A 288,358-nucleotide genomic window follows, 5' to 3' on the forward strand; every position below is an offset into this window, starting at 1 on the left:
GCCGCTCACAGTGTTGAAACGCATTTAAAAGAGGAGATGAAAGGCATCAGCTGCCATATTGTGTTGACCACTTATAGCAATGCCATTCAGAATGATTCCCTCCTAAGCATTTCCAGGATCTGATGTCTTTTCAATTTCGCCTCTGAAAAATAACCTTGGATTAAATGCAGTGTTGTACAGTTTCTCAAAGCATAGCCAAAGCTAGTCTCCTGATGATTACAAAATGTAATTAAAACAAAGTGCCTCTTAAAAAAGATTTCACAGGGGCATGCCTCGTCAGTCTTGTCTTTGCCACTAAGTTCTGGGAGTTCTCTGTATGTCAGTCCCTACCTGGTGGGATTTGAATGAAATCATCCAGGATCATCTTATATCTAGACTTTCTAATTTTTAGATTCTAAACTCTATAGTGGTAATGCACTGGGTTAATTCACTTCTGTGGGGAACTGATTCTGATATTCTGTATGCCAGAATAACACTCAATACTGTGTAGTTCATGAGGGCAACAAGGTGATCATTTGTTTATTCAATAACATTATGGGTACTTCCATGGGTCAGGCCCTGGTGGGGTACCGAGCAAACCGAGATGATTGAAGGCCCTCAAAAATGTTCCCCAATCTACTTGGGGAGACTGACTCACAGACATAAAATAACGGGCTGGTGTTTCATGATCCTGCATTGTGTGCCCCGTGGACATTTGAAACAATGCAAGTAACAATCTAAAATGGCCAGAAAGGGACAGAGGAAGGAGGGAGGGAGTGTTTTTCAGCACTGGAACGGAAACTCTGATGGTTAGGTGGATGATACAGTGAAGGGATAGCTGTATATTTTCCAGGTTTCTTTTTTTTTTCTTTTTTTATTCATCATCATTTCAGATAGAAATGTTTAAGGGAAACAGCAGGGAAGGGCTGCCAGGAACATAGCAATTTGGTTTACCGAGATCATTATATTTAGTACTTTAATGTCTAGCTTTTGAGGTGGGGGTGAGGGGTGTTGAATTTAAGAAAAAGTAAACAGTTGTTCTTAATTATACCATACCACGGGACTTGGTGTGCTAGCTTCAAACAAAAATAATGCAGCCTTTTCACCATTACAGGAACGTCAGTGATTAAACAGAACCGATCGTCTGAGTGGTTATGACTGGGAGTTATTACAGTTAAATAATGCTAAGCCTTTGAGATGAGCAGTAAACTCCAAATGGAATTCATGGCTAATAATATCAGCGAGGCAGTCTATTGTGTAATGTCGTATTTATCACCTCCTTAGGAAGACAAATTATCTTTCCTGTTGGCATAATGTATTACATTTTTGAAATTCATATATCACCTGATGAATTTTATACAATACTGACACAATAAAATGTTCCTGGAATTCGACACGTTGAAAAACACTGTCTCCTTAAACAAATGAACTTGCATAAATTATTTAAGAACGCCTAACTGAGGTCTTTTCCTTTTGCCTTTCACTGTCAAGGCCCTCAGTTGCAGTTGGTAGATCATCCCCAATACCTGAGGTCTATATGTCTCTTCTTTAAAAAAAATTCTTGTAGTTTAAATCTATTTGGGTAGGTTGGATGTGAAAGGGTTTAAATTGTAAGCTGTGTGATAAGGACTACAGTTTTGCCCTGAGAACTGGTCAAGAGGGGACCTGCCCTGGGTGCTGGTTTCAAGAGGGCTTCATTCTGGCTCTCCTCCAGCTGTGCCCCTCGCCACCAGGGACGGGTCCGAAGTGCCAAGGGGCTGTGCCTCTGACCCCTTCTAGAACACAGTTTGTATCCCCGAGACATGAAATGTCCTGTCCAAACTGCTTAGTGCCCATTTCCAGGGCCCGTGGGGGCCTCCTCAGTTTATCATCCCACAGCCTGATGGATGATGGAAGGTTCTGCCCGCACTCGGGGGGCTTCTGGTGGTGGTGGGGGTGGGAGCAGAGAAAAGGGGGTGCCAATGTGTTTTTGCATGGAACTTCACAGAGTCTGTGAATTTTGAATTGGAGCGTGGCTTTCCAGGTGGGTAAGAGGTATATTTACAAGTTAGGAGGACAGAATGTACTTGATTTAACAGTTTGTAGCCTGATTTCCAGCTTTAAATGATATGTGGATGGACCTGCATTTGTACTCTTGTCTCACAATGTAGAAATGAGCTTGAGGAACTGTATTATAATTTTTAAAAAATACGGATAGTGAGTACTCATTATGTTTGGAAGAATAATGGCAAATATTATATTGTGTCAAACAAGCTCTTTTTAGAGTAAAAAACTTTCAAATGCATTACAGAACTGAAAATAATCAGTTGAAATGTCAAAATCTTACCTTAGTTCCCTTCCTCCATGTGTAGAAGATACCCTATTTAATGTGCACCCATCTTTTTTTTTTCCTTTCCACTGAGAATTCTATTGGCAGAAAGTTCTAGAGAACAGGGATATGTCTTCATTTGATAAAAACCAGGCTTGCTGCACCCAGAGAGCACTTGACATTAAGGAATCCAACGGTGAGTTATGGCAGAGGAGATGTGAACAAGACGCGTCAGCGAATATCTTGAAAGAAATGATTTCCCTCTTGTCCTTGATCATGTCTAGTAACTTCAGCGAAAGGCTCCGTTCTTTCTCCTCTCTAGTCCTTTCTCTTCATCCGGCTGCAGAATCACATTCTAAATCTCCAGCTTCTGTCATCTCATTGGGATTTCAGCTGCATTCAACCTGCAATGTTAAATGCCTTCTCCCTCCGGTCCCAGAGGTGAAAAGCTGTCCAGACCATGATCCCAGCCCTCAAGCAGCTCAGAGATGAGAGGAAGCAGACAGGTGTATGTTCTCACCTGGCTGTTCTTACTACCAATGGGAACACAACCAACTAGGATTGGAGAACCGCGAGGGTCTGTGGTGAAGAGAAGAGGCCAGAAAAGAGGGACCTTGTTGTGGTTTTCATTTGCATTTCCTTAGTGACTAATGAAGTTGAGCCCTTTTTCATATGTTTATTGGTCCCTTGGATAACCTCCTTTTGAAGTGTCTGTTCAAGTCTTTGGTCCACTTTTTTTCTTGGGTGATTTTTTTTTTTTTATAAATTTATTTTATTTTTGGCTGCGTTGGGTCTTCGTTGCTGCTCTAGGCACGTGGGCTTCAGTAGTTGTGGTGCATGGGCTCAGTAGTTGTGGCTCACGGGCTCTAGAGCGCAGGCTCAGTAGTTGTGGTGCACGGGCTTAGCTGCTCCATGGCATGTGGGATCTTCCTGGACCAGGGCTCGAACCCGTGTCCCCTGCATTGGCAGGCGGATTCTTAACCACTGCGCCACCAGGGAAGTCCCCTGCCTTGCTTTCTGAAGCATTCACTCTTAGAGCCTAGCGGCCCGTGGGAGCCTTAAACTGACACTCGCCCCTCATACAAGTGCGTGCCCTAGATGACAGCCTGCAGAGACACAAGCAAAGGGAAGTTCCTGATATGACTTCCCCAGCAGCCTTTGTGATTAACAGTCTCCCTGCCTCCCAGGGCCGGCCCCCTTGTTGCCTCTTAGATAAGACCCCTGTGGAGCTCACCACAACCCTGCTCTTTTTGGTTTGAATTGATCAATCTGGCCTTACTCAGGAACCCCAAAGCACTCTACCCGAGGACCCTAAGAGGCACACACCCCAGTGCGGCCCGTCGAGGTGTGCTGTGTACTTCCTCTTGTGGTCTTTTGTTGAACCCTCTGGCACGCTGTGCTCTACCTCACAATTGTTAACAGAGTCATAACAGCCTGCCACAGCAGGGGCCACTGAGACTGGCCCCAGCGCCCTGGTCAGCACCATGCCATACTGGTTGTTAAATATTTTGAATGTCATCCTTGGTTTCAATACCTAAGTTTAATGTTTAGTTTTGTTAGTTCTTGAGTTCACCTTACTATTGATACATTGTAAAGAGATTCAGTGGTTTCTCTAAGCCAGTGGTTCTCAAAATGTGGTCCTCCGACCAATGGTATTAGCATCGCCTGGGAACTCGTTAGAAATGCAGATTTCCAACCATCCTAGACCTACTGGATCAGACACTCTAGGGATAGAGCCCAGCAGTCTGCATTTTAACCAGCCCTCTAGAAGATTCTGGTGCCTGACCATTCACATTTGAGAATTGCTTCTCTATATGCCTCTTGCCTTCATAAACATCTGAGTAAGCCGTCCTTGAGCAGTTGTCTGTAATTAATCAAAGATGTTCAAACTTCTATAGGTTAGTAGTCTAACTGAGGGGTCAGAGTGGGTCTGATCAATTTGAGGATGTAGTATGTAAGCACTAGTTGGATGAATAGTTATTACATTTTAATAGAAGTGTTATGCAGTAGAGTGCTTTGGAAAAAATCTCATGGGTTTTGTAGCTGTTAATCATTTTTTTTATTCTCTATATTTTATGATTTTTTGACATCTTGACTCCTTTCAGACCCAGGGAGGGACTGCCCCTCCAAGGGTTAGCTAATTCCTAAACATAGTGAATGACTTGCCTTCTACCATGCCTCTGAAATGCAAACCAACCAATTCCAAGTCCATGCCCCCACCTGCCTCCTTTTATCAGGCTTGTGCAGTATCCAGGACACTGTCCCCCTGCCCTAATTCACCCCAGGGCCGGGTACTGGGCAACTAGAGCCCACTCTTATAGACCAGAGCCTGCTGAAATTATTCCAGTTCTAAACCTACTCAGTTGCTTACCCTGCCTCACCCATTTCTTCCCTTGAAAACCACCATAAAGGCTTTTGCTCATACTTTCCCCTCACCCCTTCTGCCGTCTGACCAACCCTGGTGCTTCCTCTTGCAGCCCTCTGTGACATGGCATGCCACTTCCTCTTGAAAACTGTGAGTAACACTCTTCTTTTGAAGCCTGTCTCCGTGTCCGTCATCTTATCATACGTGTTTAGAAAAAATCCCGGGTACCTCTCAAAACAGGAGCCAGATAGATTTGAGTTCCAGCTGGGCTCTGTCATTTACCCATCAGGTGACCCTGGGAATATTACTTATCTTCTGCCAGCTTCAGTGTCCTTATCTTTATTTTTTTATTTATTTATTTTTTTAGTGTCCTTATCTTTAAAACCTGTGAAAAGATTCCTATATCATAGAACTGCCGTAAGGACTGATGATAATATACATAAAAGGAGGGCATACTGAAGAAATAGTAGCTGTATGGTCCAGGAGGTGAGAAAATCAGGGAATAAAAGTCCCCTTTAGGCTCAGAAGTAAACAAGTACAATTCATGGATAGATACCTTTCAAATGTATATATCTTTCCTAATGTTCAGTTACTAGCAGCAGGAAATCAGGAGATATTTTATGTATTGCTATTTTTGTTCCCCAACTCAAAAAAAAATTTTTCCCCCATATTAAGTTATGCCTGCTGTTCCTGTTAAGGAAATAAAACGTGATAATTAATCTTTTTAACAAGAGAATTAGAGGAAGCATAGTTTATCATCGCTTTTCCTCAGCTCAAGTGTCTTTTTGATATGCTATACCTACCTCTGCTAATTACCTGAGATAGATAAACAAAGTTATCAAGAAACATGGCACAGAGAAAAGAGGTTGGAATTTGAAATCCCTCAGGCCTTAAGACAAATACCTGCTATGTGACCTTGGGCAAATCACTTAATAGCTCCAAACTTGAGTTTCCTCATCTGCAAAAGGACACAGAACACCTAGCTAAGAAAGATGTTTTAAAAGATCAGATATAATGTAAGTAATGAGTCCCTTTAGTGGAAGGCCTGGGACTTGAACCTTCCCTAATCTGACGGACCTGCCAACGAATAACAGAGCCCTGCCACAGCTCCCAGCTCTGAGTTTTCAGCATTTAGCTTCTCTCTCCCCCTTTTCCCTTCACTCCCTCCCTCCTCCTTCCAGGGGATGGATGAGTACATTTTTCAGGATTTGAATCATTTCCTTCCTTCTCACTGAAATTGTGGCCCACATGGGATTTTACTGCCGGAAACAGAAGACCCCAAACATCCAAGTAATGACCAGATGCACTCATGTCTAGCATAGACTCGTTTTCAGTTGTCCTCCCGGCCACTGGAGTTGGGCTGAGATTGCAGGAATCACTTATCTCTGGATAAATAATCTCACCTGTGAGTCGTGCAGGAAGAGACATAAATGCCCAGGCAAGTCCCCTCTTGGGGTGGGGTTTGGCCTACCTGGAAGCGTTCCTTTTATTCCTCAAGCTGTCCATTCTTCTTGGTCCTCCTTCTGGAAGTCTTCCCAACAAGTCTACCACCCAGATATTTCTATTTCTTTGGACATTTACTGACCTTTAGTGTTCTGTAACTAAGTTGCCAAGGCTTTTGCATGTTTTCCTGCCCAAGCCCAGTTTCCCAGTCTGGAATCTCTGGCATGGCTTCTTCATCTTCCCTCACGGGCCTTGCACAGGACCACGTGCCTGAGAAAAGCTCGAGAAACTTCTGTTGATTCACTCATTGATTTCAGTTAAGGCTCCTGAGAGTTCTGGAGCTTTTTAATTGAAACAGTTGGGTGGGTGCAGACCAGACTATTAACAGACTTACCTGCATAGTGACTTTTCATTTAACTCATTTTTACAGCTATTGAGAAATTATAAAAGTTTTTTGATAATGCCCACCCCTTTTTATACCAGAACAATGACTTTTCACTTCAAAACACACTAAGTAATATGCTGTAGTTTCAGTAGCACAGTTTCAGGCAAAGACACCTCGACCAATTTCCTTGACGCAACAGCTTGTATTTAGAGAATATCAAATGGAACAATTTTGAGAAGCAGGTCAAGTGTGGATGACCATTTTGCTTTGTGTATGTGTGCCGTGTGGGTGGTCTGAAGAGGCAGCATCTTTTGTTGCTCCTTAGTCCAGGGATTGGTAAACTTTTCTGGAAAGGGCCAGAGAGTAACTATTCTAAGCTTCACATAATATCTGTGTCACAGACCTACTCAACTTTGACTTTGTAGCATGAAAGCAATCATAGATAGATACATTAACAAATGGGCATGACTTTGTTCCAATAAAACTTTATTTACAAAAACAGGCAGTGGGCCACGTGCCCTAGTTTGCAGATCCCTGCTTTTGTCTCTTGTGAGCACTCATTAATTCTCTGTGCTTTGAACTTCTCTATTTTGCTCTAAAGGGTTTTTTTCTGTGCCGCAACTATATATATATATTTTTTTAAAACAATTCTTTTTTTTTTTTTTTAATTAATTAATTAATTTATTTATTTATTTATTTTTGGCTGTGCTGGGTCTTCGGTTCGTGCGAGGGCTTTCTCTAGTTGCGGCAAGTGGGGGCCACTCTTCATCGCGGTGCGGGGACCGCTCTTCATCGCGGTGCGCGGGCCTTTCACTATCGCGGCCCCTCCCGTTGCGGGGCACAGGCTCCAGACGCGCAGGCTCAGCAGCTGTGGCTCACGGGCCCAGCTGCTCCGTGGCATGTGGGATCTTCCCAGACCAGGGCTCGAACCCGTGTCTCCTGCATTAGCAGGCAGATTCTCAACCACTGCGCCACCAGGGAAGCCCCCGCAACTATATTTTTAAGTGCAGTTGGAGCGCAAAATAATCGTCATCTCTGAAAAGGTTGAAAAATTAATGCAGAAAATGGCACAGAATGAGGAATGCACTTGATGGTGAATGATTCACCTGCACCCTTTCTTCTACCAATCCCCACCCACTCTCAAGTCTTCCTCAGTCCTTTGGTGAGTAAAACAAACCTTCATTACATTAGGTGAACATACTGTATTTATTTTTGACATTTTGAAATAGACTTATTTTCATTGTTCAATTAATACATTTTTCTGTCTGCATTTGCATATCTTCATTTGGGATGGAATGCATCCTAATTTTCCTGTTACAACTAATGGAGGTATTTTTTGGTTTAATGGCTTTTCACTTAGCAGTTGAGTGTTCAGGAATGAATTCACGAGGTTAAGTGATGGATAGGTGTGCTTCAGGGTAAGTCCCAATTGCCCTCGTCTCTGGGGAAACTGCCAGTCCAAGGTTTCCGGCCGGCAACCCACGATCACCGCTGCATGTCAGTCTGGACCTGGAAAGGTGTGAGGAGATTTAAAGAAGGAAGGAAAGAGGGAAGAAGTGGGTCCTGGTGTCATGCTTATGTGGATGTCCTCTCCCCTGTGCACAGGGTATGGCAGTGATCCCCCTCGCTATCTTTCCATTTCCTGCTTTTCCTGTGTCACCTGAGGCCAGTCCTTGGGCCTCAGTTTTCTTAGGGGCAAAACAGAGATAAAAATACCTTTGCTAGCAAGTATATAGGTTTACCATGAGGTTAAAATGGGATATGAAAGTGCTATACCTGTGTGAAGTGTCATTATCATCTGAGCATTTAGAAGGATTAGGAGGCTGAAAGACCCCCAGACACTAGCATCTGAGGTTCCTGAAGTTGCTTTTTAAGAGTAAGCGGCTGAGGCTAACTTGTGTGATTTTCATTGCTCCTATTTCTCCCTTCACTGTTGCGGACCATGAACTGTGGCTGATGGGCTGCAGCACTGAACTTGATGGATGTGATTCCTGACCTCATGGAGCTCACAGTCTAAGAAGTAGTATGGAGTCAAGTCCAAAAACTCTTGGGAGGATCCCATCCTAGAAGCCAAAGGCCTGCTAGGATGTGTTATTGGAACAACAATAACAACGTCCACAGCTAATGAGCACATAATGTCTACAACATACCGTGATGTCATAATTTGGACAAAGGCTTATTCTTTCTGGTTTGGGGGCAACATGAAATGAGCAGAAGGTAAGGTAGGATGTGTTATAGGCTGTGAGCGTGAGCCATGTTATACTGGACTCCTGTGTCTGCTGAGCCCTGGTGTGATGCCTCCCAGGCCAAAGGCAGAAGTTTTGCATGAGAGAAGTGCTCTCCTGGTTTCTCGATGTAGCTGAATTCTCCAGCTCCACTCCCACTGTCCTGTGACCTCCAGCAAAACAAAAACAGGTGGGTGGTAATTGTGCTGTGAATTAATGATATCTATATCATTGGATCATAAAATCAATATCATTTTAATAACACTGAAATATCAGTTGCCCTGCCCCGTGAAGAAAGCAGATTTTTATAATTTAAATTGTTAGTATCAATATTATCCAAGAAATCAAAGACCCAGTCATTAATCAGTCTTTCCAGTGAGACGGATCACCTCTGAATTCATCCTGGGGAATCTGCTGAGACCGGAGCTTGATGAAAACACAAAAACGTACTAATCAATGGTGGGGCTGGAGGACACAATACATGGGTGCACTTTTCATCAAAACATGCAGGGAAAAACCCTTTTGCCATATCTTTTGTGCTGGCTAATAAGCTTAATTCGAACACTTACTAGCCTTTTGTACAATTCTTAGCACCACGGGAAGGAAGTGCTTTTCCTTCTTCCTTAAAAAAAGTTCCAGTCCAAACCATCAGCCTCTGTAGGTTGTCTTAATTGCTACTTTGCACTGCGCTGGGCTATGACTCTGATTTTTGGCACATGCTGTCATACACAAACTTCCTAAAATAAAATGCTCCAGGATATCCCAGGAACTCTTAGAAGGCTTTAAAAAGGGACTCGCACACTGAAAGACTATCTTTGATGAAGACAGTTCAGGCGAGCAGAATGATTATTGCCAAAGAATTATGTGATTCTTTGAGATCTTGAAGTGGGTCGGAAGAATCCTTGCCACCTAACTTATCATGGTTTGGGGGAGTTTGACAAGAATCCAGTTTTGATAAAGACAATCGTTTTTTCCTCCCCGAGTGACTATACATTTAAATAGCTAAAACATCTGTTCAGTAACATAGTAAAACATGTACACTCGGAACGCCTGAGAGAAGAGCCTGCCACACAATCGGTTGAGAGGGGGAGCGCCGTGCTGCTGGGGGGAGAGCACCAAGATAAAGCAACCACTGTTTGTTTTGTCTGGTCAGGGGGAAAGCCAAGGCAACCAATATTTTTGGGTTTCTTTTATTTCATTTGTGAAGAAGTATTTGAGAAAGGGTGGCGAGAGGACATATCCTGACGGGCTTTTTTTTAACCTGTCCATTAGTAGAAGAGCATGAGAACCTTGGATGTCAACGCCTAACAGACTCTTGAGACCAGCCACCAAACCACAAAAAGCGACTTTCTTCTTGCCTGGCCCTTACATCTCTCCCAATGGATGCAGAGACAGGGAGCAGCGTGGAGAGTGGGAAGACGGCCAACAGAGGCACTCGAATCGCCCTGGCCGTGTTCGTTGGTGGCACCCTGGTGCTGGGCACGGTCCTCTTTCTAGGTAAGTGGAACTGGGCTAGTGCAGTGGTTTCCTTGTGCTGTATTCTGGCAAACCTGGTCAGGATGCAGGTGGAGGGCTGTTTGCTTGTGTTAGCAGGTGGTGCATCCTTAGTTTCTATTAAATATGCAAATGAAAGGAAGCTTTTTCTTTAGGAGAGTAAATAAATAAAAACTCCCAAGTACCAAATGCATAGTCCAGAATGTGAAGTGGGTATAAAGTGGATTCGAGTGGCTAGAGGATTTGGTTGCATCGGGCAAACATTTTTTATGCATTACATTTAGCAAAATGAGTGTTTATGAATTCATAGTCAGATACTTTGATTTATTTTGTGAGGAAAGACTTTACATTGTGATCAAACCATGCTGGAATTTCTTTCCATTTGATTTTTGTCAGTGTTTGCCTGAATGAATCATGAAATTTAACTCACAAAATACAAATCAGTCTTTAAAAATGCACCGTTAATGATATTCTTCAATTCCTTTCTAATCCAGTGACTCTGGTGGAATACAAAATTTAACTCTGCCTTTCTCTTAGATTTAAAAACTAATATGAAGGAAAACAGAGGTTTTCCTCCTAAGATTTGAAAGGTATTGTGATTCATTGATTTTAATGACTTTTGGTGAGAATGATGTACCCAGAGAGTATATATGATGTTAAAAGCATATTCTTATGAGACAGAACGAAATAGAAAGGGGAGAGGAATGTTCTAAAATTTTAGGCATTTTGAATCTTTGACTCTTCGCCTTTGTATTTTTCTCATACGGCCCATACTGTTTCATTAGCTTGAAAGTCATGTAGGACCAAGCCCTATATTTAGGAGAGTCTAGGTGCAGTTTGAAATGTAGCAAGCCTGGGAACATACCTTGGCATAGGCAGGATGCAGGAGGCCATGTTTATCTTGGCAGGGGAAAACCAGTAATTAAACTTTAAAAGAGTTAGGGTTGTGTGGTTGAAAACTCTGCTAAAACGAGCAAACCACCTTTCCATGTTTTCTGTGGCTGAAGATTTAGGGAATTAGATGGGTTTATTGCTTTCTGGTACAGCTAAACCTCCTACTCCTGCAACTGAAATTGAGGCTCTCGAAAACTGGTGTGAGATTTCTTGGCACTTGGGGTTTAGGCAAGTGTCCTATCCTGAAATTCAAAACTGGAGGAAAAATGATATGGGCATGTCAAGGGAGTATGTACTATGTGGGAAGTGACTACAAAGTTAGACTGTTTGTGTTTTGCAAACACTCCCAAACTTAAAAATCCAAATGATTATTGTTTATGTAAAAATATGTGCTCTTTTTAATGACGTTACTGCTGCTTGAAGCTTTTTTGAAATTCCTCTCTTATGATTACATTCTGAGGCTGTAGCATATTATCAGAATGTTCTTGATGGCAGCAAATCTTTTTTTTTTTTTTGGGCCACACTGATCTTAGTTCCCTGACCAAGGATCGAACCCAGGCCCTCTGCTGTGAAAGTGTGGAGTCCTAACCACTAGGCCACTGGGGAATTCCAAATCTTTGTTCCTTGAGAGAAGATGATTCTTTGGGATCAGCTCTGAAGTTTTTAGAGCACAGTAAAATTCATCAAGCCAGGCGATGCTATTATGGGTAAGGAGGCCTGCCTAAGATAGGAAAAATAACTTTCCAGTGTGCCCAATAACTTGGCTGTCTCTCACTTAGAATCTTTAGAGAAGCTGTAATGGTGTCAGAGAATAAGGGTGTGGCCTCCCTCAGCCTTCGCTACTCAAAGTGTGGTCTGCGGACCAGCAGCCTTAGCATCACTTGGGAGCCTGAACTCCACCCCAGACCTACTGACTCAGAATCTGCATTTTCACAAGATCCCCAGGTGGTTCATTTGCAAATTAAAGTTTGAGAAGTATTGCTTCAGGTGACCATGTCCTTTTGGATGAATACATTCAGAGACATTTGCTTTTAAATAAATGCACACTCTCAAATGAAAAAATAAATGATATTTTTGTCAAATGTCTCTGCACTATTTCTGACTCCCTTCCTTCCCTCCTCCCCTTTTCACTGCCTAGTTCCACAGGCTCTGCCACCCGCCTCCACCCTGCACCTAGCAAAGTCCTTGTCTCAAAATCTCCTGGGACCTGCCAGCCAGTGCTCTTTATGACAGTATTCTGGTTAAGGGCCTCTTCTCTTCAAGGCACTTGCGGGTAAACTTTGTGGTATATTTTTCTGCCTATATAAGTTCAGTCACATGTCTGCAATTTCTGGCATTCCTCCTTCTCTCTTATTTGTATTTTAGGCTCTGGGGTAATCTCTTTTTTCAAGCCTTAGTCCTTATACAGTAAGAGTGATAGCCACTGGCCTTGGGGTGGTTTCAGAGAACTTAGAGCCCTAGGGTTTAAGACCTTATATGCCTATACCCAGTGTATTTTATTGTATTTCATTTTTTTCTTTTAGATTTATTTTTTATTCAGGTAACATTGGTTTATAACATTATATAAATTTGATGTGTACAATACTTTCAGCTTTCTGGGCCATGCTGTCTCTGTTGTGCCTACCCGACTATGTTGTAGCACAAAAGCAACCATAAACAATATGTACACAAATGGGCATGGCTGTATTCCCGTACAACTCTTTCTGGACATTGAAATTTAAATTTCGGATCATTTTCACATGCCATGAAATATTCTTCTTATGATTTTTTCCAACCATTAAAAAATGTAAAAAACATTCTTAGCTCACAGACCGTTCAGAAAGAGGCAGTGGACTGGACTTGGCCCACAGGTCATAGTTTGCTGACCCCCACATTATGGTCATTCTCATGCTCGTGTGGATGATGTCACTGCATTCTGAAGTCATTTCTGCTGCTTATAGACTAATCTAAAATGAGAAACCAAAGTGCTCTTTAAGTTTTTTAAAAAGCCCCTAACCAGCAAAAAGTAACATTTTCATTTTTTATAGTAGAAATATTTTTTTGTTGTCTCTGTTTTATTCACTTAAACCTTCACATTGTCTGGGCTTGTTGACCCTTCTTTATTTACAGGGTCTTAAGATAACCCCCCCATGGAAATGATGCTCTTCCTTCAGAGACTGGGTTTGTCTGCATCCTAATTAATTTAACTTAAACTTTTCTTTTACTCATCATCAGGTAAAGATATTTGATTTTAGTTTTGCTACCTTAGAGGTTTTCGGTCAATAATTATTTTCCATGAAAGAAATAACTCCTTAAAACTTTAAAAAATGAGATATAATTTACATATAACATTATTATATTGGTTTCAGGTGTACAACATAATGATTCAATAGTTGTATATATTGCGAAATGATCACCATGATAAGTCTAGTTAACATCTATCACCTCACAGTTACGTATTTTTTTTCTTGTGATGAGAACTTTTAAGATCTACTCTCTTATCAACTTCGAAATATACAACGGAGTATTACTAACCATAGTCACCAGGCTGTATGTTACATCTCCATGACCTATTTATTTTAGAACTGGAAGTTTGTATCTTGAAAGGAATGTCTTTAACTATTTTATTATCTTTTTTTCTAAAATAAAATAAGGCTAGTATCAAGAAGGTATTGTCCAGAATCATAAAATATTATTATTTACAATAAAGTTTGTTTTTCCACTGTAAAAAAAGACACATGCTCCTTAAAGAACATTTGGTAACCATATAGAAGTAGACTGAAGGGAAAATTTACTCCATGGTTCTACCACCAAGGCATATTGAAATATTCCATACTAATCTTTATGTTCCACATATATATTTTTACCTTTTTTTTGCTTTCTAAAGGAATCAAAATATAATTTTACGACAAGATACTTCTTTTCTTAAAAATAGGCCTGAGATGTTTGTTCCATAGACAGTTTTCTTGAATCTCTAATGTAACACAGGTAAAAAGACTGTTTGGAGGATGAATGTGGGTTAATAAATAACTCAAGTTGCCACACTGGTAAGTGATGTACAGGTCTTCCATCTCTAGCAGAAATATAGATACCGCCATACTTTCTGATCCTGTTTCTCTATTGAGGGTGCTGTGAAAGGCCTTGTCCCCCCTTTACCCGCCACCATCCATCTCCCCATGGCCACATTTCCAAATGATTCCTTATTTCTGCTCACAGAGTACAGCAATAATGAATTCTCCACAATTTCCTTGGCTACCAGAAATATTTTCGAAGTCTAAACTCACATCTGCTAATGCCCAGGTGCTACCTGAAGTTTACAAATAGGGCACCCTTCTATACTTCTGCAGAAATCCATTTAGATGAAGTTACCAGCCAGATGGGGGAAATTAAGCCATTGATGAAAAGCTACTTCTGTCTTACAGGGTTTTTGTTGGGTTTTGTTTTGGTGGAAGTAGTTGGAAGCTTGGTCCACCAAGCTGCATCTGTCTGGTAGATGCATCTGTCTGTCTGGGCCTGGTGGGAGGAGGGTGTGTGGGGTACGGGGCAGGCAGATAATGACTCTCTTGATAGATGACTGAGTTATATATGATATATTTTTACTCTTCCCCCTTTTATGGGCCGTATCTGTATGGGTGGTTTAGATAAGACGCAGAACTTTAAATGCCACCTATGCTAGCTTTTTCCTTCCACTCTGGATTTGGTCCAAATGACACAGTCTATAAGTTTCAATTTTCCCATCACTAAAATGAGAATGTAGTTGTAAACAAAAAGTGAAATTATGAGACTTAAACCACAGATAATCAGAGATAGAAGAGACTTCAGAGACCGTTTAACCCAGTGGTTCTCAAACTTGAGCCTGCATCAGAATCACCGGGAGGCCTTGTTAAAACACAGATGGCTGGGCCCCGCCCACAGAGTTTCTGAGTCAGAAGGTCTGGGTGGGGCTCGGTCATTTGCATTTCTAATTAGCTCCCAGGTGATGTTGCTGTGCTGCCCCTGCCCTGGGGACCCCGCTCTAAGAAGCACTGGTCTAGTTGTGTCTTATGTTCAAGAGAACCAAGTTTGAGAGCAACCAAGAGTCTCACCAAGGTTACTTAGCTAGTGACCAGAGTCTGGTTCTGTGACTCTGAGCCAAGTGGATTTTTGAATTCGGCGTCAACACAGGGAAGGATGAACTGACAGCAAATGTCTCGCATATGTGCCTGACGGTGGGTTACTTGGTGGTGGTCTGCTGCAAGCCAGTCATCTCTTTATTTTGGTCTGTTTTTTCAGTGAGTCAAGGTTTCTTAAGCCTCCAAGCTAAGCCGGAGTACTGCCTGAAGCCAGAATGCATCGAAGCTGGTAAGTCAGTTTTCCATCCTGTGTCAAGTTAAGATTATGGTACCTTGGTGAGTGGAAGAGAAAACAGGCGGTATTTTTAGTATTTTGTTTGCTTGAGGTTTACCAGGTATGAAATGCAATTCTGATGAAATTTTAAATTTTCTTTCAGACTTGGTGTGAAGTTGTGGAACGTAGGTTTCCTGTTTTCTTTTTCCTTGCAATGAAACAGCTGTGCGGTATTCCAAATCATTATAAGGAAATCAGGAAGGGGTGTGGAAGGCTGAATGGCCTCTCTTAAGACCTGGAGACCTTGGCCTTCGTATCTCCTTAGCTGGATATAGATTCCCATTTTTTTTTTTTTTTTTAAACTTTATTTTTTTTTTTATTTTTTAAATTTTTTATTTTTATTTATTTATTTACTTATGGCTGTGTTGGGTCTTCGTTTCTGTGCGAGGGCTTCCTCCCGTTGCGGCAAGCGGGGGCCATTCTTCATCGCGGTGCGCGGGCCTCTCACTATCGCGGCCTCTCTTGTTGCGGAGCACAGGCTCCGGACGCGCAGGCTCAGTAATTGTGGCTCACGGGCCCAGTTGCTCCGTGGCATGTGGGATCTTCCCGGACCAGGGCTCGAACCCGTGTCCCCTGCATTGGCAGGCAGATTCTCAACCGCTGCGCCACCAGGGAAGCCCTAGATTCCCATTTATCTCAAGTAGTCTTTCTGTATCTTCTTGTCAGTGGGTCTGGCCTGTCTGCGTCTAAGCAGGGACCCTCTGTAAGCCGATACTTCCACTGTCACCTGGAATCTCTTTGAGTCCTTCTATTTCACGTTACAAGTCAAATTTTTCTTGAGGTGACAGGCTGTGTATCAGTGGGTACCCCAAAGTGAAGACGAGCGGTTAAAGTTGCCTCAGTTTTGCAACATCTATCAGTTTTGCCCTCCATAAACCAGTGTTAGGGCCTAGAGTTGCAGGACCTGGATCCCAGCCCCACTCCCATTTTTAGTGGCCAGGGACACTAGTGTGTGTTTTCCAAGGGGAAAGTGATGGGATAAGTTAAGCACATGGTCCTTTCACTTTCCTCTTGGCCTTAAGAGAAGAGATTAATGAATTATTGCACCAAATATTTGTTGCACTCCAGGCACTGAGTTAGGTTCTAGGAATATAGCAGTGAGGCCGAATGACCAGGTAAGGGAAGAAAGACAACAAACACCCAAGGCAATTAATGGACAAGAAAAATATCAGCTGGTGGTACATGTTATGCAGAAAATTTAAAAAAATAGAATAATGTGGTGGCAAGTGACAGGATGGCTAGATTGCAAAGTCTGAGGAAATGACATTGAAGGGGCCCTTTGAATAATGAGAAGGGAGTGCTGTGTGAAGATGGAGGAAAGGGCTTTCCAGGTCGGGGGAACAGCTGGGGCAAAGGTCCCGCAGAGGAAAGAGCTTGGGGGACTTGAGGAATGGGAAGAGCCTCTGGGTAAGGGGCAGGATGCAGGTGATCAGGGTCAGTGGGGAACCCAGGCGCCGGCAAGTTTGAGGTTTTCCTAAGTGTGCTCAGAAGCCTCTGGAGGGATTTAAGAGAGACACAAGATCTTATTAGCCTTCAAAAAGATCTCTCTGTGGAGAGCTCGACGCTGGGGAGTCTTTTGGGGTGGAGGAGAGACCGCAGGGAGCAAGAATGGAAGAAGGTCGCTCAGGCAGGTGGTTATTTCGGCAAGCCAGGTGAGAAGTGCTGTCAAGATGCTGTCTTGAATTCAAGATATGGGAAGGGAGACAAGAGGGTTTAGGAGATAGAGAGCTTGCTAAAGGATTGGATGTGGGCTGCAAGAAAATTCAGAGAATCAAAGTGATACTTAGATTTTTGGTGGTGCTTGGGTGGTCGCATTTATTGAGATGGAAAAGACTTAGGTGAAAGGGCTTTTAAACTCTGAGGCCTTATACAAAGGTACTAGGTTAGACAGTTGTGTTATTAGAGTTCTTTTTTTAAAATTTATTTTTTTATTGAAGTATAGTTGAATTACAATGTGTTAATTACTGCTGTACAGCAAAGTGACTCAGTTATACATATATATATATATATATTCTTTTTCATAGTCTTTTCTATTATGGTTTATCACAGAATATTGAATATAGTTCCCTGTGCTGTACAGTAGGACCTCGTTGTCCATCCATTCTATATGTACCAGTTTGCATCTGCTAATCCCAAACTTGCATTCCTACCCTCTCCCACCCTCCTCCCCGTTGGCAACCACCAGTCTATTCTAATAGAGTTCTTTTTTAAAAAAATATTTATTTATTTATTTGGTTGTGCTGGGTCTTTAGTTGCAGCAGGTGGGCTCCTTAGTTGCGGCACGTGGGCTCCTTAGTTGCAGCATGCATGTGGGATCTAGTTCCCTGACCAGGGATCGAACCTGGGCCCCCTGCATTGGGAGCGTGGAATCTTAACCACTGCGCCACCAGGCAAGTCCCTTGTCCCATTCTTAAGTGATCAACATATATATATATATATATATATTTTAAACCGGGCAATATGTTAAGTGACTTACATGTGCCATCTCATAAAAATCTTCATAAGAACCGCATGAAGTTGGTGCTATCACCCGGCCCAATTGCACATGAGGAAATGTAGGCTTCTAGGAGCTAAATAACTTGCTCCGGGTCGCACCCTGAGTTAGCAGCAGGGCTGGGCTTCAAGTTCATGTGTGGCTCCTCTCCATCTGTGCCTGTGTGCCAGAGGCCATGCCAGGAAACTCTCTTGGACCCTGGTCCTGTCTTGCTCTTTTTTCATAACATTAGACCTACTAGAGTCTAGGGACTAGACAACTGTTTCAGCTTTTTGATCTCGTCGCAGAAAGGATGAGAAAGATGTGGGAATCCCCAGGTCCTTTCCTGCCCCCAGCGGAGCAGCTGACCTAGGGATTTCTCCAGTGGAGCAAGGGGGACCTGGCGTCGGGTGGGGCACCAGGTGGGACTATCAGAGGACAGGTTTTAGACTTGACGTCACCTTGTGCTTCGTCTGTGGAACAGTTTTTGCAGATGTGTGAAATTAAAAATTTTGAACTCAAACTCAAATTGAAACCCTAAGTCAACTTTTCGTACGGAGTGCCACTTATTTCATGAGTTTTGTCTCTTTATTACGAATCATAATACTGCAAAAGTAAAGCTTGAAGAATGACATTGATTATGTCGCCTCCTGCCAGCTAGTGTTTTCCCTTGCTCCCCTCTTTTTAGTTTTCACCTTGGCGACTGGCTTTCTAATATTGAAAAAGATACTTCTGCTGTTTCTGCCAGGGCTACAGTCCTCTTCACTGTAACGTGGGCGCCGCTGTGCGCCGCGTCGGCGCCGCGTGAGTGCTGCGTGGGCGCCGCTGTGCGCCGCGTCGGCGTCGCCGTGCGCCGCGTCGGCGTCGCGTGATTGCTGCGTGGGCGCCGCTGCGCGCCGCGTGAGTGTTGCGTGGGCGCCTCGTGAGTGCTGCGTGGGCGCCGCTGTGGGCTGCGTGGGCGCCGCGTGAGTGCTGCGTGGGCGCCGCTGTGCGCTGCGTGCTGGCAGGATGAAGTTCGGGAGAGCGACGTTCGGGACTTTTTGCGAGCAGGTGCCAATCTTTTCCGAGATGGCTTCTCTCCTTGACTTTCCTTTTCTCCTCTTCTCTATTTCCATCTATCCCAATCCCTCTTTCAGAATAAGGGGTGGAGGAAGAATACAAAGAAACGAGGAAACAAGGAAAGGGCGTGCTAATGATAGTGGATAAGGCCAGAGAAGTTGACGAGTGTGAGGCATGATCTATCTGGCCAAGTACAGGCCATGTGATCTGGGCTAAATACATAAACCATCCTAAGCTCAGTTTCACCATCTGTAAAATGGGAATAAGAGCTTTTATTTATCATACTGGTTGTGAGACTAGAAGAAAATAATGTTGGTGGTAGTACTAGTAATCCAGGTCCACAATGCCATAGCCTTTACCCTGTACCCAGAGAGCGTTGTAATGCTCAGTTGGCAAGACTGGACCCGAGCTCAGTTCCTGTGATGGCAAAACTGGATCTTAACTCACGTGAGGCTGTTTTAGACTTTGTTCATCCCACTTAAGAGAATATGCGTTTATTCCCTATAGAATTATTAATGTGCTTGCTGCAGGAGTGCTGCTCCAGACATTGCTGGAGGTATTATATAATCTGTGGTTTAGGCGTTGCATTACTTTTCTAGAATCTATGAGCTCTGAAACATCTGGCCTCAAGAGTTTCGAGTAAGTGTTTGTGGAATTGTAATAGCAAATTTGTATGTATGGTTGCCAGATTTAGCTACATGCATTCATTCAGGATGGTCAGTTAAATTTGAATTGCAGATATACAACGACAATTTTTTTTGTGGTATGAGTATGTCCCGTGCAATATTTGGTAGTACTTACGCTGTAAGAGTAGTCATTTATCTGAAATGCAAATTTCACTAGGCATTGTGTGTTTTATCTGGCAGTTGTATTTATTTGGCGATGTGCCTGACACTGTTCTAAGCACTTTATACATATTTACTCATTTAATTCTCATGAAAATCCTATGTGATGCTATTATTATCCCATTTTACAGATGAGGAAACTAAGATACAGAGAGGCTAAGTAAACTGCCTAAGGTTACATAGTTATTGCATGGGGTTGTTGGCATTCAAAACCAGGTGGTCTGGCTCCAGAGTCTGTGATGAGGCTGTACTGCCTGAAAAGGGCTTAGCATAGTTCCTGGCACAGAAGAAACGCTCAATATTAGTGATTTTATTGTTACCCCCTCCCCCCAGCCCTGATTAAACTTAAAAAGTCAGGCTGGCATGAGTGGTGTCTCCACTTCTACTAGATAAACACTAGCTGGAGACTGAATAACAATTTACCTTATATGCATTGACTTGAGGGAATACATAGCTTGGCCTTTCACAGATTTCCTTCATTATCGTACTTCTTTTATTAAAACAAGACTCTGTGGTTTTTCTCCATGGAGCTGAGTAGGGGGAGAGGAGTTTTGGTGTCTTGACAGCTATGGTCCCTTGCAATTTGAAGTCACAGTTCCCTTGCAGAAAGTGCAGCCCTGTGCCCAGCTGTGAATTGTGAATGCTGAATTGAGAGGCTGAAGCTGGAGTTTTTCCACTTAGTGGGCTCAGTTCCAAATTCAGTGTGAGCAATGTATTCCCCCACTTTATACCAGGGCTGAAGTCAGAGCTGATTTTGCAGTTTAGGTACCTGCAAGAATACTGAGGAGATGGGATACATTTGAGGGTTGGGGGCAGGGGGAGGCTTGGGAAGGTGGCCAGAAAACAACGTGCTTATGTGAATAAAAATGTGTGTGAGGGTTCCTCTATGTGACTCTAAATATTGTGTGGGACTGAAACTTGTATGATCCATGTTCCTGAGGTGTCCCATAGCAGATTCATTCTGTGGCTGCACAACCAGAATAACCACAAATATAAACTAAAGTGAAGATTTTATGTGTCCTAGCAAATTTGCATATTAAATATTAATGATAAAATAGTAGCAGTAAGTAAAATTGTAATTGGAGACAACCTAATTAATTCTGAAAGATGAAAATATTAAGTTAATTTAAAATTTATCAACCTTAGATTCTAAACCAATTTTTTTCTTTGTGGATGTGGAAGGATTGAGCATGATGGGGATTTTGAAGTTCTATAGAGATTAGGTTGTTTGTATGTTATTAGCTTCATCAAAGACAAAAAGCTGTTTGAAATTTTCATAGAAAGTCTAGGCTAGAGAAATATGTAGCCTTACTTTTAAACCTGGAGGAACCACCCACATAACCAAACTGTAATATGTGCATCTAAATTTATGCAGATTATATTTTTTTGGCAAGTCATTCAAGTTTAGCTGATAACTCATTGAGTTTTCATTACTTCAAACATAAATGTATTCTGGCATTAATTAATTATGAATATCACCCAGGATGTCATCTTTCCAAGGTCATTAAAATATTGGCCGCCTTTTTAAAAAAAAAATCATTTGGTGCATATCTTTATGCTAGAGTGGTAGCCAGCAGTTGGAAGGGAGTTGGTGTTCAATATTAGGAATTTTGGGACCTTCTCATTTTGTAATGAAAGACTTTTTTTTTTTTTTGAAAGACATTTTTTAAAGCTCATGGATACATATTTAAGTATGAACAAACTTCCTACCGATTGACTATCTTCCATATATAATCGAGTGTGGCCTTAAGAAAGAGGAAAAGATGGCAGATCAGTCTATCGTGTCTTTCTGTTAACTCATACAAATACCCAGTTCTGCCCCTAGACTTGGGCAAGAGGGGCCCCTGCCCTGGGCCCCTCATTTAGAATGTTACACTTTGCTCTGGCCATGCCTCTCCCCTCCTCAACCCAGAATTCCCTGCAAGATGGCCCCAAGCCTCCTTTTAGGGCCTGTTTGGGTCTCTTCCAGGGCTTCATTCCTCTGAGAGCTGCCCTGAATGTCAAGGGGCTCAAGGATCCATACCTGGCCCTCCAGGTCTTTATAAAGGTATATTGTAAATAGATATTGTCAACATTTAGGTATTACATGTGGGCTTCTGTTTCAGTTAGCCTTTGTTGTGGAACAAACCACCCCAAACCTTAAAGGCCTGAAACAAGAGTGATTTAATATTTCTTCTGATGCCTTGGGTTTGGTGGGGTTCCTCTGCTGAGACTGCCTAGGCTCATTCATACAGCTGCATTCAGTTGGAGGGTCGCCTGGCCTGGAAGGTCCATGATAGTTTCAGTCACACGTCTGGCAGTTGGTGGTGGCTTGGTTCTTCTTCACATGGCCTTACCTCCTCCAGGAGATTCTTCAAAGGGCAGTCTCAGGGCTCCAAAGGGATTTAACGTGGAAGGTGAAAGGCCTCCTAAGGCCTAGTTTTGAAACTCATGAAAAGTTACTCTGCCACTTTCTGTTGGTCAAAGCAAGTCACAAGGCCAGCCCAGATTCATGGCAGGGGAAATAGATCCTGGTGGCAAGAGTGGGAAAGTCACCTTGCAGAAGGATGAAAGGAATGGAAGGAAATGTCACACGCGTCCTGGCAAACAATTTACCTGATACTCCATTTGTATTCCTGTTCCAGGTCCCACAGATGTTAGGGGTGCTCCTGCAAAAACCAGTAACAATAATATGACTAAACTTTTATCCACTCACTCTGAATGTAATAGTTTAATATAGTGAAGTTGATTCAGGGCGTCATTTGAGGGGAAATGTAAAAGCCAAGGCTTGGGAACTGGTTGATATGAAATCATTGTTTAATTTGGAAGAGACCAGTACACAATGTTCAGTGCTTGTCATTAATCCTATGATTTTCTTTTTAAATAGCTGCTTCCATCTTGAGTAAAGTAAATCTGTCTGTGGACCCTTGTGATAATTTCTTCCGGTTTGCTTGTGATGGCTGGATAAACAGTAATCCAATTCCTGAAGATATGCCAAGCTATGGGATTTATCCTTGGCTGAGACGTAATGTCGACCTCAAGTTGAAGGGTAAGTTTCTACTTGGGTTTGGTGATGCGCTTTACAGAGAGCAGTATTTGACAAGAAAAACATAGTTTTGGATTTGAGGCATGACTGCTCACTCTTTAACTATACTAAATTCACTTCCAAGATTTTTTAAAGTGGAAGATTGAAAGGAAAGTTGTGGAATTTTAATCTTTCAGATCTCAGTGCAAGCCTAGTGTAGCTCATTATGTTCACATTTGATAATAGTAAGTTCTGCTGCTAAAGGATAAATAGCATTTGATTGAGGTTGGGAGCAAAGGAATAGTTAATGAAAATCGCGTTATATTGGTATACTTATTCATCTGTTATGTTCAGAACAAACTTCATCACTTTCTCACTGTGTCCTGGATTTTCATGGTTTACAAAATGTACTTAACACTTCATTGTCTTTTGACATCACTTTTGAGAACTCTGGATGACCTTGTGTTTGTCATGTTGTTCCTGTTAACTTCGAAGTTGGCTCTGGGGAGACTATCCTTCCCCCATGGCCTCTCAAGCAATGACAAGCTCACACACACATACTCACATATGCGTGCATGCACACATACTCTTCAAAAGTTGGAAGTATCTTTTGCTGGGGGATCTTCTGCTCACAATTGGTCTAATTTTTATGCTGAGTTATTGGAGAAAACCACTTCAGAACGCAAGTAGGGAGATTTCAAGGCCAGGTAAGGTGAGTGTTTTGAGAAGGCAAAAATAGTATATATTTTTTTCACTTTCTTATAACTGAGCTATGCCATATAACTTGCATTCAGTAACACACCTAAAAGAATTTCTGAAAATTTTTGAGAATCATCATTTTTCTATCTTCTCCATATCCTTTTCCCCAAGATTTTGAGAATTAAGTTCATTAATTTGAATGAAAATTAAATACGTATCAACTTATATATATGTTATAACATCTGAAACCATTGGCAAAATAGATACCTATTGTCACTGTAAGGAAAAATGTGCCTAAATTTCACAACTAGGTATAAATCATATGGACTTACATTTTCTACTAGAAGGCTGAAACTTAGTCTTCATAAGTTATAAATGAGAATTTGCAAGAATGTCAGAGTTTTCCCATAACCCAACAGGTGAGATTCCTGTTCTGTGGAACTGTAAATAGGACCTTGAAGAATGAATTTACTGAGACTTATTTCCCCGTAGGATATTAACTCGTGTCGGTCCTTTACCTACCATTCTTGCCTGTTTCCTGTTTCTCTTCTCTGGCTTCTTTTCTTCCTAGACAGAGAGATGTGTGCATGTGTGCACACGTACACACACACAATTGGAGAAATATCAATGAAGGATAAGAAAAAGTCAATATTTCCAGATAGGTGATCCTTTTATATTAGTTATAGCCCAAAGATTTCTATCTTCAGGGCATGAAGCAGTTATAATAAGTTAAAGGATTTCTGGGAATGTCTTATTGTAAAAATTAAAATCAGTATCGATGGGCTTTGTTTGAGGAGGACATGGTATATGGGCTAAAATTCATAGAAGTAAGAGTAAATTGTTCAGAGCAGCACAAGTTTTTTTTTTTCTACTTTGAAAAATGAAAAAATTTTATTTCCAAGCTCGGTCGTGAAAGTAAAAAGGAGCAAAAATAACATGCAAAAAGTAAAAAGAAAGTCACGCATAAATCCACCCCTAGAAATAACTGCTAATAAAGTAATTGGGTATATATCTTTCCAGGTGTTTTTTTCCATGTGTGGGTACATATGCATAATCTCATATGCACAGCCATATATTTTAAAAAATAAAAAATAGCTGATATTATGCATGCTGCTCTGTCACCTGCTGTAACACATAATGTATTCCTTATAGACATGGATTATGTCAGTAGATATCTTTCCTTATTATAAGTAACACTATAATAATACCTAAGTTTACACATCTTTATGGCCTTATCTAAATGTATCCTTAGGATAAATTCCCAGATATGAAATTGTTGTGTTGAAAGAGTATTCACCTTTCATTTTTGTTGCATATAGCAGAATCGCCCTTTAGAAAGTTATTTTTAGGTCTTCGTATATTTTCTTGCTGTTTTAAATGGTTACTTTTCTCAATCACCTGTTTCTTTTTGTGGTATAAAGTAGGGGTCAGCAAACTGTGGCCCGTGGGCCAAATCCAGCCCACTGCCTGTTTTTGTAAATAAAAGTTTTTTTGAAAGACAGCCACATCCATTCATTTATGCATTATCAATGGCTGCTTTTGCACCACAAAGGCAGAGTTGAGTAGTTGCATATAGAGACCATATGACCCATAAAGCCCATATAACCTGCAAAGCCTAAAATATTTACTCTCTGACCTTAATGGAAAAAGTTTGCCAACTCCTGATGCCTGTTGTAAAGCTTTGATATATCTATATTGGATCTAGGTAGAACTATTTTATTAATTGATAGGTATTTGGTGGGTTTTTGGGATTTTTTGATAGGTAATCATAAAATTAAATAATTATAATTTTTGTCTCTCCCTTTTACTATGTTGACTAGAGTCTCAGAATAATGTTGAATTATAGCAATGATAATGGGTATAATTTTCTTTTTTTTTTTTTAGTAGATTTATTTTATTTATTTATTTTTGGCTGCATTGGGTCTTCATTGCTGTGTGCGGGCTTTCTCTAGTTGCAGTGAGCGGGGGCTACTCTTTGTTTCGGTGCGCGGGCTTCTCATTTCAGTGGCTTCTCTTGTTGCGGAGCATGGGCTCTAGGCGCGCAGGCTTCAGTAGCTGTGGCACATGGGCTCAGTAGTTGTGGCTCGCGGATTCTAGAGCGCAGGCTCGGTAGTTGTGGCACACGGGCTTAGTTGCTCCGCAGCATGTGAGATCTTCCCGGACTGGGGCTCGAACCCATGTCCCCTGCATTGGCAGGCGGACTCTTAACCACTGTGCCACCAGGGAAGCTGGGTATAATTTTCTTATTCCTAACTTGGGTGGTAATGCCTCTAGCATTCCCCCCAATATATTTTTTCTTTGTTTCTAACATTTTTTATTGTGTTCTGTTATTCCTAGTTTGCAAAAAGGTATTGCTCAAGAAAAATCTCTTCACTGTTTATCAGGAGACTCACATGGAGTATCTCTTTTAACTTCTCTAGATTTTCTCATGCTAAATTAACCTTATAATCTTGAAATAAATCCTGCTTATGAATGGTTTATTATTTTAAGACATTGCTTAAGAATTGAATAAGCTAGTATTTTGTTATATTTGTGTCAGTATTTATGATTCATATTGGTCCATGGATTTTTGTGTGCTAGGTTTGTCAAATTCTGTTATCAAGATTGTGCTGGCCTTGTGAAACAAAATGGGAGGCTCCCCATATATTTCTATGCTCTGGGAAAGACACAGAAAAATAAATCTCAAGTTATTTTGTGACAAGCCCTGTAAAGGATGAATTAAAATATCAGTCATAGGGCTCTTGCTACAAGTACCAAGAAGGAGAGCAAATGGTGGAGTAGGGTCTCTTTTTAAATTAGTATCATCTTGTTCCAGATGCATGTGCTTGAAATATAAAATATGTATTCTTTAAACTTTTAAATTTTGAGGTAATTCAGACTTAAAAGTTGAAGGAATAGCACAAAGAACTCCCATATACCCTTTACCCAGATTTCCTGATTGTTACTGTTTTGCTGTACTGTATTGGCTTTATCATACTATTCTTTCATTCTCTCTATCTATAAATGTATAGATTAGAAATATGTAAATATATAGATGATACTGATACACAGATTTATAGATACATATCTTTCTGAACTCTGCAAGTATGTTGCACATAATTAGGTATTCTTAAAGTGTATAAATAGAGCTTTTCAAATATCAGGGGTGCTGACAATCTTATTTTTTAAACACTAGACATTTATTTATTTATTTAGCACGCAAGTTGTTTATTTTGGGAAGTGATCCCAGGAAATAGAGGTGGGGGACTGGGAAGAGTGAAAGATGGAAGGGAGGAAAAGTGAATCCAAGAATTAAACACTAGTCTTTAAATTCTATCTATATGTCTTTATTCTATATCTATCTATGTATCTGTGTATCTCTCAGTCTGTCTGCTTATCTATCTAACCATCCAGGTGATACAAGCTCACTGTAGATCAACTATAAATGACTAACGAGGAGAAACATACTTCAGATCCCAATACCTGGTGATAACTTTTTAAATGCAAATATAAATATAAAATTATATGTATATCTCAAAAGGGATCATATATTCTATTTTTATAATCTGTTATTTTTACTTGACACGTTAACATGTTTTCAGGTCAATAAAATAGATCTATACCATCATTTGCCATGACTACTTTGTATGGATATACTACAGTTTGTTTCATCAATTCATGTATTGCCATTTAGGTGGTTTCCAAATTTTTTCCTCATTGTAAGCCACTCAGAGCCTGAGTTTTGATGCCACAGAGTTGGATTTGAATCCTGGTTCCCTTTCATTTCTCCTCTGTGTCACTTTTGGTCAGTTACTTAGCTTACCTAGCTCAGCTTTTTTATCTTTCAAATGGAGATAAGAATACCCATTTCATAGGATTTGTGAGGACTAAAGGACATGACCTATATAAATTACCCAGTCTAGTTCCTGGCATATAGCAGGCCCTCAATTAATATTTGTCCTTTGCTCCTCCATTTTGTCTCAAAGATAGTTCTAAGGCTCATGAAGTAGTGTCTGTCAGATGCTTTACATTTTATTCTGGTCTTATCCTCTGTAAATATCGTGTGCTTTCAAAAGTATTGAATACAGTCTAGATATTTTTCCTCACCCTTGATAAAAAAGAGAGAACATCCAAAAATAAAACGCAATACGACCAATCAAAAGAATACCATTTTCTTATGGCTGATAGAGAACACACAGAAACGGCTGTCCAATTTGTGAAATAAAATGGATTTGACAGACCTGGCTGATGAAAAATTGCCCTCTATTGAAGTCAGCAACCTGGCTTCATGAATTTTTTCTTTAAATGGCATATAAGACTCAGATTTCTACTTGGCAAATAAAATTATTTCTTGTTCTCTCCAAGAATTAGGATTTGTTTTTTTAAAAAAGGCTGAATGTAGTCATGTGTTTGAATGTCTTAAAATTTCCCTCCTACAAAACCCCCCAAATTTGTTTTCATGTGACCATGAAGATGACACAGCATGCACTGCTTATGAACGAACAGACGAAAATTTTGCAAATGAACACTTATGAAACATGAGGCAATGAGTGAGATAGAACACTTGTGTCAAACAGAAGACAGATGACTCAGGGTAGGGCCAGCTCATCTCTATTATGGAATAGCGATCTTTGCCAATAGTTTATAAAGAAACGCAGTATATTATTATGTTTAAGCACAGACAGCACCAGCAGAACAGTAAGATGAAGTAGGGTCTGTGCATTAATGGGCAGAGAAAGATGATCGTGATTCATAGATTGGTTATTTATTTGTAAATACCTGCTGGCTGAGATTTAAATGATTCTCATAATTAAATAACCCCCCTATAATCTTGTTTTTCCTATTAGTGATCCTAGCCAAATCATCTTTTACAGATATTAAAAAGCTGAAAACTTCAGTTCAGCTCCTGTAAAGTCATTTGATAATTAGAAAGTTCAGATCGTTGAAGACATAGTGAATTGTGTCATTTTCCTCATACAATGAACATGGTATAATGATGTACCAGATTGAGCCTTGACATCATTAAGCTCTTTGAAACAAATGATGTCAGACTAGAAAAAACAAAACAGGGATGTGGTGAGGAAGTGCTAAGGAGCAGCCAGCCCTGTGGTGTGCTTTTTATTCCTGGTGAAAACTCAGCCCCTGTAAGTCTCATTGAATCTGCTATATAGACTGAGTGCGCCCACTCAGAGCAGATTCCTGTTTTTCTGACCATGCTGGCTCTTTTTCACGTGGCCATACAGGGCGCAACAAATTGCCAGTTTATACATACATCGTTATCTGTCCTGTGTGCATAGAGGGGTGCTGTGTAAAGATTTGGGCCTGTACCGCAGACTTTTAGAATGTGAAATGAAATGATTTTACCTGAAAAGTTTTGTTGTTGTTGTTCCCATTTTTCCTAATTGCAGTACCCCATTTGAGCATGGGTAGGATGGGAGTGTGGGTGCGTGAAATGTGAGGAAGGGGAAAGAAGTCACATTTAAAAAAGTTTAGTAATTTCCTGTTAGGAGACATTCACTTCAAATACAGAAATGAATTTCTTCCTGAAGGCTCTGTGAAAAATGTGCATTTAGCTTTAGGACAAGACCTCTTTCTAAATAGCTTAAGGAAGTAAAGAGACCATGAGAATGGCCACCATGTGTAAAAGCTTGTGTTCTGGTAGTTCCGACAGTCAGCATTTTAGATTTTCTTCTTGTGTATCCATTTCTACCCCCAGTGCATGTCCTTGTCTTACTTTTTGACTCCTACCTGTTCCAATCTTTTTATTTTATGATCCGATCTTTTCCCCTGTGGCTTTAATGTAGCTTTTAAAACTTTTGTAGTGGTTAATACTAGACATAAGTTGGGTACACTTGATAAGAACCAGATCTTTTCATTACATTCATTCTGAGTTGTATGCTCTTTAATTTGGGGGAAATGTGCTCACTTCAAATAGATTGAAATACACAGCATTTTGATTGTATTAGTCTGTGAACACAGGACTATTTTCTGAGCTTTTACATTTTTCCTGGCACCAATTGCTTTTAGTCACAAGTAACAGAAACATCAACTCAGACTGACCCAAACAATAAAGAAGATTTGTTGGCTCGTGTAACCAAAATATCTAGTAATCATGTGGACTTCAGGTAAGGGTTGATCTAGCAGCTGAACCATCCCATTAAAGATCACATTTCTTTCTTTGTCTCTACTCTGACATCCACTGTCTCATGCTTTCTAAGTCTGCTTGGTCATAAGATTGTTGCCAATAGCAATCAGAATTTAGACTTCCTCATTCACATCCAGCAAGAGGTATTGTGTTAGGCATAGGAGGATGCAGAAGTTAATGAGGCTCCCAAGACTACCATGTGGAAATTAAAAATCTGCACATCACAAAATATTTCAATAGGTACTGTAATCAAGACTCTAGAGGGAATTCCCTGGTGGCCCAGTGGTCAGGACTTGGCACTGGGTTCGATCCCTGGTCTGGGAACTAAGATCCCACAAGCCACGAGGTGCAGCCAAAAATAAATAAATAAAAGACTCTAGAGCTACACTGTTCAATACCGTAGCCACTAGCCACATGTGGCTTTCGAGCACTTGAAATATGGCTAGCTGGAATTGAGATGTGCTGTAAGTGTAAAATACACACCAAATTTCAGAGATTTATTTAGAAAACGTAAAATATCTCACGAATAAATTGATGATTTATTTCATCAATTACATATGGAAATGATATTTTTAAGGTACATTGGGTTAAATAAAATATATTATTAAACATAATCTCACCTGTTTTATTTTACTTATTCAAATATAGCTACAAGGAAATTAACAATTATGTATTTGGCTCAGATAATATTTCTATCACACAATGCTGCTCTAGAGGCCTGAATAGGCCATTAGAAAGGTGAGCTCTCTGTGAATAAATTCAGATTTATTTCACTGATAGAGAAGGATCAGAGAACACCTTTATTTAATAATTTTAAAAATTATTTATTTATTTTTATTTATTTATTTTTGGCTGTGTTGGGTCTTTGTTGCTGTGCGCGGGCTTTCTCTAGTTGCGGCGAGTGGGGGCTACTCTTCGTTGCAGCGCGCGGGCTTCTCATTGGGGTGGCTTCGGTTGTTGTGGAGCACAGGCTCTAGGTGCGCGGGCTTCAGTAGTTGTGGTGCGTGGGCTCTAGAGCACAGACTCAGTAGTTGTGGAGCACGGGCTCAGTTGCTCCGTGGCATGTGGAATCTTCCCGGACCAGGGCTCGAACCCGTGTCCCCTGCATTGGGAGGCGGATTATTAACTACTGCGCCACCAGGGAAGCCTGAGAACACCTTTATTAAAAATAGTTCTCTACTCCCCCCCCAAAAAAAAAAAATCTCTACTCCCATCTCCAGTCCCCCTCTATCCTGTTACCCTATTAGTGTCCTCTGTGGTACTTAAAACCATCTGAAATTATCTCATTTGTATACTTGCTTACTTATTTTTCTCATTATGCTTGCTCCCCTCCCTTCCCCCTCTCCCCCCATGGTAAATTGTCTGAGAGCCAGAATCTTGTCCATTTTGGGCTTCACTGTAACCCAGCACCCAGCATAGTGCCTGGCATATAGTTGTTGCTCAGAAAATACTTATTGAAGAAAAGGATCGTGCCCTCTGTATGTGGCTGGATGCAGGGTGGGCATGGCTGGCTGGCTGGCTGGGGTGGGGTGGCTTTGTCTTCTCCTCTTTCTCCCCCCTTCTGAGCCTGGGGCCCTGCATGCTGTCCCAGAAGAGCTGTGAGTTGCAACCAGAGCTTGCCCCTGACAGGAGAGGAAGGGTACTGTCAGTTCTTCATTTGTGTTCTAGGTTTCAGGAAGGCAGGACAGGGGAGTGGACAGTGCAGCAGGCTAGAGCCCTTCTTGGGCCTCCAAGACTCCCTGGCGGTGTGATCTTGTGTAAGTTACAACGAGGAAAATAAGAACTCACAGGATGGCGGTCAAGTTTGGGCTCTGAAAAGAAACTGTGACTCTGCCACTTATTGGCTATATGACCATAGGCAAACCACTTCCTTCTGAGTCTCAGTTTCTTATCTGGCAACACTGTTGGATTAATTCAGTGAGATGCATCGAAAGTCTTCTAACAGGGTTTGATAAGTGACATCTGTTATTACTGCTAATTTCATGAGGATTAAATGAACATTTTAAAAGCACTTGGCCCATAGTAGACGCTTAAGAAATGCTAGTTTCCTAATCAAATAAAAAGTAGAACTTTAATAGATAAGAAAATTTAACAGTATTATTAAAGTAAAATATTGTGATCTAGTTTTTTCCAAAAGTCTCATCATTCCTGTAAACGAGGCAGCTGGTCCTGAAAGAAGCAAACCTAGGGGTGAAAACAATAGGTTAGGATATTTGTGTATTCCCAACTTTTATTGCCGGATATTAGTCATGACCTGAAACCCTGGAAGGTCTTGCTAATCTAACTTGTCAGACAAAACACTCATTGGGGGCTTTCCTGGTGGCGCAGTGGTTGAGAATCTGGCCGCCAATGCAGGGGACACGGGTTCGAGCCCTGGTCTGGGAAGATCCCACATGCTGCGGAGCAACTGGGCCCGTGAGCCACAACTACTGAGCCTGCGCGTGTGGAGCCTGTGCTCTGCAACAAGAGAGGCCGCGATAATGAGAGGCCCGCGCACCGGGATGAAGAGTGTCTCCCGCTTGCCACAATTAGAGAAAGCCCTCGCACAGAAACGAAGACCCAACACACCAAAAATAAATAAATAAATAATTCTTAAAAAAAACAAAACAAAAAAACACTCATTGGTGTATGTGAGTTTTAAATCTCTCCTGTAGGGAAAGAGAGAAGAGGAAAGGGGAATTGGTGAAAATAAGAAGTGTCATCTTAGGCTGCTCTAGATCTTCTTTAGATACCACTATTTTTTGTTGTTGTTGTTCTTGTTGTTTATACCAATTTCCCGTCTCTCTTTTCTTTTCCTCATCCCTAGGGGATCTTTAACTTAGACCCATGTCCCCTCAAGAGAGCTGTCGATAGAATTCAGGGACTTGAATAGGAAAAAAAAACCAAAAACGCATCTTTATTTTCACTAACCTTTGATGGAACTTTAGCATTTTCTTTAATTCTGACTGTAGGCTAGAAACTCTGGTATTATTAGCTGTGACTTTGTTACCAATGGGAATCATCATTTTTTAAAATCTTAATACAGATGTTGCAGGTATCTTGAAATATTATGTACATACATCACCACTTCAAAATCATAGTAGTGGCTAGACTCGATGCTAGATCTTATTTAATGAGTTAATGAAGTGCATATATCATGATGTCAAACAGCAAAACATCTGTTTTGTTAACTGTGTTTTGAAATAACCGGTTTCCCTTGTAAACCTGTGTTCCTTATCTTATGTTCTTATAGATAATATTTTGAGAACAGCCCATAGATGTATGGCACAAAAAAGAGTAAGAACCCCTGCCTATGTCAAGATTGCTGGGGCACGCCTCGAGAGGTATAGTTTTATTTCACTTCAGCCTTTCAATGCATCCTAATTCAGGTGTTTTGAGTGGAGACAGCTATTACATGGACCCACTGGTCCACTCATACCCAAATATTTGAACAGTCCACTGTCTAGAATCCCTGGGTAATGAGCACATTACCAACAGTTAATAGGTGTTTATAATGATATTAGATGAAACCGGAGATAGGTGTTTGGAGATTTGTGCCAGTGCCAAGCCTTGAACTGATTAAGTGCAAGCTTTATGGGATTACCTATGCCACAGAACAAATATATTTATAGATGAAATTATTATCTATTACCACATACCTATTATGAAAGCAGAGAGTTAAAGGTCAGTGCCCAACTAGAGATGATACAGCCTTTGTCATAGTGTAGTTAAAAATATTTATAAACAGTGCAAATGATGGGAAGTAGTAATATACAAAGTAGTGTCTTCATTCATAAGTACATATTATGTGGTGTATGAAAGAGCTCGCTTGTTGTCTGATCTTGAAGACAGGGACTCTTGTTTGAACTTGGAATGGCAGCGGGTAGAGGGGGGCTGTGAATCTGGAGGTGCTGGAGTGAGGTTCCAAGGAGAAGAGCGAATCAGTATAACTTGGCTCTGTTGGAAGGAAGGAATGAGCAGGGCTGTTGGTGAGAGATGACAAGAGTGAGATGGGCGGATGAAGGATGTCAGAATCCATTTGTGAGATTTTTGACTTGGGGCAAGGAAGCTGAGGTTTCTGAAAGGTGGAGCGACAGCCTGGAAATGCTATGCATGGGACTCTAGACTGAAAAAAAAAGAGTGGAAAAACAGATGAGGGGGCATGTTTGTAGTATAAATATTGCAATACATTATGAAAAGTTTCCTGCTAGTTAGCTTGAATGTTGTAGGAAGATAGAAACATTTTACTTTAGAAGATTGTCAACTAAATTTGGGATCTTTTGACTAAATATAAGTTTTTTGGCATGACTAATGACACAGGATATTTGCATCCTGAGAAAGACATATATATACCTACAGTGACACTTCTCAACCTGCCCACACCCAGGCCCTATTTTGCATGGTTGGTGTGTGTAATGTATTTTACTTTGTAGTTGTTCAAAAGAGTTGCATATTTTTGAAAAGCCACTTCCTGAAAGAGAATGACTGGGAAGGGAAGAAAAATCCTAGCTGGCTTTGGTGGTAACAGTTCGGAGGCGTACCCACGTGAGCTTTGTGGTAGCGATTCCTGAAGCTCCTACACGGCCCCACGTGTTCCTGCTTTTGGTTGCCAGAAGCCGGGATAATAACGGAGCTGAGAATACGGGATTTTTGCAGGAACTTCCAAGGGTCATCCAGATTTCACAGCAGAAGCAGGTGACTCAGATTTCCTGGGCCTTGAAACCTGTGTCTTAGAGAAATGGGACAATTGCTTACCTTTACTATACTCCTAGTTGGTCAGTGGCAAAACTCAGGCACCAGAAAAATTAAAAAGTTGGTGGCACACAAATGCATGGCCAAACGGAGTTGAAAATTTCATTCTCGCATTTCCAAACTGCCTGATGAGATGATTTCAGCTGTGCCCTCATCCTCAATTCTGAGAACTTTTCAACTGCAACTTGAAGGTGTGGATGGGTTGAGCATCTTTACAATGTGGAAAAATCCCCATTTCTCCCCTGATTTACTAATGGGGTATTTCTACTCATTACTGTGAAGTGAGCCTTTGACAGATCTCCCCCCCCCCCCGCAAAATTCGTAAGAGTACATCATACAGAGCAGGCCCTAACAGTCTAGGCACTTAATAGAGGTGACCTTATTTAATAGTACCCTTGTTACCATTTGTTGAACTCTCTAAACTGAACTCCCAACAAGCCTGTAAGATGGAAGGTTTATCTACATTTTGGGAATGAGGAAATAGAAGTAGCCGAGCAATACAATCAATAACCAGCCCAAGATCACACGGCTAATAGGTGATGGAGCTAGGATTAGAATTCAGATTATTTTGACCCTTAGCACCTGGTAAAACCCCTGAAAACTAGGAAGGTGGTATTATCCCATTTTACAGTTGTGAAAATTGCAGCTTGGAGAGGTTAAGTAATTCATTCATATTCACACAGCTAGTGACCTATAAAGTCATCTTCCAGAGCAGTGATGTCCAAAAGAAATGTAATGAGTCACAAATGCAATTCACATGTAATTTTACATTTTCTAATAACTACATTAAAGTAAAAAGGAAACAGGTGAAATTATGTATTTTATCTAACCCAGCATATCCAAAATATTGTCATTTCATGGAATCAATATAAAAAAACTTATTTGTGAGACATTTTACATTTTTTCTTGCCTACTAAGTCCTTGAAATCCAGTACGCATCTTACACTTGCAACATGTGTCCTTGTGGACCAGTCATATTTCAGGTGCTCAACAGCCCCTTGCGACTACCTGTTTCTGAATTGGACAGGGCAGTTCTAGACCAGTGCTTCTCAACCCCAGCTGCACACTGAAATCACAGGGGAGCTTGAAAGACACAGATGCCTGGTCCCATCCTCAGAGGTTTTGATGTAATTGGTCTGGGGTGGTACAGCCTGGCTTCCGGTTTTTTAACCACCCTTCCCCTGCAGGTGGTTCTAATGTGCGGCCAAGTTTGAGAACCTACTCAAGTGTGATGTCCAGTCTAACTAACCAAATAGAGAACTGTAGCCACTGTCTACTGGAGAAGGTTCTGTGCGTTTTCTGAAACGAGAACCATTCAAAACAACCACTCCGGCAGTATGCTTTGCTAGTGCACATTAAAGACTGTTGGGCAATGCCCTAATTTATTAATTTCTCTCAATTTACATTTCCCAACATTTTGACCAAGTCCTGGAATAATGTAAGGAAAGAGATTTCTTTTTCCCCCCCTTGACTACGCACTGCTCTGGATACACAACAGTGCGAATAAATTAAGACATAAAAATTCAGTTATTTTAATTGAGGTCAAAGGTGTTCGTGTCAGTCTGGAATCTCTGAGCTGTGGAGAAGAGGAATTTGGGGTTTGAAAGCTGCAGGTCGTTGCCAGAATGCAACATGTCTAGTGGAGACCGTGTGGGAAGTGCTGGGTGAGGAAAGGAGGCAGTTGTGGCTCTGGCTGAGGTCTGAAGGCTGCACAGCCCGCGCTGTGGCAGGACGCCCACGAAGCTGCCCTTGCCAGAGGCCTCACGCCTGCCTCCCCGCTCAGCCAGACTGGTATTCTTGCCCCTGAGACCTGGATGTGAGGCCCAGCATTCAGGAACTAAAATGTCTCATCTCACCGGAGGTTCAGTTGTCCTTAAAATGCTTTTGCAGTCATTTGGAATAATTCTTCTCTTGCCTTCTTTTATTTAAATTGAAACACAGCTTGAATATTCTGGACACATTTATTATTTCCCAGGAGGAAAAATACTGGGTCTTTTGTGGTGGTGATGCTATAGTGACATGCAGTTTTGTTGGTTATATTTATTTGACTTAAAATTAAGCAGGAGAACACACAAACACTGCTGTCTTTCATAACCTCAACTAAATTAATACTATATTTCATTGAATCAAAAATACTGTCAACTGCAAGGTGCACCACTATTTCATGTATGCTAAGTAAGACTAAGCTATTACACAGTGGTTTCTTAGCACTTGGGATTTTTATTTTATGTTCATTGAAAGTTTTTTACACTTAGACATTAATTTTTATCACATGTTAGTCTTTTGCATTAATTAAAAAGGAAAACGCAAGCAGAAGAGATGGGTTAAGGTATTCCTAAAACTTCCTCACAGTAGTTTTGATTTCAAACCATCAGTACTTTTGTTTTCTCACAAAACACTGTCCTCTTTCCATCAATCACGGCAGTGAGTCAGCATTTCTTTAAAATGTGTTCCCAGTCATCTCAGGCATTTTCCTCCAAGACTGCCTTTTTGGATATACAGTAAGTTTTAATTTCATAGCCAAGCTGTAGTGAAATCTTTCTGAAGATGAGTTAAGCGATAATCTCCTAGCCAGGCAACCAGCTCATGTGAAGTGCTGACAATAGGAACTGCTAGATCAAGGTCACACATGGGCAGGCAATGGCATCTACATTGTGACTGTGCCTGGCTGACAGTTTTAAGATGAATTCCAATTTCAGAGATGTTAAGATGTAAAAAAAAAACGTGCTTCTTAAATTTCATGAAACATGGTATGTAAATTGTATTCCTAATAATCCAGATTCCCCAGCTGCTTGTCACATCCACCTTGTTTGTGTACTTTTGAACAATTTCAATGAGATTTGCCTGCTGTCCCCTCCTCAGCACACCTAGGCTTTAATGTGCAATGGTGTATAAGCCAAACTCCCCCACTTCCTTCTACTCCACTTTGCAGCTGGAGTACAAAGTACAAAGCTGTACTTTGATACCATTCTTCTCAACCTTGAATGTGTACATGGATCACCTGGGAATCTTGTTAAAGTGCAGATTCTGTTTCAGTAGGTCTGAGAAGGGACATGAGAGTCTGCATTTCTGGCAAGTTCTTAGGTGAGGCCCACACTGCTGTTCCAGGGACCACATGTTGAGCAGCCAGCCTTTGCTGCATCTAAGGACATGGTGTGGCATTAAAGAAATGCAGCACCTCTCCAGGGTGCGTGGGTGGTTTGTTTTTCCTTCATTTATATTATTATTTTGTTGAAAACCTGTATAATGCAAATGTCATTGTATTGGGTAAGAACGAAGATTTCTTAGGATGAAAAGAAAACAGGAATTTTATATGTCCTCTCTTATGGTACAGGGAGAGGTATTTCTTCCCCTTAATTTGTTTTCTGAGAGATTTGTTCATTTGGTTTTCCCTTGCCTTTCTCCTCAAAAAACTTGGGCAACTTGAATTTATTAGGAAATCTGCATGTAATTGCAGATTAATAACCTACCCATTAATACCACATTAGTTCATTGTGATTAATAGCATCTGTGTGAATACTTAATGAATTAGTAATGACGGACTATTTGCTTTAAAGTGTCAAGAGAACATTCCATGTAAAAAGGCACTACCCATAACAGGAAAATTAATTATAGGCTGGTTGGATAATAACTTGTCACAAACAAGATATGTTTGTTTGGAAAGCCTTATCGGTGTTGATATTTGCACAGTGAGAGATACTTTTTAAAACATTCATGGACCTTTTAATTTATAAAATGAGAGGGGAATTTTATTTTCAACAACAGTTAAGATAGGTATGGGAGCTTATATTTATGAGAGAGAAACACACACTCACAAATATGTGCTAGTACACTCACAAGTTTGCCTGTGTCACTAACCAGACTTCCTGTAGTGACCTTTTAGATTGAGTTCCAAATTGAACTGCTTCTCCTACCTGCTGTCTATTCTGAATTCATAAATTCACTTCCCCAAGGCCCAAGCATTTCTTGTTACTAATTTTATTCCTTTAGCAAATCATTTGTTTTCTCTATGGTTCCTCATTCTAATTCTGTGATGTTGCCATCATTGTTTATTTCTGTCTTTGCCCTACATCTGAGGAAGCGAAGGTCAGGAAAATTATGTGAGTTGCCCAAACCAATCCAGCCATATAATTTGTCCCCCACAGATTATGGGTCTAGCATTTCAAATGTCTCCAAATTTAACCCAGGCGGAAAGAGCTGCATGAGCAGAGGCTCTGTCCAGCTGGTGCCTTTGAGGAAACCCAAGAAGCCCAGTGTGACTGGAGCTCAGAGTTGGAAGGGAATTGGGGACACGAGACAAAACTGAAGAGAGAGGAGGGACCAGAGCACATAGGCCTTGTAGGCTGTTTAAAGATTTTAGCTTCTGTCCTCGGGCAGTGGGAAGCCATTTGTAAATGTCATGTCAGGGGGTGCCGATGAGCGATGCATTTTGCCAGAGCGTGCTGGCTGCATGGCTCGGAGGAGGAAGTTGATGTACGGAGATCAGTTCTGAAGGCCCCAGCATGCTGTTCTGTTTTCTAGCTTGGGATCCAGATGAAGGTAGAGTTTGTCTTCCTTGTTACAGAAAACCTCAAGCATTATTGGGTATCCTTTTCTCTCCTTTCTTCTCCTTTCAGCATGAAGGGTCATTGTGTCTTCTCTGTAGCCCCCCTTTTTTTTGAAACACTCCCAGACACCTGGAAGAATCAGCTAGGGGAGCTGCAGTCACAGCCAGTGGGTGCGGAAGTTAACTTTTGTCCCACCAGCCCTCTTGCCCTTTTGGGTCCTCTGCTTGTGCCAAGGATGCTACTGCTTCCTTTTTCTTTTTTGCAGGAGAGGATTCTGGACAGAGAAAGAAAAGAGAGCCCAGCTCTGAACCCCTCACTGTCAGAAACCCAGTTTTAGAGGGGCAGCTGCCCTTGACCACACACTGTGGTTTGAATAGCCAAGAATAGAACCTCTGCTGCTCTCACCTCCTCATGGAAGGTGGGAGTGAAAACAGGGGTTAGTTGGGAAGTGGCTTTTTAAACCTATGTTTACAGTGTTTTGATGCCGCTGTCATAGATGAGAGAGGAATCATGAAGTCTGGAGCTCAGATTTTTTAGGATTTCAGGGATGCAATATTTATCCCACTCTTCCTCTCCGTAGGGTGTGGTATAAGCAGGAGTTGAAAATAGCTATCCTGTGTTGTTTTTCTCATTTGGAAGTCTTTCTGGCATAGTGCTGATTTTTTTTTTCTTAAACCAGTGAATCGACTCTCACCTCAAACACATATTGCATTTCATCTTTAAGAAAGGAACTTTTCGAAGCCGGGTTTTTCAGAACTGAGGACTAAGACCTAAATGGGCCAATGCAAGGAGAGTGTTTCCAGGACAAAACAAAGTAACGTTCTCCTTGAAGAATGTTGACGTTGAATTAAAATGGAGCTACAGAGTGAGGAAACCAGCAAAGAAAGGGTAAAGCTTCTGATCTGACATTGGGTCAGGTGGGGAATGGGAGAGGAGGAAATCTGGGCTGGTGATGTCCTGGGGTCACAGGCATCAAGAAGGACTGCTAACTGTCAACTATACCTTAGTAAAGCTGTGGGGGAAGGAGGGCTGGTGAGTGCTGTTGGTTGAAAGTAGTGGTTCTCAAAGTACGTTTCTCCACCTGCAGTATCAGCATTACCTGGGAATTTGTTTGAAATGCAAACTCCTGGCCCCCACCCCAGAGCTATTGAATCAGACACTCTGGCACAAGGACCCAACACTCTGTGTTTTAACAAGCCCCTCTGACAAACCCACAGCCAACATAATACTCAATGGTGAAAAGCTGAAAGCCTTCTTGCTAAAATCTGGAACAAGACAAGAAGGCCCACTCTTACCACTTCTATTCAACCGAGTATGCCCACTCTCACCACTTCTATTCAACATAGTATTGGAAGTCCTAGCCACAGCAATCATAGAAGAAAAAGGAATAAAAGGTATCCAAATTGGAAGAGAAGAGGTAAAATTGTCAACATATGCACATGACATATTATATATAGAAAACCCTAAAGACTCCACACCAAAACTACTAGAACTGATAAATGAATTCAGCAATCTTGTAGAAGGATACAAGATTGACATTTGTTAGATTTCTGTTACATTTCTTTACACTAACATTGAAATATCAGAAAGGGAAAGTTAAAAAAAAAATCCCTTTTAAAATCGCATAAAAAAATACTTAGGAATAAACCTGACCAAGGAGGTGGAATACTTATGCTGCGGACTATAAAGCATTGATAAAGGAAATTAAAGATGATTCAAAGAAATGGAAAGCTATCCCATGCTCTTGGGTTGGAATAATTAATATTATTAAAATGGCCACACTACTCAAAGCAATCTACACATTTAATGTGATCCCTATCAAATTACCCATGACGTTTTTCACAGAACTAGAACAAATAATCCTAAAATGTATATGGAACCATAAAAGACCCAGATTTGCCAAAGCAATCCTGAGGAAAAAGAACAAAGCTGGAGGCATAACCCTTCCGGACTTCAAACGATACTACAAAGCTACGGTAATTAAAACAGCATGTTATTGGCACAAAAACAGACATATGGATCAATGAAACAGAATAGAGAGCCCAGAAATAAACCCACACATCTACAGTCGATCTTTGACAAAGGAGACAAGAATAAACAATGGAGAAAAGACAGTCTTTTCAGCAAGTGGTGTTGGGAAAGCTGGAAAGGTGAAGTTAGAACACCCTCTCACCATACACAAAAATAAATTCAAAATGGCTTAAAGACTTAAATATAAGACATGACACCATAGAACTTCTAGAAGAGAATATAGGCAGAACATTCTCTGACATAAACGTACCAGTGTTTCTTAGGTCAGTCTCCCAAGGCAGTAGAAGTAAAAACAGAAGTAAACAAATGGGACCTAATCAAACTTATAAGCTTTTGCACAGCAAAGGAAACCAAAAACAAAAAGACAACCTGCTGGGCGAAAATATTTGCAAATGATGTGACTGACAAGGCCTTAATTTCCAAAATATACAAACAGCTCATACAACTCAATAACAAAAAAAACCCCAATCAAAAAAATGGGCAGAAGACCTAAATAGACATTTCTCCAAAGAAGACATACACATGGCCAGCAGGCAGATGAAAAGATGGCTCAACATCACTAATTATTAGAGAAATGCAAGTCAAAGCTATAATTAGGTACCACCTCACACCAGTCAGAATAGCCATCATTAAAAAGCCTACAAATAACAAATGCTGGAGTGGGTGTGGAGGAAAGGGAACCCTCCTACACTGTTGATGGGAATGTAAATTGGTGCAGGCACTATGGAAAACAGTGTGGAGACTCCTTCAAAAACTAAAATAGAGTTGCCATATGATCCAGCAATCCCACTCCTGGGCCTGTATCTGGAGAAAACTCTAACTTGAAAAAGGTACATGCACCCAACGTTCTTAGCACTATTTACAATAGCCAAGACATGGAAACAAATGTCCATTGACAGATGAATGAATAAAGAAGATGTGGTATATATACACAATGGAATACTACTCAGCCATAAAAAAGGATGAAATAATGCCATTTACAGCAACATGGATGGACCTAGAGGTTATACCAAGTGAAGTAAGTCAGAAAGAGAAAGAGAAATACCATATAATATCACTTATGTGTGGAATCTAAAATATGACACAAATGAACTTATTTATGAAACAGAAACAGACTCACAGACCTAGAAAACAAACTTATGGTTACCAAAGGGGAAAGGGGTGGGGGGGGCAGGGATAAATTAGTTTAGGATTAGCAGAAACAAACTACCATATTTAAAATAGATAAACAACTAGGTCCAACTGTATAGCACAGGGAACTATATTCAATATCCTGTAATAAGCCATAATGGAAAAGAATATGAAAGAGAATATATATGTGAATAACTGAATCACTTTGCTCTACACCAGAAACTAACAGAACATTGTAAATCAACTATACCTCAATTAAAACAAAAGCGAAAACAAGCCCCTCTGATGATACTGATGCATGCTCAAGTTTGGAAACCACTGGTTTAGACTAGGACATAATGTGAAGTCAAGCTTTAGGGACCAGCTAATTTTGTTTTGGTCTAACCTCACCAGGCCTCCTACCTATGACTAGGAGCATCAGGAGTGTGTGTCACTGGTCACAAATCTGGTTACAGGGCAAAGGGGGTAGATGGCTCAGCACAGAGTCACTCCACCACTGCAAAAACCAGTCTTAATATAACCAGAGAAGGCATTTCTTCCAGTTATGATGGAGAGCTCTGTCAAGAAAGTCCATGAGGACTGCCTCTGGTTTAGCCACCTGGGGGCCTTGTTCTCACATAGGAAAGTGACTTGCAGAATTTTACTGGGTACCTGACGGTCAGATGAGCAGGAGTCAGGGACCTGGGTCCAAATCCAAGCTCTAACTTTTACTAGCTGAGTTTCCTTGGGCAAGTTATGACAGTTCTTGCCTGTAGACTAGGGTTAATGATACATGCTGCTTAGGGTTGGTGGGGGATTAATTGAGGTCATGTACAATATACCTGGCACAGAGCAGGTGCTTAATAAATGAATGCTGTCACCAGGGTCCTTGGATGTCTCAGGACTGCTCAGGAAGGACCACTGCGGGGGGTATGTAACCATACATGGCCTTTTCTTGTAATGTTAAGATGGTAGAAATAGGCAGGAAAAATGTAATTAAGATATGTACCATAGGAAAAAAAAACTGAAGATGAATTTTAATGACTCTAAGTTCAGCACAGACCTTACATTGAATTATCTGCTAAGATTCAAATTATCTAAATAGGAAAGCTATTTTTATGAGTTAAAATATTATATTGGCAGATTCATTGTAATGCTATGCTATCAAAGAGTGATGTTAAAATTTAAATTATTTTGAAGTGTGACCCTGGTAAGTGTAATCCTTAAAAATTCACTTATAAGTGCACATAATAAAAGAGTTAGCTTCTGTGAGACTTTTGTAGTATCTGGCAGTTGTATAAAATTGATTTCATTATGGACAAAGGTCTTTTGTGTTAAAAGGGGAATATTTTTATGTTACTTGGTAACCCATGATTTAGATTGATGAGTTAGAGGTTTTTAATGCCCCTAAAATAATCTCTGCCCCTTTTTCTTAAGCTAATGCCAACCAACAATTATCATTTATGAGATGATCATAAAAAATGAACAGAGAAAAGCATTCTGACAGCTTCTCTACCTATGTTTGGGTGGGAGTTTTCCAGAAGAATGAGAAGTATCAGCTCTTATTGTCTTTTCAGTATGTCAGACAGACTCAGTTAATCCCATGCTTGACCGGCTATGGGGCTGAGGAACTGCAAAGTCGAGTGTCACACAATTCGTGTGGAAACATGAGGGTTATGGGATCCACAGACCATGACTTCGTTAACTTGAATTTTATTTTTTAATGAGAATAACAATGAGCTTTGCAAGCTGATTTAGAGTCTCCACATCTAACTGCATTAGAACTTAATACCCATGAAGTGTGAGTTAGAAAAATGAAATTTTTCAGTACGGTAAATAAACTGAGGAGGCTGGAAACCAGATTGAAGTCTGTAGCCTGGAAAATCAACGGAGACTAAAACTAGTAAGATTAGAGGCGACATTCAACCATGGACCAGCCAAAGGTGGTTTTCATGTACCACCAAAGGAGAAACCAGGCCATTATATGATAGGTTTAAAAAAATATGTGTCTAGAGAACATTCTGTTTCTTATGTAGGTGTGGAAGGGCACACCTTCCCTTAAAATGTAGATTTGGTTTTTCCAAAGTTTTGATTTTTCATGTTTTTTCTCTCGCTAGAATTAAGAGGACACTCCCACTGATTTCTAAGGGAAATGCTGGCATAATCTACATGAAATTGAGAATTCACCTTGATGACATTTGACTGAAGGCTTTAGAATGCAGTTGCTGTTTCTAAATATTAAGCAAATCAGGCAAACAGCTCCAGCGAGCTCTTAGCAAGTAGCCAGAGGATCCCCTTTAGAATAGGCACATAAAAGGATTACAGGGTCCGGAGGAAGAACACAAAGGAGCGTGTTTTGAAATAATCCTTATGCTCTGGGAGCCATCTTGTTTAAATGGCGTCACCTTAACACCGAGGTTCGTGGTAGGTGTTTGCTCACAGGCCTAAAACTTTGTGCGTGTGGAGTTTTTGAAAACAGTATTAGTTGGGAAAGTCCTAAATGTTGCAGAAACTCCAGATGACTGGCCTGAGCTGTGTGTGACTGTCGTGAGCTCTTGACTTACCAGGGGACTGCCAAGTCCTTAGGAGTATCGTTTTTCTTTGTTTGGAATTCCCTCTTCTTATTCCAGAGCTCTCAGTAAAGGCCCTGTCTGAGCAGGAGAACGTGGACTGAGTGAGTAGAATTGATAGTCCTGTCTGGCTTCTGCGGTTAAAGGAGGTTGAATGCCAGTAAGTATCCCCTTCCTCCCCCCCGCCATAGAAGAGCAGGGAAGTGGAAGTGGATGGTCAACCCGAGACCATTGGTGAAACGAGACTTAGGTAGCTTAAAAACCGGTATTCACAAAAACAGATGAAATCTTGGATCTCATTGTATGATATGCGGACTGCAATGTGAGAAAAGGAGATTATGGATGTTAGTATAATCAGGACATTGCTGATTATAAAAAGAAATAACAAAATAAGTCCAGCTTCTCACATTTCATTTGGGTGAAAAACTCTCTCAGACTTTCCTTGACAGAAATTCAACCCGGCAAACATTGAATACCAACCATGCCAAGCGCTAAGCCCTGGGTGTTCAAAGATGGATGTGACTCAGTCCCTGACCCAGAAAGCACTTAATCTAATGGAGAATAGCCATTGTTAATGCCGATTTTATGCACTAAAAGTATTTTTTTGTGATAATATTTGAGGCCCAATGACCAAAAATACCTTCTTTATTAAAATTCTCACATGATTCGTCCCCTGTGAGGCCAAGCCTGTGTTACAAAGGCATGGGCAAAACCAATTTCTATGTGGACTGTAGATCCAAATGTGAAACAGCAAAGATTCTAGAGGAGAACATTAGACACTATCTTCATGACCTCAGGGTAGGCAAAGTTTTCTTAAATAGCACACAAAATATGCTTACCAAAGATGGAAAAAGTGTCACATTAGAGTACATTAAAATAATTTCAGTTCATTACATGATACCATTAAGAAAGTGAAGTCTGGGGAATGGAAGAAGACTTTGCAATACAAATATTCAGCAAAGGATTTGTGTGTAGAATATATAAAGAACTTCTATAAATTAATAAGAAAAAGGTAGATTACCAATAGAAATGTGGGAAATAGAGTTGAGTAAGCACTTCACAAAAGCGGATGTTGGTTGTCTTGATTGGAGATAGTGACTGGAAGGGAGCACAAGGGGCTCCAGGGGTTCTGGTCATAATGTTGGTTATGTTGGTTATGTGGATGGTTATGTGGTTTTACTCTGTGAAAATCCTTCAAATTATGATCGGTGCACTTTTCTGTAGGTATGTTATAATTTCATTGAGAAAGTGTACATAAAGAAAAGGCCTTGTGGTCTAGGATGAGGAATGTGGCAAAGTATTTTCAGACGTTATCTCTTGTTGGAGCATTGCCTCTACTATGGAAGCAGAGGAAATGTTGAGAGCATGGGCTTTTGCTTGGTTGTTAGGGCAGGTCCAGTTTGTGTAAGAGTCCTACACAAGGAGTGCCAATGTCTTGGGTTAGCAGAAGGCCTTTGGCTACCAATATCCTGAGAAGGGAGGAGGAAAAAACATTTATGGAGAAAGCACTAGAAACAAGCTTGATTACAATTTCGTGTAGAGCTAACTCAGCCTGGAAGCCTGTTTAAGCCACCATTGATTGATCACTTACCATGTATTGCAGCATTGAGATAGGAACTTTCTGTGCATTAAAATATTTGATCCTCACCACAACCCTGGAAGGTAGGTGCTATTATTTGTCCAGATTTACAAATGAAGAAACTGGGGCTTAGGGAGAGTAAGTAACTTGCTTAAGTTCCAGCTAGAAAGTAGCAGCAAGCTGCAACTGGAACCCACATCTTTGTGATTGAAAGCTCACCCCCTTGACTCTGTGTATTATTTTGCCTTTTTGGGGGGCAAAACCAATTTTATTTGAGCATAGTGAGAAGAAAAAATAATTACCCTGTATACACACACACACATATATCAAATTTTGATGATCCATAGGCACTTTGATAAAGTCTGAGGTTTGTTGTACTATAGGTTATGAACTGGAGTTTTCCTTTTCTGTTGTAACATGGTTAGGAACACCTGGATGGGGGTGAGAGGAGACTGAGAAATCTTCCAAGAAACAATACAGATTATCATGGGAATACACTTATATGGGTGACCCATGAGCCCTTCTCAGTGCTTTAGGGACATTGTAATAACCTGAGTAATTGCCTTTGATAGGCTTTGTTTTCTGCTCATTAATGACTCTCCAGGTTAGATTTTATACTTCTTACCACTAATTGAAATACAGAGATACATAAAATGGATGCAGCCAACTGATTGTCACAACACTGTCTGCATATCAACGTTCTCCTGCCTGCTTGGGTTTGAAGAGAAGGAGAGGAGAAGGGAAAGGGTATGATAAGGAACCTGTGTTAGCTGAATTTGTTTCAAAAGCCAAATTCTGGTACAGAAGCCAGAATTTTGACACATAAAAATTATTGATATTTGTGCACCGTTAGGGTTTGGGGATTGCCCTACTTAGCATATACATGTCCTTTTTTCCCCTTCTCGTGATACACAGAGCACCTTGGGTACACACTGAGGTACATATTTAGTATTTTGAGTTCTTTTGTTCCATGGCTTATTTTTGTTCCCCAGGATGTTCATGTTTGCAGCCTGTGGAGTGTTTAGAGCATCACAAAAACATTGCATCCCCAAATGAAATTTGGATTACTTACTTTCAAATGTGTCTCCCCAGCAATCCAATGGCTGTGGAAGCAATATGGTGGAAAGGCACATTATCTGATTTGAATAGAAATATATGTGGGTATGATTTTAGAGATTTCTATTTATTAAAAAAAGAAATCTTCTTTTATCCTTGGGGCTAGTTATCCCACTTTTGTTGCTGTGATAATACACAAGAAAGAAACAAGTTGAAATAATTGAAAATGCCCACATCGAACTCAACTTATTTAGTTTATCTTAGTTATATGTACTTGTTTGATGTACAGATGCTTATAGAAAATTGGACAGAAGCTCTGGGTTCCTTTTTTTTTGAAATATAGAACTTCTCGTTTAGAAGTAGATTCTGCTTTAGGGACTATGTAATTATTTATTAATTTGATTAGCACTGTACATTGTATCTTGAAGCTATTCAAAGTACTGTAGGAGCATCTGTTGTACCATCATTGGGAGGCTGGTAGGTTGTTTCAGAAATAAATACCAAATGCCTTGACAACTGCAGTTTGACATAGCTCGATGTAGGCAGTGCCATGGTGCTGTGTGGAAATTCTTAGTCTTGGCTTCATGTTGGTAAATTGATATTCTCAGGTACATCCAAGGTGTTATTTTGTGGGGAGGGTAGTTTTTGTTGAGTCTTGGCTTTCCTAGTTCCTTATTTAATGAAATAGTGACAGCTGTCATTTTCTACCTTCAAACAGTAGCATCAGTGATTTTATAAACAGAAAATCATTTTCCAGGTGGGCTTGTGTCCATTGCTGGCAACCATTTTATATACATGGCCTCATTTTAAATGGCTAGGACTTTGAATGTGTAAATGGGCAAGTTTTCAGGCAGTTTGGGTAGGCTTTACATTTTTGCTTCTCCATTTCCTGTCTAAACAACGTCTTCTGTGTCCACAGCATGTTTATGCAACATTGAATAAAACTTCTAATGGGAAATTTCTTACAGGTGACCTCCCTGAGAGGCTGGGCTGTGAAGAAATCTTAAGAAACCCGACCCTGATGAAATTGCCTCCGTTGAGAATATTACTCAGTGCAGAAACAAGGAATAGAATTCAGTTATTTTTGGTTCTTGAAAAAATGAATTCTGGGTTTTTTTGTGTGTAGGTGGCAGAAAACATTAACCCCGGCAGAAGGTCCAGTCTCAGTTGGAAATTGAACTTTTGGTTTCTTTGAATTAGGAGAACCTTGGAGAAGAGGATGTTAAAATATTTTTTATTTGAACCTCAAGCAACTTGGAATCGGTTCTGCTGTCTGCATATCTTTTATAGATGTATCTTTTCCAGGGTTGTCTGTCTCTACATGTAATTTTCTGGAGGCTGGGACTGATTATCAAATGACCTCCAACTCAGCATCACCTGTGGCTGGATACTAATGAATCCTTTTTTAACCTTCCTAGCACTTTTGGAGAAATCAGTCAGTAGAAGGCGGGACACCGAAGCCATACAGAAAGCCAAAATCCTTTATTCATCTTGCATGAATGAGAGTGAGTAATAAAGAAAATAAATAAAATAATTTACCACCCTTATTTTTCAGAGTTCTATTAATGCTTAAAGATATTGTTTAAGGAAAAAGAGAACTACTAAGAATTCTACTAATATTTAAAGGTGTTGCTTAAAGAAAGGAGCTATTTTCCAAGACTGGATTTTGACTACCCCTGCCTTTTTAAAAAAAATTCATTAATTAATTAAATTTTGGCTGCGTTGGGTCTTCGTTGCTGCGCTGGCTTTTCTCTAGTTGCGGTGAGCGGGGGCTACTCTTCGTTGCGGTGCGCGGGCTTCTCATTGTGGTGGCTTCTCTTGTTGCGGAGCACGGGCTCTAGGCACACAGACTTCAGCAGTTGTGGCTCGCGGGCTCTAGAGCACGGGCTCAGTAGTTGTGGCACATGGGCTTAGTTGCTCTGCGGCATGTGGGATCTTCCCGGACCAGGGCTCGAACCTGTGTCCCCTGCATTGGCAGGCAGATTCTTAACCACTGCACCACCAGGGAAGTCCCTGACTACCCCTGTCTTTTTTTTTTTGGAATTTTATTTTATTTTTAATACAGCAGGTTCTTATTAGTTATCTATTTTATACATATTAGTATAATATGAGATGGTGAGATGAATTGGGAGATTGGGATTGACATATATATGTATAAAATAGATAACTACCTCACTCTGTATGATAGTCTCTAGGTCCATCCATGTCTCTACAAATGACCCAATTTCGTTCCTTTTTATGGCTGAGTAATATTCCATTGTATATATGTGCCACATCTTCTTTATCCATTCGTCTGTCGACGGGCATTTAGGTTGCTTCCATGACCTGGCTATTGTAAATAGTGCTGCAACGAACATTGGGGTGTATGTGTCTTTTTGAATTATGGTTTTCTCTGGGCATATGCCCAGTAGTGGGATTGCTGGGTCATATGGTAATTCTGTTTTCAGCTTTTTAAGGAACCTCCATACTGTTCTCCATAGTGGCTGTATCAATTTACATTCCTACCAACAGTGCAAGAGGGTTCCCTCTTCTCCACACCCTCTCCAGCATTTGTTGTTTGTAGATTTTCTGATGATGGCTATTCTGACCAGTGTGAGGTGATACCTCATTGTAGTTTTGATTTGTATTTCTCTAATAATTAGTGATGTTGAGCAGCTTTTCGTGTGCCTCTTGGCCATCTGTATGTCTTCTTTGGAGAAATGTCTATTTAGGTCTTCTGCCCATTTTTTGATTGTGTTGTTTGTTTTTTAAATATTGAGCTGCATGAGCTGTTTATATATTTTGGAGATTAACCCTTTGTCCATTGATTTGTTTGCAAATATTTTCTCCCATTCTGAGGGTTGTCTTTTTGTCTTGTTTATAGTTTCCTTTGCTGTGCAAAGGTTTTTAAGTTTCATTAGGTCCCACTTGTTTATTTTTGGTTTTATTTCCATTATTCTAGGAGGTGGGTCAAAAAAGATCTTGCTGTGATTTATGTCAAAGAGTGTTCTTCCTATGTTTTCCTCTCAGAGTTTTATAGTGTCCAGTCTTACATTTAGGTCTGAAATCCATTTTGAGTTTATTTTTGTGTATGGTGTTAGGGAGTGTTCTAATTTCATTCTTTTACATGTAGCTGTCCAGTTTTCCCAGCACCACTTATTGAAGAGACTGTCTTTTCGCCATTGTATATCCTCACCTCCTTTGTCATACATTAGTTGACCATAGGTGCGTGGGTTTATCTCTGGGCTTTCTATCCTCTTCCATTGATCTATATTTCTGTTTTTGTGCCAGTACCATATTTTCTTGATTGACTACCTCCATCTTAATGTTTTGTTGCTAGCTTGATGGAGAAACTAAGAAAATTTTATTTCAGTGGTTGGGTTGGATTCTTTAGGTATCAGTTACTCCATGGGAAACTTGGGTAGGGTCAGAAGGGCAAACCATATTGCATGTGGTACAGAAACCAGAATCTGGAGGCTAGGTCTGGTTTGAGAAGGACATAGTAACACTCCTTCTCAAACCAGACCTATGTCCTTTGGAACCTCCTGGGGCCTAGAGTAATCCAGATTCCCAGGCGGGCCAGGCTCCTTCTGCTTCTCCATCAGCCTAACAGCCATCTTTGTTGAGCACTTTAGGCCCCTCTCAGCATCTTGGGTCTGATTGGAGTTAAAAGAGACACCTGACATTTTACCTGGTACACTTTCTCAAGGCTATTGCAGGAAGAAGCCAGTGCCTCTGGGAAGTGTGTTAACTTGTTTAGGTTTTGGGGTATTATTTGGTGAGCTAGAAGAGGGCACTAAAAGATGATGAAAGAATCTGAAGCAGTAATTCATTTTTGTTGGGGAGTGATTAGTTTTATTGAGCAGTTTCCTTTAGTTAGGATTGTTCCTTAGTTTTGCAGAGTGTTCTCAGCTTAACATTGCTCATTGGCTTGGGTCAGTATAGTGAACCCATCTTTTATTGTTGGGAATATTGGGCAGGTTCCCTAGTCAGCTCTCCTGGCAAGAACATCAGGTTTAGACAGTCACACTGAAGTATGAGTCATAGGTAGGTCTGTTTCTGTGGTTATGCTCAGTCCACTGCACCTCTCCCTAAAAAGTTAGGTTGGGACCTTACTGGAATTTTCTCTTGAGAAGATACACTTGCTTTCTAGTTTGGTGATCCAGTTTGCAATTCTAACTCTCTCTTCATATTTGCTCCCTTTCAGAAGCAATCGAAAAAGCGGATGCCAAGCCGTTGTTACACATCCTGCGGCACTCACCTTTCCGCTGGCCTGTGCTCGAATCTAATATCGGTCCTGAAGGGGTTTGGTCAGAGAGAAAGTTCAGCCTTCTTCAGACACTTGCGACGTTTCGTGGCCAGTACAGCAATTCTGTGTTCATTCGTTTGTATGTGTCCTCTGATGACAAGGTGTCCAACGAACACGTCTTGAAGGTATAGTGAGGACTCCATCATGCTTGTTTAGTCCAAGGTTAGCCTTTTTGGGTTGCCTTCTCAAGGAAAGAGACTCATACCACCTTAGTGAAATGATAAGGTTAAAAATTCTGTTAAACGTTAGGATCTAGACTGTTCCCTGCCCACCCCCCACCTCCCCACCCCCCCAGATTTGCAGATTGTAAATCATGAACACACTGTTTTTGTCAGCCTTTCAAGAAACCGGTGAGTGAGCTTCAAGTGATCTGTGACCTGGCTCTCGAATATCTACCCTGAGCAGGTGTAGGGCCCCTTAATTCTGGTGGGGAGAGATGAGCAAAGACTTTCTGAACTCTGCTCTTCCTCTCCCCCTCATTCCCCTGACCAAGGAGCGAACACATGCTATAGTTCATTGTCTTCCTTCACTAACATCTTGTGTACATGCCTAATATTTCATTGTCAAGTTGTCTTGAATCTCTTGTCCTTCCTTTCAAAAGATAAGGCAAAACTTGTTCTAAGTGCTTGGTTGCATTTTCTGTTGGGAGAGTAAACATCTCTTCCATAAAGGAATGGGCCATGAGGACATACCCTGAGGTGGAGTATTACATTGGTAAAATCAGGAGACTGTCAGAAAACTGCCAACAGTGGAAGATTCATCAGTCACAGAACTTGGCAAGAATGCAAATAGCACTTTTCAAATTGTTTTGTCTTTTGAGTCTATTTTTTTTTTTTTTTTTTGCTTCTGTGGTTACTTTAGTAATGAAAATTTTGTTGAACCGCTGATTTTTTCCCCCAATTCTGTTCTTTGTTAAACCAGAAAATATTAATGATATATTGATGTTTAAATCATAGAAATTTAAAACCTTTAGAGTGTATTATCCTCTCCTGATATAAGTCAACTTTTAAAAATCTATACCCTGGAGTTTATTTTTTGATTTATACCAAGGGGCTGGCAAATTTTTTTCTGTAAAGGACCAGATAGGAAATATTTTAGGCTGTGTGGGCCATATTATCTCTGTCTCAACTACTCAACTCTGCTGTTATACCTGGTAAAGCAGCTGTAGGCAATATGTACGTAAATGGGTGTGGCTGTATGGCGGGCTGGCCTGCAGGCTGGAGTTTGTCCCTCTCTAGTTTAGACAGTGGCAGTCTCAATAAAAAAATCTTTAGTCACTGAAAGAATTCCCATCTCCTCAAGAGGAAATTCTTAGTTACAGAGACAGCTGTATTTCTGTGCTGGGTGATGGAACAACAACATGACCTGAGATGTATTCTAATGCTCTCCGGATAAGACATGCTCTTCAATGCTCTACAATCATGGTGATGGTCCAGTTGACCTCTGTCCCATGTTGATAGATTACTCGCTTAAAAAAAAAACAAACGGGCTTCCCTGGTGGCGCAGTGGTTGAGAGTCTGCCTGCCAATGCAGGGGACACGGGTTCGAGCCCTGGTCTGGGAGGATCCCACATGCCACGGAGCGACTGGGCCCGTGAGCCACAATTACTGAGCCTGCGCATCTGGAGCCTGTGCTCCGCAACAAGAGAGGCCGCGATAGTGAGAGGCCCACGCACCGCGATGAAGAGTGGCCCCCGCTTGCCGCAACTAGAGAAAGCCCTCGCACAGAAACGAAGACCCAACACAGCCAAAAATAAATAAATAAAATTTAAAAAAACAAAAAAAACAAAAAAAACCCCAAACAAACCAGGTTTTAAAACTCTCATTCTTAATTTCAGAACTATTATGGTATCCCTTCCAAACACTTTAAATGGTGTTTTGAAGTAAGTTGGAGACTGTCTTTCAAACTTAAGTTTATGTACTCTATTGCATGATAGATCTTGATTTCCACACAGGTTAATTAATTGCAAATGGTAACCATTTCAGTTTTCACCAATTTCTGGATCTAGTGTAAGAACTGAATTCATTTAAACATTTTATTATGGAAAATAATACAAATAAAAGTAAAAAGAATAGTACTACAAACTCCCGTGTACTCATCAACCCACCTTCAACAGCCAGCAACTTTTGGCTGTTCTTGTTTCATCTGATATACCTCCTTTTGGAGAGGAGGCTGGAACATTGTGTAGGAAATCCAAGGTATAATATCATTGCACTGATAAATACATCAGTGTTTATCTAATGGAAAGGACTATTACAACAACCAAAAAAGTAATTGTAATTCCATAGTTAACATCTAATACCTGGCAAATTTTCAGTTTTCCTGATTGTCTCAAACATGTCCTTTAAAAAAATTAAACAGTTGGTCTTTGATTCAGGTTCCAAATAAGAATCACATGCGCATTTGGTTGACACATCTATTTTAATCTATTGCATACTAGATTTGACTGATTTCAGGGTAACCTAATAGCTAATGAGAGAAAATTCTTGTTTATAGGAGAATCACAGCTTTAAAAATGCAGGAGAAATAATAGAATTTAAAAGTTAGCATTTTTTAAAATCCCTAATGAAAAAAAGAATTAAGGCAACTATCACCAGTAGCTGCTAAAGCTATTAGATGAATGGTTGATGGAGAAATTCAGGATAGAGAGACCAGACTGACATCAAATGAACCCAGATATTAATGGTAGCATTGCTAGAAGTTGGAAAACCAGATTTTGGGTGCCTCCTGATACCATGCAGTGGGAAACATATGCTATCACCAATGATGCCAAAAGAAAAGGAAAAAAAAATGAACTTGGATCTAATCAAGCCCGTAGTTTTAACACCAGCTTACAGGAAACACGGGGAATAGAGGATCACGGCAATCAATTTTTAACAGCTTGCCTTGCACACTTAATATTCATTTAAACTGATCCTAGAAACACTGAACTGTCAATAACAGAACACTTTCCAAATGTAAGGAGCCACTCGTGTGCTTACTACCGGTCTCTTCTGCCAAGATGGCAGCTTCCTCCAAACTGATGTGTTTGAGCATGGCCTGGCATTTGAGTGCAGTGTGCATTTGCTTTAGTTATGTCCCTGTTTGTACCATTTTATATGAGTGGATATTCACACACCTGAATTAACAAAATAGAGCTACAGTCTTTCTAATCATGACAGAGCTGCTAGAAGTTCAAGCATGTGTCTAGATATTGGTAGGAAAAGCTTTCTTCTGAGATCTGCATAAAACCCAGTGAACCTGATAACAAAAACTAGTGTATCTGTGGCTGCCAATGTTGTAGAATTTGTGGGTGTTGCTTTTGTTAGAAATAGTTAAAACTATAAAAAATCTAACTGAATATTTGGAGCCCCTGAAGCACCTTTTAAGTTTTGTGGAACATAGTTTGAAAACCACGGCCATAGTGGAGAAAAAAGTATGCTTTGGTGTTAAAGAGATTGAGGTTTGTGGTTTGGCTTTGTGACTTACTCACTGAACGTGTGTGCAGATTGTTTCACTTCTCCCAGTTTCATTGTCCCCATGTGGAATGAAGGGTGAATTAGAATTTACTTTTCACTGTTGCTGTGAGATTTAAATAGCATGAATTTGGTGACAATTTACAGGATAGATGCTGGTACACAGTAGCACATGACAAAAGGTACCTTTCTCTTAAAGCATGACCAGGCAACTGGTCAGAACCATTTGGGGAATGTTTCTCTTCAATTTCTGTGCCAAACATGTGTCTCAGATCTCAAGTTCAGATGTGCGAGAAATAGGCATTTTCTTTAGTCAGTCAGTCTCATCTCTGACTCTGAGCTCCCACCCCCACCTTTTAGTTGGAAACTGAACCAGTCTGGGCCCTTCCCCGCTTCCCGGCTACTCCATTTCTCAGCCTTCTCCTAGGGTGTTGGGAGACCCTCTGATCATCAGTTATGTGTTTCGGAAAAGAAACCTGCCATCCCAGCCCATGTAGCCACTTCAGGTGTTCCTCTCTGCTGCCGGGGCCCTGGGCCTCCCAACTCCCTCGCAATCCTGCCATTTCTAGGGGCATTGATGGGTCCTGCTCATGAGAAACTTTGACTTCTTTGGCTGCCTAGAAGATCCTCTTTCTGCTCTGGGAGAACTCTCTCTTACCCCCAAACTCTTCTCCCTCAATGTATTTAGACTTCCTTTTCCATCACATTCTATTTTCCTCAATGTTCTTGGGTTTTCTAATCCCACAAACCCGTGGGGATAAGAAAAGGGACTCCTTTGGGAAGGCACGGCACTGTGAGAGTACTGCTGGGTGAGCAGGTGGTGCCTTTGGGTGCCTTTCCAACGGGCAGGTGGCAAGCAGGGGTTGCTCAAACCCACACAGTGGTCCTCTGTGAAGTTCCCCTGTGGCAAGACGGCACAGGATTTGCCACAGACTTAAATGGGAGAAAGGAAACAAATACAGGAAACGACAGATTAATGCCTCCGATCATATCTCACTACATGTGTTTGGGTTTATTTTGTGTAAGGAGATATCAAGCATGAGAATTTAAAGGACAATAAAAGACTTTTGAATATACCTGGTCCTGAAAGAGTGTTCGGAAGGCCAGGGTTGTCTCAGTATGTGTTACCAGAACAGTGACCTGAAGTGATCATCACCCAGTGCCTGCATTTGTGTGACTCTTAGCAAAATCCGTAAGGATGATAAGGAGAGACTGTCTTGGAAATGAAGTTGTTTCTAACTTTTTTGTCCTTTTCCTGCATCATACTGTGTGAGATGTTTCTTTTTGTATTACTGTTTTGTTTCCTGACCTGTGGTGTATTGCAGTCAGAGAAAAAATTGGTATTTCCTTTCAATGTATCAGAGTTCCTAAATATATATTATACTTTCTACTTGCAATATTAAGATCAGTTATAAATGCAAGGATTGAAAAGCCTCAGACAACATAGTGTCCTAATATTGACCTCTTGAGAAAGTCTTTTGCCTCGAGAGTTTATCTGGTTCTAATGAGATTTAGTTGACTGACCTTATTCAATCTGTTTGGTGTATTTAAGATGTTCCCTAGAAACTGTAGCAATCTGAAGGTTTAAAACAGGTCCGGTAACTTCACTTGAATCATCTAAACTTTTACAATAAGTGGATTTAACTTCATTTCATCAGAGGGAAGCTTTGGCTTTCTTGATATTGTCTACACAGTTTCCTTCCCTTTGAGACTGAAGCTCAAAAAATTCTCCAAGTGGTCTAAATCTAATTGAAACCCAAAGCGTCTTAATCATAATATTATGTTTCATGTTCCTGGCTTACTTAATTTTTGGAAGAAATGGTGGTATATTGGGAATTGGGATAGGATGAAGCCAGGCTGGCTTGTGATTTGGTTGTTTGGGGCCAATTAGCGAAGAAGATTGAACACAATAATTTGAGGTTTTTAGCAATACACCCAGGCAAGATGGATGTTATGAAAACATCTTTTTCCCCCAATTTACTTAACTTTTTAAATGTGTGAATAAGATTTAAGGTAGAAAATCTGCTGTTGCGTTCAGTTTTATTCAGTCTTTGGGCAGTTGCTGATACTCAAGAAAACAGAAAGAACAACCGTAGATTTAGAGAAGGTTCTGGAACTTAAAAATTTTTTATTTAAAAATTTATATACAGTTAAATTCACTTTTTTTAAAATTCACTTTTTGTGAAGCACAAGTCTGTAAGTTTTTACAAATGCATGGAGTCATGTAATCACCACCATAAGAAAGAGAATAGTCCCATCACTCCCTCAGAACTTACCTCGTGTTGCCCCTTTGTAGTCATCCACTCTCCCCATCCCCAAACCCTGTTCTCCATCCCTACAGTTTTGCCTCTTTTGGAATGTGATTAAAATTTGCCCACGCTGTTGCATGTATCAGTAGTTCATTCCTTTTTATGAGTGAGTAGTAGTCCATTGTGTATCACAGTTTATCCATTTGCCAGTTGAAGAACATTTGGATTGTTTCTAGTTTGGGGCAATAATGAATAAAGTTACATGCAGGTTTTTGCATGAGCATAAGTTTCATTTCTCTTGGGTAAATAGCTAGGAAGTGAGATTGCTGGGTCACATGTAGGTGTATGTTCAATTTTACAAGAAACCGTCAAACCAATTTCCAAAGTGGCTGTCATGTTGCATTCCCAACAGCAGTGTGTGAATGATCTAGTTTTTCTACATCCTCACCAGCACTTGGCATTATAAGTTTTTTGTTTTTGTTTTTTTTTGCCATCCTAGTACATGTATAGTGGTGTTCCATTGTGGGTTCAGTTTACATTTTGCTAATGACTAGTGATGTTCAGCATCTTTTCATGAATTTATTTTCCATCTGAGTATTTTTTTTTGGTGAAGTGTTTGTTCAGATCTTTTGTCCAGTTTTAAATTGGGTTGTTTGTTTTCTTATTGAGTTGTGAGGACTCTTTATATATGCTGGATACAAGTCCTTTGTCATATATGTGATTTTCAAGTTTTTTCTCCCTGTCTGTAGCTTGTCTTTTTCATTCTCTTAACAATGTCTTTCACGGAGCAAAAATATTTAATGATGATGAAGTCCAATTTATTTTTTCTTTTATGGATCTGATTTTGGTGTCTAAGAACTCTTTGTCTAACTCCAGGTCAAAGATTTTCCCCTATGTTTTCTCCTAGAAGTTTTATAGTGTTAGGTTTTACATGTAGGTCTATGATCCATTTTGAATTAATTTTTGTACAAGTTGTGAGGTGTGGGTTGAGATTCATTTTTTTTTTGGCAGATGGATGTCTGATTGTTGTAGCTCATTTTCTGAAAAGACTATTCTTCCCTTTGATCGCCTTTAAGGTGCTGAAAGTTTTTTTTTTTAATTTTTAAAAATATTTATTTTCTTTAATTTTTTGGCTGCATCAGGTCTTAGTTGTGGCACGCAGGATCTTCGTTGTAGCATGCGGGATCTTTTGTTGTGGTGAGGGCTTCTCTCGTTGTGGCATGTGGGTTTTCTCTCTCTAGTTGTGGTGCTCAGGCTCCAGGGCACTTGGGCTCTGTAGTTTGCAGCACGCGGGCGCTCTCGTTGAGGCGTGCGAGCTCAGTAGTTGTGGCGCATAGGCTTAGCTGCCCCACAGCATGTGGGATCTTAGTCCCGTGACCAGGGATCGAACCCACATCCCCTGCATTGGAAGGCGAATTCTTTACCACTGGACCACCAGCAAAGTCCCACTGCTGAAAGTTTTAATTCAAGAAATTATGCTATACTTTTCTATAATAATAATTCTAGATATTTAGTTGTCTGATTATTGTTTGTATTTTTATCACCTATCTTAAACTTTCCAGAGAGGGTTCTAAAGTTTGCAAAGATTTCTCAAAACAAAATCATTATTGATTCCTTTCCAAAAAAAATGGTGCAATACAGTATTTTAGGGAGAGGGAGGTGGACAGTCTGGTTAATCAGCTTTATGTGGATCTGGTGATGGAAGACAATGATTCTCCTCTGAGCTCTGCCCAACTGTGTTACCTTGGGGAAGTCACATGACTTCTTTGGATTTCGTTTCTCCACCCACCAAATAAGGGGGAAAATAAGATAATCTCTAAGACCTATTCCAACTCAAATATTATAGCTTTGATGCTATTCAGTATTGTTAGAAACTCAAAAGGGTTAGAAACTGTGAATCAGGGGAGGAGGGGCAGGTCTCTGATACTTTATAACGGTCATTGCTGAAGTGCCTACTTGCATGTAGCTCTGATTGCATTGAATTGTTTTTGTAATGGTAACACATGCTCTAAATATGGCTGGTATGCAGATCTCATGACTCTTGTTAATAACATGGTACTTAAGAATTTACAGTGCAAGCAAATGCTTTGTTTTTTGTTTCAACAGCTGGACCAAGCAGCGCTCTCCCTAGCCGTGAGGGAAGACTACCTTGATAATAGCACAGAAGCCAAGTCTGTAAGTTTTACTCATTCAACTCTGTACCTTGTCAGGCATTGTTGGGTTCATAAGTTGTTCTCAAATTCCCAACTCTTTACTAGAATTGAGCAGTGTGGGTGTTTGATGACCATATTCCCAATGTAGGAAGCAAAGGCCTTTCATTTCGGCAGATAAATGACACTCCCTGTTTTCTGGAAGTCTGAAAATGAAGGCTGTATGAGTTCCTGTGCTCAGTGCCCTCATGACCAAACTGGGAAGACAGCACACCCAAATTGAGTAACCAAAGAATGAGCTTGCAGCCATTCCTCAGAAGTGCAGAGAGCTCACAGTATATTGCAGAAGCATGGGCATGGACACCCAGTCGACCAGTGGTTCCCAAATTGTGCTGCTGAAGAATCACCTGGGAAGCTTCTATTAAATGTCGATTCTTGGGCCTCAGCAATGGAAAGTCGGATTTAGTAGACTTGAAGTGAGGCCCAGGCATCTTTTTTTAACTGGTGCCCCAGGTTAATTTAAGGTTAATGAGAACCAGATGGGATCAATCTGGTCAGACTTCTTGGGTTGGCTTGGAAACCTAGTAGTTTCCTGGAGGTTGGATTAGAGCTGGTTCATTCCTAACACTTTCAATTCATTTTGGAACCTCTGTTGAACTTCCAAAGGAGCCTCAGACCCAGGGGAACCTTGACCAGGGAGTGCTCGGGTTTCTGGCCTAGCCTGAGGATGCAGGAACTTCGACAGGGAAGTGCTGGCTCTCAGTGGAAGTCCCTGCTCCTTTGCTGATAGGAAAGCCTATATCTAGAAGGCTCTGGAGGGCAGGAAGCTAGCCAAGATCCTAGGCAACTTTCTGGCTGAGGACACTCATGGAAGAAGGTTGGCGAGTTTTCCTTCTTGAAAGTGGACAGAATGAACTTTTGCCAATTTGGGGCACCTCTGTTTCTGCTGGGGTCACCACCCTACAAGCAGCCGTGCTTGAAATCTTGTCCCTGTCCTGTAACCAATCAGTCCTGTAAACTCTGCCTTCAAAGTATCTCTTCCACCTCGTCCCTCCTTTCTGTCCTTACTGCCCTCCGGCAGATCCCTGTTAAGTCTCCTTTTAGCTGTTCCCTCCTCCCCTCATTCCATTGCCTCCTGAGCACCACCACTTGACGAGTTCTCTTGTCAAAGTACAGCTCCCAGAGTGCTTTTGCTCACAAGCTAGGCTCCAAATTCCTTAGAGGGAGGGAGTTCAAGGCCTCTTCATGACCTGGCCCCAAACCACCTTTGCTGTCTCACCTATTTTTATTCTTCCCCCAACAAAGCAGCTTGCACACCTCACAGGAGGACTCCTCACTGCTTCTGAACCAGTCTCCTTTAACTGCTATGTCCCCGGTTTCTTGAGGCTGGAATTTTCCAGTTCTTGAGTTTCTAAGCACTCAGCAGCTTTTTTAAGGACCTCATTTTGGTCTTGCTAGTGTTACGGTTAGTAATGTCGTGTTTATCTCCCTCACAGGGTCACAATGAGAACCAGACTCAAGTATTATTTAGTTTTTCGTCTGTACCTCCCATGTGCACAGAAGGCCTAGCAAGACATCGTGCATATGTATTGATTGAATAAATATTTTTGGAATTGAACTGGGAATTGCAAAACATTTCTAACTAAGACTATTTGTGAAGCTTGCTTACTGATGCAACAAATAATTATTAAGGGCCTGCTGTATGCCAAGCACAATGCAGGTCTCGAGGTCATAAACATCATAAGAATAGCTATGCAAAATCAAGGTTACGTTAGGAAATCTTATTCCCATAGCATGACTATGAAACAGTTTAATACCTGGTGTATTGAGTTCTCACAAGTATATCTGAAAGGAGAGGTGACCCCCAACAAGATTCCTCAGCTCCCACAAAGTAAGGTCCCCCTCTCCAGTAGTATGTGAATAGCCTGAAAATGGGTTTATGAACATGCAGGGAGGAAATTCTATATTTGCTAGGTTTCTCTTCATCATTCTTCTCTTCTTTGTCTTCTTTTTTCCCTGAGCTAGTGAGGAGAACTCTGTAAAAACCACACAAAACTGAAAAGACATAGGGCCTCGATCACTGGTCTTTTGTTTTTAGTGTGGAGGTGGGTAAATTGAGCTGGAAGAGAATAAATCACAGTTCCCATTAGTCTTCATGGATCATGCCTCCTGCTTTTAGCGACAGTTCTTTCCCATTATTTTATTAAAGTGTCACTTGCCCGGAAAGAGGAGTCTGACCTTTAACTATCTATTCTGGGCTCATTTGTAGATGTTTCATGTATCCATAATATCGCTAGTTGCCAGAAAACTAATTCTCTTGATCCTTGGTGGCCAGACATTTCTGTCTCTCATGGAAACAGTACCCAAGTAGCCATCATTCTTCTTTGTCCCAAAGTGGTAGGTGGGTGGTTGGTATTGCATGATGCCTGTACCATACTTCGAGTACAGAGTGAAAATGAAGGGCATTTATTTCCACTTGCTGTTTCTGCTCTTCCGTGTCCCTGAAACATACTTCCTAATAGGCTGATGTCATGGTCACTTGCTTCTTTATCTCTTACAGTATCGGGATGCCCTTTACAAGTTCATGGTGGATACTGCCGTGCTTTTGGGAGCTAATAGCTCCCGAGCAGAGCATGACATGAAGTCGGTGCTTAGGTTGGAAATTAAGATAGCTGAGGTAAATCTTAATCTAAAATCTGTTTTTTTTTTCTTCTCTTTATTTTAAAGGCAATATATCTTGAATGAAAATATATATTAAAAAAATCATTTTGTGGCATTGTTCTTTGGGTTCAAGGTAGAACTTATAGCATCCCCCTCTGGGAAGTAACAGGAAGAAAAACCATGACAGAAAGAAGAGCTCTTCATTCCTTCTACCTCTCTGCTTGAAGCCCATTCAGTGTCCACATGCTGCTCAGCTGTGGCCAAAGAATAGCAGCAGGGAGAGACTCTGTGTTTTCCTAGAGGAACTCCTGTTTGGCCGCAACTGAAGAATATGTATTTGATAAATCGTTATTGATTTGGCTCGAGTGGAAGCTTATTTTTAGTCTAGTCTACTCTTTACACCATTCCTACTCAGAAGTCAATCTGATCTAAGATACGGGCTTTGGGAAGTCTATCCACCCATACTGGACACATAATTTGATGTAGAAAGTGTATAGGGCAGGCTGGTAAGCATTTATTAGCTTCCTTTCTAGTGCTACTTTGTACCTACCCCTGGTTTTCATTCTTTTCTTGCCCCACTGTAATGAATGTCATTGTGTCATATGCTGTGTTCTGTGTAAGTCACCTTTTAAATTTTTTCAGGCTCATGGTGGAGGCAAAAAGATACAAGAATAAACTTGAGGGAGAATAATCAGAAATCCTAAATGGTTAGCTTTGTTCAAAGAATAACTTTTCTAGAAGAACAAAGAATAAAATCTCTATACATTCCCAGGACTGGAGGGAACAAATATGGTGAAATTTGCTTGTGGAGATACATTGTAGTGAGAAAAAGGATACTTTTGTCAAGGACTGGTTGCATGTAGGTTGGTAGTCTTCTATAACAGAAGTTGGTAAAAATCCTGAAGTGCATGGGAGTCCAAGTGTTGCTTGGTTTTGTGTTTGGCGCAGTGCGGTGGGGTGTTGAAGTGAGGAGTAGGCTGATAGGGTCAGGAGGAATTGGCCTCTTGGCTGCCGTGGTGTACATGTGTATCTTTCTCTAGACCCCTAGTTGCAGAGCAAAAAGTTCATCCCTGCATGTCACCTTTGAAGACTGCAGAGACTGCTGCAGATGTTCTGGAGTCAAAGACTGTGCCTCTAAACCAGTCTAGAGGCCATCTGGATTCCCTTCCCAGGCAAATAGGAGACACAGCAATCTAATTTGGACCGAAGCTCTGATACAGCGGGAAAGGCCTTGCCTTGAGCCAGGGATCTGGACCAAAAAGGGAACTAAAAACAGCTGGGCTGAGGCAAGACTGGGAATTATCAAGAGGTTAAATGAAGTGACAAATCCATGGGGTGGGGGAGTAGCTGGCAGAGAGCTGAAAACAGCTCTGAGGTCAGAGGGCTCCAGCCTGGGCCTGCAAGGCTGAGTAGAGGGAGGAGGGGAGTGAACGTGCTCTGAGGAATGACTTATTAACAAATCGAGCCAGGAGACTGCTTGTGAGTTATAGGAAGTCTCTCCTGTGGAGGGTGAGGAGGGAGAAGCTGAGGACACTGAAGCATTTAGAGAAGAGGGGTAGATGTCTGCCACTCAGCCTTCTGTGATTTTGTCTTGACAAATCCATGGTGTGTGGGTTTTTGGCCAGCCGGTAATGCTTATATGTGTCTCTTACATCCCAGGTCACTAGGGACCTTCAGAACTAGTGGAGCACATCATCCTAGGGAAACTTCTAAAGCTGGGGAGACAGGACAGCATAGTCAAGCCCCCCCCAAAAGTTCTTGTAAACACAGCCATGGAAGTGTGCATTCAGCCATTCCCAGCTAGGGATGTGTGCATAAGGGGAGGTCTTGTTGATGGCGTGGCCCTTGGGATTAGAGCCAAGTGTAGTTTTTTTTGCTTTTTGTTTTTTTAAAATTAATTTATTTTATTTATTTATTTTTGGCTGTGTTGGGTCTTCATTGCTGCGCGCAGGCTTTCTCTAGTTGCGGCGAGCGGGGGCTACTCCTTGTTGTGGTGCGCGAGCTTCTCATTGTGGTGGCTTCTCTTGTTGCAGAGGATGGGCTCTAGGCGTGTGGGCTTCAGTAGTTGTGGCTCGCAGGCTCAGTAGTTGTGGCTCACGGGCTCTAGAGCGCAGGCTCAGTAGTTGTGGCACACGGGCCTAGTCGCTCCGCGGCATGTGGGATCTTCCCGGACCAGGGCTCGAACCCGTGTCCCCTGAATTGGCATTCTTAACTACTGCACCACCGGGGAAGCCCCCAAGTGGAGTTTAATTGGAAAGACTTGAAAAAGAAAACGAATCATAGGCAAAGTGTTGAATTACGGTTCAAACCATGAGGGTGGTGTTGATGGGTAGGGGAGTCCTGTGTGAGTTGGAAGGTGGTAAGTTTAATGCAAGGGAGTCAGATGATGGATGGTCTTAAGGCAAAATCATGATGTGCTCAGGGGCATGGGGAGCTACTGCCTGTCCACGGAAGTGATTAAGATGGCCCTTGAGGAAGATGATTGTTGTTGCTCTTCTCAGACTAAACATGGCAGAGGCTAGAAGCTTAGATTTGGTGTTGCCAAAATGGCCAAGAGCTTAAGTATTGGGAATGGAGGAGTGTGAAGAGTCAGGGCTGTAGATGCAGACTTGGCAATATGTCTGGGTGGTAACTGAACCCATACCCCTAGCACTGGGGCCAGGGGAATCTCAAGGCCAGAGAAACCAGAGGGAAGAGGGGAAGTGAGGGAATGAGCTGTTGACAGAATAGTCACAGGTGGCAGTGGTGTCCAGATAGTCTAGTGCTCTTCAGTGAGAATGTTCCCTTAGGGATGAAGGGGTGGTCTGTAGTCCATGACCTATGGAGGTCATTACCTGGACCCCACAGGTGAAGGTGGGATGTTTGTCTCAATTGCTCAACCTTAGTTTGGCTGTGAAGCCCGAGCCAGTAACAGATTTTGCCCATCCGCATTATAGGGATGGGAGGGATTCGAGTAGTTATTTTTGTACCTAGGACAATGTTTCACACTGAGCGGGACAGCAAAGTTTCTTTTTATTTTCTTAATCTTGCCTGAAGTGATAGCTTTTTTTCCTCTCTCCCAGGTTCGGCACCACACCAAAATCTTGAAAAAGTTTATGATACTATGCAGATGTTTTGGCACATGTAGAAAGTAGTCATGCAGTAAGAAATGGTTCATTTGAAAAAAATAACCAAAGTCTCTTTCCAACAGATAATGATTCCACATGAAAACCGAACCAGTGAGGCCATGTACAACAAAATGAACATTTCCCAACTGAGTGCTATGATTCCCCAGGTTGGTGAAAATGATCCAGGAAATTGTATCTTAACTGGTCATTTGACAAGCGATTCTGTTTCACCTGTGTGTAAAATTTTGGCTCGTAAAACCTACCATTGGTCTTCTTGCTCATCATCATCTTTGTCAGTCATCACATAAAATATCCCTTGTCTGTGCATCAGGATGCTTTCTGCTATAGGGAATAGAAAACTTTTCCAAGAGTGGCTTAAAAACTTCAAGCCCGTTTTCTAATATGACAGAAGTCTAGACATAGGTGGCTGTTGGTGTTGGTTTAGCTGTTGCACAGTGTTGTCAAAGATCCAAGTTCTTTCTTTCCATTCCACTCTTCTTAGTGTGTTGGCTTTTTGACTTCACGTTTGATGACTCAAGGTTGTAAGGTGGCTGCCACAGCTGCATATGTCACATCTGCCATCAGGGCAGGAAGAAGTTGGAAGCACCAGTATGGGCCATGTCTACCTCTTCTACCAGGAAAAACCAAAGCCTTTCTAGGTGTCTTCCCTTTATTTCTTATCAAGTAGGATTGGGGCACGTGGCCATCCCTACCTACAGGCTAGGCTGGGCAAGTGAGTGACTGTTTTTCCTTTTCAATAGTGGAGGCAGGCAAGGGAGGAAAAGAAGAGAAAAAGACTGGGGCTGACTTTTGGGGTAGCCAGGTAAGAACGCCAAGATAGTGATGCTATGAAGAGGGGAAATATGTTACTTTTTGTTGCTGCTTGTTTCCCTCTGTGTAAGAAAGGCTATGCCAGAGGGAAGAGCAGAAGTGTAATGGGGCATCTGTGTCTATGTGGACAGGAGAGTGAATGAGTAGGGAGTAGGGGAGCGTGCAGGGAGAAGGGAGGTGAGGGCTAGCGCAGGAGGGAGGGAGAGTGCAAGAAGGGAGGGAGAGCTCAGGAGAGAAGGGAGAGGAAGGAAGAGAGGGAGGGGGAGAGTAGAGGAGGCAGGGGGAGTGCTGGAGGGGCCAGGGGAGCGAGTGTGCACGTTAGCGGGGGAGTGTGTGTGCGCATCTGTGGTGCATACGCAGACGGTACAGAGCACATATTCCATTTACGATTCAGGCAGTAGGTCTGGTCTGGGTGGCAGTGATCAGGAATTTATTTTCTAGATTTGAGCAGTTGAATGTTTAATTATTTGGTCTGAAGTCACAAGCAGTGGATTACGTTCAGCTGACTCTATTTGCCTTTCTCCTTGATTGTTGCCCCCCAGAGGTTTTCTCACTATGTTTTTTTTCTCTCTCTCCTCAGTTTGACTGGCTGGACTTCATCAAGAAGGTCATCGATGTCAGACTCTACCCCGAACTGAAAGACATTGGCCCCTCAGAGAATGTGGTGGTCCGTGTCCCTCAGTACTTCAAGGATTTGTTTAGGATATTAGGCTCTGAGAGGAAGAAGTAAGAGCTTTCTTGTGCATTTTACTGTGACTTTTATTTTTCCTTTTAAATTATAAGGTCTTCCCTCTCATGTCCTTTGAAAACTGTTTTTAAAGAAAGTTACATCAAAAGAGTCTTAGGGAAAGTCGTGGTGCCCTTTGTGACAAATGGGCCGAAACCATCATCTGGGGTAATTTATTTGCTATGATGACAACAAATACGCAGTGTTTTTGCCCCTTATTTCTAGTCTTTCTCCATATTTTCTCTCTAAAAGCCTAAATTGTTTATTAGTTTTGGGAACTAGTCATATAATGATGTTATTTTCTGAACTTTCTATATGAACATCTTTGTTTTCCCCCAGTTCATTCTTGGTCCTTTGCTGTTTTTTTCTTGTTTCTTTTAAGCCATTAAGTCACTTTGTGGCAATAAACCAAAGTACCAGTATTGAAAAGACATAAGGTCACTCTGAGAACTGTAGAAAAATTGGACTGATGAAACAACTTCAGGAACTGTCAGGTTTTTCTTTTATTTATTTATTTATTTATTTATTTTTGGCTGCGTTGCTTCTTTGTTGCAGTGCGCAGGCTTCTCATTGCAGTGGTTTCTCTTGTTGCGGGGCATAGGCTTTAGGCGCGCAGGCTTCAGTAGTTGTGGCACACGGGCTTAATTGCTCTATGGCATGTGGGAGCTTCCCAGGCCAGGGCTCGAACCCGTGTCCCCTGCATTGGCAGGTGGATTCTTAACCACTGCGCCACCAGGGAAGGCCCTGTCAGGTTTTTCTTAAAGAATGTTTTAGAATTTGTTGCTTTGTTCCTTTAGCACTACAAAACAAGGAAATGCTAAAAATGTCCAAGAAAGAGAATTTTTTTTTATTGAAGTAGAGTTGATTTACAGTGTTGTGTTAATTACTCCTGTACAGCAAAGTGGTTCAGTTATACATAGATATACATTCTTTTTTTTATATTCTTTCCCATTATGGTTTATCATAGGATACTGAATATAGTTCTCTGTGCTCTACGGTAAGCCCTTGTTGTTTATGCATTCCATGTATAAAAGCTCACGTCTGCTCACCCCAACCTCCCCCTCCAGCCCTCCCCCAACCCCCTCCCCCTTGGCAGCCACCAGTCTGTTCTCCACGTCCGTGACTCTGTTTCATAGATGGGTTGACTTGTGTCATATTTTAGATCAGGAAAGAGAATTTTACATCCTCATGAAGCCATTCACATTTGACTAGAAAATGAAGCACAGGAAGGTCAAATAGTTCACAAAGACAGCTTAATAGGCTAATTGCCGGGCCATGATTAAAAATCATACTTTCTTATTTGGACTTAGACAAGGCTATGTTACCAGGAATTGTGTTGGAAAAAAGGCACCTGCAGAAGTCCTAGGAATAAAATTTAGCATCCATCCCCACCTATGAAAACACTTAGACACTTTTGAAGAGCTGTTCATTTTAAGATGCTATTTTCTTATGATAAAAACAATATGTGTTCATTGAAGAAGGCATACAGAAAAGTAAACATGCAGAAAAGCGAGAGTAGAAATAATAAATTCACTTCAGATTCTTTGTGAGGTAGAGCCTTGCTATTCCAAGTGTGGTCTGTGGACCAGTAATGCCAGCAGCATCACCTTGGGCCCTTGATAAAAATACAGATTCCAAGGGCCCTCCTCCTTAGAGGCTGATGCAGTAGATCTGGGGTGAGGCCCAGAAATCTGTATTTTAACAAGCACCCCAGGAATCTTATGATTAGTTTTTTGGGAGACTCACTGCTTTAGAAAACTTTTTCATATGTACTTCCTAGCTCTGAAATACTATAAAATATGACCCAAATGATTTTGTACTCCTATGCCATTGAGTTACTTCAGCACATTTTAAATGGTGGTGCTAATTTCTCTTGAAAGATGGAATTTGCCATGCTGTATATGCGTCCTTCAGCACCTAGTGAGTTGGTTTCTTCTAGTGTCTGTGTTATCTTCAGTTGTAAGTTAGTAGGTACTTTTGGAAATTGTATTAATTTTATTTCCACAAAAGCATAATTTACAATCAGGGGATAGATTGGGCCTTGGTTTACTGTATTAGATAATCTCTTTGGTGGTGATTACACTTTAGAATTGCAGGACCTGTCATGGCAGAGGGACCAAGAAAGACCATGATTGGAGGAAGACTTTAATCTGGTTCTTGACAAAATGATAACTTAGACAGATGTAAACATAGTGAACTATAGTGTAAGAAAATATAGATAGAAAAATTAACTGCAGACATTATGTACATAACATAAATGACCTGCAGATGTTATGAAGCTTCAGTTTTAAATAAAGACAAAAACCAAATCTCTGTCACATAGTTTACTCTTCAGCAACCAATTCCTCAAAAACAACTTGGATTCTGTGTATGTTTATGAGATTTCAAAACACTACATGCTTCTTGAGAATTTTGAGAGCACTTTATTTGCATGGCACAGTACGGGTTTTAGACTGCTAATCATCTTTGATCCTCACTTGTGTTGTGGCACAAGAGTGGTCAAGGAAATGTGCCCTTGGGTTCCCTAGTTACTATATTAGTCAGGACATACCAATCACTGTAATAAGCGCCTCTAAACTCTTATTGGCTTTTACAATGAAAATTGTACTCTCTGCTCCTGGAATGTCCAACATGGGTGTCCCTGTAAGGCAGCTTTCCTCCAAGTAGGGACTCGGGAACCCAGGCTCCTTCCATCTTGTGGTTCTGCCTTCCTCTGGCTTTTTGGAATCCTCTCCATTCAGCCAGTGGATGGGGAAAGAGAGAGAGTGGAGGATTGCACAGGAGGTTTTGTGGGAAGGCCTAGAAGTGGAATGTGTCACTTCAACCCATATTCCATTGACCAGAACTCAGCCACATGACCCATTTAACTGCAAGAGAAGCTGGGCAATATAGTCTAGCTTTGTGCCCAGGAGCAAAATATCAAAGAACTTACCTAATTTTCTGGTTTGCTCCTCTCCCTCATCTCCACGACTCAGTGAGCATCTGATGGTGGGCACTCCTGTAATTGCTTTTGTAACTTCAAGGCCTAGCATGGTACTTCTCACATAGAAGATACTTCCTAAAAATTTCTAAAAGTTAACCGATGGCCCAATGCCCACTGTGCAGGAGGTGACATAGGAGCAGAACCCCAAAGGATAAGGAGGAATTTTCCAGGTAGGGGAGAGTGGAAAAGGGGGATGTTGAGCATGTTGGGTGATGGGACTAGCATTAACTTGGATGTTGCCTTCAAGGCAACAGTTTCCGGACTTCCCTGGCAGTCCAGTGGTTAAAACTCCGCACGTCCACTGCAGTGGGCATGGGTTCGATCCCTGGTCGGGGAACTAAGATCCCACATGCTGTGCAGTGCATCCAAAAAAAGAAAAAAAAAAAAGAGGCAACAGTTTCGGATTCAGTAGATCTTGGGGGAGGCCCAGGAATTTTCTAACAAGTTCTCAGGTGATGGTGAAGCTGCATACCTCTGGGCCGCCTCTAGGATTTAGGAAGGTCTCTTTGGCTTTGAGAACCTTCGAGAGGTACCTGCTTGGCTTACCTCAGGTGGTTTGACTCAGAGGAGCAAATGCAAGCTGTGGAATCTGAAGACCCAAATGTTAGTCCTGGAATTGACCCACACTTATAAGTCCTTTGACCTCTGACCTTTGTTTTATTTATCTGAAAATTGGAATAATAATAATAACCACCCCACAGCATCGTCATGAGGATCAAAAAAGGTCTTTATGATCTCTTAAATGTAATACAAATGTAAGCTGTCACTAATTGAAAACAAGGGGCAGGAAAATCTTCTTAAAAAAAAAAATCTTCCTAGTCAGAGGCTTTGGGAAATGATTTCATGCTGCTCTCTTAGTGGTGGATTCTCTCCTGAGATGCTTTGCTTTCCTCTACTTTATTTATTGCCATTTGGGGAAATTACCATACTGCTAAAAATGCTTTTTGAAAAAAAAGATGTGTTATTTTTCACGGACTGTTGCCGAGTCTTATTTTTGTTTTTTGATACATCTGAGCCTTAAGTGGCAGTAATTCAGTCATTACGGTCAGATCTGTTCCTGGCGTGGTAATATTAGCACCCCCAAGCTGTGCTCCCCAGCGTTCTGTCGGTGTACTTACAGCACGCTGGGGCAGCGCATCAGCGCCGTTGCCTCCCCGTGCGAGCTTCCCCGGTTCCATCTTCCAGCTCTCAGAGGTCTTTGTGTGCTATCGTCTCGGTCATGCCTTGCTTATGAAGGCCTCACACACTGTTCTTTCTTCATACCCACAGATTTCTGTGAAGTGTGGTTGTCGGAGTGTTTTGGGGTCTCTGTGACTGGACAGGAAATCTTTGTGGAACTAGAGGTGTTAATCCCTCACTGTGTGGCATGGGGAAAAGCGCAGAGGCTTTAAGAGTCAGACACACGTTGGTCTGGTCTAGGCTCCACTGCTTATTACACCTGTTCTCCAACTTGGTTGCACATTGGACTTAGCTGGGGGGGATTTAAAAACAATATTTATCGTGGGTCTCACCCTAGAGATACTGATTTAATTGGTCTGGAGTGGCCTGGGCATCTGGACTTTTAAAACTCCCCAGGTGATTCTACTAAGTTGGAGACCGACTGATTATGGGATCATGAGGCATTACTTAATGGTTGTAGGCGTCAAGTTTCCTTTTATGTAAAATGCGTACAATAACATCTCTCCTATAGCAATGCTGTGGGAGTTATAGATAATATGGGATGCCTTAAGCGGTGTGATTTTAAGGGAGCAGGAAACGCCGAAAAATCTAAAACCCCAACATACTTGCATCATGCTGCCTCTTTTACCGCCAGCATCAGGCCACATCCTAACAACTTCCCCAGTTGACCTGGCTCATCACAGACCCCTTGAGGGAAAAGCTTTTGAACTCACGTAAGCATATCTGCTGGCCGTGGACCTCCTTTGAATCTCTACTTATGCAGCCAGCACAGCTCTCACAGCCCAAAAGCGGTATTTTAAGGTTGAAGAACATACAGACCTTGTGTTAGGGTTGGGCTCTGCCCCTTTAACATTCTAGATTTTGGACCCTAATTGCAGCCTGTGTGTTCCCTGCTGTAGCTGGCCTTTCTGCCTATAGCTCTGAGTGATGGCCCTGCTCAGCATCCCCTCCAACACAGAAGCTATTCCTGCATTATTCAGCCTGTCCACAGTTCATGGTCCTGCTTCACACCCTGAAGCCTTCATAGCCCAAGCCCCGTCCCTCTCCCGAGGCCTACTCTCACCCCTCAGGTTGAGGTGTGCACTCTCCCCAGCCCAGGGTCTGGCATGCACTTTTGGGTGCTGGGGTCTCCAGATCATTATTTCTGTGCTTGCCTGGTTCCCTGCTTGGCTAAAAGACCCAGGAGATCAGGGGTATAGCTTTCTCCCCTGTCCATCTCCCCAGCACCTAGAACTATTAGTACATATCGGGTGCTCAGGATGTGCTGAATGAGTGAATGAAAGAAGGGTTCCTTATGTACTTACCGTGTATCCCATTCAATTAAAAACCCCATTTTTCACGAACAAGCTGAAATCTGAAGTTCCGTGTCCCCCAGCTACACTCTAAGTTCTCTGAATGTAGGTGCTGCATTCCTATTTCTTTACATTCCTCATGGCATCTGGGACGATACTTGGCCAACAGTAGGTGCTCAGTGAGCACTTCTTGTCTTTCTCAGGATTAGGGATGTGAACTCAAAAGGTCCAAAGGAATGACCTAAAACTACATGTTTATTATAGTGCCTCAAAAGAGCATGGACAAGGGCTAGATTTTGCTGATGAGAGTGGTGGTCTCCGAGGGGAAGTGTGCATACCTCAACAAGATCCACTGGGTCTGAGAAGAAAATTTTAGAACTTCTATATCTCTTTATTCTTTCCATTGAAAAAATACCTAGGCTATATTGAGTTTTGCTATATAGATGGCCATGGACCCTTCATTTGATCTGCGTGGCACATATGAGGCAAGACAGTGTTACCTTCACTGGTTAGTCTTTATTCCGTATATTAAAAATAATCTCAAGTCATTTACATATACCTGTAGATTTATGAATTTTATTATTGGTTTAATCCTCACAAAATGGACAAGTGATTTAAAAAATTCTTGTAGAGAAACAGGAATTGAAGCTATTACTAATTGTATAAGCACAAAGTGAATGGGAAAAAAATGGCAGAAGTGGCCCTTCGCCCACTCTAGTTACGCCATCTTGGTTGGCCAGATGACAAGGTAAAAACAATGGTGTTCTAACCAGATCTGGGAAGGATATGGTCAAAATATTTTGAAATAGTCAAGACAACCATATGAGATGTTGATTTCCATTGACTGTCATTGTATTAACCTAATCCTATATGGATAATGTGTCTTGAAGAATTAACTAAAAGTGTTTGAAGGATTAACTAAGGAGTTTGGAAAATATCTTTATTTCATTTTATCTTTCAAAATGTCTATTTCTGTATTTGTGAAAAACGTTCCTGATATGTTAGTCCTTTAGTATATCTCTATATAAATTAAAATGGCTATACATATCTTGGGTGTATATGCTGAAATACATTTAATTGCTAAGAGTGCATATCCACTGGGTTAGGATGCCACGCAAATGAGAGTGTGGGTTGTTCTTGATGGGCCAGTTGCCATCATCATGTCACACTGCTCTCACTTGGCTGGCTGACCGAGAGCCATCTCAGGAATGTGTGTTATTAGTCACCATGGTAATGGCACAGCTGGGAGGGGATGGGTCATTAAAAATTCATCATCACTATTGAGTTGGAAATTAACTCAGATCACACATCCTTCTAAGGTCAGGGCATGTTTTGCTTATAGAAAAAAGGCAACACTTAAGAAAATGTAACGGATTTTTAAAAATATGTATTATGGACATTACATGAGCGTATGGGGTTGTTCATATATTTGGAAGTGAACAGCAATGAAAACTGGAATTTACTCTGTCAAACATTTTGTTACTTATTTTAACTTCACAATAGCCCTATAAGGTAGGGATCATTCTCATTGTATGACAGAGATAAAATCAACGAGCTTAAGTGACTTGCCCAAACTCCCACATCTAGTAGGTTTGCAGCCAGGGTGCATATCTATATAATTGGTATTAGCCAATATATTGCATTTTGTTTCCAAAAGGTAAGAATTCATCTGCATTTTATCAAGTCACCTAATAATTGGAAGTTCTTGACAATTTCTAGACATGAAAGGCTGGGTAACAGCGGACTCCATGTCCTGAGTGGGAAAGCAAAATGTTCACGCTAAGGCCTGGGGCTGGAATTTTCATATCATCTATCTGTATTAGGTGGTGAAAAGCAAGCCAATTTTGGTTGAGCTTATTGACACTGTATCATCTTATGTCATTACTCAAGTGAAAGTTCTGCAGTTTTGTATGAGCAAGAGGTCCCTCCATGGAGCTTTGCCAACAGATTTTCCCAGGGTGCTCTGCAGAGCATCAGATATCAAATTCAACACAACAAATGTGCTTCTCTTTCTGTTAACAGGACAGTTGCCAACTATTTGGTGTGGAGGATGGTTTATTCCAGAATTCCAAACCTAAGCAGGCGCTTTCAGTATAGGTGGCTGGAATTCTCACGGGTACGTTTTAAGAAGATTGCAGTGTTACATCACTGGATAACTTCACATGCCGGAACAGTCTGTATATTAACTAATCCAATAAAAATCATCTTCAGGGATTGGATGAAACAATCCAATTGTTTAAACAGAGGGAGTTTTGCAGCTCGAACTCTATTTTTTTTTTTTTTGGCTTTATTTCTTTTTATTGAGGTAAACCTTACATACAGTAAGGTACACTCAAGCTCTTCTTTGATGAGGCTATATAGAGATATTGAGGGCAATACTTGGGACCACCATGTTGTTTTCGCTCTCCCCTTCTTATCAGTTTATTCCCCTTTCCCCCAGTGTTTTTAAGTGGGTCAGTGTAATTATAATTTTAATATTTCTTAGTGATATATTTGTAACTGTCTTTCATTTTCAGTATTCTGAATATTCAAAATATGCATGATATAAGTATTAGATGGTAAAGTTTCATCTTTAATTTAGGGGTAGAGTTTTGTCTTTAACTCTACCTTGATCTTCAGTCTTTTAGTTTATCCTAATTCTACTAGGCCAAAGAGGCCTAAATTTAGTCTCCTCTGAGATGTGGCTCAACTGCCTGAAACACTTTTCTTCTCCCCCTCCTCACCCAGCTCTGTGATCTTTGCTCCTCTCCCACTCTTGTTCTCCTCTTAACTTACATAGGTGTTACTCTTTGTTTCAGAGGCTTTTGTCTGAGTAATTCTCTTACTAATACAGGACTTAAGGATTTTGTGGCTTTTTTTTTTACATTTAAGAATTTTGTGACTTTAAAAAATATTTTAAGTTAATTTAATCTCAATTTGGAGTTAAGTAATGGCAAATTTTGTAAGCTATAATTTCATTTAATAGACATTTTAGTTACTAGAGAAAGTGATAAGTAGAGAAGTTCTTAGTGGGTCATTACTCTTGAGTAGTAGCACAATTATTTTGGATACATTTTGGCCCTTAAAGTCACTAGAGTATTGAGCTTTATAGAGAACATCATAAAACAACTATATATGTTGAGGTCATATCAAAGGGTTAAGCTACAAAAAAGGTAGATTATGTATATGTGTCTGTGTGTATTTTTAACTCCCATGGATCACATAAAATATGGTACCCAGCTGCTTTCCACCCCCACTGTGAAGAGAATAGAGAGGTGTAAGAAGTAGTGTGTGAAAATTTGAGGTTAGGTATGAAGGGATGTTTCTTGAGCATAAAGTGCTAAATATAATACTGAATCGCCAAAGAAGATTGTAGGATCTCTTTCTTTAGAAGTTTTAAAAATAGATTCATTCATTTCTTACCTCTGAGAGTGGTTGTGTTATCAGAAAGTAGAGGAAGAATAGATGAACTTCATTGTTAATCCCATTTGCTCTGAATCAACAACCTGGGTCTAACATCGTTCAAGGGATGCCTCCAGCCACCATTCTCAGAGCCTCCCTCCCTTGCTGTCTGCCTTCACTTTGCATTTTGAGTGCTCCAAACTCCCAACCTGCAAGGGCAACTTAAACGATATTTATTTCTTTGCTTTCATCCCCCAAGAGTAAACCTTTGAGCCTTCCAAGTCCTGCTTTGGAACTTCCTTACTTGTTTGTACGTGTTTTCTTGAAATGGTTTAATTGGGACAGATGAGAAAAACATTGACATCTATTTTTTACTTGGTCACCAGTGTGTTCTGTTATGACACAATGTAAATATGCTTCCTGGGTTGTTCATGGTGGGCATATTTTCCTGGTCTGTCTTGTGAGTGTACTTCCCAGAGCAAGGAAACCCTCACTGGGTAGGAGCTTTGATCACCTACTGATGTTAGACCTTTCTTGGTGGAACTTTAGTTCTCAGTAGATATTAACTACCATCTGGACACTTGGACAGCATCCCCTCACATCCCTGTTAACTGCAGAAAAGCTATGCTATTGTCCAAATCCTTTGTTTAATGGGGAAAATTGGAAGGAAAGGAGGAATACATTATTATCCACTCTTAAAATATTTTCACTTAGTTTTAAATATAATGGGACAAGCGGAATATTTTTCTTCGTCCGATTTTACCTTTGGTTTACTATCTGACACATGTATATGGGTTGGGGCCTGCAGTGTTTTGTAGACTGTTTCCTTCAGGTTGTTTGAACTTTTTTTCAGTCGTTGGTTTTATCCAAGTGAAGCTCAATCTGGATCGATTATCTCCCACAGGTAATCCAGGGTACCACAACTTTGTTGCCTCAGTGGGACAAATGTGTCAACTTTATTGAAAGTACCCTCCCTTATGTTGTTGGAAAAATGTTTGTGGATGTACACTTCCAGGAAGACAAGAAGGAGGTGGTAAGTGCTGCTCCCCAGCTGATAAAAACAAGAGCAGTTAACCAGATCTGACATGGATATGGTCAGCAGGCCAACATCAGCCTTCTAGCTCTTCAAGTGACGAATCTAGATCACAGTTTTGCTTCAAAGAGGAATTCCTGCAGTACCATATTAATTGAAAGCTCAAACTCAAATGTAGAATGTTATCATGAAAATTAAGAAAATTTAGAAATGAGAAAACAGCATGAAATCATGCCTTAAAGAGTCAGAATTTCTCCTGTAGAGATTAAATGTGTTAGGTCAATGCTTAGGAAAAAAGAGGACCTAAATAATTTTAGGATTGGATATTTGAACTATTGTAATTACAAAAGGTAGAGATTTTGTAGTCAGATTTCTTTGTTTTACAGATGAGGAAGCTGGAGACCCAGTGATGAAGTGATTTGTAATATATTTAACAACTTTTCTTTTTTTGCCAATTTTATTTATTTATTTTTTGTTCTTCAAAATAAGCAACTTTTAAAAAAATTGAAGTATAGTTGATTTACAACATTGTGTTAGTTTCTGGTGTACAGCAAAGTGATACAGTTATGTGTATAATAGTTATATATATAATATATATAGTATAATGTAATAATTAGTGATGTTGAGCATCTTTTCATATGCCTATTGGCCATCTGTGGAGAAATGTCAATTTAGGTCTTCTGCCCATTTTTTGGTTGGGTTGAAAACAAACAATTTTTTTATTGAAGTATAGTTGATTTACAGTGTATTAGTTTTGGGTATACAGCAAAGTGATTCAGTTATACATACATATATATCTATTCTTTTTCAGATTCTTTTCCATCATAGGTTATTACGAGATATTGAGTATAATTCCCTGTGCTATGCAGTAGGACCTTGTTGTTTATCTATTTTATATATATATTAGTGTGTATCTGTTAATCCCAAACTCCTAATTTATCCCTCTCCCCTTTCCCCTTTGGTAAACATAAGTTTGTTTTCTATGTGTGTGAGTCTATTTCTGTTTTGTAAATAAGTTGATTTGTATCATTTTTTTGGAGTCCACATATAAGTGATATCATATGGTATTTGTCTTTCTTCTGTCTTCACTTACTTCACTTAGTATGATAATCTCTAGGTCCATCCATGTTGCTGCAAATGGCATTATTTCATTCTTTTTTATGGCTGAGTAGTATTCCATCGTGTGTATATGTGTGTGTGTGTATGTGTGTGTGTACACCACATCTTCTTTATTCATTCATCCGTCGATGGACACTAGGGTTGCTTCCATGTCTCGACTATTGTAAATAGTGCTATTATGAACATTGGGTTGCATGTATCTTTTTGAATTAGAGTTTTCTCTGGATATATGCCCAGGAGTGGGATTGCTGGATCATATGGTAGTTCTATTTTTAGTTTTTTAAGGAACCTCCATACTGTTCTCCATAGTGGCTGCACTAATTTACATTCCCACCAACAGTGTAGGAGGGTTCCCTTTTCTCCACACCCTCCCATATTTAACAACTATTAAGTAGCTTTGAAACAGAAACAAAATGCAGGGATTTTTTCCCCCTTTCCTTATGCTGTCTTCTAAAAACTAGAGATGTGACATTTATTTCACAGAAAGCACTGTCAATTTTTTTCATAAGCTTAAAAAGAAATCCTTTTATTTTGTAAATTTCTAAACATATATGGAAAGAGCATTGTAATCAACTTCCATGTTGATTACACCCATGATCTGTGGCTATTCGTAATTGTCGTAGTGGTGTTAATGGCCCAACCAGATAAATCCACTAGTAAAAGGTGAGGTTTAATTTCATTCATTTACTCAACAAATATTTGTTGAACATCTGTTATATACCAGGCACTGTTCTAGGCACTTGGGATACAGCAGAGAACAAAGATCCCTGACCTCATTGAGAAGACATTCTATTGGTGAGGGTAGACAAAAAAAATCAATACAATGCATACATTAACAAGTGTATTAGGAGATGATAAGGACTCTGGAAGAGAGAAGAATGAGATCAGGGTAAAGACAAATCGGGAGCGCTGGAAGGTATGAATATGTGGGGTGGATTGTAGGGTTGAATAGGATGATCAAGGAAAGCCTCATTGTGAAGATGACATTTGGCAAAGATTTGAAGGAGGTGAGAGAATTAGATATGGCATCTATCTGGGGGAAGAGTGTTCTAAGCAGATGGAACAGTTAGTGCAAAATCCCTGAGGCAGGGATGTGCCTGGAGAGGTCAGGGAAGAGCAGGGAGGTCCACGTGGCTGGAGCAGCGTGAATGAGGGTGAGAGAAGTAGGCACTGAGGTCAGAGCAATAGCAGGGATGGGGTGGCGTTTTATAAGACTTGTAGAACATTGTAAGAATGTTGGCTTTTACGCTGAGTGAAGTGGGGAGCTAATGCAGGCTTTTTGGCAGAGGCCTGATGTGACTTGACTTATGTTGAGAGGATCACCCTGGCTGCTGTGTTGAGAAGAGATTGTGTCAGGTCAAGAATAGAAGCAGGGAGGCCAATTAGGAGACTATCAGAGGGACCAGGCCAGAGATGATGGTGGCTTGGACCAGATGGTAGCAGTGGAAGTTGTGAGAAGGGGTTGTATTCTGAATACATTCTGAAGGATAGAACCGGCGCAGTTTGCTGACAGATTTGTTGAGGGATCTGAGAGTAAGAGTTCTGAGTCTGATTAAATGGAAATACGGAGGTGCTATTAACTGAGAAGAGGAATACTGTGGGGAGGATCAGGTTTGGAAGGGAAGATCAGGAGTTCCGTTTTGGCCATGTTGAATTTGAGATGTTATCAGACTTCAGGTGGAGATGTCATGGAGGCAGTAGGGTATGTGAGTCTTGAGTTTAGGACAGGGGTTGGGGTTGAAGGTTGGAGGAGAGAGGAGGAGTGAAACGGTTGTCCAGGGGAGTGGGAGACTGAGTAAACTGAGGAAATGTAGTATGGCTGCTCTAGGTGAAGTTGGAGGTCATGAATTTTAAAAAGTCTCCTCATTTTGGCTGTGTTCTTCTCCATGTGTTTCAGCTACACTGGAGGAGAGGGTCTGTTTTAAAATAGAAATTTCAATTTAGCTAGGTTTTTTTTTTTTTTTGATGTGCATTTTCTTTGTGAAGAATTATATTTTACAAATGGCATGAAGCAGAATATCTAGATATGATTAACTAACGGAGGGGAGGAAAAATAATTTTTTCTCTACTCTTCTAGGTTCTTGTCTGAGACCGTCCTGTAATAAAAGATTAATAGGAGAAAAACAAACAAGTTTAATAACATGTGTACCTCTTCTACTCAGGAAAACTGAGTAACTCCCAGAAATGGCCCAAGCTACCACCTTAAATTCCAAGTCCAGCTAAAGACGAAATAAGACGTTGAGCACTGGGAGAAGCCAGTTATGGGCATCAGACAAAATGCAGTAAATAAGGGTATGGCTGTTATGAAGATTTAAGTCCTTGCCTTCTCCATTGATAAGAGTTTGTAGAGATTTAGTCATCCTCCTCTTGGTACAGAGAGGGAGACACCCTTACAATGGAGATTACCCTTTTAAATGTTAATTTCTCTCACAAAAGGGTGATTTCTACTGTTTTCAGGACAATTCCTGTGTCTGCAGCCTCTCAAAAATAATCAGCACCAAATAATCGATATGCCAAAGGGGCATATTTTGGGATGGTATATTTTGCTTCCCTTCACTAATAACAATCCATCGTAGTCAGTCAGATATGAATATGTAAGCACCTTGGATGCAGGTGGTCATTAAACATTGAATTTAAAGGCAAAGAAATAAAAAAGTCTGTTAAGCCATGATAATTCCACTGGTTGGTATTATGTGTTGATATGTATTACAACTATGTATTATGTGCTGAGGTTTGCTTTGGAATGCCATACATCTAAGCACATTTACTTGGATTTTTTTCTGTCTTTTGATACTTTGGAGAATTTTATGCCAAGTTCGAGACTTTATAGTTGAACCTGAAAGTACTCTTCTTGTAAATAATTCCACTGAAGAATTAATGTCTTATTTCAAAAAACTGAATATTCCCATTGTGTTTTCTTTCACTCCTTGGTCGGAGTAAATGGATTGAGAATTTATCAGATAATCACAGTGGTAACATTATAAGCCCTGGGAAGGATATAAAAACAATTAAGGGATAATGGAGGTGTTTTTATATAGCAGGATTTTTTTTTTTGGCAGTAGAAGAATTTTAAGTAATACGAAAGGTATGTGGATTAATTTGTTTGTCTCAGTTTTGGTGTGAAAGTCCCTTTTTCATGTGTCAGGATGTGACAAGTAAAGTTGATTTTGGCACTTCCCTTATTTTGATGTACATGGGGCGTGAAGGTAGTGTGATAGTTACACAGATACTCATTTATTTTACATAAAATTATTTGCCTCCCTTAAGCAGAAGCTATTTGCCTCAGGGAATACTTAAGTTGGAAACTTATAAGAGTAATATCTGGCTTTTTATAGCCGTGTTACAGGGCTCTCATCCAAGAACCACCTGGAACCACTGATTTACTTGAAAAACGTTCTTTATTATTAGCTACAATCCAAAGAGAAAAACAAAAATATCCCCAATGGGACAAATTCCAGAGACACTAACTCAGAGGGGTGGCTGCCATTGTTTTATTTTCAAAAACAGTTGTTAAGCAAATGAATACAGTCAGAAGGTTAAACTTCAGGTACTTCTCAAACTTTAATGTGTACAGGAATCACCGAAGGATCTGGTGGTTAAAATGCAAAATCTCATTGCCTTTTAACTTGGTCTGGGGTAGGACCCAAGAATTTGCATAACAAGCTCCCAAGCAGTGCTGACGCTGCTGGTCTAGGGACCACACTTGGAGTAGCAAGGCCTTAGCACCATTCATTTGTTTGCAGTTACCACCAAAAAACAGCTCTGGCAATTCACGTGAGCAGGGCAGGCATTTGACTCAGGGCAGCAGTACATCGTTTACTAAAGCCTGTTGCATTAGTGCAAGTAATCGCTTCAATTTTCAGGTCATAGAAAATTTCCCTGATTCAAATTGCTTTAAGTGGACTGTGCCAAACCCCGTGTGAGGGCCTTCAGGCTACTTTTTAGTTCTGCTTTTTTTTGTTGTTGTTTTTTTCCTCTGAGCTATTTAGTTTTCCTTTGAACACTGGTACCTGGGTTCCTCTAAGAGACTTTATGCTTCTCAGTATTTCTGTTTTTACAGCCTCTTTTTTTTAAAATAAATTTATTTTTTTGGGCTGCGTCGGGTCTTCGTTTCTGTGTGCAGGCTTTCTCTAGTTGCAGCGAGCGGGCGCTACTCTTCGTTGCGGTGCACGGGCTTCTCCTTGCGGTGGCTTCTCTTGTTGCGGAGCACGGGCTCTAGGTGCGTGGGCTTCAGTAGTTGTGGCTCGTGGGCTCTAGAGCGCAGGCTCAGTAGTTGTGGCGCACGGGTTTAGTTGCTCCACGGCATGTGGGATCTTCCCGGACCAGGGCTCGAACCCGTGTCCCCTGCATTGGCAGGCGAATTCTTAACCACTGCGCCACCAGGGAAGTCCCCTGGTTTTTGGTTTTTTGAGAGAAGTCAGAAATATGGACTTGTATGTGAAATATCCTACATTTTAAATCTTGGTCAATACTTTGGAGGCCAAACTGAATATGTCCTTGGAATACCATTTTGTGCCTTTTACACTAACATTTTCTCTCCAGTTTTCAGACCCAAAGTCATGACCGTGTCTGTCAGAGAACTTTTTAAGTTTTGTAATCTTATTTAGAAGATCATGCATAGTTTAAAAATACAGCATATTAGCTAAACATTTAACAAGTTGCTTTTGTGGAAAGTTATATGAAGGGTATGAAAGTAGAACTCTCTCAGAGAATCCATGGTGTATTGTCACTGTAAATAGAGATGATGCTGTCATCCTACTGTGACAAACCCTGATCTGTAGGCTCATGACCTAAATGACAGGAGAGAGATTTAGGGGTATGTGTGTACGTGGCGAGGGATGTCTAAAGTTGTTACTTGTTTTTCTCTTCCATTTTTAAATTATTAATGATAATTTATATCTGTAACGTATGAGTAAATGCCCCAGATAGATATCAGTGTCCACGGTGGGCACATGAAGATCCCAGCGATGGCTATATAATGTTTTAAAAATCTGATGATGATAATAAGGTAGCTAACTTTTACTGAGTTTTAGTTGGATGTCTGGTACGCATTCTATAAGAGCTTTCGATGCGTTAACTCATTTAGTCCTCACGGTGGCCCTGTAATTGCTATTACTGCCCTCATGTTTCCAGATGAGGACACTGAGGCTCAAAGAGTTTAAGTAAATTCCCCAAGGTCACACAGCCTGAAAATGCTTTAGGTGGGGTTCAAGTCCAGACAGTCTAGCTTTAAGTCAGTGTTCTGTTCCCTTGCTTCTCTCTGAAAAACACTTGAATCTTCACCATTTTTATGACTGGCATGAGGAGACCAGTCATAATGAAGAGACTTCTTAGTGGCTTGTCCTATGACTGATTCACCCTTATCAGGAAATTACTTATTCATGTATTAATATCTTACACAAATAAAAGGCACATATTTCCTATTTCTTAGCATTTTAGAGGTAGGGAACAGTTGGAATAGGTTTTGCTTCTAGTAGCATTCTAATATTTTAAAGACAAATAGAGTGAAAGCTTAATCAGTTCAAGTCTAACCAGGTGACATTGCATTTTTTTGTGTTCATAGAATTTTCAGAAGAAACAGGGAAACAGTAAGAAACAAGCTGATTATCAGAGATTTCATCTAAGAGCAACATTTGAGGTTCATCTTTGGCTCAGTCCACACACTGAGCTCAATTTCCAGTATTTTCTACATATATCATTCTGAGGAGTGATCCCTGATGCTTGGAATGATGACCTAAGGCTCTGTAAGATTTCTTCATCAAAACAGTCTTTAAAATGGTTACCGTTTTTTGGGGTTACTAAGGCAGAAACGTAAACATACACGTCAAAGAACAATTTTCTATCGTGTTGATGCGAAGGAGAAAAAGATCTTTCCGCTTTATGCTTTGAATTGTAGTTTCTAGAAAATTCAAGGAAATTGGAATTCCCATTTGAACATTTTGGCTGAGCTGAGTTATTAAACCACATGATTTTATTTCATTATAGATACTCTGTCCCCAAATTACTTATCTTTATTCATATATCTCAGCTCTGCCAATGGGCATTTTATTGCTATTCTCTCACATTATCTGTTTTTGTTGTAGGGTGAACCCTATTAAAGAAAAAAATATTCTGATACTTGTTAAAATGATAAGGAAGCCTTTATTCAGGACTATTGCAAAGGGTGTCAAGACTTTCAAAGTAGGAGAGCGAGATCGGGCTCAACTGTGAACATGGCAGAGACAGCTGGGGGTTGGCCCAGGAGCAGGGTGAAGGAGGCAGTGGATGGAAAATGACTTAAGAGGAAATGTTCAAAGGTCAGGGGACTTTTTCTGAAGGCAGGCCAGGGTGCACAGATATCAAGGGTGGGGGATAAGGAATCTGACAGATATGGAGGGTGCTCAGATATCATGTGTAGAGGGGGTTCTCTCTAAACTGACTTACCGGGATTCTTGCTAAAACTGGGCTGTGCAGGCCTGGCACAGGGCTTAGAGGAACCTGACTAAAGGTTGGTCAACGAGAGAGTTTTTGTCAACACTCAAATCAAAGATAAAGTCACTGGTCTCCTATTATACATTAAAACATTCTGTATGCAGAAGGTTAATTTAGTTAAAGAGGAACAAATCTTTTATTATACTTTAGATTGAGATTTTATTAAGTGAAGAATTAAAGCTTTATTTACTGTGTAAAACAATTCACTGATTTCTCCTGTACTCTAGTAGCTGATTCCTTTTTTCTCTTTATGGTAAGGACATCGTTCATGTCCCCAAGTAATGCCATGGATGACCTAGAGTATCTTCTAATTTTCTGAGTGCTCTGCATGAGCAATTCTGGTAGTAATTCCTATCCCAAGAACGGGTTTCTCCTCCCATCCCATACTGCTGCAGCTGGTGCCGAAGACTTAAGTACCCACATGGGTCCAATTGCAGTGGTGGAGTTTGAACTTGCAACCTCCATGCACTAGGAGTTCACCTCATTAGTTAGCCAAGATAATTGAATTGATGTACTGCCATTAATATTGAAGTTCTCCAATTCCCTTGCTCACCGTTTTTCTCAGTGGTTGAATAAATGAGATGTAACTCTAACGTTAGTGGCAGAAGTCACTTGAAAGTCAGTGTCATGCATCATAGCAATGCCTTTATACCGAGGGGTTCTTGGTTCCTTACAGATGCTGTTACAAGAGTTGCTCTCAGTATAGCCATTGTACTGATAAAGATAAAGCTCCCTTCAACGCAAGTCATGCAAAGTAAAGGATGTTCTATCTGGCTATCAAGTGTCCCTGTTTCCGTTTGCCTAGGCAATGGTGTCAGCTATTATATCAATCAGTTTCTCTGGGTCTTTGCAGAAGATCCGTTTGAATTAAGGCAAAACAAACTGATTTGAGTTTTAAAGGGCTTTTAAAATACAGTTATAAAATACTGACCTTATTAAGAAGTTACATCTGATTTTCTGAAAACTTGCATTAGCATCTCATAGCCCAGCTCTGTTCTTATCATCTTGGGCAAATTAACCTCTTTGTTTCTCTACCTTCCTGTTTATGAATGGTACACAAGGTTTTGCTGCTATAGTAATGCTGTGTAACGCTCAGCCACAAAACGTCAGTGGCCTTCACCAATTAACAGTTAATGTTGATGCACCTGGAGTTGGTTGGTGGTTCCCCTGGGCAGCTCTGCTTATTTTGGCTTGGTTTGTCTAATGTCTGGGGGTTGGCTGGTCTAGGCTGGCTTCAGCAGAGGTGGCCAGGATGACTTGGCTCTACTCCAAGTATTTTACTTCCTTCAGCCGGCTAGCCTGGGCACGTTCTCATAGCGATGGCAGAGGTGCAAGTGAGCAGGCGGAGACACGTGAGGCTTCCTGAGGCCCAGGCTCAGGACTGGCATAGTGTCATGTCTGCATTCTGTTCACCAAAGCAAGCCACAAGGCCAGTCCAGAATGACAGAGCGGGGAAATAGACTCTGCCTTTTTAGTGAAAGGTCCCACAGCAAAGGGCATGGATAGAGGAATGGGGGTATAGAGTTAAAAGCCATCGTTGCAGTGAATCATAGATAGGGATACAAACAGTACCTACTTCGCTGTTTTGTGATGAGGACTGAGTGAGACAATCCACGTAGAAGGCTTAGCACATGCCTGGGGCATAGTGAGTGCCCAGTGAATGTCAGCTACTGTTACTACCGTGTGCCATGCCTAAGATTAATCATGAAGAGAGAATGCATACTATCAAAGAACCGTGGCAACTCTCCTGCACTGAGATCTCTTCTTTCTGATTTTTCTTCAAAAGAGTGAGCGTGAGGGAGGTACCTGGGTGTTTTGCTGTTCCTAGTCCTGCATATATGCCCAGTGTAGTAGCTTTCAGTTGGGATAAAGATCCTTTCACGGCTAGTGCCCTAGCCACGTTCCAGAACCTGCCCTATCATTTAATGCTAAATCTGGCTCATAAGAGAGTCTCATGCAACTATTCAAGGAGCCAAATATAATTTCTATAACAGATCCAGGTTTCACAACTCTCTACGGGCTAAATCTTATTACAGCAAATGTCATAAGACCCCAATCCTGACAGCTCTTTTTAAGCAACCTTTGGTAAAATGACATCCAGCAAAACAAGTAATTCAGAAAGGTCATTGGGAATTCTTTTGAAATAAGTGTGGACACTACTCTTGCCCTTGTCCTTGAGTGTGCTGCCACGATGATGACACATTTGGCCCGCCTTTCTTGTTTGTTGTCTCTATCTCTGGATAACATTGGACACTGTTGCCTTTGCCACTTATTATCGGCCACAGTCTTGTCAAGTAGATCTGATCAGGCCTGTGGGCTGCGGGCACCCTGTCCTGGAAATTCATTGGCTGAAAGAAAGCACTTAGGCCCTCCAACAGAGCAGAGTTTTGGATGTGACCAGGGAGAATTCCTTGCTGGAGGGAGTTTACCCACAGCCAAAAGCTAGACCATTATGAGACTGGTTGACTTCTAAATATTATTCTGGTTTCTGATCCGTTCCCTCGAAGAGTAGGAAAGTGGGAAACAGAAAAAGATGAGTTAGAAAATCAGAGCACAGTCTCTCTGTTCATATCCAGTAAATAGGATTTTACTCTTATTACCTCCCCCCGAGCCTTATGCTTTTTGATAACAGGACATGCTAAACTCCTGCCCCACCAGACTAACATGCTTTATAGCATGTCTGGGGCCCAAATAACTTGACATTTTTTTCTTTCGCCAACATTTTAAATAGCTATGCAAGTTTGTTAATCCTGACAAACTGGTATGATTTGTTTTATCATACCAGCTTGCTTGGCTGTCAGAAACTGAGGGTTTTCTAACTATCCTTAGCTTTTCTGGCTTTACCACCTCTCCCACCTTAACATGGGTCTCTTCTTTACTTCTTATTTCAATGCCATTATTATATTTTTATCAGGAGCCAATTCAAAGTTGTTTTCATAAATACAGTATAAATAATGAGTCAGTGGATAGTTAACATTTATTAGTGCATTGATTTATTTAATGTCTGTGTTTCTAGTGAAGTGACAGTTGCCAGAAAGAAAAGTTTTAGGAACTTCCCTTAGATTTCAGCCTATTTCTTCCAGGTTAACCACATGAATTATTGATAATAATTTTTGTTTTTCACATTCAGTCATCAAGTGGTTATAATTTAAGGAACCATGTCTTGCTCTAGACCAATGAGGAGACTAGAGACTTTTTAATCTTATGTTTTATTAAGATATTACTTATAATTTCTGAACATATTAAAGAGGAAAATCTCTTCAACATTATGCTTTTATTTAAGAATTTCATTAAAATTACTTTAAGATTAATGCATATAATAACCTTGAAGATTGTTTTTCTTCTTTAAGAACTCTATCAGCCTATAGCTATTTCTATCAGATATATAATATATATGTATATACATATATATATATATTTTTAAACCATTCTTAGCCATCTGTTCTGTACCACGTTGGCATCATCAACCTCAGAATGGACTGGGCTAACTTACTGAGTCATTTGAGTTCCACTGAAGTTTATATTTGGAATAACTGCTGGAATAACTGTTATACATTAGCATGTATAAAAGATATTTGATTAAATTTCATTTCTTTGCTAGATACCCACTGGAGGTTTTGAAAACATAAATCAACTTCTATTTATTGAACATCTGCTACATGTATCGTATGAGATATGAAATCATACCATGTGAAAAATCATATCATGTAAGATGTGGAATCATAAAACTAACAGTGGTGAGATATGAAATCATAAAACTAACAACTTTAAATTTGCAGAACACCATAGGGGAAGAAAAATTATTTTTCCCTTTAACCTCCTAGGTTCTTGGCTAAGATCCCTCTGTAATAAAAAGACAGATTAACAGGAGAAAGAGAGAAGTTTAATAACATGTATACCTCCTGTATACATGAGAGAGACCCAGGAAAACTGAGTAACTCCCCAAAATGGCCCAAGTCATCACCTTAAATACCATCTCCAGCTAAAGTCAAAAGATGTTGTTGTCGGGGGAGGGAAGCCAGTTATGGGAGGTTACCAAAGCACGGTAAACAAGGGTAAGGTTGTTATACAGATTTAAGTTTTGACTTCTCCACTGGTAAGAGTTTCTAGAGATTTAGTCATGACATCTTCCTGGTACAGAGAGGGAGACACCCTTTCAAATGGAGGTTTCCCTTGTAAATGTAAATGTCTCTTACAAAAGGGTAACTTCTCTGTTTTCTGAGCTTTTTCTAATCTGCTGTTCCTTAAAAATAATCAGCCTAAAATATAAAATAATCCTCATGCCAAAGAGGTATGTTTTGGGGTGGCAAATTCTGCTCCCCTTCAACACTTTTTAGTTGCCTTACATATCCATGATCTCATTCGATCTAAATCATGATTCCTGTCTTCGAAGCTTATGGATTTCTTGGGGAGATCAAATAAATATAAATGGCAATTAAACACACACCTATATTGTTCTGAATATAAGCCTAATAGGAACTCAGAGAAGGGACTGAAAGTGTGGGTTTAAGTGTTTTGGATTCATTGGTATGAGGTAGGATCTGAGTTGGCCTTGTAGGATTTCTTTGTCACCAGAGACAAAGCTTTGAAGGAAACTACAACTGACAGTGGGGTGAACTGACCCCTTTTGTTAGCAAGCCGAACTCGATGTGCAGTAAAGTCAGTCTACAGACACTGGGTTGTGGTGAAGGGAAGTGCAGCATTTATTTGCAGGGAGAATGGGCAGCTAATGCTCAAAAGACCTGTACTCCTTGATGGCTTTTGGGCAAGGGTTTTTATTTTACTAATTTATTTATTTATTTATTTACATTTATTGTGCACTTTATTTCTGTTATTATTACATTGTAACATATAATGAAATAATTTTACAACTCACCATAATGCAGAATTGGTGGGAGCCCTGAGCTTGTTCTCCTGCAACTAGATGGTCCCATCTGGGAGTGATGGGAGACAGTGACACCCAAAGTGTGTTGCTTCTGTCCAGTCTACTCCGTAAGATGCAGCTTAACCGTCATTTGCCACTCACTGATAGGGTTTTGATACGAGTCTGCAAGCAGTTGATGTATTATGGTCTCTGTGCAGTCACACCTCTCTGCTACTGATTATCTGTATTTGCAGCCGCTCCCCAGCACTAGCATCACTGCCTCAGCCCCACTTCAGATCATCAGGCATTAGATTCTCACAAGGAGCGCACAACCTAGATCCCTCGCGTATGCAGTTCACAGTAGGGTTGGGCAAGGGTTTTAAAATGCAACATTAGGGGTGAGGGCGCTGTGGACATTCTTCTGATTGGTTGTTGGTGAGGTAACAGGGTGATGTTTTGAGAATCTTAAGCATCAGTCTTCTGGTTCCATCCAATCTGAGGTCTGCATGCTTGTGGTCAGCAGTTTCCATCTGGTGGGGTTCTGGTTTCTGTAAACCAACTCAAAGATATGTGTCAGATTGTTATCTGTATCCCTTGAGGAGGAACTAGGAGTCCTTTGACTCTGTTTTATGGCTGAAATATTGTGTAGCTATCGTAACTTTTTGCTTGATTGCTTTGACTTTGTTTCTGCATTCCCTCACTTTTCTAATTATTAACTGCTTAAATTTGCTCTTTGGAACTCAGGGGAAGGCCAGCAAGACTAAAGCTTTTTTTCCAAACAAGAAGTGGGGGACACAGAGTGGGTCTGTCACCAGGAAGGCCATGCAGGGTCCTGCTTGGTTTCACGTCTTCTCAAAGCAGTATTAGCATATGTCCCTTTAAATGCATTAATAGGACCATCTTGACCCATATATATAGAACACAAAGTTCCTATGTCCGTGTGAGGGGAGGGAGGATAAGGAGAGGTCAAAAGAAGAGCAGGTGAGGTAATTTTAATGCACTAAGATAGGAGAATCTCATTTAAGAAAACCTTTCCTGGAAGGGGACCAGGTGTATGCATATGTGTATGTGACTCACCAGTGTCTGATGTCTGATGTAGAATGCTGTGGGCAAAACCCTGGAGTGCAAAGAATGAAAAGGGGAGCCCACTTTTAAATAGCATTGGTTGAGGGAAAGAACTAAAAACTGCCCATATACTGACCAAATAAACTGTATTTTCTCAGCGTGGGTCCATAAAATCTGAGATAAGTAGATGCTTAACAAAATGCTGCTTTACTTGGAGGGCTCTTATTCTGAATGTGGCAGATTTTACCATAATAACATTTGAGTTAATTTTTATATGTCATATTTTGATTTTTAACTCTAAATAAATATTTTCTATGGATAACTTCACCTTATGACTTCAACTTTAAGTGATTTCTATTAATGTTATATGCTGGCTGGTTGGGGCATTAGGTCAAGGTTTGGTGAAGAAATAATATTTCTGTCTTCTTATTTAAAAATCACATCAGGCTTTTGCTGCCTCAGGGAGCATGACTTGACTGAAGGCATTGTTATTATGTGATGCTGTAGAGTCGTCTAAAGATAAAAATCAGAAGTGTTCAGTGATTTATCTTCCTAGTTCCAGCATACTAAAATCATTATTTCTCTTATTTGCATTGACATGCCAACCAATGACATTAATCACCTTCAAAGATTTCCCTTGTTCTTAAAGTCTGCTGGGGTAGTTCAGCATCATTTCACAAAAACTGTTATATATTAAATTTGTAGAGTGGTCAAAAAGAAAGAATTGAGAACCTGTGATGAGGCCTGGGAGGGGAATGGTGGTCTCAGAGGACTAGGGCAGAGACCAGCTGAGGCTCACAGGGAAAGAAAAGAGGAAAATGATTACAGTCATCTCTCGGTATCTGCGGGCGATTGGTTCTAGGACTTCCTGCAGATAACCAAAATCCGCGGATGCTCGATTGCCTTATATAAAATGGTGTAGTATTTGCATATAACCTACACACATTAAGTCCTTTAAAATGGACTTAATTTTTCTTTTTACAGCAGTTTTAAGTTTATAACATGGGGAGGAAAAAAAATCTTTCCTCTGTCCTTCTAGGTTCTTGGCTGAGCCCTCCCTATCATAAAAGGACAGAGTAACAGGAGAAAAACAGAAGTTTAATAACATGTATACCTCCTGCATACATGAGAGCAAGCCAGGGAAACTGAGTAACTTTCCAAAATGGCCCAAACCATTGCCTTAAATACCATCTCTAGCTGAAGACAAAAGAAGATGTTGGGGAGTGGGGTGGGGGCTGGGGGGACAGTTGAGGGAGGTTATTGGGAAAAGCACAGTAAACAAAGGTCTGGCTGTCATGCAGACTTAAGTTCTTGCCTTCTCCATCAGTAAGAGTTTCTAGAGATTTAGTCAACTTGCTCTTCCTGATACAGAAAGGGAGATGCGGAGGTTTCCCTTATAAATGCAAATGTTTCTTCCAAGAGGGTAACCTCTTGGTTTTTAGCGCTTATTTTGTGTGCTGTTTCTTAAAAATAGTCAGTTCGAGATAATCCTTATGCCAAAGAGACATGTTTTGGGATGGCATATTCTCTCCTTCAACAACAAAATTGAGAGGAAGGTATAGAGATTTCGTGGAATGGCGATTTCCTCGGTTCTTGCCCTTCTCAAGGGAAAGAATTCAGTCAGGAGGCATAGAGCAGTTTTAAGTAGCAAGAGTTTTATTAAGCAGAGCGAAAGTACACTCCCGAGAAAGCAGGAGAGCGGGCTGTCTGGAAACCAGAAGCAGCCCCGCAATGGGGTAGGGCCGTGTTTTGTAGAGTGGTGGTCCCTCCCTGTGTCCTGTGTTATTTGACTGACAAATCGATTGACAGCTTTAGGTTATGTAACTTCCCTGCTAGTATGCAGGCACTTACCCATAAGCACCCAAGCAGAACCCATGAGGTGGGGCGGGGAAGCAAAAGCCGCAATGCTAAGTTATTACAAATGAGGCATAATGAACCCTGGGTTACCTTGAGTCACCTTTTAGGTCTTGGTGTGCCTGCGTCAACCTGTGCTGGCAGTTTTGTCTTGCTTGGTCCTGGTATGGCTGGAAACCTAGCAGTGGTCCTTGACCACGAGAAGGAGGATCTCTGGGCATGCTCCAACCACCAGTGTCCAGGTAGGGGAGGGAAAGATGAACCGTCCAGGATGGGGCAGGACCCTCTCATGTCTGACTAGTTACCTAACACTCCTGCCCCTGACACATGCATAGTTTCTCTCATTAACGTCACTCACTTTTTTTTTTTTTAAACTGAAGGTGAACCTACATTGACACATCATTATCACCCAAAGTATATAGTTTACCTTAGAGTTCACTCTTGTACATTCTGTGGGTTTGAACAAATGTATGATGACATGAATCTATCATTATAATATCATACAGAGTATTTTCACTGCCCTGAAAATTCTCTGTGCTCTGCCTGCTTCTCTCTCCCCACCCCCACCCCACAACCACTGATCTTTTTATTGCCTCCATAGTTTTGCCTTTTCTGGATGTGGTATCATTGGAATCATACAGCATGTAGCCTTTTCAGATTGGTTTCTTTCAGTTAGTAATATGCACTTCAGGTTTCTCCATGTCTTCTCATGGCTTGATAGCTCATTTCTTTTTAGCACTGAGTAATATTCCATTGTTTGGATGTACCACAGCTTGTTTAGCCGGTCACCTACTGAAGGACACCATAGTTGCTTCCAAGATTTGGCAAGTATCAATAAAGTCGCTATAAACGTCTGGGTGCAGGCTTTTGGGTGGACATAAGTTTCCATCTCCTTTGGGTAAATACCAGGGAATGTGATTGCTGGATTGTATGGTGAAAGTATGTTTAGTTTTGTAAAAAAGCTACCAAACTGTCTTCCACAGTGGCTCTCCTATTTTTCCTTCCCACCAGCAATGAGTGAGAGCCCCTGTTGCTCCACATCCTCTCCAGCACTTGGTATTGTCAGTGTTGTGGATTTGGGCAATTCTAATAGGTGTGTAGTGCTATCTCATTGTTTTAGTTTGCATTTCCCTCATGACATGTGATGTGAAACATCTTTTCTTATGTTTGTTTGCCATCTGTATGTCTTCTTTAGTGAGATGTCTGTTAAGGTTTTTGGCTCATTTTTTAATCAGGTTTTTCGTTTTCTTCTTGTTGAATGTCCGTCAGTACATAAACACAGGTAAATCTCTCACATGGGCAACTACCACAACAGCAGCAGCAACAAACAAATGCACACAACCCAAACTCAGAACCCTCAGAACCCTCTCTTAACCCTGTATCCACTTGTACCCTGTCTTTGCTTTCTCTCTTTCATAGACAGACTACTCGACTGGGTCGTGCAGACTTGATGTGTCCACTTCCCAGTGAGGTCTGGCCTTTGTCTTCACCTGTCTTCCTCTTCCAACATTCTGAGTCTTAGAAAATGGTGACTATAGTTTGTAATACTCTATTGTATATTTGAAAGTTGCTAAGAGAGTAGATCTTAAAAGTTCTCATCTCAAGGGAAAAAAAATACTCTATGTTTGGTTGAAACGGAGCAAGACTGCGGGGCCCTGCCCGGTACAAATCTTTTCCGTGTCCCGCGTTTCTTATTCGCAGGAAAAAGGCTTCAGCCTCCTTGACCTTCCTTGAGTTCCCAAGGGCAGCTTCAAACAGTTGCTAAGCAGGGAAGGGAGGGAATGCAGAAACAAAGGAGGAGGAATAAGGAGACAACAGTGCAGCAGGGTCAAGGTTCCTCCTCAAGGAATATACATAACAATACATCTTTGAGTCCTTCTGCAGGAACTAAGGCCCCCACCCTGGTGGAGGATGGTAACTCCTGGCTGAGCACAGGATTCCTGGAGCACCGCCCTGTTACCTCACCACCAACCAATCAGAAGAAAGCCATACACCCTGGAGCCCTCACCCCAAATTTTGCCTATAAATACTTCTCCCTGAAAACTGTTGGGGAGTTCGGGGTTTTTTGAGCATGAGCCACTCGTTCTCCTTGCTCGGCCCTGCAGTAAACCTTTCTCTGCTCTAGACTCCGATGTTTCAGATTGTTTGGCCTCACTGTGTGTTGGGCACATGAACTTCTGTTTGGTAACATGGTGATGGGTATTAACTAGACTTATTATGGTGATCATTTCATAATATATACAAATATCAAATCATTATGTTGTATACCTGAAACTAATATATGTCAATTATAACTCAATTTTTAAAAATGCAAAAAAAAAAAAAAAAAAAAAGAAAAGAAAATGGTGGCAGTATCGATCTGGTTGCCTGTGCCTGAAGCCTGGGAATTAATCCGACTGTTCCCACCCTTTCCTCACCTCCCCACATAAAATTAATCACCTGGTTCCATTGATTCAGTCACTGAATCTCTCGCAAATTAATGCACCCATTTCTTTCCATCCCTATTGCCCCTCCCTAGTTTGGGAAGATACTGTTTCTCTTTTTATGTGAAGGTGACAGGCTGGCTGATGTGTGTTGCTGCATGATGATGTTGGGGAGGAAGAAATATTCCTCTCCCCTTCTAAATTCTTCTGGCTGATCTAAGAATTTAATTGATGTGATAGAGGGTGACAGCAGAAAATCAAACAAAGTTAAGTAACATATATACATGGGAGAGACCGGGGAAAACTAAGCAACTTGCCCAAATGGCCAAAGCCCTCACCTTATATACCATCTTCAGCTAAAGACAAAAGAAGATGTTGGGGGTGAACAGAGTCAGTTATGGGGCAATACTAGGAAAAGTGCAGTTAAGGACGGTGATTGTGATGAAGATTTAAGTCGATGACTTCTCCATTGATAGGAGTTTCTGGAGATTTAGTCATCCTCCTCTTCCAGGTACAGAGAGGGAGAAACCCTTCAAATGGAGATTTACCTTACAAATGGAGATATTTCTTACAAAAGGGCAACTGCTATTTGCTTTTCAGATCCCTTCCTATGTCTGCTGTTCTCTGAAGATAACCAGCTTAAAACAATTGATATGCCAAAGAGACATATTTTAGGGTGGCAAATTTTGCTCCCCTACAGTGATGTCATAAAGACTTAGGGGTGCTGGTGACTGCAGAGGCAAAAGATCTAGGCCCTGAAGATTTCCTTGTTGTTTTAGCACCCTCCTTCTGTGGGTTTTCTGTTTGAAATGGTCACTGCTGCATCTCTCTCTGTTTCCTTCTACTTTCCTGGCATTTTCCTCTGATTTCTGAGGGACACCTCTGTTGCTCCTGGAAGTTCTGACCTCACAACTGTCATTTATCTCTGAGGTCAGGTCCTGGCTCTGACCCTTCCCAACTGAAAGAGCTGGAAGAGATCATGGACTCTCTCTTTCTCTCTCTCTCTTTTCAAAAATATTTATTTATTTATTTGGCTGCGCCAGGTCTTAGTTGTGGCACGTGGGATCTTTGTTGCGGCGTGTGGGATCTTCGTTGCGGCGTGTGGGATCTTCGTTGCGGTATGCGGGATCTTTAGTTGTGGCATTTGGGATCTTTTAGTTGCAGCATGCGGAATCTTTAGTTGCGGCATGCGAACTCTTAGTTGCGGCATGTGGGATCTAGTTCCCTGACCAGGGATCGAACCCAGGCCCCCTGCATTGGGAGTGCAGAGTCTTAGCCACTGGATCGCCAGGAAAGTCCTGATCATGGACTCTCTTGACTCCTAATTTCCTTATGTGTAAAATAAGTGGCTTCCCTACACCAGTGAGTCTTCATCCTGGCTGCACGTTAGAATCACCTGGAGGGGCTTTGAAACCTCCCAGTGCTCAGGCCTCACTCTGCCACAATGACATCAGCATTGTTTAAAGCTCCTCCCGCCACCCCCCAACCAGAGACCCCAGTGTACAGACAAGGTTGAGAACCAGTGACTTAATGATTTTAAAGGACCTTTGCTCTTCTGTCATTTCATGCCTTTATCATGCCCCAATCTCAAGTTGAGATTTCTTTTCTCTTAATGTTTTTACTAAGTTAGGAAGAAGTAGCTGTGAAGTACCCCCGCCTCCATCTGCTGTTTGTTCTTATTTACATACAATGGAACCCAGCCCACTGATTTCCAGCTCTTATTCCCTTACAACTGTTATTGAACTGAAAACATAGCTGAAAACTTATTAAACAGAAAAAAATCTATTTTGAGCTTTGTGCTGACAATTCATTATAGAACCAAGGAAACATCTAAATTTCTTTCCTTCTAGAATTAATGCTAAAAATGGATTTACAACTCCATAATTTCAAATGAAAATTTTCATTCTGGTGCCAAGCCTAGTATTATATTCTTTCTTGAGTGTCCTATTAGGAAAAATGAAGCATCTGTGTAGGAGAATGGAATTTCGATTGGTTTGCACCCATAGACAAGCAGGGCCTCCCCAGACTGCTCCACGTGGGCTGCTGAAGTTAAGTGTTAGCATCTCTCTCCCCCAGTCCTCTCTGCTGACCCACAGGTGCTGGAAGAAAAGCCAGGGCAAACACATCATCACTGTAGGTGTGGTCTTACTCTTGGAACACTTTGAAACAGGGCTTTCAGAAGACAGTGTTTCTGTAGCAGTCCCCTTGAGACCTAACCATTTTAGACTTGAAATAGCATAAGACTTTTCTGAGCTGTCAGAGGGGAGAGAGGGGAGTAGGAAGATGACAGAGAACAGCCACGCATTTGGTTTAACCACTGGCACTAATTTGGAGACAACTGGGGTCTTGACATAAGTGATTCATATTGAGAAGTGTCTAGGGTGCTGGCTCTCCCTGCCTGTTTCTCTGTTAACAGTATCTTTTTCAACTGTTCACTCACTTTCTTCTGCAATACCTGTCTGAAGTACACAGCCCATGCCTTTGCTTTTTTCTCTCAAGCCCTTATTAACCTATTGAAATTAGTTGCTGCAACACTGATATGGGTGCACTAATTCAGTAGCTACGGGTAAGTTATTAGTCATAGCCTATGGCGAATTCCTTTCCTCCTGTAATCCTTTTACAACTGGGCCATCACATTGTTCTCAAGGAAAGAAATGGTTAGTTTTCTTCTAGCAATGGGGGGAAAAGGCATTTTCCTGGGAAAAGAAATGCTGCCAGAGCATGGAGTCAAGCTTAAAGGAGCCTCTTCCCCACTGTGTTTAGCATTGGACTATTTATCGTGGCCCAGAAAAGCTTGTCTGAAGCTTCTTGGTTTTGACCTGCTTCTTTGGGTATTTCCTTATAGATGGAGGAATTGATTGAGGGTGTTCGATGGGCCTTTACTGACATGCTGGAGAAAGAAAATGAGTGGATGGATGCAGGGACAAAAAGGAAAGCCAAAGAAAAGGTAAGGATTCCTTTTGATGAAAAAAAATGACTTCTGGTTTAATGGATTTTCATGCTCCCCATTGACTGTGTAGTGGATTTTTATATTGACTGAGCTGTTGACTTCAAATGACCCCAGAGTTAGGTGTCTGTTTTGGGATGAATACAGAGATTCTATTACCAGGAGGTAAGAGAAAATAAGATCTGACTTTTTCAAACTGCGTTTTCAAACACCTTGTAATTCAGCCTTTCCTTCTCTCCTAATTGCCGTCTGTAAGAGCCACATGGCTTGCTGCCCAGCGAATTTTGCCATTAAACCATCATTGGCTATGGCAGAATGCAGAGCAGTGGGGAGCCAGGGGGAGCAGCAGGCAGAAGAGCCCTCAAGGCACAAAGAAGAAAAACCCATATTAGCTGTGTGTCCTGCTCCGTGCACGATGTGTGCTAATGTCCTCAGGCAAATCCTCTACTGTAACCAAGCAGATCTACGTCCTAACCCATCATTTTGTACAAATGATCCAAATAGCGTGCTTATAAACTGTAGACCAATAGTAGACCATTGCGTAGGAATACAAAAACATTTCCTAATAGAAGCGGACACTTGCTAGGCCTTGTAAAACTTTCTGGCAACAAGATAAGGGGATAAGTAAGAAAAGTATTAGCAGCCTTGCTGTTTAGAAATAAAGAATGGGACCCATCTTGAATTCTAGGTATTCTGATGGAGCTGGAGCTTGCATGGGTGGGAAACGCCTGCTACATTCTTTTTTTTTTTTCTTTTTAACATCTTTATTGGAGTATAATTGCTTTACAATGGTGTGTTAGTTTCGGCTGTATAACGAAGTGAATCAGCTATACATAAACATATATCCCCATATCTCCTCTCTCTTGCATCTCTCTCCCACACTCCCTATCCCACCCCTCTAGGTGGTCACAAAGCACTGAGCTGATCTCCCTGTGCTATGCGGCTGCTTCCCACTAGCTATCTATTTTACATTTGGTAGTGTATATATGTCCATGCCACTCTCTCACTTCCTCCCGGCTCACCCTTCCCCCTCCCCATGTCCTCAAATCCATTTTCTACGTCTGCGTCTTTATTCCTGTCCTGCCCCTAGGTTCTTCAGAACCTTTTTTTTTTTTTTTAGATTCTATATATATGTGTTAGTATACGGTATTTGTTTTTCTCTTTCTGACTTACTTCACTCTGTATGACGGACTCTAGGTCCATCCACCTCACTACAAATAACTCAATTTCGTTTCTTTTTATGGCTGAGTGATATTCCATTGTATATATGTGCCACATCTTCTTTATCCATTCGTCTGTCAGTGGACACTTAGGTTGCTTCCATGTCCTGGCTATTGTAAATAGAGCTGCAATGAACATTTTGGTACATGACTCTTTCTGAATTATGGTTTTCTCAGGGTATATGCCCAGTAGTGGGATTGCTGGGTCGTATGGTAGTTCTATTTTTAGTTTTTTAAGGAACCTCCATACTGTTCTCCATAGTGGCTGTATCAATTTATATTCCCACCAACAGTGCAAGAGAGGGTTCCCTTTTCTCCACACCCTCTCCACCATTTATTGTTTGTAGATTTTTTGATGATGGCCATTCTGACTGGTGTGAGGTGATATCTCATTGTAGTTTTGATTTGCATTTCTCTAGTGATTAGTGATGTTGAGCATTCTTTCATGTGTTTGTTGGCAATCTGTATATCTTCTTTGGAGAAATGTCTATTTAGGTCTTCTGCCCATTTTTGGATTGGGTTGTTTTTTTCTTTTTGATATTGAGCTGCATGAGCTGCCTGTATATTTTGGAGATTAATCCTTTGTCAGTTGCTTTGTTTGCAAATATTTTCTCCCATTCTGAGGGTTATCTTTTGGTCTTGTTTATGTTTTCCTTTGCTGTGCAAAAGCTTTTAAGTTTCATTCAGTCCATTTGTTTTTTTTTTTTGTTTTTATTTCCATTTCTCTAGGAGTTGGGTCAAAAAGGATCTTCCTGTGATGAATGTCGTAGAGTGTTCTGCCTATGTTTTCCTCTAAGAGTTTGATAGTGTCTGGCCTTACATTTAGGTCTTTAATCCATTTTGAGTTTATTTTTGTGTATGGAGTCAGGGAGTGTTCTAATTTCATTCTTTTACATGTAGCTGTCTGGTTTTCCCAGCACCACTTATTGAAGAGGCTGTCTTTTCTCCATTGTATATTCTTGCCTCCTTTTTCAAAGATAAGGTGACCATATGTGTGTGGCTTTATTTCTGGGCTTTCTATCCTGTTCCATTGATCAATATTTCTGTTATTGTGCCGGTACCATACTGTCTTGATTACTGTAGCTTTGTAGTATAGTCTGAAGTCAGGGAGCCTGATTCCTCCAGCTCCCTTTTTCTTTCTCAAGATTGCTTTGGCTATTCAGGGTCTTTTGTGTTTCCATACAAATTGTGAAATTTTTTGTTCTTGTTCTGTGAAAAATGCCATTGGTAGTTTGATAGGGATTGCATTGAATCTGTAGATTGCTTTCGGTAGTATAGTCATTTTCACAGTGTTGATTCTTCCAATCCAAGAACATGGTATATCTCTCCATCTGTTTAATTTTTAATTAGGAATTTTTATTAAGTAGGAATACAAGAGATTTATGTGCCTTAATTTTATATCCTGCTACTTTACCAAATTCCTTGATTAGCTCTAGTAGTTTTAAGGTAGCATCTTTAGGATTCTCTATGTATAGTATCATATCATCTGCAAACAGTGACAGTTTTACTTCTTCTTTTCCGATTTGGATTTCTTTTATTTCTTTTTCTTCTCTGATTGCTGTGGCCTGCTACATTCTTAATGGATGCTGCTCTTCAGCTGGGAACTGAACTTAGGAGCATTTCTTCTTTAGAGAGGCATTTTTGAAACTTACTGATGATAGCAATCACCTGGGGTGCCTGGACTGTGTCTAGCTTTCTGGGCTCCTCCCTAGCAAGGTCTGATTTAGTGGATTGAGGGTGCAGTCTGAACATCTGTGATTTTAACCAGTCTCCTTGGTGATTCTTATCCTTAGGCAGGCTTCGGGACCTCTGCTTAGAGTCATACTGAGTCATGCTGAGCACAAAATTTTTTGCATTATGGTCAAGGAACAAAGAGGGAGAGGGTTTTCAGAGCAGGGAAACTACTCTGTATGATACCATAATGGTGGATACATATCATTATACACTTGTCCAAACCTATAGAACGTGCAGCACTGAGAGTGAACCATAATGTAAACTATGGACTCTGGGTGATAATGATGTGTCAATGCAGGTTCATCGATTGTAACAAATGTCCCACTCTGGTGGGGGATGTTGATAATGGGGGAGGTTGTGCATGAGTGGGGGCCGGGATTATATAGGAACTCTGTACTTTCTGCTCAATTTTGCTGTGACCCTAAAACTGCTCTAAAAAAGTCTATTAAAGAAGAAAAGAGGTCAACATTCTGGGAATGCTTATTTAGCCTTGTTTAATGGAGAATGTGCAGAGGTTTAGCACAGATATTTTCTAGAGCTTTAATACTCCCAAGGTGGATAAGCATTGCCCTCGATATTTTTGTGAGTAGACACGAAAAGACTGTTCAGTGTTTCATAGTGAGGAAAGAACTTGGGTGGCAGTGGCGGGGGTGGGGGGGGGTGGTGTTGGAGGAAGACAGAGGGTAAGTTTGATTTTTTCCCCCTTTGAGAACCTGTCAGAGCTGTCTTAAGTCATGTAAGGCACAAGCTGTTGAAGGCAGGAGCATGCGGGCTGTGATGAGAAGCTCTCCAGATGGTAGGTGAAACTTTGTGCATCAACATACTGTTGTTGTTGTTTGAATGCTTCATTTATTTGCTGGGCTAGCTTATGATATCCAGAACAGAGCATGTCTTGCACTGGGCAGTTGAGAGCCCAGCACACTGGGGGCTCTTGATCCTAGCCTGACCCCTTGTGGACTGAGGGCCACCGGCGTGGAGGGTGGGGTGGAGTGGTGAGTGGTATGTGCGTGTTATGAATGGATGGATACCAGGGGAATGCTCTGGGGACCCTAGTCATTTTTTAAAAAATTATGGCTGGTGATTGCCTTAGGGGGATCTTCTGGGTTGCATAAGGGAGTGGGTGCTTTTCAGTTGGGCCTTCTAGGCAAGTAGCCATGGGTCCTTCCTGAAGGAGGATTATTCCCAGTCCTTCTAATGTTAGACACATTCTTGTTTGCCCCCTGAGTTGCTCTCCAGTCTTGTAATTTTTTTCAAGGAGAGCCCTCACTTTTTCTTCTAAAAGTACTCTTTGAACGCTCCACTGTCGTTGAGCTGAGTTCAACCTGCCAGGAACTCAAACTAGTTCCTCGACAGGTGCAAATATCAAAGGTAGTTGTCCTGCTGGATGTCACCAGGTTCCCTGAGTATATCTTGAATTTCAGACTTCAGAGCAGTTCCTTTTTTTTTTTTTTAAATTTAATTTTTTTAACATCTTTATTGGAGTATAATTGCTTTACAATGTTGTGTTAGTTTCTGCTGTATAACAAAGTGAATCAGCTATACGTATACATATATCTCCATATCCCCTCCCTCTTGCGTCTCTCTCCCACCCTCCCTATCCCACCCCTCTAGGTGGTCACAAAGCACTGAGCTGATCTCCCTGTGCTATGCGGCTGCTTCCCACTAGCTATCTATTTTACATTTGGTAGTGTATATATGTCCATGCCACTCTCTCACTTCCTCCCGGCTCACCCTTCCCCCTCCCCGTGTCCTCAAATCCATTTTCTACGTCTGCGTCTTTATTCCTGTCCTGCCCCTAGGTTCTTCAGAGCCATTTTTTTTTTTTTAAGATTCCATATATATGTGTTAGCATATGGTATTTGATTTTCTCTTTCTGACTTACTTCACTCTGTATGACCGGCTCTAGGTCCATCCATCTCACTACAAATAACTCAATTTCGTTTCTTTTTATGGCTGAGTAATATTCCATTGTATATATGTGCCACATCTTCTTTATCCATTCATCTGTCGATGGATACTTAGGTTGCTTCCACGTCCTGGCTATTGTAAATAGAGCTGCCATGAACACTGTGGTACATGACTCTTTTTGAATTATGGTTTTCTCAGGGTATATGCCCAGGAGTGGGATTGCTGGGTCATATGGTAGTTCTATTTTTAGTTTTCTAAGGAACCTCCATACTGTTCTCCATAGTGGCTGTATCAATTTACATTCCCACCAACAGTGTTGGAGGGTTCCCTTTTCTCCACACCGTCTCCAGCATTTGTTGTTTGTAGATTTTTTGGTGATGGCCATTCTGACTGGTGTGAGGTGATACCTCATTGTAGCTTTTTTTTCTTTTTTAAAATTAATTTATTTTTGGCTGTGTTGGGTCTTCGTTGCTGTGCGTGGGTTTTCTCTGGTTGCGACGAGCGGGGGCTACTCTTTGTTGCAGTGCGCGGGCTTCTCATTGCGGTGGCTTCTCTCGTTCCAGAGCACGGGCTCTAGGCACGCGGGCTTCAGTAGTTGTGGCACGCAGGCTCTAGGGCTCAGGCTCAGTAGTTGTGGCACACGGGCTTAGTTGTTCCGTGGCATGTGGGATCTTCCTGCACCAGGGCTTGAACCCGTGTCCCCTGCATTGGGAGGCGGATTCTTAACCACTGTGCCACCAGGGAAGTCCCCCATTGTAGTTTTGATTTGCATTTCTCTAATGATTAGTGATGTTGAGCATCCTTTCATGTGTTTGTTGGCAATCTGTATATCTTCTTTGGAGAAATGTCTGTTAAGGTCTTCTGCCCAGTTTTGGATTGGGTTGTTTGTTTTTCTTGATATTGAGCTGCATGAGCAACTTGTATATTTTGGAGATTAATCCTTTGTCAGTGGCTTCCTTTAGAGCAGTTCCTTTAATGAGAGGTGACAAAGAGGGAGTGTTGTCTAAGAATTTCCGGCAGTTCTCCAAGGCAAGTCGGGCTCTGGACCCCAGAAGATGTGGGTTTTCTTTTTCCAAATTAAATGAACATGGAGATCTGGAAATGACCTCTGGGTGGAGCTCATAGCACTCACAAAGACATTTAGAGAGCTGGAGGCTCTTATGCAGCTTTCTGCTATGGGGCTGTTTTTGAAAAATTATTTTTTTTCTTGCCCTTTTTCTAGGCTGTCCTTGATTTGATTGCCTTTTAATGGTCAACAAGAAAGGAGAGGCTCTGCCTAATAATTTCTTGAATCTTAGATGGAAATCTCTGACTATCTTAGGGCTTTGTCTTTCTCATACTGAGTAGCCCCTGCGTTAAGACAGGATTTGCCTGCATTTGAAGTGGAGGTGAATGATTTGCCTGCTCTTCTGGTGTGACTTGGCACTGTTCTTAGGGCTCGTGTTGTATGCAGTATATCACCCAGGCGGAAGATTTCTCATCAGTAAGAGTGCCCACACTGGGCCAGCGCTGAGTCACTTGGCAACCCATTGGGAAAGCTGGAAAAATGTTGCAATTTGTGAGGGGGAGAAGCTTTCCTTTCTCTCACAGTCAGGCTCTGGTCTGCAGCTAATTACAGTGCCTCCTAAGGGGTATTGACCTCAGCATTCCCTAGTGACCTGCCTCCTGAACAGGGAGGGTCCAGATGCCTGCAGTGGGCTGAGGCCTAACACCCTGGCTTTTGTGGTGGTTACTCCAGTCTCAGAATGGAAGCGTGGGGATGTGGCCTTGTCGTGCTCTTTGCTAAGGGTGATTACTGTAAAAGATAAACAAGGATGCCTCTGCTTCCGTGAATGAAGGGTAGATTTGTTATCTCTCTCTCCCTGCCTTTCCCCTCTCATTTCTCAGGAGGTCATGAGTAGTTTCGTGTTGTGAAACCAACAGTGTAGGTTTCGAACTGGAAATTTAGTATGGTAAAATAAGCACCAATTTTTGTTTAGGATTCTATGTTCCCTGCAAGCATATGCTCTTATTATAAACAAGCAGCAAAGGACAGGAGGCCTGTTAATTTTTTCTGGCTATCGTAGCTGTTGAATGAGTGTAAGGTGATACAAACTATTTTGGGGGGTATCTTCTAGAAGATTTGCCTTTTCCAGAACAGGGTAGGAGGGTCTCAAGGTCACTACACTACGTAATGATTGTGAGTCCTGGCAGGAAGGGATGCAGCACTGCCTTTGGCTGCCCTGGTGGTGGGAACCAGGCTTATGCTGGTGAGCTCTGTGGCAGATCAGGAGGAACTTGGCTGGTGCCCAGCTGGATTCGACTCTGTAGCCAAAAGCTGGATTCTTTCTAAAATATTTGTTTGTGCTCTTTGCTCCGTGACCTTTGTTTGCCAGGCCACCCCTAGAGAAAAAGACCCTGATGGAACTCCTAGGAAGGCAGTGTCCTCAGGATGCTGTGAGTGCCTTAACCTTAGCCATAGCAGGTACAGAGGGTTCCCAAGAAGTCTGTCTCATGGTCCCATCAACATGAGCATGTGACTCCCAGGCACATGCTTTGGGCGAGGTGGGAAGAGTTTTCCTACAGAGGGCCAAACAGAAATTTAGCTCACCTCTTTGGCTTTGTCTCTGTTGGGCAGGGAAAATAACCTTTCCTTCCATCCTTCTAAGTTCTTAACTTGGGTCCATGTAAAAAAAGATAGATTAACAAGAGAAAAGCAAACAAGTTCATTAACATGTATATCTCATACACATGTGAGAGAAACTCAGAGAAATGAGTAACTCAGAGAAGTGGCTTAGAACTCCGGCTTATATGTCATCTAAACCAAAGGACAATAAATTTGTAGAGAAAGAAGAAGAAAAAGGGAAAGTAGTTTTAGACTTCCAAAAGTGGCAGATGGTGGGAATGTAAATATATGGGAAACTAGTGGTAGATACAGGCTAGTTAGTTGTTATGTAGATTCCTCTGCTGCTGTCTCCAGGCCTATAAGGTCTAAAGTTGTCTCAGTGATTCACTTTTGTCCTCCCTCACAGAGAGGGGAGGAGGGACAACTTTGAAAATTTATGTCCTTTTAGGCAAATTGGGGGAGAGCAGGAGCTTTTCTTGTATCCACTGCTTCTCAATTGCCTTCAGCTCAAAATAATTTTTATGTCAGAGAGGCATATTTTGGGGTGTAATTCTGGTTTCCTTTATCTTTAAGCTCTGCCCAGCCCTAGGTGTTGGATTTGCCCCAGGTATCCAGCATGGACCAACCATGTTGGTGTCCTGCCCACGTCTGAGCCCAGTGGTTCTCGGGGTGTGCTTCTAGACCAGCAGCAGCAGCCTCCCTGGGGACTCATTAGAGATGCAGATTTTCAGGACCACCCCGACCCGGTGAGCGGAGTGGGGGGGCGCTAACTGCCCTTGCCATCACCATTTCACTGCACACCTGTCTGACTTCAGCTGCCAGCACCCGCATTTTCCCCAACAGCTTTCTGTTCCCACTGGCGCGTGCTAGGCCACTCACACAGAGGGCCCAAAGGTCCGGGAAGTGAGCACAACCCAGTGATTGCCCTAGCCCCCTCCTCCCTCGAGTGTGTTCTGCCCAGGCTCCCGGAGTTTCCCCAGTGGGGTAAGCTCTAGTCGCTCACACTGACAGCTGTCTCCATAAGATACCCTTTGCTGACTGCCTGTCTTTCTCTGCTCACCTCCCCAGCCCCCTCCCAGTGTTTGGTGTCTCGTTCACATCCCAGATGAACTGCTTGCACTCCAGTCCTTGTCTCGGATCTGTACCTGGGGGCTCCCCAACTAGGACACAGCCTCTGGGGTGTGACTTTTCCCGTCCTTCCTCTCCTTAAGGTGACAACGCATTTCACTGCATCTGATGCTAGCACCGCTTCAGCAAATTCAATTCCACAGACTTTTCCAGAACCAACAGCGTGCCAGGTACTAGGCTAGGAGCTGCATGTTCAGAGATGGTCAGTTGCAGTCCCTTTTCTACAGGGGTTTTCACACTGCTAGGAGAGCACAGCGGCGATACGGATTCTGAGACGATGAGGGGAAGTCTTAACGGGATGGAGACACAGACTGGTGCTGGGGTCCTAGAGGAGGAAGCCTGTAAGGAGCCCAGACACCCTGTGTGAGGGCACCCGACTTGGGGTGCCCACTCTGCCACCTCTCTCTTCCTTGTCACAGCCCTTGTCCCTGCAGCCTGTGAGCATGGCTTCTTGCTCTTCCTTACTTATTAATCCCAACAACTTTGCATCCAGCTGTCACTTTCCCTTGGTACCTTCACTTCTGCTTCATCTCACGTATTGCTTTTAAATTGCTTTGTAGAAGAAAAGAAAGGGAAGGGCTTGTGTCAAACTGTGTCCTGCCCTTGCCTGTGACAGATTCAAGCCTGTTTGTGTAGGTGCTTAAGAATGCAGTCACCCCAGTTCCTGCATCCACTCCAGCGCTCACCTAGGAACACACAGGGACTGACAAAATAGCATGTGAACCATCTTTCAGGCTCCCCGCCACTCCCTCTGGATCTCTGGCTCACCCTTGCCGCCATCTTGAGCTTGCTGGCACTCTCTGGCTCTGTGTCTCTCCGTCTCTCTCACATGCACAGACAGGCCAAGGTAGTGGCCTTCACACTTGTATCTCCTCTCCCTCACTGACCCCAACAGGAAGTACAGTACAGAAGCTTACAGACTCTGGAGAAAGACTGCCTAGGCTCAGAGCCAGTGTCTACCAGTTATTAGCTGTATGACCCTTTGGAAATTACTTCACCTTTCTGACCCTCAGTTTTCACATCTGTAAAATGGTGAGATTAGTATGTACGTCAGAGATTTTTTATGAGGAGTTATATACTTCAGGTATTTAGAAGAGCGCCTGGAGCGTGACAAAGCCTCTCCAAGTGTGTTCAGCTGTTTCTTCCAAACTGTTGTCCTGTGCAGGAGGGGAGACTTTGGCCGCACTGACTGGTGAGAGATGCTAAGGGAGGTTCTGTGTGTCTGGGTCATTGTGTTTTCCTCTGGGCTAGGAAGGTAGATGACATAAGACCACAGTCTCTGAGGTCCCTCTTAGCCTTTAGGTGCTTTGATGCTTTTTGTCAGAACACTGTCCTTCTCCTTATATATCACCCCCGCCCCACCCCTGCAGGGCAGCCCCTCCTGAGAGGGTGATGGGAGGGGCGGTACCTTGCTTTTCTCTGTGGAGTTTGGATTTTCTTGTTTTAAGCAAATTCAGTGTTATCTTTGTGATATACCTTTTAAATACAAAAGCAAATATTTGGTGTAAGTAGCAGTTTGCTGCACATAGTTATCAGAGGCATATTATACCTGATACCTTGTTGGAGTGAGGTTACTTTAATCAAGTTTCGGTGTTCTACATAGAGCCTCAAGGAAATGTTGTTTTGGGCAGTGTTATAGGTCATTGGTTCTCATACTCGAGGTGCATTGGCACCATCTGGAGGACTTGTTAAAACATAGATTGCCAGGCCTCACCCCCCAGAGCTTCTGAGTCAGTAGCTCTGAGGTGGGGCCTGGGAATTTACATATCTGACAAGTTCTTGGCGATGCTGTTGGTCTGAGGCCAGCACTTTGAGAGCTCCGGGTTATTAGCGGTGAAAGCTCCCTTACACCAAGGTTGTATTGCTTGAACTAGCTGATGTTTATTAAGTGACTACTTCCCTTACCCCTTACAGGAATTCCTTACAGGAACCCCTGTTCACCATCTCTCACGGGGGAGTGCCCTGAGTGAGTGCTGGGACGCCCACAACCCAACCAGGCCACCCACCATTGTTGCTCCAGCTGCTAAAAAGCCCTTCTTGTTACAGATCCAAAGGCTCCTTCTTGGTCACTTCCACCCCTTGACTCCATGTCTGTCCCCAGGAACTATGCAGAATATATCTTCCACATAAAAGTCCTTCCAGTATTTGAAGATGTTTAAATGTTTTTCTATTTCAGACAAAACATCTCTAATGTTCCTCATTAAATTAACAAGCATTATATGCCAGGCTAGATGTTCTAAATGCTTTACAAATATTAACTACATCAATGCCATGATATCTGTATGAGGTTGGTCAAATCGTTTCATTTTACAGATGAGAAAACTGTAGCACAGAGAGGGCAAGCAGGCTTGCTCAAGGTCACACAGTCAGTAGGTGAAAGAGCTGGGACTTAATCCCTGGCAGTCTGGTTTCAGAGTCTGTGCTTTCATCCGCAGTGCCAGTGGGTCTCTAAGTGTGGCCCTCAGACCAGCAGCATCGGCATCACCTAGGAACTAGCTAAAACTGCAGCTTCTTGGCCCCATCCCAGATCTATAGAATTAGAAACTCTGGGAGGAGACCCAAGAATCTGCATTTTAATAAGCCCTCTGGGTGATTCTGATGCCGCCAAAGTGTGGGAATCACTGCTTTCCTGCTGCGGTTCTGTTGCCTCATCCTGCTGGCTGCTCTCCAGGTTTTCAACATCTTTTTTTAAAGCTCAAGTTCAAAGCTGAACACAGTATTCTAGACATAGTCCAACTCACACAGCACAATGGGAATATTATTACTGCCTTTGTTTTGCATACAAATTATTTTAGAAATCCGAAGTTTATATTATGGCTATCTTTTCTCCTCAGCCATGTCACTGTTGGCTCATAACGAATTTACAGTCAGTTAATTTCTAGGTCTTTTTTTTAATCCCACAGGAACTGTCAGTAAGCCCTGTTGCTCCAGTCGTAAACTTGGCATTTCGTTTAAACCCCCATCCCAGAACTTCACATTAATTCTTAATAAAAATCCATTTAGCTTTGCTCATGGCTCTGATTTTAAAAAAGTATATGTTTCTGGATCTCCTGTGTGTTTATTAGTTTTGCTACAAAAATCTATGCTCATTAAAGAAAATCTCCAAGGCAGAGTATAAAAGTAGAAAGAAAAAAAATCATTACTAGTCCCATCACCCAAACATAACCACTGCAAACATTTCGATGTATTACTTTGTTTTTTCCCCTATACGTAGGCTTGAATAATCCTGTATATATAAACTTGATTCCTTCTTTTTTCTTTTATATTTTAAACATTTCTCCTCTTACTACATAATCTTTTTTTTTTAAAATAAATTTATTTATTTTTTTACTTTTGGCTGCATTAGGTCTTTGTTGCTGCGTGCAGGCTTTCTCTAGTTGCGGCGAGCAGGGGCTACTCTTCGTTGCGGTGCGCAGGCTTCTCATTGCGGTGGCTTCTCTTGTTGTGGAGCACCAGCTCTAGGCATGTGGGCTCAGTAATTGTGGCACTCAGGCTCAGTAGTTGTGGCTTGCGGGCTCTAGAGCGCAGGCTCAGTAGTTGTGGCTTGCGGGCTCTAGAGCGCAGGCTCAGTAGTTGTGGCGCACGGGCTTAGTTGCACCGTGGCATTTGGGATCTTCCCGGACCAGGGCTCGAACCCGTGTCCCCTGCATTGGCAGGCAGATTATTAACCACTGCACCACCAGGGAAGTCCCTACTACATAGTCTTTATAAAAGAATTTTCACTGTTATTACGTAGTCTTCCCGTGATTATACAGGAGATTACTTAATCATTTCTCCATAGTTGGGTATTTAGGTTGTGCTATTTTTGATATTACTATGATAAACATCTTGTGCATACTGCTTCCCCCCCAAATTTAGGACTAATTCCATAGAATGGCATCTCAAAAGACCTTTAAAAATCTCAAGTCTGTCATTCAGTGTCTCCACCTTTATATCATTCATAATTTGATGAGTCCACTTTTTTTTTTTTGTCCATGCCGCACAGCTTGCAGGATCTTAGTTCCCCAACCAGGGATTGAACCTGGGGCCATGGCAGTGAAAGCACTGAGTCCTAACCACTGGACTTCCAGGGAAGTCCCAGATAAATCCACTGTTTGGTTTGATTGTTTTTCTGGGTTATTAATGAGCATGCTCACACAGTAGAACTGGAATCTCCCTATTGGCTCATCCTTTGGAGATTCCTTCCAGATTTATCTATTGAGCAGATTTATGGAGAACCTGCCCTGTGACAGGTCTTTTGTTAGATGCCTAGCAACTTACTAACCAGTGGATTTTTAGTCCAGTTATTCTACTTTGAACAACTTCATGGAACTGTCATCCGATTTATCCATTTTGCCTGCAAGGAGATCATGAGACATTTAGCAGTGCCTTGATATGATCCAGTTACACTATATTTAGGGTGTTCCTTGATTTTCTAATTTATTGTTCTATTTAAAAAGTGGGAACTTGAGGGAATTGAACATTCCTTGGGTTCCCATTCTTTCTAAGGTCCTGTGTTATCCTCACTGGAGATTACATTATTCCATGGGTTATAGCCAGCTATTCAGACTCCCAAACCAGACATCTCAATTTTACTTCCCAGCCAACTGGAAGCACTCGAATCCTGTTGAGTCTTTCTTCCAAAAAGCTTTCAAATCTTTACCATTTCTGTTTCATAGTTCTTTCCTCCCCTAGCTTCTCCTCCTTTTTTCCTTTTTTTATTGAGGTAGAATTCACATAACATAAAATGTACAGTTCAGCGGCGCTGCCTACTTCTACAGTGTTGTGCAGCTGCCACCTTTGTCCAGTCCCAGAGCACTGTCATTGTCCTAAAGGAAGCTTCGTACCATTAAGCATCACTCCTCATTCCTTCCTTCCTTCCCCCAGCTTCAGGCAACCGCCAACCTGCCTTCTGTCTGTGAATTCACCTATTCTGGCTGTTTCATATAAATGCAATCATAGACAGTGTGACCTTTTGTGTCTGGCTTCTTTCACTTGGCATGATGTCTTCTAGATTCATCCATGTTGTAACGTACATCCTCTCATTCTTTTTAGTCCATTTCCCCACTTATAGTCTTGGAAAGAGAAAAACAAACCATTTTAGAATTTCTGATAGTGAGGTCTTTCCTGTCTTCTCTGAACTTTTGAAATAGCATCATAGTGTTTATTTATAACTAAAAAACTGTACCCCCGAAATACAGATTACTGCATTGAACTGACCCCTGTAAGGGAAGAACTGGGGTCGCTGGTTCACTCTTGTGTGCTCAGAATCCAACATGGCTTCCCTTCTTTGGCCACTGGGCAGACCTTAGTAAGAATCACGGCTCCACCAAGCACATAGGCAAGATGCACATTTTGGGGGTCCTCAGTTTCCTTACCCATGAAATGAGAACAAATATACTACTGTTTTCACAGAGTGTTTGGGAGGATTTAAACATGTAATGTATGTCCAGTGACTAGCAAAGAGCAAATGCTCAGTATTAGTAAGATGACATGTTCATTTTCCCCAAGTTTCCTCTTATTTCTCCTCACCAAATGACGTAATGCTTCATGAAAGTCTCCTAAAACTGGGAGAGAAAAGCTGATGCCAATTACATTAGTTTCTTTGGGGTGGAGGTACAAAATGGACTTTTGTTAACATTCACTTTGTTCAATTTTTTTTTTTAACATCTTTATTGGAGTATAATTGCTTTACAATGGTGTGTTAGTTTCTGCTGTATAACAAAGTGAATCAGCTATACATATACATATACCCCCATATCTCTCCCCTCTTGTGTCTCCCTCCCACACTCCTTATCCCACCCCTCTAGGTGGTCACAAAGCACCGAGCTGATCTCCCTGTGCTATGCGGCTGCTTCCCACTAGCTATCTGTTTTACGTTTGGTAGTGTATATATGTGCATACCACTCTCTCACTTCCTCCCAGCTTACCCTTCCCCCTCCCCGTGTCCTCAAGTCCATTCTCTAGTAGGTCTGCGTCTTTATTCCCGTCCTGTCCCTAGGTTCTTCATGACCATTTTTTTTTTTTTGGATTCCATATATATGTGTTAGCGTATGGTATTTGTTTTCCTCTTTCTGACTTAATTCACCCTGTATGACGGACTCTACGTCCATCCACCTCACTACAAATGACTCAATTTCATCTCTTTTTATAGCTGAGTAGTATTCCATTGTATATATGTGCCACATCTTCTTTATCCATTCATCTGTCGATGGACACTTAGGTTGCTTCCATGTCCTGGCTATTGTAAATAGAGCTGCAATGAACATTGTGGTACATGACTCTTTTTGAATTATGGTTTTCTCAGGGTATATGCCCAGGAGTGGGATTGCTGGGTCATATGGTAGTTCTATTTTTAGTTTTTTAAGGAACCTCCATACTGTTCTCCATAGTGGCTGTATCAATTTACATTCCCACCAACAGTGCAAGAGGGTTCCCTTTTCTCCACACCCTCTCCAGCATTTATTGTTTGTAGATTTTTTGATGATGGCCATTCTGTTCAATATTTTAAAACATGTTGTTATGGAAATTTTTAAATGTACACGAAAGTGTACATAACAAACCCACAAGTTCTTATTACCCAGCCTCACCAGTGAGCAATCTTTGCTGTTTTGATTTCATCTTTTCCCCACCCCACCTGCTTTTATGCTGGAGAATTCTCAAGCTCATGTCAGATATCATTTTTTTTTAATAAATTTATTTTATTTTGTTTATTTTTGGCTGCATTGGGTCTTCGTTGCTGCATGTGGGCTTTCTCTAGTTGCAGTGAGCGGGGGCTACTGTTCGTTGCGGTGCGCAGGCTTCTTCTTGCGGTGGCTTCTCTTTTCGTGGAGCATGGGCTCTAGGTGCGCGGGCTTCAGTAGTTGTGGCACGCGGGCTCAGTAGTTGTGGCTCGCGGGCTCTAGGGCGCAGGCTCAGTAGTTGTGGCGCACGGGCTTCATTGCTCCGCGGCATGTGGGATCTTCCCGGACCAGGGCTCTAACCCGTGTCCCCTGCATTGGCAGGTGGATTCTTAACCACTGCGCCACCAGGGAAGTCCCGTCAGATATCATTTTACTATAAACATTTCATTATGTATCTTCAACAGTTAAGGATTAAAAAAAAAAAAACCCAACTAACACAGTACCCTTAACATACCCATCAATATTAACAGCAATACCTGTATACTGTCTGCTTTCTGTAATTATCTGAAAAATGTTTGTTTATTTTTTTTAGACAGTTGGTTCAAATTGGTATCCAAACAAGGTGTACATATTGCAGTTAATAGGTCTGTCTTTTAAGGCTTTAAAAGTTTTAAGAGCACCCCTCCCCTTTTATCCATGAAATTTATTTGTTCAAGAAATTGTGCCATTTGTCTGGTAGAATTTTCAGCACTGCTGATTTGGCTGATGATATACTATTGTTGTCTTTTAACATGTTCTTCTGTCCCTCACATTTTCCATATATTGGTAGTTCAGCCTAGAGGTTTGATTAGATTCAGGTTCAATTTTCTTTTGGCATAAAGATGTCATGGGCAGTGCTGTGTGCTTCCTGTGCAGCCCTCCAAGAGGCACATGGTGCTGTGTTGTCCCACTTCCACTGAAAATGTTGATTAGTGGGTTCAGGTGTTCTCAGACTGATCCTTCCCTTTTAACTTACCCATCAACCTTTCACCATAGGCCGTGGTCCTCTTTCTTGACTGTGCCTTCATATCACCCCCGGGGAGCTTAAAACATCCAAATGCTCCGGCCACACCCCAGACCAATGACATCAGACTTTCTGGGGGTGAGACCCAGGCATCAGTATTTAAAGTTCCCCAGGAGATAGAAATATGCAGCCAGGGTTGAAAACTACTCTTTTAATCGTTTAAGCAGTCATTGATAATATATTGCATAGATACATGAGTTCATTAGGGATTGCAACGGGTGATTTTCTAGTTCTATCATTCTTTCTGCGTATATTAGCTGGAATATTTCTATAAAAAAGTATCTTCTCTCATAAACCACTTGATTACACTGACATACAGCTTATACCAATATAAACTGCTGAAAGGCAGCATAAATGTCTTTTTATTTATTGATTTTCACAATGAGTTGGTGCCCTAGTACTTCCAAAGGTACCAAAGCAGTTTGGTTTTTAAATATCATGATAAACTCAGGGAATTTTATGTATTTGATTTGTTTAGATTCATTACAATCATCATTATTTTTTAGCTCAAATTGTCCCATATTGGCCAACCTGAGGCTCTTCCGTTAGGGAATTTTGACATGACTCTAGTTGTCTCTGACAGCATCTTTGCTCCCTGACACAACAAGATATCCTCTTTAATGTTTGACTTCGATTTAATCACAGACTGTTTTGAAGAGTTTATAAATCATTGCCTTAATTAGTTCTTCTACCAATGAGCAATATATTGATTTTTGTTGTTGTTGTTGTTGTGGGAGGGGGACAGGAGAGAGACTTATTACCAACTTGAAATACAGAGTTTTAGTAATAAGCAAATTTGCAGAAGTTTGAGTGAGAGGTTTATGTGAATTATCATTTGTAAGGGGCACTAGCTCATGTCAGTGGACATACATGTAATATATTCTATGGTTTTTGAAAATTTTTGCAGTGTTGTATTCTTTTCAAGAATATAAAGAAGTATATAACTAGTGTATGACCATGCCATACATTAAAAAAATTAATGCTAGTATCAAGAAGTAGAACTAATTTGAACATTGTGGAACAATGGAACTATGTTAACAGATGAAACTTGCAATAGTAAATATTCAAAAAATTTAACAACATCAACAAGCAGTAATAGTTTAAACATGGTACTGTGAAAGTGTTTAATGTTTAAGTGCTTATTAAGGACTATTTTGGCTTGTGGGATTTGTTGGTTGTAGGACTTTGAAAGAAATTGGGAAATGCTATGATAGCCTCAGAGTGAAATTCCAGAGGCCCAGGGGAGAGAGCTGCTTTTTAAACATTATGGAGACTATTTATTACTTTTATTCATGGGACTGGGGGGAGAGGTTTAATGCCTGTCTTTATTCTTTTTTGGTCCAAATCCAAATTGAGTATGTTAGGAATTCACTTACAAATACATGTTTAGTTTGGTTTGATAAGAAGAATCAGCTTTGATATGTTGGTTTTTAATTTCATGGGAAAAGAGTCCATTAGGGATGCTTGAGTTCTCTGTGTATATTTTGTGATGCTTCTTCTCTTTGGCCCAAGATGAAACTAATAGCCACGACGTGTCTGCTTATCTGCTCTCTCTGGGGTTGTGTCTGCTGCTGTCAGCGGCTCCCTTCTTATCTGGCTGCTGGGCCTGCTCAGTCAGTTGTATGGGAATGTCAGTTCCATTAATAACCCAAGGGCCGGACAGGCAGATAGTGGAAAATGGGTGAAGAGAGAGAAATTGTATTTAACCTGGTGTTCTGACTTGTCATTTTCTAGACCCTAGCATAGCTTGGTAAAGGCAGGCTTGAGGGCGTGATAGCAAATCCACTTCTGACAGAATCTCACTTATGAGCTGGAGAAACAACCTGATACCTAGAGAAGAAAGAGTGGAAGAAACTGGGAAAAAGGTAAAGGTAATTGGAAAAGTTGGAGGAAGCAGTGCTAGGAAGAAATGGCACGACCAAAGTATTCTGATAGAGGTGCTGACAGCTTTGCAAAATAAATTTCATTTTGATTTTTTAAAACATTTTAATTTACTAATTTATTATTTAAAAAAAAATTTTTTTTGGCTGTGCCACACAGTTTGCAGGATCTTAGTTTCCTGACCAGAGATTGAACCTCGGCCCTCCGCAGTGAAAGCCCGGAGTCCTAACCACTGGACCGCCAGGGAATTCCCTCATTTTGATTTTAAATAGTATCATTCTTGGCATTTCAAATGAACAAAATTCCTTAAAAAAAAAAACAAAACGGACTTTATGGAAGGATTGATTCCTTATAGAGGATTTTGGGGTTTTGTGTTGTTTTGGTTCTGGATCTGTCAATTGCCAGAGGGAAGAGAGCAGGTTTTAATTTTCTTCGTGCAGGGAGAATGACTCACCTACTGCAGTGGTCTGTATTTGGGTTATCTATTGCTGTGTAACAAACCACCCCAAAACCTGCTGCCTTAAAGCAGCAAGTATTTTATTATTTCTCATGATTCTCTGGGTTGGTTGGGGCTCAGATGGGTGACTCTTCTGCTGGTCTCGTCTGGAGTGTCTCAGGCATTTGCAGTCAGATGGCAGCTATGGCGGAACACCTGAGGTGGCTTCTTTACTTGTGTCTGACACCTCAGTGTTCCTTATGTGGCTTCTTTCTCCAGAAGGGTAACGTGGTACTCTTACAGGGGAGCTAAGGGCTCCAAGAGGGAGGAAGCAGAAGCTGCCAGCCTTCTTAAGGTCTGGGCTTAGAAGCCCCAGAATGTTTCGTGTGTTACATTCTTTTGGTCAAAGCCAGGGACAAGGCCAGTCCATATTTGAGGGCAGGAGAAAGACTCCATCTCTCTATGTGAAGAAGAGTGTGAGCGCACACGGAGGGAAGGCATTGTTGGCAGCCATCTTTGGAAACTACCTACCTACAGTCTGTATCCTTTGCCTCTCTCACCTGTGTTCAGTTTTTCATTATTTACAATTGAGAATTTTGAACTATTTTTACCCCCTCTTTAACACCTGACCACCGAGTATCATTAAATTTTCCCCATTTTCCCGTTAGATTGGTTAAGTTGTTTTATATTATTGACTTATTTTTTTTTCTTAGCTCAAAACCAGTATATACATTGACTTAGAGAACTATTTGAGTAAACCTAATTATTGTTGAACTGTGATGGGGAAAGGACTCAGCCTCAGTCTGTGAGACCTTCCTGCATAGGTATAAGAAATACCTACTGCGTGTTAGGGCCCAGAACTGGACTATGTCAAAAGGGGCCCAACCCCATCCTAGTAGGCAAATCATTTTTTTCCAGTTTTACATACATTTGAGTTCCTTAGTAAATAAACTTAATTTTCAGTATAGACACCCCTGACACTGACTTCCTGTACTTTTTTTAAAAATTGAAGTGTAGTCGATTTACAATATTGTGTTAGTTTCAGGTGTACAGCAAAGTGATTCAGTTATACATATTTTTTTTCTTTCCAGATTCTTTTCCATTATAGGTTATTATAAGATACTGATTATCATTCCCTGTGCTATGCAGTAAATCCTTGTTATCTCTTTTATATATAGTAGTGTGTATCTGTTAATCTCATACTCCTAATTTATCCTTTCCCCTTCCCCTTTCCCTTTTGGTAACCATAAGTTTGTTTTCTGTGGCTGTGAGTCTATTTCTGTTTTGTAAATAAATTCATTTGTATTAATTTTTAGATTCCACATGTAAGTGATATATTTGTCTTTCTCTGTCTTACTTCACTTAGTATGATATTCTCTAGGTCCATCTATATTGCTGCAAATGGCAATATTTCATTCTTTTTTTATGGCTGAGTAATGTTCCATTGTATATGTATACCACATCTTTTTTTATCTGAATTTTTTTTTCTTTTTATACATTTATTTATTTATTTATTTATTTATTTTTGGCTGTGTTGGGTCTTCGTTTCTGTGCGAGGGCTTTCTCTAGTTGTGGCAAGCGGGGGCCACTCTTCATCGCGATGCGCGGGCCTCTCACTATCGTGGCCTCTCTTGTTGCGGAGCACGGGCTCCAGACGCGCAGGCTCAGTAGTTGTGGCTCACGGGCCTAGTTGCTCCGCGGCATGTGGGATTTTCCCAGACCAGGGCTCGAACCCGTGTCCCCTGCATTGGCAGGCAGATTCTCAACCACTGCGCCACCAGGGAAGCCCCTATCTGAATTTTTTATTGAGATAATTTTAGATTCACAAGCAGTTGTAAGAAATAACACAGATCCCATGTACATTTTACCCAGTTTCCTCCAATGGTAACATTTTGAAAAACTACAATGTAAGTCATAACTGGGAAATTGACATTAATATAATCCACAGATCTTCACATTTCCCCAGTTTTACTCTGTGTACATTTTACAGTTTTATCACGTGTAGGTTTATGTACCCACCACCATAGTCAAGACACTAAACAGTTCCGGCACCTTATGCTACCCTTTTATACCCACCTCCCATCCCCACCTCTGAATCACTAAGCTGTTCTCCATTTCTAAAGTTTATTATTTCAAAATATTACATAAAGGAATCACACTGTCTTTATCCTTTTGGGATTAGCTTTTTTTTCTCTGTAGAGTTTTCCGGAGATCCATCCCCAGGTTGTTGCGTGTATTAGTAATTTGTTCCTTTTTATTGTTGACTGGTATCCCATGAAATGGATGCATGCCAGTTTGTTTAAACCATTCAGCTGTTGAAGGACATCTGAGCAGTTTCCAGTTTGGGACTGTTACAGTAAAGCTGTTAGAACATTCATGTAGGTAGAGGTTTTTGTATGAATATAAATTTTCATTTCTTTAGAGTAAATGCCCAAGAGTGTAATTGCTGGGTCGGATGGTACTTGCATGTTTTGTTTTATAAAAAAACTACCAAACTGCTTACCAGGGTGGCTGTACCATTTTACATTCCCACCAGCAATGTCTGATGAAGCACTTTTTCTGCATCCTCACCAGTATTTGGTATTATCACTGTTTTTTATTTCAGCCATTCTGTTAGGTGTGTAGTAATATCTCATCTTTTTTATTATGTAAGTAAATTTATTTTGTTTTTTAAATTTATTTTAATTTTTATTAGAGTATAGTTGCTTTACAATGTTGTGTTAGTTTCTGCTGTACAGCAAAATGTATCAGCTATACATATACATATATCATTGTGGGTTTTTTTAATTGAAGTATAGTTGATTTACAGTGTTATGTTTCTGGTATACAGCAAAGTGATTCAGATATATATATAGTATACAGTATATATATATACACATATATATATATATTCCTTTTCAGATTCTTTTCCATTATAGGTTATTATGAGATATTGAATATAGTTCCCTGTGCTATACAGTAGATCCTTGTTGTTTATCTATTTTATATATAATAGTGTGTATCTGTTAACCCCAAACTCCTAATTTATCCTCCTTCCCTTTCCTGCTTTATAATCATAAGTTTTTTTGCTATGTCTATGAGTTTATTTCTGTTTTGTAAGTAAGTTCATTTGTATCATTTTTTTAGATTCCACATATAAGTGATATCATATGGTATTTGTCTTTCTCTGACTTACTTCACTTAGTATGATAATCTCTAAGTTTATCCATGTTGCTGCAGATGGCATTACTCCATTCTTTTTTATGGCTGAGTAATATTCCATTGTATATATAGACCACATCTTCTTTATCCATTCATCTGTTGATGGGCATTTAGGTTGCTTCCATGTCTTGGCTATTGTAAATAGTGCTGCTATGGACATTGGGGTGCATGTATCTTTTTGAATTATAGTTTTCTTTGGATATATGCCCAGGAGTGGGATTACTGGATCATATGGTAGTTCTATTTTTTAGTTTTGAAGGAACCACCACACTGTTCTCCATAGTGGCTGTACCAGTTTACATTCCCAACAGTGTAGGAGGGTTCCCTTTTCTCCACACCCTCTCCAGGATATATCATTTGTAGACTTTTTTTTTTTTTTTTTTTTTTTATAGCTACTTTATTTATTTATTTTTGGCTGTGTTGGGTCTTCGGTTCATGCGAGGGCTTTCTCTGGTTACGGCAAGTGGGGGCCACTCTTCATCGCGGTGCGGGGACCGCTCTTCATCGCGGTGCGCGGGCCTTTCACTATCGCGGCCCCTCCCGTTGCGGGGCACAGGCTCCAGACGCGCAGGCTCAGTAGTTGTGGCTCACGGGCCCAGCTGCTCCGTGGCATGTGGGATCTTCCCAGACCAGGGCTCGAACCCGTGTCCCCTGCATTAGCAGGCAGACTCTCAACCACTGCGCCACCAGGGAAGCCCCCATTTGTAGACTTTTTGATGATGGCCATTTTGACTCGTGATAGGTGATACCTCATTGTAGTTTTGATTTGCATTTCTCTAATAATTAGCGATGTTGAGCATCTTTTCATGTGCCTGTTGGCCATCTTTATGTCTTCTTTGGAGAAATGTCTATTTAGGTCTTCTGCCCATTTTTTGATTGGGTTGCTTGTTTTTTTTGATACTGAGTTGTATGAATTGTTTGTATATTTTGGATATTAGCCCCTTGTCAGTTGCATTGTTTGCAGATATTTTCCCCCATTCGTAGATTGTCCTTTTGTTTTGTTGATAGTTTCCTGTGCAAAAGCTTTTAAGTTTGATTAGGTCCCAATTGTGTATTTTTGCTTTTATTTCTTTTGCCTCGGGAGACTGACCTAGGAAAACACTTCCGTGATTTATATTAGAGAATGTTTTGCCTATGTTCTCTTCTACGAGTTTTATGGTGTCATGTCTTGTATTTAGGTCTTTAAACCATTTTGAGTTTATTTTTATATAAGGTGTGAGGGAGTGTTTTAACTTCATTGATGTACATGAGGTTCTGATTTCCTGTACTTTATAGCCAAAGACTCTTGGCATTGGAAAGGGCCATGCTTGCTGACCTAAGGTAAAGGGGACAAATCTGCTGCCTTTGGTATATTCTGGTGTTGCCAGTGCTGAAGTCACTGTGCAGGCTAACAAGAGCCTCCTTGCAGGGGTTTGTAAGCATTAAACTAATGAGCTGAATGGACCTGTCCCAAAGCGGAGCAGAGTCAAGGACAGCACTGAGGTTGTGTCCTTTAGGGCTGCAGAAGAGAGCCTTTGTTTAATTCTCATATTAAGTTATAAAATGAATTTACAGGTGTATGGAATAATTCGGCTTGTTCTTCCAGGCTTTTGAAAATGAAAGTTAAGGTTTGGCAAGGTGATTTGTATAGATCTGTATAAAGTCGTGTTCTAAAGAGGCCCTATGAATTGTCCTAAGTCATTTCTGATTTCCATTAACAATTATTCACAAAAAAGGAGCTTGTTGGAGAGAGCAATTTTTTTTTTTTAAAGTTAATCCCCATGACTCATTATTTTAAAGATGCGGTAACCCTTTTTTTTTTTTTTAAAGATTGATTGATTGATTGACTGATTGATTGCTATGTTGGGCCTTCGTTTCTGTGCTAGGGCCTTCTCTAGTTGCGGCAAGCGGGGGCCACTCTTCACCGCAGTGCGCGGGCCTCTCACTATCACGGCCTCTCTTGTTGCGGAGCACAGGCTCCAGACGCGCAGGCTCAGTAGTTGTGGCTCACGGGCCTAGTTGCTCCGCGGCATGTGGGATCTTCCCAGACCAGGGCTCGAACCCGTGTCCCCTGCATTAGGCAGATTCTCAACCACTGTGCCACCAGGGAAAGCCCGAGAGCAATTTTAAAATGAGAAAACTTGACAGAGTAGAAGAGGAGCAAATCCTTTCCTTCTGCTCTGCTCTTCCCACTTCCCAAACCCTCCCTAATTGTTGGATGCTTGTTTGAGTGTCCTCTGTCAACATCTAATGAGAATGAGAGCTATGTGAGGAGGAGCTGGAAGCTCTTGCAAACTTTTCAGACTGGAGTTACCTCAGACCCAGGCTGTCAGTATTCAAAACAAAACAAAACGAAATAAAACTCCTCCGGCAATTCCAGTAAGCAGCCAAGTTTGAGAAGCAGAGCCCTATTAGAGCACGGCTGCTCAGACTTGAATGTGCACACCACTCTCCCAGGGACCTTGTTAAAATGCAGATTCTTATTAAGTTTGAAGTAGAGCCTGAGATTCTGCATTTCTAGCAAGCCACCAGGTGAGATGGATGCACCTGGACCATGGACCACACATTGAGTAGTGAGAGTGTGGAGCAGGAGTTGGCACATTTCTCACTCAGAGGACAAGATAGTAAGTATTTTGCGCTTTGCAGGCCATGTGGTCTCTGCCACAGCTATTCAGACCTACTGTTGTCCCACGAATGCAGCCATAGACATTATGTGAACAGATGTGCATGACTGTGTGTCAGTAAAACTTTATTTACAAAATCAGGCAGCAGCTGGAATTTGGCTTGCAGGCCATGGCTTGCCAACATGGTATAGCACTTTCCTAGTCTCAAGTTTTTGACCAACACCTTGCTGCTTTTCTCTCTTGTTGGGCTAAAGTTTGAGTAAGAATTAAGTGGTTTTATATAGAGGTTACTCATTGGCTTTGTTGAATGATGAATAATTGATGATGACATTTAGGCTGCTGTTTACCAACAGCGCACGTTGTCCCTTGGCTATGGCTCATTGCTTTGTCTTGAGTATAGGTGGCCTTTCTGATTTCCTTCCCTAGATTGCCTTTTCAGAAGTACAGCAAAAAAAAAAAAGCTAAGATTTGTTCCAAAATGTAGCCCATGGCCATCCCAGAATAAATAACCAGGTCTGAACTGTGAGGGCAGAAGGTGACTTTGGGTTGCATTTCCTTTATCTGTCTCTCACCACTCACCCTCTGGAGTTTAGTCTGAACGGGTGGAGGCTGGTACTGTGGCAGAGAGGTAGAGAGCAGCAAGGTACCTGGACCCATGAACGTTGACATATGCCATACCATATGTATGGCTGTTATGGTAGCAGAAAGTTACATGTTACTGATGATATACTCTTACAAGCAGATAATGCACGACCAAGTTGCCAGAGTTTTGGGGAACCCAAAGTTGGAACCAAAAACTCATCGTTCATAAGGCCCATATTCCATCTAATGGGCTTCTGGGGTAAGGTACAAGGTTCCCGGTCTGCTGCTTTTGCTATGTTCCTGCGTTTCCAACCTCAAAACCAGTCAGGTTAAGCTTAATTGATTCAAACTGGCTCTCATTTGTCTTTATGACTGTGCTAAGATCCCTGAGGGAGAGACCTTATTCCTCTTTCAAAGTGGGCGGGTGAGGGCCAGAAATCCTTGGACCAGGGATGCTCAGGCTAGACACATTTCTCAGGATAGTTGCCAGTGGATCTTCTCCATGAGGCTGATAACCTTCTCTTCATGGAGCCCCATTCCCTGGAACTTTCCTCCTATTGGTGAAGTCTCATTTACTTCATTACCTTGACTGGTCTGAAAAATAGATGTTCTGATATTTCCAGAATAGAAATACTTTCTTGTCTCTCCTTTTCCATTTTGATCTCCTCTCTTGGCTAAGCCTTGGTCTGCTATGGGCTCTCAAAGTTTAGTCCCACTGGTGTCCAGAACTAAAAGCTCGATGGTATGATTTTTAGGGAAGGATGGAGAACTTCTTAAAAGTGTTCTTACAGCTAAAAATATTATTTTTTTTAGCATGTTGAATATGGTTAGTGATGCAGAGGTGGTCTTTGCACATTAATCGGTTCATTTGGATTTATAATTTACATAATAGGATATTACTTTTCATCTCTCAAAAGATGGTGTATGTTGGAAAAACATGGGCGTTTTGAAGTCAGATTAGGGCTAAATTAATCTGGGTTCAAAAGCTGGTTTTGGCCCTTATTGCCTGTAGGACTTGGGGAGAGTTATTTCCCCTTTCTGAGGCTCAGATCCATCAGCTGTGAAATGGGGATAATCTGTACTCACCTGATAGCGTTGAGGTAAAATAAATTTGGATCTGATGAGGAAGTGAAGCACTTAGCCCAGTACCTGATCCATAGTTAAAGTTCAACAAAGAACATTACATTTGTTATTATTAAAAATGTTATTTCTATTGTTGCTGATGATTGTGTTTAGCACTGAGATCTCCTCTTTGAAGATGACCTTTTCACAGGGTCCTTCCCTTTTTTTCCATCCCATCTGAACCCATCCCATCCCATCCCAACCTATCCTCTACATTCTTCTGGGTTTTTTTGTTTGTTTTGTTTTGTTTTTTTAAATTTTATTTTACTTATTTATTTTTTGTACAGCAGGTTTTTATTAGTTATCTATTTTATACATATTAGCGTATATATGTCAATCCCAATCTCCTAGTTCATCCCCCCTCTCCCCCCGCTTTCCCCCTTGGTGTCCACACGTTTGTTCTCTATGTCTTGTTTTTGTTTTTGCCTCCCATTCTCCACGTGTCTGACTGTGAACTCCTTGAGGACAGGAGTGCAGTGTGTTAAACTATGTATCTCAACTCTTGCTACACACAAAACACAGATGAATTTCTCAGATGTAATGTTGAGATGAAAGAAGCCAGACACAAAAGAGTACACACTTTTTTTTGAAGTTCAAGAGCAGGCAAAACTAAGCTATGGAGATAGAGGTCAGAATAGTGGTTATCTTGAGGGTGGACGGCTTATTAACTGGAAAGGCACCCAAGGGAGCCTTCTGTGTACTAGAAATATTTTAAATCTTGTCTCAGAGTTGCTAGCACAGGTTTGTGTGTATGTGTGTGTGTGTGTTCAAAAACAAATCTTTGGGGCTTCCCTGGTGGCGCAGTGGTTGAGAATCTGCCTGCTAATGCAGGGGACACGGGTTCGAGCCCTGGTCTGGGAAGATCCCACATGCCACGGAGCAGCTGGGCCCGTGAGCCACAATTGCTGAGCCTGCGCGTCTGGAGCCTGTGCCCCGCGACGGGAGGGGCCGCGATAGAGAAAGGCCCGCGCACCGCGATGAAGAGCGGTCCCCGCACCGCGATGAAGAGTGGCCCCCGCTTGCCGCAACTGGAGAAAGCCCTCGCACGAACCGAAGACCCAACACAGCCAAAAATAAATAAATAAATAAATAAATAAATAAGAAAATCCTTTAAAAAAAAAAAAAAGTCAGCCATAAAAAAAAAAAAAAAAAAAAAACAAATCTTTGATTTGTACACTTATTATTTGTGTACTTTGTGTGTGTTACAACTCAAAGAAATTTAAGAAGATATTTTCAAGTCTGTGGTGCTTGTTTGGCAGTTAGTAATCTTTCAGTAAAAGATTGAATATTGAACAGATATTGTGATGAAGAAAGCGGTCAACTTAATCACCACGTGACTAAAGCCACATTTTAAGGAAGATGTAAGATACATTTGAAAAACATGGTGGACATAGTTCATAATCAGAGTTTACACTATTATACACAACACTGCTTAAATCTTCACCTGGCTGTTTCAGAAAATACTGTAAATGGGGATGACAGGACTTGTTATTTAAGACTGTTTGTGCAGGTGGCATGGTAGGGAACGACGTAGAGAGAGGGATACAGTTCCATCAGATTGGTGGAAAACCTCATTTTTAAAAATTTTTTTTCATTTTATTTTATTTTTTTTAAGTCTTTATTGGAGTGTAATTGCTTTACAATGGTGTGTTAGTTTCTGCTGTATAACAAAGTGAATCAGCTATACATAAACATATATCCCCATATCTCCTCCCTCTTGCGTCTCCCTCCCACCCTCCTTATCCCACCCCTCTAGGTGGTCACGAAGCACCGAGCTGATCTCCCTGTGCTATGCGGCTGCTTCCCACTAGCTATCTATTTTACATTTGGTAGTGTATATATGTCCATGACACTCTCTCACCCTGTCACATCTCCCCCCTCCCCCTCCCTATGTCCTCAAGTCTCTAGTAGGTCTGTGTCTTTATTCCCGTCTTGCCACTAGGTTCTTCATGACCTTTTTTTATTTTTTATTTTTTCCTTAGATTCCATATATATGTGTTAGCATACTGTATTTGTTTTTCTCTTTCTGACTTACTTCACTCTGTATGACAGTCTCTAGGTCCATCCACCTCACTACAAATGACTCAATTTTGTTTCTTTTTATGGCTGAGTAATATTCCATTGTATATATGTGCCACATCTTCTTTGTCCATTCATCTGTCGATGGACACTTAGGTTGCTTCCATGTCCTGGCTATTGTAAATAGTGCTGCAGTGAACACTGGGGTGCATGTGTCTTTTGGAATTATGGTTTTCTCTGGGTATATGCCCCATAGTGGGATTGCTGGGTCATATGGTACTTCTATTTGTAGTTTTTTAAGGAACCTCCATACTGTTCTCCATAGTGGCCGTATCCATTTACATTCCCACCAACAGTGCAAGAGGGTTCCCTTTTCTCCACACCCTCTCCAGCATTTGTTGTTTGTAGATTTTCTGATGATGCCCATTCTAACTGGTGTGAGGTGATACCTCATTGTAGATTGATTTGCATTTCTCTAATGATTAGTGATGTTGAGCATCCTTTCATGTGTTTGTTGGCAATCTGTATATCTTCTTTGGAGAAATGTCTCTTTAGGTCTTCTGCCCATTTTTGGATTGGGTTGTTTGTTTTTTTGATATTGAGCTGCATGAGCTGCCTGTATATTTTGGAGATTAAATTGAGTCTCTACTGCTTCTACCTCCGTTTTTCCCCCTCTCCCCTTATACTTTTATCAATTCCACTTTGAAATGAAATCTGCAACTCTAATAGATGCTACTGAAACTTGTTTGGCAATTCTACCAGATGGTATTTGAATCTCGGGTGTTGTGTGAAAAATGAAAAGACCAAACACATGCAGAAATAAATGAAGGTTGAATTAATCTTTATAATTAAATAGAATATTACCCTGCTATGACTGATTTTAGCTTTCAAAGTGGATTGCACTTTGAAATTGCTAATTTTTCAGTGAACTGTAATTGTATTAACGTGGCTTTTTAGATGCCTCAAAGTACTTAAAAATAGATTTTACCAAGCTACTCAGAGAAAAGTTATTAGAACTTTTAATGTAAATATCTCTGAGATCTTGGGGTATATTTCTATTATGACTTATAGTTGCAAAGCACTTTCCAGTTGTTAATTCTTTGCCTCTATCATCCTGGGATTTAGGTGGCATTGACCAGAAATTAACTTGAACTGCAATTGCCTGAGGCACATTAAAAAATTGATGGGAGAGAAGATCATGGTGTTTTCTCCATAAAATACTGCTAATGGCAGAATAGTGGTGACCATTAATGAAATGCCTAAGGAATATTGAAGGACTGGACGAGCCCCCTTCTTAGGAATGGGTAATATTGATACAATGTCAGGGGTTCTCCCAAGTGGGTCCAGATGCCTTGACAAGTACCACAGTCTAGGTCAGATTGTGTCTCACACCTGAGCATGCATGAGAATCCCCTACAGCAGTGGTTCTTAACCCAGGGTGATATTGTACCCCCAGGGGACATTTGGCAAGGTCTGGAGACATTTTTGGTCACAACTGGGAACGGGGGAGAGTTGACTGGCATCTAGTGGGTAGAGGTCAAGGATGCTGCTAAACATCCCACAGTGCACAGGACAGACCCCCACAAATGAGAATAATTTGGCCTAAATGTCAGTAGTACCAAGGTTGAGAAACTCTGCCTTAAGGTAAGGTTTGTTACAATGCAGATTCCTAGGTTGCAACCCGGAGACATTTGACTTAGTAGGTCCAAGATGGATCCACAAATTTGCATTTTAACGAGCTCCCAAGTGACGCTGATGCTGTTGGTTCAAGGATAGAGGTTTGAGAAGCCCTGAACTAGAAGAGTCCAGTGTCAAAGGAACAAGCATTATATGTGGGCATTGGCCCCATGGCATCCTTCTTTTAGGAAAACCGTGTGACAGTTTACATTTACCTAATTTAATAATTCAGCAGCTATCTTATTTGATCTCTCCCCTGTGTTATGAGGGAGGTAGTTTGAAGTTTTTTCAGGCTGGTAAAGAATCGTTCACGTCAGAGGTAAACCTCAATGGAATAAATGAGGAGAATTCCGGTTCAGGTGGACTGTTGATGAGAGAACAGGGTATGTTATTGAAGTTAATCTCCAGCTTGCCTCCTGTTTAAGTAAGTAATTTAACAACTGGGAGGAGGATTAAGTGGCTGATAAAATTTATCTGAGAAAATGTTAGGTGTTAAGGACTAGGTGTTCAATGTGCATTTCTAAGCCATTTGAATCTTGACATTTGAAAATGGTTTTTAGTAATTTGTATACATTTTTTCTTTTCCTCAAAAAGTGCATTGATTTTTCCATGGTATTCCCATTTCTGGTTAATATTTGTATGCTGGCTCTGTTTTAAAATTCAGGTATTTACCTCAACAAAACATGAAGCATTATTATAAGTTTAATCACATGTTTATATCTGATGAACCTGTCCAAAAAGATTAACCTTTGTCCCTATTTTTCCCTTGCCATCTTTACTATTAGTTTTGAAAAATTTGGGACCTTCTTATGTAGAAGAGGTGTTGGCATAATTTTTATGCAAAGAGCCAGATAGTAAACAGATCGTAAATATTTTAGGCTTTGGGGGCCCTATGGTCTCTCTTGCAACTACTCAACTCTGCAGCTGTAGTGTGAAAGTGGCCATAGACAATCCATAAACAAATGAACATGGCTATTGTTGGAGAGGAAAAACTTCTACTACCCTTTGAGGTTCAGTGTTTGGGGGTCTGCAAATTAAACTGACAGAAGGTGGATTAGCAAGAGAAAAGACGAAGTTTATTCCCTTAGGTAGGTGGGAGCTCACAGAAAATGTAGCTCAAAGAAGCAGTGAGAATTTGGGCCTCATATGCCATCTTTTTTTAAAAAAACACTTTATTATTTTTTTATTGAGGTACAGTTGATTCACAGTATTATATAAGTTTCAGGTGTACAACATAGTGGTTCACAAATTTTAAAGAGTATAGTCCATTTATAGTTATTATAAAATATTAGCTATATTCCTTGTGCTGTGCAGTATATCCTTGTAGGTTATTTTATACACAGATTTCAAGGAACAATAAATGGTGGGATATGACTGAGAAATACGTGGGGGAAACTAATGGAAGGTAAGGTTTGATTTAGTAAGGTCTGTGTATGCAATTTCTCATCCTGGCGCTGACTCCTCATTTCTGGTGGTAGGAGTCGCTCTTTTCCCCTGGTATGAGAAGCCTCCCTTAACAGGGATTTATGACAGTGGAGTTCTTTTGGGAGGCCTGCTTTTAGGCAGATAAGGGGAGTGCAGAGAAGGCCTCTTCCTGTATCTGTTGGTTCTCAAATGCCTTCAGCTCAAAATTTCTTATGCTGCAGTGACATATTTTGGACCCCTTCACCATGTTCCAAAACACAGTGTTTTTTACAAAAATAGGTGGTAGTCTTGTTTTGGCCTGTTGGCTTTTGTTTGCTGACCCGTGACGTAGAGCCCTGCGTGTGGGGCAGAGAAAAATACCACTTACTTTGGCTCATCTAAAAGCCTGACTATAATATAGGATTGTTCTGGCTCTCGGGCTTTTATCATCTTGGCTATGTCTGGACAAATGGATTTGGTTAATTGAAGCTTAGGATATTCATTTAATCAGGTCTAGCAGCTGTTCTATTTGAGAAGACTTTGTGAGCAGTTTACCACATGTAATTGAGGGTAATAAAAAGACATTGACACTCTCCTATTCAGCTTCAAAGGGGATATGTGAGAGTTGCCACTGTTTTTAAGGTAAAGTTGCCCCTACCATCAGGGAGATGTGTTGTTTTATGGATTAATCATAGGATGGTTTTGGGTTCTTAACTCTGTTGTTACTCCCTGCTCCGTCTATGTTCAAAGAAAACCCAAATGTTCTTTTTTTTAAAACTCTGTTGGGTGCAGGGCTCACCCAAGTGAGAGGACTATCACAATGATACCAGGAAACTGTTTAGTGCCGGTGTGGCCAAATTATGATTTACCTGTACCAGAGTACTTTCCTTTTTTGGACTGGAAAAACTGCCCACCTTCAAGATACATGGAGTAGGTATTTTCTTTTTTTTAAAAAAATAAATAATTAATTAATTTTTTGACTGCATTGGGTCTTTGTTGCTGTGTGTGGGCTTTCTCTAGTTGTGGCGAGCAGGGGCTACTCTTCATTGCGGTGCGCGGGCTTCTCATTGTGGTGGCTTCTCTTGTTGCAGAGCATGGGCTCTAGGCACGCGGGCTTCAGTAGTTGTGGCTCGTGGGCTCTAGGGCGCAGGCTCAGTAGTTGTGGCTCACAGGCTTAGTTGCTCCACAGCATGTGGGATCCTCCCGGACCAGGGCTCGAACCCGTGTCCCCTGCATTGGCAGGCGGATTCCCAACCACTGCGCTACCGGGGAAGTCCTGGCGTAGGTATTTTCAAGGGAGGCGATGGATGGATGGAGCTGCTTTATAATTTGGAACATACCTTCTTAGAATGTTGTCCATATCAGAGAGAAATGGGGATTGTCTGCTACACTGGGACATTATTCAGGCAGGGTTAAGGGTGGAAGACCTGAAATCTGAGCATTCCTGTCTTCCAGCTTTTGCAAAATCAGAACTATGACTTGCACTTAAAAAGCCCTGTGATTCATGGGGGGCGCTTATCTATTCTCCCCCCAGCATGATGCATGAGCCTGTGAACCACACCCGAAAGCAATTTGCAGAGTTAAAGTTTTTGAAGACTCATGATAAATCATTGCCATTCTTATCAAGAAGGTGAAATTTGATTTGTCAGATAACTGCATTGTTATTATTTGTGGAATTCAGAAAGCCCCAAAGGATATTAAAGCCTGTTCTCCAGCCTAATTTTCATTAATACCATTAGCTCTGCTTAGGATAATATCTTCAGCCAGGACATCTACACTAGTCAATCATTTGTTTGGCATTATGGAAATTGCTACTGTTTTGAAGGATAGTGTAATTCATGTACAGTCTCCTGAACTTCCAATGCTTAAAGCTCAGAATTTTGATTGATGTTTAATAGTTATTGTAGAACTCATGAGAGAAAACGAGACCTTGGCGTGGTTAAGCCTGACTGACGCTTTCACAGCTGTTGCAAGCGTTAAGAAAGTTGTGCTATAAATTGTTTGTAAAAGGGCAGTTGATCATCAATTGTTCCATTTTTTTCTTAAGTTAGTTAAATTAATAAAAGAGAAAAAATATGCTAAGTGACTTAACTATGTAGAGGAAACACAAAGCTGTTTAATTAAGTGTTTAAAGTGATGCCTTTGATGTAGTACATGTAAGACATTTGAGAATTTTCCTGACTCTCCTAAATAGCCAGGTCAGTGGGGATTAAAACAAATGAGCTTTCTGTCTTGATTTATGCCGATCAGCTTAATATTAAGTGGCTTTGAAAATTTAGGATAAAGCAGTCAAGCTAACCAATCTTTAAATCAGTTTGGTCATCTGTGTAAAAATTACATGTTGTTTCAGCGCTCACAGCCAAATAAAGCAGAATTATGTTTGGTTCTGTTCTTCCCACCAGCACTATCAAGTTGTAGTGTACCTTGTGGAAAATTCTGGGAAGGAGGGGTGACTTGAGAGTTTAAATCATGTTGTGTTTTAAGTTTTCAGTGTTCCTTGTTTTTCTAGTTCATTTGTGATAGTTTTTCTCTCTCTCTCAAAGTAATAATCTTTACTTCATGAACTGTCTGTTGTCTCCACAGAAATTGTGATTTTTAAAGTTCTAGCCCTAAGACTTTAGGGCAAGGAATAAACCCCCAAGTGACTAAGATTTGTTGCATGTACATGTTAGTAATAGCAAAGAGCAAAATAAAAACAAATATAAAACTTAATAGCTAAGCCATGCACACACACGCACACACCCCAGCCTGTTCAGCGTGGATCACTTTAGCAAGTGCTGCTGAGCACTTACTGTGCACTAGACCCTGTGCCATTAATTGAGGCAACTCAATGAACAACCTACCCTCAGTGAATTACGTGGCAGCCCAGGAAACTGTGGCTCTTGAGCCATATTTAGCATGCTGCCTGTTTTTGTATGGCCTCCAAGCTAAGCAAGGATTTTACATCTTAAAATTGTTTTAAAAAGTCAAAAGAAGAGGAATATATCATGTTACATAAAAGTGATATGAGATTCAAATCTCAGTAGTGTCTGTAAATAAAGTTTTATTGGCATACAGCCACAGCCATTCATTTACGTGGTGTCCACGGCTGCTCTCCCAGGTACAATGCAGAGTTGAATAGTTGTGACAGAGACCATATGGCCTGCAGAGCTGAAAATATTTACCATCTGGCCCTTTACAGAAAAAGGTTATTAACCCCTGATCTAGGTAATCCAAGTTATCCTTTCCCAATTCCTTTGTTATCCAAATACTTCTTTCAGCTCTCTATTTCACTGCATTGGTATTAGAAGTAATTTTATCCACATTTTACAGATGAGGAAACTGAGGAACAGAGAGGTTCAGATAATTAAGATACTGCTCATACTTTGTAGTAGCGATTATGGCAAGTTGTCATAGAATGTTTTTCTTCAGTCTTTTAATATAAATACAGTGAGGCCATGGATCGTCTTATATATTTTTATATTTCTTTAGCACTGAGGAGAGTCCTGAGCCTCAAGGGCATTCTCAATAAGTATTTGTTGTTTGATTGAAATAGCTTATATTAAAAAATACAGTTTTGGTTGCTGTCAAGAGTCAGTCCCGGGACTTCCCTGGCGGTGCAGTGGTTAAGAATCTGCCTGCCAGTGCAGGGGACATGGGTTTGCTACCTGGTCTGGGAAGATCCCACATGCTGTGGAGCAATGAAGCCTGTGTGTCACAACTATTGAGCCTGCACTCTAGAGCCCGCGAGCCACGACTACTGAGCCTGCGCGCCACAACTGCTGAAACCCATGTGCTCTAGGGCCCACGTGCCACAACTACTGAGCCCACGTGCTGCAACTACTGAAGCCCACGCGCCTAGAGCCTGTGCTCTACAGCAAGAGAAGCCACCGCAATGAGAAGCCCGCGCACCACAACGAAGAGTAGCCCCCGCTCGCAGCAACTAGAGAAAGCCCGTGCGCAGCAATGAAGACTCAACACAACAAAGAAAAAAAAAAGTCAGTCCCAATGGATTTTTTAAACAGATTTTATTTATTTATTTATTTATTATTTTTGGCTGTGTCGAATCTTAGTTGTGGCCTGTGGGATCTTTTTGTTGCAGTGCGTGGGCTTCTCTCTAGTTGTGGCCTGTGGGATCTTTTTGTTGCAGTGCGTGGGCTTCTCTCTAGTTGTGGCCTGCGGGCTCCAGAGTGCTTTGCCTTGTAGTTGAGGCCCATGGGCTCTCTAGTTGCTCTCTAGTGTGCGGGCTCGGTAGTTGTGGCTGTCAGGCTTAGTTGCCTCGTAGCATGTGGGATCTTAGTTCCCTGACCAGGGATCCAACCCATGTCCCCTGCATTGGAACGTGGATTCTTAACCACTGGACCACCAGGGAAGTCCCAGTCCCACTGGATTTTAAACATTGCTCCATTTTCCAGAAAGTTCCCTAGGTTCTCAGAAAGTCTCTCTCTTTTTTCCCTCATGTTATCTCTTTTGGTAAGATCAGTTTATATGGAAATGTGCCTTGACGGGAGCAGCATTGAATGATGTTCTTGGTCATGTGTTAGACTATAACCTTTTATATTTTCTGATACTATTCTTGACATTGATCAGAATGGGTCTATCAACTAAATTACTCATTACATGAATCAATATTTATTGAGCATTGATCACTTGCTATGTGCCCGGCACTGTATTCCATGTGGGGAACACAATGGGGATTAAGTGGAATAGGCCATTAGCTTGATTTGAGTAGTATCAGAAAGAAGGTTCTGACAGCTACAGAAACCTCCCTTATAATTTGATTTATCCCTTTGGTTAATGAACTACTCTTTTAAATACAGATATTTCTCCAGAGTTAATACATTAGATTGCTATTAGTCACTCACATCTTATAAATTAGTTTGAGGCCCCAATGACAGCTAATAGGTTAGCTGCCGTGAGGGGATAGCAGTTTTGATGGATGAGGAGGGAAGGGGGAGATGACTTTGGGGCACAGTGTATTGCCAAGGAAAGGCCAATTTTGGGTATGATCAGAGAGCAAGTGGTATGAACACACAGGGCCTGCTAGGTACTGGGAGGAACGGATACAGGCAAGAGAAAGGAAGGGAAAGCAGAAACCAAGATGGTGAATGCTAAAGGCAACCTTTTCTTTGATCTTTGCTAAGATCAGCTTTCATAGTGTTTCTTGTGTCCATTTTCTGAGGTGTGCAAATAGCGGCCCTCAGAAGAGTCCTCAGACTTTTGGGGGGATATGAATAGCCTGGGTTCTCCTGGCTCATGCTTAGAGCCTGGCTTTGCTCAGGAAATCTTCCACCGTGCTCCAAGCATCTCATGGGCACATCTGTCTCCCCATTGATCACAGGGTTGCTTCAACAGCCTTCCTCTCTCACTACGTTGTGTGGCCCCCTGAAACTTGACCTGTGACTAAAAAGAGTGACATTATTCCCCAGGGGAGTTCAGGTATTTGGTTAAGGATGTAATCTGGCCTGGGTTCCCCTAAGAGACCCTCCAAATAGGTACAGAACAGTGTTACTCCAGATCCTTGGAAGAAGTCATGTTTCTACTTTCTCTGTATAATCTACAGCCAACATTTATTCATCATGTACTCTGGACCAAGGCATAAAAAAGTGCTTTGTGTGCAATGTCATCGTGAATCCTTGCAGACAACCCAGTGAAGTATAGGTACTATTTTTTTTTCCCTCAGGCTATATCTGATGAAAAGGAGATCATGTTAGGATTACATTCAGCTACAGCTAGTAGAAAACATTATATCTAATGCCTCAGACAAATAGGGATTTATTTTCCTCATGTCATAGAGGGGGAAGGGAGGCAGTTCATGCCTGATATGGTGGGCTGCAGATGGCACCAACTCTTCATTCCACCCTCTTTAGCATGTCGATTTCTTCCTCTTGTTTGTTACCCTGTGATTACAAGATGGCTGCCCTATCTCTGCCATTGCATCAGCATTGCAGGAAGGAGGAAGAGGAAAGACTAAAGTAGTGGTTCTTACCCAGCAGGCAATTTTGCCCCTAGGGGACATTTGGCAATGTCTGAAGACATTTTTGGTTGTCACGAGTTGTGAGGTGGTGTTGCTAGTGGCATCTAGTATGTAGAAACCAAAGATGCTTCTAAACATCCTACAGGCTACAGGACAGCTCCCACAGTAGGAATTACCTGGCCCCAAATGTCAATATTGCTAAGGTTGAGAAACCGTGGACTGCAGGCAGAGGGCACATGCCAGCGGAGTCTTCGTCTTTTAAAACAGATTCCTGGGAGTGCAACAAGGACTTTTGGTTATATGTCATTGGCCAAAATCTCATCCCGTAGCCAACTGTAACTGCAAACGAAGTTGGGTGATGCAGCTATTTTTTGTTGGGTCCAGTGTCATCCTGAGAAGAACTGGGGTCTGATAGTAAGGAAGGGAAAGGAATGTGGATATTGGATATATAATAGGCAGTATTTGCTTCAGAAAAGTTAAGTACTTTGCTCAGGGTCACACAGGTAGTGAAGATCATTTGAGCCTCCTTTATTGAGGAAGAAGGTCCAGCTGTCATGTGCAGCCCTTTCTGGAGGTCTTTGTGAATAAGGGAAAGAAATGCATGTACTGGTTATGGAAAGCTCTGGAGTTTTTGATCAGCCATAAGCAGACTGGGAAATATTTCTTGCAGGATATAGCATGCAGTCTGTTTTTTATTTATCCCACTGTTCTCTCAGTGTTTGCAGTGGAACTTGCCTTTCCTTCTTGTCCTTATAACCCATGGAGTAATTGATTTCAGGCCTGCTTCACTAATGCTTTTCCCTTCACAAGCCATCAAGCTATTGGTGCTTCATTTCTTCCATTCTGAAAAAATTAAAAAGTGATGTGATCATTATTTGCTTTAAAGGGTATATCAGAGTTTATTCAGGAAAATGGGTGCCCTTCTAAGCGTGTCAAGCGGAAAGATGTTTAATATGGGGATTTGGAGGCTTATGCAATCATCAGGAGGGCTGGGGAGTGAAGGGCAGAGCCTGCCAATGGTCTCTGCTGCCCGCACACGAAAGGGCTCTTCTCAGGAGAATGCTTGGAAGCTGCTGGCAAAGCGCTTTATCTGCTGTCTGCAGATGCCCGTGTGCCTGCCCATAGTTACCAGCAGCGAGTGAATAAATAGTGTCTCCTCCTCTACTTTTCCAGTCTCCTATGAGTGCTTCTCATTCACAGAGTCTAACCTGCAGTCATGTCCCATGGGGTTTTGGGAGATGTAGTTCTGAGGCCTCTCAGGGAAGAATGTAGAACGGGGTTGGGTGGGATGATGTGGAAGTGACAACAGACTGTCTGGCAGAAGGAGCATTTGGGTTTGAATAGAGGCATAACAACACAGCACATTTTTGGGGAAGAAGAGCATTCTTTCCAGATGTTGGCAGTGTTGCTACTAGTATTATTTATCTTTGTGTTCTTAGATGAATAGAGATTCTTTGTATCACCATTCTGGCTCTCTTCAAGTCATGGTGTTGCTAAATAAATAATAAAGGATTCAATGACCTGCATATACAGTGCAGAAGGTAATATACTCTGTGCAGCTCTATAGTGCAGTGGGGGGTCCCAGAGCGTGAGGTTTGAAAAACAATCCATAATTCACCAGCATGCTCTGGAAAGACCAGTGTTCAGAAAACAATTGTGGATGACTCAGCTTGTATATTTCTTTATTTTTTTTTTGAGACTATCTGGAGCTCTGTATTTGTTATAGTTATGTATATGACTTGTGGTGAGCTGATAAAGTATAGTGAGGAATTAAATACAAGGGAAGTACCAGAACAATCTCGGAACAAGGTAACCTGTAGACATATGATGTATTGTTTGATGTTGGGGGCGAGTTGTAACCTCTGGTTATCTGCTCTCCGGGTCATATCAGGCTTTCAGTGTAACTCACAGGGTTTTGAAGGCAAAATTTGATCTGTGCTATATTTGAGTCTCTGGAACAGCAAAAGCCATTATGACTGTGTCCTGCGGCACTTGTAAAATCCTCTCTGAGTCTTGAGTTTCAAGTTTCTGCTGATATTTAATATTTGAATTATCTCAAGGCAGATAAGGAAAACATACTATCTTATTCTATTTATTTCTTGAGTGAAGAAAATTAAAAGGGACTGAAGGAAAAAACTCATTACTAAGAGCAGTGTGCAAAGGTCACTGGTTTTTGCTTTGCTGGAATAAAACTGATGTGTTGGGGGTTGCCTGGTGTCTTATGTTGGGTCTTCTTGAGGCAGAGCTGGAGATGAGGATTCGTGTGCAAGTGATTTATGATTTATTCAGCAAGTGCTCCCAGGAGAAACCAGCAAGGGAATGAGGGAAGTCAGACTGGGAAGGGTGAGAGATGGACCAGGGTGCCGTTTCAGGGGAAGTCTCAGATAGCCTGATCCTGTGGGGAACTCCAGAGGGCAAATTATACCTCACCCTGTGTCCTGAATTGAAGCAAAGGAGCTGGACTTTCATATTCCTGCTACAGGCTGTCATTGGCTAAGGGCTGCTGGGATGGCAGTGGAGATGGGGGCCCAAGGTAGATAAACTCCCAGGAGGAAACTGTTTTGAGTGCAGGCAAGGTGTCCTAGTAGCCCTAGGGCAGGCCTTCAGTCTCAGGTGCTGGCCATTAGAAAGGAAAAAGAACATAGAAGCTGGGGAGGGGAGGGATATGCTGAGGTGATAAAAGGGATCCCAGGGGATCTGGACAGAGGCCTGACAGGGTACTTACTCTTTTGAGTAAGCTGTTCTTTTGTTTTTGTGAAACCCTGAATCTGGGGAGAGGAGAGAGACAAAATTTCTTGAGAGCAAGGGTTGGCAAACCTTTTCTTTAAAATGCTAGAGAGTAAATATTTGAGGTTTTGTGAGCCAAAGGGTTTCTGTCCCAACTATTTAACTCTGCCGTTGTAGTGCAAAAGCAGCCATAGATTACATGTAAATGAGTGGGCGTGGCTGTGTTCCAATGGAACTTTATTTATAGAAACAGATTTGGGGTGGGGAGCCGGGGCAGAGAGTAGCTTTGGCCCATAGGCCACAGTTTGCCAGTCCCTGCTGTGGAGGCTCCTTGTATGTGCCTATTTTTCCTTTATCCATTCCCTATAGACTGTAAAACAGGGAATAAGTAGTATGTCTATCAAAAGGATGGTTGTGATGCATCTTAAATTAGTCTGGACTCTCTACCTCCAATTTTTCTGGCATCCTGGCCATCATTCACGGAGTTGCACAGATAATTTCGCTGGAGGGTGACTCATCTCATTTTATTCCTGCTAAAAATATTTAGTTCTCTCTTGTCTGTAAAACAAAATATAGACTCTTAGCATGGCATTCAGGAATCCCTGTGATCTGGCCAAAGCTGGCTTTCTTGTATGGTTTTCTGTGTCCACCCCTCGTGCTTTCTTCTCCAGCTACAGGAAACTACTCACCATCTCTCTGACGTGCTCTTTGTTTTTCGTCTCCCTGACTTTGCCCCTGCTGTTTGCTCTCCTGGAATGTCCTTCCTCTCAGCTCTGCATTTTGAAATCCCATCCATTCTCTAAGACTCAGTTTGGTCACCTTCTCCATTAAGCATTTTCCCCATGAGGAAATAATCTCTGCTATGGACTTTGATAACAATATCAAATAAAATTATTTATAGACAATATTGTCTATATCTAAACCTTTATTTATCTTGTATTATATAGTTATTGGCTACATTCACTATGCTTTTAGTATGCTGAGGGCAGGGACTAACTTAGATTTTTTTTTTTCTTTTTTGCCCTTCACAGTCAGTTACATATAGTAGATATTCAGTAAACAGAGTTTTCAGATGAAGGCTGCATTCCTGTGTCCTTTGATTATTAATGACTTAAGTGCTGAAACTCTGACATCATTTTTCTTTTTCCTTTTTATAGGCAAGAGCTGTTTTGGCAAAAGTTGGCTATCCTGAATTTATAATGAATGATACTCATGTTAATGAAGACCTCAAGGCAGTAAGTGCTAAATTTACTGTATTTTTTTTCCGGCAAGTTTTACTGGCCTCGGCCTTTCAGCTAACCCAAGTCCAGGCAGTTAAATCTGGTGGTGCCAAAAAGCACCAACTTTTGATTCATTCCTTGGCTAGATATCAGCCTCATTATGCCAGGCATATCACAAGATTTAGAGCAGATTCAAAATAAAGGAAGTGTCAGAAAGAATGTGTAGCTGAGTGGGTACCATAAAGCAAATGGACTTGGATTTGGTCTACTTTGATCATAAAGGAAAGAATTAAGCAAATTGAGTATTTTACAATTAGTGAGCATGTTCTAACGGTGAATGTATGATGTTTGTTGTTAAACAGTCTTTATGTGCTTCATTCATATTAAATGACTAGTAATAAATCTTGCCTGTTGGAAGTTAACTTCATTAAACTTTATGAGTGTTTTGGCAAACTAAGTGCATATACATATGACTCTATAATTTATTGTGAGTTGGATTGTATATTTGCAGTAAGTTACTGATGGAGGAATAGTAATTCTTTTTTATTCCAGTATTTTGGGACATATATTTTCCAGTAGATACATTCATTACAGGCCTTTCTAATCATAACCACTGTTATTTTCCTTCCTACAGATAGTTCTGGTAAAGAACTTTTCTTCCTCACAAAAACCCCTGTTTTTTTTTTTTTTTTAACATCTTTATTGAAGTATAATTGCCTTACAATAGTGTGTTAGCTTCTGCTTTATAACAAAGTGAATCAGTTATAGATATACAATATGTTCCCATTTCTCTTCCCTCTTGCATCTCCCTCCCTCCCACCCTCCCCATCCCACCCCTCTAGGTGGTCACAAAGCACCAAGCTGATCTCCCTGTGCTATGCGGCTGCTTCCCACTAGTTATCTATTTTACATTTGGTAGTGTAAATATGTCCATGCCACTCTCTTACCCTGTCACATCTCACCCCACCCCCTCCCCATATCCTCAAGTCCATTCTCTAGTAGGTCTGTGTCTTTATTCCCGTCTTGCCACTAGGTTCTTCATGGCCTTTTTTTTTTTTTTTTCCCCCTTAGATTCTGTATATATGTGTTAGCATACTGTATTTGTTTTTCTCTTTCTGACTTACTTCACTCTGTATGACAGACTCTAACTCCATCCACCTCATTACAAATACCTCCATTTCATTTCTTTTGATGGCTGAGTAATATTCCATTGTATATATGTGCCACATCTTCTTTATCCATTCATCTGTCGATAGACATTTAGGTTGCTTCCATGTCCTGGCTATTGTAAATAGAGCTGCAATGAACATTTTGGTACATGACTCTTTTTGACCTATGGTTTTCTCAGGGTATATGCCCAGTAGTGGGATTGCTGGGTCGTATGGTAGTTCTATTTGTAGTTTTTTAAGGAACCTCCATACTGTTCTCCATAGTGGCTGTATCAATTTACATTCCCACCAACAGTGCAAGAGTGTTCCCTTTCCTCCACACCCTCTCCAGCATTTATTAAAACCCCTGTTTTTATCATTCACTAGATTTTCTTGAAAAAGTAGTTTTTTGGAATTCATTAAGTAACAGTGGTTCTGAGGTATAGCTCTTTCCTGAAACTGTGATTTAATAAGTTGCATATCTGTAAGCAATCCTAGCTTTATAGATGAACACTGGAATTTTATAAGATTATTCAAAAGTGAGTGAAAGCATTAATTAGAAAGTTTCTCAGTTGGGCTCCAAGATATAGCCTTCCAAAGTATTGATCCAGTTGCTGTGGAGGAAAATAATTGTGCTTCACAGTATCCCAAAGCTCAGACAGCCCATCTTATTATACATTGTTTTGATCCTGAAAAATCTCACTATTAGCATGATAATTAAAGATACTGACACATTTGCCACGTTCATGTACATTATCTTTTAAGCCCCACACTGATCCTGTGAAATAGATGGTGTTTATCCCCATCTCGCAGAAAAGGACATAGAGAATCAAAGAAGTTAGGTGATTTCCTCAGTGCCATGCCAAGCGTCAGAGCCAGGACTGAAATCTGGGCCCAGGAAGCTCTACTTGTAATCAGAGAAGGGGTTTTGCAGGGTTCTTGTCAGGCAGCTCTGCTGGAGGAACAGAGGAGTGAGTTGAAGAGTGGGTGGGAACTGCTTTCCCAGAGCTGGTTGGGATGGGATGAGTAAAGAGTAGGGAGGTCATACTGTTAAGTGGCGAAGTGATTCTTCCTCTTCCACTTGCTAGTTGTTTGATCTTGTGCAGGTTATTTAACTTCAGTTAGCATGCCTTTGATTATCTGGATACTGGAGATAATAATAACCAAGTCTTAGTATTTTTGAGAAGATTAAATGAGATTATGTAAATGTAAAAGCACCTAGCATAATGTGTGGCACATAAGTCGACTCCCCATAAATGATAGCTATAACTTTATCAGTATGAGAACTATTGCTGCTAAGAAGGGCATCACCAGGGCACAAAGTACCTCAGCAGTAGAACCTGAATAATTACATGTGATTGGCAGATACTTGAAGAATGCAGGCGAGAATTTGAGAGGCAGTTTGGTGTAGTGGTTATGAACATGGACCCTGGAATCAAAGTGTCTGGAATTAAATCCCCATTCTGCCATTTCCTAGCTGTGCAACCTAGGGTAGGTTATGCCACCTCTCTGTGCCTCAGTTTCTTCATATCAAAATGGAGATAGTAATAATCCCTCCCTTATAGGGCTGCTATGAGGATCAGATAAGTTAACATATTTAAAGTATGTAGAATTGACCCTGGCACAGAGTAAGCACACTGTTAAGTGTTAGTTATAGCTTCTTCAGTTTTTCACTTATGATAGTAAATTATTTTGGTTTGGAAAGATCATTACGAATTAACACATGCAGTATCCATGTGCCTGAAATTGATTTAAGAGGCTGTACAGATGGAACAGTCTCAGGCCTTAATCAAATAAGATAGCATTCAGGGCTCACTCACGGTGTTTAGTTGATCAAGTTTTGTTGGCAGTCTGCTGCTGTTTAAAGTGAATGCCCCAAATTTAAGGATTCAATAAATGTAGTATCTTTTGTGAAAAGAAACCAGACGCCAAACAGGATGCAGTGTTAGGTGTATTTCCTCATGTCTCCAGGGCCTGAACTGAAGCCATTATATACCAAAATTTTTAAGTACTTTTGTGAAGAAATGGCTTTCACCCAACTCATTGCCGAAGCAGACACAATTACACCCAAGAGTTTCTAACAGTTTAAAAAAGATAGTGAAAAAATCCAAATACATGAAGTAAAAATACATTCATGATCAGAAACTGATAGAGAAAATGAATAAAACCCAACTGGAAAATAGGTAAAGGATGCTTGATGTGATAGTAATAGTGTCACCGAGGTTAATAGCAAAAGGACTAAAGTATTGCTGATACACAGTGGGACTGTGTTTTCAGTTTTGAGGAATATGTAGATAAGGACTACTGTTGGGCTTATGAGAAATTTCTGGTAATACAAGCTCTGAGCATGACAGGCTGTTGCAAATGAAAAACAGCTTACTTTATTTGATGCAAGTGAAGGTGATTCATCAGGTACAAACACAAAAGGAAAGAGGATAGAGATTGGGGGATCGATCAGATGAACGTCAAGGGAAAGGCTGAAAACTCAAGTTGGGCTCATATGGAGATAAGAGCAAATGGAAAAGAACTTAGAGGCAGATATAAAGAATTAGAAAAAAATTTTTTTTTTCTCTTCTGAGGATGACAGGGTAAACTGAGATACCCAGCAAAATATTGCTGAACAACAGTCTTTCTGTAGTCTTTGAAAAGAACAAGAAAAAGGACGTGCCCTTTATGTGAGCCCCCAGTAGCATGCAGGAAAGCCTACTAGTTAGCCCAAAAAGATAGGCATCAGTCCACGTTCACGTAAACCTTATAAGGTGTACCTGTACTGCTCTTTGATGGAGACAGATGCAAGAGTGAGTTGATACCAATTTTGGGAAGATTTCTGTATCAGCCAGGAAAGCCAAACCACATCAGGTATTTCAAAGAGAGGAGATATAATACAGGAAATAGGTTGGAATGCAAAAATCAGGAAGGCGAGGTAAACCAGAGATTAATAACTTTTTTAGGAAGCAGTTACCACCCCTGTGTCTAGGGACACAAAAGGGAGGAGGTGGTGGTACCGTTGCTTTCGAGAGCAGATGAGGAACTGCCACTCCAGAGCAGAGCTGGGGCTGTGGAAGAGGGACTGAAGATTCTTCCAGAGTCATTGTCGGAAGAAGAAAGAGGAGAGAGAGGGAATGAAAGAGAAAAAACACAGCATCCTTTCCCCTCCTGCCACCTGCTGATTTCCACCAGTGCCTCCTATTGGCAGGAAGCCGACTGCAGTGGAGCCTGGGAAATGTGGTTTTCAGATTCACAGCCTAGCATTATATTATAGAATGGAGTAAAAGGGTGGGCATGTATCTGAGAGACAGTAGGTAAATACTTGACCCCATTAGGCACGTCACTCATTGTGAAAACCAATGGAAAATTGCAGTAGGAGCTAAAGTCAGAATCACAGCTGGCCTCCATTTACTTAGGAGAACTGGATGTGGGTAATTTTTCAGAGAAGATCAATGTTTCTGGTGAGTGATACATACATCAACATAAATATGCACGTGGAGATACGTAGATAATATGTGAACCCACATAATATTCTTTGGGGTGGGTCTTGGTCTGCTCTTGCTAGTGGAACACTTGTGTGTTTATGTGTGTATATGATTTTTGTGTGCATAATGACAGAGAGTGCTGCTGCCACTATGCAAGAGTGAGGTGATATTTAGGTGGAATGCTCCAGAAAAACAGGTTGTTAAAATATTGAAATAATTCTGTACTACTTGGTAAAAAAACAAAATGAAACAATGCCACCAGCTCTCTTAAGTGATCTCTGACCCCCCCATGACCATAGAGAGGCAAGAGTGGGCACTGGAGCAAGGTGCACTGATGCCCACCGGCCTTCTAGCCGGTCCTCCGTAACTCCTGCACACGGGGAGTCCCATCTTCGTGTTCCCCTGGCCGCAGCAGACCAAGACCTCCCCTTACCCCCGGTGGTGGCAGCGGGGCATCTGGTTCCTGGTTGGTGTGCTAGTTGGTGCTCCCTCAGAGTCACCCTTATGTGAATGCCTGTGGGAACTGTATCTTCTACAGTGTTCTGTATACTTAGGTTGTTAAACATTTTGAACACCACCCCGTATGTAGGTGTGTATATATGTATACATACATACTACTTACAGCGAAGCCATCTAAACACAGCAATCTTGCGTATTACTTTGCTATTTATATATTTATTTTATTTAAATACTTTTTTTTTTTTAAATTTTTGGCTGCGTTGGGTCTTCGCCGCTGCGCACGGGCCCCCTCCAGTTGCAGCCAGCACTGTTCGTTGAGGTGCGCGGGCCTCTCGCCGTGGCAGCGTCACTTGTTGCGGAGCACGAGCTCCAGGCGAGCGGCCCTCAGTAGCTGTGGCTCATGGGCACTAGAGCGCAGGCTCAGTAGTTGTGGCGCACGGGCTCAGCCCCTCCGTGGCACGTGAGATCCTCCTGGACCAGGCCCTAATCCCCCTCCCCCCCCGCGCCCCCCCCACCCCACCGCACTGGCAGGCAGACTCCCAGCCACTGCGCCACCAGGGAAGTCCGACTTTGCTATTTAAATAAGGGAAAACATAATTCTAAAATCTGGATTACATTAAGTATTCAGAGTTCTTTGGGTGCCTAAAATAAAATCTTTCTTAGAGGTATTTGGATATATTGCTGAGTATGTTTAAATGGCTTTAACTTAAAAAGTGTTCTAGAATCTATACTTCCTATTGGCTTATGTAGTATCTTATCAGCTTGTATTTACTGGTCCTACAGAGAAGCTGAACACATTTCCTTGTTCTGCCCTTATTATGTGTTCCTCACCTTTGGGGAGGGTAATAGCTTTATTCTTCCATTTAGTCTGTTGCATTTGTGCTAGGCATCTAGGATAGGATTTCCACAAAGAGAAAGTCAGATTCCCCTAAATTTTATGATCTGGACAGCTATTCTTAGGAAATGACACGGGAGCCCCAATTAATTCCCCAAAGGTCACTCAATTGAAAAGTCAGGAGGTGGAATTGATTGAAAGTCATTATCAACTTGACCTAGATTTTCACCAGTAACTGAAAGGACAAGAGACTTTTGAGCCAATTATTGTCGCTTTCAGAGTTTAAACATTTTTTTTTGAAGATTACAAGTGGTTCTAAAATATTCATGCACATTCATTCTTGTTGCTATCTCTACAACAAGCAGAACTTTCCCAGTGGTTGCTAGGTTTCATAGTTTTTTCTCACTCAAGACCCTATTGAAATGTTTGAAATTATCAAAGTATTATCACATGGTGGAAAATTTGAAAAATAGAGAAAAGGAATGAAAAAGTCCCTGAATATTGGTACTTGAACATAATAGTATGTACTTTTGTTTTAGTGTATTATTTTATCTTTCTATTTTTGTATAGCTGTAATTGATGCTTATATATAATTTTGTATACTGACCTTTACAGTTAACATATTGTTTTGTCCTTGTCTTCCATAGCCTTCATTACCGTTATTTTAACAGCTGTCTGATATTAAGTAAACTGTGCCCTGATTTATTTAATCACTGCTTCTCCTCCCACTCGTAATTCTTACCTTCTCCTCCTCCTTCCCTGTACTCTCTCTGTTGAATCACCAGTTTTCTTATTAGGACCAATGAAAATAACACTGAAGTAGGAGCCTAATGATTTGGACCGTGTGACTTGGCCAGGTTCCGTAATCTCTCCATCGTTGTTTCCCATCTGTCATATGGGAGTAACAGCGGCTGGCCGTTCCTTACTCCCAAACACTTAACCTGTCTTACAGGAAAAAGTAAAAATTGTCCCCTATTACCTGTGATGTCCATTAACTAAATGGAATAGATTAACTGAACCAGGCTAAGAAATGGAAAATATGCTCAGTTTAATAATTAAAACAATTTAAAATTTATCCTTCTAAATATAGGTAAGATGTTGGCAAATTTGTAATCACTTGCCTCTGAGTTTTGCTGCCCACGATCATTTTCATGGCTATGGTAGGACCATATTTATGTAAAGTATTTTTAGACTTGGAACTCTTCTTTAGGAAATTTTTGGGTAGTTTTCCATTTAGTGTCTGTAGAACAACCTGAATGTCAAGTTTTTGTTTTCGAATGGAACAGGAAAGTAACACTATTAGCAGACTCTTCTAAAAGTAACAACTGACCCCATTGATAGTACAAAAAAAGTTAATATTTTTTTTAACATCTTTATTGGAGTATAATTGCTTTACAGTGGTGTGTTAGTTTCTGCTGTATAACAAAGCGAATCAGCTATACATATACATATATCCCCATATCCCCTCCCTCTTGCATCTCCCTCCCACCCTCCCTATCCCACCCCTCTAGGTGGTCACAAAGCACCGAGCTGATCTCCCTGTGCTATGCAGCTGCTTCCCACCAGCTATCTGTTTTACATTTGGTAGTGTATATATGTCCATGCCACTCTCTCATTTCGCCCCAGCTTACCCTTCCCCCTCCCCGTGTCAAGTCCATTCTCTACGTCTGCGTCTAAAAAAAGTTAATATTTTTGAAGGAAATTCCTTTGGGAGAATTTTCCGGAGCACGCTCTGAACCCAAGAACGTATCTGAATTTTCTGTCAGTTACAATCATATTCTGAAAGTTCTGGCAGAGCTGTGTTCGGAACAAAAGCTGAAAAAAGGTTGAACCCTGGACACATCTTTAAACTGTGTGATCCGGGAACGCATTAGAATTGCTAGTTAGGGTTGCTTCTTAAAACAAGGAGCTTACTCTGCTTCTTCTGAGGCTGAGTATAAACATCTATCTAAAATACAATCGATTGTAAGATTTCTTTTCATTATGAAGCATCTCAAACATCGGAAAAGTATGTAAAATCGTATTTTGAACACCTCTAGCTTTAACAAATATTAAACATATTGCCATATTAGCTGTATACATGTACACACACATTTTAAATGAATAAAGCAGATACATTGGAAATTCTTTGTGTAGTCCTCCTTGACCTAATGTCCTTCTTCCCTGCCTATCTCCTTCCCTAGATACGCTCTCTTGAATTCAGTGTTTCTCATTCCCATGCATTTCTTTATGCTTCTGCTACATAGGTATGTGCCCATAAACAGCATGTAGTATTGTTTTATAAGTTTTAAAATTTTAAATTCTCTAATACATACAACTTGTCTTATTTACTCAGCATTGCTTTTGAGATTATTTCATGTTCACACATACAGACCATTTGTTTAGACTTCTGTGTGGTTTTCCATTATGTGATTATACCACGATTTATTCATCAGCCACCTCCCCTAAGAGTATTGAGGGAGGGACAGTTTGAAGTCTTATCTCTGTAACTTGTTGGCCAAGTAGAACACCAAACATGCCAGGAATTGATACTTTCATTCCTGCCTTTCTCTCTGTGCCATTAATTATTTTATTCTTTTCTTTATTTTTTGGCCTGGTCCCCTGGAAAGATTGCTAAGATGAGTCATTAACAAAAGTTACTCTGCAGACAAAATGAGTACCCATGATATGTTAGGGAAGAGATAAACCTGAGCCAGACACTGGCCAACAAATAGGCTGCTGTCAAGTCTGTAACTGTCAAGTTGTGTATATTCATTCATATCTGTAATGTGATGCCTGTGGGTCTTATAAACCTTCATTTGCCATATTTTAATTTTTGCTTTTAAAAGAGTATCATGGCTTAAATTTACAAAAATATTACAGCTAATAAGAATGTGATTACTCTTGGTTACTTGCTTATTCAAATGTGTATTTTTCTTATTTTATTTGCCACAGTAATATATTTTAAAACCAAAGCATTAGGGATCACTACAAACCACTGCTTTTACTGTTACATGGATATTATTTACAATATTTAGGTTAAGTACTGCTACTTTTGTAGATAGAGTGCCTGTAGAATTAAAACTGTCTGCCATTCTCCTTCCAAAAAAAAGAAAAGGAACTCAAGAATCAATTATGTCTTTCTCCCTATTTTAATAGACAACATTGTTGTGAGCCATCAACTTCCTTTTTTTCCATGCGAGCTATAATCTATGATTTGCCTCTGTAATTTCATGAATCTTTAGTGACCAGAGCATTTTTTGAGCGTTGATAGATAATTTCAGTTATTAATCAAACTATTCTAGTGACTCCATTGTGCTTAGGGTAGAAAATAAGTCTGAATCACTTTCATTTTTTTTCCCTTCATGAACAAATACTGATTACTGTAAATTAGATTTTAACATTTGACTAAATCATCATCTGTGAACTAAACGAGGTTTCAGCTGAATAAACTGAAAGTTTATATTCTGAACTTTCTGAACTATTAGAACTATTAGAAGAACTATTCTGAATAGAACTAGTTCTGTTCAGTTCTAGAAAGAACTAGTTCTTTCTATTCTGAAAGAACTATTCTGAACTATTAGAAGAACCTATGTGACAAATAAATAAAGTACACATTTTTAGAAAAGATCAAGGACTCACGTGGGCGAAGAAATTTCAAACCTAAGATAATATGTTCTGTAAAGGCTAGAGTAGATTTTTCAGTTATAAAGCAAATGAAATGCATTGTAAATTACTGCAGCTTCTCGTTTTTTACTGTCATCCAGAAATGACCATATTGATTTTTGAGCTTTTTATTTTACAAGAAAATCACTGAGATTAAATTTCATGGCTTTGTGAAGACTGGATTAACCGGTGATGGCTGAGAGATGATGTGAGGAGTGCAGCGTCTCTGCTGCTCGCTCATTTGTGTGCTGAAGTCTTTTTTTTCAGAGCCATCTTTTATCTGCACTTAGAACAGTGATGGTTGTGGTTTGTTTTATTCAGATCAAGTTTTCAGAATCTGACTACTTCGGCAACGTCCTGCAAACCCGCAAGTATTTAGCACAGACTGATTTCTTCTGGCTGAGAAAAGCTGTTCCAAAAACAGAGTGAGTAAGAAAAATAAAAAAAAGAAAGAAAGAAAGAAAGAAAAAAAAAGTGAAATAGATAAATATGTTGGTGGGAAGTGGAGTTTCTTTAGAGCAAACTTTGTAATTCCCCTCAAGTCAGAGTAGCTGGCTCGCCAGTTATTTTTGTTTGGCAAAATTTGTGTTATGTTTTGGCAACTCTTATTTCTGATATTATATGAATCAGTTGTTCAATCTAATTATGACTACCCTACTCCTAGCATCAACACATATAAAAAGAAGGCTTATTAAGATGCAAATGTTCTAATCATTTCTAGATCTTGTTGTGAATATATATATAAGCAAATTTCTCTAGAATTTCACACTCAGGCAGAAACTTTTGAATATCTTAAAAACCAAATATTTAAAAAGTAAAGTATGATTACAAATGTAGAAGTAATTGTATACAGGCATACCTCATTTTATTGCACTTGGCTGTATTGAACTTTGCAGACAGTGCGTTTTTTACAAATTGAAGGTTTGTGGCAACACTGTTGTCAGATGATGGTTAGCATTTTTTAGAGATAAAGTATTTTAAAATTAAGGTATATACATTTTTTTAGCTATAATGCCATTGCACACTTAACAGACTACCATATAGTATAAACATAACTTTTATATGCCTGGGAAACCAAAAAATTTGTGATATTTGCTTTATTATGGTGGTCTGGAACTGAACCTACAATCTCCGAGGTATGCCTGTGATTATGAAGTAACTATAGGATCTTTGTTGAGGTAATGCGTGTCAAAGAACTGATAGCTCTATTATTTTCCTTCAGTAGCAGTTATGATTTATATCCCTCTTCTCAGCAAGCGGTAAGAACTTTTCCTACAGGTAGGGAAGTTTCACTAGGAACTATTGGGGTCAGGGCCACTCATGATTTTCTTCCCTAGCAAAGTGTGAATGATGATGATGATAGCAACTAAAAATTATTATGTGTTTATAATGTTCCAGGAAGTGACTTACATATTTTAATTCATTTTATCCTCTAGTCAGTTCTGTGAGGTATAGGTACTATTTATTATCCCCATTTTACAAAATGAACAAGAGGCTTACAACTGAGAAATTCTTCAGCTCAGGTTTAGATTACTTTGTGTTCTGCCTGCTGGTATTACTCTGTTCTGCTATGACCCAATTGTCCAGGGTTGTTTTCTCTCTCTTCTCCGGATTGGATTATTTCTATTGATCCATCTTCAAATTCACCAGTTCTTTCTTCTGTATTCTCAGATTTGCTGGTGACTCATCAATACAATTTTCATTTTGATTATTGCCCTTTTCAACTCCTGAAGTTCCATTTGTTTTTTTGTAATAGTTTCTATTTCTTTGTTACGGCTCTTTGTTGTCATTGTCATCATATTCTCCATTAATTGTTTGAATACAGTTTATTTTAATTCTTTGAACTAATTTACAGTTGCTGCTTTCAAGTCTTTGTCTGTTAAATCCAACATATGGGCTCACTCAGAGTCAGTTTTTATTGATTGCTTTTCTTTACACTTTTTCTTCCAGCATCATTTTTTGTCGTTGTTGAAAATGACATTTAGGATAATGTATTGTAGCAACTGTAGATTCTGGTTTATTTTTCTGAGGCTTTTTTAAAAGTAACTTTCCTGGACTAACACTGTAGAATCTGTCTCTGCTACAGTATGTGGCCATGGATGTCTCTACTCATTTTTTAAATTCTCATTTTTATTTTTTAGCCTCACTTCATGGAGGTTGTCCCTGAGTCTGCATAGCTTAGTCGTCAGCCAGGGATCAGGGCAGAGCTTGTGCTCAGACACTTTGAACCTGTAGGGCTTCTGCCCTCTGCCAGTTGATCTGCGTGGGGCTTGGGTGTGCATTCAAAGTCACCAGCCCTTCCCAGTCACCCTTGGAGTTTACTTTCTACTGGGCTCTCTTGGGTCTCCCCTGTACACATGCCTAGTTTCCCAGTCAGCCAGGGATGTGTGGAGAGCTGATCTCACCCTTCTATGACTCTTTCAGTTCCACTGTCTCCCTTTTAAATTTCTGGCTGATCTGTCACTTTCCCCAATGGGAACTGTAACTTCAGGCTCACAAAGCTGTGGGTTTTCCTCGTTTGTTTTCTACCAGGTTTATCACTTTCAGCTGGCATAGTTGCAGGTTTTTACCCCCACCCCAAGTGAGTTCACCCCCTGTGGCAGCAAAGCTGCTGGTTTTCCAGCCAGCCCTATCCTAATAAAATAAGTTCTTGCTGATTGAGCTGGGAGGGATGCTGGTAGTCCCAGGCAAGAAGGCCACAGACTCCTGTTCTACTTCCTCTTAAGTTGTAGCAGTTTTTCAAAATTAAACATTTTTCAATGTGTTGTTTGCCTTTGATCAATTCCCAGGGCCCTAAGATGGTTGTTTGTTGACAGTTTTGTCCATTTTTATACTTTTTTTTTTTTTTAACGAATGAGGCAGTTTATTAACCCAGCATCTTTTGTTCTAATGCTTCTTGTTGGCAGCTGCCACCTGTCCAGCGATTCTGTCCACATCTCTCTGTCCCTGAGGTGTTAGTTTGTGGCCCCCATCTTGGTCCTTTTCCACCATTTTCAGCCCCTCCAGGGCTTGGAGGACCCGACGGGCCACGCTCTTGGAACCTCTGCTGAAGTGGCTGGGCGTGACACCATATCTCTGACGCCCCCCATAGATCTTGGTCATGGAACCAACCCCAGCGCCGCCCCGGAGGTACAGGTGCCGTGCTGGGCAGGCAGCTCGTGTGTAGAACCAGTTCTCATCGTAGGGAGCGAGCTCTTTGTGCTTGGCCGGCTTGACAGTGTCCACCCATGCAGGGACTTGCAGCTTCCCAGACTTTTTTTTTTTTTTTTTTTTAATTTTATTTATTATTTATTTATTTATTTATTTTTGGCTGTGCTGGGTCTTCGGTTCGTGCGAGGGCTTTCTCTAGTTGCGGCAAGTGGGGGCCACTCTTCATCGCGGTGCGCGGGCCTTTCACTATCGCGGCCCCTCCCGTTGCGGGGCACAGGCTCCAGACGCGCAGGCTCAGCAGCTGTGGCTCACGGGCCCAGCTGCTCCGTGGCATGTGGGATCTTCCCAGACCAGGGCTCGAACCCGTGTCTCCTGCATTAGCAGGCAGATTCTCAACCACTGCGCCACCAGGGAAGCCCTTCCCAGACTTTTTGAGGAAGGCTGCCAGAGCTCTGACGAACTCCCGCTGGTTCACGTCTTTTACCGTAACTCCAGGCATCGTGTGGCCTCCAAGCTGCCAGCCAGGGGAAAGGTATACTTGGCTTTTGTGGAAAGGATTTGTTGACCTTTTCATAGTGTCATAGCTGGAAGCCTGACTTCCATGGCCCATTTTTTTTTTTTCACGGCCCACGTTTTAACCTTGTCTGATATTCTGGTCTCCAGATCTTTGGCTGGCTCTTTTTATGCTCTATGGGTCTCTCGTTACTCCCTCTTCCAACTCCCTCCTCTGTTCTGGCCTCTTGAAAAACTCTAGGCCCTTTACCCTCCCTTGGCTTAAGCTGTGATTGCCTCCTCTCCCTCTTAGCCATGGGTCCCATCTAGCCATCCTGCCCTCTGCCCTTCAAATCTTCTTACAATATGCACCTACAGAGTAAGTTAAAAGTGTTTGACTTTAAGGAGTAGGCCTAAAGCTGAACCATTCCCCTTACCTATCCGTGACTCCCCTCAAAAGCACAAAGGAAGAAAGCAGAAGGCTTTAGAACTTCTTTGGAAATGACAGAGAGCTGATGTGAAGTCATCTGCTCCATTGTCCTTGATTTTCTCCTCTCGTCACAGTATCTCTCAGTCCATCTCGCCTGTTTCATTCCCAGCCTAAATTACTCAATAGAAATTTTAGATTTAGGGTTCTAAAACTAGCTTCTCAAATCTCACGACTTCAAATAGTTTCCAGTATCTCAGTGAGCATCTACATGTAATATGTAAATCATCCTACCCTTTCAGGTCTACTTCAGGTAAGTTCAAACTCTTGTCTTTGCAACTTGTGAAAAATTCAAACTTCGCACCAGTATTTTTGTGAACTTTCAGGGTGCTCTCAGGGATTCTTCTATATTGGAGACGCTGCCAAGTTAATTCTTTAATTTCAGAATGTCATTATTCATTTGGGTGTATAGCAAGGCCTGGGTTGCTAATTGAAAAACTCCTAAATGTGTCATTTTTAACATCATCCTAAAATACTGATGGGCTGTAAGATTCTAATGGCCTTGACTACTTCTAATATTTATGCCTTGGAAAAGTGCTGGCTGACTGTGGGCTTAAGCAAACTGTGTGACTTGTGTCTTTTTCTTCTCTGTCAATGAAAACAAATGCCTCTTTCACAAGGACATTAAATTGGTTAATATTTCTGGAAAAGTTCTCCTGGAATGAGAATCAGTGCAGTGCTAGTAATTCCTCAGACCATATGTCTATATCAGGGAAAGCAATGTTAGGAAATTTAAGATTCTCTTTGCATGGTAAAGTGATGCGATAAGTCATTTTTTTAGAAGAAATTGCAGGTGGGTCCTTTTTCAGGCACTGTGGGGAATTTTAGCTTTATGATACCCATCGACTTTAACTGACATCTTTTAGGTCTGAAAATTCATGAGTTAATCGAATGAGGATGATTCTAGAGTAGCTCCACTACACTAGTTCACTTTGAACCGCACATCCTGGTTATATTTCCATAAAGCCCTGAAATAACATTTTGCTTCTTTGTGGGTATAGGAGATAAACACCCTTTATGTTTCATTCTCATGGAATCCATTTTAGCTGCACAAATGTGCATTAAGAAGTTTCTAACACGATGGGAAATGTCAGCAAGAATGAAATTAATTGGGTGGTCATCCCTGAAGGTACATATTGAGGGGTTGGTTCTCAGAATTGTCACTTCATCAGCTTGCTTAAAAATAGAGGATTTACTTCACTGCTCAGCTTGAGTCAAAAGTAATTTCTTTCCCTCAGGATCCTCTTTCTTTGACAGAAATGATTTTAAGCCAGCTTCCCTACTAACTCACTCTCATTCTACTGTGACCAAACATGTCTGGATTTTTTTCTCTATCTTCTGAAAAATATGTAAAAATACATCAAATGTCTATACAAATTATGGTCCTGCCCAGAATTATCTACAGCATGGAATGGGATGGATACAATCTACAGGATATGTGAAATAAAGCAATAAATACTCTATGGTTTTTCCATTCCATATTCCCTAGACTATCTTTAAGAGTTAATAGGTAAAATGTAAAACTTTAGCCTGATGTATATCTATTTTATATGGTCCAAAGAAATCAGGGTATCAGTGTCTTTTGCTTTAGATTATTGCATTTCATCATCACACTCTTTTTATGTCTCCATTGTCCAGTATAATTTCATCTCCATATATATATATATATTTTTAAACATCTTTATTGAAGTATAATTGCTTTACAATGGTGTGTTAGTTTCTGCTTTATAACAAAGTGAATCAGTTATACATATACATATGTTCCCATATCTCTTCCCTCTTGCATCTCCCTCCCTCCCCCCCTCCCCATCCCACCCCTCTAGGTGGTCACAAAGCACCAAGCTGATCTCCCTGTGCTATGTCCATATATTTTTGAAATTTATACGAGACCTCTTCCTACCTTATCTACTAAATCTTTCCCCAAACACAGACTGCAGGGACACCCTAAAGACATAATAAAAAGAATTTAAAGCACTTGAATGACACTCTTTGTTTATCTAAGTAGATGTATACATAGCAATACATTCATTTAAATAGATTTAATGAAGTTTTGCTCAGCATATAGCACTTGGGCAATAGTCTTAGCCCATAAGGAACTTAAAATCTTGTTGGCAGGTAAGTTGTGCAAACTCATGCCTTCACGGCCCAATCAGGTAACAGATGTTGACCTAGACGAGTGTAAATGATAGGGAGTGGTGGAGACCATGGAGAACTAGTGATTGCACGCCTCATTTAAAGGAATTCCAATTCGGTACTTTTAAAAGCCATTGTGTTGGGCAAATAAAACATTTTTCTGGGAAAATTCAACCCATTGGGTAGGACTTAATCTGTGGACAGCCAGCTTTTCAGTGTTTCGGTTATCTCTTGCTGTAAAACGAACCACCCCCAAAGTTAGAGGATTAAAGCAACAATAAGTATTCATTTTTCTCTCGTGGTTCTGGTGGTCACTAGGCCCAGCTGGGTGGTTCTTGCTCATGGTGTTGCATGTAGTTGCGGTCAGGTAGTGGCTGGGACTGGAGTCACACGGGAGGCCTCGTCACCTAGTCTAGTGGTTGGTGCTGGCTGCCGCCTGGAAGGCCTGCTACGGCCTCTCCGTGTGTACTGGGCTTCTCTGTGGCGTGCTGGTTGAGCCAGAAACTTTGAAGAGCAAGTTTCCTGAAAAAGAAGCAGGGAGGGTGTACATGTGTTTACCAGGGGGAGCTTGTATTGCCTTTAATTGCCTAGCATTGGAAGTCATGTGGTGTCATTTCCACTGCATTTTATGCTTTAGAAGTGAGTCACCAAGACTAGCCCATAATCAAGGGGAGAGGAATTTAGAGTCCACTTCTTAATGGGAGGAGTGTAAAAAAAATTACAAGCACGTATTAAAACCAGCACAGGTGGGCTTACGTTAGAGAATAGTAAAACTAAATATATAATAAACTCAGATATAATCAGGGAGATGTACAAAATATTTAACGGCTGGCTTGGTGTGGGAACTGTCCAATCAGAAGAAATAATAGCATCCACAACTGGTAGGCTCTGTTAGTGCAGCTACTTAGTATCAGCTCTGGGCATAATCAGGGCTCCAAACATGTCCTAGAGCCAGCAGGAGCGCTGGGAAGTCAGGAAAGGTGAGATCATGCATCTTGTATAAGATGTTTTAGGAATTCTTGCTGAAGCTTCAGAGGCCCGATCAGGCTCCATCTGGTTGTTTGATTTCTTTGTTCTGTCTGCCTTTGTCCATCAGAAGTTAGAAACATTGTTCCTACATGGCTCTTACCTAATGTTTTGAAAGTTTATTCTTTGCTAAAGGGAGGGGAGTTGGGAGGGATGGGAAGAGAAGAGGTGAGCTCTAGGAATACACATCATCCTTGGTACATATTGTGGTTCGGTCCAATGTCATTTAGAAGCCATGTTGAGAGGCACCTGGATTCTCCCCTCCTGACCCAGAGAGCAAACATAACAAATGCTGGGTTCTTTGTGTGTTAGTTTTCTGTTACTGCTGTAATGAGTCACCACAGCCTTATCGGCAGCTCAGAGCAGCACGAATGTATTCCCTCACGGTTCTGTAGGTCAGAAATGTGGGATGGCTTGGCTGGGCTCTTAGCAGGAGCCTCTGGGAAGAATCCTCTTCGATTCTCATTGTAGAACTGAGGTTCCTACTTCTCTGCTGGCTGTCAGCTGGGAGCCACTCTCAGCTCCTAGAGGACTCTCTCCCACTCCTTGCACGCGGCTGCTGCATGCCACAGCGTGTCAAATCCTTCTCACCCTTGGAATCTCTCTGACTTCCCGTTCTGCAGCATCTCTTCTGACTTTCTCCCCTGTTGCATCCCTAGGATTCCAGCCAGAGAAGGATCCCCACTTTTAAGGACTCATGTGATTAGATTGGGCCAACCTGGGATAATCTAGGATAATCGCTCTATTTTAAGCTCCTTGACCTTAATTACATCTGCAAAGTCCTTTTTGCCATGTAATGTAACATATTCACAAGATCCAGGGATTAGGTCATGGACATTTTTTGGGGGGGGTGCATAATATTACCTACTACACGTAGTGACATTAGGGCAATAAAAGTGCTTTCCCTGTACTTTTCTCCTCACAAAAGTAAGCCAGCCAGTAAATGTGTGTCAAACATTAGGGTTTATTGAAATACTCATCCTAAATTTGAAGGAAAAGAATATACATTTTATGGAAGTGAGTACAGGTTTCAGCTTTGACAAGAGGAGGCACTCTTTTTTGATTTCCAGTGATGTCTCTAGTATAATATAATGCTTAAGAGAACTGGTTTGAAGTCAGACAGACTAGACCTTGTGTGAGTATATAATGCTTGTAAGTCTCATTGTCCTTTCCTGTGAGATAGGCTAATAATTCCTGTAGTTTCTATGAGGAAAACCTATGACTAGAAAGTGCGTAGGACGTGGTAAGTGCTCCGTGAATGTTAGCTGCTGCTGCTGCTACTACTAGTGATAATAATAATAGGGTGACAGTCATGGACTTCTTTATAAGGGGAGAAGGTATGGGTGGACCAACTAGAATCCACACTTGGATTTCCTACCAGTTTCATGTTAGTCTGACATAAATTATTAGTCTGACATAATTATTCTATTAGACATAAATTGGTAAAATGATTGTTCTGAAAAGGGATTTATAGAAGTTTATTTTGAGCAGTTTAGCTTAAGACAAATGTTTGGTTTTAATCATAAAGGGCAGTGCCTGAAACTCAACAGGCATCTCAGTCAGGGGTCAGCAAACTATGGCTTGAGGGCTAAATCTTGCCTGCTGCCTGGTTTTGTACAGCCCATGAGCTAAGAGTGATCTTTAGAGATAAATGTCTGTGGTTGATTTGATGGTAGGAAGCACTAACTTTGAACCTCAAAGCATAATGTTCTCCTGCCCCTAAGGAATTTCATTCTTCTCATTAATAGGCCTGGATTACCAAAAATTGTACTCGATTATTTTTTTTTTAAAGGGAACTTTATTTATTTATTTATTTTTGGCTGCGTTGGGTCTTTGTTGTTGCGCACGGGCTTTCTCTAGTTGCGGCGAGCGGGGGCTACTCTTCGTTGTGGTGTGCAGGCTTCTCATTGCGGTGGCTTCTCTTGTTGCAGAGCACGGGCTCTAGGCGCGCAGGCTCAGTAGTTGTGGTTCGCAGGCTCTAGAGCACAGGCTCAGTAGTTGTGGCACATGGGCTTAGTTGCTCCGTGGCATGTGGGATCTTCCCGGACCAGGGCTCGAACCCGTGTCCCCTGCATTGTCAGGCGGATTCTTAACCACTGCGCCACCAGGGAAGCCCTGTACTAGATTATTATATTTTGACTTTCATCAATAAAATTTTATAGAAAAGCTTCTCTCACTATAGAAGTACCTATATAATGTCCTTGATTTTTCCTCTTGGCCCATGAAATGACTAAATGTTTACCATCTGTTTACAGAAAAAATTTGCTGAGTCTGATCTAAGTAACTTCCTGTGCATTTAAAATGCAGTGTAGACTCTTCATAGCTGGAAGGTACTCCCAAGATATCTTAATGCAATACCTTAGTTTTATAGCTGAAACTGAAGATAGGCCACTTTCCCACCACAACCCGGCTAGTTAGTGATAGAGGCAGGATGAGCCATTAGATCTTTTGGTGCTTAAATCAGTAAACTTTCTACTGGAGCAGGCAGACCCTCTAGGTACCGTGGTTGTGCTTTATTATCTCTCTTTACATGGACTTCTATGTTGCCACCAATCTCAAACCTTTAATGGACAGGTCAGAGGTGATGCAGCATAGAGAACTCAGCTGTCCCATGGACCCACTGAACAGGGCCTGGCAAACATCAGCTTGTTGCTGTGTTTCCATCTGTGGGGAGATCCCTTTAGATTCTAGAATTTTTCATTAAAGCTGTTTCAGAAGCCCTGGTGCTTTTTTACATTACGTTAGTAACAGTGAATAACCAGGCATGTTCAGTTTAGGATGAGATTGTTCATTGAGCAGAGCAATAACCCTAAACTGAGGTGATAATTTCCCTGCGTGTGGCGCTTCCCCATTGTTCCCTGGTTATTTGCTAATAAATCCCGCCACATTGTATGTGTTTCACTGCCCTCCTGCCTGGATAATGATGATCACTTGGTGGTGGTTGTTTCTCTTTCTACAGGTGGTTTACGAATCCAACGACAGTCAATGCCTTCTACAGTGCATCCACCAACCAGATCCGTGAGTACCGGCTCCTTGTCTCCTTGTTAATGTGCTACAAAATGGACGGAACTTTTCCATGACTGTGACTTAAGAGTAGGGCATTCTTTATTTCCTCCCAGAAGTGACCAGGTATGTTGGTGAAGGAAGTTTGTTTCCCTACCCATATGTCCAATTTTCCTCATTCTCTTTACCTTATAAGTTTTTTAAAAAAAGCTTCATATAACCATTAAGTTAAAAAAAAAGCAACTACAGTAAATAAAACTGCAGTGATGTTGGCCATGAAAAGGAACAAGCTTCCACTTTTCTTTCATAATGGTCTTACTGATTTTTGTTTTATTTATTACTAGGATTGATGGGAAAAACGAGCAGGTAGCTGGGGAGAATTTAGAAGCTGTTAGAAAAGCTTTGAAATGCTCTAATTAATCCTGGGATGTAAAGTCTTGAGTTTCTTTTATTTACATGTATTAGGTACATAATTATAACTACCATGATAAGTTAAAAAATTATTAAAGGTCAGATTGGCACAAATTAAAAATCTAACAGCACCAGATGTTGGCGACAGGGACACATACTGCTGGTGGAAATGTACATCGGTTCACCCACTTTGCTGCACAATTGGGCAACACCTAGAAAAGCCAAAGATGGGCATGCGTGTCTGTGAATGTCACTTGAGCGCTTGACATGTGCACTAGTGCTGTTACTCAATGTGTGGTCCCGTGATTATTAGCAACAGAGTCCCAGGGGAACTTGTTAGAAATGCAAAATCTTGGGCCTCGCCTTAGACCTGTTGTTCACAAACCCTGGACTTGGGGCTCAGAAATCTGTTTTATTAAGCCCTCCAGGTGAGTCTAACATAGTTGGGGAAGCAGTGCCCTAGAGAAGTCGCACATGAGGAGGCCCGCGTGAGAATGCTCATAGCAGTGTTGTTTATAATAGCAGCAAAAGGGGAATAACCTATGTGGCCCTCCAAAGGAGAATGAATCAAAATGTGTCATGTTCACACAAGGGCATGCCAGACAGTGGCGAACAATGAGTGACCAGAGTGACATGTATTAACGTGGATGAAGTTCACAAATAATAGGTTGTGTGTGTGAAAAAAAACAACTTGGAAAAATATGTGGAGTATGATATCATATAAATAGAGTTCAAAAGCATGCAGAACAGTTCTATATATTGTCTAGAGGTACATCCATATGTAGTAAAAGCCTGAAGACGTTGACGAGAATGACAGAGCCCGAGTGCAGGCTGGCGTGACCTGTTGTGGGAGGGCGAGCTGCCCCTGCGCGTCTCCTGGTCCCCACCTCCACTCCCTCGCATGGTGAGCGCCTCTCATCTCATGGTCTTAAGCATGTCTCTAAGCTGTTTGTTGAGCGCGGGAGATGGAATTTATAAGGAGTTGCTACCCTTGATTGTGCCCTCACCATCTCCCCCCGAATCCCTGTTATAGCCTCCTCACTTGCCTCCCTGCTTCTGAACTTATCCCCCTTTGGTCTATTCTAAATATAATATTGCAGCCATTTTAAGATGTCTTACAGTCATCTCATGTCCCTCCTTTGCTCAGAACCCGTTATCAGCGTCCCATCTCACACAGAATAAAAGCCAAATTACTTGAAATGGCCCCGAGGCCTCTTATGATGCTGCCTTTATCTCCCCTCTCTTCCAGCCATGCTCGCCTCCTTCCTGTTCCTAGAGCACGAGACACTCTTCCTTCCAGTCGTTTGTACTCAGGGTTCTCTTTGCCTTGGAAAACTTCTCCAAGTGATCTGCGTGGATCGCGCTCCCACTTCCTTCAAATCTTTGCCTGAATGCCACCTTCTCAGTGAGGCTTCCTGTCTACCCACTTGTGGTAGGTCCTCTGTGCTGGCCCTCATCCTGACAGGACTCCCTGGCCAGAGGGGACAGCCCACTCCCAGCAGGCACACCTTCTTAGAGTCGCCCTCGTGTGGCCACCTTGGAGAATGGCAGTCTCTGCCGGACTGGTCTGGGAGAGTAGTGAACAGGAAAGAAGTTAGCTGGCAGTGCATTATTATCATAAAAATACCATTGCTTTCTCCACCGCCCCCCCCCCAGCTTTATTGAGGTATAATTGACAAATAAAAATTTTATATATTTAAAATATACAACCTGATGCTTTGCTATAGCTCTGAGTTGAGAAGTAAGCTGCATGTGTTACATGGGAAATTATGATATTTTAGATATTACTTATAAATACTATTTATAATAATATAGGTTATATTTATATAACACGAATTATACCGATATCAATTGCAATAACTTACTGGGTGATAGATAACTGGGTGATAGATAACTTACTGGGTGTCATTCTTTAAATTATCTATTTTAAAAGAAAATGGTTTACTTTGTACATGCAAAAGATTATATATAACATACTAGAACACATAAAGTTACAAAGTATATAAGAAAACATATGATAAGATAAATATACGTTCATGAACCCACCACCCATCCAAGAACTGGAACATTCCTGATGTCATTGCATCTGTCTGTGCTCCTCCTCATCCTTTTCCTCTTCCTCACCATTGAGGTAACCACTATTCTGATTTTTTTTTTTAACTTTGGGTTTATTGATTGATTGATTGATTGATTGATTGATTGCTGTGCTGGGTCTTCATTTCTGTGTGAGGGCTTTCTCCAGTTGCGGCAAGTGGGGGCCACTCTTCATCACAGTGTGCGGGCCTCTCACTATCGCGGCCTCTCTTGTTGCGGAGCACAGGCTCCAGATGCGCAGGCTCAGTAGTTGTGGCTCACGGGCCTAGTTGCTCCGCGGCATGTGGGATCCTCCCAGACCAGGGCTTGAACCCGTGTCCCTTGCATTGGCAGGCAGACTCTCAACCACTGCGCCACCAGGGAAGCCCAACTATTCTGATTTTTGTGTTTATTATTTTCTTGTTTTTTTAAAAAATAAATTTAAAACCATATATGTATCCCTAAGCAATGTATTATTTATTTTTACTTATTTTTAGCATAATAAAAATGGTATTATATTGCATGCAATCTTAAGCAATTGTGCTTTCATTCAACGTGTTTTTAAGATTCATCCAGGTAGCATGTTGCAGTAGGTTTTTCATTTTCACTGCTGTGTAACATTCCATGTGTGACTGTGCCCCAGATTACTTATCTGTTCTACAGACCTAAGTGTTCCCCTTTCCCCTGGTTTTTGCTATTATGAACTATGTTGCTCTGAATATTCTCATACATGTCCCCTGAAACAAGTGTTTGGGATATATACTAGGAGTGGAATTACTGGCTTGTAGAGTATGCAAATATTCAACTTTCAGATGACACCAAATGTTTTCCAGAGTGAGTGTTCCGAAGTACAGAAGTGTTTTCACCAGCTCTCATTTTCATCACTTCTTGGCATTGGTAGACAACATTTTCACCAATCTGGTGAATGTAATAGATCAGTTCTTATGCTAGGCAAGGCACTGATGTAGACTCTTCAGCAGTGCTTCCACACTGGCTTTCCAGTGTCAGTGAATACTCACTGCTCTTGGGGGCTTTAAATCCTGCCTCCAGGATTCACCCCTGCTCAGCCTGTTTCTTCCTGGGAAGAGGTGATCTTATCAGAGGTTTACTGAGGAAGCAACCATTTCAGGGTAACCCAGTGGTTTCTCGAAAGCTCATGAGCAGAGGGGGTTTGGAATGAACAATTTGAAGCAGTATTTTAATTAAGAGATTCAAGCTGTTTCTGTTTTCCTAATGACCAGTGCTTGCTCTCATTGTAAATTACATTCCCAGGCAAGATGACAAGGAATCCTGTGGGTGACTTTTTTTTCTCCCTCCTTTCTGATTTTCCGGACTATAAATTAAGACAGGTGGAGTTCCTTATACATTTCCCCACTGGGTTTCCTGGGACTCCCCCCAGCCCCCAAGTACCACCTTTTTGCTTCACTGAAGAAGTGAAAAATGGAGGTGATTTTCTAAAATGAACATCTTTATTGATTAGGGGCTGATTCTGACAGCATGTGGCCATCTGTTTAATTGGGTTTCACATCTAAGATGTAACTATACTTAGTAACGTGATTTATGAGCATTTCATTCAGTTCGCATTATCATTTTCTGATTTATGCCATTTAAGTCAGCTTCAGCATGCAGTAGAGCCTTGAGTAGAAAATAGAAAAACCTGTAGGGTTTTTGTTTGTTTATTTGTTTGTTTGTTTGTTTTTGCAAATCCATGCCTATATGTGAAACCCTATGATTTGTGGTGATCTTTCAATGTTAGATTTTTGCAGGGTGGTTATAGCTTCTTATTTTTCTACCCTTGTGAAGCTGGATAGCAACGTCTTAAGGCACAGAGTGTAGTGTGAAATAATGATGATTTAAGTCTGCTGTACGGGGAGTTATACTCAGGAGCTGTTGCAGAATTTAATTATATTTGAGCTGATAAGGTAGTTAAACAGGAAAACAAGGAGCTGAGGTTATTGGTGCCTAAGCTTGTGCTTCCCTAACTCTGTGATAAATGCAAAGCTGGTCCTCCTGCTTTTATTTTATTTTATTTTTTTTGGCCATGCTGCATGGCATGCAGGATCTTAGTTCCCTGACCAGGGATCGAGCCCGTGCCCCTTGCAGTGGAAGCGCGGAGTCGTAACTGCTGGACCTCCAGGGAAGTCCCAGGTCTTCCTGCTTTTAGTAGGAAGACAGAAGCTCGATGGGAGACCTTGAGTGCCACTGATTTAGTTGCATGACCTTGGTCAAGGTGTTTCTCCTTCCTGACCCCTCTTGTCCTCATCTGTCACATGTTGAGGTTACCTAGTCCACAGAGTTTTTGGTAGGGTTTAACAAGATCAATTTGAAAAGTGCCAGCATATTGTCAAGGTCAGGGTTTTGTGTATCAAAAACTGGCACTCCCGCCACTAATGCCTGGGATAGCCAGTCTGTCACAGGATACACAGCGTAATATGAAGATTGTGGGAGGGGCGTATTTTGAACTCTTGTTCTCAGAAGGTTTTATACATTAAAACAATATTTTTGTACATTAAACAATTGCAACTCATTTGGAAAAGTATTTGTTGATGTCTCCTATCACCCAGAAATTCCACTCTTGATAAGATGAATGGATCCTGATGCCCACCGAGAGACATGTACACAAATGTTCATAGCAGCTTTATTCATAATAGCAAAAATCTGGAAAGAACCTAATTTCCATCAGCAGAAGAGTAGGTAAATAAAATTGTGCTGTATTCATACCATTGACTATTGCACAGCACGGGAAAAGAACAAAGTGCTCCATGCTGCAGTGCGTAAGAAGGCCGCTGACTTAATGGTGAGTGACACACTGCACGGCCCCGTTTGTAGGAAGCTCAGGAACAGGCAAACAAATCTGTGGTCTCAGTGATAAAAGTTAAACTAATGGCTACCTTTGTTTCGGGGGGTATTGACTGAGAGGGGGCATAGGAGACATTACCTTGATCTGGGAGGTGGTTGCACAGGCGATACTTGTGTAAAAAACTCACTGTGTCCTACCATGAAAATTTGTTCCTCTACTGTATGTATGTAACACCTCAACGTAGACAGTAATACCCCCATTCTCCCTTAAAAATTTTTAGAATAGCGTGTAGCGTGCATAGACATTTGGGCTTATGACAGTTCACCTCAGGCCAAGCTGCCAGAGGTGTAGACGAGGTATCGGCAAATGTTTTCTATAAAAGGCCAGATAGTAAATATTTTTGGCTTTGCAAGCCATATGGTCTCTGTTGCAGATTCTCACCTTTGCCATTGCAGCCATAGATAATTCATAAACAAATGAGCGTGGCTGTGCTCCAGTGAAACTGTTTACATGGCTGTAGTTTGCCAATCCGTGGTGTAGAGCACTGTGAGAGGATGGGATCTAGGGAGCCTCGTGGCGTGTTTCTGACCCAGCTTCCAAAGTACTTTGGATCTAATCAGGTGGTCGTACGGGACGCGGGAGGGTGAGCCTGAGGGGGCAGCCGCTTACATTTGGTTCTCATTTCCGCTAATATAGACTGGTCTTTAGGATAAAATTCATTTCATGTATTCAGTATCAATGTGTATCTGCATAGTGCCTTATTTCAATATTAGTTTTTTATCTTCGTAGGTCTCAAATCATATTAAGGAATTATTTTAAGCAAACAAAACCTTGGCTTGAAAACAAGCAAGGCCTAAGGGCTAAAACCAATGATTTTTTATTATCTTTGCTCTTATACACAAGGGATTTAGTTGCCTCAGTTTAATCACAGATACTCTGCGAAAGAAGATAAGCCTTTGTGCAGAGGCTGGGCTAACGCTGGCATCAAACTATAGAATTAATCCTGAAATCAAACATAGATTTGTTTTGCTGTTAAGGAAATAACTGTGTTTCAGACTGGTAGAATTTCTCATACTTTGCTGACTCTGCCTAAAACCATAAAGTAGAAGCCAAGTTAGCAAATACTCACCTGTGGCCTCTACTGGACTTTAATGAAATTAAATCCCTGAATCCACTTGACAATCTATTTGGGGAGAATTAGAAAATAATCTCCCGTAGTTTTGGAGCTACAAGGAAGGAAACTTAAGTGGCCACCTAATCCAGACTTCTCATTATCTAGAAGAGGTCCTGACAGAGCAATTCTTAGTAATTTTTTCGCCTTATTCAGTTAATATTTATAGAGCCCCCAGTGATTCTCACTTCCTGTGTATTCACACCCCTGTGTAGTCTCTCCAACACTGGATAAGGCTGACGTCTGTAACTAATAGGATACTGTGGAAATGACAGGGTGTGACTTCTGAGGCTAGGTCATAAAAGACATCTGGCTTCTGCCTTGCTCTCTTGGATTGATCGCTCTGGGGGAAGCCAGCAACCATGTCATGAGGGCCCTCAGGAAGCTGGTGGAGAGGGCCACGTGTGAAGGACCCGAGGCCTCCTGCCCATGCCCAGCACCGTGTGCGCATGCCATCTTGGAAGCGTATCCTCCAGTCCGGCCAAGCCTTCAGATGATTGCAGCCCACGCTGACATCTTGACAGCAACCGCTTGAGAGACCCTGAGACAGACCACACAAATAAACTGTTTCCGAATTCTTGACCCAGAGAAACTGTGAGATAGTAAATGTTTATTGTTTTGAGCCACTATGTTTTGGGATACTTTGTTATATAGCAAGAAATAATAATACAGACATTACAACTTCCCAGGTACTGAGTTCAGTGCTAGGTTTTTAATATGGTATGGTGTAGTGGTTAAGAGTGTGGGCTTTGATTTTGAATCCTGGCTTGGCCACTGATAACTTGCAACCTTGGGCACGTTAGTTAACTTCTTTAAGCCTCAGTTTAATTATCTATAAAATGGAGATAATAGTAGTGACTATCCTATAGGGTTGTCGTGAAGATTAAAGGTGATAATATATACAAAATGCTTGGAAGAGAAACTGGTTTATAGTAGGTAGTCAATAAATCTTAGCTGTTAGGATTCCTTGCTTTTGAGAAGTGGGGAGAGACAGACTTGTTACCAGTCATTTATAGGACATCACGGTGAGTGCGCAGTGCACCCTGGGAGCCACAGAGCAGTGTTGATTATCTAGGGGAGTGAAGGTTGGCTTCACAGTGAAAATGGCATTTGAGTGGGCTTTGAAAGGAGGAAAATTCTGTAGGCAAAGTAGGTAGGTTGGGACATGCAGAAGTACTGGCTGGTGCAAAGGCAACACACGCGGAGCGTGGAGTGGGAATGGGCGGTGAGATGGTCACAATTGCTGGGACACAGACTGCATGTGGTAGACGGGGGATGGGGCGAGAAGGCATGATGGGAGATGAAATGTAGAAGAAGTAGACGAGGACCTTGTAAGCCATATTGAGGAACAGGCCATAGGGAACTGGTATAGTTTTCTTTGAGAGGCAAGAAACTTCATTTTTGGTTCCTTGGTCTTAGTCTTACAGATCATGGCTTGGAGAGGGGAAAGATTGAGGCCCCCTACGCCCACTAGGAGTTTGGCAGGTGGTTCAAGAGAAGGATGGGGAGGGTCTAAACCTAGGCAATGGCAGTGGTGAGGGGAAATAGGGAGTGGGTAAGTTAAATCCCAAAAGATTGTTCTCAAATAATTGTGTAGTGACGATACAGGTAGTTTCCCAACTTTTCCGCTGATGCTTTGAAGGACTCCCATAAAATGGAGAGTATAATTGTTCTGTGCAGCTCTTCTTCACTGAGAACCATTAATGTGCCAAGCATTGTGCTGGATACTTTAACATATATTATCTCTAATCTTCACAGTAGGTCTCTAAGCTTGGTATTGTGGGCCATTTTACAGAAGAGGAAACTGAAGCTCAGGGAGGCCAAGTAACGTGCGAAAGAGCACACAACTAGTAAGTTGCGGAGATAGGAGTGTAACCCAGCTTCTCTGATGACGTGCTCTTAGTCTTCAGCCTACACTGTTCAATGCCAGATAAGAAATGTGAGAATTACATGAAATGACACATGTGAACACACTGTGAAAAAGTTGAAAGCATGGTATAATTGTATGTTAGAGTAATCATTATATTCTGCCCTCACCCATGTGGTGGGGGATTGTTTGTTTGGTGTGGAAACAAGATATTATAGGATGTGGGGACAGCCGGGGATGAGGATCAGAAGGTCAGGTGGTCTCCAGGTCGTGGTGATTTCATGTCTTAGAGGGCTGTCGCATCAAGCAGCAGTTGATTATTGCCGTCTCTAAGAGTGCTGTTCTCTGCAAGCCCTTTGGCTATGCCCATGATCTTCTTCCATCCTTGGATTCCGATGGGGTGGGGATGTTATTTGAGAGATTTCATAAGCTACCTTAACAAGAATATTTTGAGCTACTCTCCCAAAACGTTTTCCTTCACAAAATTTACTCTGAAATTTAAAAAAATTTTGTTAAGTGAGTTGAAGTTAAGTCATGAGCAAAGTTCACATAGTTTGCAGAATTGCCACATGATGCACTTAGCAAGGTTGTGGGACACCTACTACAACTATTTTCAGATGTTCTTGTCCTGGTCTAGTCAAGGACTCTGGGCATCCTGATACAGCCCCATGTCTCTGAGGCCTGAGCAAGGAGGCGGCTGAGAATGACATTCTGGGTAGTGCCACGGAGAGACAAGCTGCCTTTAAGTGGGAAGCCCTGCAATCTCATGGCATTCCTGTAACTGGTGAGTCCCAGGACCGATGCCTGGAGGGACGCATTTACCACCTGCCGTGCACTTGTGAAAACACTCTCGTGGGGCAGGACGCATGCTGTTTCCAGACAGAGGACTGGGCAGGTTCGCTGCAGGGCTGGTAGCAGAAAGCACAGAATGGTTTTCAGGGTCAGTTTGATTCAGGAGGTGGGGTGTGAGTGGGACACACACTGGGAGCGACCTGGATGTGAGCCCGAGTGAGGAGAGCATCAGGAAGCTGGAAAAGAGCCGCGGCCAGGGAGTCAGGGAACAATCTCACTGATTTGTCTTGAAGGTCACAGTCTCACTTGTCCTCCCTTGAAAAAAATCAATTGTCTTTAACTCTTATTACAAAAGTAGTTCATATTTATTGTGGAAAATCCAGAAAATTTTAGATAAGCTAAAAATATTTTTAAAGTTAATCATAATTTAAAAATAGCTACAGTTAATAATTTTGTTGAATCTCTCTCAAACTTATGTTTATCTACATACTTAAAAATTGAAATTAACTATGGACTCATCCAGTTAAACTGTTTTTTCCCACTGAAAGTTGTAACAAGTATTTTTTTCATTTGTTACATATTCTTCTAAGTTACCATGCAGAGTATTCCACCAAATAAAAGCACCTTAATTTCTTTAATTTCCTACCGAAAGACATTAAGACTGTTCCACTATTGTTAAAAAACCCCCAAAACTCTGTGATGAGTTTTGCGGCTAAGTCTTTGTGCAAATCTGAGACTATCCTTTAGGGTAGATTCCTAGATGTGGAGGGGATTGCTGAGTCAAATGGTATGCTCAATTTAAGAGATTTAAAAATACATATTATGCCACTTCTCTTGAGAAAAGTGGTACCAATTTATATTTTCACTAACAACAGATGAGATGGTTTTCTTTTACCATCGTAAAAGATACTGTTGGGCATCGTAAAGATACTGTTGGAGGAGATGAATAAAGAGACTCAGTTTTTTTCTTTTTGTTTTTTGGTCTAATTGATAAGGGGAAAATGTTAGTCACATTTTCATTCTTGAGACCATTATCTCACCCCAGATATGGCTCAGTGACCCCACACAGGCATTTGTTGAGCATCTGCTGTTTTCCCAGGCCTGGACTGAACATCACTTCCTCTAGTGTCAGTTTTGAACACCTGGGACAGCAATTGTGTGCATGAAAGGACTTGCTGGTACGTGAGTAGAATATGAGATACGGAGCTGCATAGTAGTTCTCAAAGTGTGGCCCCCGGATCAGCAGCATCCCCTGTGATAAACGGGCTTTACCTGGTCCCATCCCTGGCCTACCAAATCAGAAACTCCGGGGGTGCGCCCAGCAATTTATGTTTTAAGAAGATTTTAACCATCAAACCTCCACTAGATGCTGAAATTCGAGAACTGCTGAGCTATAAAATTGCAGTTCAAATGCAAAAGAGGTCAGACTTGGTTGGGTAAAGGTAAGGATGCTAACTTGTCCTGGTTTGCCTGGGACTGTCCCAATTTTAGCACTGAAAGCTCCACATCCCAGGAGCCCTTCAGGCCTGGGCAGACAGGGATGGTTGGTTATGCTGGTAAAGAAGAAGAGGTTCTCTTTGTTGCAGCCTGGAGGTAATTCTGGCAGGAAAAGAATAGAAGAGCCAGAAGAGAAGATTTCAAGATGGAGGGCAGATTTTAGAAGCTGCTTTCAGCTTGTCAGTTCTAGGCTGATAGATATGGTGGCAGGAGGTTACCTGCAGGAAGCCGGCAGATGGCTAGGGCATCTTGCTGGATCCCTTGACGTGAGTCACAGCTGTTAGAACTTGATATTTTCTGGAAAGGGGAGGGTTGGCATTCACCAAATTACTGCAAGATGCCAAATTGAAAAAAAAAGCCACTATTAATCTTAGCAGTGAGATGACAATGAAATCCCTTTACAGCAAGAAACATAACCAAAAGTGCTTTGTAATTGCAGCAATTTCCATGTCCCTACTGATGGCCCCCTAGATTCTAGAAGAATGGTATCCGGCTTATCTGATTATAAGAACTAATCCTGAATAAGATGTAACACTCGTTCTCTCTTAGAGTGAGGATTCATCCTGGATTTTCCAAAGCAGTTGCAATTAAAACTATTTTTGTCCTTTTGTACAATCATAATTTATAAGCCGTGTAAAATTTCAGTTTTGAAAGAATAGTCTGCAAAATTATAATAAAAATATCATACGTTACAAGCACAGTGTTGAGGAGCAGTGAAGAGAGGAGAATGAGACAGGAGGGCTGATGTATATACATCAGTTATTTTTCCTAAACCAAGATTTCTGAACTTGTTTGCATATTAGAATCTTCTGGGGAACTTTTAAAACATACTGCTGCTCAGGGCTCCATCCCAGACATTGTGACTTGATAGGTCTGGGACAGGGGCTTGGACATGGGTATATTTTTAAAAACCTCCCCAAGGGATTCTAATGTACAGTTGGGGTTGAGAATCCTTATTCTGATCTAAGCCAGTGGGTCTCAACTAGGATGCACCAAAGTAACTGGGGGCCTGTTGAAAACTCTGAACCCTACTGATCTTACGAATTTTTTACCCATTAGCGTACACGTGTACAGATAACCCCTTTCCCAAAACACGCCTATGCATCTACTCCCATGTATCCAGTCTTTCTTTACTGACTTTAAAAGACATTTCAATTAAAAATACACTTTTAGAGAGCTTTGGTATCAGTTCACCTTCCTGTTTAGATTTTGCAAAATGGAATTTTTTTCTAGTTACGTCCTTTCCCCCTCACTGGATTGTAGGTTCTTTGAGGACATTTGTATGTTCAAAACTTACCTGGGTGGCTTGGAACATCATAGGTGCTCAGTAAATGTTAGTGGTCACTGGTTATTTATGGAAGTTGCATCATCATAACCAAACCAAACTTCTCCCAGTAGTTTTTATGATGGTATTTAATATATTAACATCTCCAAAATTAGGGTCATAAACTATATTCACATAGTGAACTATAGAACTTGGAGCTATTAGGCAGGATAAGTAAAATAAACAAGTCAGCAGAATTAACTACAAGTGAATCTCACCAAGAAGTATAATAATGTTGCTAAGATGGTACATCAGCAGTAAGCCTTGGAATGTAGATTGATACATGGATTAGTTCAGTAATATAAGCATATACTTAAGGCTTTTGAAAATAACTGTCATGACATGTACTAGAATAAAGTCACATTAATACACCAATAAATCCATGCAAAAGACCAAGCATTCTGTTATTTGACAAGACTAATAATATAATACAATGTATTGATACAGTCAGCCCCTCAATAAAAGTATCACAAACACCCATAGTGATACACACTCAATGGAAAACCCAAGTACCTCTCTGGGGAAAGCACCTACAGCAAATATGGAAACAGATTTAATTAAACAGTTGAGTGTGCACATTGGCCTACACATTCTCAAGCCCATTGGATTCTCCTTTAGAACCTCCCCCCTGTCAACTTCTTTTGGACTGAACTTACTTTGTCATTGGCCCCTGGCTGTGCCAATTCTGCCCCCGAGGCCGCTGGAGAGATCCTAACTGAACAAATTCAAATAATGCCACTTCCTTCAAAGGAGTCAAAAGAAAGACTGAATTTAAGAGTGAACTGCTCTCAAATTTAGATGGAGTTCGAGTTGCCTTGCACCATACAGTTGGCCCTCCATATCTACAGGTTTCATCCGAAGGTTCAACCAACCGAGGATTGAATTCCACCCTTGGATATGGAGGGTATTAGTAAGTTTTCAAAAGTTTGATGGAGAGAAAGGGAAGAAGCAGGTGCTCTGGGTTTTGAAGACTGGTATTGAAAGTTGGAGGCCTCCCATCTTGTTAAATCTGACCAAACACGGAAACAACATGTTTCCAGTCTGACTATAGTTGTCTTAAGATAATCACCATTTGTAAGTGTCAATATATAAAAAACAAAACCCAAAACTTACAAATGACAAAACGTTGGAAGAAAATGCTTTCAAAATACTTGCCACATGATAACTTTCTTGAACCATACACTTATGGATATGGAAATTAAAATTAACGTGGCAGGGCTTCCCTGGTGGCGCAGTGGTTGAGAATCTGCCTGCCAATGCAGGGGACGCGGGTTCGAGCCCTGGTCTGGGAAGATCCCACATGCCGCGGAGCGGCTGGGCCCGTGAGCCACAATTACTGAGCCTGTGCGTCTGGAGCCTGTGCTCCGCAACAAGAGAGGCCGCGATAGTGAGAGGCCCGCGCACCGCGATGAAGAGTGGCCCCCGCTTGCTGCAACTGGAGAAAGCCCTCGCACAGAAACGAAGACCCAACACAGCCATAAATAAATAAATAAATAATTAAAAAAAAAATTAATGTGGCAATTATGTGAAAGCATACAAAGAATGTAGGGAAAAGAGATTATCTTCATTCAGTATTGTTAGGACCAAAGGACTCTGATCTAAATCAGTATTTTGTGTGATTTTCTCTTTGTAGCATATGCCATAAAACCATAAAAGGGAAAATATCCTACTTTTATTCCTTGGTGGTACGGAGGGCTAAGAGGACATAGGGTGATGGAATTTGCATGGAGCTGGGCAGAGCTTTTCATTTTGTTAATATTTGCATTCTGATTAAGAGTTTATTGAAAAAAATGTGCAAACTTCAAAACTGCACTAGCTTGGCCATGATTGTAAGGGAATGACACCAACAGAGTACCTAATCTAGAAGGTAAAGGAAAACCGGAACTTGAATAATGGAACATAGCCCTATTCTGGTATTGAATATGGGAACTTCAAGAAGTAGCACATTGGTAGTACTAATAGTGTCGTGTAATGTTTTAGACTTTGGCTAACACGCACTCATAGTTATAGGTAATGTTTAACCCCAGTCACCGTTTAGAGTTTCACAAAGTGCAGATTCCATTCACTCAGCAAATATTTATTGAGTGCTTACCACGTGCCAGGCATTGTTCTGGAGATATTGCAGTGAGAGAACGGTAAAAATAAAAGTCCTTTTGTTATGGAGCTTGCATTCCAGTTGGGGAAAGACAGACAATACTTTATAAAGGATAAGTAAAATTTAGAGTATCGTAGATGGTGGTATTATGATGAGATACAAAGCAAGAAAGGGGGGTAGAATAATACTTTCCTCCTTTAAAAAGCACTAGGGAAGGCCTTAATGAGAAGGAGGTGACATTTGAGTAAATATCTGAAGCTAGTTTTGTACATAGTAGTGGGAAGTTCTGGGCTGGTGGGAGAGGGGTGGGAAAAAAGGGAAATTATTAATTTTTTTCCCATCTCTCCATACAGTTTGAACTCTATCCCTGAGGATATATGTTTGTTTTCTTAGGTCTGAGCTGTGGGACAATGGGCTAATTTTGGTTTTTTTTCTCTATATTTGCCTTTACTAAAAACCCTAATTAATGTGATTTTACACTAGTAAAATGGACGCTGAAACCCAGACACACTGAAGCATTTAACTTTTCCTGGAAAGATACAGCTACAGTTAGGATATAACTTTATGACTTTAAAGACCAAATAGTTGAACCTGGCCCACTGAATGTGATCAGTTGTTTCGTAGTTGTGTCCTAAACAAAAGCACTCTATGGTCACCATTTTGCTAAGATTCCAACTAGGTTAGTCAATATTCATTGATAGAGTTATGAGAAACGCCAGTAAAAACAAAAGGCTGACCCAAGTAGAAAGCCTAAAGCAGGCCTTGTGATTTTCCTACATGCAGATTTGAGAAAGAGAATTTTTTGCTACCAAATAGTGAGCTTGTTACAACATATAGATACCAATATTTTCTTTTGTCAGAATTTTAGTGTTTGGAATTATTTAACCACAGTCTGTATTTTTGCTTGAAATAGGAATTTGCTTGTGTTGACAAATGTATGAGCAAAAAACTACTATGTAAGCTTAGTTAACTATAAACTGTTTTGGGATAACCTTTAGGAGAAATTTCTGTAATACACACACCTGTTTATCTCTCAAAGAGTTCATTTTATTTTTAAAAATATGTATTTATTTATTTATTTATTTTTGGCTGTGTTGGGGTCTTAGTTGCGGCATGTGGGATCTTTCTTTGTTGCGGTGCACGGGCTTCTCTCTACTTGTGGTGCACAGCCTCCAGAGCGCACAGGCTCAGTAGTTGTGGCCCGTGGGCTTAGTTGCCCCACGGCATGTGGGATCTTAGTTTCCCGACCAGGGATCAGACCCGCGTCCCCTGCATTGGAAGGTGGATTCTTAACCACTGGACCACTAGGGAAGTCCCTAAAAGAGTTCATTTTAATTATACAAGTTGATTACCTTTGATTAATTAATATTTAAAACATTACATTTATGTCCAAAGCCCCTTTAACCACCCACCACCCCAAATCCCATTTATCTCCAAGAGGTAAGTAACCACTATGACCACTTTGATGTGTATTTTACAGACCTTTTCTGTGAATTTTCATACATATACTCAAACTGATAGGATAGTTATTTTAAATATATAAATGGCATTTATATATCTATATCTATGCCTTGCTTTATTCCAACAGCATTTCTTAGAGAGTTTCCCATGCTACAATATGGAGACCTGCCTCTTTCTTTGCATTTGCTGCAAAGCAGTCCATAATATGGTTATACCATCATTAACTCATTCCCCTCCTGTTGAACATCTAGGTTGTTGCACACTTTTCTCAGTTACAGCAATGCAGCAATAAAGATATTTAGCCATGACACCACAGTGCATGCGAGCCAGTGATTGGGCAGTGGTTCTTGAAGTGTGGTTCCCAAACCATCAGCATCACATCACAGGGGAACTTGTTAGTGATGCAAATTCCTAGCCACCTCTCTGGACCTACTGACTCAGAAACTCTGAGGGTGAGGCCCAGCAATCTGTATTTCAGTAAGTCCTCCAGGTGATTCTGATGCATGACAAAATTTGAGAACCGCTGGTGGGAATATATATGTGTACATATACACATAGATGTGTACATACGTAGTCAGTTCTGCTATAATGCGACATGTGGTCCTAAATATCACTGCACTATGCAAAACTGTGCAATAAAAGCCACGAGGCTTATGGGACAAATGGCATTGGGGCACAACAATCAAAAACTATCAGTGACATGTGAAAACAAAAGCTAGGAGCCTAATAAAAACGACAGCGCGGTTTTACACATGTTAAATGGGTAAATACATAAATGCTACAGTAAATATGGTGCTTTCCCTTAAAAAAAAGACCTGAAGTTTGCTTGGGGAAGTTGGCATTGGAGGGCTTACAGCTTGTGAGTTACTGTGTAGTGGTGGAAGGAGGTTTATCTGAAAAGTTTTAACACCAGATGTGGATGGGTAGGGTTTCTAACACATGGGGGACAGAGGTAGCTGGTCCATGTTGGGATGTGTGCATTTTGTGTACTCTTAAGCAGCTCAGTTCATTTGGGTGCAATTTTCTGCTTTCATCTAGCATTTCTCATGGACAAAATTGTGCATAAGAAAATGTAAAATTGGAGTTATGTTCCAGTCTTTTCCCTGATATTTCAATCATGTTGGAACAAATTTACCTTTTCAATACAAGCTTTATAGCAGACCTGACTCTATATACCTATGCATACATTTACACATGTAGTACACATAAAAGGACTCATACATGACAGAATTCTGTATTTACACTTAATATTTTTTTTGCTTAATAATATCTCTTAGAGCCTTTTCCTTATCAGCATGCAGTTACTCATTTTTTAAAATGGCATTTAAAGCATTAAGAGATGACTAAATTGCTTTCCAAAATGCTTGCAAGAATTTATATTCCCACCAACATGCTTCCTACACCCTGGCCAGTATTACGTATTATTAAATTTATGAATTTTTGCCAGTCCGATAGTTAAATTTCTCTTTCCTCCCTCTCCTTCCTTCTCTCCTATCTCTCATGTTCATATGTATGCGTACATATATACACACACACACATTGTGAGGAATGTCTTCCATAATATACTGATAGAAAAAGGAGCTTGAAAAGTGTGAAATAGGTGGTGAGGCAGTGCTGAAACGGGAAGAAGAGGAGATAAAATGGATATGCAAGAAAAGATAAGAAAAGCCTATTAAAAAAGGAGAGGAAAAGAAAGAGAATTCAGTTTCCATTTATTTAATTATTTTTCGCTTCTACCTTTGCTAAATAGAACTCATTCGCTTTATGAGATAAGATATTGAGTTGGCCCTGTTGGGATTTGATCTATCACTCTCGCCAGTTGACATCTCCAAAAATGCAGCTTAAACAGTTAATCCATTCACTTCAGCAAAATGGTCCTAAGGGCATCAGATTCTTCTGTTGATCAGTGTTGGGTTCCATGGCCCTGACAAGCTGCGAAGATACAGCTGATCAGGGGAGTGTGATGGCTGCGGTCTGCGAGTCTGGGGCCTTTAACAGCAACAGCGGCAGAAAGGAGGCTCATGCAGATGTCAGATGTTTTCCTGTAAAGGGGTTGGCAATGGGCATAAATGCTTCCAGCTGGGCACATTACCAAGCAGGAAAGCCATAATGATTTAATAATTAAGTCACATTGGTCTATGAGCATTGTTCTTATTAGGAAATATCATTGCTTTTTGATGATATATTATGTGAGACAGAATTTTCATATAAACACTGTGATTTGCATATATATGTAATATATATTTGCATATATATATTCAAGTCAGAATGACTTACTGAAAGTAATCACCAAAAAGATGATGGAATATTGATGTAAAGATGCCAAAGATATTTAAGAAAATGTGGAAATTATGAAGATTAATATGACATTGCTCCTCCAGAGTCAGATGCATTTTCCTTTATGTGAAAGCAGCAGGAAGAGAGAGGACTACTAGCTGGATCCAGCTCTGTTTTACAATTAGGTTTTTGCACCCTGAAATCTCAAACTATGATATTATTTTAAAAATATAAATAGTATATGTATATGAATTACATAGAATTAATATTTCACTTCTAAATTAAGAATGTGCTTTCCTACCGTCACTTCTCGTAGTGTCCTGTCTTGGAGGAGAGGTAGACAGATTGTTGAGAGGGAGAGAGGGAAGAGAAAACATTTGAACTCATAAAAGAGCTTTTAGTCTCCAGGGGCTTTGAGCAGTGGCTCTGGAGCAGGCAAGGATGTTGCAGAAGGTATCTCTCTCTCTCTCTCATTTTTTTTGTTACTGTTCTTTGCATTCCCAGTTGTGATGGCTTGTAAGTGCAGCTCCTAGGATCAACCCCAGGGTACAAAATTTAGTGGCGAGTTGGAAAGGCAAAGCAAAGCAAGGCATTTCTCCCACTCATCTGCACCCAGGGCCAGCTACATAGTTTGTGGGGCTTAGTATAAAATGAAAATATGGGGACCTCTTTTTCAGAAAGCAGGAAAAAGTGCTGTAAAGGGGCTAAAATATATAGCCTTGTCCTGTCTTATACTGCCTCTCTTTCTCTAGACTTGTCACAGTAGTTTTTATTTGCTATTTAATACCATTGTAAGTTGTAAGAAAAATTAAAAATTTAAATCATCAGCGTAATTTTACCATTCATCTTTATATTGTGCAATGCCAAAACAAATACAGATATAAGAACTTTTTTTAAAACAATATTTATTTATTTATTTATTTGGTTGCTCTGGGTCTTAGTTGCGTCAGGTGGGCTCCTTAGTTGTGGCTCGAGGGCTCCTTAGTTGTGGCTCGCCAGCTCCTTAGTTGCAGCACGTGGGTGCCTTAGTTGTGGCAGGCGGGCTCCTTAGTTGCGGCTCGCAGGCTTCTTAGTTGCAGCTCGAGGGCTCCTTAATTGTGGCTCGCCAGCTCGTTAGTTGCAGCATGTGGGCTCCTTAGTTGTGGCACGCAGCCTCCTTAGTTGAGGCATGTGAACTCTTAGTTGCAGCATGCATGTGGGATCTAGTTCCCTGACCAGGGATCGAACCCAGGCCCCCTGCATTGGGAGCATGGAGTCTTATCCACTGCGCCACCAGGGGAGTCCCCAGATATAAGAACTTTTAACTGACATGTGGAATTGACGAAATTGTAGTTTGTATTTTCTAGCTTGTACATGGGTATGTATTTTCTTCTTGCCAGAACAGTGGAAACACTGCATAAAACTAACTCGGTTTTACTTCATTTCTTATATACATGTACATTCTACCAACACTCTCTACCTTTGGCTTACTGATGAGTAAGAAAGAACTGAAAGGAAAAGAAACTATGGGTCGTCCTGTCTTTCCCTTTCCTTCTACGTCATCATTTCGGTATATGTGGTTGACCGATACAGGAGTAAGAAAGAGTATGACAGAGTTCCTTGGCCATTCATGTTTCTTAGAATGCCACTGCTGCCCTTTGGTGATCAAAGCAAATTCTGCTTCCAACAGAAAGAGCCCCAGGAGGGCTGTCAGAGCTCCCACATACTCAGCCCTAGATGTAACATGCTTACCTTGTACTCGTTTTGAGTCTTGCTGAATTCGCACATATTGTGGGTCTACTGGAGTTCTGCGCTCCCAGGGAGCATCTTGGATGCTGCGTACAAATGGAGCATAAAAGGAACCGTGGACAGGAATATTTTGCATGGCTGCTTTGCTCACACGCATGCTTTCTTGTCCCCTTGGTCTCCACTTCCAAAATCACATTCAAACATAAATTTATTAAGCATTTCATACAGTAACAGCAGAGCATTAATTCCATTGCAGGGTCCTTCTGCACGGCGGCCCTGTGTGACTGCATTGGTTGTGTGCCCATGAAGCTGGCCCTTTCTGTATCAGGGGAAGCCACAAGAAAGCTGGAAGCCTCTTGCATGTGCTGTTTATGAAGGAACCCAGTTCACAGCAGCTTGGACACTGCCAATAGTGTATCCATGCAAAATAGTTTCCTTGAAACTGATGGAATGCACTGATTGCAAACTCAGTTGAATTAATATCATCTTAGAGATAGTTGGATCTCTTAGAGGGGTCCCAGCTCCATGAGGAGTACCTTTAAGATGGGCCTTTGGAACTTCAGTGCCAAAGCTAGAACCAGATACTCATCATTAAATCAATCCCTACATCCCTTACAGTTTTGTTTGTTTGTCTTTCTCCCAGGATTTCCAGCAGGAGAGCTCCAGAAGCCTTTCTTTTGGGGAACAGAATATCCTCGGTAAGTAAACTAATAAAGAAACCAGTTACTGACAAGTAACAAAGAACGTGATGTTTTGGCAGAGCATAGAATATAAAGTCAAAGAAACAAAGCCAGTGGTTGTTCAGCAAAAAGAAGGCATGGAACCTGGCATGGGTCGGCCCTACTCTCGCCATGTTAGGTATTTGTTTACTGATTCTTGTTTCCAGAGTGTATGACTGGGTAGGAAAGCCAACCTATACACAGGTAGCTTTCATTTTTTATGCATTTGTTCACTTATGCATTGACTCATACTAGAAAAATGTGGACCTTGAAGGATTGTTAGGATTCGAATTGATGGTGATGGGTCCAATACAATTCCAGATGGAAGAAACAATGTGAAAAAAGGAAAGAAAATTGCTTTTCAAATAGCAAAGAGTCTGGTTTGGCTGGTCCAAGTGTGATTCCTCCATCTTCCAAACGAGCAAAGTCGCATTTCTTTGACCATTCATCCATAGTCCCATCTCCTCCTTTTTTTTTTTTTAAATTTTATTTATTTTTTTATACAGCAGGTTCTTATTAGTTATCCATTTTATACATATTAGTGTATATATGTCAATCCCAATCTCCCAGTTCATCACACCACCACCACCCCCTGGCCACTTTCCCCCCTTGGTGTCCATACGTTTGTTCTCTACATCTGTGTCTCTGTTTCTGCCCTGCAAACCGGTTCATCTGTACCATTTTTCTAGGTTCCACATATATGCGTTAATATACTATATTTGTTTTTCTCTTTCTGACTTCACTCTGTATAACAGTCTCTAGATCCATCCATGTCTCTACAAATGACCCAGTTTCGTTCCTTTTTATGGCTGAGTAATATTCCATTGTATATATGTACCACAACTTCTTTATCCATTCGTCTGTCGATGGGCATTTAGATTGCTTCCATGACCTGGCTATTGTAAATAGTGCTGCAGTGAACATTGGGGTGCATGTGTCTTTTTGAATTATGGTTTTCTCTGGGTATATGCCCAGTAGTGGGATTGCTGGGTCATATGGTAATTCTATTTTTAGTTTTTTAAGGAACCTCCATACTGTTCTCCGTAGTGGCTGTATCAATTTACATTCCCACCAGCAGTGCAAGAGGGTTCCCTTTTCTCCACACCCTCTCCAGCATTTGTTGTTTGTAGATTTTCTGATGATGCCCATTCTAACTGGTGTGAGGTGATACCTCATTGTAGTTTTGATTTGCATTTCTCTAATAAGTAGTGATGTTGAGCAGCTTTTCATGTGCTTCTTGGCCATCTGTATGTCTTCTTTGGAGAAATGTCTATTTAGGTCTTCTGCCCATTTTTGGATTGGGTTGTTTGTTTTTTTAATATTGAGCTGCATGAGCTGTTTATATATTTTGGAGATTAATCCTTTGTCCATTGATTCATTTACAAATATTTTCTCCCATTCTGAGGGTTGTCTTTTCGTCTTGTTTATGGTTTCCTTTGCTTTGCAAAAGCTTTGAAGTTTCATTAGGTCCCATTTGTTTATTTTTGTTCTTATTTCCATTACTCTAGGAGGTGGATCAAAAAAGAACTTGCTGTGATTTATGTCAAAGAGTGTTCTTCCTATGTTTTCCTCTAAGAGTTTTAAAGTGTCCGGTCTTACATTTAGGTCTCTAATCCATTTTGAGTTTATTTTTGTGTATGGTGTTAGGGAGTGTTCTAATTTCATTCTTTTACATGTAGCTGTCCAGTTTTCCCAGCACCACTTATTGAAGAGACTGTCTTTTCTCCATTGTATATCTTTGCCTCCTTTGTCATAGATTAGTTGACCATAGGTGCATGGGTTTCTCTCTGGGCTTTCTATCTTGTTCCATTGATCTATGTTTCTGTTTTTGTGCCAGTACCATATTGTCTTGATTACTGTAGCTTTGTAGTACAGTCTGAAGTCAGGGAGTCTGATTCCTCCAGCTCCGTTTTTTCCCCTCAAGACTGCTTTGGCTATTCGGGGTCTTTTGTGTCTCCATACAAATTTTAAGATGATTTGTTCTAGTTCTGTAAAAAATGCCATTGGTAATTTGATAGGGATTGCATTGAATCTGTAGATTGCTTTGGGTAGTATAGTCATTTTCACAATATTGATTCTTCCAATCCAAGAACATGGTATATCTCTCCACCTGTTGGTATCATCTTTAATTTCTTTCATCAGTGTCTTATAGTTTTTTGCATACAGGTCTTTTGTCTCCCTAGGTAGGTTTATTCCTAGGTATTTTATTCTTTTTGTTGCAATGGTAAATGGGAGGGTTTCCATAATTTCTCTTTTAGATTTTTCATCATTAGTGTATAGGAATGCAAGAGATTTCTGTGCATTAATTTTGTATCCTGCAACTTTACCAAATTCATTGATTAGCTCTAGTAGTTTTCTGGTGGCATTTTTAGGATTCTCTATGTATAGTATCATGTCATCTGCAAACAGTGACAGTTTTACTTCTTCTTTTCCAATTTGGATTCCTTTTATTTCTTTTTCTTCTCTGATTGCTGTGGCTAGGACTTCCAAAACTTTGTTGAATAATAGTGGTGAGAGTGGACATCCTTGTCTCGTTCCTGATCTTAGAGGAAATGCTTCCAGTTTTTCACTGTTGAGAATGATGTTTGCTGTGGGTTTGTCATATATGGCCTTTATTATGTTGAGGTAGGTTCCCTCTATGCCCACTTTCTGGAGAGCTTTTATCATAAGTGGGTGTTGAATTTTGTCAAAAGCTTTTTCTGCATCTATTGAGATGATCATATGGTTTTTATTCTTCAATTTGTTAATAGGGTGTATCACATTGATTGATTTGCATATATTGAAGAATCCTTGCATCCCTGGGATAAATCCCACTTGATCGTGGTGTATGATCCTTTTAATGTGTTGTTGGATTCTGTTTGCTAGTATTTTGTTCAGGATTTCTGCATCTATATTCATCAGTGATATTGGTCTGTAATTTTCTTTTTTTGTAGTATCTTTGTCTGGTTTTGGTATCGGGGTGATGGTGGCCTCATAGAATGAGTTTGGGAGTGTTCCTTCCTCTGCAATATTTTGGAAGAGTTTGAGAAGGATGGGTGTTAGCTCTTCTCTAAATGTTTGATAGAGTTCACCTGTGAAGCCATCTGGTCCTGGACTTTTGTTTGTTGGAAGATTTTTAATCACAGTTTCAATTTCATTACTTGAGTCACATCTCCTTCTGACTCTCCTCTTCTGCCTTCTCCGCCACTTTTTTTTTTTTTTACAGCCAGTTATTACTGTGGGCAACTGGGGCTCGTTTTGCTGGGGAACTGTAGAATATGCTTCAGCATGATTCCATCTCAGGAGCAAAAGAGCTGGGGTATTTGTCATCCAACTCACTTTCCATCATTGATTGAGGACTGCCACGAGGTGTATTAACTCCCCGGCGTTGCCCAGCATAGGCCTAGAGGGCTCTGATGGCCAGAGAAAGCCCTGGGGCGACTAGTTTCAGGTGCTGGCAGTTGGAAGCTGTCAGATTGGTGTGCTTGAAAATGGTGAGTGCCCAGGGACAGCAGCAGGCATCAATAAAGCCTGCTATAGGGAAGCACTATCATTAGCATAAATGAAAATTATCCGTGTGTATTGACCAAATCCATTAATATCATCCCAGGTCTCAGCTGCATAGTTTCATCAGTGTTCAGGTATTTGGAATCAATTTTCTCTATTGTTAAGTTTAGAAATTTATATATATTTCCATAAAATTAAAGGTTTAGGCTAAATATTTGCTAAGCTTGCTTCCAACTAAAAAAGTCCTAGAAGTCTTTGATCCTGCTTATCATCAGCGATTTAACTGATCTTCTGTGGTTATATACCTGGACGCTTGGACATAGTCTGGTTGGGTTTTGAACTTATTGATCAATGTATTTGTTTATTGGGTCCACGAGATGATTTTCTGATATAGAAGTCAAAATCATAGAAACTTAGGAAATGTTAGTGTTCAACCTTATGCTGAGTGGGAGAGAGATTTTTATTTTTTTCCTAAGTGTTCTATGTTTGCATTGAAGCCATTCATCCTCTATTAACATACCCATTCAATGAATAATTATTAAGCATCGTTTGGGCACTCAACATTGGAAATGTGGAGATGCTGGAGAGAGGGAAATCACAGTCTGGTGAGATGGGTTCCCGTACATCCATCTGTTCTAGATGGATTTCCTCCAGAACCAACGAGTGGGTATTCTTTCTGCTCACACTGGTCACCTTAGCCCTCCCATGAGTGTTGGGTCTAATTGTGGCGACATCAACAAGCTGAATTATTTCCAGAGGAAAGAATCAGGATTGTAAATGGCCTAAGACAAAATTTCCCAAAGTGTGTGTTCCGTGAAGTAGTAATAGAGGTGAGTTGTCCTCCCCTCCCCTTTGTTTTGGAGACTCACAGTACTTAGCAGCATAAAAATTCCCAAGAGGTCCTGCCAGAAGTCCCTAAACTCCCCTTCTTCCTGTGTTTTGGGAACTGCTGGTCTAGAATTTATGACTGAAGAGAAAAGAGTTGAAAGAACTTGAGAAGAGAACACTTGAGGGATAAACTCGTAACTGTTTTCACATTTTTGAAGGAAAGTTAAGGTAGCAGAATCATTTACTAAATTTGGGGAGGTCAGAGGGGTGTTTAGAATACCTTAGACCACTACACTAGACGAATAGATAGAAGAGAGATTCCAGATCAACATTAGGAGCACCGTTTTGTTTAGAACTACTCGAAGAGGGAATGGGCCACCTCAGAAGGGGATGAGCTCCTGGTTATTGGACATGCCTAAGGGGAGAAGTCTTAGGACCATTTGAATGGGTTTTTGTAGACCTCTGCTAAGGAATTGAACTAAGTGACCTTAAAGCTGCCTGTAACTCTGAGATTTTTATGCATTTCCACTTCAGGCATAGAATAGCCTCTACCTGATGACAGCATGGGCTCATGGTTGCTCCAGACAGCAGTATGGTGGTTTTGTTGTTGACAGCAAATCCTGTGCTTATGTTAAACTCCTCGGGTAGAAAGAACAAAAGAGAAACTGAGTAGGTGGAAAAATTGTCATCTTCCCCATTTTATTTTTGGAAGGCTAGATTTTCTCTGCAGGAGTCTTCTTGTTTCTGGCCAGCAAGTCACATTTTAAAAGGCATACAAGTTTATTTATTTATTTTTATGACATGCTAATTTAAATAACGTCCATTGATAAAACGGAAGATGTGAATTTAGTATTAAGAAACATTATCATTGTCAGGCTTAGTCATCTAAAATTACTTTTTCTTTGGCTCTTGTCCAAAAGATTGTGATTATGTAACTGAGAATTGGAACTTGCAATGATTCAATCATTTTCTGAATTCTCTATTACCCTTTGCAAATAGGAAGCTCGTTGGAGCAGTCCCTCTTAAGGGACATTTATTGCAGAGCAGTTGCTATAAGCTTCCATTGTTCATCCCTTAAATTCATCCAGTCAACAGCATTGACCGAGGCTTGTAGAGGACCGAGTACTATTCTCAGCTGAGAGTCCTGGAAAAAATGAAATGTTACAGGCTGCATAGTGATAGCTACTGCTGCAAAAATTAGCACTATGTAAAATTACAAGTTTGTCCCACACTGCTCTGATAGGTCTATGATTGAAATGCATAATTTTACTCTTACTTCTTTAATGAAGGTTTGCAATGATGGAAAAACAGTAGGAAAGCATTTTTTCAAATGCAAATTACCTTGCAGGAAAGAAATAACAAAGGAAGGAACTGCCACCAAAGGGAAAAATTAAATCTTACAGCACTTCCTTGGGTATAGTTGAGACAAACAATTAACATGTTAAGGATCATTATGTCCTGTAATAACATGTTGCTTCAAAAATTTTCGTTCCTTCCACTTATAGGTCCTATCTATTTGCTGGGTGACTTTGATGTTGCATCAGGAACCAACTGTGAAATATTTTTAGTATAATTACAAATCTTAGGAAGAATCCTTATAACAAGGATTTTAAGTTGTCTGTAATCCTCATGCACATGTTAAATGACTAAAATAAGTTACATATTGATCTGTCACTTGCAAGAAATGGTAAAGTTAATTAATCAATTAGTTAAATCATTATTACTTTCTTACTGTGTACTAGGTACGGAGAATTTAGCAGCAATCAAGTAGATAAGGGTTTGGCCTTCAGGGAACTTTTAGTTGAGAGAGAAGATCCCAGACACACATATAGGGAAGCCCCCCTATTGTTTTCCTGATATATGATTTATATGTTCTCTTTCAGTTACCTATTGCTCCGTAACAAAGCGCCACCACTGTTGGCTCATGATTCTGCAATTTGGGCGGGACTCAGCCGAGACAGCTTGTTTCTGCTCTGTGTAATATTGGCTGGGACAGCTCGACGGGGGCCATAGGATCTAAGATGATTTTGCTCACATGTCTGGTGCCTCAGTTGGGCTGGCTCTAATGGCTGGGGCCTGGCTGGGCCTCTCTCTTTCTTTAGAGGTCTCTCGACATTTGGCATCTCTCACTTGCTTCACTTGGCTTCTCTTTCTCCAGCTCATTACCCCAACTTCTTTACACTGCAGCTGACTTCCAAGGGGGCACAAAAATGGAAGTTATAAGGCCTCAGCCCAGAAGTCACACCCGGCCCCTTCCACTGCATTCTGTTGGCCACAACAAGTCCCAAGGCTCATCCAGATTCAAGGGGGGAGGAAATAGCTTTCCTCTTGGTGGGAGGAGGAGCACATGCATTCAGGGTGGGTGGCATTGTCGGTGGTCACCTTTGTAGGTGATCTGCCACATGGTTCTTTAGAGGTGAAGAGAAATAATATAACGCCTTTTCCAGATCTGGTTCAGGCTTCACAATCTTTGCTGTTCAGTTGTGAATTTGTCTGTCACAGAAGCAGAGGAACGTGACTACCTTTGAAAGCAGAGTGATCCCTTTTAATCTCTGCTCTATTCCTGTTTCATGACTCCGTTTGGAAAACAATTTAACTTCTAAGTCTATAGTGATTTTTCAACAGGTTCTCAGATAAAAAATAAACGGTATGTTTACTGACAGGATCTTTACAAACCCTGCTGCTGCTTTGGGTGTTTATAAATATAAACTACAGCTAGAGCGGATATAGAACCATAGAAGCCTTAGGGCTGGAAGGGACTTCAAAAACCATCTCTGTCACATCCCTAATTTCACAGGGTAGGAACTAAGGCCCATAAATGCTCATAATGACAATGTTAGAAATTATATTTTCTTTGTCTATTTCAATGAGAAGGATGTGTTTACTTTTTTTTTTTTTTTAACAATTTTGTGAGTGTGGTTAGTAAACAGATTATCTTGGCTTTTTGTTGAGAAAATATTGAAGGATTATGCTCTGACGTTCATGCTTATAATTTTCTCCCAATTATACATTTATGCTGTAGATCTCTGAGTTATGGCGCTATAGGAGTAATTGTTGGACATGAATTTACACATGGATTTGATAATAATGGTAAGTACTGGTTCAGTGTATAAGCTGATGCTTTTATGATCATGTTGACCATATGGATGTTAATTGTTGCTATTATCTTTGCATTGTGGTATCATCATAGATTGAAGATTATCCAAAGCAGTATGATTGCTGATTGAAAACTTTCCCCCGTGTCTTGCTGTGATAGCTTGCAATAAATAAATAATTGTTCCCATTGGAGATGGGGTAGAATGAAAAAAAAAAGACCTTGTAATTTCAAGGAAATTAGCTTTGCATTTAGATCTGGACTGCTGTAGCTGCCGCAGTAGTTACAGGAATTACGTTATAGCTTCTCTTCCTTTCATTTCTTTATTCACCGTTTTGAGATGCTCTCCCTGGAGGTGTGAGCTCTGCTCTGAAGATGATTATACATGCTGCCAAGTTAGGACTCAGCGAGTTAGGACTCTGAAGCTTGGCTGACTAGTTCCTTTATACTATTTCAAGGATTATGCAATGCTTAATCTCTGTTTTTCTCTATGCTGTCATATATTCAGAATTTTTTTAGAAAGGCTATGCTTTCCTAATAATGAATAATATAGAGTATGCTATGTATCCTGATGACATTTAAGCAAAAGGAAAGAGCAGAATATGGCATAAACTAAAGAAATGATTGCCCTTTGAGAGTCATCATTTTTAATGAGAACTCCTTTCTCCTTTAACTTTGGAGTTTTATTGGAAAGACACATGAAATCTCCGAAACTTAGGAATTAGCAGCAAATCGCGATCACATCCACATCCACACAGTGATTTACAGGGCAGACTCAAGAACTGCCTGGCCCAAGGCCACACTGTACAGAGGGACCTCTTTCTTCCATGTCTGTGATGTCTCCAACATCCTTTCCTGGATGCCTACCCCAGGGCCAGAGACCCTTTTGGTTCCTCTCCTTCTGGATAATTCTTCTTGTACTCCCACCAGCCTTTCCTTAATCACCTAAGTTTTTTGCCCCCCTGGCCTCCCCTCCCTGTTCAAATGTAGCTGCCTTGTAGTCATCTGAATCCCCAGAGCTACACTTTCTGAATTGCATGTTTGGGTTATCTGAGAGGAGAGTCTTAGCCAAGAAACAAAAGCCAGTAGTGGTCTCTTGGTTCTGGGCCCTTCTTCATGGGAAACTTAAGTGTAGTTCTCCCTCAGAATCTTCTGGAAGCCTTTTGGATTGTCTCTCAAAGGACAGAATCTAAAGATGGCATTTCACTCTGTAACCAGTACTTAGAACAGTGCATTGCACAGTAACTATTTGCTGACCGCTTGGTTCGTGGGTAGGGACAGCGCCTCTCTGCTCTACCAGGGGTTGGTGGTAGTGGCATCCAGCCTTGCTGAAGAGCTTTGGATTGTTTCAGTTAACAACTTTGCTTAGGGGACTTTCTTGTAAGCCCAGTGAAGAGTTCTCTGCATAATTAAATTTAAACCAATAGTAACCTTGAGTGTAAAAGATAGTCCAGATACACCCAGACTTTTTTTTGAGGGATGTAGAGAAAATGAAGAGTGAGCCTGTAGCAAAAAAGCATGTATAACTAATCTTTTTTTCTGTTATGTTTTGGAGATTTCCATTCTTGTTCCAAGTTCTCTTTTTAGAGCAACCTTCCCTGTCAAAGCAGGACAGATGGGCCTTCCATCTACACTGATGGCTGTGGAATGATTCATAACAGAGGTTTTATGTGTCTCTTGGCTCCTGGCAACTTGGAGGAAACACGATCCTTTAGAGCTGAGTCAGGGGCTGTGGTCGCAGGGTGTGAGTGACTCACCAAGGCTGTTCCTATGGATTGTTTGGAATTTCACTGGTAGTGGCGCTTTGACTCCTTCCTTCCATGGGCTTTCTGAAAGCCATTTCATTTCAAAATTTAGAGAATATTTTGGGTCAGAGCAGGTGAAAACAAAGAATCTAAGATTGGTCAAGAACGGTACATGCCATAAGTTGATAAATCTTAAAGTATTCTTTGTTGCTTAGAAGGAAAGAACTTCCTCAGACCTCTTTCTCCTTTCCTTGCTTTTTACAATTAACCTGTGACACTGGAGAGAAGGCAGGAACTGCTTCCAGGAGTGGTCCCTGCTGCTGGAACTGTCTTTTCAAGGCTTATTGAAGTGAGGGAAAGGGAAGATGAAGAAATGAATTTGTTTCCATAAATAATACGAGTATCTTTTAACTTTCCTTTTTGCCAGGTAGAAAATATGATAAAAATGGAAACCTGGATCCTTGGTGGTCTGTTGACTCAGAAGAAAAGTTTAAGGAAAAAACAAAGTGCATGATTAGCCAGTATAGCAACTATTATTGGAAGAAAGCTGGCTTAAATGTGAGTACAGCTGCGGCGAAGGGGGCATCTTGTGAGTCCTTCTTCCTCACGTAGACACTAGCTTGCTTTAGACCATCGGTTCTCAAAGTGCGGTTCCCAGGCCAACAGCATCAGCCTCCCTGGGGAACTTGTCAGGGATGTAAATTCTTTAGTCTTAATCCAGACCTACTGACTGAGAATCTCGGGGGTGGGGAGTGGGGAGCGGCGGTGGGTGGGAGTGTGGGGTCTGGCAGTCTGGCAGTCTGTCTTTTCATCAGCCCTCAGGTGATTCTGATATAAGCTAAAGTTTGAAAATCACAGGCCTAAACATTAGTCTGTTCTCCTAGATTCAGATTAGTACAGAAAACTCTGTAGCAAAGATAAACAATAAAATTCTCACAGATCTACACTCTATATCATTAAAAAGATTTCCTTCCAAACTACTGGTTAGGTTTAATTCATTGAAATAAAACGTCACTCATTTGAATTAATGACTCTGAATTGGTTAAGAGTTCTTAGATAAAGAATTTTGAACAAAAGAAATGACTTTTAAAATGCTGATTTTCTATTATATATACATATATACATTCCTATAAAGGCACGAATGTAATTTTAGTAGTTTTTGTTTGTTTGTTTTTTGTTTTTTAATTTTTATTTATTTATTTATTTATTTATTCATTTATTTATTTATTTATTTATTTATGGCTGTGTTAGGTCTTCGTTTCTGTGCGAGGGCTTTCTGTAGTTGTGGCAAGCGGGGGCCACTCTTCATCGCGGTGTGCGGGCCTCTCACTATCGCGGCCCCTCCCGTTGCGGGGCACAGGCTCCAGACGCGCAGGCTCAGTAGTCGTGGCACACGGGCCCAGCTGCTCCGCGGCATGTGGGATCTTCCCAGACCAGGGCTCGAACCCGCGTCCCCTGCATTGGCAGGCAGGCTCTCAACCACTGCGCCACCAGGGAAGCCCCACGAATGTAATTTTATACATGCTTTTTCTGTGTGGAATGTTGTTCCTTTCCTTTTTTGTCTTCACCTCTACCTCCTTCCCCTTTCCCTCTCATCACTTTTATCTTCTCCACCTGTAATCCATCTCAATAACCCTGATATACTTTTTCCCATGCTCACGTAGAGTTACGCACATACATACACACGCACGTGCTTTTACTTCACTGTTTTCAGTGGCTGCCTGAAAGTCCACGGTGTGAATGTACTGTAACACAGCTGACTAATGTCTTGTTGAGGGTTACACTGTGTCTCCAATTATTTCTCCACAGTAAATGCTGCTGCACTAAATACTCTTATTAGGTATATATTCTTTTTTTCCGTAGAGGATAGATTCCTACTGTTACTAAGAAGTTATAATATTTCATATTCCCACCAGTGATGGATGCAGGAGCATTTATGCATTGAGTTATTTACTTGTCAATTTATGAGACCTTAAAAAATATTATAGATGTTAAAAATTTTATTTGTCATTCATATTATACTACTTTCTCCTCAATATATTTCTCATCCATTGTACTTTGTATATGGTATCTTTTGACAAACAAAATTTAAATATTTCCATATAGTCAAAGATACCTATCTCTCTTAAAAAAATGTTTCTGCATTTCCATTCTATATCATATGTGTAGTCTCCTAGCTTTTCTGGGAAGGTTTTTATTGTTTTGTTATTTTACATTTAAATATTGAAGCGTGTGAAACTTATTTTGCTGTGGAGTTTAATACAAGAGTTCACTTTTATCTTCTTCCAAGAGGATAGTCAATTGATCCAGCATCAGTGACTAAAAGACGTTTTTTTCTTACTTAATTGAATGTTTGTCGAATATTAGAATCTCATATATACTGAGATAAATTTCTGGATTATATATTCTATTCCACTGATCTATTTGTTGATTTCTATACCAATGCGTTATTACTATGGCTATGTGGATTTTTCTGGTATCCGCCAATACAAGCTCTCCCTCACTGTTCTTCTTTTATATACTTGGCCATTCTCAGGCAAATATACTTCTGTATACACTCCAAGATCATTTTACCCATTCTCCACCCACTCCCCAAGAGAATCCCATTGAGATTCTAAGTTAAATCACATTAAATGTATGGAATTGACATTTTTGTCATAGTCTTCTTGCTCAAGAACGTGGTATGCCTTCCCATCTGTTTGGTATTTGTTTTAGGTTTTCAAATATGACTTTATAGTTTTCTCTATATAGTTTATCTCCTGTACATTGTTTTTACTTCTTTTTTCTTTTCTTATTTTGCTGGTTTGATCAGGTTAGCTTTCATTCCCTTCCCCCACTGTTAGTTTTTTCTTGTAGTTTTCCATTGTATTTTCTGTCCCTGCTTTCATAGTTACAAGACACAGATTTCTCTCACTGTATTTGACAATGAGACCAATAATGAAGAATTGTTGGTAGGTATGGATCTGCATGAAGATCTTCCTCTAAAACACACATGCAAACTGTGTCCTCCTAATTCATCTAGTCAAGGGCACAACACCTAAGAGAAGCAGGGGACCACACAGAACTGGAGTAGGTCAGTGTATTTACACGTAGTTTCCCCAGAGTCTCTTGGTCTGTTAGTCAGGCATGTGCTCCATTCTGACAACTTGGGCTGGAAAAGCACCTGAAACCTCACTATGCCTCAAGTCTATTATACTGGGGTTTATTTCACCATTCCAGAAGAATTTAGGTAAAAGTCCGTGCACTTTTAAAGGGAACGTTCGTGAACACTGAGTTGGTTCTCCTGGTTCTTAAAGCGTATGCAGCACAGGGAGGCCATCCCTTATCCAGGAGGAGAAACCAGACTCTGTATCCTTGAATAGTATCTCTAGCTCCTTGGTCAGTGTCCTGGAAAGCCATTTCTCTGCCCATATATATATATATATATTTTAAACATCTTTATTGAAGTATAATTGCCTTACAATGGTGTGTTAGCTTCTGCTTTATAACAAAGTGAATCAGTTATACATATACAATATGTTCCCATTTCTCTTCCCTCTTGCGTCTCCCTCCCTCCCACCCTCCCCATCCCACCCCTCTAGGTGGTCACAAAGCACCGAGCTGATCTCCCTGTGCTATGCGGAATGCCCATATATTTTTAAAATATCTACAACTGTGTCATGGGAAGACCTAAAAAGGGCGCTTCTGTGTATCTGTTTTCAATTCAGGGGTTATCACATTGTGAAAATCCATCTAGAATATATGTTGCTTCAAGAAAAGCATAGGGTTCTTCCCAGATGATGATTGAGAAGCTAATAAAAAAAATGGTGCCAGGTACCACAACAGTAACAGAACATTGCTGTTTTCTGGGGTTTTGTTTTTTTACCTTTTTTTTTTTTTTTTAACAGCATGTGCTAGATGTCTCTATAATTTTGTTCGGATGACTGCAGAACCTGGATAAGCTCTTGCTGCTACTGGTGCATAACATACTGCTATTGGTCTTTTCTATAAATCTATCTATCTGTCTGTATACCTCTCTCTCTATATACACACATATATATAATTTGAATATTTGGAAACTTTAGCTGTGCTGTCAACTTTGGAGAAAGTATCCCAGTTGTACTGTGTTGGGTTGGCATTGTATAGAAATTAACAGCCATATTGGTCTAGAAGCATTAAACATAATTTTTCCATTTGGACAGGGGTAGCACACTGTATTAAGTTTGTAAGGTCTTATCTGCATGGGTTTGATTACAGAAACTAGCAAAGTATCTCTAAAAAAAAAAAAAAAACATAGGGGAGGGATTCTAGAGTCAGACACAGCTCCAAATTTTGGTTCAACCAGTTGCAGGTTGTAAGTTTTTTTTGAACTTGGGCAAGTTATTTAACATTCCTGTGTCTCAGAGTCTTCATCTGTGAAATGGGCAGCTATTTTTGAACTCGTTAGTTTGTCTTAAGAATTAAATGACTGAGATAATGTAAAGCGCCGGCATGATGCCTGCTATGCAATAAGTGCTCAATAAATTGTAGTTAATATTCCTAATACTTTGTGACATACTCTTAAGTATGCCATCCCAGGAGAGAACAATACAATAGGGGCTAAAAAACCAAAAAACAATAGAAGAGCAGTTTTCTTGGAGGAAGGGGAATGCATATTTCCTGGTGATTATTATATGCAGGCATGGGAGTTAGACTTTACACTTAATTGAAACATATTTAATCCTCATACTGGTTCTGAGAGGTGTGCATATCACTAGCCTGTTTTACATATGAGGAAACTGAGGCTCAGAGAGATTAAAACCCATGGTAGAATCTACATTAGAGCTTAGATTGGTATGACTCCAACATCACTACTCTTCCCCCCATATCATGCTCGTGTTCTCTTATTTTAAGTTCATTTTAAACCTGGGTGATGTATTGGGTGGAGACTATTCTACAACATCCATTTTGGCCAAAGTGTCAGATACTGAAACTGAATTCTGACAAATGTGTACCTTTGCAACAAGGACGATAGAAAGGGCATGCCTGTCCCAGCATAAATCCATTCAACCATCAGAAAACAGCTTCAGTCTTATTCCCCAAGGAGAAGGGGTGGCTTCCTTTGTGGATATAAAAGGCCATGCTTTATTTTTCTGGCTCCATTTGTGGAGGCCAGTCCTCTGTACCTGAATCATTCTTTGCGTTGGACTGGGGGGAGCTCCAATGGAACATCAGAGAAACGGGCTGTTAGCAGATGTTGAGTCCTGAGAGGCAAACCTAGGGCCATGGGGCTTCCCTGGTGGCACAGTGGTTAAGAATCCACCTGCCAATGCAGGGTACACGGGTTCCAGCCCTGGTCCAGGAAGATCCCACATGCCGCAGAGCAACTAAGCCCGTGCGCCACAACTACTGAGCCTGCACTCTAGAGCCCGCGAGCCACAACTACTGAGACTGTGTGCCACAACTACTGAAGCCCGCGTGCCTAGAGCCCGTGCTCCACAACGAGAGAAGCCACTGCAATAAGAAGCCCACACACCGCAACGAAGAGTAGCCCCCGCTCGCTGCAACCAGAGAAAAAGCCTGCGCACAGCAATGAAGACCCATCGCAGCCAAAAATAAAATAAAATAAATAAATAAATTAAAAAAAAAACAGAAACATAATTCTCAACTTAAAAAAAAATACTGATGATAAAGAAAAAATACTGAAATAAAAAGATCTAGGGCCATATGGTCTACTGAGGTGGTCCAGAGTGGGAGGGGCCTGAGGGGTGAAGCTAGTCCTCAAACCTCTAAAAGAAAAGCTTAGGGGAACAAGGAAGGAGATTAAATTTGAGCATGAGTGGTTATAAACGGAAGCACTAGAGTCAAGAGGAGTTAAGACTTGAGAAGGTAACATATTATGGAGCAAAGGCCCTGGACAGAGACTGCTTGGGTTCGAATCCTTGTGAAATATGGGCAGTTCAGTTAATCACTCTTAGGTCGGGTCCATTAGAAGCAGAGCCCAAGATAGGGGTTTCTTAGATAAAAAGGTTCATTGCAGAAGTAGTTTCAGGAGAAACCTATAAGGTGGCGAGGAAGACCTGTTGGTTTCAGAAGTTTAGCCTCAGTCTGATCCCACAGAGGATTCTGGAGCATGAATTGCATCGCAGAAATTGTTCAGCCTGGGATAGGGGGCTGGGCTATTCTAACTGCACAACAGTCAGTTACTGAGAGGTGGGGGTATCACCTCCCAGCAAGCTCCAGGTGAGGGGATTCCCCTAAGCTAAGCTTAATCTTCCTGAGCCACTAGCAGTTGCAGGACTGGGTTCACAGTCCCGGTAGAAAAGGGGATCTGGTGTAGCACCAATGACATCTGCGGCACACTCTCAGCTTTAGATTCCTCATTTGTTAAGCAAGGATGGTGATAATAGCACTTACCTCGTAGGACTGTAATAAAAGAAAGAAGGTATGTAAAGCAGGAGTGGTAACTTTTGGGGACTGAAGCTAGGAGGATCCTGGGTGATTACAGAGATTAATGTTTTCTGAAAATTTGTTTTTATTCATTGGTATTGCTTGATACCTGGGGGATTGGGCTAGCTTAAAAATAAAGAGTTGGTAGCATCTGTGGCTTGAAAGTTTAGAACAATGTGTATTAGTTTCCTGTTGCTGCTATAACAAATCACCACAAACTTAGTGACTTGAAACAACACAAATTTACTATTTTACAGTTCTGTATTTCTGACTCAGGTCTCAGTGAGCTAGAGTCAAGGTGTCACCAGGGCTGCTTTCCTTTCTAGCTGCTGTAGAAGAGAATCTCTTTCCTTGCCTTTTCTAGCTTTTAGAGGCTGCCCACATTCCTTGACTCCTGGCCCCTTTCTTTTTCAAAGCCAGCAATGATTGGTCAAGTCTCCTCACGTTGCATCACTCTGACACACTCACTCTCCTAACTTCCTTTTCCTCTATTTGTACAGACCCTTGTAATTACATTGAACTCACCTGGATAATGTAGGCTAATGTCTTCAGCTCAGGATCCTTAATTTAATCATATTTTAAATGTCCCTTTTGCCACATAAAGTAATATTTTCACAGTAATTTTTTTTATGACATAGACATCTTTATTATTATAGGGCATTATTTTGTCTCTGATGCAGGGATTGGCAAACTTTTTCTGTAAAGGGCCAGGTAGTAAATAATTTAGGCTTTGTGAGTTGTAAGGTCCCTGTTGCAACTACTCAACTCTGCCACTGTAGGAAGGAAACAGCCACAGACAATACATACTTGAATGAATGTGCCTGTGTTCCAATAAAACTTGAATTATGGACACTGAAATTTGAACTTTGTATAATTTTCACATGCCACAAGATATTATCCTTCTTTCTATTTTCTCCCCAATTGTTGAAAAATGTTAAATCCAGGCTTACCTTGCAGCCTGTAGAAAAACAAGTAGGAGGTTGGATTTTGGCTTGTGGGCCATCTTGGTTTAGAATATTTTTTTGTCCTAGCCTATTTAAGGGTTTTAGAAACAATCTTCAAATGTTTGGAAGAATTTCTTCGCTGTGCTTGGCTGGTTGTCATACATATTGCAAGCCTTGACCTTGTGGTCTGCACTACTTCTATTGGATTTTTGTTCCCCATGAGAACTATCCTCTTTTTAATTTTTCATGGAATTTGCTGAAGGTAAAACGGTAATGGTTGGTCTTAAAACCTTGCTCCTGTGTGGATGGTAGATTTTTGGAAACATAAAGCCCACTGAAAAGAATACTCAAATTAGGTGAGTTAATCAGAGAAAGTAATCTGTATGTTGATATTTCTATTTTTTCCCCATTTAACCAGAGTCACTCAGAACATGTTAACATTTTATTAGAGCTGGCTAAATTGGTGAGAATAGAGAGGTGGGTGAGAAAGAAATGTGTAGCATAATAAAACAGAAATTATGTTCAGGAGCACCTTGCTGGGGTTAGTTTGCCATCTCACAATATGTTATGACTACCTCTGATTTATTGAATGCAATTTTCTCTTTAAAATATGGCACTTTCTCTTGCTATCATATTTATGCCTCTTGCTGAATGACAGTTGGCTGTCAAACACTCTTTTTTTCTTTTTCTTTTTCTTTTTGTTAGGTGAAGGGGAAGAGGACCCTGGGAGAAAATATTGCCGATAATGGAGGTCTGCGACAAGCTTTTAGGGTACGCACTGCAACATTTGCTGTGATTTTAAAAATTAAACTATAAAATACCATACGGGTGCACCTCAATTTACACCACAGACATTTTCTTGAGGAGTTAGAGTTCTGTAAATTCTGTGAATTTCTGTAAATTGAATTATATTTCCCCATTGACTCTATTATATTCTATTATATGAATAGAGCTGCATTTCTTTCTTTTTCCTTTTTGGGGAGTAAAGTCACCCTAAAAGTAATATTTGTTATTAAGAATCATGTATTTAAAGGATAGTTTTCAGAAGGTACATTCAGTGTAATATTAAAACATGCTACAGAAATCTCAGGGCTAGGTTCGTAGGTGTTTTCTTGAGTACAGTCTCTGTAGCCCTCCTTATAATTTTCTCTTAAAATACCAAACTTCTAAATTACGGTCAGAGGCTAGGGGTTCTCATATAGTGGGCCAGGTAAGAGTCCATAATAATGTTTTCATCATCCACTGGTTCATGGTTAAACAAGACACATGAGGATGATGTAGAAAGACATTCATAAAGCTAAATGCATTCAGTGTAAAGACCAAACTGTTATTTTGAGGTTATATCTTTCCTCTATTCTAGTGAAAATATACTTTATTTTATAAAATGATGATGATTGAAGATTATAGTTTTCCCTCTTACCTGGCAAAATTAAAAAAGATTGCCCATAGATTGGCCCCAAAATTTATTTCCATACGGCTTGCCATTGTGTTAGATTTGTTTGTTCCCTGGTAGGAATAGAAAGAAAAGCTTTTTGGGGGAAGGGGGCGTTATTTAACATGTGCCCACTTTGGCCCAGCTGCTTTGGTATCTATTGAGTGAAAGGTCTTTTTGCAGGTGAACCTGCTTCACTGTTAAGCAATACAACGTTGACTTGCATTTCCAGGTGTTTGTTTTCTTAAAGGAAAACTTGATAGGATACATTTTGCACATGGTGGAGGATATATTTAATATCTCTGCACTGGCTGAGAAAAGAGAAAAGCCATTATTGCAGCAGATCATCTCTTCTACTTCTCTCCCCAGGCTTACAGGAAATGGATAAATGACCAGAGGCAGGGGGTTGAGGAGCCTCTCCTACCCGGCATTGAATTCACGAACAACCAGCTTTTCTTCCTGAGTTATGCTCAAGTGAGTAAGACCAAGGAAGGGGCATCAAAGATGAAATGTGGGACTTTGGCTTGCTCCCTAGATCAAAGGTTTGGAACAAAAGTTTAACGGCATAACTTTGATTTCAGCTGAAATCTTATCTTGCTGCTTATTTTCTGGACAAATTTCACCTTCATGTTCTGTGGGACATAATTAATTAACTGATTGAATCAAGATTTATTGGTATTTTTTATCAAGTGGGTTACCAGCCTTGCGGTAACTCACTTGATTTTTAGTATACCCTGACTTCTTAATGTATTTGGTACTATTTGTAACCATTTCTAGTGACTCATTCTTTGGCTTTCTTGGCCCTGTGGTTTCCTGCATTTCTCCTCCTTTACCTCATTTGCTGACTTTACCCCACCACTCTCAACCTGTGGGGGACCCTCAAGGCTATGTTCGCAACTGCCAAATGAACATGTGAAGACTACTAGAGCTGAAAACAACAACAACAAAGGCAAGGAGAGTCATGTCACCCTTTTGTGAGTTTAATGGGCTCTCTGAGCAGAAATGGAAAGATGTGCCCAATGAGGCAAGTGCCAGTTGTTCTTTGTTATTCGGTTATTGCACTGGTTTATGTCACAATATGTAGGCCTCATTTTCAAACAAGTCTGGGATGGGTTGATGACGGTTCTGATGCATGGCCTCACAGTGGGCAAATCTGTATCTGTATGCTCAAAACTAGGCAAAAGTTTTCATCAATACAACTTCCTGTTCCTCTTTTCGTTCACTCCTCAGTAAGCTCATTCATTTCCATGTCTTCTTCGGTTGACTCTGGCTAAAGAATTCTCATCTGTCTGGGGTCTTTATTTCTTAAAGCTGACATGACAACACTAAATAAATGATCATTTATCAACCTGACGTCAGCAAAAGTGGAGTCAACAACAAAGTGACTTTCCTTTTTAGTTTTCTCACTTCTATCAGCACACCCTCACCCTCAGTCTTTGGGTCTTCCTGGTTAGGAAACCTGGATTCTTAGGTCTTATTTGATTTACCTATCCTCATTTTTGTGACATGTGTCCCAAAAGCTGATGTTTCATCCTTTTAACTGCTCTTCAGATTCAGCCTCCCTTTCTCCCCATTACCCTATTTCGTCATCTATAGACTGTTGGCCTCGATCTCGTCTACCCTGGATTATCCCAACAGCCTTATGGCATGTTTTCCTGACTTCGGCATCTTTCTACCACTGTCTGTCTTACATGCCACTGAAATAGCATTTTTATTTCATTACTGACCTGCCGAAGGAACTGCAGTGGCTCCCAAGTGCCCACCACATTGAGACCGAACACCTTTCAAAGTTCTCCTCAGTCTTATCCAACTCTACCCAACCAGCTCTAAATTCCCATAGCTCCACCAGACTCACACTTAGCCGGCAGGTGTCCTCATTTCCACCGCACAATGTCATGCTCATTATTGTCCCTGTGGTTTTGCTTTTGATTTTCCTTCTACAGAGTGACAACCCCCTTCGTACTCCTCCCTCTCAGATTATTCAATTCCATCTTTACCTTTCAGGATCCATGTCAAGTTCCACCTCCTCCACATCTTCCACAAACTTCCCCAAGGACTCCAGTTCTCATTAAAAAGAAATCTCCAACTCCTTTGCACTTATTTTCATTACCATGCATTTGAATACTTAATTGTTATCAAAATGTAAAAGACTTTTACTTTTATCTTCATAGCTAGTGTATCTTCATACACTTCTTACTTATCTCCGTAGCATCCAGCAAAGAGGCTGGGTATATTGAAGACACTTGACATTTTTAGATAAATTGCTTGAAAAGGCTGAGATTAACACAGTTCAATTAAGGAGACTTTCTTTTGGGTCAGTACTGGGTCAGATATCTAAAATAAGCACACAGATATAGTTAGAACTTTCTAGAGCAGGGATTCGCAAACTAGAACCCGTGAGCCATATGTTGCCTGCTGTCTATTTTTGTAAATAATGTTTTATTGGAAAACAGCCATGCTCTATACTTTACACATTGTCTATGGCTGTTTTTGTGCTACAGTGGCAGAGTTGAGTAGTTAAAGCAGAGACTTATGATCTGCAAAGCCTAAAATATTTATTATCTGTCCCTTACAGAAAATGTTTGCTGTCCTCTACTCTAGAGGACAAAGTACAAGGTCTGTCAGTTCTTATTTAGGTTCTTAGTTACTAACTTAAGGTCCATCTTAGTAGATGAAGTAAATTAACTGATATCAACGTTACAGTCATAGTTTTGAAATATCTCCAAATAAAATTTCAAACTATATATGACTTACTTTAAAGAGATTAAGAAAAAAATGACAAGATATTTTATATTACTAATGAGAAACTTATCTTGGAGCTTTTCCTACTGGCGGATTGAGGAGATTTTCAACCTTTTGTACATTGAAATAAGTCTGCTTATAAGGAGTAAAATTATTTTCTCTCCTGAGAAGATACTAGGAAAACAGTAAGAACAAAAATGTGTTTTTAGAAATCTCATAAATGATATATGAAGCAAAGACAATACTATATAATAATGTAAGAATGTAAGAGGAAATAACATACGAAAAAGTGAGGTAAAATTGTGAGAAACAACTTCACCTTAGCTAGCTTCTGAGGAAGTTAAGTGCTCCCATTATAAAAACATCTTCAAAGTCAAATTCAGAACCACAGTGACGGATGGTTTATCTTCATCAAAAGCAATAAAGCAATAGCATTGTATCACCTTTGCTGCTTCCTGTATCCCTGTAGTTTCTGTGACCTGTCAGTTTTTCCTCAGATATTCTTCTTATCCTTCTTCTCTCTCTTCTCATTGCTACTTATTTAGTAGACATTCATGGGGAACCTTCCTGGGGCCCATAAATAATCTTCAAACTACTCTCTCATTTCCTCCTACTACTATACCCCTGCCAGATAAATCTTTAAAAAATATATTTTTTTATCACCTTTGTGCTCAAAACCAATGTTTAAATATAGTCTAAACACTGTAGCCTCTTGTCAGGACTTCGGATATCTGGCCCTATCCTCACCCTCCCCTGGTCTCCCCTTGCTGCCCACAGGCACCACACGGTCCAGCCAAGCTGACTGTCTTGCTTTTTCTTCTCTCAGATATGTCTTTGTTTCCATTTTCTCCTCCACTTGGAATTCCCCCCGTCATATTCATGTTTCCTAATTCTATTCATACTTCAAGCTATATCATATTTCAAGACAGTTCAAATCAGGACTAAGTAGGTTAGGGTACACGAACAGGCAGTGCAAGGAAAAGTTTTTTTTCTTGTTCATGCTCCATGTCCAGCATGGGTCAGCAGTGGGGCTCTGCTCATAGTTACTACTCAAGGACCTGGGTTTGGGGGTCTTTATCTCCACATGTGCTTCCGTGGTCACAACAGGAATAGGGAAGAAATATGAGGAAATGTGCACTGGCCCTTAATTGTAGCATCTTAAATTATTCTTAATACTCTTAAAACTTCTGCCAGATTTTTAAAGCTTCTGCCAGGAAGTGACATATATCACTTCTGCTCACGTTTCATTGGTCAGAGCAAGTCATATAGCCACGCCTAACTTCGAAGGAGATGCAGCAGTGTCCTCCTATCCGAGGCCTGAACCAGGATGCAGCAGACAAAGCATCCAGGGTGCAAAATACTTACTTCTCATGACCATATTCAGTAATGGATGATTGATTCATTTTATTGATTCAAACGAATGTGGTTAAATTTGATAAGGGCTATTCCAAGCATTATGTTAACTGAATGAACACATTGGTTGATTCCTGGACACATATGCTATTCTCTTGATTTAAAGCATTTGTTTGGAAACCTCTCTTAATTTACTCAAATTCTGGAAGTATTCACAATGATAAAACTTTCTACTCTGGGGATTGGAATAATAGATGTTACTACTGATGAAGGTTTTATCTGATCTACTAAAACTGCTCGTCATCCGTTGAGTCTAAAATTACTCTTCAGTATACTTTGGAGCAGTTAAGGCAGTAGAAAATGTGTAATTGAAATGGAAACATAATTATCGGGATGTTTTCTCTTCTAGGTGAGGTGCAATTCCTACAGACCAGAAGCTGCCCGAGAACAAATCCAAGTTGGTGCTCACAGCCCCCCTCAGTTTAGGTAAACAGGCACATGGGTGACACTAGTTTTTAACTGTGCATCTCCATCTCCTCCCCTACCCAGCCATCCCAGGGCTCTAAAATAGATGATCTGACCAAAGCCTGCACTGTGAACAGTGATAGCTCCATTTCACAGACCAAAACAAAAATCTGGCCAAACAGAAACTAAGCATCTTTTCTTTAATTAGTAGGAAGCTGGTTTAGTCAGCATTCTCTCACCTAAATTTCTGTAGTAGGCTTTTGTACACACCTCTAGTATCAAGAGATCTATGAGATTGTACAAGACTCCAAAGGTAATTTAGAATCCAAATCATAGCTTTAGTATTAATTCCCATTTATTATCTTCCAATTTTTGAAAGGCAGCAATCCATGGGTGCCATGAGCACACCACAGGTGCTCAGTAAACTGGCATGTTTGATTTATCCAACTGCCTACTTTTTAGAAACATGAGCCAAAAAAGTCTCTTTTCTTAGACAAGGATGAGATCTTATGCACTGTGGCTTAAAACACCTAGAGCTCTGGTTTAATCTGTGTTGTAGAATATCCTATTTAATGCCTCTCGTTCTTTCATGCAGCCAACCAACAGATATGAATGAGTGCCCACTTTCTGAATAGCTCTGAACACAAAGGAGGATATATGGTGATATTTAGCTATTGTAATTCATATCTAGAGGCAAAAGCTCTACATTTTGGCTTTTAGTTTGAGTCATATTTTGAAACAATTGCTTATATATGAAGGGAAAAGAATTATGAATTATAATCTTATTTAATTGTCAGAATGTATAAAATATTAAGTAAAAATAAAATTAAGGTTAATATTACTTAACCCATGCTAGGTTTCTAGCATAGTTTGAGGGAAATTTTCTATAGTAGGGGACAGAGTTATAATAGTAAATGCAAGAAGCTGTAATAATTTGTATTTATTTGTTCTTTGCTTAGAAAATATTACATCTGGATATCTTTATATTTAATGTTTAAATGAATCCATTAGCATATTGCAGGAAAGTCTTCTAAAATTTCTCCTATGTTTTAAAGTCTTATTCCCAAAGCCTTGCCTTAGAAATGCTTCAGAAATTGACTATAAATTACCCAATAGCATAAAAATCTAATCATTGTGTTAGAAATTCTCCCCCACTGGGCTAAACTGTCAAGAATGCTGACAGTCTCTAATGGACTAAAATTTGATTCCACTGACAAATGGTGCAGATGAAACCACACAGTGGATTAATTACTCAACAGATAAGTTTTTAAAAACTAATTTCCTTTTACTAACTAGTTGCCTGTAATGTTGGATTTTAGCTGATAATTTGCAGGGTATACTTACTGATTGTCAGCTAAATTCTATCCTTAACACTTGCCCAGGGTGAATCATACTATGAAACCTGCATCCCTCCCCCATACATCCCAGCTAAAACACAAGAGGTTATGGGAATTTGGGGATACAGGCCATTATATTCATTCAAATGCCCATAGGGAACAAAGTCATTAGGGAAGAAACAGTCAGTGGCCGAGAATGCTGTCTCTTAGTCAGCCTTTTCAACATGCAGTCGGGTAAGAAATAGATGAGGGGGGAGGTTTTTTCCTGGCTTGTTAGTGATCTCTGCGGTAACTGTAGATTTTGAGTGCAGCAGAAATCACACAATGGAAATACCACTTCCAAAAGGCAGTTAGAATCAAAGTGCTGAGTAGGAATCCGCAGTCTTTACTGCAGTCAGGGAACTTGCAAGAACACCAGATTTTGGAGCTAACTCCAGTAAAGCATTACTCATCAATAACAGCTAGACACCATTCATTAGTTTACGGTTGCATAAACCAAATTCTAGGTAAATATGAGCCTTCAAACATAATAGGAGTTTATAGAAAGTGTTTTTGTAGATTGAAAGAGTTCTTTAAAGATAATTTAGGGACTTCCCTGGTGGTCCAGTGGCTAAGACTCCGTGCTCCCAATGCAGGGGGCCCGGGTTTGATCCCTGGTCAGGGAACTAGCTCTCACGTGCCACAGCTAAGAGTTCGCATGCGACAACTAAAGATCCCGCATGCCGCAACTGAAGATCCTGCACGCGGCAGTGAAGATCCTGTGTGCTGTAACTAAGACCCTGAGCAGCCAAATAAATAAATTAAAAAAATGTTTTTTTTAAAAAAAGGTAATTTAAAGATAGCAACAACAACATGGATGAATCTTAGCAGACATAATACTGAATGAAAGAAGTCAGAGGCAAAAGAGTGCATACTATGTGATCCACTCATGTGAAGTTAAAAAACAGGCAGAACTAATCTATGGTCAGACTAGTAGTTATGCTTGGAGGTGCTACTGTTAGGGCACACAAGGGAGCCTTCTAGGTGCTGGAAATATCCCATGTCTTGATCTGGGTGGTAGTAACATGGGTGTATACATGTGAACTCAATGAGCTTTACATTTTAAATGCGTATACTCTCTATCAGTTATATCTTCCTTAAAAAGTTAAATTAAAAAATAGTTTGAAAAGCTAAGTATTGGTAAATCTTATAGTTTATAGGAATTTGTAAATTTATAGGAATATACGACCCTATATACAATTTATAGGAATTGTAGATCCTACAGTTTATAGAAATTTGAAGATATTTTGAAGATTAATAGCATTTGTCTGGTTCTAGTCTCGGCTCTGTTAATTTCTCTGGAAATTTACTTAACCATTTTGGGCTTCAGTTATCTCCCTGTAAACAGATTAAATGAATGCAACATCATATCAAGCAATATATTGATACAATTTTATCCAGAACCTGTTGATTTGTAAGAATTAAATGACATGGACTTTGACATATCTTTTTCAGGGTCAATGGTGCAGTTAGCAACTTTGAAGAATTCCAGAAGGCTTTTAACTGTCCATCCAATTCCACGATGAACAGAGGCACGGACTCCTGCCGACTCTGGTAGCTGGACTGTTGGTTTATGCCATCCTGAGAGAGTTGTGCCGTGCTCATCACCTACTGCTTTAGGCCTGTGTTCCCCTGAGGATGTTTATTTTTGATGCATCTTCATTACTTGGGTATTGCTTAGATCTAAACAGTATCTATTCAGAGTTGTAAGGCTTAAAAAAATGGAATATAAAAAATCGAATCAAGTATGTTTCTTTAGAAAACCAAACCAACAAAAATAAGTCCCTAGGCTGCTTTTGTTAAAATGCTGTCTGCTGAATTGTTGCTGTTGTCCATTTTAGTGTGTAAGCCAGAGTTAAGTGGTACGTATCATTTTAATCTACAGCTTTGCAGGGGCCCTAAGTAGAACGTATCCAGAAGAAAATTCAGCCTATTACACTTGCAACCCTCAGTGATGTGGACATGTGCGAGGATACCCGGGAGGTCTTTCTGCACTGTGGAGCGCACTGTGAGATTTCACACATCGTCATTACGTAGCATTGATTAACTCTAAGGTAGTTAGATTAGAAATATGTTGAATCCTCATTTTACAATATTTGATGAAGTTCTTGCCTTCAGCTTTGGAGTCTCTTGGCATGGAAACATGCCTCACGGCTTGTATCTGGTGTAGCTTATTGCCCTGTTCAAGTCAGCATGAGCAAAGCTGGCAGAAAGGCTGCTTGGTAAAGGTTTGAGTTCATCAAATAGACAGACAAGGTTGTATCTGTAAGTCCCAGAAGAAGCCAAAATGCCTAGTCACGCAACAGCGGGGACACTAAGAAATGACATCTCCAAAATTTGATCTAGTCTGCCCACACCTTGGCGATTATGTCGTCTGCTGGATACTTCTCTTCAGTCCAATTCCTGGTGGTCTTGTTATCCTCATATATGTGCATTCTCCTGTTTCTGAAATGAGTAGGCATCAAGAAAATGATTTTCTAATTCCCCATTAGGAATGTATGGCTTTCCTTCCCCTTTAGTGCAAAGGGACAAACCCCACATTGAGGAGGGCGCGAAGTGGCTCGGTTCAAGTTACCTCTCTTTTAAAAAACCTTTTTGAAAAATTTCTTGATTAAAGACATTTTAGAATCTGTTGATGGAATTGAAAACTCCCTTCATAGTCCAAAGAAACATAATTTTTACTCTTCAAGTCTTCTTCTGAAGAGTCTGTAAGAAAGAGCAGCGTTACGTTTGTGATCGTCAGAGCTCTGTCCTTTCGAGTGAACTGCTCCGTCTCTCATTAGAGAGCGTGTGTGGAGGATAAAATTGTAACGGCCTTCAAGTGGTTACCTGGCATTTTCGGTTTCTTAAAATAGCCATCCCCCCTTCACATTATTCCTTGTACATGTGATTCTAGGTTAAGTAGGCCAATAGGAAAATCTCGGAAGCAAAATGACAAATTCAGGCTAACTATAGGAAGCCATTTTACATCCCTGGGATTTGTCATTAAAAAAAAAAAAAATATATATATATATATATATATATATATATATATGTATATAAAAGTGTGCGCCATGTCCTTTTGTAACCATGGGAACTTAAGAAGGGAGAAAACTGCAGGGGCACCGTCATGAGGAAAACAATTACACTGCGTCAGTCAGAGGAGAGTGATTTTCCCCTTGACTTCCTCCTCTCTGAATAGATAGACTCCTGAAGAGCAGCTACCTTTTCCTCCTTAACCATGGCTTAATGTGACCTTAGTTTGTATTTTGAAAACAAGCAGTTACTGTGTCTTTTCTCCAGAGGAATCATTCTGATTTGGTTTAGACTTAGAAGATTCTCCTTGGTTTTTTTCCTGTATCTGGACATTTAAAATCAGCTGAGATTTTTAAGGCCTATATGAATAGCATTTTCCTTCTAGATTTCTCTTTTTAAATTCCAAATAAACACATTCCTGCAGGTCAGAGAAAGTGTTTGATAAAAGCATAGAATTATGAGTTTGGAAATGGGACTCGTTCAGTCACTTAATGGTTTAGGAAAACTGGTTGGGGAACAGTTGGGGCCCTCACAGTTTCTGAATGATGTAGCTACTTTGTCCTGACTAACTTTGCCTGATGCAACTCAACTGCACTGAAAGCTGTAGATAGGATGGCTGTCATTAAAACAAACTCAGAGCAGCCCAAATCATTACTACTAGCTGCAACAATATTCTAGTAGATTGAATTTCCAAATACATGCTCATATTTAAATTTTCAGAGTACATTCTTATTGTCCCTTCTCTTCAATACAGATTAGTATAAAAGAATCAGACACTGATTAAGTGGTAGAGGGAGGAAGGTAAAATGCAACTGGAAGGGAGGGAGAAAAAGTAGGGAGAAGCTGGCCTAAGAATGTGACTCTGAAGAGAGCACAGGATTTTGGCAGTCCTTGCCAAGCACATCCACTGGAGTAGAGCCATAAAGTTTTACAAAAATAATTATGCTAAATTAAAAGGAAATTAGATATTGGATCTCAGACTAGGACTGCCAGAACAAACTTCTCTGATTCATATACCAGATGTTCTGCCAGTGAACTATTGTCTGGGCAATGGAAGGAATTAGGTTTTTTTGGGAGATTCTCCTGGATTAGTCAAGGGTCTTATGTATATAAAATGATCTTGTTTGGGCTTATCATCGTTGCCCAAAGTTTCCTGAGTTTTTTTTACCAACCACACAGCATTGGCCTCCTATTTCCATTTTTTTTCCTTTTATGAGATGGACTTGGAAGTGACTACTGCAAGCTCAGGATTCATAAATTATCCTTAAGTTTATTCAGTGCCTTTCCTCAATGGAGCTGAAAGCACAGCACATAAATTTTATCTCATTTAGCCTTGGAGCATCACTAAGAAGCAACTAGGAACGATGGCTTGCCACACAGGTTTTGCTTGTGCCAGAGCAGTGGAGAGGTTTGAAATGGCTTCTCAAGTATCCCAGAGTCAGGAAAGGCAGGGCCTTTGTTCTTTGGGCTGCTGACCTTTGCATTAACCTTCATCCCGTAGATTACCCTATTTCTGAATACATTTATTCCATCAGTATTTCTGTAATCACTTAGCATTTGATAGGCTTCTTCCTTGATATTTTTAACATAATGTCTCAGTTGCATGTTAAATTATGGAAGAATATATGATTATTTCAAGCAACAACATTCTCATTGCCAGTGGCAGTGCCCCACTGGTTTGAAGAAAGGTGTTCTTGGATTATGCATTTCTTATCTAAATGGTCATTGTATTTTCTTCCCCTACTTGTGAAACAACGTGAGCAATCATTTTAAGGACAATAAAAAGTTGAAGATATTGTTTCCTCTCTTTTTAAAAATAATATTAAAATCTGTTACATTGATTAACATATTCAGTTCTGTTTTAGACCATATTTGCCTAAAAAGTACACAAAGCACTGTAGAGGACTGGGTTTCTTGGTTTAGGAAAGTGGGATTTGAATGCAGTAACTTTCTCTGTAGACAATGAGAGATTTGCGAGGTGGTCATTGTATTTTCTTCCAGAATATAAGCAGATGTGGTTTATTGCTTATGCAATAATATTCCTCTTGAGGAAAAGAGAGGTTTCTGAGGAAATTATCAACCACAGTACGGCTGGTCTTGCAAAAGTGACAATGAACATTACAGTTACTGTCGAACCAAAGAATCTCTATGTGCTATCCCCTTTCTTTAACAATCGAGTCGATTTATGGTCACTTATTCAGTACATAGTAACTGACCACCATTATATTTAAATTACTGAACTAGCTGTATTTAGGCAGACCATATGCAGTCTCAGGGCCTCAGTGAACAGTCTGGTCTAACATGGGAAACAGATATGTAAACTGCTACAGTCACCCTATTTCATGACAAGTGTGATGAAATGCAAGGACATCAGGTTGTGGTTTGGTGCACAGAGAAGGAATTATTCAATTCTCCTCCGGTGGATGCTGTCGGAGTTCTCTCTGCCGAGATCCCAGTCCTTTTACCGGGCACCTAACCTCACCTTCTGTGTGCTTTGCTTCCTCATTGGCTGTAGATCTCTAGGATGGCTGCCCTCATACTACTGGAATCTCTGTGCCCCATGTACTTCCAGAGAACTGGACGTGCCTGGAGTTTATATTTCCTGGCAACCTTCGGACAACGAGTGAGTGGTGCAGGACAATGAAAGCCTGGCTGCTTTGCCTGGGTCTAGACAAATCCAGAGGCATATCATAGAATTCATACTGAGTTCTCTGGGGGGCATTTTGGGATTAGTTTGGCAGCGCAAGCAGAGTCCCCTGTTGATTATTTTAAACATCTTTCGGACACTGATATGTTCTGAGATGTGGAAAAGTACTCGTTTGTAGTAGGTGTGCCATAGTGTCCATGTACAGGTGATAGACATCAGGCAGACTGTGGAGCTGGTAGGTAGTAAGTGTCTGAGTATGGCCTGTTAGTGCCCCTCTTAGACAGTCTACTCTAGTTTCTGAGCTGATCCTTGAAATAAGAAGCTGGTGGAGGGGAAGAGGCTATGGAAGGTGTTGAGTGGAAGGTTTGGTCTAGTCCAAGGAGTTATCTACATCACTTCTGCTCATATTCCATTGGCTAGAGCTCAGTCATATGGCCAAACCTAACTGCAGGGGAGGCTGCGACATATAGTCTAGCTGTGTGCCCAGAAAGAAGAGGAAATGGGTTTGGCTATTACCTAGCGATACCAGCCACACCTTCTAAAGTAAAATACCGGCCAGTAACTTGGAGCTCTTCTGAATTTAGGAAATTGTTTTTGAGCACAGCACAATGAAAATTTTAAATGCCACTGGTAGCCTGGAGTTTATTCTGTAGGAGTCTTTTTAATTAACAGTTTAATTGGATAATTTAATCCCCTTTAGAATTGGAAATATGAAAATGAAAATGAGATATTCCCTGTGATCTGACAATACTGTGCTTTAATAAACACACCAAAGTGAGCCCGGAAATGAGCACCACAAAAGCATTACCATAATTTGTGATCAGTGAAAGAAAACCTGATCTATAATTTTAATTATTTATAAATGGTTTAGCTACATGTTTCATTTGAATGTATATTTTGTTTTGTTACTTGTCTCAATTAGGAAGGTAACTGAATATAAGATTATGTGGCTATGCCATGGATTTACAATATGTTCTAAGCTTTTAAAATATATCCCACTGAGAGGGGAAATAAAATATTTTTTATGAAATAACATGTGCTATGTCTTCTAGGATTTTTCGAGGATTTATATGAAAATTATGGGAATTCCCTGGCAGTCCAGTGGTTAGGACTCTGCACTCTCACTGCTGAGGGCCTGGGTTCAATCCCTGGTCGGGGAACTAAGATCCCACAAGGCATGCGGGGCAGCCAAAAAAAAAAAAAAGACCTTTAAAAAAAATTATTTTTACTTCTCCATTGATTAGAGCTGAGAAATGCTATTCTTTATATTCATGTTTTTTTTTAATTTAAAAAAATTTTTTAAATTTATTTATTTTAGGTTGCGTTGGGTCTTCATTGCTGTGTGCGGGCTTTCTCTAGTTGTGGTGAGTGGGGGCTACTCTTCGTTGCGGTGCGCGGGCTTCTTACTGCGGTGGCTTCTCTTGTGGAGCACGGGCTCTAGGTGCACAGGCTTCAGTAGTTGTGGCACGTGGGCTCTAGAGCACGGGCTCAGTAGTTGTGGCGCACGGGCTTAGTTGCTCCGCGGCATGTGGGATCTTCCCGGACCAGGGCTCGAACCCGTGTCCCCTGCCTTGGCAGGCGGATTCTTAACCACTGCGCCACCAGGGAAGCCCTATATTCATGTTTTATGCTTTCTCCACTTAAAAGAAAAATCGAGGCTCAGAGTCCAAGAAACAAAGATGAGTGTCCATGTGCAAGCCACAAAAGTACTGTTCGAATTAATTCTGGCTTGAGATGCCACTTTACAGAGGAAGAAGCACTAAGTGATTAAGTTAAAATCCCCAATGTAAAAGCTACCTAAAATATTAGGTATCACTTATGCTGCCAGTTAGGCTGAAATGTCTGCATATGTCCTGAGCAAAAAGAGCAGTATAGTTTACCATTTAGAACTGAACTCCATCAATTTCCAAACTGATTTAGAAGAGAAGTCAGTGGAATCTGTACGCTGGTAACGGTCACATGACTCTCCAACCCCAGTGACATTTGATGAATGAAGAAAATAACCCAGAGAAAATTTATTCCAAGATTGTTCGGGCATTTATAAATGATTGTTTTTTTGCCTAAAAAATGATCATGATGAAAACAGCGAACATTTCTTGACACCTACCATGTCGTAGGCACTCAACTAGGGTCTTGCATGTCTTATAGCCAGTCCTCACAACAACCTTGCAGATACTTGTTACTGTTTCCACTTCACAGCTGTGCAATACTTGTGTGACTTGCCAAGACCACATTAGTAATTGGAGGAGCCAGGAATAAAGTCATTTTTGTCTGATTTCAAAGCCCATTCTCTAATGCTCTACTGGGCAATTGGAACAACGTTCCAAACCTGCTTTTGACCTGTGAGTTACTGAAGATTTCAGGCTGTGTTCTGTAGTCATCTGTTAGAAAAATGTGAAGGAGTCAGTTTACAGGTGTTTGTACCTGATGATAGTTCCATCTTGAGTCCTTCAGAAAGCTCTCCAGAAGCTGCTCTTCACTGATAATGCTAGCTACCATTTAGTGAGCATGGACCATCTGCCTGACATCCACTAGATGTTTTATGTATATTATCTAATTTAATCATTAGGATAACTCAGACACCTATTGTTATCCCCACTTATAGGTAAGGGAACAAAGGCTTGGAGAGATGAATAACTTGCCCATGATTATTTAGCTAGCAAGCAACAGGGCCAGATTTGAATCCATTTTTATCCATGTGGTCCCTTAGGCAAACATATAGCTGTGGGGACCCCAAGTCCTAGATTTCTGGGCTGGGATGTCCCAGTTTAGTTGGTAGACTCCCCCTCAGTTTACCTGTGTTCAGCCCTGTGATTGCCTGTGCCCTCTGTGTTCGGTCTTCTGAAACCAGATTGTCTCCAGGTCACTTTCTCCAGAGAAAACCTTTGTGACTCTGCCTGTGGGTAGCTGAGAGCCTGTGAAAGTTAAAGACTTCCAGGCAATCACCTTGTTCATAACCCCATCATGCATACTGACATTCACTGTTACCTACAGCTTCCAAGGCCTGAGGCCTTCTGGTAGTCTGCAGGGCACTTAAGCTTGCTTCTAATAGAGGGTCTATTATTTTTGCCCATGTGGCCTTTTTTATATTTTTAGTATCCTTTTTGTGAGAGGGAAAGTAGATCCATATCTGAGTAACTGGAAGTCTATGTTTTGTTTTCTAAAGGGAAAATGCAGCAAAAATTTATTTTGAAAGAAATGCTGCTATAGATACAGTTCTACTGAATTATTGCCTTCACCCAGCAATATCTGTAACTAAAGAGTCTAAAGCTTCCTTTAAACTGCTGAATATTTGGAGGTTTCATTTTACGCAGAAGCCAATCCTATTTTTTCTTAGTTATTTTAATAAAACAAGCATGCATGAGCATTTGGTATTTTCCATTTCTCCTAAAGCCATATAACTCAGTCTTTGGAGAATTCGTTTGAGGTGAAAGGAATGTATCTCTGTCCACCTTCCAGAGTTGCCTGGGAATGTGTCTAGGAGAATGCTAGGGTGGATTTGTTACGAAAGCTCCAGAGGAAATTTTTACTTATCAACAAGGGCCAAGCACAGTCCTTGGAGATTCACATTTCAACTCTCATTTGCACACACACAACAGGCTCCGGCGCAGATTGAGTTTGAGTTAGTGCACATAGCTTGTTGGGAGGAAATCAATCAAAAGCCTTTTTAAGCATAAATGGTTCTTTAGGAACTGAAAGCTGAGTGCCTCAATTTTATTGTAAGCATTGAATAAAAACCATCTTAAAGCATTCAGCATGTTAAAACTACAAACACGAGTAATAATGAAGGTACTCCCTCACCTAGGTATGTTGGTGATATGTACGAAGTAATATTTGTTATAGAATAAGAGGAAAATTCGACTGTCATTTAAGATCTGCCTACAATACATGAGGCAGAGTGCTAGCTGTCATACTGGATTTTGATTAATCCAGGACTTTGGTGACTTTAACCCCAGAGTTCACAAGCAATATTATAATAACAGAATTGTCATTCCAGTGTTTTAAAACCCTTCAGTGATCTTTCCATTGCAGTTACAATAAATCCCAACAACTTATCCTGACCTAAAGGCCCTGCATAACCTGGCTCTCCACTTTTCCATTGCCATGTCTCCATTGCATTTTTTCCTGGTTACACTGGTCTTCTTTTTGTTTCTCCAATTTACTAAGCTTTTTCCTCTCTTCTTAGTCTCAGAGACTTTACAGCTTTGCCTGAAATAGTTTTGCGCGTCTTTCATATAAGCCTGTTGAAGTTAGGGCCCTTTACTTTAGAGTCCGTCCGCTCACCTAGCTTACATCTCCCTAGATCTAACCACAGTTGCCAGTGTTCTTTTCCCTCCCCTCCTCATCTTTTTTGGCCCCTGTTGATAAGTAAAAATTTCTTCCGGAACATTCATGACAAATCCACCCTAGCATTCTCCTAGACGCATTCACAGGCAGCTCTGGAAGGGACACAGAGATACATTCCTTTCAACTTAATTGTCCAAGACTAAGTTATATGGCTTTAGGAGAAATGGAAAATACCAAATGCTCATGCATGCTTGTTTTATTAAGATAACGAAAAAAAAACTAGGATTGACTTCTGCATGAAATAAAACTTTCCAGTATTCAGGTAGGAGTGTCCCTAGGATGTTGAGGAAGAGCAAGGAGGCTAGTGAGGCAAGGAAGAGTGCGGGACAAGGTCATGTCAGAATGCAAAGTGGCATTCCGACAGTTGATGGTCATGTAGACCATTGTAAGAATTCTTGTTTTCACTCTGTGTGAGATGGGAAGCCGTTGGAGACTTTTGAGCGGAAAAGTGACAAGATCTGCCTGCTGATTTCCAGGATGGTTCTGGCTGTGTTGAGACTAGACTGTGGGTGAACAAGGGAAGAGGTAGGAAGACCAGTTAGAGGCTGTGGCACTCATCCGGGTGAGAGATCATAGTGGCTGTGTCTAGGAGAGTAGCTGGGGAGGTAATGAATGAATGCACAGTAACAACATTTAAAAAAGAAACTCTTTTATAGTCCGGAACCTTAAACTTTCCAAGTATTTCTTTTTCATTTGTCATTTTCCATGTTGCTCCCTGGATCCATGCGCGATTATATGGTATAATCTTAGAGCATTATATGATTTTGCATGATTTTTTTTCATTTAATAGTATTGGCATGCATCCATGGTATTTAATAATCTTCCATTTTAATGGCGGCATAATAATATTCTTTAGAGTTTCAGTGACATTTTATTCAACCATTTCTTTATTGTTAGAAGTTTATTATTGATTTCATTTGTAACTATTGTGAATAATACAGAGGTAAATATCTTAATGTGTAGAGTTTTTTCCTTTCCTCTTGATTGTTTCCTTTAGAATAAATACTTGAGAGTGAATTTACTTGACCAAAGGGAGCATGTTTGAGCTTTTGAAATATAGTGACAAATTGCTTTTTAGCACGGTTGTATATATGAGGGTACATACTTCATTTTACAACAGAACTGGAGCAGGAAAGGGTCCTGTCCATAAGAAAGTTATGGTATACTGGAGGAAGTAGATGTGTAAGCCAAAAACTGTAATAACAAGCATAATGAAGAACAGTATAAGAAGGTGCCACATTTAGTAAACCCTGATAAGTTCTAGGTGTTATTAATTTCAACTTTACTAATACTTTGCATCTATTAAATATATAAAAGTGTGACTGGTTGTTTAATTTTAGTAATTAGCTTTTTGGTTTTTACTTCTCTTGATGTAAATTACCTGCACATCAATGCCTTTTGCCCTTTAAGCTATTAAGATCTTGTTTTTTTCTTTTCAATTATATGAGATTTTTATTGCTTATTATTTTTAGTCATTAATTGAAACAGAAAAGTTCTATTGCTATGCTCTGATCATTGTTTTGTACTTTTGCAACTAGTATTCTTTTTTTCAGTGCTAGAAACTTTTTAAAAATTTTATTTAAAAAAATTTTTATTGGAGTATAGTTGATTTACAGTGTTGTGTTTCAGGCATACAGCAATAGTGTTCTTTTGTCAAGTAGTGGAGAAAGGGCAGAGTGCTCTGCTTCACACGGTTTGCCTTGTTGGAATAAGCTTTAGACAAAGGAGTATAAAGATAGTTAATACAAATTTAGGAAGAATACTATGTTAAATGCATATCAATTAACTGAACAAATATTTATTGAACCACTTGCTAGATATTATTCTCGGGCTGGGAATACAATGATGAATAAGAGCTCTAACTCCTAATTATTTAGTGATTTAAAAATGACTTAACAATTCATAAGGAAAAGTAGATATGTAAATAACAATTTCAGCAGTGTAGTATATCATAGAACAGAGTTGAACGCAGGGTTCTTTGGGCATAGGACTGGATAAAAACATTTCTAGAGCTAAGCAATGAAAGAATTACAATGTCCTCAGCTGTGAAATCTAAATAATAATAAATTAATAAGGCAGACAACTCAATAGGAAATTGGGCCTATGACTTGAACTTGTACACAAAAGAGGATATCTGAATTGCCAACAAATATATGAAAAAGTGCTTAAACTTCACTAATCATTGAAACCATAATGTGACTCATTTGTATACCCCTCCCTGCAGAATGGCTAAAATAAAAATGGATTTAGACAAACAGAACTCTCATATAATACTGATGAGATTATAAATTGGTATGGCCACTGTAGAAAACTATTAGGCCAGTATTTTCTAAATGTAAATATGCGTGTAACCGATGACCCAGCAATTCCACTTCTAGGTAGTAATAAGTTGCCATCTTAGTAGGTCGAAAATGGTTGAATATTGGCAATTTCATATTGTTCAACCTAATGTTTACCCAACAGAAATGCACGCATATGTTAACCAGAAGACATTGTAGAAGATGTTCACAGAAGCACTAATATTTGTAATAGTTCAAAACTGGAAACTACCCAGATGCCCATCAACAGTAGAGTAAGTAAATACTTGAATATTAGTCTACAATAACAATGAAGAAACTACAGCTACATACATATGTTTATCACAAGCATGATATTGAATGAAAGAAGCTGAATTTTATGATTCTATTTATATGAAACAAAAATATGCAAAACTAATCTATGCTATTAGAAGTCAGGGGGAATGGTTGCCCTTTGAGTGTTAGTGACTGGAAGGTCCCACAAGGGGGCTTTTGAGCTACTGGTAATATTAGGTTTCTTGATCTGGAAGCTATTTACATTAACAATTTGTACACTTTTATATATGTATATTTCACTATAAAGTTTTTAAAATAACAGTAAAATAAATACAAGGAAGTCCATGTAAGTTCTGATTTTTTTCCCCATGATAACTACTTTGATGCTTTTTGAGGGAAATAATGAATATCAGATGTTTTCAAAAATCTTTTCTCTGCTTGTTTTTTGAACTCTTGCTTTGCTGGCACTCTTGGGCAATCCTGCAGTTGTCATAGGAATGTACGTAAGAGACGAGACTGGGTGTGGGGTCTCTTGGAAGAGATGAAGCTGGACCTGAGTTTCGTAGCATCCATTGGAGACAGCCAGGGGAGCAAGCAGAGAGCAGAGAGTTCCAGGCAGAAAGGCCAGGCTGCTGGAAAACAAGACGAGGGAGAAAAAACCTGTTGGGAGGGACTGGAAATGGCTTATTAGAGCTGGAGCTTGAAGAGTGGCTGAGGAGGGGTTAGCGTTAGGCAAGATAGTTTGGCAGAGGCCAGATGGAGAAAGGCCTTGAAGGACTATGCTGCTGAGTCTGGACTTGATCCTGTAGGCATCTGGGAGCCACTGAACAATTTAAATCAAATCATTGGCACAAATAGATTTCTGATTAATGAAGAGTAAGCTGGTGATGGTGTGGAGAACACTCGGAGAGGGGTAAGACTGAAGCCTGGGGGACCAGTTAAGAGGCCACTGCAGTAATCGAAGGGAGATATGACATGCTGGTGGCATGGGATGGAGACGTAGGGATAGATATGAGAGCTCTTGAGGAGACAGAATTGTTCTGACGGGACTTGGTAAATTGATGGGTTTGGAGTTGATATGTAGGCATGGTGCTACGTACATAAAAAGGTAAAACCTTTCATTCAATAAATGGTGAAACACATACAGCCTTCTTCCTGTCTTTTTTCCCCCTTTAACACCTTCCTACAGTTACATAGGTCAAAGGATGTTGCCGTGACAAGGAAGAGAAAGCTTACCAGCTACTTACCATTGCTTCTTAGAATGAAGACTCAATGAAACATTTCATATTTTTTCAGTGGAGAATCAGGTAGGTCATCTTGTGCACTAGCACACAAACTTCTTGATTTTGCCAAATAAGCCAGTCAAGAGGGAAATGGTAATTTATCTGAGAAGCCATGTGTTAATGCCCTTTTGGAAATAGAAAAAAAGTGGTACCTATATACATTGTCATATACTATTGTAAACAAAAAACAGTTTGTGCATGTATTTATATGATTATATAGGTACAAAAATATGTATACACATATGAATAAACATACCCATATGTATATATACACACAAACATATGCACACTAGGAATTTATACAACTATGTAATACCCTTGAGATATTAGATACAGAGATTATCTAGGTATATAAAGAAAAAGTTTTATTTAATTTTCTCTGTGTTTTTTTTTTAAATTTTTAAATTTATTATTTATTTATTATTTTTATTTTTGGCTGTGTTGGGTCTTCGTTTCTGTGAGGGCTTTCTCCAGTTGCGGCGAGTGGGGGCCACTCTTCATCGCGGTGCGCGGGCCTCTCACTATCGCAGCCTCTCTTGTTGCGGAGCACAGGCTCCAGACGCTCAGGCTCAGTTGTTGTGGCGCACGGGCCCAGCTGCTCCGCGGCATGTGGGATCTTCCCAGACCAGGGCTCGAACCCGTGTCCCCTGCATTGGCAGGCAGATTCTCAACCACTGCGCCACCAGGGAAGCCCTCTGTCTTTTTAAGCATAATATTTGGGTGGGAGAGGATATTTTCCTTACTTTAATTACCTCATTGCAATTCCTTCCTTTCAATTTTGGTTTTTATAAATGGGAACACTATATTAATCCATTCTAATTAAAAGCCAGTCATGCAACCCTTCAGTTAAAGAAACAATTTTTAGTCTGCCTTTGATATCATTTAGTCAGAAATTGCCTGTATGGCTTTTGGAATTATCACCACTACAGTGCTCTGGTGACCACTGGGGCAACAGCTTTACTTGCTGATTTTATTCTAAAAATATCAGGCATTGGCCAAGTGCTTTTGCTCTGGAGAAGGGTTCAGAGCTCTTCCAAGGGTGCCTGACAGAGTGCAGAAATTTCTATTCCTGCAGTAAAAGAAGAGGGAGAGTTACGCGGCAAGAAAAGCCCCAAGTTCACCTTCTGCTTGGCCACATAACACCTCTTCACCTTCCGGCTGCTAGAGGAGCTATGCTATTCTTAGCCATCTCCTGCGAAGGTAATTACACAAAACCCCTCTGAAACCCATTTCCGTATTTGTCTAAGAAATGCTTGTATCTTCTGTAAATCCCCGGTGCTGTAACTAAGCCCTTGGTCCGCCCGTGGCTGCGTGGGAGGGCAGCCAGGCTTCCTTTCTCCAGCAGAGCCCTTTCTGTACCCGAAGACAGTTAGCTCATCATCAGGCCACCCTCCTTCCCCTTCTCCAGACTGAAAGTGTTCATCTTTAGCTTTTTCTTGTCTTTCTCCTTCTTGTTATTTCTACGATCCCTTTCCTTTTCACTATTGCCAAGCACTTTTCAGAACTGGACCTCCTGCTATGCAAAAAGCCCAGTTGACCTTGCTCTCCAATTGGTGGGGAAAAGATAGAGTTAAACAGGGTCTGGGGGAGCAACAGAGAAAGTCAAGGCAGGTGCCTCTTGCCCGCAGCTGTGGAGTACAATTGAGTCATGGATCAGAAAGCCCAGATGTCAGTACAAAATCAAGGCCCCCAATCCGAGGTAGCATCCTCAAAAAACAAAGCCAAGTCCAAAGGTATTGCTGATCCAAAAACCCAGGGAAGATCCAGCAGAATTGCTCAGTGAGGGGAGCAGCCTGGACGTGGGCTGGGGTAGTGAGTGGGTAGCGGCAGCCTTAAAATTCAAGTCTTAACTGTCATGGGGTGGGGAGGGGCGGGTATCTCCCAAACGGTTGAAGAATTGATCAGTAGTGAGGTCAGGATACTGTTCTGATTACCTTTTCAGACCAAGACAGAATTCCTCCACGTCACTAAACATAGGCCTCAGACCCTCTGGTGGACCAGGGCCAAACTTATGAGGATGTTGACGAAGCAGATGTGGTCCATGCCAAATGGTTCCTTCCTAATTGGATCATGTGATAGTCTTTTGGGCTTGAAAAGTTGGAGTCATTTCCCTCTCCCTCCTCTCCATTGCCAGTTAGTCCCATTAAGTTAGTCGCCAAACTTGGGCCTTTTGGCGTCTCCCACATGCTCGTTTCCTTTGGTCTCTATTTCCCACTCAGACCTGAACAACCTCAGTCCTGAACTGTGAATTGCTTCTTCATAGGACTGTCTGATTCCTGTCCCAGTTTGCCAATCTACACTATGCTCTGTTCCCTTTCTTTTATATCTTTATTTGATGATTTTGAATTGCCTAGAGGGATAAGTTTATACTCCTCATTATTCCATCCAGACCCTTCAACATTTAGTCCTAAACTCCCTTTCCCAAGTGTATCTCCCATCTCTTCCGTATGTGAGCCCTCGATTGAGTCAAGCATATTGCCCTTGAACAATCTGCTTTCCGCATCTGTCTTTGTCCATGTGGTTCCCTAGTCCCTGTCTTCTATGCCCATTAAAATTCTATCTTTAAGGATGCAGATCTAGTCTTAGTTCATCCAAGATCATCTTGGCCAGAAGTTCTCTACGTCCCCAGAATTCGTATAGCACTTCATGTCCGTTTCCCTCATCCAACCCTGTACGGTACCAGGCTGTTAGCTGACCTTTCACATGTGTGTATTGACTTCCCTGTCTAGAGTTTTAAATACTTTGATGGCAAGAGTGGGCTTTTAGTGGTAAGGATATCACTCTAAACAGCTTAGCATTGTCCTGAAGGTTGTGCTTTTGCTGTGGATTCAGTGTAGTTACAGTGCTACAGTGCAGTGATTCTCAATATTTTTCAAAGGCGAGGGTCACTTTGTTCCCTTTTCATTGTCAAAAAAATTTTTATCTCCCACATTTACGTCCTGATTCATTGATTGACATTTTTTAAAAAACAATGATCAAAGCTTTTGTGCATTTGATGATGCTTTACAATGGAATTTTGGGTATAGCAACACCCACATGTATTTGAAAATAAGTAGTGTGGTATTTGTAGGATGTTTTTATTTATTTGGTCTATAGATAATTCTTAGTGAGCACGTGGTTTTGCTGACCCTAGCAATAAGAGCGGCTCCCCTTGTGTCCTGCTGCCCCGTTATTTGGTCACGTCGTCACTATCATTATCTCGCAGGGCTGCTGTGAGGATTAGACGAGATACCGTGTATTAGGTGCATGGCATGATGCTTGGTGTTTAAGTGATCCCGACCTTTCTTTCCCTTCTCCTTGTCACCATCAGCTAATTTTGAAGGTGAGGAAGTTCTGGGACCTTCTGGGCAATTTGATTTGGATGGGACTGAGTTTGGGGGAGTGAATGTGGGGAAGGCAGTGTCTCTCAGAGGAAAGGTGAAAGAGCATTAAAGATCACCTAGAGGAGCAGTTCTTAAACATTTTACTCTCAGGACTCCCTTCCCCTCTTAAATATTATTGAGGACCTCAAAGAGCCTTTGTTTATGTGGAATATCGAGAAACTTAAAATATTTATTATTTCATTTAAAAATAATAAGCCGTTACACACTAATATAAATTACACATTCTTATGAAAAATATATTTTCCAAAAGAAAAAAAAGTCAGTGAGAAGAGTGGCATTGTTTTAAATTTTTACAAATCTCTTTAAGATCTAGGTTAATAGAAGGCACCTGTATTCTTACACCTGCTTCTGAGTTCAATTTGTGTGATATTGGTTTTGGTGAAATTAAGGAAGAAAATCTAGGTTCATACAGATGTATTGTTGGAAAAGGGAGGAGTATTAGAATAGCCTTTCAGATAATTGTGAATATTCTTTGAAATGAAACCAAACTCAACAAATGGTAGTTTCTTTTTTTTTTTTTTTAATAAATTTATTTATTTATTTATCTTGGTTGCATTGGGTCTTAGTTGCTGTGTGGGCTTTCTCTAGTTGCGGCAAGCGGGGGCTACTCTTCATTGTGGTGCGTGGGCTTCTCATTGCAGTAGCTTCTCTCGTTGTGGAGCACGGGCTCTAGGTGTGCGGGCTTCAGTAGTTGTGGTTCGCGGGCTCTAGAGCGCAGGCTCAGTAGTTGTGGCGCACGGGCTTAGTTGCTCCACAGCATGTGGGATCTTCCCGGACCAGGGCTCGAACCCGTGTCCCCTGCATTGGCAGGCAGATTCTTAACTACTGTGCCACCAGGGAAGTCCCTACAAATGGTAGTTTCTTAAAGGTTAGTTGCAATATGGAATCTGAAACAGCAATGAAGTTTTCATACACTGTTAACACTAACATCTACTTCTGTCTTGATTTTAAATGGGTCTTTTAATTATGTATGATTTTGTAACATCAACCATTGGTCATTTGGAAAATATTGGTTCACTGAGTTATGCAGAACTCCCAAGTGTTGACACATTTCATTATACAGTTTCAAAAAATTACATTCATTATTAATTACCACTGATCTCATCAGATAAGTCTTTAGTACTGGGAAGCTGCCAGGATCGTGGCAGATACAAGATTTTCAAAATTTTAATTTTCATTCAAAAGCTTGAATTTTATAATTGGCAACAAATACTGTCAGTTGTTTTTCTTGAAGTGACAGGCTAACTCTGTTCAGTTTTGAGAAAATGTCTGCCACATACCCAAGTTTGAATAGTCATAGTTTGTCAGTTGTTCTTTCAAATGAAAATAATGTTCCACACAAAAAAGCAGATAGTTTACCTTCCAAGTCAGATGATGACATAAATGCTTTTCCTTGAGATAGCCACTGTACTTTGGTATGCCCCCAAAGTACTTCGGTGTACTTTCTTTCCGTTTTGTCACACAAAATATGAAAAAGATGTGTACTCAAGGGTTGAGATTTAATAAAATTAATATTTTTTAGAGCTTCATCACGTACATTCTTAAATGAAACTAGCATTTTCTCTTTACTGTGTGGCAGTAAAAAATACAGTGACTACTAGGATAGTTTGATACCACTGCCTTGCTTCGTGCTAAGAAGCCAGCAGTTTTATCCCCCATTGCTTTTCATGACAAATGTCAAATGGTGGAAAAGCAAATAACATCTTAGTATTATTATGGAAATAGTTTTGACCTCCAGGACCCTCAGAAAGGGCCTTGGGAATCCCTAGGGGTCTGTGGACCACATTTTGAGAAACACTGCTCTAAACTTTTGCAAATGGCTGGCCCTCCCAGGATGTAAAATATAGCTACCGGCACACGTGGGAGGAGAGCTGAAGTCTTTTTCACACAGGGCAGTTTGCCTTACTTTTTGGAACCTGAGATGGACTTTTTATTTGTTTGCAGAACTGAAGGCATCTGGCTTGGGAACATGATTATTCTCCACTCACCTTTAAACTGCCTCAGCTCTTACTAAGTCTCTGGCAGTGATATGTTGATTATGTGAATTTAAAGCCCACAGGAGCCAGGGGAATGACAGATCAGATTCCCTTAAATGAGAAATAAAATCCAGGAGCCTGGCAGCGGGACTTAAGGCTCCTGCTCCTGCCGACCTTTGGTGTCATTCTGGTAGAATGACTGCTTCTGGGCCAGATGGCATGTGGCTTAAGCGGAGATGTCTCAACCTGTTTACTAGCATTAATTGTGCACGTTGATACTTCTTCATTGTGCAGTCCATAATTCTTCATCGTCACCCTCATTTAGATTTTTTTTGAGGCAGCCGAATTCTAACAAGCCTCCATGAATCCAAGCAATTTCAACAGGTCCAATTTCTCTTAAATCTCCAAACTCAAACCTTTTTATATCCAATCATTGTTACAGGCAGACAGACACCGAATCTCTCTTTTGTCAATCGAATTTAAGTCTAGCAACTTTTAAGAGCAGTGAGATTGAAGGACAGAGTCTCTCTGCCCTGAAGGAGCTGGCTGAATGGAAGCCCATTTAACTTTTTGTTTAAAGGCACTAAACTAAGGATCAGTTTGTAAAGGCAGCTTTTCTAGTGTGGCAAAGTTAGCTTTTCTAGTGTGGCAAAGTTAGCTTCTCAGATCTGATGTGGATAAATGGAGGGTCAATACCCTTTATCTTATCAACAATTTCACCAAAAAATATTTATTAAGGGCTTTCAGGTCAGGCTTCTCAGCTATAAACAAGCAAATACTCCTAGCAGAGCTGTCAGAACCCACTTCTGAGGGTTGTTGCTCATTAGGTCAACTTCAAATTATTTTAGAGATAAATTCTGAGCTCCGCTTTTGAGTCCTGTTAACTTCTAGACAGCCTCCACCCAGGAGCTGCTTTGGTTCACCACTTTGAAGTTGACCTAATGAGCAACAAAAGTAAATTTAGCCAACTGGGAAAGAGAGCTGGCTTTTTTTCACCCAGGGTTATGTGTAAGGACAGCATTCTGTCATATGAGAATGTCACAGTTCAGACAGAAGAACACTAGTTCCAGGGAAGAAGAAAAAATAAGTTTGGGATATTTTATTTGACAGGCTTTTTCCCCTTTATATTCATTGTTTTTGAATTATATGCATACCACTAACCCACATCTCGCCATACAACCTTCTTAAAGAGCCTGCAAACAAGTCATTGTAATTGTAAAACAGGAACATTTGCATATGCCTTCATGCTCTAAATTTAAGGTTTTACTTAGAATTTTGGTTTATTGCTTACATACAATAGGGGCAGAACATCCATGGCTTAGTAAATAAGAACCACTTTGACTTATTAAAATGTACTGCTTTTTTTAAAAGCCAACAAAATTTCAAATTACCTAAAATTTAAATCAACATGTAATAGGAGGCTTGGTTTGAGAGAATAAAGCGTGTTGTCTTTAGAGTTTAGGCAGGTTAGGAGACTCCAGGAGATGGGCCCATAAGAAATTTATTTGCATGAGGAATGAAGTTGCCTCCTGGGAGTGAATGAATCCTAAGAGAAGATAGCATTGCTGGAATACTGAAACGTTTCCAGAACTAGGGGAGAGTGTCAGAGGTGAGTGGCATTGTATATTCAAATTTAAACCAGCTACCATGAGCTAGCACTGCCTCAGTCCTTACTAGGGGAGTAATAATTAAGAGCAAGTAAAAACTAACAGAGCAATTTCAGGAAAATCTCTTTAACACATTGGCAAGTGTTAATCTGAAGTGCTTTGTAGCCCATGTAATAGAGTGAAAGAAAAGAGGGCAAGGAAGTCCATTTATCTTCTTAGACTACACAGCACCTTCAATGTTTCCTTGTTTCCTTGCTGGCGCAGCAGTGACTTTGGGCATTAGTGAGCACTGGTACCTTTGGTGGGTATCTGGGCCTTGTTGTGTTTTCACCATTGGTGTAGCCAAGAAGCAACACCCCAACAAGCCAGGGAAAAGGAAAACAACATAATTCCCTGTCACCATGTAAAATGATAATTGGACTGGGGATAGTTTTCTGTTATGTTAAGAACTTCTGGGAATAAGCAAACTTACCTATTTGTTCCAGGAAGTACTTTTTCCTGAAAGATAAAATTGTGAGCCAGCCAAAAGAGTTTACTTAACAAGAATAACATATTGCCCATTAATACTCATGTCAATATTCTCAATTCCCTGTGCCTGCCAATCTTTAGGTGTCATGTTATAAAATCTGCGCAATTCTCTTTGCAAGACCCGCCCTAAAATCACCCAGCCCAGCCCCTAATATCCTATCCTGCCATCCCTCTTCTGAGACACCATTTAGACTCTGTTAAGGTAATATTCTCCTATGTTGCACTAAGTCTAAAAAACTTCGATTGATCAATGTTTTTTGTTTAGTGTTTTTTGGGGAGACTTGACAGTGAACATAGCCAAAAGGGTGAAGGTCTACACATTCAGGAGAGACCCCCCCCACCTAAGGTGCAGAGGAGCCACAATTATGGGTGGGTGGAGCCAAGTAAATACCGTTTGTTGCTATTTTTGTGGTCCAGTTTCTACTTGTGGGAAGGTGAGACCTGGGGAAATTTGGCTTAAATACCCATAATCATTCTTTAAGCATGAACAGCAAATGTCTAGCACTGTCAAATTACCATGTTCACTACTTTTTACATGATTTTTCCTTGATAAGATACATACAGTGCTCCCTTCCTCCAAAGGTGATTTTACATTCATTATATCATGACAAAATCTTAGAGGTGTGTGTATGCCTGACTACATACATATATGTACACACACACACACACACACACACACACACACACCATGAGCAATTTAAGGCAGGTTACAAAAATGCAGTGGGATAAAAATAAAGCTGCCCCAGAAGGCAGCGCTCTAATAAGCTGGGAACGTATTCTTTTGGCTGCTGCTGCGCTCTCCTTCCCCATTCCCATCAGTCTCTTTTTCCACAGTTAAAGGCCACTTTCATGGCACATGAAGAGCAGCCTTAGCAACCTCAACAGTGAAGCTCTTTCCCCCTTGTCCAAACTATATCTGACTCCCTCACCCAAGTAGTGAGATCGGGTAGGGAAAAGGAGAAGAAACCCCTCGGAAGTCAAAGCTACAGAGAGGGGGTTGGGATCTGATCTAATCTGATCTAACTCTCGCCTCCTGGGTTCGGGGAAGCTCGGGGAAGCTCGGGCTGCGCATGCGGACTCTGATTTCCGCGCCCAGGTGCCTTCCTAGCCGAATAGCCGAACACGAATCCCGCTGACGCTGACTGTGGGCCACCACGCGCTCAGAGTTCTGGATTGTCCGGTGGCCTTGAGGGTCGAAGACGAATTCCTTTAAAGCTCATTTCTAAGCAGGTGAATAAAAGCAGTCTGTGTCTCATATTCCTAGGACTATGAGTGGGTCGCCTGCTGGTGAGAAAGAATTTGAACGTAATGGAGGAGGGTGGTATGATTGTAAAGGGGGTGAGCTATTGGGAAGAAAGAAAACATTCCCTGAATGCATTTGGGAGGACTTTAAGATAAACATCATAGGTGAAAAGTTTGATTTACCAGTTCATTTCTGTGACAAATGTGTGATTTGCCTATTAAAATCTATGGGCGTATAATTCTGTTCAAGTATGCTTTTTGCTATGACTGTGCTAATTTATATGAAAGAAAAGGAGATAAGATATGACCAGGGTGTAGTATTCCTGTGCTGCGAATTGAGGAGCATACACGAGGTTCTGTCTTCATGTGTAGCGCTGGCCAAGAATGCAGGAAAACTTATTTGTCTCAGAGAGAGTTAGAAGCTCATATCAGCTACCGCCATAAGACAGCTGAAAAACTTAAGTGTGCTCCGCTTAAAAAAGTTCACCCTCGTATTGCTTCACCAACAACTGAAATCCCTGAAATGCTGCTAGACCAGGACCATATGAGCCATATTCCCCCAGAGTTGCCCAGCATTATGTCCCCATCTCCTGTGCAGCGTGTATCACACAAGCGCAGTATCCAGCCACGCGAGGATCTTTATGCTCCTCCAGCAGAATTATTGCCACCCCACCTCCTTTGCTCCATCAGGAAATCGTTAGTATTAAAACAAGAGAATACAGCAATTTAATAATCACCCCTATTCAGGCTGACTCAACTTCTGATGCCAAAGAACTATCACCTCCTGCCCCAGCACCGGCTCACCATCATCCTGAATATCAAAGTCAACCAGTGGTATTGCCCCCTTATATTATGCCTTCAGAGGAACATGCACTACCCCCATCTACTCCACCACCAGTAAGCCATCCAGTGTCATATTCTCTCCCGGATTCAGGTGCTCCTCAGCTGGTCTGTAGTCAAGTGCCACCTCCACTCATGACTTCTGGTCCATCACCAGTAACTTCTTCCCCTGGATGTATTATTGCCCTGGTGCCACCTTATATGAATCCTTCTCTGCCAGGATTTCCTCTATCTCATAATGGTGGTCCACCTGTAAGTGAATTCCCTTCTGACCATCAGAATCCTAACTCTTTACCCCAGTTCACTGAAGAACAAGAAACTCTGAGCCCTCCGTTTATACAACGGTATGGAACAAATCCTGGTATGTGACCTCTGTCGAAAGGACTTTCACCTCTTTCACCAGCGCAAGGTCCACCTTCCCCAACCCCACTTTCTGGATCTCATTGCTCAGATCAGACAAGATATAAACCATATTCACATTGACAGTAGTGTTTTGAACTGAAGAGCTGATGAGGAAAAAAACCTTAAATGTAGCCAACTTTTCAATTAAACTGTGTTTTGGGAAGGAAAAGCACCTCTTACAGAGATAGTAAAACACTTAGGATCTTGACTCTTAAAATGATTTTAAACCTTGGCTTTAGGATTTATTTCAAGTTTTATACTACAGAGTGGATAAATGGCTCAGTGCAGCATATCTGTATTTTAGCAACTTTGTTCCTTTAGTGTGGTAAATTGACTCAGAGGTGACCTTTTATAATTTGAGTTCCTGAAATAAATTTGCATTGTTCCCCTTGCAAAAGTTTTGTTTTTGTTTAGGTTTTTTCTGTGACATATTTCTTTAACCTGTGTAAAAGGATTAAATTTCAGTATGGTTGTAAAAATGCTATTTTTATTTGAATTTAAGCACAGTCACACAGTTTTTTTCCTTCCAGTTTTACTGAGATATAATTGACATATAGCACTGTATAAATTTAAGGTGTACAGTGTAATGATTTGACATACTGTTTTTTTTTTAACATCTTTATTGGAGTATAATTGCTTTACAGTGGTGTGTTAGTTTCTGCTTTATAACAAAGTGAATCAGTTATACATATACATATGTCCCCATATCTCTTCCCTCTTACATCTCCCTCCCTCCCACCCTCCCTATCCCACCCCTCTAGGTGGTCACAAAGCACCGAGCTGATCTCCCTGTGCTATGCGGCTGCTTCCCACTAGCTATCTATTTTACATTTCGTAGTGTATGTATGTCCATGTCACTCTCTCACCCTGTCACATCTTACCCCTCCCCCTCCCCATAGCCTCAAGTCCATTCTCTAGTAGGTCTGTGTCTTTATTCCCGTCTTGCCACTAGGTTCTTCATGACCTTTTTTTTTTCCCTTAGATTCCATATATATGTGTTAGCATACTGTATTTGTTTTTCTCTTTCTGACTTACTTCACTCTGTATGACAGACTCTAACTCCATCCACCTCACTACAAATACCTCCATTTCATTTCTTTTTATGGCTGAGTAATATTCCATTGTATATATGTGCCACATCTTCTTTATCCATTCATCTGATGATGGATACTTAGCTTGCTTCCATGTCCTGGCTATTGTAAATAGAGCTGCAATGAACATTTTGGTACATGACTCTTTTTGAATTATGGTTTTCTCAGGGTATATGCCCAGTAGTGGGATTGCTGGGTCGTATGGTAGTTCTATTTTTAGTTTTTTTGTTGTTGTTGTTATTTATTTATTTATTTATTTATTTTTATCAGTCATCAATTTTATACACATCACTTTATACATGTCAATCCCAATCGCCCAATTCAGCACACCACCATCCCCGCCCCACCACAGTTTTCCCCCCTTGGTGTCCATACCTTTGTTCTCTACATCTGTGTCTGAAATTCTGCCCTGCAACCCGGTTCATCTGTACCATATTTCTAGGTTCCACATACATGCCTTAATATATGATATTTGTTTTTCCCTTTCTGACTTACTTCACTCTGTATGACAGTCTCTAGATCCATCCACGTCTCAACAAATGACTCAATTTCGTTCCTTTTTATGGCTGAGTAATATTCCATTGTATATATGTACCACAACTTCTTTATCCATTCGTCTGTTGATGGGCATTTAGGTTGCTTCCATTACCTGGCTATTGTAAATAGTGCTGCAATGAACATTCGGGTGCATGTGTCTTTTTGAATTACGGTTTTCTCTGGATATATGCCCAGTAGTGGGATTGCTGGGTCATATGGTAATTCTATTTTTAGTTTTTTAAGGAACCTCCATATTGTTCTCCATAGTGGCTGTATCAATTTACATTCCCACCAACAGTGCAAGAGGGTTCCCTTTTCTCCACACCCTCTCCAGCATTTATTGTTTCTAGATTTTTTGATGATGGCCATTCTGACCGGTGTGAGATGATATCTCATTATAGTTTTGATTTGCATTTCTCCAATAATTAGTGATGTTGAGCATCTTTTCATGTGCTTCTTGGCCATCTGTATGTCTTCTTTGGAGAAATGTCTATTTAGGTCTTCTGCCCATTTTTGGATTGGGTTGTTTGTTTTTTTGTTATTGAGCTGCATGAGCTGCTTGTAAATCTTGGAGATTAATCCTTTGTCAGTTGCTTCATTTACAAATATTTTCTCCCATTCTGAGGGTTGTCTTTTGGTCTTGTTTATGGTTTCCTTTGCTGTGCAAAAGCTTTGAAGTTTCATTAGGTCCCATTTGTTTATTTGTGTTTTTATTTCCATTTCTCTAGGAGTTGGGTCAAAAAGGATCTTGCTGTGATTTATGTCATAGAGTGTTCTGCCTATGTTTTCCTCTAAGAGTTTGATAGTGTCTAGCCTTACATTTAGGTCTTTAATCCATTTTGAGTTTATTTTTGTGTATGGTGTTAGGGAGTGTTCTAACTTCATACTTTTACATGTACCTGTCCAGTTTTCCCAGCACCACTTACTGAAGAGGCCGTCTTTTCTCCACTGTATATGCTTGCCTCCTTTATCAAAGATAAGGTGACCATATGTGCGTGGGTTTATCTCTGGGCTTTCTATCCTGTTCCATTGATCTATATTTCTGTTTTTGTGCCAGTACCAAACTGTCTTGATTACTGTAGCTTTGTAATGTGGTCTGAAGTCAGGGAGCCTGATTCCTCCAGCTCCATTTTTCGTTCTCAAGATTGCTTTGGCTATTCGGGGTCTTTTGTGTTTCCATACAAATTGTGAAATTTTTTGTTGTAGTTCTGTGAAAAATGCCATTGGTAGTTTGATAGGGATTGCATTGAATCTGTAGATTGCTTTGGGTAGTAGAGTCATTTTCACAATGTTGATCCTTCCAATCCAAGAACATGGTATATCTCTCCATCTATTTGTATCATCTTTAATTTCTTTCATCAGTGTCTTATAATTTTCTGCATACAGGTCTTTTGTCTCCTTAGGTAGGTTTATTCCTAGGTATTTTATTCTTTTTGTTGCAATGGTAAATGGGAGTGTTTTCTTAATTTCTCTTTCAGATTTTTCATCATTAGTGTATAGGAATGCAAGAGATTTCTGTGCATTAATTTTGTATCCTGCTACTTTACCAAATTCATTGATTAGTTCTAGTAGTTTTCTGGTAGCATCTTTAGGATTCTCTATGTATAGTATCATGTCATCTGCAAACAGTGACAGCTTTACTTCTTCTTTTCCAATTTGGATTCCTTTTTCTTCTCTGATTGCTATGGCTAACACTTCCAAAACTATGTTGAATAATAGTGGTGAGAGTGGGCAACCTTGTCTTGTTCCTGATCTTAGTGGAAATGGTTTCAGTTTTTCACCATTGAGGACGATGTTGGCTGTGGGTTTGTCATATATGGCCTTTATTATGTTGAGGAAAGTTCCCTCTATGCCTACTTTCTGCAGGGCTTTTATCATAAATGGGTGTTGAATTTTGTCAAAAGCTTTTTCTGCATCTATTGAGATGATCATATGGTTTTTCTCCTTCAATTTGTTAATATGATGTATCACATTGATTGGTTTGCGTATATTGAAGAATCCTTGCATTCCTGGAATAAACCCCACTTGATCATGGTGTATGATCCTTTTAATGTGCTGTTGGATTCTGTTTGCTAGTATTTTGTTGAGGATTTTTGCATCTATGTTCATCAGTGATAATGGCCTGTAGTTTTCTTTCTTTGTGACATCTTTGTCTGGTTTTGGTATCAGGGTGATGGTGGCCTCGTAGAATGAGTTTGGGAGTGTTCCTCCCTCTGCAATATTTTGGAAGAGTTTGAGAAGGATAGGTGTTAGCTCTTCTCTAAATGTTTGATAGAATTCGCCTGTGAAGCCATCTGGTCCTGGGCTTTTGTTTGTTGGAAGATTTTTAATCACAGATTCAATTTCAGTGCTTGTGATTGGTCTGTTCATACTTTCTATTTCTTCCTGGTTCAGTCTCGGCAGGTTGTGCATTTCTAAGAATCTGTCCATTTCTTCCAGGTTGTCCATTTTATTGGCATAGAGTTGCTTGTAGTAATCTCTCATGATCCTTTGTGTTTCTGCAGTGTCAGTGGTTACTTCTCCTTTTTCATTTCTAATTCTATTGATTTGAGTCTTCTCCCTTTTTCTCTTGATGAGTCTGGCTAATGGTTTATCAGTTTTGTTTATCTTCTCAAAGAACCAGCTTTTAGTTTAATTGATCTTTGCTATTGTCTCCTTCATTTCTTTTTCATTTATTTCTGATCTGATCTTTATGATTTCTTTCCTTCTGCTAGCTTTGGGGTTTTTTTGTTCTTCTTTCTCTAATTGCTTTAGGTGCAAGGTTAGTTTGTTTATTCGAGATGTTTCCTGTTTCTTGATGTAGGCTTGTATTGCTATAAACTTCCCTCTTAGAGCTGCTTTTGCTGCATCCCATAGGTTTTGGGTCGTCGTGTCTCCATTGTCATTTGTTTCTAGGTATTTTTTGATTTCCCCTTTGATTTCTTCAGTGATCGCTTCGTTATTAAGTAGTGTATTGTGTAGCCTCCATGTGTTTGTATTTTTTACAGATCTTTTCCTGTAATTGATATCTACTCTCATAGTGTTGTGGTCGGAAAAGATACTTGATACGATTTCAATTTTCTTAAATTTACCAAGGCTATATTTGTGACCCAAGATATGATCTATCCTGGAGAATGTTCCATGAGCACTTGAGAAAAATGTGTATTCTGTTGTTTTTGGGTGGAATGTCCTATAAATATCAATTAAGTCCATCTTGTTTAATGTATCATTTAAAGCTTGTGTTTCTTTATTTATTTTCATTTTAGATGATTTGTCCATTGGTGAAAGTGGGGTGTTAAAGTCCCCTACTATGATTGTGTTACTGTCTATTTCCCCTTTTATAGCTGTTAGTATTTGCCTTATGTATTGAGGTGCTCCTATGTTGGGTGCATAAATATTTACAATTGTTATACCTTCCTCATGGATCGATCCCTTGATCATTATGTAGTGTCCTTCTTTGTCTCTTGTAATAGTCTTTATTTTAAAGTCTATTTTGTCTGATACGAGAATTGCTACTCCAGCTTTCTTTTGATTTCCATTTGCATGGAATATCTTTTTCCATCCCCTCACTTTCAGTCTGTATGTGTCTCTAGGTCTGAAGTGGTTCTCTTGTAGACAGCATATATATGGGTCTTGCTTTTGTATCCATTCAGGCAGTCTGTGTCTTTTGGTGGGAGCATTTAATCCATTTACATTTAAGGTAATTATCGATATGTATGTTCCTATTCCCATTTTCTTAAATGTTTTGGGTTTGTTATTGCAGGTGTTTTCCTTCTCTTGTGTTTCTTGCCTAGAGAAGTTCCTTTAGCATTTGCTGTAAAGCTGGTTTGGTGGTACTGAACTCTCTCAGCTTTTGCTTGTCTGTAAAGGTTTTAATTTCTCCATCAAATCTGAATGAGATCCTTGCTGGGTAGAGTAATCTTGGTTATAGGTTTTTCTCCTTCATCACTTTAAGTATATCCTGCCACTCCCTTCTGGCTTGCAGAGTTTCTGCTGAAAGATCAGCTGTTAACCTTATGGGGATTCCCTTGTGTGTTATTTGTTGTTTTTCCCTTGCTGCTTTTAATATGTTTTCTTTGTATTTAATTTTTGATAGTTTGATTAATATGTGTCTTGGCGTGTTTCTCCTTGGATTTATCCTATATGGGACTCTCTGTGCTTCCAGGACTTGATTAACTATTTCCTTTCCCATATTAGGGAAGTTTTCAACTGTAATCTCTGAAAATATTTTCTCAGTCCCTTTCTTTTTCTCTTCTTCTTCTGGGACCCCTATAATTCGAATGTTGGTGCATTTAATGTTGTCCCAGAAGTCTCTGAGACTGTCCTCGGTTCTTTTCATTCTTTTTTCTTTATTCTGCTCTGCAGTAGTTATTTCCCCTATTTGATCTTCCAGGTCACTTACCCGTTCTTCTGCCTCAGTTATTCTGCTATTGATCCCTTCTAGAGTATTTTTAATTTCATTTATTGTGTTTTTCATCATTGCTTGGTTCCTCTTTAGTTCTTCTACGTCCTTGTTAAATGTTTCTTGCATTTTTTCTATTCTATTTCCAAGATTTTGGATCATCTTTACTATCATTATTCTGAATTCTTTTTCAGGTAGACTGCCTATTTCCTCTTCATTTGTTAGGTCTGGTGTGTTTTGACCCTGCTCCTTCATCTGCTGTGTGTTTTTCTGTCTTCTCATTTTGCTTATCTTACTGTGTTTGGGGTGTCCTTTTCACAGGCTGCAGGTTCGTAGTTCCCGTTGTTTTTGGTATCTGTCCCCAGTGGCTAAGGTTGGTTCAGTGGGTTGTGTAGGCTTCCTGGTGGAGGGGACTAGTGCCTGTGTTCTGGTGGATGAGGTTGGATCTTGTCTTTCTGGTGGGCACGTCCACGTCTGGTGGTGTGTTTTGGGGTGTCTGTGGCCTTATGATTTTAGGCAGCCTCTCTGCTAATGGATGGGGCTGTGTTCTTGTCTTGCTAGTTGTTTGGCATAGGGTGTCCAGCACTGTAGCTTGCTGGTCGTTGAGTGAAGCTGGGTCTTGATGTTGAGATGGAGATTTCTGAGAGATTTTTGCCGTTTGGTATTATGTGGAGCTGGGAGGTCTTTTGTGGACCAGTGTCCTGAACTTGGCTCTCCCACCTCAGAGGCACAGCCCTGATGCCTGGCTGGAGCACCAAGAGCCTTTCATCCACACAGCTCAGAATAAAAGGGAGAAAAAATAGAAAGAGAGAAAGAATGACGATAAAATAAAATAAAATAAAATAAAGCTATTATAATAAAAAATAAGAAAAAAATTATTAAGAAAAAATTTATTAAGAAAATTTTTTTTATTTTTTAAAAATAAATTTATTAATTTTTTATAATAAAAAATAAGAAAAAAATTATTAAGAAAAAATTTATTAAGAAAAAAAATTTTTTTAAGTAAAAAAAACCCAGAAAACAAACAAAACAAACAAAGAAACAAAAAAAACAGACGGACCGAACCCTAGGACAAATGGTGAAAGCAAAGCTATACAGACAAAATGTCATCCAAAAGCATACAAATATACATTCACAAAAAAAGGAAAAGGAGAAAAATTAATATATCCTGCTCCCAAAGTCCACCTCCTGAATTTGGGATGATTTGTTGTCTATTCAGGTATTCTACAGATGCAGGTACATCAAGTTGTTTGTCGAGCTTTAATCCGCTGTTCCTGAGGCTGCTGGGAGAGATTTCCCTTTCTCTTCTTTGTTCGTACAGCTCCCGGGGTTCAGCTTTGGATTTGGACCCGCCTCTGCGTGTAGGTCACCTGAGGGCGTCTGTTCTTCGCTCACGCTGGACGGGGTTAAAGGAGCAGCTGCTTTGGGGGCTCTGGCTCACTCAGGCTGGGGGGAGGGAGGGGTACGGATGCGGGGCAAGCCTGCGGCAGCAGAGGCCAACATGACGTTGCAACAGCCTGAGGCGCGCCGTGCGTTCTCCCGGGGAAGTTGTCCCTGGATCACGGGAGCCTGGCAGTGGAGGGCTGCACAGGCTCCCGGGAGGGGTGGTGTGGATAGTGACCTGTGCTCGCACACAGGCTTCTTGGTGGCGGCAGCAGCAGCCTTAGCGTCTCATGCCTGTCTCAGGGGTCCGCACTAATAGCCGCGGCTCGCGCCCGTCTCTGGAGCTCATTTAGGCGGCGCTCTGAATCCCCTCTCCTTTTGGGAGGTCTGACATCTTCTGCCAGCGTTCAGTGGGTGTTCTGTAGGAGCAGTTCCACGTGTAGATGTATTTCTAATGTATCTGTGGGAAGGAAGGTGATCTCCACGTCTTACTCTTCCGCCATCTTGCCTAGAAAAAACGACATTCTGTTTTTTTAATACCATGTTTTACCTCTGATTTCCCAAAGTGCAATAAAAATCCTGGAAGTAAAAATCTAGAATATAGTGTAAGGCAGACAGCTAAATGGTAGAGAATTATTTCACATTTTTAGGCACTGAGATTTTGTGGTATTGTATAATGAATTTCGCTTGGATACCTTCTCGTTTTTAGGCAGCTCTAGAAGCACCAAAATACATCAGAATTCCAGTACTGTGATAGATTTATGTTTGTAATGTTAAAAGGCATTACTAAATCATTTGGAAAGATATGGCCAAAGTAATTGATTCTGTAGGCTCCAAGCTGGTGGGGATGCTGTTACTTGTTACTACGTTTTTTTCAGAATGCTTGGAATCACATAATGCACCACACTGGTTAGTCTTAAGTGACATTATATTATAGCACTGTTTAAATGGTGTCATTTAGATGAAGTGTGTGCTACTCTGTTCATTGTCTTAAAGTCTATTCAGCCCTAAATATTTAGTTTATTATAATTCCTCATTTCATAGTAGAGTTTGGTCCTATTCTTATGGTTTCTTGTTTATTGGGTTTTAAACTACAGTTTAAGTGCCATGGAGGAATTTGAATAATATCGTAATGATAGGCATTCGTATAGTCACCAACTCGCCATTTGTTTGGGTTTTATTATTGTGTGATAAGTGTTTTCCCTCTAACCTGAAATTTAAAAAAAACTATTATTTCTTGCCTGTTTATTTTATTAGTAAAGGTTCTAAACTTGGAATGTTTTAGCATGAAGTTAAATGAAGACTACCAGATGACTTTGTATTAGAGAAGAGAAAAGTAAATTATATGAATGAATATGACTAAGTTTTATAAATTTTATCACTTTATAAAGTGTGTTTAGAATTAATTTTTGCATTATAGGGACTTGTTATGTTTCTGCTATGGTGACCACTTACACTTTATACAGAATTCATACATATAAATTGACATTCTTGGTGTATTATAATATGTCATTTGAATAAACCCTCATGAAGTTTTTCTTCCAGTAAATGGTGCATAATGTAAATATGAAATGTGTATTATGTGGATATGATTTATTATATAGTTTATAATATATAAATTTAGAACATATTTCTTTTTGGTAAAGGACAAACTTATTGCTAATTTATCACTTTATTCTGTTGGATACAAGGAGAACAAATTCTTTTTGGCTGATCAGCTGCAAACACATCTCTGAGCTTAGAGCTGAAATTAGAAATAATATAAGAGGCCATTTTAACCTTGACCAGCCTAAAATAATTAGCACTTAAAAAAAAACAAAAGTAAGTGATTTTCACACCTGGCAATTTGAGAGTCCAGTGCTAATACTTCTAGTGAGAAAGCTTTGCTATTAGAAGTACAGAGTGAGGTAGTGTGAGATGGTGGTGGTGAATGCTTCTATCATATTATTGTAGGTACTTGGACTGGTCCAAACTTGATTCTTTTTTTTGCCCGACTTTAGGAGCTGTTAAAATATTTCTCTTAAGATACAATACCATTTTTTGTTTCCTGTAATAAGAAAATAGTCAAATTCACTAAAGTCTTCTCAACTATCTATGATGAGCTCTCCTGCTTTTATTGAAATTCACTACGGTTGAATGTAGTATGAAACCACTTGAATAATATATTGGACAAAAAAAAAGAGTATCATGATAAAATGCCTGCATGTTAAAAGAGATAGACTTAAAAATGATTTATTTTTAGTTAGGTTTAGGAAATATGTGTTATGCAGCAAAGCAGATCAGATGAATGTGTTGTAGCAGACAAAAATTTTAAATGGCATCAGGTGTGAACTCATCCAGTTATTGTTTGAGTGACTGTGGTGGGTAGAAAGATAACAAAATTAATGTTTCCTTCTCTAAGGAAAAAAATGATGTGAATTGCACTTTGTATCAGAGAAGGCTTTGAAGCTGGAATAGGCACAAGTCTAAATTACCTGTATGCACAATTCATTATAGTACTCTGAAGATTGCTGAAATGGCAGTTTAATTCTTAAAAACAATAAAATGGATACATAAATACTAAAAATCAGTATTTATAAAAAATAAAAATAAGTATCAGGGAAAGGGGAAATGAAGGTAGAATAAATAGTAAAATCAAGCCCAAGTTAAAGTTGGAACCAAAAAAAAACTGAACCAGAAAATGCTGCACAGTTGTTAATGATGGATGAAATGTGTTTAAAGCAAAGAGGCAAGATCAAAACATGTACATTTCAGAGAGCCTAAGCCAGACACCGAGCAAAAGTTCTTTTGTGGGTTTTCATAAAATGGCCACTGCATAATGTAGGGTAGTGATTCCTGATTCTGACAGCAGGAGAGAATCTCTTGGAGGATCCACTAAAAATAGCAGCCTTTACCTTATTCCCACAAGATTCTGGTTCAGTATGTTCGGGGAATGGATGGGGCTTAGTAATATGTCCTTTCAGTAAATATGCTAGATGATTTGGAAGTTGCTGCGTGACAAATTTAGTCACTGGTCACTAGTCTCCATTCTCTCAACTAGTCTCCATTCTCTCGGCATCCTACCATCCTTTCTGCACACAGCAACAAGGGTAACCATTGGAGGACGGAACTCGGCCCTCAGATGGTTTCGCATTGCACTTCAGGGCCAATTCCTTCTTCATGACAGCATACAATTAGACTGCTGGTGGATTTCCCAAACTCATGACCTACCATTCTTGCCTCATTCCCTCTATTCTAGCCACACAGGCTTTTCTTTGATCCTCAGACCACCAAGCTCATTCCTGCTTCCGCAGTTTGCACTTACTGTTTTTTCTGCCAGGGCCATCTTCCCACAGATCTTCATATGGCTGGCTTTCTCACTCATGTTCTGTTCAGATGCCTTCCTTGCTACTCTGTGGAAAACAGCACCCCGCCTCCCAAATATCTCTTCATATCTCCTCACCCTGCTCTATTTTTCTTCATGGCACTGTCACTAATAATTATTTAACTAACTGCTTTCTTATTTTTGTTCCCTCCATGAGGATGTCACTTAAGAGAGGTGGCTCTTCAGAAGGGAGTGGCATGATATACTTAAAGTGAAGAAAGGGAAGAACCTACAACCAAGATTACTCTACCTGGCAAGGATGTCATTCAGATTCGATGGAGAAATCAAAAGCTTTACAGACAAGCAAAAGCTAAGAGAATTCAGCACCACCAAACCAGCTCTACAACAAATGCTAAAGGAACTTCTCTAAGTGGGAAACACAAGAGGAGAAAAGGACCTACAAAAACAAACCCAAAACAATTAAGAAAAGGGGCCCAGGAACATACATATCGATCATTACCTTAAACATGAATGGATTAAATGCTCCAGCCAAAAGACACAGGCTTGCTGAATGGATACAAAAACAAGACCCATATATATGCTGTCTACAAGAGACCCACTTCAGACCTAGGGACACATACAGACTGAAAGTGAGGGGATGGAAAAAGATATTCCATGCAAATGGAAATCAAAAGAAAGCTGGAGTAGCAATTCTCGTATCAGACAAAATAGACTTTAAAATAAAGAATGTTGCAAGAGACAAGGAAGTACACTACATAATGATCAAGGGATCAATGCAAGAAGAAGATATAACAATTATAAATATATATGCACCCAACATAGGAGCACCTCAATACATAAGGCAACTGCTAACAGCTATAAAAGAGGAAATCGACAGTAACACAATAATAGTGGGGGACTTTAACACGTCACTTACACCAATGGACAGATCATCCAAAATGAAAATAGATAAGGAAACAGAAGCTTTAAATGACACAATAGACCAGATAGATTTAATTGATATTTATAGGACATTCCATCCAAAAACAGCAGATTACACTTTCTTCTCAAGTGTGCATGGAACATTCTCCAGGATAGATCACACCTTGGGTCACAAATCAAGCCTCAGTAAATTTAAGAAAATTGAAATCATATCAAGCATCTTTTCTGACCACAACGCTATGAGATTAGAAATGAATTACAGGGAAAAAAAACGTAAAAAACACAAACACATGGAGGCTAAACAATACGTTACTAAATAACCAAGAGATCACTGAAGAAATCAAAGAGGAAATCAAAAAATACCTAGAGACAAATGACAATGAAAACACGATGATCCAAAACCTATGGGATGCAGCAAAAGCAGTTCTAAGACGGAAGTTTATAGCAACACAATCCTACCTCAAGAAACAACAAACATCTCAAATAAACAACCTAACCTTACACCTAAAGGAACTAGAGAAAGAAGAACAAACAAAACCCAAAGTTAGCAGAAGGAAAGAAATCATAAAGATCAGAGCGGAAATAAATAAAATAGAAACAAAGAAAACAATAGCAAAGATCAATAAAACTGAAAGCTGGTGCTTTGAGAAGATAAAATTGATAAGCCATTAGCCAGACTCATCAAGAAAAAGAGGGAGAGGACTCAAATCGATAAAATCAGAAATGAAAAAGGAGAAGTTACAACAGACACCGCAGAAATACAAAGCATCCTAAGAGACTACTACAAGCAACTCTATGCCAATAAAGTGGACAACCTGGAAGAAATGGACAAATTCTTAGAAAGGTATAACCTTCCAAGACTGAACCAGGAAGAAACAGAAAATATGAACAGACCAATCACAAGTAGTGAAATTGAAACTGTGATTAAAAATCTTCCAACAAACAAAAAGTCCAGGACCAGATGGCTTCACAGGTGAAGTCTATCAAACATTTAGAGAAGAGCTAACACCCATCTTTCTGAAACTCTTCCAAAAAATTGCAGAGGAAGGAACACTCCCAAACTCATTCTATGAGGCCACCATCACCCTGATACCAAAACCAGACAAAGATACTACAAAAAAAGAAAATTACAGACCAATATTGATGAATATAGATGCAAAAATCCTCAACAAAATACTAGCAAACAGAATCCAACAACACATTAAAAGGATCATACACCACGATCAAGTGGGATTTATCCCAGGGCTGCAAGGATTCTTCAATATACACAAATCAATCAATGTGATACACCATATTAACAAATTGAAGAATAAAAACCATATGATCATCTTAATAGATGCAGAAAAAGCTTTTGACAAAATTCAACACCCATTTATGATAAAAACTCTCCAGAAAGTGGGCATAGAGGGAACCTACCTCAACATAATAAAGGCCATATACGACAAACCCACAGCAAACATCATTCTCAATGGTGAAAAACTGAAAGCATTTCCTCTAAGATCAGGAATGAGACAAGGATGTCCACTCTCATCACTATTATTCAATATAGTTTTGGAAGTCCTAGCCACGGCAATCAGGGAAGAAAAAGAAATAAAAGGAATACAAATTGGAAAAGAAGAAGTAAAACTGTCACTGTTTGCAGATGACATGATACTATACATAGAGAATCCTAAAGATGCCACCAGAAAACTACTAGAGCTAATCAATGAATTTGGTAAAGTTGCAGGATACAAAATTAATGCACAGAAATCTCTTGCATTCCTATACACTAATGATGAAAAATCTGAAAGAGAATTTAAGGGAACAGTCCCATTTACTACTGCAACAAAAAGAATAAAATACCTAGGAATAAACCTACCTAGGGAGACAAAAGACCTGTATACAGAAAACTATAAGACACTGATGAAAGAAATTAAAGGTGATACCAGCAGATGGAGAGATATACCATGTTCTTGGATTGGAAGAATCAATATTGTGAAAATGACTATACTACCCAAAGCAATCTACAGATTCAATGCAATCCCTATCAAATTACCAATGGCATTTTTTACAGAACTAGAACAAATCATCTCAAAATTTGTATGGAGACACAAAAGACCCCGAATAGCCAAAGCAGTCTTGAGGGAAACAAACGGAGCTGGAGGAATCAGACTCCCTGACTTCAGACTATACTACAAAGCTACAGTAATCAAGACAATATGGTACTGGCACAAAAACAGAAACATAGATCAATGGAACAAGATAGAAAGCCCAGAGATAAACCCACGCACCTATGGTCAACTAATCTAAGACAAAGGAGGCAAAGATATACAGTGGAGAAAAGACAGCCTCTTCAATAAGTGGTGCTGGGAAAACTGGACAGCTATATGTAAAAGAATGAAATTAGAATACTCCCTAACACCATACACAAAAATAAACTCAAAATGGATCGAGACCTAAATGTAAGACTGGACACTATCAAACTCTTAGAGGAAAACACAGGAAGAACACTCTTTGACATAAATCACAGCAAGATCTTTTTTGATCCACCTCCTAGAGTAATGGAAATAAAAACAAAACTAAACAAATGGGACCTAATGAAACTTGACAGCTTTTGCACAGCAAAGGAAACCATAAACAAGACGAAAAGACAACCCTCAGAATGGGAGAAAATATTTGCAAACGAATCAATGGACAAAGGATTAGTCTCCAAAATATATAAACAGCTCATTCAGCTCCATATTAAAGAAACAACCCAATCCAAAAATGGGCAGAAGACCTAAATAGACATTTCTCCAAAGAAGACATACAGATGGCCAAGAAGCACATGAAAAGATGCTCAACATCACTAATTATTGGAGAAATGCAAATCAAAACTACAATGAGATATCATCTCACACCAGTCAGAATGGCCATCATCAAAAAATCTAGAAACAATAAATGCTGGAGAGGGTGTGGAGAAAAGGGAACCCTCTTGCACTGTTGGTGGGAATGTAAATTGATACAGCCACTATGGAGAACAATATGGAGGTTCCTTAAAAAGCTAAAAATAGAGTTACCATATGACCCAGCAATCCCACTACTGGGCATATACCCTGAGAAAACCATAATTCAAAAAGAGACATGCACCCGAATGTTCATTGCAGCACTATTTACAATAGCCATGTCATGGAAGCAACCTAAATGCCCATCGAGTGGATAAAGAAGATGTGGTACATATATACAATGGAATATTACTCAGCCATAAAAAGGAACGAAATTGAGTCATTTGTTGAGACGTGGATGGATCTAGAGACTGTCATACAGAGTGAAGTAAGTCAGAAAGAGAAAAACAAATATCGTATATTAACGCATGTATGTGGAACCTAGAAAAATGGTACAGATGAACCAGTTTGCAGGGCAGAAGTTGAGACACAGATGAAGAGAACAAACGTATGGACACCAAGGGGGGAAAACTGCGGTGGGGTGGGGATGGTGGTGTGCTGAATTGGGCGATTGGGATTGACATGTATACACTGACGTGTATAAAACTGATGACTGATTAATAATAATAAAAAAAAGAGGTAGCTCTTTGTACTGGTCCATCAGAGAAAGACAAAGAGTGATGCATAATTATAAAACAATTTAATTTTTGTTTCCTGCTTATTTTTTCATTTTAATTTTTAATTTTCTTATTTTTTGGCCGCACAGCATGGCTCATGAGATCTTAGTTCCCCCACTAGGGATCGAACCCATGCCCTTGGCAATGAAAGCGTGGAGTCTTCACTACTGGACCACCAGGGAATTCCCTCCTGCTTTTTGCATTTTATTTTGTCCCAGGTGAAAATTGGGGCCCTCTCATGACTTTTGTCTATACTCCTAAATGGTAGAAAGCTCTGTGGTCAGTAATTAAAATGTCCAGTCCAATGTGATGGTCAAACTTTGGAACTGACTTATGAACGAGGCCTTTCCCCACTTCCCCAGCTGTGGCTGGTGGAAAACTAGCAGTTGGGGGAGAACGTTGTGGTCAACTTTTTACTCACGTTTGCTTTTACTTCTTTTCCCCTAGTTCACTAAGTAGAGGTCTTGGTCCTCCAGAGTTGGAGTGCAAGGGATTGGGGGAGGGGAGGTGAGGGAAGTAGGAAGGGTCTTACTTGATTGGTACTATATGAAACTGGGTTAGTGCTTTCTGGGCCTGACTACAGGTTTTAAGAATTGATTCTTTCTTTCACAGGCACTTTTGTAGTTGATAAGAATTGCTCTCATTGCTCTGGATCTCTCCCTGTAGTTCCTTTGATGAAGATGAATGCATCTCTTTTCCAGTTAGTTTCTTATTTCTTCTTCAGCCCCTGAGAATCTGGCAGTTCCTACAGCTTCCCTCCACTGAGTTGTATTCATCCCTCCAGGTGCTCCTCTGGAACAGGACATAAGAGGACCTCCGCAGTAGCTCCCTCTAGCGAGGGGCAGTGTCTGGCCCATGAGAAGTACATTCTTTTCCCTAATAAACTCTGGCAGTGCTGTTCAGTCCCAAACTTGTCAGCTCCCTCTTCCTCAGCTGTCAGAGAAGTTAGTCAGCTTGTCTCCTGCAACTTAGATTTCCCAGACAGCAGTCTAGAGTGTCCCTAATGCTCCAGAGAACACATATGTCGCCATTGCAAGGGTCTCGTTAAAGTGTCTCTCTCCTGGGAGGTGAAGTAGGAGGCATCTTTCATCCCTTCTTGCAAGCAGAGAGGAGGGGGTGGGACTCACAGCAGAGCAAAAGCCTGTGCCAGCCTATGTTCTGATTGGTCCGTGCCCAGGCTATACTGTTTGTTAAATTTTTTTTTTAATTATTACTCTGGATCCAGCTATTCTTGATTTTCAAATGGCTCAGGAACCACAGATGGGAAAATGCAGCCTGCTTGGATTGTGTCTCTAAAACTAAGGAAAGGGAAGAAGTAGGTAATTAATTGGATAATTTAGGGGAAAATGCCCCAGGTATTGGAATTTTCCTGGCAAAGTTTTATCTGAGTCGTTCTGCAAAGTGTCAGTATTTGGCACATCTCATATTCCAACAACGTTATGTTGAATAAAATAATACATTTTTTTTCTTTAAAAAAAGAGTCAATAGATATATTTCATTTCCAATAGGAAGAACTCAATTATATTTTAAGCGTCTTTCAAGGTCAGACCTAGTAAAAATGTGATATAAATGGAGTTCCTATTTGGCTGGGATAAAGTGGAGATACAGAACCCTTTTTCCTCTGATGAATGAAACTGGTGGTGTTTTTTTTTTCCATCAGGTCATCATGCATTAGGAAAGAGATGGATTGCTTACTTCATTGACCATCACTTGCTGTGTTTTAACTTTTTCCCTAATATTTGACTTGGATTTTCTTTTTGGTTTATGCGTGTCATAGACTGATTGCAAAATTGGCATCAATTCTTCACCCCTTCCTGTAGTCTTCACAGTTCTTCTTACCAAGGGATGGAGTCTATTTTCTCACCCCCTTGAATATGGGCTGGGCTTGTGTTTACTTTGGCCAATAGAATATGGTAGAAGTGTCGACGTGCCAGTTCTGAGCCTAGAGACCTTATGTCCTTTCTATTCTCTCTCAGAGCTCTGTCACCATGAGAACAAACTTGGCCAACCTTGCTAGAAGATGAGAGAACACACTGAGGAGAGCTCATTTTTCCCATTCAAAGCCATACTAGACCAGTCTAAAGTCAGCCAACCTCAAAACATGTGGGAGTGTGTAGCCAAAACCAGCAGAGCTACCACCCCAACCCACACCTGACTGCAGAACCACGCAGGAGCTCATCTGAGGCCAGAGGAACCACCCAGATTACCTGTAGTTTTGTGAGCGATAATAGAAATGCTTATTGTTTTAAGTCACTGAGTTTTGGGATGCTTTATTGCACAGTGATCGCTAACTCACACTGGCCATTTTTGCCCTCACTTTCCCTCTGTGGTCAGAGAATTCCACACTGTCCAGTTTTACAAGTAAAATTTGCTCTAATGTAAGGTATTTTTAAAAACATGAATTACAAATATCTGATGTTAAGACATGGGGAGAGTTCACCTTTGAAAGGGTTTAACATACTAAATATTTCAGGTTTTATCATCTTCACATATTCATTTCTAGTTTTCTCATTAATATCCAAGTTATAAGGATGATTAGCCTTCAATAAACTGTGTAGTAACATTGGACACATTGTGGAGGATTTAGCTTAAGCAGATATTACATATGCAGCTGGTGTTTCCTAGAGTCTTGGTGATCAAATTACTGAGGACTATATGTGAAGTCTTGTGCTTATTGGCATAAATCCTTATTCCAGATTTTCTCTTCTGAATTGGTATCTTGGGCTCTCCTAAGTCGTGGGAGCCATTTGTGCAATAGCTGAGCTATGGTGGCCTGCTCTTATCTTGATGATTTCTCTCTGCTCTATGGCCGACAGATCTGTATTCACGGAGTATATAGAGCCATAGTCACCCTGGTGCATATTCTTTATCTTTGCATCTCAGGAGGCTCAAGTTAGCATGGGCTACCTTGGAGAAAACTCCTCCTTTTAACCCCATCCTTTCATGGTTCCCAACAATCTGAAATGGCTTTTTAAAATTGATGTCCTAAAACTTTCTTCTCCCTGTTTAGGCCAGATTTCCCATCTCTCTCTGTTATATTGCAGTCACATATGAGCAAGCTGTTAGCCCCCCAGCTCTGCATAAGTCCAATGTTTGTCACCAAGACCGACATCACTTTGGATGCCACTTGGCTGCATTTTAGACAGCGAGGAGGCAGTTGGGCAAACATCTGTTTTGGGGACAAATGTCTGCACAATCTTAGGTTTTCAGTTCAGAATATACTTAAAAATGTATTTTAAAATGCTTTTATTTTTTATTAGGGAAAGTAGCCTTAACATTTTTAATGCTTTAGTTTAAAAAAGCAATACATGCTCATTATTTAATAGTTATACAATATAGGAAAGGATAAATAAAAGTAAAAATCTGTAATTCTGTAGCTGATTTTTTGGGTATATTTCATGTGCATTTATATGGTACTCTGTAAAAAAATAGTTTTCAAGTTTCTACCTTTTCTATAATCTCTTTTATTACTTAATCATTTAAATTAAATTTGCTAGACTCAACTTTGTTTTTATCTTTTAAAACCCACATGACTTATTTGCACTTTAACATATAATAGCATTTGATATGATATGTTTTAGTTAGTGCTCAATATAGATAAATTACTTAGGTTCTTAATGTAATATACCTGTGTGGTTGCTTAAAATTGAAAACATTAACTCTGGTTTACTCCACACTTTGCCTATGTTTCACTGCAGTCACAAACCTGGTTCTCTCTTGAGGGTAAAGATAGAACATATCCACAAGTCCATGTATATTTGTAGAGGAGAAGGAGCAAAGTAGTAGCCAACTCTAAAACAGGTGCTTTGAGACAGAGCACCTACCTCAGTCAGTATAATTATCATTAGGTGTATTTTATCACAAATAATTTTATTTATTTATTTATTTATTTATTTATTTGGCTGCATCGGGTCTTAGTTGTGGTGCGCGGGCTTCTCTCTAGTTGTGGCACACGGGCTCAGTAGTTGCAGCCTGCGGGCTCTCTAGTTGTGGCAAGCGGGCTCTGTAGCCCACGGCACATGGGATCTTAGGTCCCCCACCAGGGATCGAACCTGCGTCCCCTGCATTGGAAGGTGGATTCTTAACTACTGGACCGCCAGGGAAGTCCCTATCACAAATAATGTTAACTTAGTGTCCCTTCCTATTCTCCTTTTTCTTTTCCGTTGCTGTTGACTCTGAAAGGGGCTGGCCACACATCATTAGGCCAGGGAGGAGTGGGAGGATGCCATGGACTGTTCTAGGAAAAGTAGCTGATGAAACTAAAACTACTTTTGTTATTTTTAAAAAGTCTAAAAGTAAACAGCTTTATTTAATTTGAACATTGTTTCATTTTGTGCTTTGATATACTAGCAACTCATAGCTGTTCACAACTATTATCTGGCCAACTTCCCTTGGATATAATCCAGGCACCTCAATCCCCACGAATACATCATCACCTCCGGCCAGCAGACTCCTCGTGGAGTGTTTCCTCTCTGGATGAATGGTTCCCTTAGCCAACTCAACGTACAGTCCAGAATGCTAGCGCTCATCCTTTAGTCCTCCACACTCCTCCCTCACTTCCTCATATTTCATTGGTAACCAAGGTCTGTAGATTCTACTTTTGTGCTTCTCTCACAGCTATGCCGTCAGAGCCATCGCCTTTACCGTAGCGCACGCATGTGTCGCTTCTCTGGGAACTGCTGGAAGTGCCTTCTTATCGCTTCTCCTCCTTCTGGTCTCACCATCAGCCTCACTCACCCAACAGCTGCTAAGGAAGACCTCTAACATGTAAGTCTGTTTATGGACACTAACATACAGCTCTAGAATTTGGGATAAAGTCAGATTCCTTTGCTTAGCACAGAAAGGCCTTCATATCTGGCCTGTCTCCCTCTCTGGCCTTATTTCCCACCACTTGCCTGTGGACATCCTTTTGTCCAGTTGTATATTTTCAGTGTCTTCCTAAAAAAAAAAGTAGTTTCCCCCCATGTCTTCCCATATACATTTCCCTCTGCCACATATTTCATTCCTTGTTTTTCCCCCATCCACTTGTCCTTGTCTTTTCTGTTTTTTTTAAATTACATTCTTCAAGCCTCAGCAAAACTATCACTTCTTTCTAAAACCTTTCTCCAACCAAGTCCATGATTTTGATGCTTCTGCACTGTGATTACTGTACCTTTTGTATGATTACATCATGTCAGTTAGCACACTGTATTTTAATTGTTTGTTTACATGCCTTTCTATTCCACTAGACTAGTGGGTCTCAAAGTGTGGTCCCCTGACCAACAGCATCAGCTTTGCCTGGGAGTTTGTTAGAAATGCAAATTTTCAGGCCTCACTCCAGATCAGAAACTCTGGGGGTGGAGCCCAGCAACTTGTGTTGGGGGCAAATCATTTACTGTCTTATGATAGGGGAAGACTGGCTGGCCATAGCAGCATGCTAAGAAACATGGCAATTATTGAGAAGATGCATGAATACTGACAAATACTGTCCTCCATGCCAGCTTTTCTTAAAAGTGGCAACATCAAGGAAGTCCAGCATGCCCCAAAGCATCTCAACACTTACATTAATTTGCTGCTGTAACAGATTACCACAAATTTAGCAGCTTAAAACAACAAAGGCTGGGATTTCCTGGTGATGCAGTGGTTAAGAATCCGCCTGCCAATGCAGGGGACACAGGTTTGAGTCCTGGTCTGGGAAGATCCCACATGCCGCGGAGCAACTAAGCCCATGCGCCACAACTACTGAGCCTGCGCTCTAGAGCCCGGGAGCCACAACTACTGAGCCTGTGTGCTACAACTACTGAAGCCCGCACGACTAGAGCCTGTGCTCTGCAACAAGAGAAGCCACTGCAATGAGAAGCCCGCGCACCGCAATGAAGAGTAGCCCCCCCTCGCTGCAACTAGAGAAAGCCCGTGCAGCAATGAAGACCCAACACAGCCAAAAATAAATAAATAAAATAAATAAATTAAACAACAACAACAAAGACTTATTATCTTACAGTTTGGAAGGCCAGAAGTCTGAAATGGGTCTCACTTGGCTAAAATCAGGGTATTGGCAGGGCTGAGTTCCTTCTGGAGGCTCTAGGGGAGAATCCATTTCCTCATATTTTCTAGATTTCGAAGCTACCTGCATTCCTTGGCTTGCGACCTCTTCCTCCATCTTCAAAGCTAGCAGTGGCTGATTGAATCTTTCTCATGATGCCATCTCTCTGTTTCTGATCTTCCGCCTTCCTCTTTCCCACTTAAGGACCTGTGTGATTATATTGGGTTCACCTGGATAATCCAAGCTGATCTTATTTTAAGGTCAGCTGATTAGCCACCTTAATTCCATCTTGCTAAGTAACATAACATATTCAGAGATTCTAGGGATTAGGACCTGGACATTTTGGGGGTGGAGGCGCTATTCTGCCTACCGTGACATTTGTTCTTGGCTTCTGGAGATTTAAATAAGATTAATATTGCCTTTTACCTTAATGCACGGGCTCTTTGGAGAAATCTAGGATTTCCTTTTTTCATTGTCATTTCTTGTGAAGAAAGTGGTTTGAACATTCTTTGATGATTTAGAACATTTTATTGAAAAGAGACCCCTCTCCCCATGATTTATAGTTGTAAACGTAAACTATGAACTTAACTCAAGGTTAACCAGGAAAACATGTCCCAGGTGGCAATTAGAGACTGTGAGATCTATGAAAATAAGTGTGTCAATATGTTAAAAATAAATCAGATTCAAATATTTTAAGAAGAGGAATAATGTGTTACAAAATAATATATCTTTGGAGAAGGGGCAGGCAAATGCTTTTTTTTATTTAAATACATTTTTTTTTATAGCTACTTTATTTATTTATTTTTGGCTGTGTTGGGTCTTCGGTTCGTGCGAGGGCTTTCTCCAGTTGCGGCAAGCGGGGGCCACTCTTCATCGCGGTGCGCGGGCCTTTCACTATCGCGGCCCCTCCCGTTGCGGGGCACAGGCTCCAGACGCGCAGGCTCAGTAGTTGTGGCTCACGGGCCCAGCTGCTCCGTGGCATGTGGGATCTTCCCAGACCAGGGCTCAAACCCGTGTCCCCTGCATTAGCAGGCAGATTCTCAACCACTGCGCCACCAGGGAAGCCCTAAATACATCTTTATTGGAGTATAATTGCTTCACAATATGATGTTAGTTTCTGTTGCACAACAAAGCAAATCAGCCATAGGCATACACATGTCCCCATATCCCCTCCCTCTTGAGCCTCCCTCCCACGCTCCCTATCCCACCCCTCTAGGTCATCGCAAAGCACCGAGCTGATCTCCCGGTGCTATGCTGCTGCTTCCCACTAGCTAACTATTTTACATTCGGTAGTGTATATACGTCGATGCTACTCTGACTTCACCCCAGCTTTGCCCTCCCACCCCATGTCATCAAGTCCATTCTCTATGTCTACCTCTTTATTCCTGCTCTGCAACTAGGTTCATCAGTACCATTTTTTTCTTTTTTAGATTCCATATATATGTGTTAGCATACTGTATTTGTTTTTCTCTTTCTGACTTCACTCTGTATGACAGACTCTAGGTCCATCCACTTCACTACAAATAACTCAATTTTGTTTCTTTTTATGGCTGAGTAATATTCCATTGTGTATATGTGCCACATCTTCTTTATCCATTCATCTTTTGATGGACACTAGGTTGCTTCCATGTCCTGGCTACTGTAAATAGTGCTGCATTGAACATTGTGGTGCATGTCTCTTTTTGAATTATGGTTTTCTCAGGGTATATGCCCAGTAGTGGGATTGCTGGGTCGTATGGTAGTTCTATTTTTAGTTTTTTAAGGAACCTCCATACTGTTCTCCTTAGCGGCTGTATCAATTTACATTCCCACCAACAGTGCAAGAGGGCCCTTTTCTCCACACCCTCTCTAGCACTTATTGTTTGTAGATTTTTTGATGATGGCCATTCTGACCGGTGTGAGGTGATATCTCCTTGTAGTTTTGATTTGCATTTCTCTAATGACTAGTGATGTTGAGCATCCTTTCATGTGTCTGTTGGCCATCTGTATATCTTCTTTGGAGAAATGTCTATTTAGGTCTTCTGCCCATTTTTGGATTGGGTTGTTTGTTTTCTTGATATTGAGCTGCATGAGCTGTTTGTATATTTTGGAGATTAATCCTTTGCCTGTTGTTTCATTTGCAAATATTTTCTCCCATTCTGAGGGTTGTCTTTTGTCTTGTTTATAGTTTCCTTTGCTGTGCAAAAGCTTTTAAGTTTAATTAAGTCCCATTTGTTTATTTTTGTTTTTATTTCCGTTACTCTAGGAGTTGGGTCAAAAAAGATCTTGCTGTGGTTTATATCAAAGAGTGTTTTTCCTATGTTTTCCTCTAAAAGTTTTATAGTGTCTGGTCTTACATTTAGGTCTTTAATCCATTTGGAGTTTATTTTTGTGTATGGTTTTAGGGAGTGTTCTAATTTCATTCTTTTACATGTAGCTGTCCAGTTTTCCCAGCACCACTTATTTAGGAGGCTGTCTTTTCTCCATTGCATGTTCTTGCCTCCTTTGTCGTAAATTAGGTGCCCATATGTGTGGGTTTATCTCTAGGCATTCTGTCCTGTACCATTGATCTATATTTCTGTTTTTGTGCCAGTACCATACTGTCTTGATTACTGTAGCTTTGTGGTATAGTTTGAAGTCAGGGAGCCTGATTCCTCCAGCTCCGTTTTTTTTTTCTCAGGATTGCTTTGGCTGTTCAGGGTCTTTTGTGTTTCCATACAAATTTTAAGATTTTTTTGTTCTAGTTCTGTGAAAAATGCCATTGGTAGTTTGATAGGGATTGCATTGAATCTGTAGATTGCTTTAGGTAGTATAGTCATTTTCACAATATTGATTCTTCCTATCTAAGAACATGGTATATTTCTCCATCTGTTTATGTCATCTTTGATTTCCTTCATCAGTGTTTTATAGTTTTCAGAGTACAAGTCTTTTGCCTCCTTAGGCAGGTTTATTCCTAGGTATTTTATTCTTTTTGTTGCAGTGGTAAATGGGAGTGTTTCCTTAATTTCTCCTTCTGATTTTTCGTTGTTGGTGTATAGGAATGCCAGAGATTTCTGTGCATTAATTTTGTATCCTGCAACCTTACCAAGTTCATTGATTAGTTCTAGTAGTTTTCTGGTGGCATCTTTAGGATTTTCTCTGTATAGTATCATGTCATCAGCAAATAATGACAGTTTTACTTCTTCTTCTCTGCTTTGGATTCCTTTTATTTCTTTTTCTTCTCTGATTGCCGTGGCTAGGACTTCCAAAGCTATGTTGAATAAGAGTGGTGAGAGTGGACATCCTTGTCTTGTTCCTGATCCTAGTGGAAATGGTTTCAGTTTTTCACCATTGAGTATGATGCTTGCTGTGGGTTTGTCATATATGGCCTTTATTATGTTGAGGTAGGTTCCATCTGTGCCCATTTTCTGGAGAGTTTTTGTCATAAATGGGTGTTGAGTTTTGTCAGTAGCTTTTTCTGCATCTATTGAGATGATCATATGGTTCTTATTCCTTAATTTGTTAATGTGGTGTATCACATTGATTGATTTGCGTATATTGAAGAATCATTGCATCCCTGGGATAAATCCCACTTGATCATGGTGTTTGATCCTTTTAATGCGCTGTTGGATTCTGTTTGCTAGTAGTTTATTCAGGATTTTTGCATCTATGTTCATCAGTGATATTGGTTTATAATTTTCTTTTTCTGTGATATCTTTTTCTGGTTTTGGTGTCAGGGTGATGATGGCTTCGTAGAATGAATTTGGGAGTGTTTCTCCCTCTGCAATTTTTTGGAAGAGTTTGAGAAGGATTGGTGTTCGCTCTTCTCTAAGTGTTTGATAGAATTCGCTTGTGAAGCCATCTGGTCCTGGAGTTTTCTTTGTTGGAAGATTTTAAATTATGGTTTCAATTTTATTACTTATGATATGTCTGTTTATATTTTCTACTTCTTCCTGGTTCAGTCTTGGAATATTGTACCTTTCCAAGAATTTGTCCATTTTTTCGGGGTTGTCCATTTTAGTGGCATATAGTTGTTTGTAGTAGTCTCTTATAATCCTTTGTATTTCTGCAGTGTCAGTTGTGATTTCTCCTTTCTAATTTTATTGATTTGCATCCTCTCCCGTTTTTCTTGATGAGTCTAGGTAAGGGTTTGTCAATTTAATCTTCTCAAAGAACCAGCTTTTAGTTTCATTGATCTTTGCTGTTGTTTTCTTTGTTTTATTTCATTTAATTCTGCTCTGATCTTTATGATTTCTTTCCTTCTACTGACTTTGGGTTTTCTTTGTTCTTCTTTCTCTAGTTTTTTTAAGTGTAGGGTTAGATTGTTTATTTGAGATTTTTCTTATTTCTTGAGGTGAGATTGAATTGCTATAAACTTCGCTCTTAGAACTGCTTTTGCTGCATCCCATAGGTTTTGGGTCGTCGTGTTTTCGTTGTCATTTGTTTCCATGTATTTTTTAATTTCTTCTTTGATTTCTTCAGTGATCTCTTGGTTATTTAGCAGCACACTGTTTAGCCTCCATGTATTTGTGTTTTTTACAGTTTTTTTCCTATAATTGATTTCCAGTCTCATAGCGTTGTGGTCAGAAAAGATGCTTGATACGATTTTAATTTTCTTAAATTTTCTCAGGCTTGATTTGTGAACCAAGATGTGATCTATCCTGGAGAATGTTCCATGTGCACTTGAGAAGAAAGTGTATTCTGCCACTTTTGGGTGGAATGTTCTATAAATATCAAGTAGATCTATCTGGTCTATTGTGTCATTTAATGCTTGTGTTTCCTTATTTATTTTCTGTTCGGATGATCTGTCCATTGTTGTAAGTGGGGTGTTAAAGTCCCCTATTATTATCGTGTTACTGTCGATTTCTCTTTTCATGGTTGTTAGCATTTGCCTTATGTATTGAGGTGCTCCTATGTTGGGTGCATAAATATTTATAATTGTTATATCTTCTTCTTGGGTTGATCCCTTGTTCATTATGTAGTGTCCCTCCTTATCTCTAATAAAAGGCTTTATTTTAAAGTCTATTTTATCTGATATGAGTATTGCTACTCCAGCTTTCTTTTGATTTCCATATGCATGGAATATCTTTTTCCATCCCTTCACTTTCAGTCTGTATGTGTCGCTAGGTCTGAAGTGGGTTTCTTGTAGACAGCATATACATGAGTCTTGTTTTTGTATCCATTCAGCCAGTCTGGGTCTTTTGGTTGGGGATTTAATCCATTTACATTCAAGGTTATTATCGAAATGTATGTTCCTCTTACCATTTTCTTAATTGTTTTGGGTTTGTTTTTGTAGTTCTTTTCCTTCTCTTGTGTTTCCTGCCTAGAGAAGCTCCTTTAGCATTTGTTGTAAAGCTGGTTCGGTGGTGCTGAATTCTCTTAACTTTTGCTTGTCTGTAAAGATTTTAATTTATCCGTTGAATCTGAATGAGATCCTTGCTGGGTAGAGTAATCTTGGTTGTAGGTTTTTCTCTTTTATCATTTTAAGTATATGCTGCCACTCCTTTCTGGCCTGCAGAGTTTACACTCAAAAATCAGCTGATAACCTTATGGGGATTCATTTGTATGTTATTTGTTGTTTTTCCCTTGCTGCTTTTAATATTTTTCTTTGAATTTAATTTTTGTTAGTTTGATTAATATGTGTCTTGGTGTGTTTTTCCTACGGTTTATCCTGTATGGGACTCTCTGTGCTTCCTGGACTTGATTAACTATTTCCTTTTCCATGTTAGGGAAGTTTTCCACTATAATCTTTTCAAATATTTTCTCAGACCCTTTCTTTTTCTCTTCTTCTTCTGGGACCCCTATAATTCGAATGTTGGTGCGTTTAGTGTTGTCCCAGAGGTCTCTGAGATTGTCTTCAATTCTTTTCATTCTTTTTTCTTTATTCTGCTCTTTGGCAGTTATTTCCACCATTTTGTCTTCCAGCTCACTTATTCGTTCTTCTGCCTCCGTTATTCTGTTATTGATTCGTTCTAGTGTATTTTTCATTTCAGTTATTGTGTTGTTCATCTCTGTTTGTTTGTTCTTTAGTTCTTCTAGATGTTTGTTAAACATTCCTTGTATTTTCTCAATCCATGCTTCCATTCTGAGAGTCTGGATCATCTTTACTATCATTACTCTGAATTCATTTTCAGGTAGATTGCCTATTTCCTCTTCATTTATTTGGTCTTGTAGGTTTTTACCTTGCTCCTTCATCTGTGACATAATTCTTTTATGTCTCATTTTTTTTTTTTTTTAGTGGCATTGTGTTCCTGTTTTACTGGTTGTGTGGCCTGAGGATTCCAACACTGGAGTTTGTTGTAGGCTCTTGGGTAAAGCTGGGTCTTGGTGCTGAGATGAGGAACTCTGTGAGACTTCACTCTGATGAATATTCCCTGGGGTCTGAGGTTCTCTGTTAGTCCAGTGGTTTGGACTCGGAGCTCCCACCACAGGAGCTTCCGCCCGACCCCGGGCTCGCCAATCAAGATCCCGCAAACTGCATGGGGCAGCAAAAAAAAAGGACAATAACAAAGTAAAAAATAAAATTAGACTAGGAAACTAACAGATATGTTAGAAAGAATGTAAAAATAAAAATATAGATGAATCAACAACCGGAAGGTACATCAGTACCAGAATAGTAAAAAAGAGGAGGGAAAAGAAAAAAAAAAAGGGCGGTGGGGGAGGGGAGGCCTTGGCTGTGGAGAGCGGGTCCTAAGCAAGGGCGAGGTTTGGGTGGTGGGCCGGGCCAGTGCTCAGGACCCACAGGGCTGGAAAAGGCCCTGGGGCTTTGGGTGGGTGGGGCTTAGGCTCAAGGAACAGAAGGGGCCCAGGTGTGCCCCCCACCCCTGGTCTCAGGAGCAGGGGACCTCACCTGGGAGCCCAGCAGGCTTCCTGGGCTTGAATGGGCGGGGCAAATGCCCTCCTGTCCTCTCCTGCTCCTCGGTCTGGGGTCTGGGAGAGCCGCTCCCGCCTGCCTCTCCTGATCTGGGCCTCCAGCCTATGCCTCCCGGACCAATGCGGGTGGTGGTGGGGGGAAGGGGGGGCCTTGGAGGGCAGGGGACCAGCCTGGGAGCTCAGCAGGCTCCCGGTGCCTGAGTGGATGGGGCAGTCGCCCTCTGCTCCTCTCCTGCTCCTCCTGCAGGGCCCTTCCCACCTGCCTCTCCTGATCTCCCCGGCCTCCCTCCTATACCCCCAGGACTCATGCGGCCTGGGGCTTTGGAGGTCGGGGAACCGGCTTGGGAGCTCAGTGAGCTCCCCAGCCCGAGTGGGCCAGGTGATAGCCCTCCGCTCCTCTCCCGCTCTTCCTGGAGCGTCCCTCCCACCTGCCTCTCCTGATCTCCCCGGCCTCAGGGGCCCCGATCTTGTCTGGCCTCCACTTCTCCTCCCCCCTCGGTCCCCCTACGTCCTACTGGTTCACTCTGGGGTTCCTCCCTTCTCCTTGGGGGTCACAGTTCCCCACCAGCGGCCAGCAGGCGCCCTAGTTTGGCAAATGCTTTTTAAAATTTTTCTCAAGACCTGGTTTTAAATCAAACTTTCAAGTCTTTTTCTTTTCCTGCCTGAAGATAGGTCTACAGAACCCCTGCAGACACAATTGTAGGATGCTTTGTCTTGCAGGCACTTGGCAGAGGGTATTATAGAACTCATTTATACTGCAGAATAGTTATAACCTTCATCTCTTTCACTTGGACAGATCTGTGCACTAGCAAATAACGATGGAAACGGAGCAGTAGAAATGTATTTGATGAAGGCTGTGAATTTTAAATATTGAACTTTGATAAGTTACTATTTGGAAAGTGAGAATACTTTTCAAATGCAATATGTATCACCTCTGACATAAGGGCGGGACCAGTCTGACATGGACCAGTTTGGACCAGCATTGGGCAGTACAGAAATGTATTTGTGGACAATGCACCAGTAACATGGTGATAGAGGAAGTGAATTGCAGAAGCAGATGGGAAGTGTTTTCATCCATTTCCTTGTGAGAAAGGATTGGTAGTTAAACCAGAATCCCTCTGAACCTCTCTGTGACTATTCACACCCAATAGCTGTAGTTGCTTGTTTATAGGATATGATTAACTGTTAACCAAGCTGAGTTTGTCCTGTATTGTGAATTCAGTACTTAATTTTTAAAATCTTTACAAATCCTGAATTGAAAGCCACCCCCCCCAATATTGTTATGAGAACAATGTGTACTAGGTAGGACCCACCTGACATTTCTAGTCACCGCCTTACATGAAAATGGAAAGACCTGGGAAACAGCACCTTGAGCCATTGAAATCGTCCAGAACAAAATTTCCCTCAGTTTAAGTATGGTGGCGGTAGCAAGGATTGTGATTCTTTAGCCAATGAAAGAGAAGTTGTGAGAAATTACCTGGGCAATCTAAGTGTAAAACCACCAATTTTTTGCTCATGTGTGTTTTATTTTAGGACAATATGTTGTTTTGTTATGATCTTGGATAACCTTTTGGCTTGGCTTCGCATGTATCGTTAGAACCACACACAATCACCCAGACCATTATAATTGCAGACATTTAGGAGCCATGGTTATGGATTCACTCTGGAAGTGGAATGCATCTGTAGTAACACTCCCAACAACTACCTGGCCGCCTAAGAGGTGTTACCTTGAATTATACCCTTGGGATGCCCGGTTATTCAGGAACATAGATCAGGAGAGCAGTATAGGAGGACACTGATAGTCAACATTCCTTAGTCCTTTAATAAAGGGAATTTGTAGGATGTGTTGTCTTTTTAGAGACCAGCTTTCATCCCCTTTGTTCATGACTGGGCCTTAGAGAAGTTCACACTTTTAAGAAATGACGTTGTTCCCTCCCAGGCTCCAAATGGAAACTTTTCAAGGCCATATTTGCTGTGAGGGATATTTATCATGGAAGTTAAGTAACTTACACTTTAATTCAAGTGTCCTCTGGGCATTGAGAATAGGTTTTTTCTCCAGGAGGCCCGGGCAGGTTCCTGTTTTAAAGAAATTGAAAAGAAATATATTGCTTTCAGCAGCCCCAAAATCAATACAGTTTCAAATATAGATGGGACCAAGTTTCTTGTGCTTCTTATATGGGCTGAAGGATGGTGCTGACATGAAGTCCTTTGTGATCATAATACATAGACGGAAGCCATTGTGCTGTGGGGAATGAATGATTGCGGCACATCTCTTGCCATTCCAGATTCAGGTGATCAGCCCTCGTACACACCACAGTAACGATGGCCTCCCATCCATCCATCTTTAGAAACTTCCCCACAGAATATATTTAGGACCAGACCATTTAAACATCAAAACATATTCCTTTCTCTTTACCTTTAGAAAAACAAAATAGAGCCTCAAGGCATTGCCAGTCAGTGCTATTTTGAATAGAATAACATGTATGATAAATAAATCCAGCCATAAGCTATAAAGTCGTTCGATAGCAGGGTACCAGTGTTTTATTTATCTTCCTATCTCCCTCAGCATCTAACGGTGGCTTATACAGAAAACTAGCTCAATATACGCCTGTTAAATAAGTGAATCAAAAATTTTATATACCAATGCTACAAAGAATGTCCACTTGTTTTTGGATTTAACATGTAGATTTTTCATGCTGGGAGAAGGACCTTGATTCTTTTGTATAGTTTCTATTTCTCTGCTGCAGTTGCTTTTTATCTCTTTGAATTTGGTGAGCATGTTTATTTAAAGTGTTTGTCTGGTAACTCTAACATCCTCCCTTGTTATTCTATTTTTATTTATTTTTTCCTGCTGCTCTTAATTCACATTGTCTTGTCTCCAGCCTGTCTGCTTTTGTTTGCATTTTAGACATTGTATTTGAAAAATTGTTTGTAGAAATAGTTTGAGGCCCAAGATGATGCTATTTTCCTCCAGAGAGGATTCCCATTTGTTTCTGCCAGATAACCAGAGGCACTAGCAGTTTTGATCACCTCTGTCCAATTTCAGGGATTGCAGGGATTAGAAGATGACCTGCAGTTCCCGCTGCAGTCCATGTACTTTCTGGTCACACTGATTTTAGGGTACAGACCTTTGGAGATCCAACCCAAAGTAAGGAAGAATGACCAATGCCTCCCCCTGCCCCAGACTTTTTTGGTGGCTCCCAGACACCAGTGTCTGTTCCTTTAGCTCCACCAGGTTGACTGAATTATTGCTTAACCTCTCAGCCCCTCACTTGTCCCTCCAGGACCATCAAACATTCCCAGGAGTAGAGACTCTACACACAGGGTTCATTTCTCCGGGCATCCATTCTCCCCTGCATCCTGTCCAGGTAATACTTCTCTACCTTGTTAACATTGTGAGGCCTTTGGGCAGATTAAAAAAATATTTTGTTATAATTTTCTAGTGGTTCTTAGTGGGAGAGTGTGTCCAAAAATTACCTAATCTGTTATTAGCAGAAGCAGAAGTCCATCCATCTTATTTTTGGTCATAGTTGCTTGTCTTTATATCTTTAAAATATCCTTTATTGTTTGGTCAGTTTTATTTCTTGTTTTTTTCATGTGAGTCTATTCTGATAATTGGAAATGAAATGTTCATATATTTGTTTTGGTGGCTAGCTTTATAATTATAACTTCACATAATGCTTTTAAGCCTCCCTTTTTTCAGAAAATATCTATTAATCTTTTATTTTGAGAATTGATAAAATTAGAACACTTCCTTCTCACCCCATTCTACCACTTGATTTGAGTTGACTGCATCATACTTCTTAGTGTTTATCATGACACTTAAATGTATTTCTGTTATTTAATTTTTCAGTTTAAAGCAGTAGTATTTGGCATACAGCTATTAAAAAGGGTAGAATATAAGTAATACATATATAGAGTCAAAGAAAAAGAACAGACTGGGAAAATGTTTTAAGTAAAATATTACTTTTGAAGGTCTCATTTTTATACTGCATAAATGGCCAATTAAATTTAATTCTCTTAATAATATGATTATGGATCTATTTACTCCTTTTAGTTCTGTCAATTTTTGGTTTCCATATTTTGAAGCTATGTTATTGGGTTCATATGGCTATAGACTTTTGATATCTTCCTGGTCATTAAACCCTTTATTGTTAGAAAATATCTTTCTTAATCTCAAATATTGCTTTTTGCCTTAAAATCTATTTTTCTGATATTAGTATAGCAATACTGACTTTCTTTTGGTTATTGTTTGCATGGTATATCTTTTTAAAATAATTTTAATTTTAAACTTTATGTGTCCTTATATTCAAGATGTTTCTCTTATAGGCATCATATACTTGGCATTTGAGTTTTTAATCCACTAAGACCAATTACATTTAATGCAATTACTGATATATTTGAGTTTATATTCTCCCATATTACTATATGTTTTCTAATTGATCTACCTGTTCTTGTGATCCTTTTTCTCTCCTTTCTTACCTTCCTTTGGGTAATCAATATTTTTTTATTACTCCATTTCCCCCCCTTGATTGTCTTGTTAGTTACATATCTTTTGGCTATTCATTTAATGGTTTCTGTAGAGACTGTGGCATGCTTTGATTTATTAGTTTAATGTACCTTTTTACTTTTTCCACTTCCCTGACAATGCTAGATCTTAGATGAGTTGAACTTTATTTCTTCCCTTTCTGCCTTTTGTGATATTATTGTCATGCAACATAATTATACATGCATTTTAAACTCCACAAGAAAATCTTTTGATTATTTTACGTATTTAGTACTCATTTATTTACCTTCATGTTTACCTTGTTTTTGTTCTTCACTCCTTTCTGTATTTCCATGTTTCTCTCTGAGATGATTTTCTTCCTTCCAGAAAAACTGGTTTTAGTATTTCTTGTACTGCAGGCCTGCTGGTGATGAATTCTCTCAGTGTTTGCTGTAAGAACATCTTTATTTCACTTACATTTTTTGAGGAATATTTTACTGCATATAGAATTCTAGGTTGGCAGTTATTTTCTTTCAGTACTTTAAAAGTGTCACTTCCATTGCCTTCTGGGTTCCATCACTTCTTTAGAGAAGCCAGCTATAGATCTTAATGTTTTACCTTAACCTCTGATTTTAAAGTTTTGTCTTTATCTTTGATTTTTACAAGTTTTACTATTATGTGCCTAGCTTTGGTTTTCTTTGTGTTTATCTTGTCTAGGGTGTACGAAGCTTCTTGAATCTGTGGGTTGGTGCTTTTCATCAATTGGGAAGAGTCTCAGACATTACCTTTTCAAATATTGTTTCTGCCCCATTCTGTCTTTCCTTTTTTTTTTTTTAAATTTTATTTATTTATTTATTTTTATATTTATGGCTGTGTTGGGTCTTCGTTTCTGTGCGAGGGCTTTCTCCAGTTGCGGCAAGTGGGGGCCAATCTTCATCACGGTGCGCGGGCCCCTCACTATCGCGGCCTCTCCCGTTGCGGAGCACAAGCTCCAGACACGCAGGCTCAGCAGCTGTGGCTCACGGGCCCAGTTGCTCCGCGGCATGTGGGATCCTCCCAGACCAGGGCTCGAACCCGTGTCCCCTGCATTGGCAGGCAGACTCTCAACCACTGTGCCACCAGGGAAGCCCTGTCTTTCCTTTTCTCTGCAACTGTGTGTTAGGTATTTTACTTTTCCCATATGTGTCTTATATTCCTTTTAGTATTTTCCATTCTTTTCTTCTCCCTGTGCTTTGGTCTGTATATTTTCTATTGACCTGTCCTCTGATCTATGAATCCTCTTTTTTGCTATGTCTTTTCTCTTGCTAAATGTAATTGTTTAGTTCTTAGTTTCAAATACTGTATTTTTAAGTTTTAGGATTTTCATTTGATTCCTTTTTATAGATGCCATTTCTCTGATGATATTTTCCATCTTTTCATCCATTCTCTCTCTTTTCTGCTATTTTTCTAGAAGTTATTAATCTTAGGTATTTCAAAGTTCCTGCTTGATAATTCTTAAATCTGGATAATCTGTGGGTGTCAATGAATATTATCCATTTTCCTCTTGATTTTGGGCCTCTTCTGATAGTATTTGATTAAATGTCAGATACTGTATGAAAAGTTTTAGAGGGGCTGGATGTTGTCATTTTTCCCCAGAGAGGTTTTATCTTTTTCTCTTCAATGCAGATGGGGGTGGGGGCGGCGACTGATTATCCTAATTTAATCAGAGAAGAGGCTTCAAGATTGTGTTGCTTTTTCTCAAGTGTCTACCAGGTGTTTCCTTCATGCTCCTCAGGTATAGCCCCCAAGGGTTCTCACTGAGAACCTGAGGTATTCTGTGAGGTGCCTCTACTGTTGTTGATCCCAAGCTCTTAGTCTCCTCCACATAGAAAAACTGTTAAGTACAAGCCTTTGCTTTTTAGAGGCTTTCTGCTTAGCTTCTTGCCTCCTGTCTTGTGCAGCTTCAGAATTCAGCAGATATTTTGAGGGGAAAATTGGTCAAGTGTACAACTCAGATCTCTGTTCCTTCCTTCTCACTGGGATCCTAGACCATCAAAACTCTGATTGTTTCTCTGCCTTTTAGTAGAAGTCGTTTCTCTGGGAAGAGCCTGTATTCTCAGCCTATTGTCCTATGGCTAGAATTGCCAATTGCCCTCAGGAAAAAGCAGCTCAGTTTTCTGCAGCTTTCCCTTTTTTAGAGTTTTGCTTGCCTTAGCATCTCTGATGCTTTCAAACAGACCTTCCTTCCTTCCTCCCTCCATTCCTCTTTCCTTCCTTTCATTTCTTCCTCTTTCAAATAAACTTATTTATTTATTAATTATTCAACAAATATTTGATAAGACACTAGTATAATACACAACAGATACAAAGATGAAAAAGATAAAATCTCTGCTCTTAGTAGCTCATCTGTGATTATAATTATTGAAATATGAATATCTTGTACTTTATGCCCTGCATTATTTTTTATTTTGTTTTATCTTTAAGAAATAGATTTGCTAATGTCCCAAAGACTGAGTCTTTTTCTTCCAGCTTTGAGATATAATTGACATATAACACTGTGTAAGTTTAAGGTGTACAACTGTGATGATTTGATACATGTATATATTATGAAATGATTACCACAAAAAGGTTAGTTAACACTTCCATCACCTTACATAATTAACTTTTTTTGTACTGAGAACATTTAAGATCTATTCTCAGCAACTTTCAAGTATATAATACACTTTTTTTTTTTAAACACCCTTCCTTTATTTATTTATTTTGTAATTTATTTATTTTTGGCTGTGCTGGGTCTTCGTTGCTGAGCGCGGGCTTTCTCTAGTTGCAGCGAGCGGGGGCTACTCTTCGTTGTGGTGCGTGGACTTCTCATTGTGGTGGTTTCTTTTGTTGCGGAGCACAGGCTCTAGGCACATGGGCTTCAGTAGTTGTGGCACGCTGGCTCAGTAGTTGTGGCTTGCGGGCTCTAGAGCGCAGGCTCGGTAGTTGTGATGCACAGGCTTAGTTGCTCCGCGGTATGTGGGATCTTCCCGGATCAGGGCTCGAACCTGTGTCCCCTGCATTGGCAGGCAGATTCTTAACCACTGCGCCACCAGGGAAGTCCTATAATACAGTATTGTTAACGATAATCACCTTGCTGTACATTAGATCCCTATTCATCTTATAACTGAAAGTTTGTATTGTTTGACCAATATCTCCCCATTTTCCCCAACCCCCCAACTCCTGGAAAACCACTATTCTACTCTCTGTTTCTATAAGTTTGGTTTTTTTAAGGTTCCACATATATGTAAGATCATGCAGTATTTGTCTTTCTCTGTCTGACTTATTTCACTTAGCGTAATGCCCTCAGAGTTCATACTTGTTGTCACAAAAGGCTGATTTTCTTCTTTGGATTTGTATATATACACCACATTTTTTTTTAATCCATTCTTCTTTTGATGGACACTTAGCTTGTTTCCATATCTTGGCTATTTATTGTGAATAATGCTGTGACGAACATGGGGTGCAGATACCTCTTTGAGACAGTGATTCCATTTCCTTCATATATGTACCCCAGAAGTGAGATTGCTAGATCATATGTTAGTTATATTTTTAATTTTTTGAGGAACCTTCATACTGTTTTCCATAGTGCCTGTACCAATTTACATTCCCAGCAACAGAGCACAAGGGTTCCCTTTTGTCCACATCCTCACCAACACTTGTTATCCAAGAACTAAGTCTTGAATGGATCAGTTCTGATAATGACATTTTCAAGTTTGTTTTCTATATGTCTCCTTTATTTCAACTTTTTTCTTTCCTTTAGTTTTTCATGGAGTTATTTTTGCCTTTTTCTTAAGATGGAACTGATGTGACACATTTGATTTATTTATCTCATTGTGAACTTCCTGTATTATAATCACTTTCATTCCTACTAAGTGGTAACAACCTACACCCATAGTTATAATAGCTAACACAAACTACCTGCCATTAATTATTCTAAGTACTTCACATACATTAACTCAGTTAATCACCACAACATAATTTATGAGGTAAGTACGATTATTATCCCTATTTTATAGCTGAGGGAACTTGGGCACAGAAGTATTACACAAATTGTCCAAAGTTACATAGCTAATAAGTGGCAGGGTTGGGATTCAGACTTCAACAGTCTAGCTTCAGAGGCCGAGCAGTTAATCTTGCTGATACCACTTTACCTCTTCCAATGATTCCTACTATCAAATTCTTCTGTCTGACTGCAGTATCCTAACTTTACACCCCAAGCACCAAGATTTTGTTTTCAGCCCCTTCATCTGGTATAAGTCTAGTTACTTTCCCCAAGGTCCTCTCACCTCCTAACCCAGCCTGAATCTTAGGTTATCTTATGTTATGAATCAGTTTTCTGGGTTCCTTGATCATCAGCCCTCTCAAAGCCCAACCCTTTGCCCAAACTGCTTTATGTGTATTTTTTCGTAATCCTGGGCCTCTGGGCCTCTGGGCCCCTGGGCCCCTGGGCCCCATTGGAGGTAATTGCGAGTGTACCTAGGTGAGCCTCATTGCAAATGATGCTTGTCAACCCCAGGTAGGTCCTTCTTACTCTAACCATTCTTCATGTTTTCCTCTGTGTACTCACTTTCCCATTTCCCCACTGTGACTTTCTAAACATTTGTTCCTCTCATTGAATTTTCGGGCCAACTCTGCCACCTACCATTTTAGCAGATAACCTGAGCATCTATGCCCTGAAGGGAAAAAGTCAGAACTGAACTTTCTAAACTCCTTTTCCTCCTCCAGAAAACTTATCTGTAGTGTCATCCATTTCTTCTTCTTCTCCTCTCCTGTATTTATTCATTTTCTTGCTCCCTCCCTTCCTTTTTTTAAAAAAATTATTTATTTATTTATTTTGGCTGCGTTGGGTCTTCGTTGCTGCGTGCGGGCTTTCTCTAGTTGTGACAAGCAGGGGCTACTCTTCGTTGAGGTGCACGGGCTTGTCATTGCGGTGGCTTCTCTTGTTGCGGAGCATGGGCTCTAGGCGTGCGGGCTTCGGTAGCTGTGACATGTGGGTTCAGTAGTTGTGGCTCGCAGGCTCTAGAGCGCAGGCTGAGTAGTTGTGGCACACGGGCTTAGTGGCTCCGTGACACATGGGATCTTCCCGGACCAGGGCTGGAACCCATGTCCCCTGAATTGGCAGGCGGATTCTTAACCACTGCGCCACCAGGGAAGTCCTCCTTTCTTTCCTCCCTTCCACGAGTATCTGTTAAATATCTACTATATGCCAGGCACTGTTCTAGTTTCTGTGGATGCCACAGAGAATATGACAGAATTCCTGCTCTCTTGTAGCCCACATTCTAGTGGGGGAGACAAGTGAGAAACAAGTCAATGTATATCATGTCAGATAATGATCAACACTTTGAAAATAAATGAAATGGAGTAAAGGAGCTAGAGAATTGTGGAGGGAGGGTGCTTCATTTTTATATTTGATAATCAGGGAGAGCCTTCTCTGAGTAAGTCGTAAAGGTAGGGTTGCCAGATTTAACAAATACAATTACAGGGTGTCCAGTTAAATTCGAATATCAGATAAACAATAATTTTTTAGTATGAGTATGTCTCATGCAGTACTGCAACTTATTGTTTATCCATAATTAAAGTGTAACTGGACGTCCTGAATTTTATCTGGCAACCCTATGAAGGAACTATGGTGATAAACCATGTACGTATCTGGAGGAAGAGGTTTCAGGCAGAGGGAATGTCTTCGGGATATTAATTTTATGTCTGTAATGTCTCAGGCACTGGGGATACAAAAAAATCATTAAGACAGTGTTTTGCCTCCTAACTGGTCTAGCTGTGTCATTCACCTCTCTCCTCTAGTCTACCCTACATAAGGCAGCCAGAGCGAGCCTTTTAAAATATAAATCATGTCCTTTCTCTGCTCAAAACCCTCCAATGGCTTTCCTTCTCAGAGTAAAAGCCAGAGTTTGTAAAATGGCCTTCAAAGACCTAGGTCAGTGGTTCTCATATTTTGCCACACATCAGTTACCTGGGGATCTGATGCCTGGGTTCCACCCCCAGATTTGGATTAAACTTGTTTGTGATGCAGGCTGGCATTCAGGATTTTTCAAAGCATCCCATGTGATTGTATTGTGCATTGGACTTTGAGATCCCCTCCCACCCCACTCCCCCACGTCCTCCACCCCTGCGTTACATGACCTCACCATCCTGCTACCTGTTGGACCTTAGCTCAGACAGCTCCCCACTTGCTCTTTCCAGTCCAGCCCCACTGGCCACCCCACTGGCCTCCACTCTCTTCCTCACACTCTTCAGTGATGCTCCTACTGCCTCAGGGCTTTTATTTTCGCTATCTCCTCTGTCTGGAGTGCTCCTTCCAGGATATCCATATGACCCCTTCCTCCACTTTCATCAGGTCTCTCCTCAAGTGTCAGATTATCAGCAAAGCCTTCCCCGATGATCGTCATCCTCCACTCTGGTGCCCTCATCCTCTTGTTTCCTGCTCTCATGGCTGCCTTTCCTCTTATGTATGTCTTTATTTATGCCTGTCTCCCCCCAACTCCGCCATAAGCTCTGTGAGGGCACTTGGTTCACGACTTTAGTGCCTAGAGCAGTGTCTGACATGTAGGTTGAACTCAACAAGTATAGGTTCATGGAGGAGTTGAGTCTCATGGGGAAATTTAGACCCATAAACAACTGGGGTTTTTTGGGGTTTTTTTTGCCACACCACGTGGCGTGCGGGATCTTAGTTCCCTGGCCAGGGATGGAACCCGCGCCCCCTGAAGTGGAAGCGGAGTCCCAACCACTGGACCACCAGGGAAGTCCTATAAACAACTAATTATAATACAATAGGATAAATTATTACTAGTTTTAAACAGAATTCCCTAGTGAATATAATGCTATTGATTCCTGATTCCATCCCCTTTCTCTCCCTTGAGGATGTCATTTTCCAAGTTTATCATTAAGCATCTCACTTTCCACAGTCTCCATACCCTTAGTCTACAAACCCACTCAAGCCCTCCTCTTCCTCCAACTCCCCATTTAGTGACTGCTTAGGGTGCGCTAGGCATTATATTAAGCACATTATAAAGACCATCTCATTTAACTCTCACAACAATCCCAATGTAGGAATTAGTATTAACCATATTTTACAGATGAGGAGACTGAAGCACAGAGAAGTTAGGAAAATTCCTGAAAATGCCTGGGAGTTCGTGCATGGGAGCGACCCTCAACTAAGACGGCAAGGGGTGGGGGGATAAATACCTCAGCTTCCTTGCCGTCATTCAGACGATTCTGAATTGTGTTCCATACTCTTTCTAGAGGGTTTCCAGTGGGGTTGTGCCCCAGTTTCCCATAGCAATAACTGGTTCATTAATCTATTGTTGGCTCCTTTCCCTTTTCTGCCTACCTGGAATCCTCTCCCCAAAAATCTACTCATACCCAAATCCTTGACTCAGGATCTGCTTCTGGGAGATCCCAAATGGATAGAACATCATGCATTTTCCTCTAAGGAACAGAACAAAGTCCCCAGACAACCTCCAGCACCTTCTCAGTTGCTACTTGAATTGGGGAGACTAAGCTGACCTGTAGAGACCTTCTCCTTATGCCTTGCAACTGCCTAAACACTTCCCCACGCACATCAACCTTGCTTTTGACCACTGAGATTCTAGCTGTTTTTACAAACTTCCTTTTATAACTGTTTGAAAATCACTTTCGGTATATTTGGTCATATTAAGCACCCGTTTGATTCACAGAGATGGATGGAAATTTTGGCTTGACCGATCTGTGATCCAGGAATATTGTTGCCTAGGTAACAACCCATGTGGGTGTGGAATTAAGGATAATAAGGCCTAATGCTACATATGAAAATAGAACAAATTGCCTGGTAGAAGGAGGTGCATTAGATTTCTCAGGCAACTTGAGATGCCATTTTGTTCACTGGAAGAGGCCATTTTCTAGGCAGTTATAGGAGTAAATGACTCAGTAAGAGATGCTGTTGACAGTAGGAATTTCTGTAAGGGGATCTTCCATCACCTCATTCCAACTTCTTTCAGTTCAATGTAGTCATGAGGGAAGCTATGATATATATATACACATATATAGGATATGCGTTTAGGGAACACATATGTGTATAGGGAAAATACAAATATCTGAGACGGAAAGATAAACACAACCAGCCCCTGCTTGTGTAGGTCATTCCTTCATGCCCCATTGCATGGAAAGGATTTCTGTACAAAGGCAAATAGATGAAATCTTAATTCTGTCTCTCTGCCCAGGGATAGCAGTCGAATCAATATTCTGCGCCTCTAGGAGGAAATAAAGAGCGTTTACACTGTGGACTCAGCTAAATGTGTATACATATTAGAATTTGTTGAGTTTCCTGGCCCTGGTGGCACAAAACAAGCACCATATTGCTTCCTGCTTCTCAGCCAGCTTGAAGTGTGAAGTAAGAAGATTCGTTCAGCCAAGTCCGCACCCCAGAACTCTTCTGGCTGTTTCATTTGCTCACCTACCTTTAAAGGTGCTGGTATAATAGCAAGCACCCCACATGGGATTCCTTCACACTGAAACAGCATGGAACTGGATTTTGTGGAAGATTGCTGTCTTCCAGAGACTTTCAAGCATCCCTTGAGAACCTAGGTGTTGGTTCTGCAATCTCAAGAAATCATAAGCAAACAGGTCCAGGGATTTAAGTTTTAGAGATAGCATCTCTTTATATATAATAAGGATTTTGATTATGACTTCAGAGCTTTGATAATGTTCTCATCACTTCAGGGCTTCTGTATCTAAAGTCATCGTTTATGACCTTCTTAATCACATTCAGCCTCTCCATTAACCTTGCCTAGAGAGAAAACTGTAAAACCTATCTCTGTATCTTTTCTGACTGTCTTAATTTTCATGCTGTTGCCTTACATGCAAGTTCTTACTGTGGTGCATTGCAAAGATTCTTCAGGATAATCACCAATAAATGTGCTGACATTATAAGGAAATGATATGGTCCAGTTAAAGAAACTTTCCATTTAGAGGAAAATTGTATGCATGTCAGCATTTTATTTGTGTTAATTGTTTGATGGAAATTTTTAATAAAGTATTTCTCTCCTTTTTGATTCCTTCACTTGAGAATTCTGAACATGGTCCAAATGTTTTGGATGAGTTAGGGTCACCATGACTAGCCGTGGTGGTGCTGAGTCTTCAGGCCCTACTAATGTCATTAAGGGTCTTTGATCCCTTAAATGGCCTGCCATTACTGTATCTTTTGAATACTACCTTGGGTTTCCCTTTTTAAGTTATTGTGTCTTTTCTCTCCCAGTTAGTGTGTCTCTTTCTACCAGTCTCCCCTTCAAACTTGCAGCCATTCTTCTTCTTCTCCTCCTCCTCCTCCTCCTCCTCCCCCTCCCCCTCCCCCTCCCCTCCCCCTCCCCTCCCCCTCCTCCCCCTCCCCCTCCCCCTCCTTTTTTTTTTTTAATATGGCACCCAGATAACTAAGTTTGTGGGAACAGCAATGTCAAGTTAGAATACACAAATTCTGAATGAGGACCTGAATGAGGCTCTTTTCCATGAGTAAAGTGTATGAGCTTTACGCATGAACTTGACACCATCTATTTTGATTGCTCAGGGTTTTTCTTTCCTTGTAATTTCCTATTTCTGTGTAGTTGAATTAGCTAGATAGGTAATTAAAAGAGATAAGAGAATATTCTTTGTGTGTGTGTGTTTGTACCTCCCTCATACATTATTTACTTTGAATTTAGCGACTGCAGCAGCATTTCTTTCTGGTGCTCCAGTTGTTGGCTCTCGATTACATTTCCCTCTCTCTCAAGCATTAATGCTCACTAAGCCCTCCATTTCTAGCTCACTAAGTGGGTAGCTTCTATGCTTCTGACTGGAATGTTAGAGAGTGTAGCTGACAGGGTATTGTATAGTAGGGTAGGCTAACATTTTTTTAAAATTGAAGTATAGTTGATTTACAATGTTGTGTTAGTTTCTGGTGTACAGCACAGTGATTCAATTTTATATATATATATATATATATATATATATATATATATATATATATATATATATATACACACACACACATATTCTTTTCCATTACGGTTTATTACAGGATATTGAATATAGTTCCCTGTGCTATACAATAGGACCTAGTTGTTTATCTATTTTATATATGGTAGTTTGTAGCTAGTTATCCCAAACTCCTAATTTATCCCTCCCCCCTTTCTCTTTTGGTAACCATAAGTTTGTTTTCTATGTCTGTGAATCTGTTTCTGTTTCTGTTTTGTAAATAAGTTCATTTGTGTCATATTTTAGATTCCACATATAAGTGATACCATATGATGTTTGTCTTTCTCTTTCTGACTTATTTCACTGAGTGTGATCATCTCTAGGTCCATCCATGTTGCTGCAAATGGCATTATTTCATTCTTTTTTATGGCTGAGTAGTATTCCATTGTGTATATATACCACATCTTCTTTATTCATTCATCTGTCGATGGACATTCAGGTTGCTTCCATGTCTTGCCTGTTGTATGTAGTTAGGCTAACATTTTGCAGATGTTCGTTGTCTTACTGGCAGACTCACCTGAGAGTAGGAGATGAATGTAATGGACTTTCTGGTTGAGTTTTCAGGCCCTGTTTGTCTTCAGGGTCCAAGCAATTTTGGGGGTTTCTCTTGGGCAAGGAACTCCCCCCAAAAAGGTTGAGGCCTGGAGGCAAACATGGCCCTAAAACCCAACTGGAGAGTCCGTACTTGCTCTTATGTGTACATTTCTACTTTTCAGTTTCTTTGTTTGCTTAACTCAAGCCTGTGTCTTTAGAGCAGTGGAATTTTATATAAAAGGCTTCAGAGTTCTTTTCCAATGAGCATTATATAGATGGTGACACAGGAGCTCTGAGATTAATGATCCAATGAAGTTGTAACCCCTAGTTAGTAGTGATGGAGATGTGACAGAACTGGGTCCCCAGATTAGTTTTGTTATCTAGTGTTTTTAGTACTTTAGTCACACTGGCTCTTTCTTGTGAACTTTAGGTATTGCAGAGGCAGAAACACACTTGCAGAGTGAAGGCCGGCTTTATTGTGATGAGTTCCTCATCAGCTCTGGAATGGTGGGAAGCCTCACATTCACCACAGTGTGAATTCCTAATTTATTTAGTCAAGGATGGGAAACTTCACAGAAGAGAGAGGGCTTCAGGGGTAGAAAGGAGACCTCAGCAGAGCATCCTTTGATACTTTTGATCTTAAGATAAGGTTTGGTCTTGCTGGCCTGGGAGAGCTTCATTTTGTGCTATGGCTACGTATTTTATAATCGGCTAACGTGAGAATTCAGGAAGAACTTCCACAGGTAGCGTCTGTATACCGTTAACAGGAAGTACTGATGAGTATCTGGGACCCTCCTGAATCTTGAATCAAACTCAGGGTCAGCAGGCTGCATCCTCACTGTGGGGGAAAGAGGATTCCAGGTCCAGGCAATGTGCGTAGTGGTTAAACACCCACACTCAAGGGCTGAACTCTGAGTTTGGGACTCTTAGCTGTCACTCAGATGCTGAGAGATCTCAGGAAAGTTATTTTTAACCTCTCAGCACCTCAGTTTCCCCATCTATAAGATGAAGACGGTAATAGTACCTACTCAGAGGGTTGTTAGGAGGATTAAGTGCATTGCTATTTATCAAGTACTTAGAACAGTGCAGAACAGGAGCTTGGAATAGTGTAAGGAGAGTATTAAGTATTAGTTGTTACTATCATGTTTCCTTCTCTTCCAGCATCTTATTTCCCTATAGGCTTTACTTAAGGAAGATGCTCAAATTTAAATCAATAATTAGCTTTGGGAATGGATGTGTAAAAGTGCAAGTTATGAATTTGACAAATGTTTTCTTCTCTTCTGGATGTATCTCCAATTTTGCTATGAACAAATGCATAAATTAAGTACAATAAAATTATATTTCTCTAGAATGGTTATTGAAAGGGTTATGCTGATAAATTTTATATTCTACGTAGCCTTTAGAGCATGAAAAACAAAACTGAACAATTTTATGGAGTTTAGAATTTCCAAAGTACTCTTGCATATATTATTTCATTTGATTTATGAGACTTTGCTACGATAGTGTTATTAGCTCCATTTTACAGGTGAGGATTTTTGAAGCTCAGAAGGTTTAAATGAATTATCTCGAAGTGAACTGCCAGCGGGTCTGGTCTTGAACTCAGGTTTTCAGTCCCTGAAGCCCATGGAAAATTCATCTACAGATAGACAATTTTCAAAGAATCTTAATATATTCCCTTCAAACCAGAAAACTGTCCTTCTATCATAATTCAGAGGCTACTTCAGGATATGTTAACACTTCAACCACCATTGTGAGCTTTTGTTATTGTGGAACATTACTGCGAAACAGTTCTGGCCATTAGAATTTTACTGGTGATGTGCAGGCTGAATAAATGGAAGCTTTACCAGGCTAAATAATAATCTGTGCTGAGAGACTACAAACAAAGCTGATTTTATTACTTAACCAGCCTAGTATATTATGAGGGAGAAATGCTTCTGTAATGTGCGTGTGTGTGGCTCTGTTGTAAACTTGCTGTTAGAACTGATACAGGAGATGAACGGCGGGAGAGGGTCAGAGAAGGGAAGCCTGTGTTTGTTTAATGGAAAACTTCAAAGTCCGTAAGTCTTGTTTTTGTTTCAGAAATTGTCACACGAACCCAGTTGCTGACCCACATGTATAAGCCGTCTGCAAGCACAGGCTGCAAGTTGATGCTTTCAGAATTCCTCTTCATAAGATTACTGGATAAACATAATATGATTTTCGTTTCTATTACAAGATAATTCCAGCCGTCCTCTCCCTCCCTGATTGCAATAACAGAGCTTACTTTATCTTATTTGGGGCTCTTAGAAATGCTTCCCATACCTGTATCACTTCATAGATTATTCCAGAGAGAGAGAAATTTAATTCCTGTTAGCTGAGCTCTACGAGTCATTCTGGTTACTGGCAGCACCCACCACTTCCCCACCAGACTGGCCTTTGCCGGAGGGCTCTAAATTTAGAAACGGAATGAGATTGCCTCGGGGTTACATAAGGAGGTGAGGCAGTTATTTTTAGCACACCGTGATACCTAGAGAGCCCTGGGCTGCGGTCTGATTTGTTAACCACCGGCTGCGGGAAAACGTGGTTACTGATTCTCTCCACATGCTCTTTGGGCGCTGCACCCCTCAGGACCAAATGACATTTGCAGTTTTGTTTACTTGCAGTTCCTCCTGTTTTTTATTCCTATGCTATAAACACACTGGAAATCAATTGTGTTCCAACGCAATGGCAGTATGTTTTACTGCCCCCTTTATTTGAGGAAACTTCCCCAGTATGCATTATCATTATAATTTTATCTTTCCTTCCTCTCTCTCTCTGTCTCTAAGAATGGAAAGAAGTCATTCTGGCTCCTTCCTTTCTAAGGCTGCTGTCAGAGCTGATGACGGCACATGTCTGTCTAGACCGATGAAGCTTTGTGTTTTCCTTACCAGGCACTTGTTTTTACTTTCTTTTGCAAGGGGGTTGCTGCAGCTGATTGGGAAAAATAAAAGTGGCAAAGCAAGCATTAGGAGGCATGCTGTCATCTGGGCAGAAAATGAATGGATGCAGCAGTGGCTAGAGAGAGACTCTGGACAGAGGCAGCGTTTTGCTTGTCAGTTTATCCCCATTGTTTCCCAGCCGATGTTGAAAGTCAGCATTAGCGCCTTCCGATTCTTCTAGGTTGTGTTTTAGTAGTGCAGTATATGTAGTTTGGAATTTTAGTGCAATGATAATCTCTCTTATTTATTTATTTATCTTTTTGATTGTTTGTTATTTTTGAAGGGATTGGATGGTCATATGGCTAGTTGCCTAGGAAATCTGTCTACTTAGAGTCACATTCTTTTCTGTAATCAGTGTACGTAGCTGAGGTCTTTAGCTGGTGTATATGTGCAGAGTAAGGAAAATGTAAGAAAAAGAAGTGAATGGTGCACACGAATGTGAGGGCGTTTGTAGCAATAAAATTAGAACTGCCAGCTGAAAGAGTTCACTGAGACATTGCTAAGACATGAGTATTTTGCGGTGGTTCTGCAAAGTATTTTGCAAGGAGCTGGATTGTGCAACAGTGACCCAGGTGGCTCACTCTGGGTGGCCTGGGCAATGAGCTGGCTGGACTGGGGCCCCTCTTTCTCCCAGCAGGAGTGTCTGGGTACCCAGTAGTTACTGATAATCCTTTTTCTAGCTTTGCTCATGAAATTATTTTCTCAAAGAAAAATCTGATCATGTCTCATTTGTTAAAAAGCAAATGGGCTATAACAGTCCCTAAATAAAGAAGATAACTAAGTGGCAACCAAATGAAAAGCAACTTATCTGTTTCTTATTAATAGGATTTACATAAATGTGGAAACACGCTGTATAATATATGAAATGAGTCATTATGTTTCTCAGAAACGGGGAGAGAGAGTTCTGACAGGATTACATTTCTAACTGTAATATTCGATTCAGCCTAGTCAGTGCTCTCTCCCAGTGGGATTGGCTGCTGCCAAGCTCAGCTTCCCATGAAACTAGTGGTTCCCATACCTGGACAAAGGTGGCTGTAGCTTCCCATGGGCCCCCAGAAGCTCCAGATACCTGCCTGTTGATGGTTCCAGGCAACTCCTGCAAATCATTGGACCCAAATCGAGACAGCTTGGTGCCCAGGAGTGTGCTCGTGTTCTCTGTCTCATATTTGCTCTCAGATTGAGGGTGAATGGGCCAGAGGCGCTTTCCTGGAATGCAAACCCATGCCCTGTCCCTGGGATACCTCTCCACTTATGCCCTCTCTGTTACTCTCAGAATTTCTGTTTTCCAGCAGGAAAGGGTCCAGTGGGCCACCCCGGAAGAAGGAGATACTCCTCCTGAGGGTGCAGACAGGGTATTTGGAGGGCTGGCGAGCAGGGTCATTTGGGATGAGGGAAGGCCACTGGATGACCAGGGTCATCTTGAGTCACCACAGCCCCCGAGAGGGCAGGCCAGGCTGCTCAGCCCGGGAATGGCCAGGGCTTCAGTAGCTTCAGTGTCCATCCGAAGTTGATGGGGACTTGTAGAAGCTGGCCACTTGGAAGTCCTGGAGGGGTGGACTCACTGTGAGAGCGGAATCCTGGGTGCTGAAGGGTGGCATCAGGTGGCTGAAGCAGCCTCCCCTCCTCCCTCAAGAGTCTGAACACCCTGAGCCCTAGGGACGGAGGATGGAGAAAAAAGCCTCACCCAGGGCACTCGCTGGGCATCCTAAGCATACTACTGAGGAGGTGTTTGGAAAAAAGCGCAGTACAGATAGAAATGGAACGTTACCAGGAAGGAGATCCGGCTCCCTCCAGGCTAGCGCCTCACTCTGGGCTAGAAAAATTGCCAGAGGCTTGATGGCTTGTGTCTCTCTGTAAAGCTGAATGGTGGGCAGTAGGCAGGGCCCCCTACTGTAAAATAAATTGCCGCACTGAGTGTATTGGACGTATCTTGTGCCCAGCCTCGTATCCTCTTGGCCCACATACCTTCCCGAGGTGGCGAGCAGCTCTCTGCAGATGGAACCTGACAACGTCTTGCCTCAGTGAGCTGACCCAAGGCTTCCCTGCAGCCTCTGTGTTCTGAGGGTATGTGCAGACCTTAAGGGAGTTAACTCCCCTGGGAAAATCCTTGACTGCTGTATGGAATGGCAGTCAGTAGATGAATATTAGTCCCTAGGGCAGAGGATCCAGAGGTGCATTCTACATGGCCCCTCGGGGAATCTCCAGAAAGACTGAGCTCCGGTTGCTCACGGTGATGACAGCTTAGTAATGTGCCCTTAGATTGGCTTTCCATCCTCCCCATTTCACTCTTCCCAGTATCCTCATTTCTATTCCTTGGGATCACTTTCTAAAATAAACTATTTATATGCAAGCCATGTCATGAGAGCCTTGTCTCAGGTTCTGCTTTTGAGGAGAACTAAAATCAGAAGGTAGGAGTGTGCCTATCTTACTGTACGAAGCAAGATTAGCAGAGCAGATATTTTGGAATTCTGAATATACTTGGAGAGAGACCAGCATATTGGCAGAGTCCCTTTTGTGCGGGGTTTATCAGCATCAGCACTACTGACACAGACCCGGGGGCAGACCTGTCTGTTGTAGGATGATTAACAGCATCTCTGGCATTTAGCCACTAGGTGCTAAAAGCACCCCTTCCAGTTGTAACAATCAAAACTGTCTCTAGACACTACCAAATGACCCCGAGCTGCAATTCATTCCTGGTTGAGAACTCCTGCTCTAGGGGAACACAAACCCATGCTGCATGTCTGGCAGACTGTCCAAGTCTCAGCATGTCTCTCAGTGGAATAACAGGAGGATGGGGACTTGTGGATTCCCGTTTTCCTGACCCTGGCTTGTAAATTTCCCTTTATTCCCGCAGTAAAGCCTATTCCTTAACTCACAGCATGTGACATTGTGGAATTCATGCTGCGCTCTGGTCCATGACTGACAGTGGTTCAGGATGTGGTTTCAGCAGCTTGTATGAAAGTTGGTGACCATGAAGGGGTGTGTATGTATATACATGCATATATACACATACACGCATTTGCATACTAGCTCAGGGAATGTATAGACCCCCTGAAGACGATCTATGGACATCCGAGGGTCCACAAGTCCCAGGTTAATAATAATGTGTGGAGAGAGTCTTTTTTTTTCCGAGGAAGACTTAATGAATAATAAATTTGGGTCATGAAGTACTCTGTTCCACTTGCTCAAATGAGTACATACATCTAGATTTTGAATCCCTAGATAGTGTTCCACTCAAGCAGGAGGTGCTAATCTCCTCCAACAGTTTTACTTTCATTATCAGGTGGGAAACCGTCTTTCTCGCCAAAGAAAACTCTTGGCCTGCCCTAGATCACCTGCCATGGAAGCCCTGTACAGCCTCAAGTCATTCTCCTGCCCTTCCTCTCTAGCTTGGACCTTCTCCCAAAAGATGACTGATTCATTCTGAAGTGGCGTGGAAGAGTTTACTTTCATTACTAAATACTTAACAGACTATTGAGAATTAAGTGCATTATTTGAAATGAGGAATTCAAAGATCACAGTGTATGGCGGTGTGGGGCATGGGAGAGGGGTGGCAGGAGGGATACCTGGCAATAATCTGACATAGTGGAGGTAGGTTGCTTCGTGAGATGGAGTTTTAACCTCTCCTTAATTTTTTTCAGTTTCTGGTGCAAGGAAGAAAAATCCCAGTCTTTGCCATTATGAATATAATTAACATACACATACTACTATATATAAAATAGATAACCAACAAGGACCTACTGTATAGCACAGGGAACTCTACTCAGTATTCTGTAATAACCTATATGGGAAAAGAATCTGAAAAAAGAATATATATATGTATACGTATAACTGAATCACTTTGCCGTACACCTGAAACTAACACAACGTTGTAAATCAGCTATACTCCAAAAAAAAAAAAAAAAGGCTAACACTTATTGAGCACCAAGGTAAATACATTATTAGCTGTCCACCAAATATTTGTGCTTTCCCTTCCATAGTGTCATAATGTTGCTGGAAAGCAGCTGCCCAGCCAGAGACTACATTTCCCAGACCCCTTTGCATCTAGAGGGGCCATGTGATTGAGTTCTGGCTAATTGAACGTAAATGGAATTGATCTATACCATATCCAGACCTAATCCTTAGAAGCTTCTCAAGAATTCCTCCACTCTGTCTCTTCTCCCATCTAATAGCTGCATGGCAACACCCAAGGTGATCTTGGAAGCCACTTGTTGAAGAAGGCAGAAGCACCTCTCTTCCCCTTGAACCTTGAATGACTACCGGGAGCAGGGTGTCATCCTTTCCTACCTTCAACCTCCGACTGGACTTCTCATTAATGAGAAATTAACCTCTCCTGTGTAAAGCCAGTGAAACTTTGGGGCTTATCTGTAACAGCAGCTAGTGTTATTTCTACTAAATGAAGCACTTAAAATGTGCTCCGCTACATTTTCACAGGCACTGTCTTCATTCTCATCACATCCCTATCATATGTATATTCATAAATATCTATGCCTACATTTATAGATAAGACACGAGACATAGAGAGCTTTCTCAGCTTTCCTAATGTCACACAGCAAGTAAACGGCTGAACTTGGATTCAAACCTGGGTTGCCCATCTGCAGAACCTGTGTTTCTAAGCACACGCTCATACTGTCCCAGTAGAAGTACAACTGTTAACTTAGGTTTCATAACATCTTAAAGTGAGTTCACGTGTTATATTGTTTCATATTCCAAAACAGTTATAATTTTCCCCTCTCTGGGATATTGGAACATTATGTGAAGATTTTATTTTGAGACAGCAAAGGTGGGGGGGCACAGTGCTATGGGATAGAGACTTATCTGCTGCATCCTCCACAAGACTATGCTGGTTTGTGCTTTTCATAGTACATACAGATACAAGTCAACAGAATCCTCTCAATTCAAATGAGTGTGATAATGACTTAATTTCTTCAAAATTAAGAAAATTATTAGTTTTTAATTTTAATATATTTTATTTCTTTTTTATAATTGACAGATAAAAATTATATATAAGGTCTACAATGTGATGATTTGACATACCTATACATTGTGAAATGATTACCACATCAAGCTAATTAACACATCCATCACCTTACATAGTTAACTTTTATGTGCGTGTGTGTTGAGAACACTTAAGATCTACTCTCTTAGGCAAATTTTAAATATCTAATACAGTATTATTAATTATAGTCATCATGCTGTACATTAGATCTCCAGAACTTATTAGTCTTATAACTGGAAGTTTGTACCCTTTGAGAACATCTCCCCATTTCTCCCACACCCCAGCCCCTGGCAATGTCCATTCTACTCTCTGCTTCTGTGGTTAGACATTTTTAGATTCCACATATAAGTGAGATCGTACAGTATTTGGAAGACTTTCAGTTTCTGAGTGAAACTTTACAAGGTGGCGAATTTTTAGGGAGTGGAATGTATTATATCCCGTTTATCACAGGTTAACTATGGTTACAAATTACTTGATATTTTTTCTATCAAAAGGTGAGCTCTGTGTCCTCTCTCCTTGAATATGGGCAAGTTCTGTGACTGATTTGAGCACGAGAATATCGTGGAAGTGACACTATGGTAGTTTCTGGACTGAGGCCAGAAGAGACTGGCAAGTGCCTCATCCTGTCCCTTAGAACATCCTTAGAGCCCAGAGCTGTGCAAGAAGAAGTCTGGTCATCCTTAGATTGCCATGCTGCGAGAAGCACATGCCACAGGGGAAGCCTTGGAGGATGATATGTGGAGAGAGAGAGAGAGAAACCATGAAGCCCCAGATACCTGACTAAAGAAGTTATCTTGGAAGGGGAGCCTCCAGCCCTCTTCCTCTGTTGATACCACGTGGATCAGAGATGAACTGCCCTCCTTTCCTGAATTCCTCCAAAATCATGAGGAAAATAAGACCTTTGTTTTGAGCCACTACATTTTGGGGAAATTTGTTATACAGCAATTGATAACTAAAACACCAATGATGGCTATAAGTTATTTAAGACCATAGTAAGCTTAAGATTGAATCACCAAAAGGAAAAAGAACTTTATCTATGTAAGATTTTAAAAACCTCACAGTATCTGAAAAGCAAGGAATCTGATTTTATTTTAAAAGTGAGAGTTTTAAAAAATTTTTAAATTTTATATTGGAGTATAGTTGATTAACAATGTTGTGTTAGTTTCAGGTGTACAGCAGAGTGATCCAGTTATACATATACATGTATCTATTCTTTTTCAAGTTCTTTTCCCATTTAGATTATCACAGAGTTTTCAGCAGAGTTCCCTGTGCTATGCACTAGGTCCTTGTTGGTTGGTTATCGATTTTAAATATAGCAGCATGTACATGTCAATCCGAAACTCCCAATCTATCCCTCCCCCAACCCTTCCCCTCTGGTAACCATAAGTTCCTTCTCTAAGTCTGTGAGTCTGTTTCTGTTTTGTAAATAAGTTCATTTGTATCATAAAAGTGAGAGTTTGAACAGACAAATCCAGACCCAGATCCCAGCCCTGAGAGAGGATAGAACAAGAGAAAACATGACCCCCAAAGACCTGTGGAAACAGTAGTCAAATCCACAGAATTCTAATAGAAAACAAAAGGCAGGACTTTGCTTTGCCCAATTTAGTTTGCTCCCTAGGAAAAGATTTAAAACATGAACACCTAAGGACAGGATCTCTTAGCTCACATCTTGTGGGCATTTCATTACTATGGGTCCACTCTTCTGTTTTGTAATGATGGTCCCCCCAGAGGAGTTTCTTACTCCTAAATTCACATTTTCTGCCAAGTAGTCTTTGGGATTCTTGAAATTTTTTTTTACTGAGGTTCCCAACATCTCAGAGATTGTTTTCAGGCACCATAAAAGTCATCCTGTAATTACCACATTTTCAGTTTGAATCATTATTATCCCATTTATAATAAATGTAGTGATAAACCATTTATCTCTAAGAAATATAAAACTTGGAATCACTCAAGCAATAACACAGTGTTACTGGAAGTTCAAAAGGCCACAATAACAATCAAGGAATGGAATATTATGTGGCTATTAAAAAATGATGAGGAAGTTCTCTATGTCCTGAAATGGAAACATCTCCAGGATACATTACAAAGTAAAAAAAAAAAAAAAGGTACAGAACAGTGGGTATAGTATGCTATTGTCTGTGTTAAAAATGAGAAAATTATAGTGCCATATTTCCATTTGCCTAAAGAAATTCTGGAAAAATATATTTGAGAAATTAATAAAAGTGAATAGTTGTGGGGTTTAGGGGGTGGGGAACTAAACTAATGTGGGACAGGGTGGGAGGGAGAGTTTTCCTTTTGTATATACATGTAAATACATAAACATATGTAAATACATATATGAATATAGAAATGTTCGATCATGAATGTATTACATTTTGAAAAAGTAAATATATATGCATATGTGTAAATGTGTGTGTGTATATATATATATAAAATTTAAAGGTACTGTGGTATATTATTGAGCAGCAATGTTAAGGTCCTGAATACTTTAGCTTTTTATTTTCACCTTCAATTTTTCTTTCCCTCTTGTTTTCCCTATGACTTTTAGCTTCTTCAAACCCCAAAACAGAATATTATTAGCTTAGTACCTTGTTCTAGGATCAGATGAGTCTTGTTGAAACCTGCGGGTGCTTACCTTCCCTCCCTCCGTGGGTTCAGATGGAGGAAGAAACACATGACACCAAAGGGTAGCATCAGGGCTTTTCCAGACCTCCCTCCTCACTGTCGTTGGCCACCTCCCATGTTTGACGTGGAGGAGAGCTGCGTTTCTCAATTAAAATGTTGTGCAAATAGAGATTTAGGCTCTCTGCAGCAGCCCCCCCCCTGCTTATTACCTCTCTAAAGGTCCTTTTATGTAGAAGTTTTGGGACTAATATTGAAGAAAATGCTCATGTGAACAGGAAGATATTTTCTCTCTCCTAGACCTTTGTTTGTAGCTGGCTCTCACTTAGAGGGCCATGAGTCATGTAAGCTATAAAACCAGGTGTGTGAGACTCAGATAATGAATTTATCTGCATTATTCCTTTTCAACACATTCAACCCAATGTTCCCCTTCAGATTATGTAAGGTGTATTAACCAGCTGCTGTCACAATAATGCTGTATAACAAACAACCTCCAAACTCAGTGGCTTATAACAACAAGGACCTATTCTCCTGTTCATAGGTCTGTAAACTGATTGTGGTTTGGCTGGTTAGGGCCGGTGGCTGTTCTTCAAGCTGTGGGTTGGCTGGACTTGGCTCCAAGTTGAGGGTTGGGTTCAGGTGTGTCTTTATGGGGCCCAGGCTAAAGGAGTGGTGGCTATTGTGGCACAGTCTTCCCATTGATGAATTTTGGAATGAAAAAGCCAAGCCCAATTATACAAGCACATTTTCCCTACACATAAGGCTTTGCTTGCATTATGTCTTTTGACATGTCATTCAAAGCAAGTGACATGATGAAGTCCAACATCAAGGGGGCAAGGAAGTATAGAGTATCCACAGTGGGCCGGGGTAGGAGGAGGGGAAGGAGTATTTGTTGAACAATAATCCAAACTATTACAGAAGGTACATGAAATACCCCTCTGGATTTCAAAGGGAAGAAAGCACTTCCTCTGCTCTCCTTGTAAATTTTCTGTGTGAATTGAGAACAAGGGTTTTAAGGACTGATTTTCCATTTCACGCTCATCTCCGGGAGGCCCACTTTTGCTCCCTGGAGTAGAGGTTTTGTTTCTTTACATGCTTATTTCCTCGTTATATTAGTTCCTCCTCGGTCTATTCTTTTTTTTTTTTTTTTAATTTTATTTATTTATTTATTTATTTATTTATTTATGGCTGTGTTGGGTCTTCGTTTCTGTGCGAGGGCTTTCTCTAGTTGTGGCAAGTGGGGGTCACTCTTCATCGTGGTGCATGGGCCTCTCACTATTGCAGGCTCTCCTGTTGCGGAGCACAGGCTGCGGACGCGCAGGCTCAGTAATTGTGGCTCACAGGCCCAGCTGCTCCGCGGCATGTGGGATCTTCCCAGACCAGGGCTCGAACCCGTGTCCCCTGCATTGGCAGGCAGATTCTCAACCACTGCGCCACCAGGGAAGCCCCCTCAGTCTATTCTTATCATGTTTGTCTACCTGTTGTTTTTTATTCCTAGCTTATCCCTAATATTTTGTCCTTCACTATCCCACCCTTTACCTCCCCCTTGAGAAGTAATAGACCCAAAATAAACTAAACCCGAGCTCTTTTTCAAGGATCTGATATGTGCTCAGCCATATTCTAGTGTTGTATTAGATACAGAAAAATGTTCCTGCAATTCCCTACCCTTAGGAGCTCATAATTGAGTTTCTAAATTGGATTAAATATTGAACTGTGTGATATTGACTCAGTGTGATCACAGACAAGAGAAATTTTTCGAGGTAGAGCTAGTTAAGACAAAGGAGGACCTTGATGAATGGGTAGAATTTTGCATAGAGAGAAAGGAGGAGGAGGTGGGAGGGAGCTATTGGAAAGTAGAGCAGTGTAATCAGAGACCTGGAGGCTGCATCACCGAATTTATGTTGTTTAAGGTTTCAGCTTTCAGACTTCAACATCCATAATCCAGAATGAAGAGAAATAGAAGTTGGCAAAGACATGACCTGGATGCTGAACAGGCTCTAGTAAACATGACTTTCTTGTCCATTTTCTAACGGCCATTGTGTTCACAGCCAGGCAGGGAAGCCTGCACCAGGACAAGCCTCAGTCACACTTGCTTCTGGTGATAACATCCAAGCCACTTGTGCTTCACTGGCCAGGACCAAAACATCATCTTTGGGTCCTAGACTCCTCTTAGGTTCCCTAGACCAAGGACTGTGCTGCCCTTCGGGGGCTACCTACCACCCAAGGACTGGCCATCTTTCTTCTTTTCCAAAGCCTTCTTGTAGGTGAAAAATACCTACTTTGAAGATAAGTAATGTGTTGTCAGATAGAACCTTACTGAGGGGACACATTAGGGTTGTAATCAGGGGACAGGGTACCAATATTGGACTTGAAGCTTGGGCATACTCATGAAGATTCTTTGCTTGACCAAACTTTAGTCAGGCTCCTGAACCTTCTCATAGGCCCAGCTTGCACTTACTTATAAAATCCAGTTTGGGGAAGAACCCTGCCAAGTCATTTTAACCAGAACCATCTCCTCCCACCCTCAATACCTGATCACCCTCCGTATCTGATCAGGTTCCTCATCTTTGGTCATCCCCCGGGTGATGTCTGACCACCCTGCCCTGTCTTCAGCAAGTATCCTTTTAGGTGGGTTTAGCTAGAACCCTCCCCCCCTTACCCCAATGTTTCTCTTAGTAATTTTCCATCTACTGACTCCCTCCCTGTTCCTTGGCTATAAATTCCCCCTTGCCCATGCTGTATTCAGAATCGAGCCTGGTTCTATACTGAGGTCTCTTTTTCCCCTATTGCAATAGTCCCGAACAACTCTGTTTTTACTGATTTAACTACTCTCCAGCTTGTTTCTTCTTTGACAATACCAGATAGCCATGTGACCCTGAGGAGGTCAGTTCAGCTTTTCGGTATTCAGTCTCGTCATCTGTAAAACGAGGGGGATTGTGCTGTGTCAGTAGTTTTCAACTCTGGCTATATATTGGGATCACTGGGAGAGATTAATAGACATCCCAATGCCCAGACCCCACCCAGATGAATTCAGTCACAATCTCCGGGGGTGGGACCTGGAGGATCAATACTAAAAACAAAATAAAACAATAACAACAGTGGAGTTTTAATGGGGAGCCATTATTTATTTAAATAATTAATTAATTAATTAATTATTTATTTATTTGGCTGCGTTGGGTCTTTGTTGCTGTGCGTGGGCTTTCTCTATGGCGAGCGGGAGCTACTCTTTGTTGTGGTGTGAGGGCTTCTCATTGTGGTGGCTTCTCTTGTTGTGGAGCACGGGCTCTAGGCACGCGGGCTTCAGTAGTTGTGGCTCGTGGGCTCTAGAGCGCAGGCTCAGTAGTTGTGGTGTGTGGGCTTAGTTGTTCCGTGGCACGTGGGATCTCCCTGGAGCAGGGCTCAAACACATGTCCCCTGCATTGGCAGGTAGATTCTTAACCACTGTGCCATCAGGGAAGTCCCTGGAGCCATTATTTTTAATGCTCTTAAAACCTCTAATACCTTTAAGGTTTAACAATTCCATGGGATAGCTATAATTATAATAATAGATAGCTGTTATTATTATTGGTGAAATTGAGTGTGTATTATATGCCACTCTGCTAAACATTTTATTTGCATTATAACATGTCTCACAACAACCCCATGAAAGATGTACTACTCTTTTCCCATTTTGCAGGTGAAGAAACAGAGAGAGGTTCAAGTTATTTCTTCCAGGATTACATTGCCAGAAAGTGAAGGTGTTGGGTTCAAATCCAGAAGTCACCTATCTTGACTACTTGACTATTTGACCAACACTAAATAGAGATTACAGAAATAATGCCAGAGGAGACCAAGTTGAGCCTGGGTATTTCGTAGTGGTGGGGGCACATGTGGTGAGGGAAATGCTAAGTCAGGTTGGAAGGGTGTGGTAAGGCCGGCCTTGCTTGTTCCTGACTTACACCCAGTACTTGGAGTGCTTTTAGATGGAGCCATTAATTTATTCTTCAAGACGTGTCCTTTGGGTGGTAAGTTCCTGCTGTGCCATATTTTGTTACTTAAAAAGAACAGGTAAAAGGCTCACCATGAAATATGAGACAGATGGCCTCTGCTAAGGGATATTTCTACTTATGAAGCAGGCTTGCCAATTTCCAAGGCTCTGATGTGCTGATAATTCACACTCTCTCTTCTTGGCTTGGCTCCCCAGCTCATCTCCCCGGGCCTGCATGTTTAAAGCAAGGTCTATCAGGGGAAATTTGCAGGTAAAAGAACTCCACTACTTGGTGAGCTGATGGTCATTAAAACATGGTCATTGACCAAATCTCTTAATGCACAGAGCTCTTCGGTTGGCTTACGAATGCACTTTTGAGAGGATTAACTGCAAAGCATGTTTAATGGAGGGCAAATCACTCTGTCTCAAGCACCACAAATGGGATGCAAGTTTTACATCCTGGAAAGCTTTCCTGCGAGGAAATGCCTATCATACTATGCCACAGAGGTTGTTCATTGTCATTCAACATCGGAAATGCCACAGTGCATACATTTGGGCATTTAGTTCTTGTTTAGCAGATTTCCGAAGAAACACAGTGGTGAGGAGAAAACACTGTAAATTAAGCTGTCAAGTCCATGGGTTTAGTTCAATGTAAATATGCATATACTCTGTCATTAAAAGCTGAGTGACGCTCTCAACAGAAAGAGGAGGCATTTTCTGTTAGTTTGTAACTTTGGTTTTCTCTTTTCCAGAGTTTGCTTTTTCAGTCTTTTTTTTTTTTTTTTTTAGTTGTGGCACACAGGATCTTCGTTGCAGCATGCAGGATCTTTTAGTTGCGGCATGTGGACTCTTAGTTGCAGCATGCAGGATCTTTAGTTGCGACATGCGGGATCTTCATTGCGCCATGTGGGATCTTAGTTGCGGCCTGTGGACTCTTAGTTGTGGCATGTGGGATCTAGTTCCCTGACCAGGGATTGAAACCCAGGCCCCCTGCACTGGGAATGTGAAGTCTTAACCACTGGACCACCAGGAAGTGCCTGCTTTTTCAATCTTAACACACGTTTTCTGAAATTTTAAGGATTCTGTGACCAGCGTGCTTACATTCGTTCATTTATTCATGCATCCGTTCATTCTTTTAAAAACAAGACAACAGGCACAAAGTGGAGTGGCTTATGCTAAGCCCCCTGTCCCCAAACTGAGAGTTAACTTAATTACAGGTTCGGCTCTCCCAGAAATGAAATTGTTGCTGAATGCAAGTTCATATGCCCTACGCAAAATGAGGCCAAACTGAAACACTGGAGTTTGGAGCAGAGAAAGGTTTATTGCAGGGCCAAGCAAGGAGAACAGGTGGCTCATACTTAAAAAAACCTGAACTCCCTGATGGTGTTACCTGAAAAACTGGGTTGACCTCTTGGTGGGTGTTGAGCCAAAAGACACAACCAAGCCAAAGAGCAGGAGAAGGAAGGATTTATTACTTGCAGCAAGTAAGGAGAACACTGGGGATCTTTCCCAAAGCAGAGTCTCCTGGAACAGCAAAATTGGGGAAGTTTTAAGCTAAGGGCACATGTATATTCGTGGAGGGGTTTGGGCAAAGGAGAATTCAGTATAGAATTGGGGCAAAGGTCAACAGAGTCCAAGCTTTAGTTGATTGAAGTTTTGAGGGTCAGAAAAGGTCAACATCCTCATTCCATCCTCCACCTGGGTGGGGGCCTTAGTTCCCGAAGAACTCAAAGATATGTATCAGATTGTTATGTATATCCATTGAGGAGGAACTAGGACTCTGTTTTATGGCTGAACCATTGTTTCTTGACTGATTTTCCTTTGTTCCTGTATTCCCTTACTTCCCTTATGATCATTAATTACTGAGACCTGTTCAAGGGCAAGCACTGTAGCCAGGCTTAGATCACAAAATGCTTAGGCCAAAGATGGTTTCTCTTTCTCTGGGACCCCCTACCCTATCTGCTTACAATGGTTTTTGGGGAAGAGTTTTAAAGGCAAAATTTGGGTGTAAGGGCTCCAGGGTGAGTGATTTTCTTCTGATTGGTTGGTGGTGAGGTAACAGGGCGGTGCTCCAGGAATCTTGTGCTCAGCCTGGAGTTACCATCCTCCCCCTGGGTGGGGGCCTTAGTTCCTGCAGAACTCAGAGATGTATTGTTATGTATATTCCTTGAGAAGGAACTAGGATTCTGCTTTATCGAGGTACTACTGTTTCTTGACTGCTCCTCCTTTGTTTCTGCATTCCCTCACTTCCCTGATTAGCAACTGTTTGAATCTGCCCTTTGGAACTCAGGGAAGGTCTAGGGGGCTGCAGCCCTTTTCCTACAAACAAGAAAAGGGGACTTGGAAAGGATTTGTACCACGGAGAGCCCCACAGGGTTCTGCTTGGTTTCACTAGATTGGATGCTGTCTGATTCGAATTGATTTTTGCTCCGATAAACTCTTAAAATTTTTAATACGCCTCAGTTTATCTTTTAACAACTCTTTTACCCATTCTTTCAAGAAACATTTATTGAACGCCGACTGAGTGCCAGTGCCTCGCTCATGTTTCAGTGTGGCTGTGATGACAGTTTTCCTGAAGCTTGGATAGTATTTTCTGCCTAAATTCCCTCTGAAAGATGAATAACTGTGCATTTTCTATGGTATAATTATCAAACGTGCATTTATCTCTTTAGTCAACTTGTACTATAAAAGACATAACATTGAAAAAGGCTATTTAATTGCAGCTTGTAAAGTTAGCCGGCCTAACTTAAAACACTTCCTTTGTTCACCATTTGATAACTAAGATAATGCCTGGCCTTCCTCTCTCTCTTAACTTGTACGTCTTTAGAAAGGGAGACCTTTGGCTCCTTTTTCTCATCTGCTTGCTGTGGTGCTGAACTCCCTGAGCTCCTCCTGGCTTTATTGCTCTGCAACTTGGCTTTGATTTAAAGTCCTCATAGCTTCTTCATTCACAACAGGACTGCAGCGTTTCTCTCAGCTTCAGTCTCCATCAGCTGCCAGAGGACGAGTCCCGTGGGGGGGGGGTGGGGGGGGTGGGATGACACAGCATCTTCTCTCTTCTCCTCTCCTTTCCCAGCATGTATTCCTCCTGCCTCCCTCTCTCTACCCTCCCACCTTCCCTCCTCCTCTCTCTTTCTACCCCCTTCCTCCCTCCCCCCTTTCCCCTCTCTTTCTTCTTTCTTGTTTACTTTTCCACTAGGCAGAAAAATAAAAAGAAGAGGCAGAAAGCCTTACACAAGGTGTTTTAGCTGGATGGAATCATTTTCTCATTCCCTCCCACACCCTTTTCTTTTCCCCTCTCTAAAGGAATAAATGACTTTATTCCTTTTCACTTGCCTACCTCAGTCCCTTTCCATCCTGATTTACTTGTGGGGTAGAAGCAGTGGAGCTGGACACAGCTTCACTTACAGAGAGTGCTTTGCTTGGTAGTCCTAGCAAGAGGTCCCCTACACCAGAATTTATGATCATCCTCACTAACAGAGTTATTCAGAAACTCTGTTTGTTGTTGTTGTTGTTTTTTACAGATACGCTATCATTCACACAGAGCAAAACACCTTACTGACATTTAAACACGCTTTTAAAGCAAGATGTCACCTGTTTTCCTTACACTCATTACCAATGTTAGGATGTTTTCCCAGTAGTATTGCTGAATTTGTGTTGATCTCTCCACACCGTGCAACTCAGGTCCCCTTGAGAGCAAGGTTACATCCTGACAAGGTGGCAAAGAAGTAAGCTAAGAGGACAGCTTAAAAATCACTAGTGTGGAGTTTTTTGTTTTTTTTTTCTTGCTAAACTGTTTTATCTTTTTTAATTTTATTTTTTTTTATACAGCAGGTTCTTATTAGTTATCTATTTTATACATATTAGTGTGGAGTTTTAACTCAGTCACTCAAACAGCTATATTGATAGCATTTGGTCATTTGCTCATGATGAAAAGCTCTGTGAATAATCTGGATTTACAATACATGGTTTAATAAATTGGTACTTGAAATAAGATAATCCATGGTTGTAAAGAGTGTTTTGACTGTTGACTAAATTTTAATATACCTGATACTGAAATCTTATTCAGTGGTTTAAACCACAGATATATTTTTAATTTGAAGCAGCACTTTTTAAAATGTGAAATGTACTTCATGGGCAAATTTTAAAATCCTCGTAAAGTTTAAAACATTACCATTTAATTTGAATAATCACCTTAAACTTTTTGAGCCTCTTGATTTGGCCTGAGAGAATTAAAAATCAGTTTTAATGAAATAACTAGAAATGCTATAATTAAACTACTATATTCCTTTGGGTCACAATTCTTGACACAGAGTGGGTATTCATTAACATTATATTCATTTAAAAAATCTCAGTGAAATTATTTATCTGTTTCCGGGCAAAAAAATATTTCTAAGAAATCTGTAGCTTTTTCTTCAACTTGATAACTCTATGAAAATAGAGGAGAATGTCTTTTAACACCAAGAGCCA

The 288,358-nt window shown here is 40.7% G+C and overlaps 3 protein-coding genes across 6 annotated transcripts; 2 read left to right on the forward strand and 1 right to left on the reverse strand.

The window, feature by feature from the left end:
- The first annotated feature begins 9,964 nt into the window (after window positions 1-9,964).
- Window positions 9,965-205,407, forward strand: PHEX (phosphate regulating endopeptidase X-linked). Of its 4 annotated transcripts, XM_007174661.2 has the most exons (22): window positions 9,965-10,202; window positions 15,345-15,413; window positions 22,702-22,863; window positions 48,705-48,791; window positions 51,473-51,699; window positions 59,385-59,453; window positions 61,989-62,105; window positions 65,280-65,363; window positions 66,608-66,753; window positions 74,231-74,324; window positions 76,494-76,622; window positions 97,264-97,365; window positions 138,391-138,468; window positions 148,335-148,438; window positions 158,261-158,319; window positions 178,444-178,498; window positions 185,856-185,923; window positions 188,100-188,230; window positions 195,730-195,795; window positions 196,826-196,930; window positions 200,961-201,037; window positions 203,848-205,407. In XM_007174661.2, the coding sequence occupies exons 1-22, from the start codon at window positions 10,085-10,087 to the stop codon at window positions 203,948-203,950; spliced, it is 2,250 nt and encodes a 749-aa protein (XP_007174723.2). In that variant the 5' UTR covers window positions 9,965-10,084; the 3' UTR covers window positions 203,951-205,407. The 4 variants fall into 4 exon arrangements, with proteins under 4 accessions (XP_007174723.2, XP_057395082.1, XP_057395083.1 ...); XM_057539099.1 differs by lacking the exon at window positions 138,391-138,468; XM_057539100.1 differs by lacking the exon at window positions 61,989-62,105.
- LOC103011423 (40S ribosomal protein S19-like) lies at window positions 150,900-151,662 on the reverse strand. The gene is made up of 3 exons (XM_057539102.1): window positions 151,592-151,662; window position 151,383; window positions 150,900-151,265 (listed from the first exon to the last, which is right to left on the reverse strand). Exons 1-3 carry the CDS (start codon window positions 151,660-151,662, stop codon window positions 150,900-150,902), a joined length of 438 nt encoding a protein of 145 aa, XP_057395085.1.
- A 2,524-nt stretch (window positions 205,408-207,931) lies between the features above and the next one.
- On the forward strand, window positions 207,932-226,316 carry CBLL2 (Cbl proto-oncogene like 2). Its single transcript, XM_028164632.2, is given in 5 exon segments — window positions 207,932-208,030; window positions 224,868-224,994; window positions 224,997-225,196; window positions 225,199-225,652; window positions 225,655-226,316. Coding segments are annotated over 5 exon segments (1,542 nt in total).
- Window positions 226,317-288,358: the final 62,042 nt, after the last annotated feature.

The sequence above is a fragment of the Balaenoptera acutorostrata genome, chromosome X (assembly GCF_949987535.1).
Source record: "Balaenoptera acutorostrata chromosome X, mBalAcu1.1, whole genome shotgun sequence".
NCBI classification, from domain to species: domain Eukaryota; kingdom Metazoa; phylum Chordata; class Mammalia; order Artiodactyla; family Balaenopteridae; genus Balaenoptera; species Balaenoptera acutorostrata.

Bases quoted from the DNA above. Each gene is read 5' to 3' on its own strand.
- PHEX (XM_007174661.2), top strand. From the start codon at position 10,085: ATGGATGCAGAGACAGGGAGCAGCGTGGAGAGTGGGAAGACGGCCAAC. The intron at 51,700-59,384 runs GTATAGTGAGGA...TTGTTTCAACAG, and splicing joins CCAACGAACACGTCTTGAAG to CTGGACCAAGCAGCGCTCTC. The intron at 65,364-66,607 runs GTTGGTGAAAAT...CTCTCTCCTCAG, and splicing joins TGAGTGCTATGATTCCCCAG to TTTGACTGGCTGGACTTCAT.
- LOC103011423 (XM_057539102.1), bottom strand. From the start codon at position 151,662: ATGCCTGGAGTTACGGTAAAAGACGTGAACCAGCGGGAGTTCGTCAGA.